We start from the raw sequence: 243682 nt of genomic DNA on the forward strand, positions 1-243682 counted from the left end.
ACCAGAGTTGTGATTTTTTGTGCTAATGGGAAAATATTGATTCAGTCAATGTCACTATAAATGGCTGCTGTCCAAAGTCCAGGCCCAGCAGCACACACACACACACACACACACACACACACACACACACACACACACACACAGCCAGGAGTGGGCTGGCCTTTAAGCCGGTAAGGGGCGGAGTGCGCCGAGGAGGCAAACAGATTATACACCTCCTGTCTGGCGCTGGACGGCCAATGAAACACTCCTCAAGAGGATATTTATCATGACAGCAATAAGTCCGATGGAAGAAGCCAAGGCGCCGGAATAATACAACACAACGTTTTCACTTTTAAAAGCGAAGAGTATGAGACGGAGAGGTGGGAGCGGATCAGCAGCAGCCACACCACAACATGACCCAGCTTCACACTCGTGGTGCGCACTAGTGGCAGGGTTTGGAGTCACGGATAAACCGGTGATGATCTTCCTCTAAACTTCGCTGTTTTTAACTCGTGGATTTGAGCGGTTCATTGATGCAAAGCGGTGCGCAACGATGGCTACTCCAGCGCACCCGGAGACCAGGAGGTTTACGCGGGGTCTGGGTAAACCTGGCACGGCGGCTGAACTCAGGCAGAGTGTCTCTGAGGTGGTGAGGACGTCCGTGCTGGTTGTAAGTACACACACACACACACCTAAAGTCCCCTATTTTCCTCTTCCTCCTCTTCCTCTTGAATACCACCTCGGTCAGTGCCATCAGTTCTGCCTGAACCTGCTTTTACGCACATTTTCAGCAAAAGTCAGCTGACTTTGGATCAGCTGGGTTGGAGCACATGTGGGCTGTCTGGGTGGAAAAACTACAGGTCAGATTATGAGTGCGTGACCGTGACGTACAAATGTGAGAAAGAAAGAGTGGTAGAGAGGGATTGGAGTGAATGAATGTGGCAGGAGGAGATAAATAAAGGAAGGGGAGATTTTGCAAATAACAAGATGGAGTTTTGCATATAAAGCACAATATAAAAACTAGGTTTTGCTTTAGTTTATGCAGAACATTTAATGCATGTGAGCATTGATAAATTGCCTCAAAGTTCATGAAGCCCATTCAGTTGCATCCTCACCCTGCTGACTTTGGATCAGCTGGGTGGAAGAAGCACATGTGGGCTTTCTAGGTGGGAAAGTAGGGAGTGAGTGGCCCTTACCTACAAATGTGAGAAAGAGAGAAGTCTCATTTACAGCACTTTACATTCACTTTGTAAACTTTATTAAAATGTCACAATGTTGGAGAAAAACATCACTTTTCGGCTCGTTCGTTCCATTTTTTCTAAATGTCTTGTTTCCTGGAGAGTCTGTAAAGAATCAGTGCTCCAGCAGATCAAGGTGTTTTGTACTTGGTGTCGATGAGGGCATCAGTTTCATGGGGATGCACTGAGATGACACCAAACCTCCTCACAAGGGAAAGCATGTGGCTTCAGTTTCATGCCTCGGACACATACAAAGTGTCCAGTGACGGTGACGTAATGCTGAATTTGACCGTCCACTTTGAAACATCTGGGCGACGAGGACCTGAGGAGTACACCTCCTCCTCGGTATCAGTTTTCCTCAGAGCTCAGGAGGAAAAAGGAGTCGGCCCCTTTGTTATGAGCTTGTTGGGTGTTTGGTGCTCCGTCTGATTGTTCCAGCTTTCCTGGAAGAAGTTGCTAGGTAACAGAAACGGACACCGTCCAGGCTCTCTGTCAGGGAAATGGAATCCTGAGTCAGGATCCCAGACATCCAACCACACCTTCGTATTATTTATTCATTCTCACTCTGGTGCACTGCCAGAGACGCCAGAGGGAGGAGAGCAGAAATGGATACAAGTATGCATGTTTGGAAATCAACTTGTTTAAGGAGGACTGAACTGACTCGCAGAAAGTCTGCATGGGACTTTTGTTTTTCGTGTTTGTATCAGCAGGCAGGCAGCAGTTCATTTGTTATTAAACTTATGGGCAGATATGTGCAGGGGCGGGTTTAGAAACTTTTGAATGTAGGGGAGGACCGGACTGGGGCAGAGTTTTAAAGAGGGGGGGCACATTTGTTCAGTGAGTAAGGATGTGTTAAGACTCACATATAAAAACAATGGTTCATTTATTCAGTCTAATAAATGCCAAGTAAACAACTTGTTATATGAAATAATGTGTTTCTAACTCCAAATAGCCTACAGCCATGGACAGATTATGAAAAAACAGGACACAGAGAAATAAAACACCACCTACCCGTCCAACACAGGAGCAAGACTTTAATCGTTCAGTGTGTTTTTGTAGTCATTTTGTGTCTTTTTGTGGATATAATGTCTTTTTTTTTAGTTGATGTGTGTCTTTTTCTGGTCATTTGGTGTCTTTTTGTCGTTGTTTGGTGTCGTTTTGTAGTTGTTTCGTATCCTTTTGTTGTTATTTTGTGTTTTTTTGTGGTCGCTTGGTGTCTTGTAGTAATTTTATATCTTAATGCAGTTGTTGGTGTTGTTTCGTAGTTGTTTTGTGTCTTTTTTATAGTCATTTTGTGTCTTTGTAGTTGTTCTGTAGTCATCATGTGTCTTTTATGTGTCTTTGTGGTCATTTTGTGCTTTTTTCACATGTCATTTTGTGTCTTTTTGTAGTTGGTGGTCAGTTTGGGTTTCTTCGTAGTCATTTGATCGTCTTTCCAAGCAGAAATATTCATACTCACTTCATACACAGGTTTTGGTCCAGAGGCCTTGACTGTATACCTGGCAGACCTGTTCAGTAATCCTTCCATGATACTAGTAATAACCCTCTGGCTCTTGTTAGGCGGGCACCAAGTGCACATATGTGAGCGCTGTGTTGTTGAGCTTGAGTGTTTGCTGAAGCTTTTCAGTGGGACAAGAATGTGACCGTACACAAGACGGCTGTCCACGCAGCCTATAATGAATTCCTCCATGAAACATGTAAATACCACAGCAGGAATAGAGGGATCTGTTCCAGGAACATAAAGAGGGAATTGTAGCAGTTATCACACATTCAGATTGTTATTTCAGCTTGAAATACACATTTTTATGTCCTATTGAAAACATATTGCTCCATTTCAGATGTAACATACAGCGTAGTACATAAAGTACATGCATAGTGGTCACAGCAGTTTCTCAACTCTGTTTTAGGGTCAAGTGCACGGTGCTGCTCTCTTCCTCTCCTAACAATTTGTGCATTTTTGTTAAGGCGCACTCTGGCCAGAGCTTCTTTGTTTATTGTTGAAGTGGAGAGCAGAGAGACTTGTAATAGGCCAGAGCCCTCAGCTGAGCCATCCCCCTGTTTCTCCACACTTCAGGCATGCTGAGAGCACGATTAGCTCCATGATGGCTGTCATCAGCTTTGAATTTGTAGTGCTGGTGATGCACTTGAAAACAACACAGGACACTGACTTTCCAGCTTTGCTTCATGTAGAATTGTGCAAGGAGTTTTGTTTAACCGTCTCAACAGCGTGTAAACAACGTTAAGGTATCAGCTGATGTGTATATAACAAATCAATGGCAGTTGGAAATGTTTATTGTGTGTATACAGTGTATGAAGCAGCTGGGGGGCAGTTGTGTAATTGTAATCAATAGTCCTAACTGCCCTGCTACCTAATGGTCATACACTCAGACCCTCAGTGTTCCTGCTCTGTACCAGACCCGAGGGAGCTGTACACCAGATGGGTGTCATTATGTAGGAGTGATACCATTAGCCGCCCATGGCCAGTACACACACGGATAGCTGACTCACCGTGCAACCCGAAGGGGAAAGTGTGCTGCAGAAATGAACATTAAAATGTTGACAACAGAGCACACGTGTTGCTGCTTGGCCTCGTTGTCAGGCATTAAACATCATGGAAAAAGTCCCATCTGAAAGCCAAATTGCTCTGACAAGCTTTCCCGTGTCTCTTGAGGGTCTTTGTGCTTGTCAAAATGGCAGATGGACAATTTAGATGCTTCTTAATCTGTTTGGCAGGTGGACAGCAGCTCTTGTCTTGTGGTTTCACCCAATTACACTTGTACATCTACATCAACAAGCTGAGTCCGCTCATCCTCCCTAGATGCATATAATCGGCCCCATTTCCCTTCTATTACAGTCTCTACTCCCTCTTCTTCCTGCATCACGTGACAGGCTACATTTTATAGCCTGTTTGCTCGAGTCAAGCAGTGATGAGCTCCTGCTGTAGAAGATGCAGTGTCACATAAGATGAGATCACCGCACAAACTGCGACCTCTCTTTCAGCTTTACATGCATAGGTGGAAATTAGGTGGGTGAACAGGGGGGTCCGGACCCCCTCGTCCTGGGAAAACAGAGATTTGTCCCCCTCAGTAACTTCTATCATTGAAAAACTTTATTTTTGTGAAATATAATAATATGTATTGAAAGCAGTCGTGCTAATGATGCTAAAACAATGTGCTTTTAAGGATTGGTTCCGATTCCATCACCGCTCTGATTGGTTGGTTTGGTCCACTGCCAATCAACCTGCATCCCCACAAACGTTAGCCCTCAGTACAAGTGTCTGTGGAGCGGTCTCTGGTGGGGGTGTTTGCTGACCATTGTAAGTAGCTTCCTTGCAAAAGCTAACTTAAAGGTGCAGTTTGTAAGATTTGGCCAACTGTGGAATTCATACTCCAAAAAAATAGGGGGCAGCATATTATCAGATTGACCACGAGCTGCTACTAACTCTAGCTTAGGACTGTATCTACTGGTGTTATGTTTTCAAATTTACAAAAGCTCTTCAGGTGTCCCCTTCAGGGATTGCCAGGAATTTTTTCTGAGATTGTGAAATATACACCTTTTTTCACATGATTAAATACACAACACCTGCACACCTCAGCTTTTTTTAACTGCCCAGGTTTGGACATTTCCTCATGATGTGGAAATCCCAGGAATACCTCAGATAGGTGTGTTCATTGTTTAAAGTCCCTGACACACACACACACACACACACATGCATCCGGGACTTTCTTCTCGACTTCCAGTTTTGACAGAACACGTTCCCTCTTTGATTGAGGTTAAATTCATGTCCTCTCATGCCACAAAGACAGACTTATTAGTCATGACACTAACCAAGTATGTGCTCAGAAGATTTCAAGATTCACCTTGTCGAGCCGAGATTTTGTTGTAAGTTTTGTAATCATGAATCATTTATCCTACGGATACCAAATTGCAAGAAAGCATCTCCTCCACTGTCTGTGTTCGGAGCAGACGCTGGTGGCTGTCACATATGCTGCAGTCTGAAGATTACAGGGCTGTCAGTGTTGTGTGAGGCCTAAGCAGCTTGACCTCCCTCTGTATACCTCTGTTTCTCGATCTGTCTGTCGGTCTGTCACTACAAGGCCTGATGGTATCAGACTAAAAGGGTGCGTAAGCTGCCTTTGTTACTGTGAGGGTAAATGGTACTCTACAAGAACAAACCTAGGGGGGTGGAGATGAGTTCTCTGGACGGGTCAATAATACATGAGGCTGCTCTAGTAACCAATGCACCCGTTAAGAGACTCCCTGTCTCCTGGACTGTGGACGAAACAAACCCAAACTTTGATACCATTTGCTACAAAAATCCTGAAAAAATATCAACTTTCCAGCGCCTCAGATGTCTTCAATATGTATAAACCATTGAGCTGTCTCACAGTTCAGAACATTGAGTAATAAAGCCTTGATCATGTTACATAACGACCAGCAGCCCTCATGCAGTTTGTCGAATGTTGACGAATGTTTTCCCCAAAATTAATTTCCTGAATAATGCGCCATGTACACTCAGCTGCCAGTTTATTAGTGCACACAACTAATGCAGGGTAATAAAACAGTCCTGAAATAAATCCTACCTTCATGAAGGTTATAGTATTCAGTTTTTGTTGAAAGGGTCAACTTGATGATCATTTTAGAGGCTGCAGTTCGTGTTGCTGTTGAACTGTATTGCATTATACTGACAGGTAAACTGCATAACAGCTGACAGGTGGATGGGGGAACCTGGCTTCAGTCCCGTCTTGGCATCTAAAGACACAAAAAGGAAAAGCAAGCAAGGTCCTCTGCTTCTCCACCTGTCAGCTGTTATATGCTGTAGTAATCATGCACTATTGCTTTTAAATATCTCCAAGTTAAAGGTGCACTATGTAGTTTTGGGGAAGAAATTTTAATCAGATGATAAAACCTTCTTCATTTCACTTCCACTTTGTTGATATTTGGCGGACCCTGCCATCTTTCTAGTTTCAAACAGTGTTCTGGGGACTTTGTTTTTCTCTGAGAACAGCTTGTTTATTCAGTGATGGAAAAAGAATCTCTGAGTTTATATTATTACCTCATTGATATTGTAAATATTAAAATTCTGAGTTTGAATTTCTTCTCCTAAACTACATAGTGCTCCATTAATGCTCTGAATGTGTGAAGGCTGCTTACAGAAACTGTAATGGAAACATTTAAACTCCACAAGACCCAGATATTAGCAGTGATGCATGGCTCTGCGGAAAGAAAGCTTCAAGGAAAAGTGAGAAATAAAACACGCCCATCAAACTCACTACAAAATGTGACTGCATGGGTTCGGGCATGGCTTTTGGCAGTTTGTGGTTATAATCTAAACCAGATTTGCCACTCAGAGCGGGAAGCTTGAGAGAATTCCTCTTCTGAGCAAACGAAGGTCGAGATAATACAGAGCACTTAACAAAGACTGAAATCCAGCCCTGACCGACCCTGGTTAGTGCATATCACTAAATACTGCAGCAGCAAAGCCAACTCAAATGATCCGATGGCCAGACAGACAGAATTTGTTCCAGTGCAAATGAAAACTGATTAAATATCAGGGACATGCATTGCACTCAGCTTATCTCTATCAGACAGCTGATAGGCAACCTCTCATTGTGCCAGAATTTATTTTAACCACATGTCAAAATAAGTGTTAAATTTGAAATTTGAGTCCCAAAAGTTGTTTTGAGGTCACATTGTGTGATTACTGTATTCAACAGTTTCCTGCCCCAATGTAGGAAATGGGGAAGTATTCAATGACCTTTTAACATCAACCACTAGTGTACAACGTAATCGGCCATCTATTGATTTCTGTTTCCAGGGATCCATGTCGATTTCATGGCTGTTCCATCATTGTCACGTTTCATATTGGCATTTCCATTACACAGATGCAGCTGTGCTTGAGCGACACAGTTGTTGTAGAAACCTCATTGCCACCATTGGCTAAGAAAGCCACAATCTTTCCATCCTGCCTGCCTGAACAGGAAGTGCCCATGACTTCCTGTCCTTCATCTCCTTGTGGGAGAGCCGAGGCCTGTCTTTTCCTAGATAGAGCAGGTTTCCTGTGGCTGTATTTTGGTCCGAGCAGAAGTTTTAGGCAGGGCTCGCTGTTAAACCGCCCACTCTGTCTGAGTGTTCTGCCTGATAGAGCAGAGAGCTGTTTTGTAGCACAGAGGAGGTTACCATAACAGAGAGGCAGCCTGCTCAAGAGCCTGGTCAGTGGGTGTTTTTCCTGTTAGCAAGTGCATGATCCTCTGGGACTTGTTTTACACTCAGAACATATACGTTCCTCTTATCCTACAGGAATCCAGCACTCATAATTTATAAGTTATAGAGTGTATTTCTACCCAACAGCGTCTTTTCTCCTCCCGAGGCTTGTTGCTGAGGTGAAGTTTGTTTTGAAGGCTGGAACGTTACCTCTGCGACTCTGACAGTTTGTTTAGTTTTCACGCTCCTTTATGGAGAATCATGTGGAAGAATCGAGCTGCTGGGTGGTCACTGTTATGTAAGACTAATCTAAATCCTTCCCTCATACATTTACAGGACAAATCAAACTTCCTCCAACTATACATCCTGCAGTGGAGCCATGACCGCAGCACATTATCATCAGCAGTTTAGCAGTCAAGTGGAGCATTGCTTTGCCTCCATCCTCGAGGCCATTAAGGTTGCTATTTTTGAGTCAGCACACACCTAAGTGCAGCTGTGGAGGATGTACTGAATCACAATTCCCGTTGCTTTCTTTTCCCTCTGTGATTATAATGTGGTTAATCCAGTTTGCCTTCCTCTGTAAACCGATAATGACTCTGGCATCATTGTCTATGATCTAATCAAGAACTAGATTTGAGTAAATGGAGCAAAGATTGAACTTCACATGTTGTGCAACAGACTGCAGAACAGGTCTTTGATTTCTTTTACCAGAATGTCATCCATCGGAGTCTTGACCTCACGACTATTGGAGGGAGTTTGCTACACAGATACTCACCTTCCCCCTCAGGCTGAATTGAAATAACTTTGGTGAGCCCTTAATTCATCTAGAATTATCATCAGGTCAAAAAAAAAAAAATCAGTTTGTGCCGCACCTATAGCCTATTTTGTGTTTTGTGCAATACTTTGCTTTTGCTTTGTTTGAAAGCCCTGTTAGTCTTGTTTATAGTGGTTGGACAGGTTATATCAAAGTCTTAAAGACTTAAAGAGTCATTCTGCCACCTGTACACAGATATCTTGAGAACAACCTTTTAAATGTAGACACAGTTTATTAGGGTCTGTTAGGGTCCATTAGCCCCTAACAGTCATGTGAATGGCGCCACTACAAACAGGTCTTTACATGGCCCGGCTCACACATGAGCAAATGAATGAGAGAAAATTATATCAAGTGTAGGTGGACACTGCTCTGCCTGCCACCACTGATTCATTAATTTTGCGAGGGGCCGCCCAGAGTATTAGCCAACGGGTGAAACTGATCAAGCCTAAAACTCCAAAGACTAAATCATTGCACTGCTCACGTGCACCGGCCTACAGATTAAGCTCATCGGATTAAGCCCTGAAAAGCACAACACTACTCCTGCCTGTAAACTGAACAACACATCCATGTTGGCTGCAGGAGAAATGTCTAGAAAGAGCAGACTAATGAGTATCACATTTCCTTTAAAGTCCTCGTGTGTTTTTTGTGAGGTGCACTTACTCTGCGAGCCTCCTTGATTTGTCTATAAAAGTAATGTTTCCCTCCCATCCGTCACTGAAACTGACCATTAGCTTGTAATTGTGGGAACACGGCTGTTACCATGACAGAAGAGATTGGAGGGTTGGCTGTATGCTGACACTCCTAACCTTGTCATTATTTTTTCCACCCGATGGATGGCATTTTTTTTTTAATCACTGCCAATTACAGGATTTGCCCTCTCTCCTGGGTGGGGGTTTCCTCTTTGGCCTGTCAAGCGTAAAGTTGACTTTATCCTTTGATGTATGCTACACTCCAGTGCTTTGAACCCTCTGAACTCTGATAACCTTGATAAACTTGTGTTATTTTTAGCCATGCCGGCAGTTTGATCTAGGAATGACCATGTCAGTCTGTTGGTACACCACTTTGGTCCAGAGTGAAATGGCTCAACAACTATTAGATGCATTGCTCTTTATCGCCATTGACGGTCCCTAGACGATGGATCCTAAAGACTTGGGTGATCCCTTGACTTTTCCTCTAGTTCCACCATGAGGTTGACATTTGTGGTTTTATTAGTGAAATGTCCCTTCAACTTCTGGATCGCTTGCCATTAAATTTGGTAAGAACATTCATTTCCACCTCAACTTTGGTGACCCCTTAACTTTTCATGTAACGCCTTCGGTCAGACTTTTAATTTGTCCAATACTCTGCTTTATGACCAAGCACCAATCCCATCAACTTTCACTGTAGGCAGATAACACTGTAACAGATACAAGCCATTGATATTATATAGTATAGCCTCACAGAGCCATTTAAATGAGCCATCTTGTCACAGAAACACAGTCATTCAGCATATCAACATATATTTCATAATTTTATGAACACATAATAGCCCTTTTTACACCTGTTTGTTTTAAACTACTCACTCCTCTTGTTACTGAGGCTACTCCTGGGATTTAGTGTCAAGCGAATTGCCCCTTCTCAGTAGGTTAATCTGCTTTGAACTTCATATCTCTCCCTCTGGCTGCTCTGACATCGCCTCGTTGTGGTCACTGACCTCCCATTCACACTGGCTACGGAGATCACACCGGGGCAGCGACTGTCGGATGTGGTGTAACACAGAGGCATGGATTAGCATACAATTAGCCTATACAAAAGCTAGTTTCCTGTGTTAAGATTTTGAGCTAAAGAGAATTTGTTAGTACAGAATACTGGCATGTTTTAGCATTCATAATTCAAGTATCACTTAAGGCAGAGGAGAGGCAAATAAAGATGTGTTTGAGGAAGTATTTATTTGTTTTGTATTGAGGATGGAGGGCTGCTGTGAAGTGTTTGGGGAACTACTTAAAATTCCGGTCTGACTGCTATCAGACTGCAGAGATGAAAGTGAAAGTTACTCCTGACGTTATCGTTCATCTGGGAATTCCCTGACAGTTACGGGCACTTATTTGAATCCACCCAAGGCACTAAAGCAGAGGCGGATAAATGCATCATTATGTGTGTAAATAGATAGAAGTCAGGCTCTTCAATGTGAAGTTAGTCCTTCCCTATGATGTTTCCCTCTTTCCCACAGTGCATGCTGTTAGCTTAATTAAACAGAGGCTAAAATCTCTGCGGTTCTCAGCGTTCATTCTTATGGCTTTGTGCACTGTGCAATATGTGGATGAGACCTGCCACAGCCAGAGGGGATAAACTCTAATGACTTTTCACCAAGCCGGCTGCATAGCTGGCATTCCTCGCTCTGACACACTGTAGGCCAGAGAGGGGACGAGGGGGAGGGGCACAACCTACAGGAGGCGGGCTGAGAACTGGGTGGTTTTGGAGGCACCTCACCTTTGGATTTTATCTGAACTTGGAAAGACAGATTACACAGGCTTCTCAGATGGTTGAAATGCATTCATGTTAATGTGGAAACCAGTGGTGGAAGAAATTCTCAGACCAGTTATTAAAGTATCAGTGCAACAATGTAAAAATGCTGTGTTGCAAGTAAACCCTCCCTTCAAAATCCAATGTAAAGGTGTTATTGATAACATTCAGCCAGTAAATGTGGCATTCCATCTCCTATCTACCATCACCGTGGTTGCTGAAACACTGGCAGAGCTGAGGCAGAAATACAGTGGGTGGTGCCTGCTCAGGCCTGTAAGAGCTGACCAATCAGAGCTGGGGGAGGGGGAGTTTTTTTTTTTAAAGAGACGGCAGCTGAAATGAAGCCTTCAGACAGAGAGGGTGAATAGTGGTGCTGCAGCAATGGACAGTATGAGAAAAAAAAAGTTTTTCTAAACATTAAAGCATGTAGATCAATAAAGTATGAACCTGAAAATGGGCATAATATGGGACTTTCAACCTCTTGAAAACTGTTACCAAAAAAATATTTTTGAGAAGTTGAGCGTCAACATCTACCTTTGAAACTGCTGAGCCTTTCACTGGGTAACTGGTTAATCTTATGCAATGTCATAATGTTAATGTCATAAGTGAAGTAGAAGTATAAAAGTGGTATGAAAAGTACTTCTCAATTGTAGTTAAGTAAAGTACTTGAGTAAATGTACTGTACCACTGCTGGAGACATTATGTGCAGTGCTTAGCACTTACAATACAAAGTTTAAACAAGCTATCTGATGTAAAATGAATCACGATGAGTTGCTGTGGTTGCCCATTCAAGAAAAATTTGCATGAAACGCTGAGCTTTTTTTTTTTAATCTTTGAATGCTGAAACAAGCCCATTGTGCACTCTCTGCCCACGATAAACAAATGAGTTCTGTTTAAAGTGACAAATTCACTGAGCTTTATGAAAAAAATTCCTTCGTCTGCTGATTTATTAGCTGACATTCAGAAAAATGAGAGGGAGGAAAACCGTAGAATAGCTTGAAGACATAAATGAAAGTCTTACACAGGAGGAAATTATGCGACCCTGGTAATCAGTGTTTGGTTTTTCTGTCAAATCCTGTGCATACAGTAGAGACAGAGCTCTCCTTGAGGCTTTGTTTTTGTTTGCTCCCTGTTTGTTTTCCAGGGACTTAGCGTTAGCAGGCAGGATTGTACTGAGTGAGCTTGCACTGTGCAGTGGCAGTGTCCCTCGCCTGGATGGACAAATAAAGTTAACTGTGTGGTGTTTATGGAGGAGCAGCGGTGTGGCTGTGTGCCTGAAGGCCTGCTTTTAATCACACTCGTATGTGATGGAGGGGAACAGTGTGATCCTGGACAGTGCACTGTTGACATTCAGCCACAAGTTGTGTTGTATGATGGGCCTAAAAGCAGATGCCCTGTGTGATGGTGAGCATTATAAACATGCAGTATCACATCCCACTTCTTCCCTGTGAACACCGCTGTGCAGATAAACAGCTCAGTATCTCGGACTTGGCTTAATCTCCTTCTAGTGCCTCAGTATTTAAAGGCCAACGACACCATCCCCCACTCATGGAGCAGTGTGTTGAATCTGCTACACCCTTCAGATTAGCCAAGATAACTTCTGTGTTTCTCAAAATATGACAGAGCTGTTTGTTCTTGTCTCGTAGAGTGGTGGTATTTGAAATTCCCTAAACATTTCACTCTCACGACAAACAAAAGTCGTGCACTGTTTTTGTACTTGGATTGATGGATTCGGATTTGATTCCCTTTCGTAGCTATCATCCATTTTTCCATTTCTTAACCAGCCCTTTGTCAAGTTTCTCACTTGAGACTCCAGAAATGTCAAATCCATCTTAGTTGCTATAGCAGCCACACTGCTCATTTTGGTATTAACCTGAAAATGCCGACAACAGAGACGGGATCAGCGGCAAATAATGAGCTTTCTTTGTCATGAGAGAGTTCTGCTGCACTTTGTGTGTTCCTGCATGAGGGGCTGACGGGGCTCCGCTGTTACTCGTGTAAAAAGTGGCCATGAGACAAAATAGGCAGTTCAGTCTAATATTGGATGTATCCTATAACATGTGTTTCCTCTATCAGGAAGGGTGGGGCCTTCTGAGAGGGGATGTCCGAGAACAGCTTGGTTAGCTTGGGGAGTGCCAACAAAGTGTAGCTCCAGGCGGTGTGCCATTCCTGGGTTTCCAAATAATTTCAATGCCACTGTGTGCGAGGCAATCAAAAACAACCACACAACTGATAAAGCACTGATTACTACTACGCAAACAAGTTTTGAACCTCATCTTTTTAGCAGGTTTGTGTATATCTTGTAGTGCTGCACAACATATTTCAGCGTCCTCTTGCAATGTGTGCATGTGCAATAGTCACAGTAAGGCAGATTAACTCACAAGATGTTATGCTACAACTTTTTTACTGCTTGACACCAAAGGAAAGCTCACACGGTTCTCATTTTCCATGACTAATCGACAAGAGAAGTTAGTCTGTTATTGAATCATTTCATCCGATTTAAGGGTTCTTGGAAACATGGGAGTTTGTTGCTTCTGAGGGACCTGCATTAATAAAATGCACTCACCTACAAAATCACCGCCGTCATTTTAGAATGATTGATTATTTCCAAAAAGAGCTATTTAAGTTGTTTGGTAGAAATTCCTGAATGTTTTCATGTCGCAAAATTTATTGCAGAAAAACAAATAAATTGCAAATGTCAGTTTTTTCAGCCATCATGCAGCTCTAATATCTTGTCATTCCAGGAATGTTAATGGTATCCAATAGGAGCTGGAAACATGGCTAAAATCCACTATTTTGTAGATGTAATTTTGTATTGCAACACTGATATGATGAAGATAATTCAAAAGCAGTTTGTAAATATAATAACAGATAGGAATGTCTATTTTTGGCTAATCCACCAAATGATGTCAGATCTTTTTGATCTGAAGATCATATTGACTTCCAACTTGTATATTATTGTCATATCGCCCAAATATACATCAAAGGTTCACACAGTTTGTATTATAAAACCTTTTAGCCTGTTATCATAGGATGACTAGATCTCAATTGTCTTAAACTACTTTAAACTACTTTGCAATTTGAAGATCCATTTTCCTTTAGCTGCACAATTCAATTTTGCCCTCTGGGCTCTGTGCAGTCACCATCATGGCTGACACCTTCTTGTAACAGTTTGCGGCCTCCCCGGGAGCTGCGTGGTGCAGTGTTACGGTTAAATCCACTGCCACCTTAGTGGTGGTGCAGGTGCACGGACATGCGTTCATCTCCTCCTCCTCCATACGCTGTTTCCCTTGATTGTCAGCAGCACTCAGTGAACTAGGCTCAAGAGGATTTCCACTGATTACAAACAAAGAGCCAACTGAGATTAGCTGATCCTTATAGGTTTCCAAACTCCTGCCCCCTGGCCCCCCATTATCCCCACCCCGTCTCTCTGCCACACGGTGCCTTCAAATTGCTCAGAAACCACAAAAAAACGTGTGGATTGTCTTGAAATATTATGTATTAAACCTTTAATTACCTTTGAATTGCCCCTCTGCTTTTATCACCAGTGTCTGTCTCTTATATTGTGCTCTCTATGACTCATCCTGTCTTTGGTTCCACTTTCACACTAAATCCAGTCTCCTGCTGTTTTGCAGTTTAGAGGCTGTTAAGACTAATCCCCCCTCTTGCTGTATCTCAGATTGTGTGCGCACCTCCCTCCCAGAATGCCCCACATTAGATGACAATAACTTCCTACTATTCTCCCTTTCTTCCCTCGCCTGACCCCCTCTACCATACATGCACATTATCTTGCTCCTGTGTGGCAACTGCTGCGAGGAAGCTGTTATTTAATCTGCTCAATCTAACAGGCTTTCATTGAGGGATATCTAAGTAAATCTTCGTACGAAGACTGTTGAGGATGTTATCCATTAGCTGCTCTAAAGAGAAAGCAATGCACCTGGATTAATGGTTAACTGCTGACTGCCCAGATTTTTTATTAGGACACACTTAATGTGTAATTCCACAGTTAATGACAGACAAGGACTTTGTTTGGTGATTTACTGTGGCAACTGATGCCTGCAATTACCGGTATATAAATTAATGTATAATATATCAGTGGCTCTAAATATTCTTATATTTCAGTAAGCAAATGGCATCAGCTTTCTTATGTAAGGCGCGGCACAATGCATTAAATCATTTGCAACATGCTGTAAATCGATTAATGTGTGCTGCCATAAAAATGCTTCACTTCTAAAGTACTTACTTAATGAAAACACAATTTTGTGTTTGATTTTGCACAGAAATCATGTTGAAATTATGAAGTTGGACCTCGGTAATATAACCAGTCCTGCTACTGCAGGAAATGTTTCATCAGTACCACACATGCTGATCCAAGGGTGTATGTTTCATTTTAACATTAGGGAGGGGGCATATATTCCCGGACAAAGATTTTTGTTAAAAAATATTAAAAAATAAACTAAGATTATCAACAAAATGTGAAGAAATAACAGTTTTGCTATAATCATGTTTATGCACATTGCAGAGATATACTGAAGCTAGCATGCTAACCAGCTAGCCTTTGCCCATCTCATTCCAAAGGCTTGGCACAAGCAATGTAAACAGCAACACTTCCATGCTCACAATTTGGACTGCTAACTGGATGGCTAGCTGCCCCCTATTTGTTTTGAGTATGAATTCGACAGGTGGCCATTTCTTAAATATTGCACCTTTTATGTGCTGGTCCTCCCTCAGAACATCTCTCATCAAGTCCTCAGCTATTTTCATGTTTTATTGTTACAAATATGAATGTCTTCTAAATATAAAGGGGGACCTGACCCTTCCATCCCACCAAATCTACACATATGGACTGATCTGTGCAAGTGCCGAGAGAAAACACACTGAGTGCTGTCAGTGAGCTGTTAAGTTACAGCCTTTAAAACCATGTTGAGGCTTCACTTGACTAACAGAGTGTAGCAGGCCAGTGTGGGCTTGTTTCAGGATCTCTCGACTCTCCGCTTCCTTGCTGCATGTCAGAGCCTGAACATGATGACAGCACTCCCCCACCAAAATATCCTTCACACCTGGCCACTGACCTGTCGAGTGTTGCTTAGACCAAATCACATGCCACAATAAGTGATGACAGCTTGTCATTGAGGTAACATGTTTTGTTTTTTACTTGATGGAAAACATGATACCTGGATGCTTTGGTTCCCTGTCTAAGCATAAAAAAAAAGTAGTTACACGTTTGGTTATTGCTCTATGTATCACAGTGTTATCACTTAGCATGTGTTGCCTGTGTTTGTGATTTGAGCAGGTTTTTAAGGCTGTGTAAATAGTGTTAGCAGTATGTGTCTTACTCACTCTTACCCCCTCCCTCTTCCAGTACAGTCCAGTTTGTAAATAGTCACCTCTTCTTCCTGTATGGCGAGTCTCGTGTTGGGAATGATTGTTTTCTCACTGAGCTGCTGGAAATGACACCCATGTGACAAACAATGGCTGCATTATACCCATAGTTAATCTGAGTGCAGGGAGTGTAATATCCCACAGTGGCAGTGTAGCCACTGGAGAAAGGACTGTCACTGCATAAATAGCCCATGATCATGCAATTTCTCGTTTGTTTTATGCTTTCATTCAACAATATCTTTTTCATGAAAATACAAATGAATTTGCTTGCTTACTTTGTGCAATACATGCTGTGTTTTACAATGTAGTATCATCCTGTGCCTGTAGGTGGCAGTAACAGCATTCATACTATTACCTCTGAGGAGTGCCTCTCAATGCTCTGTGTGTATGTGAGTCTATGTGTGTGCACACATGTGGGTAAACAGTACATGATTGGATCCGTCTGCCTTCTGCTGAAATGCGATAAGAAATTAAGTTATTTCTATAATTGATTTTATCTTTATTCCTCCCCTGTGGCTGTTATTTTGTGCTGTGCAGCAATTTACCATTGCAGGGTCACTATGTTGTTTTGGAGAAGAAATTCAAACTCAGAATTTTAATATTTACTAATGAGGTAATAACGCAAACTCAGAAATATTTTTTCCATAACTGAATAAACAAGCTGTTCTCAGAGGAAAATAAGGTCTCCAGAACACAGCTAAACTAGAAAGGTGGCAGGGTCCGCCAAATATAAACAGAGTTTGTTTATTCAGTTTATTCAGTCATAATAATGTCAGAGAGATGGTTTATTTACTTTGTTTAGACATAAAAAAAAAATCAGTCAATAAAGATCTTTCTCTTCTGATTCAGATTTCTTCCCCAAAACTACATAGTGCACCTTTAACCTTCTTAAGAAAAACAAAAAACTTTAAGTCATGGCAACTGCATTGTATTTACCAGAGGTAATTTTGAATTTACAACTTGATCAGTTTTGTGATACACTGAGTAAGCAGGAGGTTACTCTGTGGTGTGCATACTCAAGCCAAAACATAGTTGTCAGGGCTAAGAGGGTGAGTACAGGCCCCCTGGGGCTTGGCACCGATTCAGACCAACTCTGCTGGTGCTGCAGTAGGGACTGTAAAGAGGCATCGCTCTGTTAGTAGCATCTATTAATGATAAACTGAACCCACTGCAGCAACTTCACCGCAGATCTACAAGAGCAGCATGCTGCCTAGGAACACAGAGTGCATGCTGTATGTGTGTGTTCATACTTTTAATTTGTGCCTGTGTCTTTTGTGCAACATATACTTATTCTGCGCCTGGTGGCCCCACTACAAAGAAAAGGAAGCGGTACCCCTCAGGAAAATGGGTCATTTTCTTCTCCTGGGATAAATAAACCATCCCAAAATACCAAGTGAAAGGAAGAGGATGTGGCCCCTGTTGTATTTGGTTTGTACCATTTTGAGAGGGACAGGATAACCTGGAGTCAACTTCAGGTCAGAGAGAGACTTAAACTTAAGTCTCTCCCTTCTCGTTATCCATGCAGTGTTGTAAGAAGAGCTCACAAGTCATTCTTGAGTAAAAGTAAAAGATATCATGTTAAAATAATACTTGGTAAAAGTTGTGCTTGAGTTAAAGTCTTCAAGTATCTGATATTAAATGTGCTTAGTTACATTCCATCACTGAATCCATTCGAAGCAACTCATCCAGTAGACCTTCACAGCTCCACGCTGCTGGTATTGACCATGTTGACTCACTCATCTGTTTCACACATCCTGTTCCAGCTATGACAAATCAAAATGTCTGCTGTCAAAAAGATCAGACTATTCAGACAGTGATATGAATCCACTCTGTTCTCTGCTGTATCATCATGTGTCAGGTATTTCAGGGATGTAATGTAAACTCTCCATCTAAAATGTGAAGCATTTGGCTTCCTGAAATTCCAGGCCTATCTTTGTAGCCCACCCACATGTATAAACTCTAGAGCAGTGCCCACAAAACTTTGCTGAACTAATTCAGATTTTTAGTCCAGGAAGCAGTACACATTTTAAAAAAAAACCTCTCCTGGGTTAATAGCGCTCTTGGCTTTGTGCGCCCTCAATAAAATTTGACTTCTTCCATTTGTGTTGTTGAACTTTAGAGGAGGTCAGCGTTACTCTGACAAAATATCCACAAAAAGTCCCAAGTGTTGAGGAGTTTTGATTGCGTCTGAAGGACAGTGGGCATCAGGAGGCGGCTTTGTTATGACAGGGTTCACACACACACATCAGCAGGAAACAGCCACTTCCTTTTCTGAGTCCCTGGAGTGTTCCAGCTGGGAGCCAGCCTGTTTTATCTGCCCTCTACTGCTGGATATGTGGGTGATGTCACTGTGGTCCACCACACTGTGGCCTCTCTCTGGACAAACACACACACAAAACACACACTTCTCCCTGCAGAGCGCCCCACAGCAGACCCTGGGCATGGAAACATGGCCAGCTGCGGACTTGACCTTCATCCTGGAGAGGCTCCTCAGATGAGATGCCAGCTCCTCCTAAACTCCCCTCTGCTCCTCTGAGCCACGCGGGGACATTTCCGTCTTTGTTGTGTGTAAGATTGTCCACTCCTTAGTGTGAAAGGGGAAACTAAAGTTGACCCTTCTCCGTCCACATGTGCTGGCTTTGATGTTGTTGCTTTGGCTCCACCCGCCACTTGCAGCTAACAGCTTGAAATTCTTGTATTAGTGCAAGTGTTGTTATTTTGGGGGTTATAGCAGGCCGGTGATGGTGTCCATATGCAGCAGATGTTGTGACTGTGGCCAGTGACTGAAGGTAAAGATGAGAGATGGCTGTTAAGTTTGCTGGTTTCTGACAAGTGAAATCAGACCATCTAATCTGACGTCACTGCCCTAGACCATATTCACACAGCTGCCATTTTCCTCTGATGTCACGCTCAGGGTGGGAAGCCCAAATGCTTGGATAACGTTATGCTGCTGTGTTCCGAGTTTCAAGTTGTATAAACGTAGGGAATCTGACAAATCATTAGCATTTCACAGCTTCCCAAGTGATCAGCGACTGAAAAGATGATTAATAGTGAAAATCTGGAGTGACATGAAATATGGCCAGATGTCCTGTCAGATTTTCACCACCCATTTTCTTTTCAGTTGCTGGCCAATAAGAAAGCAGGCAAATGACAAGAACTTGCCAGATTTCCTACGTCCTCATATACCCATGATAAGGACTCTGATTGTCTACTTTAACAACCCCTAAGATAGGAGTGGGTGAGTATTTAAGATGTAAACACTAAGCAAAATTCTCAGTTATACAGTCCATCACGGGGGTCATACTTAACACTTTGCCAAGAAGTGGAGCCCACTGGGAGAGAGTGGAGCCTCGGTGTGACAACAGCAGCATTAATCCGTGCAGCTCCACTCACCCAGCAGTGTTTCAGCCCGGCTCTTATCTCCTCTGCAGCTGCTGCAGATTTGTGCAGAGTTGCGCAGCCGAGCTTCCACATCCCACTGAGGATGTTCACACTCGAACATCCACAGATAGACCCACGCTGTGCCTCAGCACACTTTATTAACCCCCACCAACACCACCATTCTCACCGTGGGCTTGCCTGGAGCTCCAACTCAAGATTTAGTGAGGCTGACACAGTCCAACTGTGTACTGCTGGAGGCTACAGAACCACTTCATTTGTCAGCTACAGACATGCACAGTATAGATTAACTCAGGCAGGCAGTAATATATGCTATATCATATTGATTATGCCGAGGCAGTGTATGTGTCACAGTCAACTTGAAACTGAAAAAAGGTAAAGGGTATTTTTTTCTCTCCTGGAGCGTTTGTTGTGAAGAGGCCTGTTGTTGCAGACAGTGTGCTGGACATGAGGGCAGCAGAGAGAAAGTCTGCTACACTTAATGACTCAGCACTGCTCTGTCTGACCTTAATAATTTATCACCAGGGGAATAGACAGTGCAGGTAAGCCTGTTGCAGAATATAGTACACAAATTCTGCACTCAAGCAAACATAAGGGGGAACAAAACCATCTATCTGTTGGCATCATCGTGCCTTTTTTCTTCATAGATAGTTTCCATGGGGAGTAACCCTAGATGTGGGACAACAGGTCTGTCAGAACATAGTCGTAACATGGTAAGATGATCCAGCAGGACGCTTCCTAATCAAACATTTGGTGGGTTGCAGAGCTGCCTTTGCCACTGCAGAATTTGAGCTTTTTACAGACTGCCCCACCCTCATTCAGCCCTTGTGATTGGTTAAAACGGGTCTCCTCACCATTCAAATAAACAGCTGTAGCTCCTCATGGGCATTCCACTTACAATTTAATTTATGGCCCAAAGTCATGGATTGCATATTTCCCTAAGAGGGCTTAATTTTTATTGGATAGTCAGGAAAAAAAATCTTGAGCTCAGCATGCTTTTGTTGTTGCATTTGGCAGAATTTCCCCTCAACCAGCTGTTTTTACATAAGCTTGATATTTGTGTGCTTTAATTGGGATACATGCAAATAACAATCCATATAGTTTGCAAAACGTATACAATAGAAGCCATATTTGAGGTGTCATTGCTGAACATACAGACCCCTCTGTCTCTCTTTGTCAGTGGTTCCTGTCTGTATCTCTAATGTCTGAATCAAATAAAGGCAGATAAGTAGCTACCGGTCTATGCCACCCTAGAGCATACAGCCAACGAGTGACTGTGAAGACAAGTGCCCCACTCTCTCTTCTTTCTCCTCTCTCCTGAGCCACATACATGCCAGCCCCCTGATGATGGATGCATCATGTAGCAAATACAATTTCAAATCCAGTAATATATTGTTTACATATCAGTTTTAAAAGCCCTAAACGTGAAAATTATGCAAGTTTATGCAGTTTTATGCATTTTGCTCTTTGAATAGGCTGTTTTCCACATAAGCAGTTGTTTTTCTTACTATTTTATATGCACAAAGTTAGTGTCAATAAGGAAATAAAGAACTTTAATGAGTTTTTGCCCCCGTTACTCTCAGGCAGGGGTATTTCGAGGACACAAAATGGCATTCTTTTGCCAGGCGCCTGAATATTTCCTTAGAAAAACATGTGTTCAGTGTTAATTTTCAGTGATAATGTTATCTAATTTGAACTTGGACCATGTAAGACTATATGATGTGGACCCATTGTGTTTTCTAGCTAATAGGGGCAGTTACAGGTCATGTGCAGGCTTATTTTTGCATTAAAAATGTAGGCAAGAAGAAAGAAAAATAAGTAATTAATTGTGTTAAACTCCTACTTACAGAGCTTCTGACAGCTTGGGGAAAAAATGGCTTATAACCTTTCAAAAGAGCCAAGCCAATCAAAAGACAAAAAAAACATGATAAAACCAGTGTTGCAAACTTGAATCATATATTTGCAGATATTGTCAGAGCCTCGTCACCTTGTTGACATGTCCTTACATGCAAAAGAAGAATCCGTGTCCTCAGGGCCAAAGATTTATGATCACCAGCTGTGACACTTCAAAGTCCGCTTGTAGTCGTCCATCATTGTCCATTTTGTCTCTCTCCTGTTTGAGTTTGTACCCACTTAGCGATAACTGGCAGCTGGTTATGAATCTTACTGCTACATGCTACAGCTGACAACAGAAAATAGATTTATGTCCATGTTATAAACATTTGCAGCAAAAGTATAATCTGCACTCAGTGTCCAAAAAAAGAAAGTGAAAGAAAATCTGTGTCGCTTCTCATCTGCATAGCCTCAGAAAGAGGATTTATGACTTTGCAGTTTTACCAGTTTTACACCAGATTGCTTCTTGTTATTCTATATAGTAAGCCTTTAAATCCCCCTCGGCAGTGACAGAGGGATGGAGGCTGGATCTGAGGAGTGAGAGAGGGGATAAACCAAAGACGAGCTGTATTTCCTAACAGATCAATGGGCATAATCAAAGCCTTGTCCCTCTTTTCCTCCCTCCAGTATCCAGACGCTCTTCCTTTTTCTCTCTCTTCATACTGAATCCCCTCGTCTACGGGCTCAGCTGCTTTCTCCGCCGTACGTGTCATCATCGTACACTCGAATGTAGTTCAGTGTGTCAAGCACCACTGAAATATTAACACAGGAGCAGGCGGGAATGCGTGCAAGCATTTATGGCTTAGTGCACCATCATGATGTAAGGGAGCACTTTATCCAGATGTGCACGTGTGTGTGTTAATGTGTTTGCATGTGTGTCAGCACCTTTTAATGTTCCTTGAAGAAAGGTGAAAGTTGCTCACATGAATGACCTTTAAAAAGGAAGTGTCCAGACATATGCAACATGTCTTCTAACAGAATTAAGCCCAATGGAGTCTGGCACAGCTGCTGCTGCTGGTGGTGGTTATGGTAGTGGTGGTGGTGGTGGTGGTGGGACTTGCTGTATGTCAGTAGCTGCAGCATGTGCGTGCCACTGTGACAAGCAGGAATTTTTTTTGACAATTCCCATGGAGGTCTTAAGGGGTCTTTGAGTGTGCGACTTGCAGCTGCAGGAAGGGAAGAGACAGAGATAAATAAACCAAGATGAACACTGCCCTGTTTCCTTGTCTTCCCCCCCTTTTTCCTCATAATCAGAGGGTGAAACATGGGCAGGATGTCTTTTACTCAGTTGTAACGCACAGCTGGATTTATATGTTAGGATATGTAAAAAAGTAAGTCTTTGTAAATGCGGGAGCAACGCATTTTAACAGTGACCTGTAGAAAGACAAACTGTAGAGGCAGGAAAGTGATTTTTCCAGCTGCTTTATGCAACATATTCGCTGCTTTCCTGCTTTTATCTTTTGTCTTCCTGATCGCAGTCCTGAGACATTTTAATCAAAGGCCATGCTGCTGGCAGATGAATCATTCATTCCCTGGCATTTTAAAAGCCTGCGTATGATGAAATTTTGTCGTTCCACTCCCACTGTATCTGTGTACTTGGCAGAGCGTCCAGCTTGTGAGCAAGCAGCAGCTAATCTTTTGTCGAAAAAAAAAACAAACTCTATTTGATGTCTTGGCCTAAAAGGTTTAAATCCTCCCATGTCCTTGGTGTGTTTTGTAAACATTCTCTGAAGCGCTCATTTTATTTCGATAAACATGTGGTAACTTTTTTGTTGATGATGTATTTAAAGGATTGTTCTCTGTGTTACATTTTCTACTCATATGTTATTCTTATTGCTACATAGGCTGCATATAACATGCCATCCTGTCAAAGTGATTCATCCACTTGTTTTGCCATTGGCTCTGTTTTCTCAACTGAACTAAAAAGGCATTCAGCCATATTGCTATTCGCCTGACCATGGATTCAGCCTCTCCCTCTGGATATAAGACTGCATTTAGTGTAACCCATTTATTCCACAATTATTCATCCGGCTCCCAAAAGGAGTCTCATTTTGTGGAGTGGAAATTAAAGGGGATTAAATCAATGCGTAGTCAAATCTGCAGAATGCAAATGTGGAAATGAAAAGAAGAAGAAAGGAAAGAATTTTTGGAAATGCTCAGAGTGGCTCAGAGGAGAATGAGCGAGTGACTTGGTAAGTGAGACGGATGCAAAGCTTGCGTTGCACCGAAGCTCAGCATTGGTTGGAGCTGCAGCAGAGCTCGCACAGCATCCTTCATCCCCCCATCCCTCGTTCTCTGCTCACTCTCTCGCTCACTCACTCACTCACTCACTGTATCTCGTCTGCTGACTGAGGTATTCCTACGAGCACAGACTGGGGCAGCGAGGAATTTCAGTGAGGCTCTCCTCTGTGTGTGCATAAATTTACTCTCCAGTCGTCCTCCTCTCTGGATCCTTTTAGCCTGGATAACGGCGCTCTCTCCTCGGGTCAGAAGCTGTGGATTTGCAGGTCAGAGTCAGATCATGGACCAGGGAGGAGCAGGGGACGGACACGGAAACTGGGTCACTGGCAGGTTCTCCTGACTGATGCCTGTGTGGACCTGGAGGAATGGGGTGCACCACCAGCACGGTTGTGTTTGATGGGCTGCGTACTGTCTTAGAGAGGAACTGTAGTGGCTACATCTGTAAGGGAGCAGCTGAGCCCATTGGGCCGTCTGAGGCTGAGCGAGCGCTGAGTCGGAGAGAGTCGCGCGTGTTGCCAACACCGAGAGTACTTAAGGTGTGTGTGTCTGTGTGTGTGTGTGTGTGTGTATATGTGTGTGCAGACACAATACATATTTTACTGGGATGTTCATTACATTCAAGTTTACAAAACTATATATATCTCTATATATTAGAGCTGAAATGAGCATTTATATTGATAAATTAATGTTATTTTACAACATTTTATTATAATTTTTAATATGAAATCAATTAATTGTTATTTTTCTATAAAATATCAGAAAGTAGAGCCTATCACAAATACGCAGAGCCCAAAGTAACGTCTTTTAAATGTCTGGTTTTCTTCGAGCTTCAGTCCAAATCCCAAAAATTATCAGTTTTCTTAAATACAAAAGCAGCAAATCTTATTTTAGGAAGCAGGTTGAGCGCTTATTCACAAATACATTATCAAAATCTTTGACCGTTTTTTTTTTTTTGTCCAACCACTATTCAATTAATGGGCTGATTGTTTTAGCCGTTAACTACACATTATCAAAAAGCAGCTGTAAGACCCCTTCTGCATTTAGGGGGTCATTCAGCCATCTCATTGTGCTGCTGTCAAAAAAAAGTATTGATGAGATGAATTAATACAATAGGTAATGGCAAATTACATTAAACAGAGAAACGCAGCATGTCCTCACATTTGAGAAGCTGGAACCAGCAAATGTTTGCTTGATAAATTAATAATCCAAATTGTTTTGGTTCATTTTCTGTTTATTGACTCATCAGTTCCTTGTTACAGCACAAGCACACAGTATATGCAGCACATTCTGTGTATGGAAGGCTGTCTTTACATGACTAAAAAACATGATTAGTCTCATAGAGTTGCTTCTAAGTGGGTCGTTTACTTTGACATGTTTGCAAATTATTTATGCTGCATAATTCAGTCCCTGATTTTTTTTTTCTGTTAAGACAGCAACATGCAGGACATGAACATGATGAATGATTCAGATGGTAATATGTAATATTTTTTCTGTCCATGAAACACAAAACTACACCTGCTGATTTCCTTTCATTGGTAATTGTGCCTTTCATATTTGACAAATCACAGATGCAAGTGCAGCAGTAATCACCATCATCCTCATTCAGCCTTGTGAATATTTATTCATGAGTGTTAACGGTACAAAATGTAGGGCAGTGGGAGGGCTGGATCTTGCCTCTCACTAAGCGCTGCATGGGTTAAAGCCTCTGTGGGCCGGGATGTTGGGTGAGGGAGGTTGAGGGGGGGCACAGTGAGCTCTGTGTCTGCTGGAAATCAATCACCGCTCTTCATCTGGGAACCAGCGGGCTTGGCAGGGCTTCTGCCGCTCCGTACCAGCTTGTCTTGCCCTTCGTGTTAGTGTTTACTTACTACTGTGTGTGTGTGATGTCTCCTTCCCCTCTGTCCCTGGTTCATCAGATTCACAGCAGAGAGCTGAGATAGTGACAGTGGCTCCGGCTGAGTGCAGGGAATTAGGTCAAGGGCACGGTTGCTTCTCTTGGCTCAGGGATGGTCTTATCATCCAGACGGGGTCAATTAATCCTCTGTCAGCATTTAGCAGTCTTACAAATCAATAGTTAAATGTGTGCAAGGGATGTGGTTTGCTTAACACATTTTTGTCAGAGTGCAACTGTAAGGAGCTTTGAAACCGGCAAAAGGCAGTATAAGGTCATCAGTCGAGGTAAAAATGAAACTAAATACATCAATGAATAATACAGTTAGTTAGGTGATGATACATATACTTTTAAAAGTATATTGACTGATGGCACTTGAATATTTTCAGTAGCTATAGGTGTGGCTGTAAACTTTTAGCATCAGCTAGCTAACTTTGTAAACATTAGCTATTAAATTGCTTTACCCATTGTTACAACAGTTTTTGAAGTGTAGCTTCAGCTGTTTTGTGATTAATATTAGGCTGCTGTAGGCTAACCCTTACATTTTCTATTCTATATTATTATATTATATTATTTTATATTATATTATTATTATATTTCTATTTTTATGAAGAAAGTAAGCCATAGTGAGGTTGCTAGCTGGAAAGACTGGTAGCTTAGGCTATTGGGTGTGTTTAACATTGGCCAGTGTTTTCAGTTAGCATTAAGCTTGCTAGCCACAGTCCTAAGTTGCTCCACTGATGTCACACACACACACACACACACACACACACACACTAAAATTAGGCTAACTGTTTTAATGATATGATAATAGAATTTTAGCCAGCAGCTAACAAAGATAGCTAGCTAACTCTAATTTAAAGTTCTCAGACACATGCCTCTTAGCCCGCCCTGAGAGATGAAAAGTTGTGGAGCTGAAGAATTACATGAGCTGGTGAAAGATAAACTGAAGTAAAAGTAGAGTTTAACTTAATTTTATCAACTGATTTGAGGTGAAGGAAAAGTCTAAAACTTAATTTACTTAATTTTTATCATGTATCAGAGCTAACCAGCCCATTTCATGATGTGTTCAGTTAATTTTTTGGGTTTTTTTTCAGGACGTTAAAGGATCCACATTTTGTTCTTTAGACACTGACTTTTACTTTCGACATGAATGTCTGAAATTAAGCAGAAGCACCCACTGCCCTCTTTACAGGATGCTGTTTCCCATCACTGTTTGCACCTTTGTAATCCATTAGGCCTGGTTACAAAAATATATAAACCACTACATTTGCCTTTAATTCCTTTTGATTGCAGCAGGTCATTATGACTGGGAATTTAAAACAGAGATGACGGGGTAAAAGGTCAGGCACACACACACAGTCACAAACAAAGCTGTCTGTGGGAGGCTGATATGTACTCTCGAGGCATGGAGTAATTACACAATCTATTTTGGCTGTTTCACTGCTCTGCCTTTTCCTTCCTCATGGAAACTCGCATCTCGTTCTCATCATGAGGTGATCTGCCTTCTCAATTAAGAGTCAGTGATTTGAGATAAAGCATTTGTATGTTGTTGCAATTTAATAGTGTCATGTTTCGATGTTGTTAATATCAAGAATACTTCTTGTATCAACATTCTTTGCTTTCACAAAGGTTCAGTTTCCTTCCTTTATCTCCATGAAGTGTTTGAGGCCAATAGTAATGCTGTGACAGAAGCTCTGAAGTGTCTGTTAGTTTTATCAGAGGAATGTTGTTGCAGGGAAAGGAAGAGAAAGCAGTGACGTGAGCTTGGTCACAGATAAAAGCACCTTTATCTGATGATGAATTGGGAGTAATGCTTCCAACTTAGGCCTGCGGTGGTTTTACTTTCAATGAACCACGGCCAATGAGTCAATTACGCTTTGTTTATAAGTTCCTTGTTTTGGGGAGTTGATTAAATACCTAACCGGGTCTGCTTGTCATCAACCAGAAACTATTTGCAGATTGAATCAGTTTAATAAAGTGAATTACTTGACTAATGCTCACCCTTCGTCCTTGTCTAAGATGCCTTGTGCTCTTTAGCATGTGTGTTTAAGGGTTATTTATTTACCATTTTACAACACAAGGGTTGCAAACAAAACTGAGTTTGAGTCCATTTATGGGTGTACAGTGTGAACAGGAGGGGGCTGAGCACACAGCCCTGGGGGGCTCCATTGTTGAGCACTAAGGTAGAGGAGGTGCGACTACCGATCTGAACTCTCTGGGGTCTGTTTGTGAGAAAGTCGAATATCCAGTTGCGAAGTGTTGTACACAAGCGTATGAAGAGTGTGAAGTTTTCCAGTCACACAGTCTCCAGTGGGTGAGATTGTGTTGAAAGCTGAGTTTGAGTCAACAAAGAACATTCTGATGTAGTTCTTATTATCTAGGTGCATGAAGACTGAGTGGAGGGCAGTGGATAAACATAGCTACTGGTGAGGGTCCAGGCTGGTGAGGATGTTGTCTTTGATGTGCTGGAGAACCAGCAAAGCACTTCATCAGGATGGGGATCAGTGCCACAGGGCGGTAGTCATTAAGACTAGACAGAGCAGGCATATTATCTGGCCCAGCAGCCTTATTTATATTCACTCTCAGCAGGATGGTTTCACAACTAACCAGCATTAACTAGCACCACATACTCACTTTGTTCACGAGCACATCTCTGAGAACATTGACAACCAATAAGATCACTACCCTCCTTGTAGCTTTCCTGTCTTGGCTTAATGGACTCCCAGTAAAACAACAGCACACTTTGCTGGCTACAGGGTAGTTTTTCCTGGTGACTGCTTCCTAATTTTCAGCCGCCCTGACGTTGCTCTCAGGAGGGCTTCAGACGTCAGAGCATTGATATGTTTGTGTGCATGTTTTTGTGTGGTTGTGTTTGTGTGCTCACTTGCTGACTGACAGACTGGACCATTATCTCCAGCACTCAGGCTAATGTACTTAAAAGACATTCTGGCAACTGAAGTTTGATTTTCCCACAGATTAGACAGCAGCATTATTCTTAGTCAATACTGTGAGTTACATTTAAGGTTTGTACTGGTCAATGAAGCTCTCCTGGATTCTCCTCTCTATATCTGTATTAGCCATAAGTGTTGTGACAATCATACCTTTAATTTGTATTGTTGTGTTTTCTGCTGTACAGTTACTGGAGACTTCGTTTTCTAGCTCTGCTCTGTGAAACGACACATGCCTCATGATTACATCCTGTTATTTCTGATGCCATTGTATCCCATATCCTACTGCAGTGATGTTATTAACAGAGTGTCATTATTACCTCCATGTTAAAATCTCATTCTCAGCTCACAGTCCAGTACTCTCTGGGGTACGGACTGAAAACAGGCTGCAGGATGGTGGGTCCTGGTGGGGCTGCCGCTGTAGCATGGCGGCGAGGGGTGGGTCATGTTTTTGTTACATTCCAGGATACACCCTGTTTTGCTTTTGCTGGGAAGGCCGAGTGATTGCATCAATCCCTTGTTATGTAATGAAGGAGCCCAGTCGTAGTTCTGTCCAGGATGAGAATTACAACTTTATAGATGTGGAAAAATAACATCTGTGCGTAAGATTGCACAATAATGACAATAAACTAAATGAAATGAAAGGAAACAACAACTAACAACCCAAATCTGGACGACTATAGACGATAAAGTTCCTCACAGCAGGCTACTTAAACATTTATGACTAATGCCATTCTATATTGAGTCTGACCAGAGTTGCATCAGGGCTCTTATCAAGTGGGATGGAGATTTTAAAGGAGCTTTATTACACTCTGAAACACTCACACGTTGTGCTAATCGAATTTGACCATGCAACAGGACTGTAATTGAATATTATTTGTGTATAGATAACTTTATTGGATTATTGTGCAAGATGATTTGGCGACGTCAATATAAAAATTAATTACTTTGTTGGTCTCTCCTCTAATTAAATGAGTCAGTAATGACGCATTTGAAGCCAACAGAAGTCTGAAATGACTTTAGAGGACAAAACCAGAACCTTTTAACGAATTTCTCTCAAGAAATGACATTCTGCCTGTTTGGTTTGAGAAACGTCAGAACCAGAAGGCAACAGTATCATAATTACATTGTGTAGTCACCAACAGAGTGGGGCAATGTCCACAGTGAAACATCGGGATGGGCGATGACGCCATTGTGTGTCCACTCAGAGTTTCCTTTAGGCAAGAGTTGCTCATTAGCACACCACCGTAGTCATCGCTGGTTCCCACTGTCGCAACGACGGCAACCTGCAACTGTCTCACCTAGCAGAGAAAACTGTCTCCTGGCACCAGCAAAGGGCGTCAGATCAACTCTCACAACCCTGTCTGGTGAGCGTCTGACAAACATCCTTGTGCCGGGGTAAAAAGGTATTTGTCTCCACACCACATGTCAATAACTTGGCCGGCTAGATATACTGAGGAAGCTAAAGTAGGAAAACACTAACACCAACGGCATGATTCAGAGAAACACCACTGCCAACAATTTACCGAAGCGTCTCTGGTTTGCCACACTGGGCAGGTTTATTAAAAGAATAATAAACAGGACATGGAGATGTAACTGTAGTGCATGGAGCAAACAACTCCTACCTTACGGCGAATCCAAGTGGACACACTACTTCTTTGTGCTCTCTGGTGGGGGGCTTTAAATCACAATGTTACGTAGTGCAGGGCTCAGTCGTCTGCCAGCCATCGCCAATGGTCATCAACAATACAATCTCTACTGTCAATTCATTTACACTGAGAACAGGGCATACTCAGCTGTGTTGGAGCAGAATACACTTTTTCCATAACATCCTGTTGGTCTGCCGCTGGCCATTGAAACATTTTGTTGCCCAACACAAGTATTTGTTTTGCCACTAAAAGGGCTCAGTGGGCCTTCCTGCTCAGACTCAAATGCCAACTTACCCCAAAGAAATATATTTGAATTGGTTTCCATGGATAAAACTACCAAGGTCTGACTTAGATTTAAGCACCAAGCTGAAAAATGTGAGCACTGTGCAACAGTAATGTGTTATTTGGAAGTCATGTACCAGGGCTGCAGTGTAGACGGGAAGTCTCTCTGATGTTAGTTATCTCTCCTTGCTGCAGATATGTCTGGGAGAGGAAGTCTGCCTCTGCACAAGCTCAAGATCAAAGGCAAACATCTCGCACTTGTAATGTACCATTACTCTACAACATTAAAGGAAATTTACAACAATGATATTGAGTTATCATTGTAGCCTGTGTGCTTCGGTGTAGCTAATGGATGGTCCACCAAATTGCATTTTCATTGAACAAAAAAGTGTCTGCTGTTGTTCCTGCAGTCTTGTTAGTCAGAATGCAAAAATACTATACTCTGCAGATTAAATTGTGTGACAGTGAACCAGCGTTTAATCATAAATCAGAGCGTGTGATACTGTAAACAAGCATGTGTGTGATTAAAATTGGCCAGAGGATTGTGGTTAGAGGAGGAGGAGTGAGCGTCTAAACTGGAATTCTGGTTATGGCAAACATCCAATGAAATATAGTTTGTGGTTAAGTTATTTTCTTGCCAAATGTGTAGTTTTCTAGATTTACTTTTGAAGGATTTCAATTGTGTGTGTGGCATATTAGCAGAGTGACTGAAGAGCATGCAGGTATCTAAGACAGGAAGTGTATGATGACTCAATCTGCTGCTTTAAACCGACCCCAGAGAGCTGAAATGCCCCCAGGATGACACTCATTAGTAACTCACTCCACTGTGGTTTCAACCTGATGCAGTGGATTAGTTCATATCCCTTAAACACGTTCAGTCCCATCATAAGTCAAGTTATGCTGATCTGGACCTGTGCCAGAGGGCAGTTCACGCCATACTCAGCTTTTACTAATGCTGTCATCAGAATGTGTGTGACAAGAGTGACCTGATCTCGTGTCAAACTCTGTTTTCCCTTCGAATTGTGTTTTGCCCTCAGTGGTTGAGGTGAGGGCTTAGGTTGGGTTCGCCTCAGGGTCAGGAGATCGAGGGTTGGCTGATATTGTTGAAACCAAACCTGGGATGTTTATATATATATATATATATATATATATATATATATATATATATATATATATATATATATATATATATATATATATATATATATATATATATATATAAATAAACATCCCAGGTTTGGTTTCAACTCTCGACCTTTGTTGCATGTCAGACTTAAACATAAATTGATTGCGAAAGTTTGACACTTCTTTGCATGCAGTTGGCATGACAAAAAAACACCCTCCAACTGTAACGCTTAAAAAGTATTTGGTTGCATGTTGTATCTTGTTAGTTTGCAAGCAGCAGGTCGCCTGGGGTTTGAGTCTTATGACATAATGCAAAGCTGGCAACTCCAGATTGAGGACAGGACGTGTGAGGCTGCATGTAGGCACTCGTCCAGCTGTTGTTGTTTGTTAAATAAAAAGAAAAAAAAGAAAAAAAAAGGTTTGGAGTTGTTTGCATGGTTGGAAGGCACTACTGATTGAACTTACTGTAACTATTTCACCCTTTTTCCTCAAGACTTTGAGCTAAGCTAGGCTAACACCAAACATATCCCAAACTTCTCTGTGTGGTTAAAAGACAGAGAAGAAATTAATATTTATTGTCTTATCTGTTTTAGAGTAAGACAGCAGACATGAAGTTGGCTACCTTTCTTCCTAAAATGGACGTGTAATTTCCAAAATGCTTAGGCTATACCTGACATGAACAGTGATGTAGCCACGGTTGACCTAACGCTAATTGAAAACACACTACACCCACCACCTCAACTGTGGTTCATTACAGGATATTACTGTTACTAACATGACTGTGTTTATGGCAAATGCTGTTCATTAGCCACTTTTGGTCGTACAAGCTAGCATGCGCGCTCCACTCATTTATGTGTGAGATCATCACTTTTTCCGTGTACCAAATGCTAAAAGTAGCATGAAAAGGAAAATCCTGAGTAAATATCGCCTAACTAATTAGTTAGCCTAGCAGGCTAATAGGGTTTCTGACTGAACTTTTGTTTTGGACTTTGTAGCTTTCAACACAAACAAGTCAATAATAACACTTCTACTGTTTGGTATTGACATACAAATTAACTGATAACAGCAACAGTAAAATGACCCCATAATTGTGGGCTACTGTAGCCTATGTTGACTATGTTTATAGTGTAGTGTGAGGCCAAAACAAAAGCTGAGATCTGAATATTTCTTAGTGCTCTGTAACAAGTCAACTGTGGTAGTTGGATGCATGGAGTGCAGGAGGAGGTCTATATTAATGTGTTGGTTACAGTCACACATGCAGGCGAATGACCATCACCTGCCGAGGCGAAATTCATATCAAAGTTCACCAAAGTTACAAAGATACAAATGTGCTCGCGATGTTCTCTAATTTAGCACGTGTGATGGTACTCTTAAGGCTGGACTGCAATTCAGGCTAAAACAAATATTTGTTTGTTTTCACTATCAATTAATCTGCCAAATATATTTTATTAATTGATTAGTTTTGTTTAGTCTATGAAATGCTAAAAGAAATGAGTGAAAAAAAATGCTCATCCGAATTTTATGGAGCCCGAGGTGACCTCTTCTAATGTCTTTCTATTGTTTTTTGCCCAACCAGCAGTCCAAAACAAATATTCAGTTTTAACAGCAACTATTTAAAAGGCTAAAAACAGGTTTTACCATTTTACAGTTATGGTTACAGACTCTCTCTTCACTTCCCTACACTTGTATTTTGAGGGTTAAAAAAAAGAAACAAATCACACAATAAACAAAGTTATAAATCGATTTTATTTCTTTTTTTTAAATTCCTATAGATATCGCGATAATATTGTTATCCTGAATTTGTTTGGTTTGTTAACCATGTAGTGAAAAGCTGATGTCGTGACAGCCCTAGTCCGAAGAAACAATTCCAACCAACATCTGTTTGGTTACTGCATATGCGATTCTAGATAGATACGCATTATTGTCATATATGTTGAGAAAAATAGTCTTATTATTGATATTTAAATATTGAATTTACTGATCCCTGTGTGGGGCCCACAGGGGCATGTGACAGTGGGAGTGGAGCAGCTGGAGAGCTGACCTGGCCCCTCCCCCGCCCCTTAAGCTCAGATGCGGGCGTGAAAAGATAACATCCTCCCCTGCTGTGGCTCACTGAGGAATCTGTAGGTCGCGCTCACTCACTCCTAGGTGGGTTGAGTGGGGCTGCGTCGTGCTGGAATGCCCCTCGAGCAGTTGCGTCAACACGCAGCGAGACAGAAGCTGGGCCTAATCTCAAGTCTGTGATTACTAACAGTTTCTATCTCAGCTGCGATCATACAGTGAAGGCGAGCCAGCTGTAAAGACGTGCGTGACTAGTGTTTGACTAATTTTATATACAGCACTTCTGATTCAGAACGAGTTGAATGGTCTGCTCTTCGGTCTTTAGCTGTTAATGTGGGTCAAGATTTGTTGGAGCTACAATCTGATGAGCTCAGTCTGGCAGCTTATCTGTCATGTTCACGTGGAAAATCACTCCCAAATCTCTGCAACTAACCCTGCCCTCGTACTACTTTGCATATTCTTTGAGTGGTTTATTTTCAGATTGAAACACTCATGCGACTGATTTTTTATTATTGTTGCCTCCCTCTCTGTGAGTTTGTTCCTCTTGATAAACTTTAAATCAGCTCTTATTTCAGCTGTCCCGCACAAGGCGTGGACAGTCCCTGACCAGACTGTAATACTTGAGGAATGTGTGTCTTTTGTTTGTCTTTGTCAACCCTGTGTCACCGTGCAGGTGGATAATGTGGGGTCAGATTGCTTCATTGTGTGTGTGGTGTGTGTGTGTGTGTGTGTGTGTGTGAGGGTGTTTAACTCCCCCAGGCTGCACAGCTGAGTGTAGGAGGGGCCATCATCTCCTCAGCCTGGGTGTGAGTCCTCTGCTTTCAGACAGGCAGAGCAGTCTGAGCAGGGAGGGTGTGAGCAGAAGTCTGTGAGAATACAAACTTCTTTCCCAACATCAGGATTTCTCTCCATCGGATATGATCGCTGTCCACTTCTCTTTGGGATCTAGCTCGGAGAAATCTCACCACAGCTGTTGACAATGCAAGGAAGGGCTGGTAAAGCTCCAAAGAAGGAGTTGGTCATTGAAAGTCCACAGCAGTACAGGAGCTTGGCTGCGGCTGAGGCTGAGGTAGACTCGGTGCCACAGGTGGTGGTAAGTCATCCAAGGACTTTATATGAAAGACTTCAAATCTCTGTTGGCTTGTTGTAGCTGATCTGATCTACGAGTACGCCTCACTGTAAAGGTTAACCACAGTCATAAAGCCCCGAAGCAGGTGTCATGTGAGCTTCTGTGCTGGTTCACTTGCCATCTCTTTCATTTCCCACAACTCGCATTCAAAATATGCAGCGTTAGCACCAGGACAAAATGATATTGAACTTTACTGGCACTTAACTACCTGGAGGAAAGCAGCACGCTTAATCTTAAAGGTGACCTCGGCTTGTAAAACATTTTATTTGGATCAAAAGTCAACCCTGATGACAGCCATAACTTCCAGCCCCGCGGTGAAGGAGTCCAGCAGTAGGTTGGATCTGAACAGTTGGTAGCAAGAGATTGAATGTATGAGTTAGTGCAGAGACACACTACACAGCACCATTGTTCATTGCTGTGAGAGGTTGCAGTGATGGGAGGAGTGGGTGCTGCGGCTCAACAGCTGCTAGATCACTGTGGAGAGGGAGTGGAAGAGATGGCTTCATAAGTTTCTGTTTTACGCTGTTTCCAGGCATGACCATCTGTTTGTTGACTCAATTATACAGATGTGGAAGATGTAGCCTGCGTTGTTGTGGTCAGATATATAGGAATTAAGCCCAGAAGCGCCATCATTTTAGTCTATAAGACATGTTTTTAAAAAGTAATTTTCAAGGACTAGTATGACAAAGTTGGGACTAGGACCATCAACTACGGTCAGCACTGTGGGTTGAGGGAGTGACAGTGCTCTTGCTTATTATGTATGTTCGTTTTCTTACTCAGTGCTGAGTGTACTGTGTGGTTGACCACCTTCAGCCACTGACAAAGCAGTGTGAAAGAGCCCAGAGGGGTTCGGAGAAAAACAAAAGTCAGCAGCAACGACGGAATGAGGTTAAGAATCCATCACTGGTGAGAAGAGGGCAGAATCCTCTCAAGAGCTACTTGAAGTATGAGAATCCCTTTTAATCACAGGTGTTTCTGAGTGCAGTTGCTTTTGCCTATCCCCATTTGTTGTTGTGTGAGGGTGTTCACCTCTTACCCCAATGTCCTTTCACCTACAGATGGAGCTGCAACAATTAGCCGATAAATCTATTAGTCCAGTCAAAGAATATTATGTGCCAACCAGTTTGATAATGGATGAGTCAATTTCTTTTCTTTGTCATTTATGATAGTAAATGAAGTGTCTTTGGCAGTAGGCGATTTCTCAGTTTTCAACGGGGGGGATGGACCTGTCTCGTGTCATCCACCCGTGACTAGCTAACTGACTCTTTTGGTTCTTTTGGTTTCAGAGCCATGGTCTGGGTCACAGGTTCTAACTTGAGTCAGAAAAAAGGGTCAATAATACCCCCTTTTGACCAAAGCGAATCAAGTGCTGGTTCTGGGCTGGTGCTAGAGCTGGTTTAAAGTTAGTTCAACCTGTCAAACTTTTAAGAACCGGTTTGCTTTTCCAGGGGCATGAGCGCCACCGTAGAGTCACATCATTCAGTCACTGTATACGTCTCCAGTTTCCCAGCTTTGCTTGGAACAACTATGGCGGACTACACCAACTATTTAGTGTTTAGTGTTGCTCTTGGCTTTGCATGCCTACCTTGGCGTCCTCGGACCACTGTTGCTTCAACTTTTTCTTTATTCTCCCATGGATATGTTGGATCACGCTACACCAGCTCTGGTTTTTAGAATTGAGGGTCATAAGCAGTTTTACTTGGTCCTTGGTCATGATAACCCCGCCCTCAGCCTCTGACGTAAGCAGTTCTTTGTTCTGGACCAGCAGAGTGTTGGTGCCACTCTGGAAGCAGTTTTCTTGGCTGAGAGCCAGTTCTCTGGCTGTCATAATGCAAAGAACCGGTTCAAGATTAGGCACTGGTCCGAACCAGCACCTGAACAGACAGGTATAAATCAGGCAGACTACATTAACATGTTCAACTAAACAGCCCCTCTGCCCCTGCCCTCACTCTGCTAGTAGAGAATGGACAAAGGGGACGGCATCCCAAGTCATCTCCCCTCAAATCACCTGCTGGTCTTTTGGTTTTGGACTGTTGGTTTGACAAAAGAAGCAATTTGAAGCATCACTATTACAACTGTGATGAGCAGTTTCCACATTTTTCTGACATTTTATAGGCCAAACAATTAGTTGTGAAAGTAATCAGCAGAATGATCGATAATTAAAATGATCTTTAGTTGCCCTACTTGCAGAGCATGTTCTGTAATTACTTGGTTTATCTACAGACATGTTTTTGTTCTCCTGAGATGCTAGTACACAATGACAATGCAGCTGTGTATGTCTGGCATTCTTAAGGTTTACTGTCTGGTACAGACCAGCTGTGTATAGAGATGTAGAGATTTGCCTCAAGCGAGACACCAATATGAACATGAACACACACACACCTTATATCTCTCCCTGTCTTTAATTCCTTCCTGACATACCTGTCCTGTCAATCTCATCACGTTGTCTCTCTCATGGAGAGAATACAAAAAGTGTGTTGAAATAGTTTGACTGCATTTTATCATAACTACCTTTGTGTTACGCTCAGATAAAGCTGTGAAGAAGCAGTTGATATGTTCACAACCTGCTTCAGCTGGCAGACATGGTGGCACCGTTGCTGCTCTGCTATCCCCTCCTTATCCTTGAAATCGATTCAAGGTCCTGCCCCCCTCTGTGTGAGCCACACTCTGTTATTAACAAGGTTGCTAGCAACATGTATTTAAGCAGGTCAATATCCATGACTCTCCCTCTGAGATCATGCTAGTATTATCAGTCCCAGATGTGGAGGCGAACATGCGAGCCGTGCTGTCTCTCAGCCCTGAAGTCTGAAGCGATGTGTCACTCTGGCTGCCGTCTCTCTGGCTGTGAGATTTATCCTCCTGTCCCATCAGCTACAAGTGTTGACAGCTTACTCTCCGTCTAATGGCTACTGCATCTTTGCAGTGCATAAGCTCTCTCCAGCCTCGGCCACTGGAGTTTAGTGGGTCAATACATGAACATTATGCAGACCCTATGATTGGATGCACCATAAATCTATAATCACCTTTTTGATAACATAGCCACATCTGCTCTTGAGACTTCGCCACAACACACTGACTTCTGATTAGGGATTCTTGTCAAGTGCACTACAAGTAAAAGCTGATGATGGAGGTTTGTTTGTTCAAAGCTGTAGAGGATAATTGTGTTGTATGTAGTGATTGTTATTGAAGTGGAGTGTAATTGTTTCCTTGACAGGCATGTCACGCGTGTTTGCTCTCACGGAGGGATAAGCTCGTCAGGACCTTCCCACTGCTGAGGCGGATGCATTTTCTGTGGGCAGATGGAGCCCTGATAGACGTAGCGTAGCGTATCTAACAGATAGCATGTGTTGGTGAAGCCCAGTGTGATAGCACAGCAAGACAGATCACTCATATGCAATGTAGAGGCCCGCCAGTGCATAGCATCATCCCTGCTCTTGTGCACAGTTATAGGTTTCATTTGGTGGATTTGGCTTGGAGAGTCTCTAGGCCTGGACTTAAAATATCAGTTTTTCTTTTATTGCTTTTCTTTTTAAGAAAGGTTTTTGTAGTCAACCAGATCATCTAACTTTGTAACAATGAAATACTTTCAATATCTTTCTTCTCAATTCCTCTTGTTTTGGTGAATTTTGCCTGGTGAAGGTGTAAAGGATTTTGCGTGCATACTGTGGGATCAGTTATATAATTACTGCCAACTATGAACCGCAGCATCCTCGGTTCACGTCGAATGTCATTACCCATCTTTCTTCCTCTTCATTTCCTGTCATCTCTTGACTGGATCTATCTAATAAAAGCATAAAAAATGCAAAAAAAATAAATCAAATATGAGCAAAAACTTGATACACAATACTTGAATTTATTAAAGAAAGTTTCTTACCATCAACCAAACACTTACTTTTGTCCACCATGTTTCTGCGAATATGACATAAAAATTGGGAATTTGTGTACCAACATTTTTGCTGACTTTTCAAGTTGTGCCCACTTGAGGGGGCTGCCATGTGAATGCGTTACTAGTGTCACATATTTAGTTGTGAACTTGCATCAAATGTCCCACTAACACCGTGCTTCCTCTGTGTTCTCCAGGTGAAACCAAAGGTGATCGAACCGCTCGACTATGAAAATGTGCTGGTGCAGAGGAAGACACAGATCCTCAGTGATGTCCTCAGGGACATGCTGCAGTTCCCTCTGGAGGACTTTGAGGTGAGCTTCATGCCTGTTTCATGAACGTTTGCCAGGCAGAACACGTCACATCTGCATTTGAAAAACTGGCGCAAAAAGCCTTACTGCAATAAATCTGGCTGTGGGTATTGTAACAGGGATTATTATGGTGAGGAGGAGTAAGATTTTAACCATTGAAGTGGTGTTGGTATGAAGTATAGGGTGTGGTAACACTGCCAGGGTTAGGGCTTTGATTTTCCAGTGGGGCTACTAATGAAACTGCGTGGAAAGTGAGGTAAAAATATCCAATAAAAATAATGCACGGTAATGGTCGACTGAGGAGTTATATTTACACTGTAAGTCATTAAAAAGTGCTCCATACCCACACAAGGTCACACCATTTATTGTCATCTGTCCAACATCATTATTGACCCACCCACTTGCATGTTTTCTTTGTTGTATTTATTTGGCTTTTGCGGCCTTTTCCTTCGTCCCTGGCGTGGCCGCTGTTGGGAGTGCTGGGTGGGGTCGTTCACAGAGGCTTTCTCTTTGTTTACATCCTTCCGTACTGTAGCAAGAGAGGGGTCAGGGGCCATCTGTTTAATTGGCTCATTCTGTCTCCGATGTTGTGACAGAGCGAGTGTTATCTCCAGCCACATTGTACAGGACGTACGCTTCTTTCACACTTTCCACGGTGAGGATGGAAAATCTAAAATGGAAATCTGGCCCAGAGCTGGTACTTCAGGAAATGAGACTTCTTTGTGTCCTTACCAACAGCAGCAATGACATGTGCAGTATATCCTCAAATCTGACCCTGCCACTCTGTCTCACGATCCTGTGGAAATTTTATAGAGTCTGGGATTTTACTGTTATAGCTCTCGTTTCAGTGAGAGAAGTCTTTGTTTCACTAACCATGATGACTTTAACATCTTTTGTCTGAATGCCTACACTGCAGAATAAGACAGTGCAAACAAGAATGATTTTGATGATTCATATACTTTCACAAATGTTGTCTAAAGTTACTGTTTATTGTTTCATGTGAGTGTAAAATAGTTTCCTCTCAAGCCCCTTTCTCACCTGCACTTTAACGTGTCATTGTCATGTGGGTAGATGACATTTAATCGATTTTCCATGTAAGACACTGAGGACAAAAATATTTCACCACAACTCTAATGGGAGTAAAATTCCCAGGTAGTGTGCTTTTATTTTGAAGGAAGTTGGAAGAAAAATGCTTTGTTGGAAAAGCCCAAGATTCAAAAGATGGAAGAAAATTAGAGAAACAGTTTTCCTTAAAAAATATAACATTTCTGCTGCATCACTACAGTCTTTTAAAATTTCAAATTTAGGGGTTAAATTGATATGTTTGTGTAGATGGGAAGCCCTGATGGCTAAGGGATAGACCCAGAATAGACCCCATCAACTTTTGGTGCAGATCTGGATAAAGGGACGGATCCAGGAATTTTTCTAACTTTCTTTAAAACTGCTGTAAGATAACTTTTGCGGTTAGCAATCCCCTCCCTCCTCTTTACGTCACTATACTTGCACAACTTATTTTTTTCAAAGCAGCTCTCTTTGACTCTTTCTTTTCCTCAAGTGTTTTTTATTGCTTGGCTTGTTTGCTAGTATAAGCCATCCCTGCGAGCGCTGGAATTGACTTTCCCTCTTCTGCCATTACCAGTAAACAAGAGGACCCTAAAACGACCCTACCCTCTGTACATTCACCTGCAGACAGGACCGCCTCTTTATGGAGCTCTCTGTCCTGATTGGATAAAGTGGACAGAGATACCAGAAAACGCTCTATAACAGTGATTACTGTTGGAGTACAGAGCTATTTAACACTAATGTTAATAAGAAATTACCACTTACAGCATCTTTAACATTGTAAGATAGGGCAAAAGTGAATTATGGTTAAGCAGTTGTGGGTGGTTTAAAAAAAATCACCAGACTTTTCCAATCAATCTGTCCTTTCAAAGCATTACCATGCAACAATAACAGAGTTTTGATGATGCATCTGAACAACATTTGATTTACAAGAGAGCTGCAACAACTGGTCAATTAATCTATTCACTGATTGAAATTAATTGACAACTATTTTGATAATTGTTCCAGTCATTTTTCAAGCAAAGATGTCAAACATTTGTTGGTTCCAGCTTCTAAAATAAGGATTTGCTGCTTTTCTTTGTCATTTATGTAAGAGTCTTTGGGTTTGGGACTTTTTGACAAAAGATGCCATTTGAAGACGTTCAAGAGGCTCTGGGAAAGTGTGATGAGCATCCTTTCCAATTTTGAAAAATATTATAGACTCAACGATTCATCAATTTACAAAAATGCATTAGTTGCAGCCCTGATCTGTGTATATGGCATGACCTATCATGTGAGAACAAACTCACAAAAACTTGGTGGTGGGAACAAATAACCCTAAGCCCTAGTTACTTCACAGTACAAACTGTCATTACTGCAGGTGGCTCTGTGGAACAGAATAAAAGTAAAAAAGTCAGTGTTTCTAATTTTGGGTTTGGCTCTGTATAAAGCCAGGGCTTGTTACAGTTTACAAAGGCCTGGCAGCTGGGTCCTCAGTGACAGTGAGCCAGCCTTGACTTTGTCTTCTCTTGTATCATACTCCTCCAGCCTGCTGCTATGAACATAACATACCAGCTTTAGATACAAACAGCACGTTGTCAAGGGCTGACAGGTGATTCTGTCTGAAAAAAAAAAACCCACCACAGGCAGCACAGTGATTGAACCGAACATCTGTTTCGACCTCCGCAAACTCTTGTTCAAGCAAGGTTTCAATCAGCTTCTGTGTCAAGGCCCTTTGCGGTGCTTTTAGTGAAAGGAGGTACGGCCAGTGTGTATTCATACAGAAACCTCAATAGGCATAGAGACAAGTAGTGGAAGATAGATCAAGGCCAAACGAGGCAGAACAAGTTCTCGGTCTGTGTTGTTATTTTTGTATAAATCCTGTTTTGGCTGATCCTCTGTAATAGAAACCACTATCAGGTCTCTGCTTTATCTTATCCCCACTGCCACATCAAACATCATGTGTTGGTACTGGTCTGATGTGAGCCAGTGTTTATATCATCTCCATCTGTTTTTGATCTGAAGCTGTTGGCACAAGGCAGTTCTGTGTAGGTCTGTCTCTCTGCGAGGTTTCTGGAGAAATTTGTCGAGGATTACCAGGAGGGGGCCCTTCCTTCCTTCTTCTCCTCAATTTGAGGTATACTTTAGGTCCACGCCCATCCCCGCTGTAAAGCCGACAGATAAAGACATCACTCTTTTTACTTCAACCACTTCAGTTTCCAAGGGTTATTCAGTAGTTAGAGTTAGAGTTTGCATGTTCTCCCCTTGCTGTCCTGAGTTTACTCCGGGTCCTCTGGTTTCCTTCCACATTCAAAATACATGCTGTTCAACTGTGAGCTCTAAATTATCAACAAATCTGGATTCAATCTGCACTTCCATTAATGCTGATTACCTGAAATTAATGTCTGTGCAATTTTTGTCACAATTTCTTACCAGAGGTAGAATGACAGTGAGATTCAGAAGGCTTTCTCTGGAAAGGTTTGTTAAGTTAAAGGTAAAAGAGTCAGTTGGTCTCCAGCAAATCTAATTCAAACAATAGATGTATGTAATTCTCTCAATCGCTCCAGTGTTAGTTCAAAAAAAGGTAAAAAATAAAAAGGAGAAAATAATTGGTAGTCTAATGTCCTTGTTGACAATATAAAAATATAGAATATTAACGGCCTTATGTTAACGGCCTCAGTGCTGAAGTGGTAATGTCTAGAGGCACACTGGTTTCAGGTTCAGCTGAGGAAGGAGAATGATTTTCCAAATAAAATGTTGATGGAGTCGTGCTGAGTGCAGCTTCATCCCATGCTAATTTTGGGCTCATTTCACCAGAGAATCCCTCAGTTCTCCCTGGCGACTTGTAGCCCAATTAAAAGTTTCCTGTTGCCCACTTCCTGGCTCCCTCTTACCTCCATGTCTGTTTATTTCTGCTGCTTGGATTGGAAAGATTGTCATCTCCCCAGCAGGAAACCTGGCTAGTAGAGAGGAAGGGGAGACTTCAGGTTCACAAACGCGAGCCAGTGTGGAATTTGTCGTAGCTGACACAACGAGCTTCTCGGTCAAATGCAAGGTCATTTAGAGGAACAGTGTCAAATGTCAATCTAGGCGTTGAGTTAGACACAAAACTGCTGGTGTCTGTGTATCATTCATCTGATATTATGTTGAAAATCCAAAATCATAAATTGAAAAAAATATTTCATTATTTGTTTATGAATGTGATACAAAACAACAAATAACGCTTTGTTTTTCGTACTTTTGTTTTTATGCTAAGATATAAGACATATTTTGGCTCAAAGCAACCTTTATTCTAATAAAATGTGTTGGGAAAAGATAATCTAGGTTTTGTCTGCATCCCTCACATCACAGAAAACGCAGCGCTCACAGTCAGAGCTGTGACTCTCACAAAGCCCAGATTCACTTGTTTCCTTTTACCTCAGTCAGCTGAACTGTTATCACTTAATGGTTGTATTTATATTTCACTCTTGCTTGCAGGGATTATGTGTGGTCAAATGCACTTTATTTTTTAAATAGAATTAATCCTCCTGCCAAGACCTGATGGTGATGTTGATGCACGTTGCGGCATTTCACTCAGGGCAAGTATGACGGTGCTCCAGCTTTCAGACTGCTGCTTGTAAAAGCACTGAAACTAAAACTGATCTAATGAAAGTATAAGATAGACTATATATCTGTGTGTATATATATATATACATATATATATATATATATATATATATATATATATATATATATATATATATATATATATATATATATATATATATATATATATATATATATACTTCATCCCACCTTCTCCTTCACACCTTCACAGCTTACTTCTTATGATAGTAGTTTTGAGTTGAGTTTTTATGAATGTGAGTCGAGAAAGGAAATGTGAAGTTTGTGTTTGGATATATTTTTTGGCCACACTTTCTTTCTTTGAGGCGAGTTCTCTTGTGTTCTGTTTCTTGTTCTCTAAATCGAGGCCAAATTTCAGGAGAGGGCCCTAGAAGTTGCTGTCGTAAGGGAATCAAATAATGAGATATTGTAATTCAAACTCGACTCTGAGGGGGAGGTTGAAATATGGGTTACATTTCTAACGGGGATGAATTTCTTATAATCTTTATTAAAGATAACGGTGTGTGTCCTATATATCAGTGTCAAAGTCGATGTTCTCACAGTGATGCTTTGTCAAGGAAAGCTACTGAGTTATTCTGTATATTATGCAGAAAGAATTAATTAGAAATAAAGGATAAATGTTTGACACTGCCTAAAATGCTTGAATCAGTATCGAGCGAGTACCGTTGTTGGGTCACAGTAATATTTAATTTTAAGCAGTAACGGAGTTATATAACGTGTTTCTAATATGATTTGTTGTCATATTATTACAGTTACTAAATCCGGTGGTACCACCACAGGTGCACTATGTAGTATTGGGGAAGAAATTTTAATCAGAAGAGAAAGATTCCAGATTTTTTTTATATGGCTGATACACAAAGTTCAGGTATCGGTGTCGGTACACGGGATAAATGGTATCGAAACATCTCTGGCCTTCCAACAAGCTAAAATAAGAAGGTGAACATGATAAACATTACACTTGCTAGATATTTGCTTGTTAGCATTGTCATTTTGAGCATGTTAGCATGCTGACTATTAAGAGAGTACAGCTACCATGGCTGTCAACACTTAGTGTTGTATAAGTGATTACTCCGAAAGCATAGCTTTGACTTCGTTCAGCTGTGAAACTGCTGTTTGGCTCCAGTACATGGTGAACCTGTTGGTCATTAGCGAAAGGCTTAAACGAAGCTTTAGAGGTGCTGAGATGCTGATTACTGAGAGTACGCCGTCTGTACAACAGTGGCAGACAGCCAGGCTAAGGGTGTGTCTCTGGGTCCTGGAGTTGAAAGCATCCTGCCTCCATCACAAGCTGCCCCTTTGAACCCTCACAAACACATCAGTCTTTTCTCAAACATACAATAATATTTAAAGGAACACCCCGAGCAACTGTGTCCAGCTGAGACCACAAACTGTAGCACTGGGTGAAGGTGTCCAGCTTGAGCAATGTATTCCATGTTTTGTTTCAATTTTACAATGTTTTCATGTTTGCTGTAATTTCTCTGTTCTGTTTCTCTCGTTGAATTAACTGCTGCTCTGTTCTACAGATTTCAACTTTGAGGCGGCAAGGGAGGACGCTCTACCCTACAGTGCCTGAAAATGCAGAGAGGGAGGCCCAGAGTCTGTTTGTCCAAGAGGTAAACTGTTTAAAATGCCCTGAAAGCATATTTTCTTAATCAGCTACTTTGCGTAAATTCAAGCCAAAGTTGGAACAGTTTGGGTTATTTCACAAGAGATTTCTGCATTTGTTGTTTTGTCTTGGCTTTTCTCACTGGTTTGAAGTGTGGAGGGCTCAGAGTAGTTGGAAGAAAGTGTTGTGTAAATGTTGTGTATTCAACTTGATGAAGGTTCTCAGTCATCCAGGTCCTGGTAATTCTAAGTGCTGTATCATAGGCAACTGGACGTGTTTCAGTTTCTTGAAGATGTTTCACCTGTCATCCAAGAGGCTTCTTCAGTTCTTCAGTCATGTATTTAAATGCACCAATGAAACTGAGGCCAGACCAATGTCAATCAAATCTGAACAAACCACACCCATGCCGTTCTGATGAAGCAGCTCTTTGAGTTCCCATGAAATGGGGTGCGATTTGCTTTGGCATACTTGCGTGTTTTCTGTAAAAACATGCAGCAGCCAATAGCATGAATGTAGGTCATGCCCCACCCCAACCCCTTACCACCAAGTCGCCAATATCGCTTCTCTCCAGGATTGCCAGCTTCGCTTCCAGCAAATAGGATCACTAACCGAGCTAACCAGCCAACGTTACATTTAGCAACAGTTAATGCTTACTTTAGCAACAAAGCTACCAGTATCTGTCTACCAGGAGACTCCATAAATCACCTCGGTACTGTTATTGGCCTCGTCGTCATCCTCAGAGGCCACTTACGGCCATGGTCCGAAGGTGTTCATTGAGAAGCTGCTAGTTATCAGAACATTTGTTAGCAGGTAACTTTACCAAAACAGTAAAGCTATCTTACCAGAGTTGCTCAAGGCAGAGCAGCCCGAGGGCAGCAGAGGGAAAACCAGAACATATTTTCCCCAACATGACCCAGTTTAACCCAAATCACTGAATAAAGTAACACTCTGCTCTGGTGGGGTTCCTCTTCATATACATCCATGGCAGCATCATTAAATAAAGAAAGCATTTATTGGACGAAAGATGTATATACGCCCCAGAGTGCAGGATGAGTCATCAACATTTTTAATGATTTTCCAGGAAGTTACAAACACTAAACTACCATTAAAAATACCTTCAAAACAAATGTTCACCGTTTACAGTTTATTTAATTGTAGAATGTCTGGTGGCGCTAAGTACAAAGTCTGGCACAAGAGGTTAGGAAGTGGCTAGAGATGTTTATCACTTGTCCGTAAACCACACAGACACTAATGCGAGTCACTGCCAATTTGTGACCTAATATTAGACAGCACGTCACAGCACATCAGGAAGTGGTCTGTAGAGGCTGTTGTGTAAGTGGTATCTGGGCTCATTACAGATCATTACTGGAAGCAGCTGGACTGTTTCTACTGTTTTTCCTCAGTTATATCTATTTATGCCAGGGGACGATGGAATGATAAAGTGCATTTCATTTCTAAAGTCCACAAGTAAATCAAACTCTGTTGGTTTATAGTGCTGTCTGTCTTCAACATGCCTGCTGTCACACAGTTCAGAATGAGCCAGAACAAGTTCTTAACAACACACACTGAAATGTGTTTGTTTAGTAAATTAGTTGCAGTTGAACCAATTTAAATTCAATTCAATTCAATTCAAAGGGGGCTTTATTGGCACGAAAGTTTAACAACAATTTTGCCAAAGCATCTGTCCAAACACTTGGACAGAACACAACAAATAACAACACAAACACAACACCTAACCTATGAAATGCTAATTTTGAATTATTTTCAGTTGATGCTGATAAAATGATGAATTATGGCTACAAAAGGGGAATGTAAATGCCTCTGAGCTTCACAGTGATTTACCCTCCTGCCCATGCTCACTGTTCTGACTGTCTTTTTAAAGCCAGAGACCAACTGCTTGCCGACTGTTCGCCTTTCAGGTCAGAGGTCAGTGTTCTGAAGTCAAAACGATACTAAAACTCCCGGTCGAGTGCTGTGTGACATCACCAGGACAGCTGTGTGGATCAGCGCAGCAGGAGCCTCGCTCCGTTTCCGATCGCTCTCCTGATCAGGTTGCACTTCGTCTCCCTGATGGGGCAGTTCTTGTAAACGGCACGTAGTTCTGCAAAATAGATACCAGCGAGCTGATCCGATCACTGACTAACAATGAACAGATGTCTCCTTTCCACAGAAAGGGAGATAGAGATACACTCCCTACCAGTTTGAACTGGTGGGTGTTGGTTTGACTGAGGTGGCGTGTGAACACTCATCATTCGCTCCTTTTCCCTCAGGGATTTCACTGAACAGAGGCTTTAATTGTTGCTCAAAACAACCATCATATTGTGATTGTGCTTAGGATTTATTAAAGTTATACTGTGTGAAAATAATTTGTCAGTCACTGCATTTTGATCTCAAGAACAATTCAGCTCTTAATTCTTTTACAGTATCTCATGTTGTGGACAGGTTTCATTTTCTGTTCAATGGGATATCTGCTGAAATTTGGGGATTATCAGACTCTCCTCAAATAGAAAACATTTTTTACGCATCAAAGTAGGAATCAAGAACTGGATCCAACTGAGAACCAGTTCCAAGTCGTCCAATCCATTGGAGTCGTATGCCTCGGAGTTTATCAGTTCCTTGTATCGATTCCAACATGTTTGCACTGCAAAACAATGATGTCACACTCGTGCGTCTTTGCTGCTGGAAACAAGCAGGAGTCTTGGCAACAGTTTTAAACATGGCTTAATTTCACAAAGAAGGATGACAACAGTGCCAGTTGTAATGTAATGTCATTTCAAGTGAGGGTGGAAACATCAACAACATGCTGAAGCGTCTTTCTAGGCAACAGGGGCTTACATTCCTGGAATGCCATGTATCTCCCACAGCCGAGCAGCACATCCATTACCGAGGGAAAATATCCTCATGTTATAGTAACATTAGCGCCAACCTTGTAGGCTTAGCAGATTTTTTCTTTACTGAAAAGTGATGAGGAATCAATAAGAGGCTCGATATAGAATTGATAATGGCATTAGAATCAATGAAATCTTATCAGTTCCCATCCTTACATCAAAGTGTGTTTACAGGTCTTGTGGAGTACTGCTGCCAGTGAAATTTGTATGAAGGCTTGTCTGGCTGTGCGAAATCTGAAAAATTGTTGTAAGACTACAAGTTTAGAAAAGTAAAAAAGAAAGAAAAGAAAAGAAAACTGGAGTTTGGAAGAAGTGATCTTACGAGACTTCTCTAGTCTGCTTCTCAGACCTGCATTTCTCACGACATCCATTTGCATTTTGGGTAAACATAGGCAAGAGTTTTAACAAGAAAAGTCAGATAGTCAAAACAGAAACCCTCTCCTCACAAAACATTCAGGGATCTGCCTCTGATAATTTCTGTAACTTTCCAAAACCAACGATCCCACAATCCTGCCTGTTTCATGCAGCAGGTGTCCAGCTGTGAGATAGTTCGTAACTATTTCTGTTTCTTTTTGACTATATAACCAAGTGCAAAATCATGTAGGAAGTAATGATTTTTTTAAAGTGTGCATCGTTATCCCCAACTTTAAACAATTATTGAATCTCATCTCTCTCAAGCTTGTTCTTCCCATTCTGAACATCTATAAACACTCTTTGCCTTCGGTCATAATTAAACATGTATTACAGTATGCTCCCTTTGAAGCATACTGTCACCTTAACGCAGCCCTTAATTACTATGCACTTTTTATAGCATTGAGACACCGTACAGTATGTTATAGTGGTCTGTAATTTGTTTCCATTGTCTTTTCAGTGCATTAAGACCTACAAGTCTGACTGGCATGTCGTCAACTACAAGTACGAGGACTATTCTGGGGACTTTCGACAGCTTCCAAAGTAAGTCTATAGTTAAAAACGCTTCAGTGCACTATATTCACAGAGGTAATGTGGTAGTGTGCCAAGACATTCTTACGATGGGCAAGTAACAACAGCTTCTGCATATAATATATGGATGCCAGAGTTTTTAAACTAAAGGACACACGCAGTCGCACACAGTCTTTTGAGGGGGTTTTTAAGGTCATCGACACAAACTGTTTCCCGCTTCTGACAAAATGTTGCCGTGACTTAATTACAAGGAAACATGCAAATAATTCTTATTTCCTTGCAACAAAAGAGTGTTTCCTTTTTACGGTGCACTGGATAATTCCTGACTGTAGCCAGTGTGGAAAACACCCTCATTGTCCGCAGATGGTGTCATCAGCTCCAGCCTCTTCCCTGAAGAATATCTCTTTTGCTGCCAATATGTTAGAATATGAGTTGACAATGACCTTATGACTTTGACACTATCAGCGCTGCCAAATGTTCTGTCACTTTACTGAATGTGGGGAAGTTAAAACAATAGACCGTGACGCGGAACGCCTGTAAAAGCCTCACACAATTTACAGTTAAAGGGATTCTTACCTTTGACACATTTTCCAGCAGGCAGTATACACCTTAACTCCACGAGCACTCCAGTACTGCTTTCCAACACTCCTGGAATTTGAATTTTCCATGATGTTGCTTTTTTCAGACTCAGACTTGAGTCGGCTACAAATATGCACAATTACTTATTTTCTGAAAATGACAAAAACTTAAGGAAAAAATCACATAATGTCAGTCACGCCATTTCAGACAACATGTGCTAGAAAGTTTTGCGGAGTGAGAGCAAATAAGCAAAACTGCAGCAGATATCCTGGACAGCCAATACTGTTTAATGTGAAGTGCTAAAATTTATATTGCTGGCAGTAAAATGTAATTAAACATCAAAAGAAAACAGATCTTGTCAGTGCAGTGCTAGAGAACACAAGCATTTTTCACAATTTTTTTGACATTTTAAAGACTAGACGATTAATTGTGAAAATAATGAGAATTTTAATGAGAACTGATTATTTTACAGCAAAGTGTCCAGACCTGATAAACTGGCTGTCCATGTATTTGAAGTGGATGAGGATGTCGATAAAGATGAGGTGAGTCTATGCCTGACTTCTTCTCTTTTACTCTTGATTAAACAATGCCAGCAAAAGTCATTAATTCAGATTAATGCATTGTTTTTAGCAAATCAACGTTATCCTGTTTCTAGACTGCATTTTTAATCAGGATTATTTATTTTACTAGAAACCCGTCCCAGAAAAGACTGCACGCCGCTTAACGTGTCTCATTCCAGTCATCAGCTTTGCCGTTCCTGTTTTCATTACAGCTGTTAAGGAGATAAAAGGCATTGTTGTGTCTAATAGCTGAATTTAATGGGAAGAATTAAGTGTAATTAGACTTAAAGACTTTTTTGCTGGCGCACAATGAACTCTTCGAGCAACGTTTGGGTCTTTTCAGCCTCTCCTAATTCATGTATGATGGAGTGGGTGTTCGTTTTTGCGCAGATTAAACAAGTTTGTTGTCTTTGGAACGGGCTCGTAGGAGTGCACAACGAGGAGGCTCTTAAGTCACCTGACAGACACTCAGATTGGGTGGGAGTCTTCAAAGACGGTACAAAGCAGTGGCTGAAATGTTATCTAACACGCTGAGGTCATGATTTCTCACAAGATGCATGATGATGATCCTGACCTTCTCTCCTCATGTGATATGTCAAACTGTGCTGCCAAAAGGCAACAAAATGCCCCTTAATATTCACTGAGATACACTGTTTAGTATCTCTTTTCCCTTTAGCTGCGTGTTAGTTCATGCAGGTGTGATTGAGGGAGGTCATCACGGGTCAGGGTCCGTCCTGCTCAGCCTCACAGTCACCCTCACCTCTGACAGGACACTTCATTCAATTCGTGCCTCTCTCTGGTCTCCAGCTCTTCACCACTGCAAGATTTATTTTTTTTTTTTTTAAAAAAAAAAGGGATGTTGCTTGTGCAGATGAAAGAAAAGGATTTGAACTCTAAAATCCCCAGAATAAATCTTTTTTTTTTTTCTTTTTTTTTTGAATGTGTGTTTTGGACTGTATGCAACATCGGCTGTGTGATTTGGTTCGTCTTGTCTTTCTCTGACTGCAGTCTAGAAATGCACCTCTTTGCCTGGGCTGATATTTTTTATCCGCCCAGGCAAAGATTTTCTGCAAGGTTGCCACAAATCTTGAAAGTGTATGAATAATTAAGGCCTTAAAAGGTTTTTAAAATAAACATAGGTCATTGAAAGTTTGTATATTTTGTGGAAGAAAAGAAAGTTCGGCTCTTTTGTTATATACTCTTTTACGGTTGTAAATTAGCTTCGTTCAGGTGTCTGTTTTTATGTTTTTGGCAGTTTTCTGCCATCACAGCACAATTGAGAAGTGTTGCCAATTCAAGCCTCTCTGTCTTTGTAATGGTGTTCTGTGAGCTTCTGTAAAACCTCAGTGATGTAACAGTAAATAGCCCAAAGTAGTTGAATTTGAGAGAATTGACCCTTGTTGTGTTGCAGGCCATATAAATGTAGGAGTTCTGACAAATGTAGTTTAACACATTTTGGTTATCATTTCATCCCTTCTCAGCCATATTTTGAGATAAAACTACATGTTTCTTATCAGATATGCTGTTTTACCTTGAAAAATGTCCCAATGTCCCTCTGGATTTACACTCTCCATTGTCTTTCCAGTTGCTGATCAATCTGGAGCAGTGAAACGATTTGTCAGATTCCTTATGTTTATACGGCAGTACCACAATGAAGCTTCCCACCCTGAGCGGGATGTCAGAGAAAAATGGCCGCTGTGTGAATGTGGTCAATTGGGCCTTGAAAGTCGTTGAAAAGTCCTTGAATTTGATGCTTACAAAAGGTGTGGGAACCCTGTTTCTCAAGCACATTTGAGCTCGGACCATATGAACTCAGTGATTTGTCTGTTGTCTAGACACTGACGAGGAGAGAACAGGTACTGAACCTTACCAGATGCTTTTCAGATTACTTCACAAGGCACACTGGAAATATTATAATTCCTGCCAGCACTTTTAAAAGCCCCTTTTGCTTTATTAGGCTGAGTGAAGAAGAAGAAGAAGTGGTGCTGGATCAAAATGAAGACATCTTGAAAGTCCATTCACTCTTCTCATTGTGTGAAAGCGTCAGGGATACAGTTCCTGTAGGCTTTCAAAGCGGGGAAGTGTAACTGTAAATGACACGTCTTCTGTTCACGCAGGGCTGATCTAAACCAGGACAGCGCTATCTAGACTTTGTCCCTGTCTCTTCTTCCTTCATTACTCTCCTAATTGGTTTATTTTAACAGATCACAATAGCTGGTGAATCACTGTAGTTTTGTGTTTGGACAAGATCTCATGCTGCCCACCTTACAGGCGTGAGATGATCGGCTCCATGTGTCATGGGCCTGCTATGAAGATGGAGATATTTATTTTGTTTTAAGAGTCACAGTTTGTTTAATGTTCCTCTGCCTGCTTGTTTGGACTGAGGCAGACCTACATCATGTTGGGCTCTGTGTCGTCTCAAACCTCAACATCAAAGGTTTTCTGCACAGTGAGGCAAGACTGTGGACGGGTGTGGTAAAAGCATTGGTGATATATTATGATGATCCACTGCAAAAATATCCAAATTAAGTCAGGTTGAGGCTTCTTTAAGAAAAACCTTCTAATAGATGTGTTTTGTCTTCAGTTCATTTTTGACAATTTCTTGGAAACAGGTGACAGTTTTTTAACGTACGGAGTATTTAGCCCCATTATTTACATGTTACAGTGTATGGAAAACTTGCTTTGATTTGTTCCCTTGCAGCATGTACAGTATCAGTGTGTTTTAAATTCTCGGATGTCTTTTTGTCCTACAGGATACGGCCTCCTTAGGATCCCAGAAAGGCGGGATCTCCAAACATGGCTGGCTGTACAAAGGCAACATGAACAGTGCCATCAGCGTCACCATGAGGGTGAGACAAGTTGGATATAGCCTCAGTTAGAGCTGAAACAATTTGGCATTAAATTGATTCTTTGATCAGCAGAAAAATGAATAGTTTGAGTAACTTTAATGCAAAAAATACCAAATATTTGCTTGTTCCAGCTTGTGAAATGTCAGGATTGTCTGCCCTTTTTTGCTTTGTATGATAGCTAACAAAATATCTTTAGCTTTAGGCCCGTGAGTTGGACAAATTAATCAATTTGAAGATGTCACCTTTGGCTCTAGGAAGTTTATTTTCAAAATGAATATTACAAAAGACAATAAAAAAAGGCAAACATCAACAAGACGGGTTGGGAGGTGCACATGTCTTCCTCAGTTGTCCAACAGCACGCCTCCTTCTGAAGCAATTGTTGGCCAACCCGCCAGTGCCCCCTTCATAAATGTTTCCCTTTTCCCTCAACATCAGTTTTGTTTATACAGCCCATAATCATAAATTTGCTTCAAAGCGCTGTACAATCTATATTGCATACAATACCCTCCAGGGTATCCATCTATTGTTTGACTATAGTAGATTTGTTTTTGTACCAGATTTTAGTTATTCCCTTTTACCATGCCATCTTGTTATTACTGGCTGCCTTATATTATACTGTATAAAAGTAAACACTGCATCCTGTTTTCCAATAATTGTTAGTTGAACGTTATTTCTTCTTTTTGTTTCAGTCATTCAAGAGGAGGTATTTCCATCTCACCCAGCTCGGGGACGGCTCTTATAATCTGAACTTCTACAAGGATGAGAAGATCTCCAAAGAGCCCAAAGGAACCATTTTCTTGGACTCCTGTATGGGCGTCGTTCAGGTATGCGCTAAAGTATTCCAGTCAACTCTGTCTCGATTCGAAGGCAGTGATTTCTGACCCATTGACCCGTGTGGATGTACTGGGTGTGTCCTGGTCCTTATTGGAAATGAAAGCATCTCTTACCGGGAATAAACTGAGGCAGACATGGCAACTTCCTCTTCACTATTCTTCTCTCTGTCGATGTATTTCCCCACACGGGGTAAAATGAAAGCTATACCGGGGAAAATTTCGACACAAATCTCCCTAACAATGATGTACCGCTGCCGTGAGACCCTTTTGTGTTCATTTCCCTGAAACCAGAGCTCTCTCCTCCCCAGGGTTGAGCTTTACTGCTGACTCTCAGCTGGTGAAACAAGGTGAATGCTGAGGTCTCACTTCTGTGCACTTCCCAATCGATGCCACGTGCAAACAGCTGAATGTGGGCCAAGACTCACTGGGTGCATTATCATCTGTCTGTCATCTCAATAGATGGAAAGAACCTGATCGTACTGATGTGGCAGCCAGCTGGCGTTGATCAGATGCTTATTGGTGAACGAGATTGAAGCTTGAGCGTTTTTCCAGGACTGTCTCCTATCCTGTGGAGGGGGAGAGTTATCAGTGCAAAATGTAGAAGGAGGAGAGGGACACACGTGGTGTTTGAATGCTTTTAAGATCAGTGCAGGTTGTGGTGTCTGTGCCGTCCCCCGAGATCTTCAAACCTCCAAACCACCCAGTTCTCAACCGCAGACCTTCACTCTGTTACATTCCTCAGTGCTGGAAGAAGTGAAGTAAGAAAGCACCTCCTGGTTTACTCCAGTCTGTGCCATAACATACATTTTAACAAAATGCCACAATATAAGGAAAGTTCTTGTGTTCTTCTGTATTCTGTATCACAAAACCATTATTTTTAAAAAAAGAGAAAGTGAGAAAAGATGTCTTCGAATGAGAAAAAACAATGAAGACAACAACTACCATGATCCTGCCCTACCTCCATTTTTATTACTTTATTTGGTTTTCTTACGTAGTTACAATTAGGTAAGATGTAAATACTTAATATTAAACGTAATATTAACAAACACTCGAAGCTATTTGTCATTTGTTGTTTGTTCAACATTTAAGATTACTAATAGTTAAACATAAGGGAAAAATAGCTGTACACATACCTCATCATTAATAACCTACAGACTGTCTGTGTGAACATTAAGACAACATGTGTACAAATACAGTACATACAAAGTCTGGACTGATGCTGTGATGACCAGTCGACCAAAGCCTTGACTTTAAACATCCATTGTGTCCATTGTAGGAGGATATATTGGCAGAAATGGGATATCATTTTCAATATTGTGTTTTCATTGGTGTATAATCACCTGATAATAAGAATTATTGTGTTTTCATTACCTTAGAATGAGAACTATATCTACAGGAAAAGGTGAGGCGAGGGGTATTTCGTTGTTTTCAATCCGCCACCATACTGCTAGATGCTCCTAAATCCTGCACACTGGACCTTTAACTGTAATCAGTGTAAACATGTAACATTTCAGGTAGGCCCTGACTGATACTGGAGACACAAAACAGATAACTCGAACATTGTCAGTGCAGATTACTCAAATATGTTCTGGGAAGAAGTTGGATCAGAACCTGGGTAGAATGACCCACAGCCAAATATTATCAGTCCAAAAAGTATTTATCTGCAAGTCCATTCAATTTCTAATCTAAAGTCTGTCTGTTTCCTCATACACAATGAGGTAACAGACAGACTTTAGATTATTTTTCTGTCGCTGGCTGATATCCCTTTGTTTGATGTTTTTATACAGTGCTCCACACCAGTGTTATGTGTCATTCCTCTAGGCTGTTTCAAGTGAAAATACACAAGGAGATGCTCTCAAAACATGTGCCGATTTAGTTAGTTATTTGCATATTATGATACAGAGCCTAATCAGTAACCCATTCTGTTGGTGATGAGCCCACTGCTAATGTCCCGTGCATACCATATATAGTTGAGGACTTTTCTGCTCTGTTCATTGTGACTTCAACTCAACCAGCAGAAACTGCTCTATGATTCAACTGCAGATGTTTAACTCTGCAGCTGTTATTGCGTGGAGTGACATCATACTGAGCCTCGAGCTGCTCCTGTGCTTTGTTAAGATGCCAGCATATGCTTAAACACACCAAGAATTCACCACATGTTAATTAGGTCAGCTGCTGTCCCCTTTTCGGTTAACAAGGAGCAAAAGGGCTATGACTGATAATTGTGGTTTGAGGTTTTATTTTCCCTTTCCTTCCTTTCCTTTCCTTTCTTTCCTTTGCTTTTCTTTTCTCCTTTTTTCTGCCCTGAAGGCAAGCAAGAAAAATATCTTCTGTTATAACATTTTCTAAATGTGATCTAATTTGTGTTCTTTCCTTTTGTGACATGACCAAAAAATCACAATGTTTTGTTGTTGTTTTTTGTTGTTGTTTTCCTCACTGGCCTCTCTGGGCTTCTGTAGAAGTCTGACTGTCCACTCATTCCCCCGAGGACGTGAGCAGCTGTGTTGTCTATAAAATTGAGACGAGTCCTCCTTCCTATCAGACTATTAATTCTGGTTATCAAGACTTCATTTTTATTTCTCTCCATGTTTATTTACTCAGCCTGCCGATAATGAGTCGCTCCCACTCTTCAACATTGCAGACAGTGATAACCACAGCATAACAATCCGCCGCCTGCTGACAATAATAAGATAACTTCCCTGTTCCACTAAAGAAATGCTGCTTCAGTACTTCATTAAATTGTTTAAGCAGCAGAGTGGCTGCATCATGGACAAACTGCAGCTGAATCAGCAGTTATTGGTTCTGAATGGGCTACGCTGCGAGCCCAAATGGGACTGTGACATCATGGAGGTCATGGTTCAGCTCTGCAGATTGGGCTCCATCCCATTTTCGAGAGTCTCTGCTGCGGTCCTGGCAGAGCTGGAGGCTTTGTTACACAGATGGAAACACTCTGTCCCTCCCTAACACTCACGTTGTCCATTTGCTTTCTGTAAATCTGGTTTTAGCCTCCCATCGCTTTCCAAAAACAGTGACTCACACTCCGCAGATTGTTGCTAAATAGTGTCATTTTAAGTCCAACATATTGTGATGAAGTATTTACTTTGTATACACTTTTGTGTTTTTGTGGGCACAAACAGTATAACAATGGGGAAGTGAGAGTAAAGGTGAAGTAAGCTATGATTTGGATCATAAAACTAAAAGTCTGCTGCCGTCTGGTGAGCTGGCAGACCTTCAATGTTAACTTTGGAAAGTGGGATGAAACATTCCTTCAGCCCTGCCATATCCACAGTTTGGTATTTGATTTTAAAATGTGAAAAACTAAACTCAGTCAATCAATCACTCAATATCAGAAATGCACAGAAACTCTTTGTTCTGTACTGAGTTATTTCTTATCTTCCAAGTTTATATAATTTATGTTTTCCTGTGCTTTTCTTCTTCTTTCTTTTATCTTATCTCCTTCTGGGTCGCGGCTGCAGAACAACAAGGTTCGGCGGTTCGCGTTCGAGCTGAAGATGCAGGATAAGAGCACCTACCTGCTGGCCTCGGACAGCGAAGGAGAGATGGAGGATTGGATCAACACGCTCAACAAGATCTTGCACAGCAGCTTTGAGATCGCTATGCAGGAGAAGAGGAATGGAGACATTCATGATGGTGCGTATTTTTACAGTACCTGACGGAATGCAAATATGAAATATTATAACTCAAAATATTTTGAGTTAGTCAAAATGTTACACAAGCTCTTGATGAGATGTGATTTATGTTTTTTACAGTCTTGTTGAAACTTCTAACTTTTCAAATTCATCCCCTCCTACCATTTCCCTCTGTTATTACTGATGACGCTGCTGCTGCAAGACAGTGTTAGCAACATGGCTACCGCTCATGGCCTGGAAGAATCCAAATTTGACCTAGAAACCTCGATCTCAGTGCTATGAAAAGGCGGAGTAAAACACTTGTTTGTATAAATAATTAGGCAGGTTTTGTTTCTCACTGAAAGAACGCTGGTTTTCGAACGTCTCAAGTCCTGCTGGTAAAGGGGAAACACATATCAGACACGACACCAGAGAGCTCTCCATCGAGTGAATGTCCGTCCGTTCACTCATGTTTAACCTCGGTTGCTATCACTCTCCCTCTTCGCCTTCTCTGCCTCCTCCATCAGCTGGGTTCTTTTTCTTTTGCAGTGTAGAGTTTCCACAGTTCTTCCAGTTGTTACACAGTTACCTGGGGATAGCGACTGGGTAAAACAATGCCTCTTCCTGTTTTGGTTGCGCAGTGGCAGACGTAATTCGAACAAAATATCGAGCCTGATGGCAGATCAAATAGCAAAGTGAAACAGTTCTCTGGGGAACCCATCTATACGCAGATGGTATCATTTTTCTAAAGCTATCCCACTGTGACATCAGTGTTTTCTTCCGAATGATAAGTTAAAGCATATATATATATAGTTATACTATAAACTATACTGTAGTTTAATTTATAACAAGCTCTTCATATGTTTTGCATGCAAAAATGTTAACTTGTAAAATATTTGTAGTGAAGTAAATAGTAAAATATTTCCATCAGAGATGTAGAGGAGTAAAGCTGTAGTATGGTATAGACTCAAGTAAAGTAAAAGTACATCAAATCTTTACTTAAATACAGTACAGTACTACAGTAAATGTACTGCATGAACTATTAGTCAAGCATTTGATTAGTCGATCAAAAACAGCAACAGAAAAAAATTATCTGCAACTACTTTCATATAATCAATTGATCACTTCGAGTCACATTTTAAGAAAAAACTGTCAAGTTTCAGATTCTTAAATTTGAATATATTCTACTTTTCTTACTCTTCTGATTGTAAACTGAATATCTTTGGACTTTTTGTGATTATTTGAGAAAATAGTAAATAATATTCGATAATGAAAGTGATAATTATTTGTTGTTTCCAAATGTGTTGAACTTAAATTAATATAGAAGCTACAATGGTGATATTTTGTAAACTTAACTCCTGAGATGAAAAACCCTCAGTTATTATATGCAGAATAATAATCCAGCCTACTTGAAGATCCAGTAAATCCACTCATCATTATCAGTATATTTACTCTGTTATTCTGTATGTACCTGAGGATGTTTTTAATGACACATTCTTCATTCACACCAACATCCACTCATTATTGGCGGCTTACTTCCTCGTGGCCCTGTGGTTTAGTGAAGTGTAGTGTGTGGCGATGTGATAGCAGACCACCCAGGCTTTTAATACTCACCTCCTGTCTCACAGGAGGCTTAGCCATGGAGGAAAGAGGCTGAATGCCTCTGCACAAAACGCTCCACTAATCTTTCTTTAACTCCTCAGGTTTTTATTAATCACGCTGTGCAGGAGAGGAGAAAAACATTCTGCTTGAGGAGATCACTGTGCTTTCCTTAAATACACCACTGAGACCTGCGGTATCTCCATCTCAATCCAGCTGAATTAGTGTTTACCGAACTTTCACATGTCAGAAAGCGATTAAGGAGGTTTAACAACACAAGGGGGTTCTATTTATGCTCTACAATCCAACGGTTTCTTGTATTTTCCTCTAGATGATGATCTTGGAAAGTCAGACAGTTCCTCTGGCAGTATGGACAGCTTTCAGGTAGGTCCTACTTTCTCATCATTACACAGAGCTGCAGCATTAAGTCTCTGCTCCTCATTGAAGTTGTGAGGGAAACATGTGGCTTGAATTTAGATTTAAGAGTTACTGGTTACACACCTAATTTCTCAGACATTCATTTGTTGTTTTTTGAAGATCTGATCTCACCTCAAACAGAGAGATCTTGTCATGTGATGAACTAAACCTTCTCAGCATAACTTCCATAGGATGACTTCATTCATTCAGTGTTTTTTGGGTTTCATCCAAAAGCACTGCAAATGAAACATCTGCAGCCAGATGCATAAAACTCTGTAGATTCACGACTAAAACTGTGTTTACGCACAAACACTGAAATGGGCATAACCATTCTTTTCATTAGATTTACTGTACATGCTGTGTATACACCTGATTCTGTCAGTATATCGGCTGATATACACACACTTTTTGCAGTGATCCCTCAAATTTCGTTTCGTTTTTATGTAACAGAGGTAGGATATTTTACAGTTCAACAATAAACTTTATGGTCTAAAATAACAACAGTGCACTGAAACAGTAACCTTCACTCAAAGTGTAATAATTTTAAATCACCCCAAGTGTCTTTTTCTACACTATGTTCTTTAAAACTAAACTTCGTCTGAAGTTTATGAGGTACGCACAAACTCAATGTACTCCTTCCTTTATAAATACCAGTTTGTGGGAAAAGGCGTATGCATGCTTTTTGTACATCCGCCTTTACTGACACTTGTTTTGACATAATGAGACCTGCATTAAGAGTATTCGTGAGGATGGAAACATCTGTGTTTTTTAAAATGATTTACTGACTGATGACTTACTGGAATGGATATATTCATGCTGCTGCATCGCAGAGTGGTACGCAATAGTAAAGCCATATGTGCATGGAAACTGGTGGTAACAGTTAACTGGGAAATAGTCTGACAGGTTACAGTGTGCTGCACTGAAATGTACACTGGTACCACCTGACTCTGCCCAGAGCGATCAGCCTGTAAAATATGAATATGACTCGTTTCCAGATGCGCGCAATTGACAAAAAATGTTCTAATGTTAAAAACAACTGAGTGGAAATCTCTCAGATGATGCTTTTGGCACTTCAGATAGTTTGTGGATTCAACCGATTAAGGTCATGCCTTTCTTCTCCTCAGAGCACAAGAGATATAGAGTCGAGGATGAGGAGCGAGACCAGACTGAAGCTGTTCACACTGGATCCTGACACACAGGTAAAGCACATTTAAGTTTGCTTATCGCATCTAGTGATAAGATCCAACCTAATGCTCTCTAATACAATATAATACCTTCCATTGTTCTGTCTTTAGAAACTAGATTTCTCAGGAATCGAGCCGGATGTTAAGCAGTTCGAGGAAAAATTTGGCAAGCGTCTTCTGGTGAACTGCAACGACCTCGCGTTCAATCTGCAGAGCTGTGTGGCAGAGAACGAGGAAGGACCGACAACAAACGTAAGGCAGGCCACAATAGGCCCTCAATAACAGAAATATCACCATCCGGCCAACTAAAGAGGGATGAGATGGGTTGTAAGAGCGACCGGATGGACTCCCCTTATTAGTGGGGCCGTTGAACGACTTCTGTTGGCAGAGCAACCGGGCTACAAGCTCAGTAATGATAAATAATCTTTGTAATGGAGTCTGATGTCCCGCTGTCCCTCCCAACAGAATCTGTCTGTTAGAGACTCAACATGAAACACACACACACAGACACACACACACACACACAAGAAGAGCAGATACTCCGAAGCGTGTTCAACCAGCTCCCTCCAGTGAATTATTAATGGAAAGGCTAACAGCTAAGCCATAGTAGTTATAATGCAGTAAATATCTAGTGAACAGTTTGCTGTTGATTGCCTCCTGTTATGATTATTCAGACTGTTTGACAAAATGTGGGGAAAAAAAGGTCGAAAATATCATCCATGTAATCTTTCTAAAGCAGATTTGTTGCCCTTCTCCTTCTCCAGGTGGAGCCATTTTACGTCACCCTGTCACTGTTCGACATCCAGAATGGCAGGAAGATCTCCTCTGACTTCCACGTAGACTTAAACCATCCGTCCGTAAGGGGCATGGTGCCCAGTAACACCAGCCAGTACATGAATGGGGGAGGTGACACCCACCCTGAGGGGCAACGGTTGGTCCACGGGGTGCCAGAGTCAGCCATGAAGTATCCAAGACAGGTGAGAAAAACAAAAAAAAACATGAAAAACAAACATAAACAAAAACATTTAAAAATTTAAAAATACTAACTAAAATACATAAAACTTAAAAAAAAATAAGAGTCAACAGCCATGCTTAGCAGTTCTGTGAAGCTGTTCTATAGACTCATACAGCAGTACCTTGAGCAAAATGCTAACGTCAGCATGCTAACAATGACAATGCTATTATGCTGATACATACATTGCAGGTTTATTGTTCACCTTGTTTACTATCTCAGTTTAAGTGTGTTAGCATGCTTATTAGCACTAAACAAGGTACAGCTGGTGCTGGTGACTTCTGCTGGTGTTGTGTCTTTACAACCAACTGGACAAATTAAGAGTTTGACTGCCTGGTGGTGCTAAAGGGATTGTCTGGGGATCACCAAAAACATTAGGATTCATCCACTGGGGAACATGAATGCAGTTGTTAAGATATTTCAGTCTGTGCCATTGCCATAAGCGCAATTCTTGCTCAGAAACTTATGTGAAGGTGTCTTTCCTTTCATATTTGTCAATTTGTATGTAAAATAGATATGAGGAAATCCTAAAATCTTCATTGTCTCCACAGGGAGTGTTCTCTGTAACGTGCCCTCACCCAGATATCTTCCTGGTGGCCCGCATCGAGAAGGTGCTGCAGGGGGGAATCAACCACTGTGCCGAGCCATACATGAAGAGTTCAGACTCTACCAAGGTACTGTGACCCACTCATGAACTTTCATCACAGCCCTCCTCACAGGGCAGTATGTTCCCTCAGACTCAGCAGATTCCACCAGATTATTCCACATTATACACAGATAATCATCCGTGTTTTTAAGTGCCGACCAGTTTCACAAACTCTCAACAGAAGCATTGACTTTGGCTGTACAAATGTGGTTGTGCACCCTGCAGGGACTGTGGTGGGTAGTGATGTGATTTAGGCAACAAAGAAAATATGTTAAATGTCTTTTGTGTGTGTATGAAAACATAAGTGTGTGTGAGGAGGGCATGTTATCAAGACATATCTGTGTGGATCCGTGTTGAGACTGGCAGCATGCTGAATATGTTACAGTCCTGCAGGGCTGAGACAAACTTGTGCATCTAAGTGGTTAAACTGAACTCACACCGCGTTCCTGTTTTCCTCTAGGTGGCACAGAAGGTCCTGAAAAATGCCAAGCAGGCATGTAGCCGGTTGGGCCAGTACAGGATGCCTTTTGCCTGGGCAGCAAGGTACTTTATCTCTTTTGACAAATAACATTTTTACCTGTATGTTCTGCTTGCATTGAAAAGTTCTGTGTGCTCTACACCAGTACCAAAACCCATAGAGACACACACCAACAGTATATGGTGCAGTCTTTTTAGGAAAAAACTCATAGACTATGTTCAGACTGCAGACACAAGTGGCCCTAATCAGATTTTTTTGTTTTTGTGTGAGTCAGATCTAAACAGCACAAATGTGGCACTTGTGGATCTTTGTACCACTTCCCTGTGTGGTGCTAAATCTGATTCAGGTCTCATTTTTTGCAATGCGACCTCAGAATGATGAGTCATATCAGAATTCCTTCCCATTTACATCACAGGTACTAAGGTACTTACAAGTAGCCCTTTACACCATGAAATTTTGGATGAAGTCACAAGCCCACCAGTCCTGGCTCTAACTCCACATCCACACACACCTCCAGTACAGAAGTATCAGCCAAGAAGCTATCATTAAAAATGTGGCACTCTCTCTCCTCATCCTCATACTCTTTATTATCTGTCCATGAAATTGTTGGCTTACCGTAGCTCATCAGCTGCAAATGCTGACTTCAGTGGCTTCCATATTTACTTCTGTACTTTAGCGAGCAGTGTGCGACACATGAAGCGTTGCTGTTGTTTTACCGATGCGGGTCATTTCGTGATGTTTCCTCTGTGGCAAGATTACAAAATAAAATTTAGAAAATCTGGGTGCGCAGTTGGTGGAGCGTGCACCAAAATTACAGTCCTCGCAGCAGCCCGGAGTATGAATCCGACCTATGGCCCTTTGCGGCATGTCATCCTCTCTCTCTCATCCCAATTTCCTGTCACTCTTAAGCTGTACTGTCGAATAAAGCCATGAAAGCCCCCCAAAAACACTAAAACAATAAAATAAAATGAAACATGAGCAATAAATCTGAATTGAGCACTAAGGCTTGCCGTGTGAATCCAGCCTTAATTATCTAGAAATAAACTTACATAGCAAATGAGAATGAAGCAATGAAATTTCGCTTTGCTCTCAATCAATAATAATAATTCAAATAATGCTCAACTTTACTATAATGTACTTGGATTACAATTCATTAGTCTACATCTAAAATGTTGTGCATACAAGACAATGACCAACACAAAAATGACTGAGTTAACCTAATAGGTTCATTTAATAAAATGTGTTCACTTAAGATGTAACATTGTAATTTTCATACTTTGTGAAAGTCATTTATCAGGCAAAAATGCCTTTCTCTGGTTCTACCCTCTGAAATATGAAGATTTGCTGCTTTTTCTGTTTTAATTTAGTATCGGTTGATTGGAAAAATACATCGATTAATCAATGATGCAGCATTAGACTGTAAATATTCTTCCTTTTTCCAGTGAAACGTTATCATCCAAGTATAGTATTGTTGCCCAGTCAAACAGGTGCAGAGGTGTTTTCAGGACAAGAGAAATTATTTTGACTCTTCTTCTCCTTCTTGCAGGCCTTTGTTCAGAGATGCTTCAGGGACGCTCGACAAAAGTGCTCGTTTCTCAGCTCTGTACAGACAGGACAGCAACAAGCTATCCAATGAGGATATGCTCAAGCTGCTGGCTGATTTCAGAAAGTGAGTAATGCTTCTATGAGCGCTCTTGTGTTATAAACTGCCTGAGTATTCCTGCAGATGTTCTGGGAAGGAAAATATGGAAAATATGCTCCTATAGGTTGTACTTTGGAAAATGCCGGTCAGTTTTGGAAATAAGATGTTTGCTCACATCTGTGAATGTGGTGTGTGTGTATATACCATTTGTCTCTGCTCACTCTAGTCTTTGGTAGACGATAGCAAAGACTTAACTGCAGTTTATTTTCCTTTCCTCAGGCCAGAGAAGATGGCCAAGCTGCCTGTAATACTAGGAAACCTCGATGTTACCATTGACAATGTAGCCCCCGACTTGACAAGTAAGGCCTCTAAATTCGCTCCATGCAGCCAACATGAGAGACATGAAAGCTGTTTCTGCTCAGAGCGGATCGGTCACGTTGTCCGCACCCTGTTTATTTAGTCTCCCTCCCTCCTGCTTCTGTATATAGATTGTGTTACCTCATCCTACATTCCTGTGAAGCAATTTGATGTCAGCGAGAAGACCAACATCTTCTTTGAAGTGGAGGAGTTTGTGCCGTGCATCGCCAAATGTTCTCAGCCTTTCACCATCTACAACAATCACCTCTATGTCTACCCGAAGCACTTGAAGTACGACAGCCAAAAGTCATTCGCAAAGGTATCACAAATAAGGGATTATGATGTATAATTATACTCATTACTCAAAAGTGGTGGTGCTCTTCGGCCTCCTGTGGCCATAATTATTATTAACAACCACAAACAGTTAAAAAAAAGGTTTATTGTTCTCTCATAGTGTGGTTAAGAGTCTCGGTTTTGCTTGTTGTGTCTGTTCTCAGGCTCGAAACATAGCTGTCTGCATCGAGTTCAAGGACTCAGATGAGGAAGAGGCTGTTTCACTAAAGGTAAACTCAGATGTGTCCTGGAAGTGCTTCCAAATTCCCTGAAGGACAGCCCCTCCCATCACAGGAACCATTGTATAACCATTGTTATCATTCCACAGTGCATCTACGGCCGACCCGGAGGACCTTTGTTTACCAAACATGCCTTTGCTGCAGTATTACATCACCAGCACAACCCTGAATTCTACGATGAGGTAGGAGACACTGCACCACATGTCTTATGATGCAGTGATGAGTGACACTCATATGTATAAGCCAGTAACTGTGTTGTGTTTATTTGTGCTTTAGTATAAGATTGAGCTGCCAACTCAGCTCCATGAGAAGCATCACCTGCTCTTCACCTTCTACCACGTCAGCTGTGACAGCAACAGCAAGGCCAGCACCAAAAAGAGAGACCTGGTTGAGACCCAAGGTAACATACTGAACAACACTGACCCTCACGATCGCATCATTTAAATATATTTGACTTTTACACATTTACTTTCCTGGCTCGAAGCGTCAGGCTCTCAGCTGACTATCTCACCTTCTATCTCTTCTCTCAGTGGGTTACGCCTGGCTCCCCCTGCTGAAAGATGGCCGGGTGATCATGAATGAGAACCAAATCCCTGTGGCTGCCAACCTGCCTGCTGGATACCTCAGTTGTCAGGAGGGTGCCAGCAAGGTAGAGTTCATCCACAAGCTGTTCAAGTTCATCTTTTTCATTCTTTATTTCGTGCAAAGTTGATTTATGTGCTGACTATGGCTATTTGTAAATATGTTTTAGAGATGCCAAGCCATCTGTCGAGATAATGACATGAAAATACAACAGCGTACTACTGAATTATTGAGTGAAGAGCTGTTACTTTGTCTTTGTATTACAGCATTCAGGTCCTGAAGTCAAATGGGTAGATGGAGGCAAGTCTTTATTTAAGGTGTCTTCTCACCTCGTGTCCACAGTCTACACTCAGGTTAGTTTTTACCAACCTGTAAGTGCATCTGCATCCTTTACCCTGTTTTTTTCATCATTTTTGAATGCTGTCATTACATTGAAACACAGCTCTGTGGAGTAAACTTTTGTATTCTGAATTTCTTTGTGTCTCTTATAGGATCAACATTTGCACAATTTCTTTCATCACTGTCAGAGCAATGCACCTGCGCCCCAGGTGACAGGAGGAGAGCTGGTGAAATACCTGAAGGTAAAACAAAGAGTGTAAAATTAGTGGTTTATCAATCAATCAATCAATCACTTAAACTTTATTGATAAAACACCTTTAAAACTTCAAAATAAACATTTGATATTTAAAAACAAAAATTGATGATGGTTACAAAAATAAACAATAAATGGATAAAAGATAAAAAATTAAAGATAATACAAGCAATAACAATAAAGACAATAATATAATTAATAGAAACTACATATAATAACTGATATATCATTATAAAAAGTGAATGTAATGTAATAATAATGACCAACAGTAAAATAAATAGTGATGATTGATAAATGACAAATAAATCAAATAACATAGGTATAAACACTAAAACAGTCCAGTTCTAAAACACCACAAGTATCAATATTTTCAGCTCCTCTCCTCTTCAGTACAAATACTAACCCAAATACTTGAGTTATATGCTGATAAACATGCTAATTAATACTACAAAATGTTTTTTGTTTCACTAATCTGTTTAACAAGTTTAATATTTTAAATTTAAAGTATTTTTTATACTTACATACTTTTACTTGATTCTGTTTATGTCAAAGAAAATGTGAAAATCTACTAATGGCTGTACATGCTAGAGAGAAACTTTAAAAAGACTGTTAACGCTACACTGAGTCATATTCAAAACACAATCCAATGTTGACATTTCAGCCGTGGCTTATACTGTATAACTGAGTGCACATGTTCTGTAAGGATGCATACACTGAGTATTTGGGTGTTAACTCATTTTTTTGATACCTAAAGGGAAAGGTCCAACATGTTTTCACACTTAACCTTCTCTGTATTAACTTGCAAGCTAACGCTGGCTCATACTCACTGTGAAACCGCAGACTGTCACACTTGGTTGCAGCTGAATCACATGGAGATTAATGCTCTGCTTCGTGCTGTAGTTTGCCAACAGCGCATTCTTCTGGATGGTTTGTGCACGACATTTCTGTAGGATTAAATTGTCTTTCCTGCAAAGATCAGACTGATACCTATAGCTGCTATGACTCTTTCTCCAGTTTCTTTCTGTGGTAGCTCAGTTTGCCCATCTGTCCCGGTTCACTGTTCCCCTGTCGGACATTGACATGAAGAGCAACACTTGCTCCAATGCATCTCTCGGGCTCTAATGTCAACACAGCAGTGAACACGAACAATGGCCTGAGGGTCAAACAGCGATTCTGCCAAATGACTTGGCAAGGCTTGTGTTCATTTCCTGTGTACACACACACACACACACACACACACACAGGCGATGATGCACCAGTACCTACACTCTGCCATGTTCCAGGCAGCTGAGGCACAAGGTGTGGCTGATTAGTACAGAGTTGTTCACGCATTTCCTCCTGTTGTTGTGCTTGTTGGATTAGTTTCTTCACATGTAATAATTTATTAGCCTTCTGTGGTTTGAATAGAGAAGGAAAACAACATCACTGTTGTCCACAATCTTCTCCTCATTATACACAGTGGGCTATGCAGTCAAAATCTACATCTTCTACCCTCAGAGTCTGCATGCCATGGAGAGTCATGTGATGATCAAGTTCCTGCCTACCACCCTGAATCAGCTGTTTAGGGTGCTAACCAGTGCCACCCAAGAGGACGTGGCAGTCAACGTCACCAGGCAAGTTTCCCCGAGGCGATCCTTTGTTTACATTTCAAATCATTTCTTGTAAATTATGATAAACTACAAGAGATAGATGTGGAAATATGTTCAGCATTTATTTGTTCAAGAGAACTCTTCCATTTCCATTTGATTTTTTTTCCATAATTTACTATTATTTGAATTTTTTTTCCGAAGTACAATGCGTCATTAAGATGGCAGTGCACACGATCGCAGCGGTTTCTCCTGTTCTTCATTACGATTGACTCTTTTTATTACTCATAAATGTTTTTATATGTCTGTCTTTTATATATGCCCAGGGACTTTTTCACTTTCAGTCACTTTCTTTTTTGGTGTCTACTGAATGTTGTTGCTGTGGAGAACAATATTTTGGTCACATGCATGCCAAAAACAAAAACAAAAACAAAAACTTGAACTTAAACATTATTTAAGTACAAGTGGCTGACGTGTGGCGTGTTTTGTTTTTTTCACTGTCATGAAGTCAACCCCAACACACCTGACCCTACTTCAAAGAGACGTTCTGGTGTGCAAGATCTTGTAGTAATAGTTTAAGTTTAGTACAGTTTAACGGACAGGGCAATAGCAGTATTTGTAGTGAGTTAGTTCGCAACGCTTGTCCACAGGAGGCTTTTTTAAAAGTCAAAATAGAAAGGATAAAAGAAGAACAAAAAAGGAAAAGAAAAATACGATATAGTTATAAAATTATAATCCAATAAAAACACAGACGTGTCTGTACAGGGGTATTTGGTTGTGAGATGTTATTCCCTGTTAGCTGAGATTTAAAGGGGATTTAACCCAACCCAACCTTTTCCTCATGTTTTTGGCGAGCAGCTGTTTCTGGTTAAACCAAAAGGATCTTTAACAAAAGTCTCAGCTGAGGTTCGTTGTTGCCATTTGTTACTTAGACACAAAATCATGTGGAAAATAGGGTCCAGGTTGAAAAATATCAGAGATTGACATCTCTTTTGAAACTGAAATTAAATGGCTAGTGTTGTGAATGAAGAATGTGTCTGTAAGAACTGTTATTAGCTGTCTCAGCTCCATTCAGATCCATCTCCTCACACATGCTTTCCCTGTCCAATGTTTCCTTGTAGAGTCATGATTCACATCGTTGCACAGTGCCATGAGGAGGGTTTGGAGCACTACCTGAGATCATATGTGAAGGTGAAGTTCACAAGCTATATATCATAACTCACTATTTATATTTTGTGTTTGTACTAATAGATTTCTCTTCATGTGTCTAACACAGTTTGTATTCAAGACTGAGCCACACATGTCCACCACCAACCGATCAATACACGAGGAGCTGGCTAAAGCCATGACTGCTATCCTGAAGCCTTCCACTGACTTCCTCACCAGTAACAAGCTCCTCAAGGTAACATTTGTACTTTCTGAAAAGGCTTACACAGTGTGTGATTATAACTGGCATGAATTTCCTCTTTATTGTTCTCTGATTGATGTTTGTCTGCCCTGCAGTACTCGTGGTATTTCTTTGAAGCCTTAGTCAAGTCCATGGCTCAGTACTTGATTGAAAGCTGTAAAGTAAAGGTAAGTCTGCCACAGCATGTGTGTTTGACTCAGGGGTGTCTGCTTTATTACAGCTTAGGTTGTTCACAACATGCCAAGTCTTGTGGACAGCCACAGCACCACAGTCAAAGTATTATGTATCCACAGTCTGTTCCCACACTGTTGTGCAGTTTAATTGGTTGCATTTGTTCATACCCCATAAGAAACCACATCCCCGTGTTTAACCTCCACTGGCACAATGTGGAGGCCGCAGTGGAAGCAAGTAAATCCTCCACTAGAGAAGTCAGACCAGTGTGGAGACTGAAGTTTCACTTCAAGGCTGACGATATTCTATATCTTTGTTGATATCAACAAATCCTGTGAAAAGACCCAAACTAACAATATGTTAGTCCTTCTCTCAGTACTTCCCAACTTCTTTACACTACCCATTCGTTTCTACTGAAGATTTGAATCTTTGAAACTGTGGCACAATTATATACTTTGAAGTTTAAAGGATATTAAGTATTTTTTTTAAACATTAGGGCATTGTGTTTTTTGCACACCTTACTCAAATTGGGAGTACACAGTATACTACATTTGTTGGGGACTATTTTAAGAGACAGATTAATTTACATTATATGGACTCGTGAGCATTTTTGGCAGCAGGACGGTGTATGTTGGATAAAATTAAAACATAATGCCGATGTACATCATAATGAAGAAACATGGTCTCAATGCAACAGTGTCGCTTGCACTGATGTGTTTTTAATGGTGCTACCGGACCATCGTGGCAACTGAGCACTCGCATTGACTTTCACCTAGAAGACTGGGGGTTCATGTCCTCTGTGGAGGCTATTGTTATATTATGGATTTATTATTTTTAGACTTAGTTGACCTATTATCTTCAATTTGTTTTTTATTTCACAATGTCAACCACTTGTTAGAGAGACTAACTTCTTCTATATGCATATTTTTGTAGTCTCTTGCCTGAGTTGCAAATGTGCAACATTACACATACATATTTGATCAGTCCTGGAGGAACATTATTATGATGTTGTAGGAGGCAACACCAACAAGGCGATATCAGATTCTGTGTTTTATTATTATTATTTATGTTATTGGAGATCAATGCAGCTCTATGGCACAGAGGAATTAACTATATCAGGCTTTGGCTGCACAAACAGTACTTCTTATTCATTTATTTGTGGTTTGGATCTTTTCATGGTATTTTTTTACTTTTTCACCAGACTTATCTATCAAACTCAGGTGTATTTTCCTGTAGAATAACATTTGTATGAACATTCGTGCTATGCCCTGCAGCTGTCCAGGAATCAGCGCTTCTCAGCATCCTTCCATCACACAGTGGAGACGCTTGTCAACATGATGATGCCTCACATCACTCAGAAATACAAAGACAACCTGGATGCTGCCAGGAACGCCAACCACAGTCTGGCAGTCTTCATCAAGGTCAGGAGTTAGGGCAGGGTGCCAGCGGATACACATATTAATTCTTATTTGCTATAAATAGTGACAGAATTGCTTTTCTCCATCCTTCTCTTTAGCGCTGTTTCAACCTGATGGACAGAGGCTTTGTGTTCAAGCAGATCAACAACTACATCAACTGTTTCATGCCTGGAGACCCAAAGGTACACACAATACATACAGTAACAGCATCTATACAAACAAATCCTTCTTTGTAAAAATGTGTGAAGCCTTGTCAGCATCCTGATGGAGGATATTAGGCTGTGCTCCGCATATGTTTTGCACTACCTTACTGGTTTCTTTTGTCTCTAAATGCAGACGCTGTTTGAGTTCAGGTTCGAGTTCCTGCGTGTTGTGTGCAACCACGAGCACTACGTTCCCTTAAACCTGCCTATGCCATTCGGAAAGGGAAGGATATTGAGATTTCAAGGTGAGAAGATTGGCAAAATTTGTCTCTTGAGTAAGTAACAACCCTGACCCTGCTTACATCACCTGTGTTTGATAGAAAATTGAAGTCAAACCAAACTGCTTTACTGTCAAAGGCCAGCACAAATAAAATGGTTGTACTGATATAACAACTCATACATACACAAGTTGAATTAAATAGCAAATAAACAGGTTTTCTGTTGTTGTGGCAGTCTTTTATTTTATAGAACATACTTTGTTTGTTTTTGTGTTCCTCAATTAGCTTTATTATCTCCATTTGATACGGTGGAGTCAGACGATACTCCAGTAGGTAGGTACAAGGGTGTGCTGCTTGCATGTCATCTCCAAAAAGAGTAGACTTTGATCTAATCATTCAACCATGACCAGAATGGGTAAAATGATCCAAAATCTGAACTGAGACATTGTACTGAAAGATGTGTATAGAAGCTGGGATTGGCTCTTTGGGCAGGTGTGGGTGATCATGTGTGCAAGTAGTTTTCTCCTGTCTGTAGGTGGTTTGGAGTTTGGATAAAATAGTGTGTTATAATTGGATTTCAGTCATTTTGGGGAATCTTTGAGTGTGATTTGGGATTTCTTTACCTCTCTTAAATAATGTTGGAAACCATCTGTGAACAGCTGCCATGATTCAATCACAAGCTTTGATTCTGTTTGTCTTTTTCTACAACGATCACCGTCGACGTGGAACAGAAGCTCGGTCACACAGCCTGAACGTGTCAAACATAATTACAAGCATTTCTGTCAATCTGTTTTTCCCTCGTATAGATTGTTAGAAAAAAATCATCAAGAATCACTTTGATATTTGAATTGTTTACCAGGATTTGATGCCGTCAACAATCATTATACTGTCCATGCCTTTTTGCCCTTTTTTCTTATTATTAATTTCATTGTGTTATCGTTCACTCTTCTCTCTGTCGGACAATCCTAATCTCTTCATCGTCCTCTTCCTCCCCTCAGACCTCCAGCTGGATTACTCGCTGACAGATGACTTCTGCAAGAACCACTTCCTGGTCGGTCTGCTGCTCAGGGAGGTCAGTTCAGCTCTGCAGGAGTTTAGGGACATTCGTCAGAACGCCATCCAGGTGCTGAAGAGTCTGATGATAAAGCACACATTTGATGACCGCTACACCTCTAAAGTAAGCAGTGCCTTCTCACCTCTATGCTCTTTTGCATTTCCACTGCACGTCAGCATCTGATGTTGATGTGTGTGAGAGTCTGTTGAGAGATTTATTTGTTTTTCAGAGCCAGCAGGCCAGGTTGGCCACGCTGTACTTGCCCTTGTTTGGTCTGCTCCAAGAGAACGTCAACAGGCTGAATGTGAAGGAGGTATCCCCGTTCCCCATCAACCACTCCAACAATGTAAGGGAGCCACCTAGTGGCTAAACCAAGAAAAACATCAAAACATGACACAACCGGACTTTGTGACATCTATAACCATATCCACACCTGAAAAAACTAATATATGCCATACAAAGATAAAGAAAGACATAGTAATAAGATAAGAATTTAAGTATTTTTATAGTGGAGAACAGAATCCTCATCATACATAGCATCGACATAAATATATTTCCTTTTTCTTTTTTAAACCAGCAGCAATATATCAAAGAGCTTACCATCACCTGATATTACATTTAGTGTGAAGTAAAATTTAGTTATCTTTAAATTTAAGTTATCTTGTATATCTCATGGTTTGATTTCACGCATGGGCCGAACAATGAATGTGGAAACGGTGGAAAATGTAATATACAGCCATATATAGATGCATTTAATGTAAAAGACTATATTTAGTTAATTTTATGTAAAACATATTAATTAACAGTATAAAACACTCATACGCACGTTAGCTGCCGTATGGATTATTTTACTACACAACATTAAGATTACTTACTACCATTCCATACTGAATTGTTCTGGTCTGCGACAAGATCAAATCTTCTAATTTGAGTGACCAACCTGAGATTGTAAATTCTGGGGGTGAATTTCATCCATCATATATGTACAAGTAGTACTGGAGCACCTTTGACTACAACGTTTAGGTTTTAGGGCCTAAGGACCCCTCATAAGACCTGTTCCTCACCTAGTGGCTTTTCAAAGCTACAGACAGCCCTGTATGTAGAATACATGTACCTGTAACAATATTATGTAGTTAGGATACAAAAAAAGGTACATTAAACTGTTGCCCTGTTTTTCCTCAGAATGGAAGAGAAGATTCACTTCTTACCAACGCCTTGATGACACCTCCCAGGTCCAGCACCTTCCTGGACACCAGCTTGCACAAAGATGTGTTCGGAGCCATCTCCGGCACCTGTGAGTGGAAAGACAATGCCCAAAAATGGACAAAAAAAAAACAAGATATTTGTTTCATATTAATATAAAACTGCACTTTTTTTGTGACAGCTTCACCTCACACATCGTCCACCCCCAACATTAACTCCGTGCGCCACGCAGACTCTCGCGGTTCACTCATCAGCATTGACTCTGCCAACAGCCTGCCTGAGAAGAACAACGACAAGGGCAACTCTCTGGACAAGGTACGACCTGATGCCTGCAAGATGCCTGTAAAGTCATTTCATATAACATTTATGAGAAACCAAATTTAGGGTCCTTGTCAGGCATATCAGAGGTCCCCTTCTTATGACAAAAGTTCTTCAGACACTTCAATCAGCCCTTGTTAACTTGTACCATTAACTCCCCCTCCTTACCTGTACGGCTGGTCGTGGCAGACGGAGAGGTTTGTGCGGAGACACTCTGTCAATGTCCTGCGCTTCTTTACGGAGACTGAGGAGACCATGCTCTCCATGCGCACCAAGCGTGCCACCATGGACTTCTCCCTGCTCTCTGTGCCCTGTGTGCCAGAGAGCGCCCTGCAAGCCAGCGTTTCACTTCAAGTACAAAGCGCCTCCTTCCTTCACACAGTCATCCTCCCTCTTAGGAGTGTCCCACCTGGGAGTGTTAGAGTGTGTGTGTGTCCTAAACCCGAAGCCCTTTCTTTGCCAGATGATTCTCAGGCATAGACCTGTTTGTTCTCTGGCCATAAAGCAGATCTGTAGGGGGGCTCTCAGGGTTTGTCTCTGCCTCTTTTTCCAGATGTTGATAAGCATGCACTCTTCAGGGATTTCTCGCTTTTGAGTTCCTCTCACGTGTGCTGTGTCATTTTTTGCCTTCACTGAAAGACAACCTCAAGCAAAATCTAGTCTAGTCCACTAAACAGAAAAGATTGTCTGTGATGTTGTGTGTTTTATCTTCTGGTGAAGCTTTTTTTTTATTTTTGATTCATGGTAGCTTTTAACACATTGTGTGTAACAGCATTAAAGGAAAACTCATTAATAATTAAATAGAAAAGATTTAATTTAACAATCAACCCTGTCAAAAGTGCAAGAAAATAGCTGCACAGTTTTCAGAAAAGCTAACTTTAGCCTTGAAGTCTTTTCTCCGAAACACCCACTAACAAAGCCGTAGCTTCATGCTTTCCATTAAGTCAGCCAGTTTCATAGTCTAGACTAACTGCTGGCAAAGGAACGTGCTTGGTATATTGCCAACCCCTTGCTGTGGTAGAGCTGTTGCTCCACTGCTTTTGGATCTGTTTTCTCCCTGCTGTCTGCCTCAGCTGGGAGAAATGGTGATGGTTTTCCACCGGCAGCTGTTCCACTATGCATAGAGCCCTGCAACATCTGAGTGAATGACTCCACTAGTGTAGCTTGATCACTGTAACCCCAGGACAGAAATTGACCGCATCATAGCCAAGACTCAGTTGTCTAGACTTTGAACTATGACCACAAAACTTTCCCAAGAAAATGTAAATATATTTTGAATTTAGCTATGATAAATCCCCTCATGAGAGAGCATTTATCATGGTTTAGCTTGAGGCAGCAAAATGAGCTAGACAGAAGGAAGAGCCTTATTTGTGTGTCCTTGTCTGACCAGAGTGTTTATCCCTCAGAACCAGCCTGCATCAGCCCTGGGCAGTACCCTCCTGCGATGTGATAAACTGGACCAGGCGGAGATCAAGAGCCTCCTCATGTGCTTCTTACATGTGCTCAAAAGCATGTCTGAGGGTAACAGCTCACTCCACCTCTCTCCTGCTCCTTCTGTCTAAATATCTGCACTTTGGTCTGATGCGTAAACACAGCTTATGTCTCTCTAATGTCAATCACTGTCTCTTCCAGATGCTCTGTTCACATACTGGAACAAGGCTACATCTGCTGAGTTGATGGATTTCTTCACTCTAGTCGAGTAAGAGATTCTTTCATGACAACCCTTATAACTAAAGCTTTACATTTTACTGTGACTAACGTTTTGATCCCCCTTTCCTCTTAGAGTGTGCCTCCATCAGTTCAGATACATGGGGAAGAGATACATCGCAAGGTAATGTTGTTGACAGTATCTGAATCTGATGTATGAATGCCTTTCTTTTAAAGCGTTTTAACTTAAATAAGCATTCAGTTGAATTTGTGATGAAGGATTTGAGGCTTTTTTTTTACAGTGGTTCCCAGCTTATTCTCTGACATAACTCCAAAGCACCTTTAGTTTAACATATAATTTACATCATTTTTATCCTTTTTTAACAACACTGCTATTATATGAGTCTTTATTGTTATTATATTTTTTCATACAATTGAATTGTCAGTATTTAGGCTTGATTTGTAAGGTTTGCATTCGTACTACTACCACTTGGATTAGCAGAAGCTGGATTTTTCATTTATCCTTTTAGCTAACTGGCGCTAATTCAGCTATTACCTTTAGCTTTTTCACAATTTAGCCATTACCCTTAGCTAGCTATTTCAACCATTTAGCCATAACTTTCAGCTAACTATTTAAATCCATTACTGTTAGCTAACATTTTCAGCTGTTTATCCATTACTTTTAGCAATTTAAATCCATTACTTTTAGCTATTATTTCAATCCATGACTTGTATCTTTCGTGGTAAATATTTTAACTTGTTTACTCTTATTTATATATATAAAAGTTAAGATTAATTAATACTTCAATCAAAATACAATGATGTGTGTAACCAAGTGGTGTAGGACTAAAGGTGAATATGCCCTCAGTGAAATGTGTCTGATACCTCTTCTACCCTTCAAAGTAATGAAATGTGTCCTTGATAAAATGTACTCAATGTTTACTCCCATGAACATCAGATAGCGATACAATGATGTAGCTACTTATTGCCTTCATTTTGGATGATACAGTGTAAAACGCGTTGTGTTGAAGGGTGTGACTGTATGTTGAGCACAATTATTTGACATGTAATTTAAATGTGCCTAAACACACACTATTTGGCAGCTGTGGCCTTGACTCTCAGAGGGCTTTGGGTGTTCAATCTCTCTCTCTCTCTAACCTCCCACCACTGTTTCTATCTCTATTCACTGAAATGCTGGCAAGTTTAACATAATGAGTAAAAACCTGGCTCCTGCCCCGTCCTGCTTGGGTAAGACTAAAGGTGGAACTGACTTTCTGAAACTACATGCATGATATCTCCTCATCCTCATTAAAGTTGCAGTGTCTTGACATAACTACCGCCTCTAAATTCATGTATAGCATCCGTCTCTTTCATTCTTATATGCATGGCATTTGCTATGACTTGCTGCTTTAATGCTGTTTCTGCTGCTTTGGTAATGATCAAATTTAAATGCATGCCAAACAATATATATGGCATCTTTACTGCATTAGTGCCACAGTGGGTATATGTGTAAAATCACCCAAAATGTTCAAAAAATGTTTTCCAGTTGGATCCCAGAAGCTAAATATGTAGCAAGATGGTGTGTCCCAAAAATCTGCTTTTACTCCCAAGACATTTAAGTGATATTTACAACACTTCGGTGTGTAAATTGGTGTATTATACTCTAACCTGCTTCACTAACTCTGGCCCTGCTACTAATCTGCCCTTCGTCTAACATTGTCCTGTTTCCTCATCAGGAACCAGGATGGGGCGGGACCCGTAGCACATGAGCGGAAGTCTCAGACTCTGCCTGTGTCCCGTAACAGGGCGGGAATGATGCATGCCCGCTTACAGCAGCTCAGCAGCCTGGATAACTCATACACTTTTAACCACAGTAAGTGCCCCATACTGTACCATTCAACAAACATCCTCTACCAGAGGACCCCCCGCCGACTCCTTGTGCTTTTCAACATCATTTTCATCAACATCACCCTCTTCCTCATCCTCTGTTTAAACCCAGCCTGCTGTCGAGCTGAAATTGCGTCAGAATTCAGGGCTATATGTCCGAAAAATACATTAAATTGGGGCGAAGGTAGCCGTGTATAGCATTACGTTGATTTTATCTAAAGGGCTATGTGCTCAGTGTGTTAAATGGCATCATTTAATACAGTTTCTTTGTGTTTTCAGTGTAAGAAAGATTTCAAGTATTCTTGGAATATCTGTAGAGCATGGTAAGAATGTACCAGGTTGGCAGGCAGTTTGCAGACTGTTGATGGCGCTGTTCATTTGGTTGAATTAAGAGCATGCGTACTTTAACTGAACATTAGCTTTCAACATCTTTTCATCCCTCTGGCCAGCTCATCTGCTCTGAACTTAATCTTACATTTCATGCTCTGAAAAAAAGGAATCCATGTAAAATTTGAAGGGTTTCATTCCAAAATGCTAAAAAAGTGTTGCTTGAAATTCACTCCTAAACGTAAAATGAATCTTTGCTACAGATTGTGAACAAAATGTGTGCCTCACCAACGTTCATGCATCATTCATTTCATTAAAGATTGGTTTTGTAAGTGGTAAGATCATTTTTATTTCAGTTTGGAATGAAACTCAATCTTTTTAACATAATGAAGTTTTCCATTTTTCAAGCAACAGCTTTTGCCTTTAACACTCAGGTCTCATATTTTAAGAGATATTTAAATGACTTTTCTGGAGTGTCAATATTTCAAATGTACTGTCAGGGGTGAAACAGCTACAGCTTTCTGTTTTGTCCTCTTTAGCCTACAGTCACTCGGATGCAGACGTGTTAAATCAGTCACTGCTGGAGGCTAACATCGCTACTGAAGTGTGTCTGACTGTCCTGGACACGCTAAGTATCTTCATCATGGGATTCAAGGTAACACTTACCACATATCATTTGTCACACACTCACTGTACTGTACTGATTTGTTCATAAAAACCTCAAATTAATTATTGTGTCCGTCTCTCTTTCTCTACAGACCCAGCTGTGCTCTGACCATGGTCACAGTCCACTGATGAAGAAAGTGTTTGAAGTCCATCTCTGTTTCCTACGGATCAATCAGTCAGAGACGGCTCTCAAACAGGTCTTCACTTCACTGCGCACCTTCATCTACAAGGTGTGAAGGACGATGGTTCCCTGCCTAACAAAGCTCTGTAATCGTTTGTTATATTCTTAAGTGTTCACTTTAGCTGATGACCTCTTTGTCTTCTTCAACCTCTAGTTTCCCTGCACGTTCTTCGAAGGCCGTGCTGACATGTGTGCTGCATTCTGCTACGAGATCCTGAAGTGTTGTAACTCCAAGCTGAGCTCCATCCGCAGCGATGCCGCCCATCTGCTCTACTTCCTCATGAAGAGCAACTTTGACTACACTGGTCGCAAGTCTTTTGTCCGGACACACTTACAGGTGGGATAGTCTTGTGTTGTCTCCATAGAGTACAAAAAATCAAGCTTTCCTGTTCACATTATTTAACCATAATCTTCTGGGCTCCTGTAGTACCTTTGATCTGCTTGATACTTAATTATTTTTCTTAATTACTTAGGAATTGCTTATAAACAGGATTTTAAAGTGCTGACATATGAGAGAAGATTAAAGAAATGACACATGACCTCTTACTGTTTGGGTTTCTCGACCCCAGCTTTAAAGCTTTGTGAGATACAATACATTTTTATAAGTGCATGGGTGCAAGGAAGGATCTAATGGACTGTCACATAACATAAAAAAGCATTTCTTTGTCTGTGAAATGACTTTTTGGCAAACAAAAATAATATGTATTCATATAAAACACTAAATGTTGGATTATTTTATGTAGTAACGGTACTTTATGGTCATTTCTATATTCTTTACCTTATCAAAAGTCCAATTTCTGGCAAAGGGAACTGATACTTACTCAAAACTTTTCTACATGTGGATTATGTTGATGAAAATCCCCTATTATTTTGCAATTATTATCATTACTGTATTTACACATATAGATTTTGGGTCTAGGGGACTTCAAACAATGATGAAATAAAGCCAATTTCAACCAAAACTCAAGGGTTAAACAATATTTAATAAAGGTTCATCTCTCTCTTTCTTTAGGTGGTGATTGCTGTAAGTCAGTTGATAGCTGATGTGATCGGTATCGGAAGTACCCGCTTCCAGCAGTCTCTGTCAATAATCAACAACTGTGCCAACAGTGACAAAACCATCAAGGTTAGGAATTAATTTATGTGCCTAATTATGTTCTGGTTCCAGTAATATTCCTAAAATAGCAATAACATAGCTGATTGTTCTGCCTCATCCTCAACAGAACACAGCTTTCCCTTCAGATGTGAAGGACCTGACCAAACGTATCAGAACGGTTCTGATGGCCACGGCTCAGATGAAGGAGCACGAGAGGGATCCGGAGATGCTGGTGGACCTGCAGTACAGCCTCGCCAAGTCTTACGCCAGCACGCCCGAACTACGCAAGACCTGGCTGGACAGCATGGCCCGGATCCATGTGAAGAACGGAGACCTGTCAGAGGTCTGTGATGAGAGCTCAGTCTATTTGGCTGAAGTGGCTGAACTTTGATTATGATGGTGTGACTTATTTAATGTTTGATAGACTCACTTTATATCTGATTCTGATCATGTGTCTATACAGTATCATATATCAAGTATTGACTTGATATATCTGATACTGTCCTACAACATAATAAATACTATTAACATCACTTTGCTTACCTGACCTGAGTTGTTCTTGTTGTTTACAGGCGGCCATGTGTTATGTGCACGTCGCAGCACTTGTGGCAGAGTACCTGCGGAGAAAAGGTGCTTTGATAATCTGTTTGCACTTGCACGCCACACAGCAGCTCTGTTATGTAGATTCTGTATATTTAGGGCTGATTGTTACAATATTGTCTCCTCTCATGCTGTGTGTAGGCATGATCAAGCAGGGTTGCTCAGCGTTCCGTGTCGTGACTCCAAACATCGATGAAGAAGCAGCGATGATGGAGGACGTCGGCATGCAGGACGTCCATTTCAATGAAGTATGTGTTTCTAATGCAAACACAAATGTCACATGCCATGCTTTCAACAAATAAATCATGAATTCAGATACAGTCTGTTGGTTTTGTGGGACAAAAACATGTGGCAAATGAATGAAATGTAAGGTTAGGTAATGTATGAAGGCATATAATTATCAGTGTTGCTCTCCAATGATACAGTATTTTGATAATGAATCATCATTTAAAGGCACGGTGCATAACATTTCTGCATTCAAATGTCCAAAAATGACTTTTGCATTGACGGTGCATTTCATGTGGTTGCCTGTCAATGCTATGATAGCCCCTTTACCCCCCTCAAGTTGCTATAACTAGCACAGGAAACACCAGATGATACATCAGAGCGCGAGGAAGGAAGACGGCAAACTAGCTAACCAGCTAGCCCCTCTATTCTTTAACCGTGTTTGTGATAGAGGATTATTATTTAGTGCTGGTTGCTGCACATTCTTATTAACATTGAAGACAACCACTCGCATGATCCCACACTACTTCATGATGTCATCGAGTAGCTCTTCTTCTTTTGATTGAGAGACCCCTAGTGGCAGAAATTATACTGTGTGTTTACATAATAAGTAGCAGGCTATGTCAGTATTTTATCAAAGATTAGGATTTACAAGATAACAATAGATTAATCACATGATTTATTTTGAAATGAGAAATAATTTATGTATATTTCTTATAATGATAAACCTTTGTGGGAGGGATGTGTGATATAATTTGAGAGTCTTATCAAAAATGTAATCATACATACAGTATGTAAGACTACCATTTTATCAATATTATCCCCAGTGCAGACTTTTTATTTGTATTTCAGTGACTCAATGTTTCAAGACACATTGCCGTCTCCAAAATTATTTAGTTATTTTATTTGATTATTTCAAAGAATGCAATGTGTGTCTATGTCTACCCACAAGCCAGCAGCAAACCACAATGCATGCAGATGTGTCTGGGTTTTTTTTCAGTTCCTTACAGTCGTCACATTTGGTCGAGATAGAATAGGCCATGACTTATTAAATACTTTTTTTAATTTGAGCTGTATTTCTATTTCTCTCAGGATGTCCTGATGGAGCTTTTGGAGGAGTGTGCAGACGGGCTGTGGAAAGCTGAGCGTTACGAGCTCATCTCTGACATCTACAAGCTCATAATTCCTATTTATGAGAAGCGCAGGGACTTTGAGGTAAAAGGCTGCCTCGTCAGGAATTTTATTTCTCCACTAATGTCATCTAGACTGTGACATTAACTCTAATAATATTTTTAATATGATTTTCATTCCTTTGCACAGAAACTGGCCCACCTGTATGACACGCTGCACCGTGCATACAGCAAAGTGACTGAGGTCATGCACACGGGCAAGAGATTGCTCGGCACCTACTTCAGAGTAGCTTTCTTTGGCCAGGTGAGTTCAACTGTAAAAACAGACCTATTGTTTATTTAAATATTTAATTAAATATTTAAGTTTTTTTTTTTTAATTTCCGCACTAACTATATTTAGAATTACTCAAAGTTGATTTCACATAAGAGCACAAGTATTAATTCATATTGAGCATGACGGCTGCTGGAGGTGTTTTTATTTTTAAGGGCATGACCACCTGCAGTGGCACGTTATGATCCACTCTAATACCTTTTTCTGCTTTGTATCCTCTGTGAAGGCAGCGGTAAGTTGTGTAGTGGCCTCTCTGAGCAGCCTGAGTCTTTGTGTGGTGTTCGTGCCGCTGGAATCCATTGCACTTATAAGACATTGTTTGCTGCTTCAACTTACAGTAACAATCAGTCACCACCAGTGTTGGGGTCGTTACTTAAAAAAAATGTTACTTGTTACTTTTTAGAAAATAAGTGCATTACTTTACTTAATTACTCCCTGACGAAAGTAATTTGTTACACTACTTATTACGCTACTTTTGCGCTACAGCGTCGCTTGGGATTCATTGTCACGTAATTGCCAGTTAAGAATAAAACATTAAGGGTTCGATTCTAACCCATTGCCCTTTCTCTCCCCCCTTTCCTGTCACAATCTTGAGCTGTCCAATCAAATAAAGACACAAAAACGTATTCAAAAAAGAAGATAACGTTAAACCGTACATATGCCCACATATCAGCCCAATCCCAAATAGGGGGGCATGTACACCAACGTTTATCAATGCTCTTTGAATATAATACCACAAAGCAAATACGCTGTGTAGATTTTCATGGACTAACTTAAGTTACACAAGTTACAGCATAAATGCTTTATTAGTAACTGTCGTGTGATTACTGAATTTAGGAACAGTGGCGCGATAGATTGTTGCGTTACACACAAAAGTAATGTGATTACAGTAATGTGTTTCTTTGTAATAGTGTTGTTAAAATTATTGGTATATGGATACATATCGATTCTGAAAATTTCAAATGGGTTAAATACTCATTTTCTGTAGTATCGATAAACCAGCACCAGCTGCACTTTATCACTCTCGCTGAGGTGACACGAACACCGCTGCAGCACCCACATAGATCCACTTCATTCCACTCATCTGACTATGATCAGAAGTAAATTAACTTTTAATAAAATATGCCCCTCTGTCGTGTCCAATCGAATATCAATATTTTTCAAGGTATTGTATCAAAGTAAGAAATTCCAGTATCGTGACGACACTACTTTGTAATGCGTTACCCCCAACACTGGTCACCACAGCTGCTTTCTGTCTTTGGAACTGTGTTGCATGGGGCTCTTTCACTTCTGCACTCATTTCAGTGTTCCTGCTTCTGTGGTACAGATGTGCGTTAGTAAGATTTATTACTGACCCTCTTTGTTGTCTAATCTTGTGGAGTTTTATGAATAATTTGTTGGGTGTGGTGGTTCCTTCTTCTGCCTCTGTGCTGTGATAGAGGTCCATGTCTCTCTTGACATGGTGGTCTAACTGGTGATGCAATAGCTTAAATCAGAGTGTATAAAATGTATTAATAGTATTTAGGTAGTTGTCATGGAATAACAATATTTTTTATGTTCTGCTGTCCACACCCCTGTAGCAGTACCAGTTTACTGACTCAGAGGCTGAGGTAAATCAATGAAAGCCAGCGTGGAGTGCAGTGATGTGTTAGGCTGTGTTGTTCTCCGTTGCTAATGCAGTCAGTGCTATCTCACGTGCGTTGCTTATCTTTTAGCTCTTTAACTTCCCCTTTACTCTGGCCTCAGTGTTGTCCTAACAATAGTAGGAATAGTAATAGCAGGATTCATCTCTCACTGGGTAAATGCATGGCTTCACCCATCAGTCCATTGGACTATTTAAAAACAAGACAACTGACTAATCCAAGTGCTCCCACTGACAGTGTGAAATTTGTGCCCCACCTCCATCCTGTGGTCTGTCTCACATCACTGAACTGACACTAGTTGATGTCTTGCAGTGGAGTTTTTCTGTGCTTGGACATTAGATAGATAGGGTTGTGTATTTGTGGAGTCCAGAGTTTAAAGAGTATTTTATTTTAGTAGTTTCATTTTAACAAACTGTTGGAATGATTCCCACTCACAGCCCATGTTTGGTTTGATGTGGCACTGTTTACTTCTTTATATCTTATTAGATAAACACACTGTTCGTTTTTACTCATTTCAACTGTGCTTTATCTTTTTCAGGGCTTCTTTGAAGATGAAGACGGTAAGGAGTACATCTACAAAGAGCCCAAATTCACCCCTCTGTCGGAGATATCACAGAGGCTCCTTAAGCTGTACTCAGACAAGTTTGGACAGGAGAATGTGAAGATGATCCAGGACTCTGGAAGGGTAAGATTTTGTTGTCATTGCATTTGTTTCTATTTTTTATTATTATTATTTATCAGAATCAGAAATCAGAAATACTTTTGATCCCTGAGGGACAATCTCCACATTACATAAAATATGAATAAAATATTAATAGAGAAGACAATAAGAAGTACGGAGAGTAAAAATAAAAAATATACACAAGTAATAGAATATTAAATAACTAAATAAAATAGGGGGGCAGAGTGGCTGAGACAGAGACACCATTCACCCTATTACAAGACACTGAACCATCAACATGATTTTGAAGCTGTTATTTTAAGGTAAAAAGTTACATAGTGTTGTTTTAAGAAACTTAAGGTGGACGATGGTCAGAGTATACTGCATTTCATCAAGGTATAGACAAGAAACCATGTCTTTTAACCATTATTTGAAGCTAAGAGGAGGAACTCCACTCTCTTGGGAAGTTGATATTTCATTTATGATTCGACCCATAAGATTTATGAAACTTGACACGGGCACTGATCTGATGTGATCTCATATTTTCTCCTCAGATTAACCCCAAAGACCTGGACTCTAAGTACGCGTATATCCAAGTGACACACGTAACCCCGTACCTGGAGGAGAAGGAGCTGACAGACAGGAAGACAGACTTCGAGAAGAGCCACAACATCCGCCGCTTTGTGTTTGAGATGCCTTTCACCATATCGGGCAAAAAGCAGGGTGGGGTGGAGGAACAGTGCAAACGCAGGACTATACTAACTAGTAAGTCCCCCTATATACTGTATATAAGATTGGATAAGTTCTTAAAGGAATACTCTAGCTACTTAGTATTGCAGTTCAATAATTTTAAAAGATCAATATTGGTGCATTAGGGAGGAAGATATCGTGACTTCAAGCTCTTCAAGGTAGAATTACGTGATGAAACCGAGCTGTTAATAAACAAGATGTTGGTGTCTTTGCATCAAATGATCTTAAATAATCTAAACTGTGGATCACCACCTCCTGTTGTCTGTATATTAACACTTTTGAGGAAAACAATCTTCAAATACACTATGCGGAGGCCTATCAGTTTTTGAGGCCTTGCAGTACTCAGAAAGGTCCTGTGCATGAAACGAATATCTTGATTAGATTCTGAGCCTGTCAGCTGTTCATCAAGGACCTTTCCTATTTCCTAATCAGTTATATTGTTTTATGGTGCAAAAGATCCAAAAGTTCAACCTCACATTCTTATCTTTATTATGTAAGAGCTTTCAAAATATGCACAGTACACATATTAGTGGATCCTGAGCTGTAAAAATGCACATGCAAGAAGAATGATTCATTAACTAACACCCCCCTCCTCATTGTGTTTCGTACCGCAGCCACACATTGTTTCCCCTACGTGAAGAAGCGTATCGCAGTGATGTACCAGCACCACACTGACCTGAGCCCCATCGAGGTGGCCATCGATGAGATGAGCAAGAAGGTGGCCGAGATCAAACAGCTCTGTTCGTCCAGTGAGGTGGACATGATCCGCCTGCAGCTCAAACTGCAGGGCAGCATCAGTGTCCAGGTGCCTGCTTTTGTCAACATGAACCCGCACATACACACACTGGACATGCCTAATGAAACCGATAAAGAAATCAGAATTAAATGGCTTCTACATCCTCCCTTAGGTTAATGCAGGACCGCTCGCATATGCCCGAGCTTTTCTGGACGACGCGAGCGCCAAGAAGTATCCTGATAACAAGGTCAAACAGCTGAAGGAGGTCTTCAGGTGAGATGAGATGTCAACAGCTCATAATGTGTGTGCAAATCTTGATGAGGCTTCATCACACCTCAACACACGACCTGTTTTTGAGCAGGCATTTTGTGGAGGCATGTGGCCACGGCTTGGGCATCAACGAGCGGCTGATCAAAGAGGACCAGCAGGAGTATCACGATGAGATGAAGGCCAACTACAGAGACCTCGCCAGAGAGCTGTCCATCATCATGCATGAGCAGGTGAGTACAGTGTCAGTAACTGAAGTAGCAGTGTATTACTTTATTCAATACGAATGCTGCACCTGTAATCAACAGATAATTCTCCTTGATAACACCATTCTCTGTTTTTCCCTTGTGCTGACATGAGCAGATTGGATGGTAATGCAAGAAGCACCAATATGAAATAAAGACTGAGTTGTTCATTTGTTGGTCCAGCCAGACACAAGCATCCCCTACATTTTCATTCCTGCCAAACCATTAGAAATGTGATCTGACAATAATCCTTGACCCATCTGTGTATAAACACTCTAAGACCTCTTTAACATTTCTTGAACGTTCCTATGTTTCTCTTGTTCTCTGTTCTATTGTGTTACCACCACAGACAAAATCTGTAGCAAAGCTGCTAAAGCTAAGGTTCATAATCTTGACCTTAAACAGCACTGAATAGATTGGCTGAGTTATCTGTTCTGATCACAGACAGGCCTTATCTTTACAGCCTTGCAATAAATAAGAAATCAGCTTAACATAAAATATCCTCACACGTGGAACGCATGCCCACTGTCAATAAAAATGACTTATCCTCCTGATTAGGGCTGCAACTAACTAACTAACTATTATTTTCACCCTCCATTATTCAGCCGATTATACTCTTATTTCTTTGGTCTATGAGACTTCAAAAATTTGTTTTTCAAGGTGACATCTTCAGCTTCTTATTTTGTTTGATTAATAGTCCTAAACTGAAATTGTTAGTTTTTTATAATGTAAGACAGGAAAAAGCAGCAAGTCTTCACACTGAAAGGCTGGAACCATGAAATATTTGGTATTTTCACACAAAAATTGACTCAGACTATTAAAGATAAGTAATAATAGTCAAAACAGTCACCAATTATTTTGACGTTCTTTGTCTAAATGATTAATCGTCTAATCCAGGGCCGGCCAAATTAGGGCCTGTGGGCTAAAGTTGGCCCGCCAGATCTTTTTAGCGAAAAAAATAAAATAAAATTCATTAAAATAATTATTATAATTTATTTTTTGTGAAGTAAAATGCTTTTTAAATGTAGGATCCCTAATTGTTAATTATATTTCATTATGTGAGCAACGGTTCGCGAAGGAAGTCATTATTATCAGTAAGGGAATCAGGGATCCATGTTGCATCCTAACAGAAATTTGGAGCTTGCTTTTGGCTGGTAGCCCACCACTAAGTTTCAGTTTTGGCCCTCCATGAGCTCTTCTCCTGAAATTACAAAACTCAAAACTTAAAACTGACCTTTTCTCCCTCTTCTATGAATTCTCTTGATGCTGCAGCTGGCTAGACCAACAATCACTTATGGATCTCTTTTGGATTGCTGACATTTTTATTTTCTCTGCACGTGTGTACAGTTTGTATGTATGCATGTACATATACTGTATGTATATACATGTACATCTGCCTGTGTATGAACAGCATGTGTATATGTATGTACATACATCTGAATGTCTGTGTTGCACACTTGTTTTACTCTTGATGCTGTGTAGTTGGATTGGCTGTTTGAATCTTTTTTCATTTCCTGTTTTATGTGTCTATTAATCTTCATGAAAGATAAAGCATTAAAGGAAAAGTTTGACTGTTTTTGAAAGATGAATACACTCCAAATTCTTACCAAGTATATCTGTTTAATTTCTAGTCAGAATATCTCATTACAGTTAATGTAAGACATCTAGAGAGTATAATAACCAAGAAATACTGTACGTTCTTTATTGGAGTTTAACACATTTTTGAAGTGGCATTTGAACGTCTCCTTCTTCCCTGCCTCCAGATCAGTCCTGTGGAAGATGGCATGAAGAGCGTTCTTCCAGACTCGCTTCACATCTTCAACGCCATCAGCGGCACGCCAACCAGCACCATCATCCAGGGAATCCCCAGCTCTTCTTCGGTGGTATGATGCTTGCCCGGGTTAGCTTTGGGCTCGAAACTCGCCTACCAGGCGTGCCAGTTATGCCATATTGTCACTTCTAAATCCCGATCCTGCCTCTCTTCTGTCAGCTTAAAGGGAAACGGACAAAAGCACAGACAACTCTGACCACCTCTGACCTTTGTCAGTGAACCATGACCAGGCACTGGACCTATCAAATGTATACACATGGCTGTGTTGGATGTGGTTATTTTAAAGAGAGAGGATCATGCGGGAGAGATGACAGACTTTGGCCAGAAATCATGTGTGATGAGACATTTTCTGACCACTCCTTCACCCATTTCTACCTGAAAAGACTGGGCTGTGTTTCCACGGAGACATTCCTGTTGAGATCTTTAATATGCATGTCATCACGTCATACCCACCACCCTTGAAAAAAGCCCTTTTTTGTTTACTTTGATAATGTTTCACCTTGTTTTTGTATGTACAGTATTCCACTTTTATAAGCCACTGTATTGATGTCTCTGATGAACAGTATATGCTGCAAACATTGACGCTCCATCTCCCTGTACATGAAGTTATATTTCTATAAAATGCAAAAGGGCCTCCTCTGACTCAACCTTAAATCACTTCAATGTCTTAGAATGGGAGCGTTTTTAAATATTTAAAGCCATTGCATACAAAAAAAAGTATATTCCAAGTTGTTTATTACTGTATATAAAAAAAGGAGTGTGTGCAATATTTGCTGTGTGGGGCTCATACACTGTAAAGATGATGTTCACCTTCTTGCCAAAGCGATGAGGTGTGGAACCAGACACTACGCCTACTGTGGAAGTAATATGAAGCTTTTACCATGTTAGTGTTCATTGAAATGTTCAAGAAATTGTTTTATATTTGGGAAGCAATGTTTTCTTTTTTATTTTTATTTAACGCAAAGTCACTGTTCTGCTGTAAACAGAGATGTTTCCCTAATGCTTTTCTTTTAAATAAAATACACTCTTTTCTCTGCACTCATGAATCCTTATTTTATTAAAGTGTATTCTTGTTTTTATTCCTATTTTAAAGGTGCACTATGTAGTTTTGGGGATGAAAGGACAACACAATTTCATACTGTTTTACTTTGTTTATATGTGGCGGACCCTGCCACCTTTATAGCATCAAACAGTGTTCTGGGGACCTTATTTTCCTCTGAGAACAGCTTGTTTAGTCAGTTATGGAAAAGAAAAAAAATTCTGAGTTTGAGTTTCTTCTCCAATATGACATAGTGCCCCTCTAAAGGGGCTATATGTAAGAATTGTAGTTTAAAACATTCCAAAATGAACTAAAATTATCAACAGAGCGTAAAGAAATGACAGTATTGACGTTATGTCAAAGGCCTCTATGCATTTTGTGCTGCAGCGATAGCTTCAGAAGTTAGCATGCTAACTAGCTAGCTTCTAGTCTTGTCTTGCAAAACCACTTTGTACCTTAAGAGACAATAGTGAGTCACTGTAGCGGCCAGTGTCCCCTAAAGAAAAGAACTGATACAAGCAAAGCAAGAGATAGCGTTAGCGTTAGCATTCCACTGCTGGGACTAGCGCTTGGCTTTTGAAAGAAGTTTGATGCTAAACTCACAATGACTATTCTAGACCATTAAGTAAACAGAGATTAATGTTAATGTTGGCTATGTAGCATTAGCTTGTAGCTATTGTAGTATAACATTACTGACTGTGTTAACGTTTACAAAGTCTGGGACTGAACTTAGCCGCCTCCCTATCTCCTATATCTCATGTTCCCTCCCATCATAAAAGCAACACAGTCAGCAGTGTCGAAGGGGCTGATAAGAAGCAATATTACTGACACTCACACTCCCACTCCCACGAGTGAACAGTGAAGGATCAATTAACAGATGCTCCTCGCAGGAATCTCAAAGGAATATCAAACGGCAGCAGCTTCACTCAAACATCATGACTGGTGAGTTTGCAAACATTTCTTTTTGTGTATTTTAATTTGAATACACAAACATTAATATCCCAGAGTAGAGGTTGCAGGCACCTGAAAGACGAGTCAGAACAAACAAAGAAAACTTGTTGCTCATGTATAACTGCTGAAAAATTGAGAGAAAGATAACTACAAAGGCAGTTAATATGCTACAGTTTTTTCTCTTTTTATGAAATACAGCTGGTTTTTTAAACTGGTTTCATCTTGTGTCTTAGATAAGGAGGATCCCAGGAAAGAGAGAAGGAGCAAAGGGACGGTAAGTACCTAACTTATTTCATGTTAATGTAGTGTTTGCAATCCTCCTCATATGTCAGTAGTGTACTACTGGAGGCAAATTTATAGGTACTTGTAATTTACTTGAGTATTTTAAGCTACTTCATGCTTACCACATTACAGAGGGAAATGTTTGACTTTTGACACCACTGTATTATTTCACATCTCCATCTAGATTGTGCATCTAAAACATGTTAAATGTATAAATACATTAGCTTTTTATGCAATGTAAACTTCCTAAAATGAAATCAAGTTAAAATGAGCTCCACTTCAACAACATTAAAATACTGCCTACATGTTAATGCCTCAATAATGATAATCCAATAACACAATTATAACACAAACATGGATCATTTAGCATAATTACAATTGTACTGTTGATCAGTGATGGAATGTAACCAAGTACATTTAACCACGTACTGTACAATTTTGAGTTACTCATACTTGAATTTGCCTGAATTTCCATTTTCTGCTTTACTTCCACTTGCAGGCACAATTTGTGATTTTTTACCCTACTATATTTATTTGATACATTTAGTTACTAGTTACTTTACAGATTAAATGCTGCATCAGAGCCAAAGTAGCACATTTTTAAATTAATGTATTTTATCTACAATTGGATAAAAAATCCCTGATTCTGATCACCAAAAAATGCTGGAGATTGGATCTAATAATTAGTGTATCAGCTGACCCCAGTACACAGTAAATGAATACATGCAATTTACTTTTACTCGTACCATTGATACTTAAGTACATTTATTGCCACAAAATTACTTTTGATACTTAAATACAGTTATTATTGGATACTTTACGTACTGAAGACTTTTACTGAAGTACTTTTTTTACTATATTAACACGATATCTTTACTTTTACTCAAGCATGATTTTCAGGCACTTTTTACAACACTGCTTTTGATACATAAAGAACATTTCATTGCAAATTTTGTGTACTGTACTTAAAATTATGAATGCAGGACTTAGCCTATTAGTGGACAATCATCGTGTATTGCTAATTCTATATAAGTAAATGATCTAAATACTTTCTCCCCCACTGCTGAACACTATTGTTGATTCTCTTATCCATTAGAGTAAAGAGGTGTTAGGCTACCCGATCAGCATCTTCTTCATTGTTGTGAATGAGTTCTGCGAGAGGTTCTCCTACTATGGCATGCGAGGTGAGAATATTTCCTTCCTAACCACGTGATAGCTATTGTCTTATTTTTTTCAAATTATCTATTTTGTCAGAGCTGATACTGTTCAGTCTTAGACTGATACTGTATAATAATAAGAAGTCTTTGTCTCCACTGCCTGTCCACAGCTGTCCTCGTGCTGTACTTTAAGTACTTCTTGCGCTGGGACAATGACATGGCCACTTCCATCTATCACGTCTTCGTGGCTCTCTGCTACCTGACCCCGATCCTTGGAGCCATCATAGCCGACTCCTGGCTGGGAAAGTTTAAGTGAGTGGCTTCCTCAATTTCCATTGATTGAGTGCATGAAGGCTTTAATTATTTTTGCCATTATTAAACATATGCATCTACCCCCAAAAAACAAAGATTTAGTCCAAAGTAGAAAAAATGAGTTTAGATTTGTCAGCAGAACTTTTTTATTTATTTTCCTGATGATTTATTTTGAAGCCCATCAGAGGGGGCAAATCCTTAGGTTGGGAACCTCTGGACTACTTCTAGCTGATGATACTTTGGTAATGTGTTTTTGAATGTTGAATTGGTACTTTTACGTCACCAGTACTATCTCTCTCCCTCTTCCTCTCACAGGACGATCATCTACCTGTCCATTGTCTATGCGATCGGCCAGGTTACGATGGCCGTCAGTGCAATCCATGACATCACTGACGTAGACAGAGATGGGACACCAGACAACATGACCTTTCATGTGTGGGTTTCTATTCTATTATAGACATATTGAATGTTTGCTTCTGGAAGGCAGCTTTCAGCACATACTTCTACTGTACCTTCTTCTCATCCACATGTTCCTCTTCACATGCAGTGTGATGTCCATGGTGGGTCTCTTCCTCATCGCTTTGGGCACTGGTGGCATCAAACCTTGTGTTTCTGCCTTTGGTGGAGACCAGTTTAATGAGCATCAGGTTAGAGCATTACCTCCTTTCTGTCTATACATTGGCTTTAGTCTCCCCCTAATAGTTGGCATCAACGTAGGCAATGAGCATATAATCTCAACACCCAGTTCAAATACTTGCATTGTTGCTCTACTATCCACTGTACTCCATCAAAATGTAGGCAGAAATCCCCTGAGGTACTTAAAACAAGGCTTAGCCTCTAGACGTGCTAGCATTTCTGTGTAGCTGGGGACTACCCATTGTTCCAAGGGCCCATTATTCCAAAACCCCAATACTCCAAAATCACTCTGATTCATGTTGTTCATCAAATAATAACGAACAAATGTTCTTAATGTCAAACCAAAGAAGATTAAGATTAAGGTTAAGGTTAAGGTTAAGGTTAAGATTGGGGTTAGGGTTAGGGCATAGGGTGGTCATTAAGGATTTCGCTATGATTGGATGATTCATTGCCATTCTAGGAAAAAACTTAACACTGAATTCTAACATTACTGTACTAACATGCTGATGTATAGCAGTTCAACTGCTTACCAAGTTTAACCTCTCAGTTAAGCATGTAAGCATGCTAACATTTGCTAATTAGAGCCAGACACAAAGTACAGCTGAGACTCATGGGAATGTCATGAATTTTGCAGCTAAATTAGTCATAAATGAAAGAATCGGACAAGTTAAAAATTTAGATCTGATGATGCCGTAAGATGAGAAGTGAAAGGGGAACTACCACTGCATATTTGAGAAAAAAATAATTAATTAAAAAGCCTTTTGTGGCTCCAGGGGGAGCTGTGTCACAGCTGATAAACTGCCTCAAGTGTTGTCACTGAAGTCAGTCACAGTACTAGCTAAAGATGAATTTTAAAAGCTGCATTGTGGGTACTGTAGTCCTCAGGATTTGTCAAGAAAATGTTGACACTTTTTTAAGTCTCAAAATTGACTAATAATTGGCAAATTGGCTTTATTCTGTGTTTTTTTTTATAACTATTTTGAGTCCACCACTGTAAAACAGGATTGCAATACTAAATCAGTATAGGGTACTCTTTAAAGGAATCTAAGCTACTTCGTTTCCTCCTTAGATCCATGTTGCAAGCATGGCTATAAAATCTGTGCTCTCTTTATCTTTTAATATCATAAACACAGATATCAATACCACTTTGGAATTGATTACACATCATATTCTGTATTGCACAACATGCGTGCAACACGTGATAACTGGTCACTGATATATTTCTCTGTGCAGGACAAGCAGAGGAGAACTTTCTTCTCTGTTTTCTACCTGTGCATCAATGGTGGGAGTCTCCTGTCAACCATTATCACTCCAATCCTCAGAGGTAGATATGAGAAGGACATAAACTTTATGACGAACAGTGCCATAAACTTCAGTGCATGTGAAAGTCCTTGAGTACAGTTTAAGTAACAGTTGTCTCCATCTGCAGCTCAGGAATGTGGCATCTACGCTAAGGAGAAGTGTTATTCTCTGGCCTTTGGCGTCCCTGCAGCGCTAATGGTGGTTGCGCTTGGTATGTCTAAACTATATGGAGACTGTGATATGCACATAAAGCAGTAATATAAAGATTTGGTTCATATGATGATGATGTTGTGCCTGTGATGTCCCTAACAGTGGTGTTTATCATCGGAAGTGGTATGTACTACAAAGCAGAACCACAGGGAAACATCATGCTGGATGTGTGTAAATGTATTGGGGTGAGTCTGGTTTACATTTTCATCAACACATTCTGCATCAATGTGTAACAACAGTTGCTCTAAAAACCATATTTCTTCCCTTAGTTTGCCATTTCAAATCGCATCAGGCACAGATACAGAGGATACCCAAGGAGGGCGCACTGGATGGACTGGGCAGAGGAAAGATATGATGTGAGTTTCACTTCATTTAATTCTCTAAAGTTTCTAACAAGCTGTTTTGTAGCTGGAATAACACCAGTTCATATTGTGTCTGTCTGTGCCGTAGAAACTCCTCATTGCTCAAATCAAAATGGTGCTGAAGGTCCTCTTCTTATACATCCCACTCCCGATGTTCTGGACCCTGTTCGACCAAAAGGTACCTTAGAGTTACTCTTGCTTTTGAAAAGGAAACTTTACTTGTCAGCAGTGGAAACTGTGCTAAACTTTGCATCTCTATTAAAGGGTTCTAGATGGACTCTGCAAGCCACCACCATGGATGGAAACTTTGTAAGTTTGGTGATAAAAACAACTATAAATATATTTGAATTCAGTGAAGTAATGTGTTCATGTTCTAATAATGTTGTTGTGTCTGCAGGGTGCTCTTGTTATACAGCCAGATCAGATGCAGGTAAGTTAAAATAATTATTTTTTAATTTTAGTGGCGGCGTTGGCTTGTAGTGTGCTTTATTTGAGAAAATGTTCACTGTGTTCATTTATGTTTTTGAAAGACCGTCAACCCCATCCTGATCCTGACTCTGGTGCCTATCATGGACAGTCTCGTCTACCCTTTGATCCAAAAATGTGGTTTGAACTTTACGTAAGTAGTCTGAATCAGGCCCATACAAATATGAATATACTGATATTCCAGTCATGAAAAGAAAATGTATTCTTGCATTAAAATGTAGAAATTTTGTGCTGTAATTCTGTCAGAAGTTCTACAAATCAATAACAGCAATTAATGTTCATTCAACAGACCTCTGAAAAGAATGACAGTGGGGATGCTTATGGCAGCCATAGCGTTCGTCTGCGCTGGCTTGGTTCAGATTGAAATTGATGTAAGTAGAAAAAAGTTACTGTGTTCATCTCCTTATAAACTGTAAAATGCACATCAGTTACATTTATTTTAAACCCACAGTTAAGGTTCAAACTAACTTTGCTAATGCAAGTATAAAAAGTACTCTTGGAATTCATAACAAGGACAAGTGCTCATTTCTAATTTGTGTACAATTTTTCAGAAAACCTTGCCCACCTTCCCATCGGCCTCCCAGAGTCAGTTGAAATTACTCAACATGGGCAATAGTCCACTGACAGTTAGTCTGACTGGCATGGATCCTATTGATCTTCCTGCAGGCCGGGTATGTCCTCACACAAAAACACACACAACTTTTATAAAATTGGGAATTGCAGGCTTAAAATTCTGTAAAATGAAGTGGCATGCAATCCAAAATAGCATTGTTTATATGCACAGTTTGAACAGTTTCTTTGTTCTGCAGGCCACTGATGAATTCATCATGCTTTATGGAGACAATGTTAACGTTTCAATAGTCAACAATGGGATGAAAACAATTCCCTTGGCAAAGGGAAAGCGACAAACGCTTCTCATTCCTTCAAACATCTCTGAGGAATGGCGTATGGTGAGTTAGAAGCAGAGAATGATCAAAATAAAGACACAGAGGCCTTTTAACAGTTCAATTAATCAACATTTTTCCTCCAGACTGATGATTTGATTTCCAAGCCAGAACAAGGCAGCAATGCAGTCCGGTAAGTTGATTTGCAAATGTTTTAACAGCAGCAAATATTCTGTTATTAATCACTGACTATTTTGATAATCGACTAATTGTTTTAGTCTAAATTAGTTTAATCATATAGGCTAGTTGCCGCAGTAAAGGTTTATCTGGTGGGTAAATTGTTGAAAACAAAGGAATTATTGCATATATGTTGGTGTTAGTGGTGTTTTAAGATTTTCTGGTTTTAATATTTTTGCTCACTGTGTCCTGATTTCAGATTTGTAAATGGAATGGATATGGCACTGAACATATCCGCCCCTGACGTTTACTTTGGACTAACTGATTCGTTTTATTATTCCAACTACTCTTTGGTAAAAAATGGAAAGTAAGGATTAGTTTTTATAAATTAACTAATTCATAGTTTTTATACAAGAATCATTATTTCATGCAAACAATAAAACAGCTTATTAAACTGATTTTTTCTTCTATCAATCAGGATCATCTTCACCATATGGAGTGATACACAGGCATGTAATTACACCAGAGAGTTTGGATTTGGAAGCTCATATACCTTCTATATCCCTGGAAATTTGGTCATTGGACCGAATGTAAGTTTCACATCAAATTTTTAATTTCATAAATTTCAGTCAGATGTGCAAAATAAAATCTCATTTAAAGGTGCAATGTGTAAGAATTGACCACCTGTCAAAGTCATACTCCAAACAGTCTTGCGCACCAGAGTATCCATTAACTGCAGCAGCTAGCAGGCTACAGCGGCTTGGTCTAGGACTCTGGCTGCGGGGACAGCAAAAACTAACTTCAGTAGCAACACAATACATAAATGTCTTTGGCATAACATCAAAACTCTTATTTCCTCACATTCTGTTGATAAATACAGTTAATTTATCTTACATATTGCACCTTTAAAGTGACATCCAACTGTGTTAAATATCATTCTAACATAAGTTTATTGAACAAGTGTGTTAATATTTCGGTTTATTTATTTGTGTAATTATTCGTGGTTATATTGAGAACAATTTACAAAGATCATAAAACATTTAAAAATGGCTTGTATTAAATTTTCTTTCTTTTTGATATCATTAAAAACTTACATTTGACCCATGTGGGAAAAAATGATAAAACCTGAAATAAAAGGCTGGTGAGAGTCTATATTTTTCTTAATACGAATCCTATTAAAAGGCTGTGTAGCCAAAGCCTGACATATCTTATTCTTATTTGCCATAGAGCTGCATTGTTGTCCTAAATCTATTAAAAAAACATCAGTGAGGTACATTGTTTCACTGGGTGTAGGGCTGTCAGTGGGAACTACACGCAAATATTCGAAACTTAGAAATCCCTGCTGGGGTGTGAGCAAGTGTTGAGTGCTGGTTTTTATGTGTCAAGGTTTTGAGACTAATTTATTGCCACAGAGGAGCTTTATTTCTCCGTTTTTATCAGTATTATTGCCTCTTTTTGGTGAAGCAGACACTTCCTTGGAAGACTCATTTGGAAGTTGATTACCATGGTAACAGTAGAGGCCTTGAAACATTTGAATCAGCCCTAATTGGTTGACATGATCCAAATGTTCCCTTTTTAGTCAAACCCACACACTGTCCTGTGGCCTTATATATTCACTAATGTGTATTAATCTGCAGCTGAAAATAGTCCCCGCAAAATGCTCTATTTCCCTCTGTTTGAGTAATGTTTGTTAAAACTTATGGTGCCCTGCTGTTTTAGGAAAATGTTACGCCTTTATAAAAAAAATTAAACTAATTTTTGTAACAGTTTTCTTTCTTTGTTGTTGTTTTTCTAAGATTTACATTTCAAGAGGGCACAAATGAGCTGAGGGCTGAGTGCCATGGTTAGGAAGTTTGGATTAAAGTATTGTTGGTTTTTCAATGGCTTTTTGAAAATAATAAAAATACAGAACTAACCAACCTTATACTGGAGTGTACAAATAAAAAAAAGATATTGTCATCTGTATGCTTTGGCAGAATCTAACCATCGAGCTACCTTCTTTTGTGTCACACTGCCCCAAACTGAACTGTTGTAATTATCTCTATTTTAGTGTCAGGATAACATTACTGCAACAGAAGACATCAAGCCCAACACGGCTCACATGGCTCTCCAGATCCCACAGTACTTCTTCATCACTGTTGGCGAAGTGATGTTTTCTGTTACTGGTCTGGAGTTCTCCTACTCACAGGTACAATTAGTACAGTACAACACACACATTTCCACACCTAATTTAAGGACTGCAACATCAGAGAAGAAGTTGTAGGACACAGTAGATAACAAATATTTGATTTATGATAGTTCTGTATAGTGCTCTATTCATATTTTATTCCATTTGTGTCTTTCTTTTGTGTCTTCCAGGCACCTAATAACATGAAAGCCGTGCTGCAAGCAGGCTGGTTGCTTACTGTTGCCGTTGGCAACTTCATCGTACTGATTGTGGCTGAGGTTGCGAAGATCCCAGAACAGGTAAAATAAACAAAACAAAAATACATCCATACTGGACACGTCAGACATGTCTGTGTGTTTGTGCCACGCAAACACTGACACATGATGATGCATAAATCCCATTCTTGTCCCTCTTCTTTTTAAGTGGGCAGAATACATCCTGTTCGCCTCCCTCTTGATCGTGGTGTGTGTCATCTTCTCCATCATGGCATATTTCTACACCTACATAAACCCTGCAGAAATTGAGGCCCAGTTCATGAAGAAAGGTGACGACGATTACGAGGATGATAAAAAACAGCTACAGAAAGACATGGAGATGGTCAGGAGAAACTCAACTGGAAGTCACAGCTATGATAATGATGATGAAGGCAAAAAAACCCGTATGTGAACAAAGCGGAATAGATATCCAGAATACATTCATATCTGGTGTTTAACATTGATGCAAGGTAGAATTGGCATATTGCCTAATTGTGTGCCTGGGTGTGTTTCAAATATTATATTATAATCACCAAACAACTGTTGTGGGTGAGGCACACAAAGCTCTGTAACATTATATTGAGTACAACAAATTCATATAATAATAGCTATATTATTACAACAACAACAACAACAATAACATTTATCATATTATTGGATGTAATTGCTCTTTGTGTGTAAATTCTGTTCAAGTAAGCAATAAATCCTGTTTGTTGTGCATTTGGGATATATATGCAAATTTCTTGACCACTTCTAGCCAGGAGAGCCACCGTACTATGTTGGAAGAGTATGGCTCCATCATTGAGAGTGTGGGTAAGAAAGCTTTCGGATTGTATTGATCTGGAAAGACTTGCCTACACTGCTAAAGGGTAAGCAAAAAAAAAAGACTTAACTTTGCTCAGAGAACCATGGAAATGTTGTCTTTACTTGAGAGGAAACTGTAAACAATGTCGGGAAGTATTTTGTTTTATTTGTATTCTATCTTTATATCTATATTGATGCAAGTTGACTGTGTGTATGTAGAGTGAGTGTCTGTGAAACAGATTTCTGCTCTCAAATGGTTGTGAAAAGGTTGTTACTGTATGTTTCTTTGATGGGATGTTCTAAAAGAAAAATAATAATAAAAGTATTGTAAAAAAAAAAAAATCCTGTTTCTGTTTTTCACTTACAATTAAGATCTTTTGCCAAAAAAACATTGAGCTTGTCATTCTTGTTCATAGCACTCTGCCAACCCAATATCAAATCTACAGACTTATAAGACTGACTGGTGTTGTTTTTGCAATAATTATGTATTACTAGCTAGTGAATGTCCTATTATGTGACAGAAAAGAATGCATTTCAGCCTTTCCCGCCCTCGAGGGAGTTATGAGCTCCCAAACTGGCTAAATAGTTTTCATTATTTGAGCATGAAAGTACGGAAGCCCTAAAGGGCCATGCATTCATACATTTTATTTCCTCTGTTTTCCCGTGATAACGAGTTAATTTCATTTGTTTTCTCGAGATCTCGAGTTATTATCTCGAAATAACAACTGCCATTTTCCCGAGATAACGGGATAATTTTCTCGAGATCTTGAGAAAACAAAAGGATAGTGTAGTATATTAAATCATTGCAGGAAACATCATTCAGTGTAGCAATGTCAGAGGAGCAGGAGCATATCGATCACCGCGTCACATATCTTTTCAATCAAGGCCTGACACAGGCTGAAATAGCATTATGCCTTGCTATTATAGATAATATACACATTAGTGTGCATAATCTAAAAAGACAGTTAGCAAGGCTTCAGCTATATCGGCGGCGCAATCTAAGTGAGCCTGATGTCATCATTAACTACATAGCTGACCAGCTATGTAGTTAATGACGAGATCTCGAATTAATTATATCGTTATCTCAGGAAAACAAAGTTTCGTTATCTCGAGATCTCGAGAAAATGATCCCGTTATCTCGGGAAAACGGCAGTTGTTATTTCGAGATAATAACTCGAGATCTCGAAACACATATGAAATTAACTCGTTATCACGGGAAAACAGAGGAAATAAAATGTATTAATGCATGGCCCTCTAGGGCTTCCATATAAAAGTTCATTTTTCATTCATTTTTTATCCCAGGATCTCATCTGACCGCAAGTTGTGTCGTTTATTTTGTGGCAAGTTGATTAAACACCTTAAGGCTATTTAGTTTAACGTGAGCACAATTTCATGTAAAATCTTAAGGTGTGAAAAGATAAGTTGAGTTTGTCTTAAAGAAAATACTCACATACACATTAAAACTTTTTTTTTTTTTTTAGATTGCTTTGCCTAGTTGGTCATCCAGCCTTGTTACCTTTACATCAAACCACAAACATGTGAAACTGGCACCTGTGTGTGCTTCCTTCCTCCTCTCGGTGACGCGCCTCGATTTACGTATGACGACATAGGCACGGTCCACTCTTCTTCATTCTGATTGGTTGTCGGGGAAATGAAAATGACATGAACCAAGATGGCGCTGGACGACAGAGAAAAGTGATGAGAGAATAGAACAACAAGAGATACAACTATATAACAGTGTGCATTTATTCACCCGGCGCGACTGTTTCAAACCAGACTTCTGCATTATCATCGGGAAACTGTCAGGCATGCGCTGAGAGACCGCACAGGTCTACAGAGAGATAATTATCCAGCTAACTGTTTGCTTACTAGCTGCTAAAGTAGCTAGCGTAGCTAACGTTCGCTAACTGCGGAAGGCGAGTGAGCAGGAGGCTGGCAGGCAGCTCGAAGTGCGAGCCGACAAGTCGAGCGGATCTTTTTTTAAAAAGCAGGACCTGTCCGCTTGATATAGTAACCATCGCCACAGAGTTTGGGGCACGGACGAGTTCACCCAAAGCCGGGGTCGGTCAGGAAACTAACGTTACACCTCTGATAAGGACAGCAGAAAAAGACGAGGAAAGGCGTCATCTTTGCTGATCTGACGCCATGGCTCATTCCCCTATTCAGAGTGGACTGCCGGGGATTCAGGTAAATAAAATGTGTTATTCTTCTATTAGCTAACTCTCAGAGGCACCTTCATTTTTACTCGTATCCACCCGACATTTTACCTCAAGTTTCCTCTTAACCTTGTGCTCGGAAGTTTGACTACCTGGTTGTAAAGAACTTTATGAACAGGAACACTGTATCATTATCGCGTTTAACACTATCGCATGTGCTTTTCAATGATAAAAGCACCTATTAGTCAAAGTCCAGTAGTTAGTGGCACGTAGGCTGTGGACTAGTCAAAGCTGAAGTGTACTGAATGGCTGACCAGCTGTCAAATCATTTAGGATCTTTATTTTGGCCGAGCTTGTTCTTAATGTGTAGACAGCGTTATTGTAGGCTAATCACAATTTCCTAGAGTACAAGCTGAGGTACCAAGTTGTTAATTGGTCCATGTCCACTGTTGTGTTTTTGAACAACAGTGCTAAAACAGAAAATATACATCAGTTTATTGTAATGTAAGCCAAGGAGAAGCAGCACATTTACATGTTTAAGAAGCTGGAAACAAAAAATGTATTTAATTTTGGCTTGAAAAATGACAATCATCAAAATATTGTCCCAATTTTTCTGTAATTGACCAGTTGAGACTGCAACTAATGCTCTACGTGCACCATATTACCTGTGCTTTTACTTCTTTCAGGTGGAGACGTGTGGCTGAGCAGTCCACTTATCTTGGTTTTAACCAGCTAACCCTGATCAATAATTACCATCATTATTGATTAATCTGGCAATTCTGTACGTCTATTAAATGTCAGAAAATATTGAAAACCCCCATTAGAATTTTCCAAAGCACTTAATCACTGAAGTCTTTAAATTTTTAAAAAGAAGAAAAATATATTCAGCGTTCAGTGATATAAAAAATATTTTGCATGATAAATCAGTTAAAGGATTAATTCATTATGAAGTAGTCCTCATTTAGTAATCTTTCAATCCAGCAATTGATTAAGCAACTAATTGTTTCAGCACTGCTGACATCAAATTGCTTGTCTTTGCCCATCAATACTTCGAAATCTTAATATATTAAGTTTACTATTACAAGAAAGTAGTTGTTGTTTAATGTTCTGTTGACTGACGTATTGAATTGATGGTTTCAGCTCCAGTTTTGTCATCACAGCTTTTTGTCAATAGTTCAATAAACTTTCTGATTGTAGGGTTTTATGGTCTACCAGTGGCTTAGTAGCTTGTAAAATTGTTTTGTATTCTGTTATGTTTACTGTACTGTACTTTGTTGAACCAGCCACTAGCTAGCTGTCAATACATGTACTTTTGAATAAGTTAAGGCTTGGTACAAACGTTACGTTACAGTCCATGTAAAATTGACAGCCTCCTGGGGTGACATAACCAAGACATGCATGATTACATTGATTGCACATAATACTACTCTCTGTCTTGAATTATAAACACTTCATTAGTATGTGCATAAATAAAACGGACCTGAGTCCACAGGTTACTCTGCAGAGGAGTGTTAGTGGTTGGAAGTCTGGCAGTGAGCCTTCAGCCCTGAGGGTGTGGTGCGTGGATGACACCAGACTACACAGTTGTGTGGTGCAGATGGGAGAGCATCAAACACATGCTTTTAGAGCGAGGTTCAGGCAGCTTTAGTTGTCGCAGTAAACCTGCTGACTGTGGATATGGCAAGTACATTCCCATCATATGTAGTCTGTGGTCGCAGCGGCCTTGTTGTTTTTCCCATTGTTTTTACAGAGGTCAGCCTCGACATTATAATTTTCACCTGGATGACTGACCACACCAGTGTTATGATAGTATTTTGGTTGTGTTGTTTCTACTCTGCTTTATTCTGCACCGCTCGGTCTCTTTGTCTTTGTTGTAAACTCCCTTTGCTATCAAATTCAGCAGCCGCCTCTGTGCCAGTTTTTCAAAGTGCAGCTGCTGCTCATCTCCCCTCCCATATAGTTTGACCACCATGCATTAGCACTTTTACTGGAAACTATTCTCTGGGGGGGGACTAAAGCAATATGGTGTGTGTGTGTGTGTGTGTGTGTGTGTGTGTGTGTGTGTGTGTGTGTGTGTGTGTGTGTGTGTGTGTGTGTGTGTGTGTGTGTGAGCCAAAGATCATCATCTTAGGGTTGGGTTACCTGGGAAATTAAGCATTGGGCCTAATTGCTTTGCTACTGCAATTATATAATTTGTTGCATTTTAATTTTTCAGATCTTCATAATAGTCAGTGTAATGCTTTAATAAAAATGCAACTTTTTTCAGTCTAAACTTAATGTTGTATGCCTACTATTTTGTCATGGAAAGTATGTTTAGGCTAATAATTGCAGTGCATGAAGGGAAATTGAACTGGCCAACTTCAAGACCATTATTTCCTCCCTGGTGCTCCATGGGGAAAATAGCCATTTGGTTCAGTCAATAAGTCAGGGTGTAGTCCTTTGGTTTCTGTTGAGCCTTTGTGGTGGAGGTCAATAAACCTCAGGTACGTCTGTGTCACGCTGTCTCATGATTTAAGTGTTACTCACAGCCACAAAATTTTATCAGAGGAGGTTAAACAGTTGGTCTGCGTGCAGAGGTTGAAGCCAGGCTGAAGTATACATTTTCAACAAAGAATAAAGTGAAAGTCTTGCATTATATTTATTTCTGTGCTGGCGTATGTGGTCTGTGGCAGTGGAGAATTTTGGTCTTGAATTTACACGTTGCTAGAGTTAAGCTACTCAGAAATTGGTGAAATTTTATAGGTTTTGGGGAATGTAACTTTTTCTTAGCATACCACTCCTGAATCTTCTTGAGAAATAGAGGACAGGTTACATTTATCCCAAGCAGTTTAGCTGTAAAGGGATGTCCTGAGCCTATCCTCAAGATTGGGTTTCAGCTTGGATTTTGAGACCACAAACTTATGACAGAAAAGCTGAATCACAAACTAAGGAAGTTAAATTCAAAAGACTGCAACAATGACCAGGCAGAGAAGGTTGTGTAAGTTGCACTTTGCAAGGCTGCTTGTGCTCGTCTATTCAAGTGTCAGGCATATTTTAGGTCCAATAGAATTTGTGTAATTAAGAAGTAGTTTTTCAAGAAAAATGACAAACATTCTCTGGTTCTTAAAACTCAGAAGTTTGCTGTTTCTCGTTATCTAATATTTAAAGAAACTGAATATTGTTGGATTGTTGACTGTTGGCTGGACCCAACAAGACATTTAAGATCACTATTAGGTCACTTTAAGGGTTGCAACTGACAATTATTTTCATTGTCGAATCACAGTCAGAGAATCTGGACTTGGACTGGATCACTTAAACTGATTTTCTCTCATTTTGTTGACAAAACAATTATTTTGGTAAACTTGTCTGCAGATTAAACAACAATGAAAATAGTTTCTGGTTGCAGCCCTTATTGTGAGGCTCTGGTTGCAAGATATTAAACTTGAAGCTTGTTTTAATTCAAAAACTGCGTGCTTCAACTGAGTTTGGGCTGTTTTGTGTAGTTATCGCTATAAAAGCCTGCAGGTGCAGGGAAGGGTTGTTTTGTCAGGTAACTTTTTGATAGTACAAGCAATATAAAATCCCCCAAAAGTTCTGTGATCAATCATCTGAGCCACTGATTTACATGATTATACATGTTACCTTTCCAGAACCATGGCTTTGATCCATAGTTAGTAGACCTCTGGTTTTATGCTAATGTAAACTTTTGTGGTCTGATATTACTAAAAATGCCCTCTATTCTCTTTCTCCCCATCCATCTCTCTGTCACACAGAATTTCAGAGCCGATCCAGAGGAGTTCTTCACGAAGCTGGAGAGGATAGGGAAAGGCTCTTTTGGTGAAGTTTTTAAGGGCATCGACACTCGGACTCAGAAAGTTGTGGCCATTAAAATTATTGATCTGGAGGAAGCAGAGGATGACATTGAAGACATTCAACAGGAAATCACAGTTCTCAGCCAATGCGACAGTCCCTTTATCACCAAGTATTACGGATCCTATCTGAAGGTAAGCTTTAACCTCAGGAAAAATATTAAGTCAATTTGTAATAGTTCATGCTCGACATAATGACATAATGCATATATCAATAGTGTGTTCCTGCAAGCAAGTGTACGCAATGTAGGTCAATAAATAATGCATATGGGCAACGGAACAAGTATTGCCTGTGTAATAATGCACAGATTGCCGTTGAGCAACCAGAAATAGGCCAACAGTGTAGGAGTATACTGTATAGCTGGTGGGCTTTCAACAGTGCAATCTGTAAGTATTTGGACATATGTTTTGTTCTTTTTGCTGTGTACTCCGGCAGATTGCATTTAAAAAAAAAAAAAAACAATGACTATGAGGTCAACATGCCGACTTTCAGCTTCAGCATCAGAGCCCTTTGTATATGTAGAAAAATGCAGCATAACTGACGATTATAGGAGTGCAGATCCTGCGATATTCATCTAATGTGAATGTAAACACACAGCTCTTTAACATCACAGTCAGTGTTACATGTCAGAGACAATGTACTAAACAAAAGAGCCAAAACAACAGCCTACTCTAAATATAACCCAAGCCGGCCTGAGACACAAAGAAAGATGCAACTTCTCTGGTGTTTGGGTCATCTGTAATAGCTGTACTGACGGCATCACTTAGGTGCAAACCACATTGTGTTACTGTAGTAGATTTTCAGGCATGCTACATGTGATGGTGCTTAGAGTGCCTCTCACAGCATTTACTGTGGTACTTAACGGCAATAAGGAGAGAAGTGGTGCTCCATTAGCTCAAGTTATGCTGCTGGCTGAAGAAGAGAATTAAGGCTCATTTGTGTGTAGTATGTAAGCACGGTGTTTGTGCTGTGTGTATGTACCTCTTTACATGTGTGTTACAAAACTTAAAGTGATCTCATTAACAGCTTCAGCAACATCTTTGGTAACACACAGACCTAGACTTCTTCTATTGATTTTGTTTAATTTAGTTTTTCTTGTCTGGTCAGTTGTGGTGGCAGGATTATCAAAGATTTATCATGCTAATGGAATTTCAGTTTATCCCAAACAAACTGCTAGCGCTGCTGCCGGAAACTAAATAAATCAGTAAGTGTGTGCCACTGGATTTGTACCAGATAGTGTGTGTCAAGAACAACATATAACAACTTTAAATAGGTAGATTTCAGGATCAAACTAGAGTTATGATGGCGAAACAAAATTTAAAATTATCACAAAAAAAGTTACTTGCATTCCCTAAAGGGAAGCATGACGAAACCCAAGCCCACACTGGTTGCTGTGCTGGGTTGGTGGGTGTGGGTCGCATTGGTTACTGCGTGGGCAGCACCAGCAGATACTGTCTGAGTTAGTTTGACATCTTAAGGAGTCTGTGTGCATTTAGAAATCACACATACAGGCTGAGATGACACATCCACAAGTCTGGAGATGTCTGAGTGACACTCTGGTTGTCACCTTCACAGATGATGTTTCATTTGTTCAGTTGAAAATATTGCAATTGTGGAAAAAGGAAACAGGTGCTACTCAAGTTTTGTGAGCACAACTGGAACAGACAGCTGAGATGTTTCTGAGTGGATAAGACAGGTGCAGGATTGAATTGATGTCAGTCTGTAGAAGAGAGGATGTGCCAAGACTAAAACATCTTGCTACACAATCTCCTGCTCAGATTTTAATCACAACACATTTTCTATTGATAGTGTGTAGGGTGAAAATAGCCATTTTAAGGATTGCCTAATTAACACAGCTATTACTGTGAAATGTTTTAAATGTATAAGTAGTAGTCCTCAGCTGCTAGATATGTTAGTATTAATAGCAGCCACGTCATTCAATAAAAAGACAGGTATATCGGTTAATAGTCACTGATCAAATGTAAACGGACTCCTTTTGTCATATCATATAACAAGTGTCTGTTTCTCTAACCGAATATACATTAGCCTGGCCACTCACCTAAATCAGTGTGATTTTTCAACCATTTACATTACAGTTGTTCCACTGTGTTGCTACATGTATATTATATGTACTTGTCACCATAGTAAATATATTTTTGGGACATATAACATTCAGTTTAATATGGTAAAACGAAACATTTCAGTATTTGTTACAATATTTCTCTCATGTCAGCAGCGGGGTTTGCTTGTGCAGCCTTTATCGCTCTCCTAAACAATTTAAGTGAGTGGGAACTGTTGAGTCTTAAATGTTGCAAAAAGATTATTGTAAAATCAAGTTTTTCCTGTTGGATTTAGTGAGTGTTAACTGTGTTCGTAATGCCAACTGCAACTTTGAACGCTACCTGACTGAATTGCTGATTTGTTTTTTCAGGGTACAAAATTATGGATTATTATGGAATATTTGGGTGGAGGATCAGCCTTGGATTTGGTGAGTCTATGTCAAAATGATATAAATGAACAGTTTGATTTGAAGTCCATTATGACAGTACCGAAGATGTCGCAGATATGTAAAATCTGACCTGTACCCTGTAATTTACCTGTTCTTCTAGTTGGAACCAGGTGCCCTGGATGAAACACAGATTGCCACAATCCTGCGAGAGATCCTGAAAGGGCTCGAGTATCTGCACTCTGAAAAGAAAATCCACAGAGATATCAAAGGTAAGACTGGTGCATACCATCACATTGCTTTAACATCTTGTATATGGTTTCATCTTGACAACACATTCTCTATCGCCTTGTTAATAAAGCTGAAGTGAGGCTTTAATGTGTATTGGCATCAGTGTTCACCAGCTGTGGAGGAAATGACTGCAATAAAAGTAAATTCCTCTGCTACCAGGATGTGGTGTATTTTGTTCTTTTCAGTGCGCTGTCTGTAATTAATCAGATCAAATAATCTTTCACATTTGAATGTAAATTCTGTTGAGATCTGAAATCTGTAATGTCTCTGTTCTAGTGATGAGTGATGAGAAGCCCTTTTTATTTGTTAACATTCGTAGTACTAAAACAGGCATATGTTGCTGTGGAGAGAGCAGTGCAAACAGGAGCTTCATAGAAGCTGTAGAAAGATGTATGTGGGTCTACTTATCTGAGGTCTCTTACCACTCTCCCTGCCCTGGGTTTTTGTCATTCAAATAAAATACACTTGAAAAGCTTTTAGGGACCTGATTAATGCTTTACAAGACCAAATTCTCTGGTTATTCTTACAGAGATCTTCAATTGATTACAGAAACCAGGTTTCTGCCAGAAGCTGGGATCAATAATATTACTAAAGTGGTTGAGACATTGTATTGTCTTCTTTAAAACTAATGAATTTGATGCATCTTGTATTCTTGTCTGTCTTGCTTTCAGCTGCCAACGTGTTGCTGTCAGAACAAGGCGATGTGAAGCTGGCAGACTTCGGAGTGGCGGGCCAGCTGACCGACACCCAGATCAAAAGGAACACATTTGTTGGTACTCCGTTCTGGATGGCACCTGAAGTCATAAAGCAGTCTGCCTATGATTCAAAGGTCAGAATTACCCCTGACTTTTATTTCTTTTATTACTTTCGAGTTTAATGTTGCAACACTGCTTTGTGTTATACCACATGATGTACTGGTTTTGAGAGAAAATACTTTAAGTAGCAACAATAAATTGTATAAGGTCATCTGTCAGAAGTTTGTAACAAAACAGTAAGAACAGTTTACGGCACGCAAGACACGGCAGCAAAATGTTAATGAGTTAATGTAAACAGCTGGATCACTTTGTGTTTAACTTGGTCTGAAAAGCTGACTGTAGTTTTACCACATCAGCTGGATTGGCCTGATCATCTGGAGCAGTGGGTTTTTTTCTAATGGACCAGTAGTGAGTCCAGCAACACCAGTACAAGAAGGGGAGAGGCTTATTATTGGGTGAGACAGAAAAAGGCCACAGAGTTTTTTGGCAGTGGCCTCAAAATGACAAACTCGTGAGTGTTATGCAGTATACTATCCAGACCAACTCAGTGACGTGTGTCAAACCTGCTTTGGTGACCCGGTATCTCTGGGATGAGTACAAAAATTATTCTACCGACTTCCTGTGGTGGAAGAGAAAGATAAACAGAAAGTGAACAGATGTGGGCAGGTGAGTGACAGTGAGCTTACAGAGAGAAGGAGAGAAAATGCGAAGCCAAAACTTTGCTCAAAAAAACTGTAATTACAGTTGCAGACTGGAGCTTCCTGTTACAATGTCAGACAACATACAGAAGGGTCCAAAAGTTTGAGACCACCTGTTTATAATACTGCTATTTTGTGATTGTTCAAATGACATTGCTATTTTTATTTTTTATTTTGTATTTTTTTATAATTGATAATATCAGCTAAACAATTTGAGTGAAAAATTAAATCTTTGAAAAATGTACATTAAATTCAGATTTAGATTATTTGGTATGCCTTTTAATTTACTAACAGCATGTACTCAGAGTCTATGCCAGCTTGAGTGCATGATGTCATTAAAGCAAAAGCGAATACAGGGTTATTATTGGCTATACCTGTTGCCACACCCAGGCTGTGTAAACAGTTAGTGTCAATATAAAGAGCCAACAAATGAAATGGTAGTGGAAAATTTTCCTAAGAAAGGTTTTGTTTGACATCTGACCCAAATGATCTGTAGCTTTTTGTCTTTCTTTTCATTGCTCTTTTGACCGTGTATGCTTTTTTTCTGTCTGGAGCATTTTTTAAGACCGGTCTAGACTAGAAACGACCCAAGTGCTTATTTTTGGGACAGCCACATCGTGAGTCAGTGTGGCTTGTCAACACGACCACGATGTCACAGTCTTCAGCTTGCAGAGCTTCCTCAAATACACCCATGCTGCTGACGTCAGCCATGTCACTTCAGACAGCATTGTGCCAATGTGTGTGTGTGTGTGTGTGTGTGTGTGTGCATTTGTGGAGAAATGTGTACGATTGTGCTGCTTATATAAGAGGATCTGTTTTTGTCCCAAATGTCTTTGTTTTATAGGCAGACATCTGGTCATTAGGAATAACAGCAATAGAGCTGGCTAAAGGAGAGCCGCCCCACTCTGAGCTTCATCCTATGAAGGTCTTATTCCTCATCCCAAAGAACAATCCACCGACACTGGAAGGAAACTACAGCAAACCACTTAAAGAATTTGTTGAAGCCTGTTTAAATAAGGAGCCTAGCTTTGTAAGTTTACACAACTCTTGGTCATGCCGTTATGAGTGATAGTGCAAAGTACACAAAGAAAGAAAGCTATTCTTTTTATACTGACTGTTTGTTTTGTGTGTTTTCTTTAGAGGCCAACTGCCAAAGAGCTGTTAAAACACAAGTATATTGTAAGGCATGCCAAAAAGACGTCCTATCTGACAGAGCTGATCGACAGATACAAGAGGTGGAAGTCAGAGCAGTCTCGGGATGAATCCAGCTCGGATGAATCTGATGAGTAAGTTGTCTGCACCATCACAGTGCAGTTCACGGGAAGGGCGAGACATGGCAAATTTACACCCTGAAGCAAAATTTAGTATCTCTGACTGATTTCTGTGTCACTGAAGGGAGCCAGATGGCCAGGCATCTGGAGGAGATGACTCTGGAAACGATGACTGGATCTTCAACACCATCAGGGAGAAGGACCTAAAAAAGTTTCAGAATGGGGCAGCACAGCCTGCTGAGCTCGAGAGAAAACAGGTGAGACCAAGAAAGCAGTCATGTAGGAGTAGTTGACCACCTCTCATTGGGAGGTCAAGTCTTAAAAGTTCACCCTCTGGACTTGCAGACTTGAGCCCTTATGAACTTCAGCTGACGTACTGTGATGTGTTCACGGTCATCACATCTGGTCTGCAAGGGCGCAAGACTGCAAGGCGAACATAAGCGGTAGATGGGCCTTAATTTTGGCCTACGTGATTCAAGTAATGTTAATAATAAGACATTTTTTTACACATTCATAATACGTTTTTTGTTTTCTTTAATCTGCATTAGAACAGCTGCAATGTCACATCCATATTGCAATGATTTGTGGGTCTGGTGAAGTTTGCACCACAAGCCGACTCTCTATAAGTCTAAAGAAAGTCGGCTTGAGGGCCCTTGTGGACCGGATGAATTGTGGGTTTGGACAGCCCTCAGCACTCGCAGTCTGAGACTGCAAAAGTAGAGGATGTCCGGACATTTGGATATAGCTTCAGATTCCCCTTTTGACCTTAAAATCTCCCTTTTTTCCAGGTGCAGGAGAGTCCAAAGAGGCCTTTGTCACAAAGCTTATCAACAATCTTTTCTCCATTGTTTACTGAGGTAATGGCACTACCAAGTTACCCAAATTAACACAATCGTCATCACTGAATAGAAGATTTAGGATATAACTATTGTTTAAAAAAAGCACCAAAGCTGATCACACTGAATTAAATCTACTGTATGTTCAGATACATTTATTTTATCAGAGTACTGCTAAAATATTTATTAACTACTGTTATATAAAAACTGTCATTGTTGCAGTTGAAAGAAAAGGGTGAGACAAGTAATGGCAAACCAGAGGCTGCAGAGGCGCTGCGGGAGGCCATTTTCCTGGCAGAAGAAACACACCCAGGGATCTGTGACTCCCTGGTGGCTGAACTAGTGCAGAGACTGCAGAGGTAATGAGGGTTCATATTGTCACTTCTCATTATAGTCTAATACATTCTTTCATGTAAGAGCCCCAAAGAAATTGAATATTGTACTTCCTAAGTGTGTTGTACAGTATTTCCTGCTGAAAATGGCTGTTGGAGCAGGTTATAAGACAGTTGGGATCAATTTTAAGTGTAAACCAATTGACTTTCTGGTATAGAGATCGAGGCATTGTGGTCTAACATGATGGGCAGAGAGGCTGGATAGTACATATTGTGGTGAATTTATCTGTTGGACTTTTTAGTTGCATACACTAGGACACCATTAGGTCATTACTAAAGATGCACTGTTTTACAGAAAGTTTTCTAGCAAGTGGCCATTTAATGGGATCTTTATGGGCATCTAGGGATGACACTGATGGTCTGTTTGTCTACTGGTTCATGGTCAAAAGTCTTGATGGCATCAAATGGATTGCAAAGTGCCAAACACAAAGTACCATTGAGGCCGATAATGTAATTAGCTTTGCAGGTACTTGGTCATAAACCAAAGTATTGGAGTGATTTAAAATTTTGTTGTCTGATGACAATCGTGAGATGAAAGGGTACCAAATTACACAGCAAACCATCCAGTAGATTCGAGACAATATTTTTTTTTTTATTTCTGACAATATTGATGAGCCTCACGGTTCCCTAAATATTCTTTGAGAAATAACTTAATTTTGTACTCAAACTTGTGAATTTCTCTATTGGCAGTAACTGTACAGATCAGGTTACAGTTTGCCCATGAATAAGCTCTGCAGCTTTACCTAAAAAACACTTATGCTATTGCTATCCATGCTAGTGATGTTGACCTTGCTAGAACGTTATGCGTTAAGCGTTGGAACAAACACTTGGGAGGAAAACTTTAAATTACATTTTATTAATTTAGCTGACTAAATTATGCAAAACTACAGTGGAAACTACTCAAAAAATAACTGTTAGTATGTTAGCATGCTAATGTCAGCATTCAGTTATTTAACAGCTGATAGAGACTGATAAAGGTTTAACTTAATATGACCACGTAGAGCTGAGTGACGAACTGAGTATTAGAGGGTTTTAGATTGCTGCTGCACAGAAGTTTAACCCTCCTGAATTGCTTAATAACATGGGCTTAACTCTAGTGCCACTCTCAGGATAAGCAAATATGTTATTTTCCAGTAATAACTAGGGCTGCAGCGATATGAAATATTGCTGCAACCCTAGTAACAACATGGATATAGGGATAGTAAAGATGCATTTGTCTTTCATCCATCCAACAGTATGCTGGTGTGTAATGAGCATTACAATCACTAATATGACCTGACTGTAAATATTAACCTTTTATTTCTGGTGTTTGTCAGGTTTTCTGTGCCACAGGCAGCTGCCACTCAGTGAGAAGAGCGACATCCAGCTCTGCTCTATTTTCCCACCCTGGTGGCAGCAGTCAGATCTTTTCCTCTGACCTCCACAGCCAGGATGAAGTCTCCCAGGAAGGTCTCCATCACTCATTTGCCTGAAGCAAATCCTGGCCTACTTAATGTCTGTTTAGTACGCTATTCAGGACAGTCAAGTGGCCAGCCGCTCAACTGCCACCTGCTGTAAGATGTCCCCTCTCAATACCTCCCTCACAACTGTCTTTGTTTTTAGGGTGGAGTTTGCTATCTTTCTGCAAGGACTTATTAGTTTTGGTGAGTTTGTGGCTTTTTCACAAAGGTCTACACTCTGCATCCTTTCAGAAAAAAGTACCTTGCCTAATTAATCGTGTGCATGTGTGTGTGGCTGTGCGAGATATCCTGTGAAACGTGCGGTGAAGAGTGACGAGTGGGTTGAAGCATTCTATTGAAAACTCAGGTATCCTGCTTTAAGTGGATTGGGTCCTCTGGGAGATGGAGAGAGCTCTATAGGGTGGTTGTACAGACTTGTAAATAAGCTAATTTCTACAGATTCATGAAAAAATAATGGAGCGTTTGTAATGGACCCATTGTGTTTAAAATGGCCAAATGCAAACTGTAGATAATGGTTGTGAGGTAAATATTTTAAGAGACTAAAATGGCCATACATGAGATTGCCTTGCCTTTCTACTTGTTCTTTTTGTATATCTGTCTTTTATTTCTCCAGTTGTAAAACTTTTTAAGTTCTCATCCAGTGAATGAAAATGGCTGCCCTCTATCATGTTTTACTATTGATTTATTATATATTACTTAATTCTCTTTAACTTTTTGGGTTTCACACTCTATGCTGTGGCTGTAATAATGTTGGAGAATGTAAAAAAAATACAAAAAAACAAAACAAAAAAAAACAGGCTGGATCCCTGAAGCCTCCACCAGTTGTAGACACTGGATGTTCTGTTGCCAGCCCCGATTCCACAAGGCCTCGAGTTGTGTTGGTTTGTTGGACTTTGCCTCAACCCTTTTTTTTTTTCTTTTTTTTTTTTCCAGCGTGTGTTTTTGACTGGTTAGATCAACTGAGGTTTCGTCCATTCATTCCATTAACAGGGCAGTGCCATCATCTAGTTTATGAATCAGCAGACTCTGTTAGTCTTCCTAGGAGCTGCAGTGGTACTATCTATCTCCTCAGCGTACCTACAGCTTTAATTGCACTTCAAGTATAAATGCCTTTGACTATAAACAAAGTAGCCATAAAACAGTAGCACGAGACTTACAGTATTTTGCAGGTTATGCTATCTGGGACAAAAAAAAAGGTCCACCTGAAGTCTCACAGCTTGGACTCTGGAGTTGGTCATGCAGTGTGATATTTGCCTGGCTGTATCTTTCCACTGGGACTTGAGAGGTATTTCAGTTGTACAGTAAATGCGTACAGACGTAGACTTCTCATGTAGGAGACGACACTGCTCTCAGATGTACATATAATAGCCAGGAGGTGTTCAGAGACCAGCGGCACTGCTACTACTTCTGACTGTAGTTTAAAAGGAATGTGCATGATAGTATAACAGTATAAAGCCTATTGGTTGGCCTGAGCAGTGTGCGTTGTAGCACACTGCTACAGGACTGGAGGAATGTTGAGTCCTGAACAGAGTTGAATCAGCCTTAGAGTATTTGTGATGAATGGGATGAATAGTATGAGCTTTAAAATGTTAGATCAAATGTTTGTTTTTTTTGTTGTGATTTCTTCTTTTTTTTCCCCCTCTGGCATTATGCAGCAATACTTTAAAGATAAGTGATTAAAGATAATCCTTCATTCCTTGCCAGAATAATGTGTGCATGAACAAATGGACAAATTTTTCTTCTCGGTTGAGAGGAGTTTTGATTAAATCTTTGTCTGGTGATATATTATTTTTGCCACTGGGCAAAACACGGTACACGATACGCCGGGCAAGTTAAAGAGATAGTTCAACATTTTGGGAAATATAACCATACTCTTTGTAGGAGATAGTTAGACAAGAAGATCAGTATTCTCTTATCAGTAGCCATGTTTCCATGAAATGTCAAGCAAATTTTTTGCAAATTTTTGAAAGTTCCCGATTGGATCTGACTTTTGAAACGGCTGATCAGTCATGTGATTTGAATGTTCACTACGTCAGAGTGTATTCGGCAAATCTGTTTCCATCAAACATTTTGCGCATGAACTCTGATTCGCAAAGACAAATACAAAAAAAAGTTTTTTGCAAATTAGAAGAAGTTTTTTCGAATTTTGCCGTTTCCGTAAAATTTCTAATGCAATATTCTTCAAAATGCACATAAAAATGCTCTATGGAAACACGGCTACTGTCAGTCAAACACGCATATATTATAAAAAGTGGACAGAGCTACCGTGACGTCACCAATAGTAGTCTTCAGTTAGGAGCTCTGGCCATCGCCATTTTGTTTTCTCGGGACCAGAAGTGACCATCTTTGGACAAGAGGGTAGAGTTAGGGAGGATATCCCGATTGGCTCTGACTGAAAACCCAAGGACATGCCGTGGTAGCGACTTGTCAATGGTAGCCACGCCTTTAAGCATACCCTGTATTGTCAATTTTTTTTCTTTAAGTGGGACCATGATTTATTAAAAGAACATCATGCTGTGTTGAAGAAGTATTGAAAATAACGATTGAGACCATAAACTCATCAGGAATGTTCACTGAGGTAATAAATCAAATGAGAAGTAGGGTCATTTTCTCATAAGCTTAAATACAATCTGAATTTTTTTGCAACCAGCTGGTCATTAGAAAGAATGGCCGTTTAAGGAACTTTGCGTGTAACAAACTTAGCATTTACTTCACTCGTCAGACCCAGAAGCTCCGTCTGTATTTTATACAGCCATTATATCGAACGACTAGCTAGATTAGCTGGCTAGTTAGCAATTTTAGCTAACTCTGCCACAAGGATATTTCCCAAAATGTCAAACTATTCTTTTAAGTCTTTACTTTTCTATATTACTTTCAGTACTTTCATTTTTTTCTGCTTGGTAAATGTGGTAGAATGCACATTTGAATGAGTAAAAGTCAAATATGTTTAAATGAATACGTAGAAACAGGTTAACCAAATCAAGAGAAGGTACCAGACTCAACTATTTCAATTTTCACTGTTGTCCTTTGTGTTTTCTGCTCTTCTGTGAACAGTTACTCAGTTCTCCATTCGAACCCCTCATGTGAATTGTGCCATGTAAGCCCTCCATCCCAGACTGAGACAAATTCAAAACAGTTTGCACCTTTTACAGTCTATTATGACTCTTTATCTTTTTATGCGTTGCACTTTGCAGATTTATTTTGGTTTTCTAAAAAAAGGTACTTTAAAATGCTACAATATTATGTTGCAATCACACCAGTTTTATTTTCTCCCCCTTTTGTGTGTGTTGTATGGCAATAAAGCAGCGTGGTCGCCAGGAGTCATTTCTTAGCACAAGTAGGCATATATTCTATTAAACTATTTTTGTAACCCAGAAGAGCAGTATTATGTAATAGAGGGAGTAAAGTTTGGTTCTGTGATGTGTTCAAATTTCAGTAAACACTGGATAGCAATCACTTAAAATGTACATTTCATTTTGTGTGACTTTGCTGACAGTTTATAGTCCAGTATACATTTTTGCTAATTCAGGACAGTGCTGTTGGATTTATTAAAAGTTGTCAAATGATTAAGGAAAAAATAAAAATCCAGTTCAAATTTGATCAACAGTTTTTGCCGTTGTTTGATCGAGTCATCTGTCTTAATGTGATGTTATCCGGAATGTGTTTTCCTGCACCTACTTTTTAAAATTTTCTGTGATTCATAACATTATTAGTGTAAAAATCAACCTACAGTGACCCTTCTCACATGTCATGGTGCTGTATCACAGCCATTTAAGTCATTTAGATTAACTTGTGTCGTGCACAGTAAGCCATGTCAATGCTAGGAGTCTGAAATGCAAATTAATTCAAAGTTAAAAGCAAGATTCATGTAAACAGTGCTTCAGAAGATGCTCATTACAACAACGCAAACCTTATTCTATAGATTTGTGTTAAAGCGTAACTCCAACAATTTTACACCTTGGAAATGTGTTCACAGGTCCTGGGGAGTACTACTGCATACGTGAATAAGTAGTATAAAGCCTTTTGTGGCTCCAGAGGAAGCGGCATGTAACCTGATAAATTGCCTGCAGTGATGTCACTCAGTGGCTAAGATGCAATGGGGGTTGATGTTCACATCACAAGACCCAAACTATCACTTTAATTAACATTTTTTCAGGAAATAAAGGATTAGTCCTCCATGCTGGCTGTCATCAACAATTTAGTGCCATTTACAATAACTCAATCTGTTGGTGAAGAGCATGTGATGGGGTTGGAAAACATCTAAACAGCTACTAAATAGACCTTATTTTTAGATTGTTGCGTCCATTAATTGTAACGGCCAATCTGATTTTTGCACAGCTTGATTGTTTAGGGGAATATGACTCATTGAAATTGAGCTACTTAAATATATTTTTTATGATTATTGGATATTCGAATTTACTGTCTTTTGTTTGCACATTTGTGAATTTATATTAAATCCACCTGCTGTGAGAGACCATGTGATTCGATCAAAAGCTACTTGGAGTTCATTCTGTTGAGATTGTGTCACCTTTAAAATCAGGTTTTGGAAATTGTATAAATAAATATTTTAAGAGGGGAAATCAAACCGAACAAAGTGTAAATTAAAATATTCCAGTCCTGTAACATTAAATGTTCAGTGGTATTTACATTGGAGTTATAGTGGAAATTATTTCAAAGTGACCAGTAAAAAACTATGTCAGCAAATACCTCACAGCAAGTTTTATTTATACATCCAAAAACAAAGATCAAATTTCTCACACTATATACAGATATTACATACAGTGTTTGTACACATATTACATAATTTGTACACAAGAAAAATATACATAAAAATGTAAACCTTTGTATACAAAAAATACCTTAGACAAATTAAACAAGGACCAATAACAAAAGGTGACTAGATTAGCTCATCCTATCTTTAAAAACAGTAATACAGTACATTCAATGAGTATAGGAATTTGTCAGCCATTTCTGAATTCAAGCAGTTAAATGTGCCTACGAGCCCTGTTCATTTTGTTCTATGTGGTTTTTTGGGAGAGCAAACTGGTGCAGTGGCTAATCTCATGCTATGGGGGGATACAGCAGTAATGCCTTGCAAGCATTTTCATCAACCAACCTGACTTTTTTGTCTTTTTTAAAAACTTTTCGGGACACTTTGTTTATGACTTTTCGTGACGATGCTGCAGTCAGCGAGAAGCCCAGTCGTCTCTGGTGGAGCTACGGGTTTTTACACTCTTATTCTCTTTGGAAGGGATAGAGACAGAACTGGGCCTTCTCACAGCTGGAAATGTGGGGGTCTGGTTCAGACTCAGAGCTGGTAATGATGGCAGCTGTTCATTTAATGAGCGTCCGAGCAAGGAAAAAGAAATTAAAAAAAAGGCAAGACAGATACGGGACATGTGAAACACAACGGGCCTCATCCACTCCTGTGCAAATCCATGTTAAAAAAAAAAAAAAAACTTCGTTTTTCTCCACAAAATGAAATGCCAATGCATATATTCCTATGTTTCATACTGCCAAGAATCAAGCCAGTGACCATAATCTAATATCGATATTATAATACTCTCACACAAAAAGGTTGCTGCCCCATGCAATCTCTTCCTGGAGTTTAATAGCTATCAAAAGTATTCTCCATCAGGATATTTGTTAAAAACATAATGACAGCATACACAGCATACAAACATTGATCCCTCCGAATTCAAAGAGAACTCACGACCATTTTGATAGCCATTAAAAAACAAGAGACTCTTTCTACAAGACACAGGTTCCACTGAATACATTGCAAATAACAATTTCAATCCATTGCTACTCAATAATTCACCAACAAACCCCAAGATAGAGACTGCTACTCTATATACCTAATACTCAACAATGTCTGACAGATCTGTCTAATATAATATCTATCAAAAGCCATGGTTGTACTGCTGTATGAGTCGTTAGACAGGAGGTGGAGCTCTTCTTCTAAAATTCATAATTTATACCATTTAATTCACGGCCTGCGCCTTCTCGGGCTAGTCTGGCCTTGACGCATTGTATTACGTTTTCTTGGGGAGTCCTGAAACGGATTTTTTTAAGTCATGTATGTCATTAAAGACCATTGTTTATGTGGAGCAGAGAGCACCTTTGAGAGTAGACACTTAAAGTCCCTGGATTACGCCATCATCGCCCCGACCATTAACACTGAAACTCATTTATTCGCCTTTAAAAAATCCACTCGGTGTGACCCAAGAGAATAGGTTAGGCTGACCTGATCGCTTGGTCTCTATAGGCTCTAGTTCTGAGTGCTGTAAAATAAGAAAAGTTTACAACAGCTATAGAGGCCAAAATATATTCCTGTCAAGTGAAGCTACGTGTGATGAGACCAATAAAATACCTTACGATGCTAGAGTTATGTTAATGTGTTTATTGCTTTAAGAAACTATATTTACCTTCAAGTGTCTACTAGGCCACTCAGAGTCCCACAACCAATGGTGAGGTCAGAGATTTTGACGTCTGAGCAAACCAATAAATGAGCACATATACAGTATACACAATATAAAAACAGCTGTTTAAAAGTATTTTGGTAAATTCATATGACTGTGAAATCTGTAAGATTCTATATCATGATAACAGTTAAATAGCTTGAAATATAATGGGTCACAAATATCACAACCTGTACTCTTATTTTTCAGAGGGTGATACGAGCAGTGTATGAAACAGGTGAGGAAATTAAAAAAAGAATGCGATGGCCATCTGAGCGAGGCAGGGTACAGTTGATCATTTGGAGACAGGACTTGAACTGGCAAATCAAACAAAGCGACCGCTGATTGAGGCTTCTACGTCAATGGATTCTGAGCGCTGTGACACATAATCTCTGCTAAAGGTCCTTCCGCCAATTTTCACCCGTTTATTTCATCACGACTGTTACCCCCCCCTGCTGACGAAACCACAAGGCATCGAACGAGTGGACTCGCACTGACTTAGAATCCCAGACGACCATCAACGAAAGTAGAAAAATCTTTAGGAAAGGTAGGTTGTGCAAATTCATTATCAAATAGTGCACGATTACCAAATTGCACGCATGTAGCAGATGAAGAGGGGTGGTCGATCGTTAGCCAGTCGACTGGGTTCTAAGTGATTGCGAGTCCACAGGCCGTCATGCAGCCGCTGCAGGCCGCCTGCTCTCACTTACTCTGCGTGAAGGGTGGTGTGGCGCTGTTGGCACTTGCAGCGGTGGCACTAACAATTGAAAAGCCAGCGGGGGGCGCTGTGGAGCTGTGGCTGGGCTGCACGTCTTTCGGGATTCCACTGTGGGAGGCCAATTGATGGCCAAAGGCCGCGCTGAACTGAGGGAGCTGTTGCTTGGGCTGTGTGGAGGTCAGAAGATCGTGTGAAGAGGACGAGGGGGCAGGGGGAGTTGTTAAACCCGTCAGCCCACTCTGGGGCATCGCTGAGAGCGCAGCCATGGGCTGCAGCGTCACAGAGTGGGTGGTGGCCGGGGGAGTGGACAGGGAGGTGGATATGAGATGACTTTCTGACCCTATGAGATTGCCAAACTGCGCGGGGTCGGTGATGGGGAGAGGGAGATTGTTCCATGTCGAGCGCGGGGCTCCGGGTACCCCGCTGAGAGGGACCTCCAGCAGCAGAGGGGTGTCTGTCTGGAAGGAGCTGGTGTGAGGAGAAGATATGTGGTCACTATATGGGGATGGCACATGCTCACTGCTATAGTGGCTGCCTTGAGGAGATGACGTGGGCACGTCCGACTTGGCCAGGACGTGAGATGTGTGTGTCCGGGAAAACGTTCGCTCTGTTATGGAGGTCTGAGTGAGCAGGGAGGTGGTGGCGGGGGTTGCTGAAGAAGAAGATGAGGTCAGGTTGGAGCACGACGACGGGGGCTGGTTAGCGGGCTGAGATGGCGGCGACGGGGGAAAGTGGCCCCCAGTAGACTGCAGTAGATTGTCCTCCAGCTCGAGGCTGGTGAAGTTCTCTGTAGGGATGCGACTGTTGAGCAGGTCCCCCATGCCCCCCGGCTGGACCGGACCGGGGAACACGGTCATGGCTCGGTGGTCCACTCCTTCAGAGGGGGCCAGGTCTGCCATGGAGGTGAGGCACACCAATGAGTCTGGGTAGGATCCCATAGCCTGCAGGGCGCGCACAAGCTCCTCAGCCTCCTCCGTGGTGGGCAATAAATCACCGTTCTTACCTACAAACACACATATGAAGAGTTATCATAATCAAATCACACTGGGTTTATTTTTTTATAGCACTGTAACACTGGACAAAAACACCCTCCCACCCTTTTGTTGTCAGTGGGAAATAGATCTGCAACTTACGATTATTACAGGAGCGGGTTTACAGACGTTAACAAAACCTGCAAACGTGCTAATTTTGGTGTATGAAAAATGGTGTTAGTGTACATAGTGGTGCATAAAATAAGCGCTGGATAACAACCTTCAAACAAGTCAAAGTCCTGAAGGTCATCAGGTAGTCTGGGTAACACGTCGGAGAAATCCTCCTGGTTTAGCTCAAGGTCATTTGGAATGTCTGCCATTTCATTGGTGATATCGTCAGGAAGCTCCTCCGCACTCAGGTCTGGAGTTGAGGGGCTAGTGTCAAAAAGATAAGATAGAAATACTTAGAGAAGAATTACAACATGCTGCTGTATGCCATGTGGGAGCTGTTGGAACATGTGTGACACAAGAGTATTCTCGCTGACACTGGATCTGCTGCTGCACACTAAATTTTTAACTCCACAGTGTAGGGACACAGGTGTAGCATACCTGATGCTGGCCTGTGAGGGCATCGCTAGGCTCGTCGAAGGCATTCCCAGGTTCCCCTGCGGCAACGCCGGAGGGATGGGTTTCTGAGGCCTCCGCGGCCCTCTCCTCCTCTTCTTCTTGTGTTTTTTGGTGAGCGCCGGTGGTTTGGTCTTTTTGCGTGGCTTTCGCTGTTGCTGCTGCTGGTGCTGCACTCGTCGGTTACCATCCCCTCGAAGGAAGTTATCCTGTGGGAATGTAGAGAAGAGCATTGAGTCGTTGTAGTACCAACCCATATGAAATAACCAGAGAATATTAAAGGAAATGTTTTGGGACATAACCCACTCTCATGCGCTAAATATGAAGCTGCTGCCAGCTGGCTAAATTAGCTTAGCACAAAGACTGGAAACGAGGGGAAACAGCTAGCCTTGCTCTGTCCAAATGTAACAAAATCCATCTACCAGCACCTGTCACGCTGCTCCTGGTTACTAACAAGACACAGCTTGTTAATTAGTGAACTTTAGAAGTGCTGGTAGGTGGACTGTGAGACCTTTTGGCAGAGACAGGCTAGCTGTTCTCTAAGTAAGCACATATTTATTGAACATCACATTCTCAACTGTAAAACAGCAAAAAAACAAACAAACACTGTACTTTGCCTTTAAATGTTGAACTCACCATTTTTTTGGCATGCTCTTCACAGAGTGGTGTCTGGTGCGTGATGTCAAACACGGGGATGGAGCACTGCTGACCATCTGCAAATTTGGCTGTGCAACTAGCAAAGAGCTGCTGGGAACGATTCAACAGAATGTCTGCACAGAACAATGAAGGAAAAAACACAATAGAACAGAAAGAGGCCGTGTAATCATAGCACTGCACCATAATATGTGATTTTAAAAACACGTGCACAGATTAGAAACTAGAATCACGGCCATTCATCTGCACTTGTAGCGACCAGCTGCAGAATCAGTGACGTGGTGGAAAGGATACGCTGAAAGCAGTGTTGAGTGAAGGGCAGAGCCCTGTTGTTGCAGGCCTGGCCCTTTGTGCTGCCAGTGCAGGTCCCCGTGTTCGTGTTCTGCTGCCTTGCAGGAGCCACACTGCGGAGACATACAGACACCGGACTGAACAAACAGACACGACACTGCACATTTGTTGTGTTGAGCACGTTTCAAACTAGGTGATGAAGATTGCAAGATTAGAAGACAGACACCAGCTTGAGGAATTTTCTATTTAACAGGTGAGTGATGGGAAGTTCCTGACTGGTTTGGGGTTCGATCAAACTGTATTTATATTAGTCCAAAATTGACTGTTAACACATTTGTGAGTGTACCTTGAAGAGCTTCGAGAGGCACCGCTTAACTCCTGTATCAGCTGCCCGGCACAGTCGGGGTCGTTACTGGCGGCGTGCAGCAAGGCTTTGCGGAAGGCGTAGCGATATCTCTTTTGGCGGATGCTCGCCCTCTCCTGCCTGCACATGTGCTTGTATTTCTCCTGGAGGTACGAGCAAAGCCTCAGTAGCCGCGTTCTCCGCGTGGAACCGCTGTCATCTTCCAACCTGTTTACAAAACAATTCAGAGCAGTTATGATGAGAAGCTTGTACATTTTTTTTATGAGTAACATTCAAGTACTTTCAAGCTACCTTACCAATAATTTCCAGACTTTAGAAGCATTAATCATCACATCTAAATTGCTACTATAAATGCAATTAAAGATCGAGTTCAGAGAATTCCTTTATCCCCACAGCAATCAATGTTTGTTATCGCCTTATTTATTTAACCAGCTGTTCATATTAACTTTGATGTAATGTATTGTATCAACAGAGGACTTATCTAATTTTGAATTGCAAGTGAACACACCAAAAAAACAACAAACGAATATGACGCCAGGATCATTTCATGTAAGATATTAAAAGGTTTTGCTTTCCAAGAGTAGATATAGTAGATTATACTGTGGGGTTAAGATACCGACCCATTCTGTGGTCTCCAAGAGCTCTGGAAAGGAATAAATGTCTCTGCCTCCTCCTCTTCATCTTCATCATCTTCAGCGCTGTCCTCTGACCAGTCCAATCCTGGAAGAGAAGTTGTTAGAGCAGCTCATCTACTTCTGCATAAGATTGAAATGAAAAAACCCCACTGAGATTAAAGAGCGGTGGTAAATGCATTTAAATTAAGCACCTAAATGTGGAAAGAGGTCCCCGTGCTCCCGGTGTCTCTTGGCACAGAGCCGCACCAGATGTTGCAACCTGGCCAGGCAGGTGGCAGAAGGTGAGAAGGCAGCGGGACGCATGACGACCACATGCCGCTGATTGTTACTGCCGCCGTCCTTGCAACTGACAGGCAAGTGAGTAGCAGTGAAAGGCGTTTTCCTGTTGAGTGATGGCCCAGAAGGTTGCACAGGACTGGGTGCTGCATTAGCGGGCATCCCTGGAGGCAGAAAGTTGACCGTCTGAGGTGGTGGTGGATTGCATAATAAACCCTGCTGCTGCCCGGGGAATATGAAAGACGTCACGCTCGAGTGCTGGGGCGGCTGAAGAAGACCTGACTGCTGCCGTGGGAGGTGAGCGTTGAGCGGCGAGGAGGGGTGGACATGGGGGACAGGGGAGGGGCTAAAGTGCTCAGGCGGTGGCTGGAAGAGGTCCGTGTCATGGCAGAGTTTCTGGTTGAGCACAAGGCGACTCTGTAGTTTCTTCTTGATGGCGCTGCCCTTCCGAGGAGTGCCCACCTCCTCCCCGTCCGTGTCATCCTCGTAAAAGGCAAAAGGGTCCAGGAGTTCCCCATCAGGGAGGGGTAACAGGCGTGTACAGGGGGGAGACGGCGGAAGTTCATCTAGACCATTGGAAGCTTTCAGAGCTAGTGAGGGCACAGTTATGTTGAGGGCAACTGACTCCAGGTGAGCCCGAGAGCGCATTTCCTCCAAAGCATCATGTTTCTTTTTCCGTTCCTTCTTAGGGATGAAGCCCAGAACCTGCAGGTGGCTGTTACAGTATCTAGAAACAAAAAAACACATCCTCAGCATACTATGTACAGCAGTAACATAATGTTTTCTACACAGCGTAGTTGAATGTGCCACATGTGCAAACAAACACACACCTGCGGTCCTCAGACTTGGGGATGGGGTTGGTACATCGCTGGCTGTTGTACTTGGCCACATATTCACATTGCTTGAATGGGGCTGTCTTATCTTCCAGGACGTGCCGTATACAGAAAGCATAGCCATTTAGTCTGCGCTGCTTGCACAGCTTTGGGCTGTACGAGCACAACGGCTTATTGTCCACCTCTGAGAAGTGTATGTGTTTGCCTTCATACATCACGTGACTCTTGTCCTTGACAACATCAGCTGATGGGATAAAGTCAGAGAAAACTCATGAATTAGATCAATGACAGGTCACAGTGAGGAGGTAACCATGCATGCACACAGGTTTGAGAGGCGGGGAAACGGTCACCTCTGCAGCAGGTGACTGTTTAATAAGTTATCATCATGACTTTGCAGTGTAATTTACTGTGTTTTTTTCTTTTTACAGTATCATATTGAAAATTAAATGGCATTCCAAGACTTGGACTTATTTCATTCATGATTCTTGTTAATTAAACTGCTACATCAGTGAATGCTGTGAATGAGAAATAATCATTCTTCTAAAAATATTTACTTCAGACCTTCATGGTCCAGAGAAACGTCGCCTCTGGTAACTGTCATGTTACTTTTACACCCACTCATTTTCACTCTCAAAGTCTCTCATTGATAATCGAGCGGTGCACAGAGAATAGGTCATTTCATTCATCAGTCCATTCAATGATCCATCAGGCGAGCACTTAAAAGATCACATGATGGTGGTTAAATAGTATACTGCATGTAAAAAGTTACGAGCTAGAAAATACACCAGCTGGGACGTAGACATTACTACACGACTAGTTGAAGACTCAAATATAAAATAAAAAGTCGCCTTTCTCGATCCAGCACGAACGCCGTTTTTTGTCATAACAAACTCACACACAAATATGATGCTACAGGTATATCATAACACACTGTAACGATAATTGGAGCGCTAGCTGACCCGCTTCACAGGGAGCTTAGCTGCTACGTTTAACTTCACTGGGGTTAGAAAGTTGCTTTTGAGAGCGCCGCGGTTCTGACAACCGAGGTAAATGTTGGACACACAAGGACAGCTTGGCTAAATGTCATTTACATCCGCCTGGGTTAACGCTAACAACTTTAAGCAAATACGGAGAACAGGACAGGCAGCAAACTGTGACTAACGTTAGCTAACGCAACTACCACTAGAGTCCGGGGAGCTAGCTTAGCTTGCCAGCATTAGCTGGACAGATGAGAAACTTTATTTTGATTTTTTTTAACGTATCTACGTGTAATATACCCCCATTTTCTAACCCACAAGACCTACTATTATCCCTCTTCAGGTAGAAATACAGACCATCAACAGTGACCAGACACGGACAGTCAAATTTGCTAGTTAGCTAACAAGCTATCAAAGCTAAAAACACAAATTAGTAGGCGGTAGCTAACCAGGAAACGGAAACATCAGCAAATGGTAACACTATAAAGGTCTACTTTCAGTTCAGTTTTATGAGGAAAAATGCAGGCGTAATCATAACATACGAGCAAAGATTGATCGCACCCAGCCGTGGAATTTTTGTGTAAATAAACATTACACATTTATGGCCAAATACTTTCAAACAAAGGGTCCACATACAAGGCTTAAGGCCTGTCCCCGAAGGCCTCCGCAATAATCGATAGGAATTACAGCCAATATCGTTACATCATGTGAAATTAGCAGGCTGCGAAACTTAAGACGTCCAATATTGCATAATTCCCCATAGGTATTCAAGACACTGAGTCATCTAGTCATATCACGGGCTATAAAATAAATGAGTCATTAATCAAAGGCCTATTAGCTTCGCTGGAACACCGGCCTCCAGTTGAGCGCCTGGCCGACTGGAGCCTGCGCAAAACGGGAGACTCAGAAATCGAGACCGAGGCTGTAGAGGATTTCGCTTACCTTGAATTGGTATGGGCTGTGTAAGGTATTCGCTCCGGATAGACGGCCGAAATGTCTATTAGAATCAGCTAGGCTATTTGTGCATCGATATTCGAGATACGATAGTAACGGTGATCTTCATCGAGCTCGGTATATCTTGAAATAAGGATGCATGTAAATATAAGCTATACAGAGCAAATTACAAGCAGTAGGTAGGCTGCTGAGGATTTTTGTTGGATCCACAGCAGACTCCTCACAGCACCACTACAGGCACTGCGGGGACATGACAACAATCCGTTCAACAACAACAACCTCTCCTACCATATTGGAAATTCAACTTTGTTAAAAGCCCCACAGTGTAAGTGTCATGTTAATCTCGTTAACAAAGAAATCACAGTTTGTGTGAAGGACAGTGCCGTTGACTTTTTTTCCCACATTTAAGACATCGGAGTTGTGCATTTCGACTGAGAGGTCCAGCAAAGTGTTTCAGTGTAAAATCCACCTGGACCACGGCTATCGTCTTCCATATGAATGAGTTACCAGCCCTGCTGCCACACTGTTGCCGGCTGATGATGGACCACGTGCCAAACAGACAGGAGCTCGAGACTGCAAAAGTTAACTCGCGATCACACCAAAACAGAAGAGTAGCATGCGTGTCGTCAGCACATATGAAGAAAATGTTTACAAAATAAAAACACATTTGAATAGGGGGTTTGTAAAGATTCATTAGGCTTTCTACAGAAAACTGTTTTATTAAATATCACACAAATGGCTGCATATGTAACACTATATACTTCATATACCTTTAGCAAAATATATTAACACTTTTAATGTTGGTCATTTTACAGGAAGACAAGAAACTAGATTTGAAGGATAGGGATTTTAAACCTTTGGTCACACCTTAAATGTGAAAACATGAACTGTAAGGAGTGCATTTTTGGAAATTTGGTAAATCTAAGCTTACATCTTCACTCTGCATGTAGCACGTACACATATTTCTGCAGGTTAGTAAGGTATGGTAGTTCCATAATGTGCACACGTAATGAGGCATCTTCTATAGTAAAACATCTACTACAGTAATACAGAAGTGCAATATAAATATGTTTCTAGGAATGTGCAAATAGCAGAGTTGTGCGCATTTTTTTTCCCCCAAGGACTGGGTGGATATCCACTGTGCTTAACATATGGCTGGCTCGTCCACAGCTTGTGCTCCCTCTTTGACAGCTTTCACACACTTCGCCATCGTCTGGGAGGCTCTGCTTATGGGATCTGTGGGTAAAGATTGAGAGCAGATGATGGTGTTGCAACAGCATTAGTCCATTTTCAAGGATGTCAGTCTGTTTTGTGGCATGCAGGTGTAAAACACCAATATACACATAACGTGTTCATGTATTTAAATTTTGTCTTGCAGATTCAGTGAAATTTGTCATTAAAACAAGAATTTGACAAAATCCAGACTACTAGCTTTTAACTAAGGAACACTTTCTTCAGATCACCTTAAATTCAATTATTGCTTCAATTCTGTCATTTTTGGCTATAAAATGTGTTTTGATTTAAAAAAAGCAAAATCTGCAGAAGGCCTTCAAGTATGTAAAGCAGGGTTTCAGGAGCACCATCAAAAGCAGTCAAGCAAAGTAAATCTATATTTTATTTTAACGACTACCAGTGGCTACAATCTATTATGCCTTTTGCAAATGTCGGCATTTTTTTTCTTAACCATGACAGGACAGTAAAATCAAAATCACTTGCTTGCTTTATCACTACGTAATGTCATGTAATTTTGCAGATGACATTGAAATGTGCTATGTAATGTCATACTGTACCAATAAAATGTTTTCTGGCCATTGTTTAAATAAAACTTTTCCACTCAACTATTGTGTGGTGGGGTTTTTTGTTGGTTTTTTTTGGTCTTTTTGTGTCCTGTAATTAAATTTCTTTTACTACTATTTGGACCTAAAAAGATTCAATACACAGAATATTTCAAATCAACGAAATTTGCTGGACACATATAATGCTCTCATGGAAATGTACATTTTCATCTCCTTGGCGGTGTTTCCTGGAGGATTTTGGAGCAATAATAACATTCAGAATAGGTTCAGTGAGAGGAGTAGCGACCCACCAGTCATATAGAAGTCCTTCACAGTAAGTTGTGGAGGGACTAAAGGTCCAGCAAGGACAGCCTGGTTCACTGCCTGAAAGAGATAAGCCAGATACCACCATCATCACAGAGAACAGCACGAAGCATACTAATATAAAGCTTAATTAGTGCCTCTGTGTAATCAGCTAAACACATGCTGGAGTAAGATAACAGCTGACCTTAGAGAGTTCGTTAGCCTGCTTAAAGTAGTTGGCCTCCTCCACATCATCAAATCGCACCAGATTCGGGGAAACCTCTGCCAGTCTATCACGCACTTCATCAAGGGTGTCATATGGCAGAGTCACTCCAGCAAGCTTAATTATGGATGGAAAAATACACAGCTTTTAGTCTTATTTCTTAATATTTAATATAACAGTATTATTACTGATTGTAGTTCACCTCAGAAATGGCTCTGATGATCCTCCAGTCCTCCCTAGCCATGCCTGGAGCAGTCACAGCCACTTTGGTCTGCTGGGCACGGCCTTCAGTGTTCACATAGGTGCTACATTTCTCAGTATATGCAGCTCCAGGAAGTATGATATCAGCCATTGGTGCACCGACATCGCCATGGTGACCTGGGCAGTTGTGGCACAGAGCATTGAAATTGAGTGCAAACTAGTTTAACACTTCAAAAACCATTTCATGGCCCCTAGGGTACTGTATGGAAGCATCTGCACTAATTTATTCAGGCTTTCCCTTTTCAACCCATCTATACGTGCAAAAGATTATATGTCAGGAAAAACACTGCCTCTCTCAGATGCCATGCATAAATTAATGTAAATGGGAGGGTTCTGCTGCTGTGAACCAGCTGACCTTGATAAATTATGAAGCTATCCTTTGGGAGGTCTTGGCGAGTAATGCAGCCAGCATCAGCTCCAAGTAGGAACAGAAGTTTGGGCGGGTTCTTTCTGATAGCCTCCACTCCTGGCTTGTACCCAAGATCAAGTGCAGCCACTTGACTGGCAACCCTGAAAACGCAGGAAAAACAGCACACATTACAATAAAAATCCCTCTTGAACACCATCCTGTTATTAAAAGCTTCCCATGTACTTTTCCAAAAGTATGACCTGTGAAGTACGTTGAGAACCTTCCAGGTTTCCTCCACGCCACTGCTGACGCGAGCGTTTTGAGCAATGGTTGACACAGCAGCCATAATTGCAGCCCCATCCTCTCTCTGCAGGCAACTGCTTCCAACAACCACAACAGGATGCTTCGCTTTAGCCAAGACCTGCGAGAGGAGATAGAGGACACAACATTAGGAAGAGACATTCATACATCAAGTTCATACTTATTGTATTACTGAGTGTTGACAGTGTTACCTGTGAAAATGGGTGAGTCCCTGACGCAATTTCCCGAAGAACAGTGGCAGATTCCCCAAGATGGTCATGTGTGTAACTTAGGTCCACTTCCTTTCCCACAAGAGCCACTTGCAACTCATTGTGAAGCCAGCTGAATGAGAGGTACCAAGATTAAAGAACATGCTTTTCTGTATAACATGACTTTACTAGTTTGACATTATTCAACAACCCTAGATACTGTATTTACGGCATTTAACCTACCCTTTTCTGATTCGTGCATTGAAAAGAGGAGCCTCGTAGCGTGGGTTTGTGCCAACCAGAAGCAGCAGGTCAGCTTCTTCAATGCCAGCAATCCCAGTGTTAAGGAGATAGTTTGAACGCAGATCAGATCTGAAGAAGCCAATGTTAAAGCAGTTAAAGGAACATCAGTGCTCACCGGCTTTGTCCTGTCTTCAGTTTTACTCGTTCTATGGTCTTACCCAGCTCCAGCCATTGGGAATGCCTCCTCAGTGCACAGGGTGTCACTATTGAAACGATTCAGCAAGTCTTTCAGGGAAATCAGTGCCTCTGCATCCACCAAGCCTCCAACAACAGCAGCAACATCATTTCCTTCAACTCCTTGCAGCTGTCAGATAAAACATATGTATGAGCAGGGCTTAGAACAGCCTAATGTAGGTCGGACAGTTGTAAATTATCATACACTGTTAAAAAACGTGATTTCTTTAGAAATTACATACTGCTCCAGCAACTCGAGTCAGAGCATCTTCCCAGGTTGTGGCAACCAACTGCCCAGACTCATTTTTCACCATTGGCTGAGTAAGCCTCTGCCTCTTCAGTCCATCATAAGCAAACCTGTCAGGATGGAAGCAAGGACGAGTTCAGTAATGTTGCAAACATCATACACAAATCTATGTATGTGAAGAAGCAAACTTTGTGTGATAAGAAATGAACCTGGTTTTGTCTGAAATCCACTCCTCATTAATATCCTCATTGAGACGAGGCAGGATTCTCATCACCTCACCCCCGCGAGTGCTCACCACAATGTTACTACCTACAGCATCCAGAACATCAATGGATTCAGTCTTCCTGCAGGACACAGAAGAGAATACCTGAGTGTAAAAAAGAACCTTTTACACCTAAAAAAAAAAAAAAGTATCATAATGTAGAAAACAATTCAAAAACCTGGTCTCCCATGGGCGAGCAGTGAATGCATATGGTTTCGAGGTCAGAGCCCCCACTGGGCATATGTCAATAACATTCCCTGACAGCTCCGACATGAACATCTTCTCCACATAGGTCCCAATCTGCAAGTCATTGCCTCTGCCGGTGGTTCCCAAGTCCTCCACACCTGCAATCTCACTGGCAAAGCTGTAGCAGCAAAAAAGAAAGAACTTATTTTTTAACATTGTAAATTTACACTCAACTTACGCTAAATATTGATGTGAAACTCACCGTACACAGCGTGTGCACTGGATGCAGCGAGTCATAATGGTTTTGATGAGAGGGCCAATATTCTTGTCCTCCACGGCTCTTTTGCTCTCCGTGAAGCGGCTCCTGTCACTGCCAAACTGCATCGACTGGTCCTGCAAACACAATTGTATTCAGTCTTATTAGTCAGTCTTAAATAATAAATTCCAAAGAAAACAATGTTTGTCATACGCACACTCAAGTCTATGAAGAACACATCTACACACTCATTATTTTTACCTGAAGATCACATTCTCCACCCTGATCACAGATTGGACAATCTAATGGGTGGTTAGCCAGCAGGAACTCCATCACACCCTCTCTGAAAACAACAGTTTTGATTAAGAATATTTTAGGTTATTTTCATACAAGGAAATGTTGACTTAGTAGCATTGGTTATGAGAGATGTGGGTCACCTTGGTTTAAAATAAGATAAATACAGAGCAATGTCAACTCTATAACACAAATATGTAATATCACTGTCTTAGTTGTGAGTTTGAGCCTACCTGGCCTTCCTTGTTTTGTCAGAATTGGTTAAAATGTTCCAGCCCTTCATCACTGGCATCGCACAAGCTGCCACTGGCTACAACATGGATGAAAAATTGTCATTATTATTATTTAATCAGGCACAGACGTGTCAATAATTCATAATAATTGGTCTCAAACCAAAATAGACACAACAAAAACTCACATATCCGATCTAAAACATACCTTTGGAACTTTCTCAATCTCCACAAGACACATGCGACAGTTTCCAGCGACTGACAGGCGCTCATGGTAGCAGAAGCGAGGAATCTGCATTCCTACCTTCTCACATGCCTGTGACAAGATTTAGTCACAGTTTCAAATGGTGATACTATGAATCAAGTCCTATGTAACTGCATGCACGGTTTTACCGTGTTACCTGCAACACTGTGGTCCCTGGCTCCACCATGACAGGATTCCCATCCACGAACACCTCCAGGAGGTTAGGGGCGGCTGCTGTTGCTGATGCTGCGGTGCGAACTTCAAGCACAGACAAAAAACATTTCAGTGTAGATCTTCTCTTTTTCTTTACTTTAAATAAAATCAAGTAGCTTCTTGGATGAGAGGTGAAACGTCTTCAAGAAATGGAAACACGTCCAGTTGCCTACGATATAGCATTTAGAATTACCATGACCTGGATGACTGAGAACCTTCATCAACATTTAAATAATTAAGCAACATTATTGTTCATAGTTTATAGCACATTATATCACAGTGGTTTCCTGGTGTTACAAAGTAATAAGGAACCACTGCCACTGACTAGATCTGGCTATATTGAGCCAGCAGCAGCCTGGCACCAAACAGTAGCTGGCGAGTCTGTAATCCTGCCTATAATCCATCAGTGGATCTATGAGAAAAGAGTTCTGGTTCTTGCACACAAACAAAACGGGTCCTATGTAGAAATACAAGAACAGTATTGTACGTGGCGAAGGCAAAACCAATTAACCAGCTGATGAAGTGACAGATTGTTACCATTGTTGGCTGCAGCCGCACCTCCTTTGGTAATAGCTGCTGGAAAGAGGCTCCGGCTCACAACAGGCAGACGCAACATGCTGGAAGAGAGGCAGAGGGGCAGGATCACGTGTAATTAAGATCTAGCTCTTCTGGTTGACACACTTTTTCAGACTGTCGACAAGGCTGCAAGATGTTCGTGATTTTAAAAAGGCCGAGAACCGCCAAGCTTCCAGCCAAGACAAACAAAGACAACCAAGACAACCAAAACAAAAACAGAAGTAATGTTAGCTAGCTAGTTGGGAGCAGTCGATTTGCGCTGTGACGTATTTTGAAAACACAAAGTCACAACTGTTCAAGGTACAAACTGTCGAGTCTGTACGGGTATAAAGCATCATGACATACTTGTATACCCCTGCATAACGTTGGAAATTTGACTTTATAACTTAGGTAACGTTTAAATACGAAAATGGTGTCCCAAGCTAGCGTTAGCAAACACTGATGTAAGTTATCGTTAGCCGACTCGCGACATTGTTACATTCGAATGTTACGTCATGATAAATATCGCGTGCAGCTCCAGCGACGTGTTCTGAAACGTTCGAAACGTTGAGTTTAGAACCACGAACGTTGCACAGCCGCTACAAACAAGCTAACGTCCGCGTGACATGACACCACCGGGCTGCAGCCGGCCAGTGTGAGCGGTCAATTATCTTATAAGGAGACAGTCCTGACACTCATTCAGCACATGTGCCCCGACTACACGCTGTACACGCTTGATATTATTAATATCCTGTAATAATAAAACACTGCGGTGACCGGTCAGCGTCGCTTACCTTGTCAGTTTGGTCCTCGTGAGACTGCGTGCGACGCAGATTGCGCACTGTCCTGTTGTTATTCTGCTGCGTCACGGATTAAGTAATCCTGTACGACTGTTGCCATAATCCCAAAAGAAAGGCTAATTTCTGAAAATACTGTCTAATCTAATGGTGCAGGTATTCAACACTAGCCACAACAGTGATGTAAACACAACAGTGATGTAAACCCATACTCAAATAGTGTTTAAAGTCTTAAAGTATCTGATATTAAGTGTACTTATTGTAAGTATCAAAAGTCATTTCCAGGCAATTCATGTACTTAAGTATCAAAAGTAAATTAAGTACATAGAAATTATACATATTTACTGTATGTATATACTTAATAGCCTACTATCCATCAATCAATTATCAGTCTGCCGATTATAATATTCATCTTTCTGATTATCTGAATCAGCATATCTTTTTCTTTCCAATTGCAGAAAATATAAATTCATTTAAAAATGCACTACTTTCGCTCCGAGGCAGCATGCAATCTAACTGGCAAAGTAACTAGTAACTACAGTTATCACATAAATGTGGTGGAGTAAAAAAGTAAAATGATTTGCCTCCAAAATGAAGTGGAAGTATGAAGTAGCAGAAAATGGAAATACTCAAAGAAAGTACAAGTAACTCAAAATTGTACTGAAGTACAGCACTTGAGTAAATGTACTTTGTTACATGCAATCACTGGGTACAACGCGGCTACTCTTTCTCTATCCCGTTACTTTGCATTACACTTTGAAGAGCACACAATCCTAAAGACGGAGGTCCACTTGGGTTGTTTCCTAAAGTGTCATGAAGGCATGCTGAATGTTGTTGTTTGAAAGGGAGTAAAATGTTTTCCTTCCCATGTATTCAACCCAGGATGGTAACTAACAATGACGTAATCCTTACATGGCGGAGTTCACCAGAAAGAAATAACAGGAAGTGTCTGAGTTTGTAAACAGCCCGTCAGGAAATGGAAATGCATTCACATCTGGGTTGATGTCAGACTGGTGTATACTTTCTGGGCCTGTGTAAAGAAACTTGGGAGTCTAGTGTGTGTACATAAAACATCAAAGCCTACTATTACATGCTGTCACAATGACAGACTCTTCTGACATCAAGTCAAATAAAATAGAAACAAAATATACAAGCAAAGTACAGTAGATGTTCAGAGGAAGACATTTATTGAGATTTATGCTATGCATTTGTAATATATTAGAATAAAACATTTATACAACTCTCAACTAGTTTAAAAATCTTACAATACATTAATAAGTGACTAGCAGCCAGTATAAAACTGTATAACACATAATACTGTTAGACTACAAATAGATACAGTATATGCAACATATCTCATCTTTAAAAACTAAAGATGTCAGGCTTCATAAGTACTATGAAAAATTTGCGTTTGATAAAAGCAACTAACAATTACTTTCATTAGCGGCTGATCTGTCAGTGTCTATAAAATGACAGAAAATAGTGAAACATTTTCATTGCAATTTGAGAGCAACAGTCCAAAACACAAAGACATTCATATTATACTTCTCTACTTCTCTGGAACCAGAAAATGCTTAAGATTTTTATTTCCAAAGGAATGCAACACTTAATTGATTATCAAAATAGTTTTAATCATCTGTTGATCAACTAAGTAGCTGTTCCAGCTTATTTTTATCTTGCCTCTTTCTCTCCAAATAGATATATTATAAAATACATGGAAAGATACTATCTCTTGTACACATTATACACACTTTGCTCAACTTTTCCATTGAGCGTAATTACACATAACTCTGTCCAAATGTAACAAAATAGGAAAATCTTAACACTACAGTTGGAAAGAACAGCTAGGGTAATCCCCACATTTAGGCTTAAGCAATAGTCTTACTCTCATGCTTTTCATGGAAAACTACTACAGTCTGAGGATGGTTGTAATCATAGAGTTGATGATGCCACAGACTCCTCTGGGACACTGTCCTGGTGAACTCCTGGCACAGACTCCATCTCAGTGGCAGAGATTGACTGGCTGAGCTCTCTCAGTGAACTCTTAGTTAAGTCAAAGCATGCACGCTTGAGGATATGACGCACCTTTTTGCCCAGGAGCATGTACAGCAGGGGGTTAATGCAGCTGTTAAAAAAGCCTAAGCTGGTGGCGAGAGGAAAGCCAGCTTTCAGAATGTTGTGTAGGTATGCTGAGGAATGTATGGATAACTCCATCAAGCTAAAAGTATGAAAAGGTGCCCAGCATAAAAAGAAGGCCAGGATTACAGCAGAGACTGTTTTGGAGAAGCTGGACAGGCGAACTGAACCCCCAGATTGATTCACTTTGATCGTCAGGAGAATGCCCGTCACAGATATGGCAGTAAAAGGCAAGAGGAATCCCACTGTGGTACGAATGGCCACTATTATAATATGTCTCATGGCCGCTGTGTGTCCGTCCTCTGTGTGGAAGTTGTTGAAGCACACCACCTTGTCGTGTAAGCGCATGGTGTCGCGAAAGATCAGCGCCGGGCAGCTCGTGGCAGCAGCTAGCACCCATATGCACCCACACACGACCCAGGCTCTCTCTACAGTGCGATACCTCTGACACCAGTTGAGGTGTACCAGAGAGACATATCTGTCTATGCTGAGCACTGTGAGAAAGAGCACACTAGCGTACATGTTCATCACAGACACAAATGAGTTAATCTTACACATGGCCACACCGAAGTCCCAGTGGAAGTCCCGCAGGATGTAATCAATGTAGAAGGGAAGAAAGAGCACAAAGACAAAGTCTGCCATGGCTAGATTGAGCAACCAGGTGCTGTTGACAGTCTTTTTGCTTTTGAATGCAGTCACCCAGATCACAGTTCCATTTCCAATGAGGCCAAGCACAAAGGATATAATGTAGATGACCACTGAGATAATGTGTGTAGTTTCCCTCTGCTTGTGTTCAACTTGAAGCTCATCCAAGTCGCCATACTCCAGGTCGTAGTCATAGGTGTAATTCCCGTAGTCCTCAACGGATTCATCCATTGCTGCAAGGATGTAACATCAGTGGTGAAGTTATCTGTGGGAAGCTCATGATAAGATTCACTCCTTTGAATTTTCCATAAACACATTAGCGTATTTTTAAAAAATCAAATAATAAATCAGCGTTATAATAAACCAAACACATATCCTCACCTCACACTCCTTGTGATTATTCCAGGCCGTCCTCCAAAAAGATAAAGTTGCCTGTCTTGCGCCTCTTTCCGATCATACACTTCCTGTGTTGAAGTTAAGACTGGGTGTGTCCTGACTAACCCTGAAACATGATGTCAACATCTTTTGTATCAACAATGTGGACACTGAGATGCCCAACAGATGAGGCAGGAAAAGCACTCATAGTATGATTCATATAAATTCTTGTTTTGCAAGTTAAAATGGCAGAACTGGCAAATACTGCACTGTTACACAATGTTCATCATTTCCAAGGCTATTAACAACCAAGCAGCAGGGTGGGTATCTTTCCACAATTCATCAATATTTGTATCATTATCAAGGCTATAATGGAGTGCATGGTAATGACATTGTGACCACATTTACAATGAATTTGTGGTCCGACATGAATGTTGTGGGGTTTTTTTTGTTTTACTTGACTATTTCGAGTGTCCATTGCATATTACAAATGTATTCACGTTACCGATTAACAAACTTTGAAAAACAAAAGTCTAAGCAAACAATATCATTAATGTGAGGTCTTAATCTATCAGAACGTTAATAATATGATTTAAATCTTAATCTTATTGAGAAAAAAATATATTATGACAGATGTAACTTTGCCATCTGTTTAAGACTGTATAGACAATAAGTAAATAATTATTAAGTAAGATATTAATATTTGAGTGAGCAATAGACAAACTTGTTGATAAAAATGTCTTGCCAACTAATCGGACAACAATAAGATTTGGATGTTAAAGGGGCTGTATGTAGTTTTGGATAACTATTTACAATATTTACAATATTAATAAGGTTATAATACAAAAGAAATATTTATTTTTTCCATAACTGATTAAACAAGCTGTTCTCGGAGGAAAATAAAGAGCTAGATAAGAAGCTAGAAAGATGGCAGGGTCCGCCAAATATAAACAAAGGAAAACAGTATGAAATTGTGTTGTTCTTTGAGGTCAGTTGGTTTATTTTGTTTTACTCAGAGATGAAAACAAAGACAGTTTGTTTGTTTAGGCATAGAAAAAAAAATCAGTCAATGAAGATCTTTGTCCTGAAATGTCTTCAGTGCACATTTAACCTCATTGTAAAGAGAAACACGTATTGGACAGACTACTACTAGACTGAACATTAACTAAAGAGACAACTACAAAGACTAGAAAGTAAGTGGACAAAATGCAGAATCAGTGCAATCAACACATGAAGAAGAAGAGCCTCTCTCCTCACTACACCTTCATACAAATCTCAGCAAACACTGCAGAAACATTGTTTATGTAACAGGTACCTCGTCTATCGAATAGGAAACAACAGATCACAGAAAGTGCCACATATACAACACTTAATAGTATAAACATGCATCGCTTACCTAAAAGTGCAGCGCTGCCTTTTAACAAGTATTTTGGATGAAAAAGTGCTCCAGCTCCCGGATGAAAGTGCCTGCTAACTTAGCCTTTTAGCCTCCGCTTTTGCTGGGCCTCGTCCTTGACTTCCCACACGGCTGCAAAACTCCTTTCTGCGGCATGTGTTGTCTTTCCGTGAGCCCATCCAAGCACAACTCTCCGCTATGAGATGTGCAGTGTGGGCGCGCCCGGCTGACGCGTCAAACATGGACCACAGAGAGAAGAGAAGTTATTGGTCACCAGCGCGGAGTGAAGAATGCTTTCATTCAGAGGACCTGTGGCTGCTGCTCACAACAGCGGGGGAAACCCTCAGTCAGTCCCCTCCTGGTCCTCACTGAAGGTTTCAACCCTGCACATGCAGTTTTTAACAGCCTAAAAAGGCACACATTGCTTCAGTCAGTGGGCAGGGCCAACCGAGGGAAGGTTTACTCGAGGCTGTCATCTTTTCTTTGACTTCTGCTTCACTCTCGCAAGGCATTCAACTCTTTGATTGATTCTTGCTCAGTAAAATGCACTGTGTAAAAATGTTGGCTAAAACAACTTGGTAAATCCAGTAAGTCGTTGCAGCCCTGCCTCCAGGCCGAACACTGAGGTTGGGACAATTGTGCAAAAGCTGGATCTTGTTCTTTGCCAGTGTTTTGAAACGTATTTAGAAGGTGTGGTTGCATTTACTGAGGCACTTCCATAAAGTCTGGGGATTTACAAGAAACTGATTTGAAAATGAAAGGTCAAAACAAAACAGATCCAACAGGGACTGAACTATCTTGATAGTTCAAAATCAAAATTGCTTAATCCTACTGTACACTTCCTCTCATGCAACTTATAACTTCCTTTACTAGAACTAGTAATTTCCCAACATCTTTAAAAAGTGATGTTCACCCAACACCCTCATACTTTTCCTTAACTAACACAGGCTTTCCGAGAAAAATGAAATAATGCCTAAACTCAGACTTGACAAAGCTCCACCAGAGTCACAGAAGACATTGCACAAAAAATTTATTGGCGCCGAACTTTGGTAATGAAAGTAAAAATGCCTCAGATGAACGTGATGAGCTGTTCTTGCAAAAAAAAAAATGCTGTCTATTCTGCTGAGACACAATTAATCGAGAATAACCTTTGCAGACTAAAAGAGAAATTAGTTGCCATTAAATAAGTCAAATTTAACAGCAACAAAGCTCTTTTCCAAACTGATGTGAGGTTGAAATAACAAATTTCGACCATTCATGTGGACTGTGCTGCTTACTCATCCCCTTTTGTTTCATAAGACAGTCAGACAGCCTTGTCTCAGTTGTCATGATCTCTCCAGCGGCCTAAAGTGACCATCTCATCTCTCTGTGGGTGGACCATATAGCCCTGAGGGGGGAGCTGTCTCATCCTCCAATAGCTGTGTGTGCAATCTGCAAAGACTCCCAATCAAGTCATGCCATGCACTGATTATAGTCCATAGCTCAAGCCACACAGTCCTCCTCGAAGATATTATGTTATCTCAGAGAGAGACTAACTGGGGCAAAGTTCGACACCAGCATTTGTGCTTTTCCTCACATATACTGTCTCAACAAGCAGATCCATGAATCACTCATGTTTAATTTTACTGGCTCACTAAAACACGTTATACCTATATGGTAGAGATAACTCAAACATATACGTGTTACTTAAAGTTTTTATGAGTCAATCCTGACACCAGTGCTTTTAGAAATAATGTTGCTGAGAATCCTCACAAAATATCCTATACTAATTTATCATTACCATTGTCAATTATACCGGTAAATGTGAGCATGCTGTAGGCATATATAATGTATATAAACATGTATACATGCTGTACATATCCACCCACTTCATTTATAAAAATATAAATTCTCTGTTACGTATTCTATGACATTAATGATTCAATATTTATTCCTTTGCACTACTGTATTCTTGTTTAAAATTTATAGAAACAGTCTGACTGGATTAACCTAATTTATTTATTTATTTTACTGTGTGTTTACTGCTAAGCTGGCTAATTGTTTCCTCTGAATTTCTAGCCTACTTAATTTTAAATGCGGTAGGCTACTTATATTTGTGGGAATATTTTCACAATGTGGTAATATTATTGAGCAAAGGGGAAAAAATCCCTTTTAAAATCAGTTACGACCATGAAATTAAAAGTAGGCCTACATTTAGCTAATGTTAGCTAGTTAGCTAACTCGGTATCTACAGAGACGCTAGCTAGCTGTATATAATATGTTTAGTAGCTGTGTGCAAATGAATGTGTTCTGTGCTGCCTTACTTAATTTTATTTATTTATTTTTTGCTGTGTGAACAGTATTAAGATATTAGATACTGTGCAGCTCCTCCGCTGATACTTTGTTACAGGTTAAACCACCCAGTAGGCTAAAGACGTAACTGCTTTAACAAGCTAAGTATTTTGTATTTCTACTGATGTTTCAGTCATAAATGCAGTACATATATACTCGTGGAAAGTTTTTGCGGATGTGGTATTACTTAAATATCTTTAGCAGAGGTTTAATTTCCGTTTTAAAAATCAGTAAGTATTGTTCGCTAGCTACATTTAGCTCACGTTAGCGACAGAGACGTTAGCTAGCTGTCTCCTTTCCTTAAACATACCCTATTTTATTTTATTTTTATTTATTTTATAATAACCAAAACATTAACCCATGCTCATAACAAAAAGCGGATTCTATGCTCCTTCTTTTTTTTATTAATTTTTTATTACTGTGTGTGACCGGTCTCGGTGTCAGAGGGGTCACTTCCTGTTTTTTCCAGGTTGATGTGTTTTTACAGCCGTGCCTTTGAGGTCACCTGCAACGGGCTTCCTGTGATCCAGCAGGGGAGGAAGGACATGTTTGTGCTCACCGAGGAGGAGTCAGCCTGCCGGGTTGACTTCCAGTAGCTGCCTGGCCACCGCCTTCTTTCTGCTCCCCTCCTCCTCCTCCCCCTCCTGTTCCTCTCCCTCCTTCTCCTCCTCAGCCCGCTACTGCAGCAGCAGCAGCAGCATCCCGGTGCCTCGCGGATCCATGAAGAAAGCCCTCCTTGCACGGCACCGCCTCCACGCCACGATGGGCCGCCAGCTATTCACTGCGTTGATGTGTTGATATCGAGATATTTTCAGTTATCAAATATGAATCATGCATTTGATATTTCTGGCCACTTTGCTCGTCAGCATCCTTTCGCCCTGGCTTCATCCATCACTAGCGTCATCCGGTACGTATTGCAAAGAGAGAGCCTTGCTGGCTTTTATTTTAGTCACTTTCAACTAATTAAATGCACCTTTGAGTTTCTTGCGTGTGGCTTTAAAATGATATGTGACGATGTTACTGCTGCTGCACAGCATCGCCTTGTTTCCCACATAAAAGAGAGGGAAGTGTTTCATTTAATATGCGGCGTCTTCGGCGTGATGCTGCATGAGGCAGACTACAGCATCTCAGCATCTTTTGTTCAGCTTATAAAAGATGATCTGCTCTTTATTATGTGTGATTAGCACATTTACATTAAAAGTCACTGAGAGTCTTTTTGCTCCAGTGCATCATGTTGTATGCGGTTGTTTGTCTGTGGCTATATGTATCAGTATTGCATAATGCTCACTGCATTCATCTGTCTGCTGCAGAGTTTTTTTTTTTTTTTTTACTTTGCCAATAAGCATATCAAAAGTACCTCTCAGTGAAATGAAGCAATTTATATTCTGTATTCTAAATCAATTTCACTGCCTTACGTGGCTGTCAGTATACTATGGGGTATGTCACCAATCTTACTGAACTGTGTCCTGAAGAATCGCAATGAAGCCACGGCCACTCGCCTCAGTATTATCAATGTGTTTCATGAATAAAGAATGACAGCTGGCTCTTTGTGCATGCATGTGTGCATGAGGACCGGCCGGGTGTTTTTTAACGCCTGTGCGGTGGGTATTCTCTTGCAGATTCTCAAGGAGTAGAGGACAAGGTTGAGAGGGACGCAGTGCCAGCCCTGCTGAAGCAACAGGCAACTGCAGCACCTGCTACAGACAACAGTACACACCATGCAGTAGAGCATGTGATCACCTATCCCTCACGGTTGATCTACTACCTAAACGAGGACTCGGAGAGTACCTACCATGACCTGGACACCCGGGCCAAGAACCAAGCCGCGGAGGGCAAGGTAAGCCAGCATCGAGGAGGGATGGGTGAGGGAGGTTGATGCTGGGATGCAGTGAGGAGTTATTTCTTGCTGTGTGGTCAAGGCTTTGCAGTTTTGAGTCCGTATTGTGCCTTCGTTAACTCTAATTTAATCTTGCTGCACATTGTCAGACAAAGCAGAGATACCCATCCCAGTCAAGCTCGATGTTTTTAAGAACTGGAGCGATGCCAGAGCGCCCGTGCCGAAGGAAGCCTTTCTTCCAGTGTGCCCACTGTACATTACCATCTGCCATTTATCCACCACATCTGTTATTTGTCCACTTCTCATCCGCAGTGACTGCTCTTTTCTCCATTACAGGCGGTCCACCTCGCCCAAGCCAGTTTCCAGTTAGAGGCATTTGGCTCCAGGTTTGTTCTGGATCTAGCGTTGAACAAGTAAGTCCTCCTCATCTCATCGAACAACAGTAACTCACTGAAGCTAACATGATTTATTTCATAGCTAGTCAGCCACTGTGGTTATTAAAGGAATATTGCAGCTGTAGATCCCTTCACAGTTAACCATAATGGCTTTAACAGAGGGCCACTTCCTTTTTTGGTTTCAGTCAGATTTAGAGACAAGGTTGTGAAATAATCATATAAAAATGATGTTGAATCTCTATAATAGAGTCTCAGCAGCCACATCTATTGGAACAACATGTTGACGAAAACAGAATTTTGTTTTAATCACTACAAACTTCTTGACCTGTGTTTGGACTACCAGTGAGAGCCCATTTGTGTGTCTCAACAGTATCTCCCATCGAGGTCATATTGACAGTAATGTGTGGATTGCAGGAAAATTGTCAGTATCTTTACTCTTCTTGAGGTTAAAGAGAAGTTGTGTAAACATTGTCCAAACATTTCTGTCAGAACAAGTCCACACTGACACCCTCTATGGAGTTGATTGAAGCTACTGCAGCATAAGGTACAAAACATTGTAAGAATCCATCAAAGGAAAAGATGTGATTTCGGGTTTCATGTCTTAATGCAAGGCTTTTTAGCTTTAATAATTTAAACCTAGGGCGGATGTCAGCTAAATGTGCACTGCAAGTTGTTGTTTTTATTTAGGAAAATTGAACAAGAATAGAATCAAATGAACACTGGATTACAGAAAGACACAAAATCACGGTCAGAGGGGAAAACTCTGATTGCCGTGCATCATTCAGGAGAAATCCAGAAAACTTGGAGTCACGTATAAAAAGAGCAAAAGAGCCAGATTGTTATATGCTCCAACTCATCCTAAACATGATCAGTGTGGGAAATGATAGTCTAGTTATACTACGTTAATGGACTACGTGTTTTTGATGACATAGCATGCTGCAGAAGTTGAGTGAATGCTGAGCAGAGATGGATTTAACATCATTAAGTGGTCTGACCATATAAAAGGCAACAGTGGAAGTCTGGCATTAAGAATGACCAGAACCAGCTGTGGATGTATCCGTGAGTAAGCAGTGTGTCATAGCTGAATCCAAAAATGACAACCCTTGCGATTCCCATCTGTGGATGGCTGTTGTTTGTAAATGATATGTACTATTATATGTCAGGTCAGTGATTAATGCAGCGTCAGTCTAAGATAACGTAATCAGCCAAACTGTAATTCAGCGCTGGTTTCCAGATTCCTTGAAGTGCTAAGAGCTGTCTGAGTTCAGCTGCCAGACTACAGACAAAGAGAAACTGTTCTACCGAATGATTTGGAAAACCAAAGTCTCAATCTTTAATGAGGTTTAATTGGTTTGCATCAAACTAAGCAGAGAGACAGTTATCCCGTTTGGAGACACGAGGCTCCGGACACTCAATGATATTGATTTGCTCCCTTCACAAAGTAGCCGGTCTACATACGTGAAGGCTTAATGTGCATGTGAACAAGGACTTAGAAATGCTAATTGAATTTCAGGTCCCTTAATGTAATTCAAGACTGGATTCTGTAATAAAATATTGTAATTTTATATTGTCTGCACGGCTGACTGCTCTTAGATGTTAAGACTTGGATTTTTCCGTGGTTGGATTATTAGTCATTGTGCTGGTATTCAGTTTCTGGTTAGCAGCCCGCTGCTTTCCCGTCTAACAATCCACAAAAATCCAGGGCCACCGACGAGGGAATGTTACGAACCTGGGTGATAAATGTTCATTTTAAGTACAAGTAAAAGTATATTATAATATATTGCCATGTATGTTTATGCTGTATACTATGGGTCAACTGATTATCAGCCTGGCCAATTTTCAGATATGATACTCATCATTTTTCTGATTATAGGAATTCAAATCAATTAATTAAAAAATGTAGCACTTTGGCTCTGATGCAGCATGTAACTAGTGTAACTAGTAACTAAGTTATCAAATAAATGTAGTGAGTAAAAAGTACAATAATTACCTCCAAAATGTAGTGGAAAATGGAAATTCTCAAGCAAGTACTGTGGGAAAAAAATATGATTCTCCCAGGTCATTCTGTCTTCATACAATAGGATGTCATACGTACCCTGTACAGACGTTAAAGTCTGGATAAGGATAGTAAAGACTGCTCTATGAGGAGCATATCTCATGGTCTCTGCAACCTGGTCAGTCAAAGCTACTGTAGATATCTCTACGGAACAGATGTCTGACGAACCAAGCCAAGGCAAAGCTGATTGTTTGCGTACAACTTGTAAAGAGGCCTTCGATCTATCTATGTTAGCAGGCTTAGTGTCTGTGACCTATGTTCCTCCCTCTTTAATGACCTGGGAGAATCATATTTTTCTCCCACAAGCACTTTAAATTTGTACTTAAGTACTGTCTTTGAATTATATTCCATAACTGTACTTCATAGCGTAGTTTCAACACTGTACTGGAGCACTTTACCTGGTTGATTGAGGACATTTTTATTTAGCTTGCTAGCCGTTGACGCACTGATGAATGATGCTCTGCCATCTTCTTTGTAGTTTGAGCATCATTTCAACGCCACCGTCGAAACCTACAAAGTGCAGATTTGTGCAGCTATGTGCAATTACATGAATGTGTCTTACAAGGTCAGATAATATAGGAGATTATGATTAAATTGCTATTAAGCTCTATGTTGTTTGGAGACCACATATCTGACTGTGTGTACTGAAGAGTTGATGCTTGTGTCATCACCTGCTGTGATATCTTCAGTGTTTCTGTCTTCACTCTGTTCTAAATTGATATATTCAGTGTGGTTTTGTGTAAGTGCTAAAAGGCAAAGGTGAATATTGTCTGTGGCATAAGTAGTGTAGAGACAGATGCATATACACCTCTTGTCCAGCTCACACAATCTCATCATGTCTAACAGATGTCTTGTCCTGTACATTGTCAGACATAATACAACCAGAACTTTTTACAGGAGCAGCAGAGAGGCTTGAAAGTGTGACCTTGATTTGCAGCTGTTTGCTCGTACCGTAGGTTATCTGTGAGATACATGAGCTAACTCCGGTGTGTGCCTTTTCTGTGTGAGAACAGGGGTTTGAATTCTGCTTGGTGTTGTAGCTGCGACAGTACTGATCTAAATATAGATAGGTCTGCAACCTGCCAATAGGTGCTACTTTATGTGCTCACCTCTCTGACTGCAAAGCAAGAAAGTTGTTTTTTTTAACACTGAGAAGATGTTTTTTTTATGCAGTTGGACCTTCTTCAGAGTATCTACATTTCTGTGTGTTAGAGAAAGGTAACGCCATGTTTCACTACAGGATTCAGAGCTGCATTTGATCTGGCGCCAGACGTGAGAACCTCCTGCAGTTTTTTTGGTCCTTCCTCTCTGCCTCGCCTCTGTCTACCTTTTCTCTGCTGCTGCCGCTGCTGCTGCTGCATTGTGGCACTCAGTCTCCTGTGGACTGAGAGACCTCAGGGCAGGACTCCCTTCTCATGGTCCTCACACATTTCGCTTTCACAGCCTCTCACAGACATCACACACACACACACACACATCGCGATACACTTACATTCCAGTGCTCTACCCCATCATGCACTGCAATGCCGTCCACCGTTCACACACACACACACACTCATACAAACACCAGTGCACTCTAGCGTGGCCCACTCTCCTCGCCCTGCCTCATCTGGCAGGCTATAAATAGCCCCTCACTCAGGAATCTCTCACAGACGCCGCTCATGCCTCCCCTCATAATGCTGCACTTCCTGCTTGCATGCAACTGAGCATCACTCAGAAATGTCACACTTCTTGTGTCATAAGACAGATCCATCATGTCTGTCTTTTTTTTTTTTTTTGTGCTGCGACGCCAGAGAGGAGGATGTTTTTGATTTGCAAGGTTACTCAGAAAAAAAAAGCGCCATTGTGGCAGAAATCCCTTGAAGTCAGCTGTCAGCTAACAGATTGAGTGTGTGGAACGGGTGAGGGACGCTGACTCAGACAGCGGGAACTGCCGGGAGGACTGTTGTGTTCAAGGTGAAGCCGAGGCCTCACAATCACTTATCACATTAGGCTTTCGTTGGCAGCTTTCAGACCAAGTTAGTTGTTTCTGTTCCTGTTATGTGTACCGTTTCTCAACCACTGATCTAATTTTGTGAGATTTGAGGAAGAACCACTCATGTAAAATGTAGTTTCAGTTTTTTTTTTTTTTAGGTATCTTGTGTCATTTTGTGGCCACTTTGCAAAATTAGTGTGCAGCTTTGCTTTTTGCGCCTTGTTTACGACCGTATTTATTTACATATTTTTGAAAGATTTCTTACTCCACCAAATGCGGTTTTGTTTGTGCGGCCTCTGCCTGTGATGATTAATTATCCTCAGAAGTAAATGCATCATAATTTTTCCTGAAGGCAGGCAACATTTAACATCTCCGCTACACTTCTGGGATGCCACGGGAGTGTTTGTGCAGGCTAATCCAGGCACACAGCGGTGATGAGTATTCTTGTTTAAACGCCAACCAAAGCTTGGCTCACCGCTAGCTCAAAACCACAACATGTGAGTCAGAGAAAGCAGAAAAACAGATAGACTGCTTTTATTGTCGCTGCATCACATCCTCCCACCCTAACCAGCTTAAATCTCTCTTTTCACAGTGACTTGCTGTCTTCAGATTATGTTGAGATCCACTATGAGGGGGGAAAGCCCATTCTGTCAAAGGTAACGTCTTCTATAGTCATGACTAAAAATGCGACGCATCTTTCTTGTTCTAGTGGAGGCTGGTTCTGCATTTCCGTCAGCTGGTACAATGTGTCCGGCTGGTTTTATTTTGTACAGTCATGCACATTGTCTGTGAAGCACAGATGTGCTTTGTCTCATCTTCGGGAAATAGGCTTTGAAACAAAACAAAAAAAAGGGATGGGTGAGAGTTCCTGTAAATCAGTTTGCATGCTGTCTGTCATTGCCAAGATTTCTTGTAATCGAATTAACACTGCTACTGTCATGTGTCATCCAAACTACTGCAGCTACATCCAAGAAATGTTCTTTGCAGCTGAGAAAAAGAACAGAATGTACAAGGAGAAGAGTGATGAGATAGATAGATAGATAGATAGATAGATAGATAGATAGATAGATAGATAGATAGAGAGAAAGTGATGAAAAGTATATGATTTTTAGAGAACAGAAATATAAAGTATATGATTTTTAGAGAACAGAAATATAGAGGAGGTAGAGAAAGGGAGGGAACAGGTTGGGAATGAGAGATGGCTTCTGCTGCTGCTGCTGCTGATTCAGGCTGGGCTGGGCTGGGCATACTGTAGCTGAATCAGCAGGGTTTTGCTCCCCTGCATCCTCCTGCTGGAGCTCTGGTCACGTGACAAGGGAGAGAAAGCCCTCTGCAGTATCAGTGCAGCGTGGGATGGGTGAAGCGAGAAGGAGGAAGAGCGAGCGAGGGGGGGGGGGGGAGAATGTCCTCTGCTCACCCTGGATCTGACAGCTGAGTCACAGATAGTGCCAGGACCCACCTTTGTGATGCATTAACTGCACATCTTAACAAGCACCAACCCCCCTACAGAAACGCATAGCAAATATACCAAAATCGGCATCTGTGAGACAAGCTGTTACCTCCCTGGAGATGTAAGCAGATTCTAACACATGATAATTAAGGAAGAAATATGACACATTCACCATGTAATGTTGAATGTAAGAGATCTGTTGATGTATGCACAATTTGGTGTGTTATGGCTGGTGTTTGCTGTGATGCTGCATTAGCACTGTGTCTTCTTCCCTTAGGGCGGTGAGCACTGTTACTACCACGGCCAGGTGAGAGGGAACGAGAACTCCCGTGTGGCCTTATCTACCTGCAACGGGCTGCAGTAAGTGAACAGCAGAGTTTGTGTATAATCCTCGCCATGTTCAGAATATCTCTGGATACACTCATCTCTGCTTCTATTGACTCAGTATCGACTGTCTTCTCTCCCTTTTCTTCCCTCTCTCTGCCCGGCAGTGGGATGTTTGATGATGGAGTCTATATGTATCTAATTGAGCCCTTACAACAGACTCATTCAATCGTAAGTTATTCCTGTCGCACAGAGGAGCAATATTGTATCACACAAAGGTTTTGTCCTGCTACTAATGTCGCATCACCTTCACCACATATGCACAACTCCCTCTGCTGTTACTGCTGTTTACATACTCACCTCAGGAAATCCTATCTGCCAATGAGATGAGACAACGAAGCATGTCTGGAGTGAATTCTAACATGTTGGATGGATGGCTTATGTTCTAGTATACTCAATTTTGGAAATTGTTTAAAGGTTTAATTGTTTTTATAACTGAAGATACTATTATATTAATATAAATATTTGTAGTAGGGCTGAGCAATATGGTTGAAGAAAGTATCAAGATATTATTGCCATCCTCCTGTATGTGTTTAGCTTGTTATTCAGCCTTCTCAAAATCATTTTTATGGACCACAGACATTATATCTTGTTTGTTTAATCTGCTTTAAAAGACGGGGTTGTTGTCGTGCGGGACTACTTTTTGGCCAAAGAAATAGTCTGGTCCATAACCAGCCCGAGATACTGTGAGCTTCAGAACTGCTCGTAGGTGGATTTTCTAACTTTGGACAGAGACAGACTAGCTGCTTCCCCCTGTTTTCAGTGTTTGTGCTAAGCTACAGTAAGCTAACCTTCTGCTGGGGGTACATTCATATTAAGCAGAAAGACATGAGAGTGTTATCGATCTTCTCATCCAGCTCTTGGGAAGAGAGCAAACAATGAAATTTCTCAAAATGTTCACACAGTTCAATATTATTTGTCCTCATCTGTTTAATATTCACTTACACCAAAGCCGTGTTTCCACCAAAAATACTTTTGGTATAGTACCCTATGAATCTGTACTTCAGATTTTCCACTGCAAACAGTACTCTTTATCTAGGCTGGGTTGTTACCAGAGCTTGGGGAGGGTAATCCTGTTCATCCTGTTTTCCAGCGGTTGGGAAACAGTCTTAACTCTTGAGAAGCTGATGCATTTATTAACTAACACACTGTGAAGTTTGTTGTACATTAATGTCAGATTGGCAACATGTTCAAACCACTAACCTTCTCTCCTCTGCTCGGCTCTGCTCGCATTCACTGTCTCTCTTCTGCCACTCTCTCCCTCTTGTTTAAGCACACATTCTCTACACACAGCACACACTTGTGGTTGTTAATTGCAAGTAAAACTAGTGAGAAAACACTGCAGGCAGCACGACAGACGACTGCTGAAAAAACAGGAGTTTGGGAAATTTGAGAACAGAGCGCACACGGCAAGAAGTTTGTTCCAATTAACCAATCAGTGATTTGCAGTATGAGATCAGTGTGCTAGTTACTTTTACAGAAGGGTAATGTAAAACAAGACAGCATGGAGCGGTTCTTGTGGTACCATCCATAACAAAGAAAGGCAAAAATAACCATTGTAATAGGTAACAAACTGAACTGAACTGAACCGTACTGCTCGGTGGAAACTAGGCTTAAGTTTTAATGTTCTGTGTTACTTGAAAGTTGAATCTTTACTGTTTTTGTAGTGAGCACTGTCCCTCACCAGTGTCAGTGCCTTCCCATCCCAGTTCCTGTTAAATCTTTTAACACTTTCCCTCACGCATGCAGGATACAGCTGCAAGGCCTCACAAATTAAGAAGAACAGCCACACTTGACTGGAACGATGATTCAGATGAACCGGGTAAGGGTTTCCATCAGTGTCGTCCACCCTCTTACGTCAGTCCGTCACCTATGACCATCACCACACCTCTCTTGTCCCTGACATTGCCTTCCCCCTTAAGTATATACATCACAAAGCAGTGACGTATGTCCACAAGTAGTGCATCCTGGGGTTGTAGCAATGGAGCTTTAACTAGTAGTTGGTAAAAAAAACATGTAGTTTTAATGTAATGTAGTTTTGATTAGTCACAAAGTGAAAACTACTGTGGGATCAAGTAGAAGTAATCATAGAGTGTTAAGATTGATGGACTAAGTTGCATGTCTATCTTTTTGCCAAGTTCTATTTCTACTTTACTGGTATACTTAATCAAAACAGTACTTCATGGGAAATTCTGGGAAACAATTTCATTTTAAATTCTGGGTAAAGCCAACACAAGACAAACACATCCCTGTGGGGAGAGAGGCATACCCGGTTGTAAATTCTTAATATGTTTGTTGTTTGTCATTCGTTCCTTGTGTGTGTGTTCACAGTTGAGGAGGAGCAACTCTTCTCAGAGCTCGATGACTTGTCCTGGCTGAAGCGCAGGAAAAAGCGAGCTGTAAGTCCCCTGATCTCACTTGAGTTTAAACTTGAGTTCACCCACCCTTGAATTCTTATACAATGAGTTTCATAACTTTGTAATAATATACATTTTAAAGGACAAACTTCATAATGGGACTGTTGAAAGAAAACACCTTATGATGGTTTTTATTTTACAGATGCCTCGCAGTATATTTGAGGAGATGAAGTATTTGGAGATCATGATTGTCAGTGACCACAGTATGGTATGTGTTCTCTCTGAAAGCAGCAACAACAATAGATATCTGCTTTCACTTTCTTTGATCATTTCATACTGGATTACTGGTAGTTTCTCCAATATATATATGAAAACTCATTAATATTTCATACATACTCTGCTTTTCATCCCACAAGAGGGAGATAAGATAAGATGAGATAAGATAAGATAATCCCAGCAAAGGAAATAGCAAAAATAGAGAGCATCAATTAAAACCAGTAATAACAAATAAGTAGAAAATATAAAAAAAATATAAGTAGAAAAGCAGTACGAACACTATAAACAGTATAAATGGGAAATATAAACTCCAAAGATATCTACACAATTGCACATTGATGAAAATATTTACACCATTGCATATTTACAGTAGATTCTGAAATAGCCCATCGGCTTGTTGAGCCAGCATCATCAAATCATTGCAGCTTACACATGTATATCTTTGTTGTTTTTCTTTATACCTGCAGTATAAACGACACAAGACCAAGCAGCACACAAAGAATTTTGCCAAGTCGGTGGTGAATCTTGTGGATGCAGTGAGTAAACCCTTTAATCACCTTTTGAGAAATGTGTAGTGTGTGGTTTATTGATCCATTTCAGAATTTACACACATACAGTTGTCATTTTTTTTTTCATTTTGTCATTAGCCACGGTAGCATTGTTGGTCTAGAAAAGGCAATGTCAGTGGGTCAGTCCACCACTTTGGCTTAGACTTAAAATAACTTAACAACCGCCAGGTGGATTGCCATGAAATGTTGTACAGACATTCATGGTCCCCGGAGGATGAATCCTAATGAATCTGGTGATCCCCTGATTCTTCATCTAGCGCAACCAGCTCTAGACACAAATTTTGGGACACCCATTCAATTTCCCTCAAAAATGTATCCCGAAGATTGACTTTTCCTCTAATGCCACTTGCAACAACAAGCTAGTCAGGTTTGTCTGTTGCTGACATTTGAACTTGAAACTTTCCTGCTAGAAAAAGTAGGTTGGAACGCCAGTCAAAGTCCTATTTGTAAACACGGGGCAAATCAACAACCCCGACTTCTTGAAGAAGCAGTTGTCTTACAGCACACAACAATGGCAGCACACATGAAGAGGGGGTAGGAGACTACAGTATTTGTATAAGGGGAGTGGATAGAATATTTAGACAGTGTTGTAAAAAGTACCCAAAAGTAAAAGTAAATGATACATACATTTAAAATGTATTTATATATTGTGTACTAGGATTCGAATGATTATCAGTCTGACCGATTATCAGATCAGCATTGTTATCGAAATCATTGTTGTTGTTGTTTTTATGTGATCACTGATCAAATAAATGTATTTAATTATGCACTACTGTTGCTCTGATGCATCATTCAATCAGCAATGTAACCAGTAACTAAAGTTATCAAATAAATGTAGTGGAGTAAAAAGTACTATATTTGCCTCCAAGTACTTAAGTACAATTCTTGAGTAAATGTACTTAGTTACATTCCATCACTGTATTTAGATACTTTCCCAAGTATAAAATAAATAAAACATGTAATGGCGCCTGTTACCACATGCGTTGTTTTTCCTACTCTGTTTTGTTTATATATGCAAGGAGGCTGGACTGCTGAGGGTTTATTTGTGTGTACACTTGCCAAGGAAACATCTGCTTGTCATAGTCAGCCATGTTTTTTGTTTACGTTTGACATCATGCACCTGGAATGCTTGGAGGTCAGAGGTTGGGAATTTTATCTGGGAAATTCCAACCTCTGACTTTGAGTGCAACACAGCATTAGTCTTGTTTCTTGCAGTTTGAAGGCTGAGTACAGCTGACTATAACTGTTCACCCATGGTAGTGCAGTCCAAATATTGATTTACAATACAAGACAGATGCATTATTGAATATGTCCTTACAGTGTGTGTGCGTCCCACGATATATTATTCAGTATAGTACAGCTGAAAATCCCCACGTGTCTTAATGGAGACTGTAACGGTCATTCAGCCGCCATAAGTGTTTGCTCTGTGTTGTCATCACATGCATTAACACTCCCCTGTTCCTCCTTTATCCCAGTGTGCTGAGACCCTTATCTGCCCTCCTCAGACAGAACAGATTCAAACTCACACCCAGTGTTGTTCTCCTCTCCCTGTGCTGTTGCTTCTGCGTCTCTCTGCCCTTCTCTCTCTCTCTGTCTTTCTTTATTCCTCCCATTCACTTTGCACTTCAATGGCAGGTCTTCAAAGAGCAACTACATACACGTGTGGTGCTCGTTGCCGTGGAGATCTGGACAGACAAGGACCACATCCCCATCAGCGTGCGGCCGCTGGAGATGCTGCGGGATTTCGCCAAGTACCGGCAGCAGAGCATCAAACACCACGCCGACGCTGTGCACCTCATCTCGTAAGTTTATTTAAACTAAATCTGTTTCTTTCACACTTTGATGCATCTTCTTTATTGATATGGAAAATCTTTCATTTTTTAGCCAAGATTAAAGTTTTATTTCTCTTTCATCTCTCAGATTTTTCTCTGATGGTTGTGTATTTTGTTTTATTAAATATAAGAAAATCAAACATCATGAACTATTGAGAAAAGTACCATTTAAAAGATCCGTCTGTGTTTAAGTTAATTTTGTTATTGTCATTCTTTTGTTGCACTTCATTCCTCCTGGGTGTCATTGTTTCATCACTATTGAATAGTATGTTTTTTGTACTCCGCTCTGTGTAATCATAGCCTCGAGTCAATAAAAATATTGACCTGAATCTGCGATTCAACCACTAGAGACTTACAGTGTGTAGGCTGGATGCAATAAACATAGCTGCTGCATAAAATAACTGACCAACATCTAAGTTTGACATAATTTTTATGCATGCTTTGACCTTGTTCCTGTAATATTCTCCCTGTATGCTTTTGCAAGTTCATGGTACATGTGGCTTAATTTAAAACAGCATTGTGAATATTTACATTCGCTTTTTGACTCATCTAATCCTCTGTGATGTTTTTATCGGTGTCTACCTCTGTCTTCCATCATCCTTGTAGAAATGTGACCTTCCACTACCGCAGAAGCAGCGCAGCATACTTTGGAGGGATGTGTTCTGCGAGTCGTGGAGTAGGGGTCAATGAGGTCTGTCTAATGTGGAGCGTCACTCTGTCCACACATATCAAAGTGTGTGTCTGTGTGACTGCAGCTGAATAATCCCTGGTCTCTGCTGTGTCCACAGTACGGCAACAGCTTGGCCATGGCGGGGTCTCTATCCCAGAGCCTGGCTCAGAACCTGGGTATCCAGTGGGACCCAGCATCCAAGAGAAGTATAAATGAAAACACACGTCATCTCATATTCTCTGCAAAAAGCACAACAAATAACAGCAAAAACATATTTTTCTGCTTACCCCTAGTTGTATTTGGCCATGCAGATAGTTTTATTGATAACCCTGGGGTTCCTCATCTCTCGTCCCACAGTGGTGGAGTTAACTGGTGTGAAAAAACCACAGCAGAGTCACTGCACAGGCAGATAACCCAGCTTTTAGACTACACCTCAAGGTGTAGGCCGGGAGGGATGTAACCCAGCAGACTCAATTGAGGTCATGACATCATCTTTTTTATTTATTTTTAAAATTTCTTTTAGTATTATTTTTTTTTTTTTGGATAGTGACAGGTGAAGAGGCAGATGGGCACTGAGGAGAGAGAGAGGTATGACATTGAACATAGGAGCTAGCTGGAATCAAAAAGGTCACAGATGCAGCCATGTGTATGTATTTTAAGTTAGTTTGGACAAAAGGGTCTGCGAAATGAATGTACTATTTACTAAAGTTTTTTAAGGTTGCAGCTAATATTTTTTTTAATAGTTGTTATTTTCTTGGTTAACAATTAGTTGTTTGGTAAATAAAATGTCAGAAAATGAAAAAAAAGCCCAAGATGACGTTGTTAAATGTCTTGTTTTGTCCACAACCCAAAGATATCCAGTTTACTGTCATTGAGGAGTAAAACAAAAAAACAGAAAATATTCAAATTTAAGAAGCTGGAATTGGAGAATTTTGACTTAAAAAAATCAAATAAAAATCGTCTGCAATTAATTTAATAGTGTAAATCTAATTGATTAATTGAATACTTGTTACGGCTCAATTTTTTAAAATTATATTTGGTAGAAAATACATCTCAATAACACTGTCCACAGAGAAGTCAGTGGTTTTTTCTAATTTCCTTAATCTGAGACTTGGGCGTTTGAAAGGCATGTTTTCATACTGTATATCTTTCAGCTGTCATGTTTTAGTGCTTTAAGCATCAGAAATGTAATTACCTCTCATTTGTATTGGCGTAACAGCAGATATCTTAAAACTGCAGCAAATAAACCAAACTGTTGGCATGGCTAGATACAGTGGCTCTGGGCTCAAGTAGGATAATATGTTGTTATTATGTTTTGTGTTCACTTACCCTTTAAATTTCACGGTTACATGAAATTAACCAACTAAAAGTTCTAAATGACCTGAATACAAGATGGTACAATTTTCTATAAATTGCATTTGAAAAGCTGGGGTTGTCTTAGATTTGAGGTCCAGGCGCTTGAATGTCTTTAAAGTAGCAGATGGAGCCTTTAAAACAAAAAAAGATGCCTTCTGACTGGATCAAACTGTCTCTTGTCAACTCATATCTGTGCCAGAAGTGACAGATGGAGAAACACACTGATTGTCTTGGAAAATGTGGTCCAAAAGTATACTTAGCTGAGTCAGACTTGGGAAGGATTTATGCCATTAGTTTTCTGATCATATTTTTATCACAGTGCTTAATGAGGCAAAGTCAGAGTCTTAACGGCTGCCATGTTTGAAGACTGCAAGCTCCACCATCAGAGAGATTCTTTATAAAGTCCCAGAACTGGCAGCGCTTGATAGAGGATTGTGCGTACGTCATTGAATAATAAAGTGGAGGGATTTTGGTTCTAGCTGAAAGACTTTGGAAATCACGTGCTAAATCTGGTGATCGACGCTGATTCTTTTTGAGATGATTAAGTGGAAACAAAATCATGTCAACATATTTTATTTTGAATAGTTTGTCTTCTTTTCATCTCCTCTGTCTCTGTGTTTTTTTCTGTTCTCTCTTTCCCGTTTGCAGAGGAATGTGGTTGTGTTGAGACGTGGACTGGATGCATAATGGAGGACACGGGGTAATGTCCAACACACTCACACACACACACACACACAGAGAGAGAGAGAGAGAGAGAGAGAGAGAGAGAGCAGGAGAGAGAATCAGTGGAACAATTGTAGCAGTTAAACAGTCTGATGTTATCACGAAGGCATTTGATCGCTGCTTTATCAGTAATGAATTAATTCTGTTCACTCTTCAGACATAACTGGTTGTGTTTTTGTCTATTCCCATTGGTATTTTGTGTTTTTATTGTTGCTCAATTGGGGGCATGTAACACTGGCAGAAATCTTAATTTGGCATAATTTGAATTTATAGTGATCCATGCTTTCACTTAATTCTGATAATATTATGACAATATTCTCAAAGGGTATATATTTAAAAAGTCTTGTTGTTGGCAGTAATGGTAGTTGTAAGATGTTTTTGTATCAGATTGCGAGCTGTCAGAAGACGTTACACATAAAAGCAAGTCGTGATATTGTGCTGTAGGAGGCTTTTCAATCCTATTTTGTGGAGTTTCAGTCAGCTTATCCCAGTCCAAGTTGAATTAATTAAATTAACTCTGTGATTTAGAATTTCTGTTATGTACTGCTGGGAAGTACTGAAAGGATATTGATATAATAATAAATTGTTCTTGGCCATTTTGTCCATACTGATGACGAAGTAGTTTGCTTTTTTTGTCCAGTAGATGTGTACATTTTGAAAAGCATTGTATGTCTGCATCTGCTAGAGGGCCATCACGATAAGAGTTGACATAATAATGAATTAATTCCACGAAAAGAGAGTCTTGATGTTCTCTGCAGTCAGGTGGAAAAAAATGTGTGCATACTTTATATTGGTATATATGGTATCATCATTGGCAATCAGCCAAAATGAGTTGGAAAATATTGGCATGTCACATATTGGCAAAAATCCAATATTGTGCATCCTTTTTAATCTAAAGTGTCATATGTAAGAAGTTTCCATCTGTCAAATTCATACTCAAAACAAATAAGGGGCAGCATATTATTAGAGTAACTGATTACTGCTGCTAACTATAGCTGTTCTTAGCAGATACAGTGCAGATACAGTGCAGTTAGCAGTTCGGCTAACTACACTGTTCTTTTTCTTCAGTGTTTTATACAGTATATGTTCTTTGTTTATGTTTTTTGAGCATTAAAGCACGTAAAGCTATTCTACTAGTAACGTAAAACAAAATGATGAACCTGAAAAGAGCATAATATTACTCCTTTAATAGACCCTGCAGAAACCTTGTCTCATAAGTACGAAGAATTTGTAAAGATATAAAGTAAACACTAAAAGACAGCAGCGACAGTAGTTAGTCATAATTAGCTTAGAAAAATACACAAAGTGTAATAAAACCCCAGAGAAGTGAAAAACAAAGATTGTGGGAGTCTCTGCTGTCACACTAGCAGCTCATCACAAACATGGCTCCCCGCAGCATTGTGAACCATGCTTCCATCCTCATTGGACAACACTTTTTTCTAGTTAATTATCACCCAGTATTCTCTCTCTTCAGGGTCCAACACCCACGGAGATTCTCCAAATGCAGCATCACAGACTACAAAGAGTTCCTTCTGAAAGGTGGAGGCTCGTGTCTGTTTAACAGGCCCACCAAGGTAAGTCTCTCACAGCTCTACACGTCACAGCTGTCATGAGTCACACATCACACTGCTCTGTCATTTACTCTCCCGTCTTCCTCTGGCAGCTGTTCGAGCCGACAGAATGCGGTAACGGATTTGTAGAAGTGGGAGAAGAGTGTGACTGCGGAGCGAGAGCAGTGAGTGTCTTTGACTTCAGGAAGTGTGTTTGTTGAAGTCTGTTTGTTCAGACGGATGAGGCTCCTTCACTGTTTGTTTTACAGGAGTGCTACAAGGAATGCTGCAAAAAGTGTTCCCTCGCCAACGGGGCGCACTGCAGCGACGGCCCGTGCTGCAATAACACATGTCTGGTACGAGTTTGGTCTTTTCTTGAAAGTTTTATAACACAAAAAATGTACTTCTGAAACCTTAATTTAGACTTTTCTGATTTCTTTTCTTGCCAGTTCTATCCACGAGGTTACAGTTGCCGCTACGCTGTGAACGACTGTGACATCTCAGAGACCTGCTCCGGGGACTCTGGACAGGTGTTCTTGTGTTGCATTTTTCCTTTTTCTTCTTCCAGACTGTTCATTTTTTGCATGTTGAAGATAATACGAATGTTTTTTTATGTTTGTGACTGTCTGCAGTGCCCTCCCAATCTTCATAAACAAGATGGTTACCTCTGCCAGGTGAACCAGGTACGCAGACTGATGACTTTAGAAAACGTGTTGGTCCAAAAGGAGCAGTGATGCATCAGAAAAACAGCTGACTGAGAGTGTATTTTCTATCTTTTTCTCTCTGAAGGGCCGCTGCTACAATGGAGAGTGCAAGACAAGAGAGAACCAGTGTAAATACATCTGGGGGTCGAGTAAGATTAATATTTCTTTGATTCTCAGAGTATCATCACACACAGATGCTGAATGAAAAGAGAGGGTTTTTTGTAGTCTAGCTGTGCAGCTCTCCTCTTCTCTCTCTTCCTCAGAGTCTGGAGGCTCGGAGAAGTTCTGCTATGAGAAGCTGAACACAGAGGGCACAGAGAAGGGCAACTGTGGAAAGGATGGAGAGAAATGGATCCAGTGTAGCAAACAGTGAGTTTAAAAGGAAGACAAATTAACTATGGTATTTCCACTATACATGTCAGCACAACAGTGCTTTCTGTTTTTACATCAAGGCTGGGCTTTGATCCTTCCTGATCATCTTTTATTCCTAACAATAGAGTCATTCAGGTTGTTTTGAAGCCAACCAACAGAGGGCAATAAAGGGCACATCTTACAGGAACATTGTCCTAAAAGCATTTTGATGTATTTTAAGAACAGGATGCTGGACCCCAACATGCCAGCCATTAAATGAAAGTCATTCACTGAGCTTGTATGCCAAAAAACTTTTGTTTAATCTTTATGCGGCAAACTCTCTAGTAGTGCCCGCGGATCCCAGCTTAGAGACTTTGCATTGTGATGACACACACATAAAATTGCTGTTCAAGGCTCTGGAGACGCTTTAGAGCAATACTTTACTGTGTTTGAAGTTGGAAGTTTCCTGTCAACGCTTTTGCTACTGTTTTTATGCCTCCAAAGGCTGGGACAGACGTGTGTGTCATTCTTGAGTGAATTTCCTGAAATTTGGTACGATTGTCCATTTGGATGAACTGATTAGATCTTGGCAGTCAAAGAAAGAAAGGACACAATTTTTAGACAAATATCAACTAGAATTAAATTATGATGTGGTGACATTTTATATCCAAAAGGTCAAACACTTTTCTGGTCATTATTCAAACCCATAATTCAGGAACAGAAGGGGAGATTGTGACCATATTTCATATTTGGTGAAATACTAGTTAGGTAACACAAATCTTGGGTGCCCACCGTGAAAAAGCTCTTGAAGGGACAGTCGAGTCGAGTCAGTTTATTTACACATTTAAAAACTACGAATGTTCACCAAGAGCTTTAGAAAGACATTTTAGATACAATAAAATATTTAAAATGAAAAATTTAAAAGATGGGTCTTACGAGGATCAGGATTTAAATGTGACGATAGTTGGGGAAGACCTGACAAGTCAAAATGTCGAAGACTGGCATCTGTACAGATTTCTCTCTGTTGTCTTTTCCAGTGATGTGTTCTGTGGTTACCTTTTGTGTTCAAACATTGGTCGGAACCCACGTATCGGAATAATGAAAGGAGAAATTACTCCAGCCTCCTTCAACCATCAAGGCAAGCTGGTAGACTGCAGGTAAAAACATGTTTACTACAAAATAAGACCTGTTCAAGTCATGGAAACGTATAGAATGTCACGTTTGGTTTAATCTTCCTTTTGTGAGTTTTTATTCCCTCCTCCTCTCCCCACCTCTCCTCTGTCCTTCATGTTTCTCCACCTTTCCCCCCCTCCATGCTTTCCTCACAGTGGTGGACATGTCCTATTGGATGATGAGACTGATTTAGGCTACGTGGAGGATGGAACCCCTTGTGGGCCGTCAATGATGTGCCTTGACCGCAAGTGTCTGCCCATCCAGTCACTCAATATGAGCACTTGCCCTACTGGACCTAATGGACAGGTGTGCTCTGCCCATGGGGTGAGTCCTGCTGTAATCTAACCCATCATGTAAGCTTTACTCTTTAGTATCTGCTTGGGACATCACTTAAATAAGGCTGTACAATAAATGATAGACAGGTCCTTCATTCAGACTAACAACATAACCCGGTAAACTTAACATAAAGTACTCTTCAGACTGAAAAAAGATGGTGGCTGTTCTGGGACTGTAAAACATCTTATAACCAGTAAACAAAATAATCTTCAAATAAGATTTATAGGCAAAAAGGTTACTGAATAATGTCTGTTTAAAGAGTTGTTGACAAGGTTTTTGATGTTAAAGTCTTGTAATCCATGAAAAATTCACCACAGTTCACTGTATGGTCCCAATATGTACAGTATCTGGCTGTCTATTCAGTAAAAGCAAGGATTCACACGGTTAAAAGCAAGTATTAAAGTAAGTTGAGATATTTCTTAAAGGCCTTGCCCTTTAACACAGGTGTTTTCAATCACTCTGGCTGATTCGACCTCTGCTCATTTAGAAGTTGGGTGGGGCAGCTTGGATTTTAATGCTGCATTCCACTTCAATTCACTGTGAACTTCATAAGCAACTATAGCAGCTGATTTAACAGATCAGGGCACTTAAAAAGAGACAGGAGGAGTCAGCTCCTCTTGCATGCTCGCAAAGACTTAACAATTAACTGAGTGGAAATGAAAAAGGCAACTACAAAGTTGTTGTGGCATCATTGTTCACAACACAAACACTACATAAAGTAAAAGTGATGAAAAGGTAAAAATTAATTGTTCACTGTGTGTGCCGCCATACCAAACATTGTTTGTTCGCTGGTTCAGCGTACAATGGAACGCAGCATAAATGCGACAATAAGAGATTCAGAGATTTGAATTGTCCTGCCCCCGAACAGCTGTAACCAAGTAAAAAGGGAGTGACGTAGCTGTCAAACAAGTACAGTGTGTACATGCAGTTCTTAGAAGAGGTCCAATCAGGACACGTAAGTGAAAACAGCTGTGTGAATTTACAGAAAATGCATGTCACATATGGGCAGGCTACTCCACATTTTCTGTCCACAGTAACAAAAAGGCTGCTTGGCTGTGCTTCTTTTCCTCAGTTGTTGGTACATTTAATGCTGAAATGAAATATCTGGATTTTTTTGTTTTTTCGGGGGTCAGTAGGTGTTTCTCTAATAACTTTTTTTCCATAGAATATGTATTACATGTATTAATATGTGTCACACGTTAATATGTCACAATAGAAAAATCACAGCTGTAAATAATGAAATGAATGATGGCTGCGCAGTTTCAGGGTATTGGTATTTTTTTATGCTGTCACACTGTCATGACTTACCAAGACAAAAACAACATATAAACCACACATAAATCAATACCCAAAACCCAACTTAAACATACACTCACATGCGCTTGCACTCGCACACAGACACACAGACACACATCCAGGAGGAGGGATACTTAGAGAAGTTCATCTTAACCACATTTCAAGGACACATACTGTAAGCTCATGGCAGGACATGTCATCCAATCAGGATTTGGTGTAAACAAAATCAAAATAGAGAAAGAAAAGGCCTAATTTTTTCATTTTTAAATCGCAGTTTCTCCATGTACGTAACCAAAATAAGTTCATACGAGCATTTTCTGAAGCATGGTGGAGTTTGTGTCTTCCAGTATTTGAGAATAGTTTTTTTTGTGAGCACCATGCCCATCATTAAGCTGTCACGTAAATGGAACAGAGCCGTAGTTAATTATATCTGTACAACGCACAGTGTAGTACGTGGTACACTGCTTTTCCTTCCGTCACAAGTCAAAATATTTGCTGTGAGAAAAGCATATTGGACTCCAGCCCTTTGTAGTTCATTGGTTCCAGTCATTGTTGTCTAATTCAATTAGTTAGCGACACTGCGGTTAGCATTGTTTGCATAATTATATCCGTCTTTACAAAGCTGACCGTGTGAAAAATGCCATTGTAGAGCTGTGATATAATTAATCCAGATCAGTCTCCACAATTGTGTCTTTATCTTTATCAGCCTGGTGTTTGATCATCTTTACACTGTAGTAAGTGTCTATGTGGTAGCCTGTATAAAAGGTCCAGTGTGTAGGATTTAGGGGGACCTATTGGCAGAAATGAAATATAATATTCATAATTATGTTGTCATTAGTTTATAATGACCTGAAAGAAAGAATTGTGGGTTTTTTTACCTTAGAATGAGACTTTTATATCTACAGAGGAAGAAGAGTCATGTTGCACCGCCATGTTTCTACAGTAGCCCAGAATAGACAAACCAAACACTGGCTCTGTAGAGGGTCATTTTTCAGCCACAGTAAGGGAGGGTGAGGCAAGGGCTGCTCAGTTGTTTCCGATCAGCAGGCACACCAATAAACGGCATTAAATCCTACACACTGGACCTTTAACTGTGGATGAAGAATAACCTTCTATAAATACCCGATGTGAAGACAGCTGGGAATGTTGCCAATGGAGATAGTTCCCAAAAAGTACCTCAGTGTGTCAGCATCTTTATTTACAGCTCTTACGCTCCCCTCATCATCTCATCTATTTCTGTCTGATCTGTACAGGTGTGCAACAATGAAGCCACATGCACGTGTGACACCACCTGGGCGGGGACAGACTGTAGCATGCCTGACCCGCCTAAAGAGCCTGAGGCCGCTCAGGACGAAGGACCCAAGGGTCGGTTTCCACCTCTTTCCCCCTCTCTGGCACCTGATAGAATGAATAACACACTTTTATGCACACTCAATTAACGATTTAACTTTTTACTGTATGTTCTGCAATATTACAATGTCATTCTCAGTCAACACAGATTCTTAGCCGTGAGTTTCACAGGTGTACTGACGTCGTAAAGACTGAAGGAGAACATAAAAATCAGTGTTACATTTGTTGACTTTGATTGTGTACACCTGACACTTTGACCACAGGGGGACGGGGAGGTGGTTTAAGGGGGGCGGGGAGCGTCACAGAGGGAACGGTGTGACTTCATCCATGACTCTTGAAGCAGAAGCCTGCTGTTTGTTTTTGACAGGGTGGTAATAATGCTCCTTTTCCCTCTGCACAGTGAGCGTGGCCACTAACAGGCTGATAGGGGCAGTAGCAGGGACCATTCTGGCCCTGGGGGTGATTTTTGGAGGCACAGGGTGGGGAATAGAGTAAGCATCTTTAACCCTTTCACAGCTCTTCCTCTCATAGTGGTGCCTCAGTGTGCGGGCGGTCTCGTGAGCCGGCCTGAGCCCGTGTGTGCGTCCCGGTGGCTTTGTGTTTTCTTGTGTGTTGGTGATGACCATATAATTGTCATGTGATTGGATGTTTTCAGTGTCGTGTGATTGATTGATGGATTCCTCCTCCTCCTCCTCCTCCTCCTCTCCTGCCACTTCCTGTTGTTCCCCATTATTACAAGCCTCTTTCTTCATCCTCCCCTCTTCCTCCTTTCTTTCTCTGATTCTTAGTCGTTATGTGGTTGCTCCCGTGATCCTCTCCTTTCTGGGGCATGTGGGGCATTTAGATGGAAAACAGTCCTGAGAAGTGTCCAGTTAGTGACGTGGCTTGTCAGTCCAGTCAGTGGTAGGCTGTGTGGTGACTGGGACCCCTAAAAACATTTTTCTACTGCTCATACTGCAGGCCACATATACACAAATATCACCTGTCAATCTCTGTTTAGTGATGGACACCCAGGGTCTAGTCTTGTGCACAACTTTAAGAGACAAACCACTGATAATCACTACCTCAGCTCATACATTTAAATATTCCCAGGGCCTCTACCTCATTATCTTCACACTAACAGGGGCTGGAAAAGCATGCAAAAACCTCAGATTCAGTCATTTTACTGTAATAGTATACTTCTGGTTATGTTTTCTGTTCCATGTGAAATCGTCATTGTATAGTTACATGTTATTTTATACAGTAAGTGAGTATAGAAACTCATGTCTTTTTCCCCATAACCCTTTACAGGTCCTAGTGCCACCAATCTAATAATAGGCTCCATCGCCGGAGCCATCCTTGTGGCTGCCATAGTGCTGGGGGGGACTGGATGGGGCTTTAAGTAAGCAACACGCCGCATGCCTCTCCTGCTCTAACTCTAGCATCCCTGCTGCTTCTAGACACCAGGGTTTGAGCTCCTGCTACAGAATGTGGACCCTTAGGGTGAATGATAAACAAATAATAAGGAGGAAGATGTGGGTGATGTCCAAGGGTGTAGATGTGTAAAGGGTGATTTGGAGAGACACTGTGGGGGTCGTCTGTGGATCTGTAGCAGAACCTCAAACTGATTGGACGGACAGAGCTCAATGCTTGACATGCATGCTCAGATAACAGAGGGGAAAGAATACTTAGTTAACAGCTAAATGGTTAAATGTATGCTTGTGTTAATACGTTTAAATCTTATTTCCCCTCTGAAATCCAAAAATAGACCTCTAACATATCTGTGTAGCCAGGAAATGTACTCTATTGTACAAACGATTGTGTTAAACAAGTTCCAACCTACCGCTGATTAGCCTGCTGTCTCGAGCAACAGGGGTGTTACACATCTAAATAGGCCTAAGGAGTAACTGAGAGATTACAATCCTGCAGCCACCAAAGCATGCCAGATAGCAAAGCATCATGATTGTCACCAAAACAAAACAATAAGAAGTTAAGAGAAAACAGAATACGAAACGAAACATTTCTGCATGTTGACTTGTTTGATTTGGAGGAGGTCAGTTCATTGCACAAAGGCTGAGCCAAACCCGCAGTGATTTGGTCCAGGGGTTGTCGTGCTCTCATCACTTCCATAATCTTTTTCTCAATCCATTACTGTCTGAGGGTGAGACTTTAAATGAAGTAGTGAGAGCGCCACAGAGAGAGAGAGAGAGAGAGGGGGAGAGAGCCAGGACCTTATTGTTGGCCGCAGCCTTTGTGCCATGGCTGGCCACACCCGCCTCGATGGCCAGTCTCCGCCCTAGAGCAGAGCAGGACTCTCGGACCCGCCCACACCAGCTGCCATTGCTGCCTGCTTCACAGACCTGGTACAGACACGGCGCATTGCACTGCATGAACCACGCACAGCAATAGTGCCACCTTCAACTGGCCTACTATTGGAACAGGTGCATGACAGAGTGATAGAAGCCCCACAACAAGCCACAGTACGGGGAGGTTATGCATCACTCCTGTTGTTGTTGTTGTCCCACTGTTGTGGTAGTAGTTATTGTTGCTGCTGCTGCCGCTGTGGTTGTTGTTTATGTGGTTGTCTCCTCTTTCCCTCCTCTATAGAGTGTATATTTTATGCTAGCTCTTTCCTCCCAGATGGTTATGTTTTGAGTGGAACTAATGTCTTTCCCATCAAAACTGGTAATGAGACGTGTCTCCTACACTTCTTCACCTTGTCAACTGATGTTGCACGCACAAGAGGAAGATGGCAACAGAGGATATTTATATTCATAGACCTTCAAAATTCACAACTCGGAAGTAGGCTTTATTCTTTTGCTCGATAAACTGGGTGAAAGTTTGGATTCCGGTCACTTCTTTTAGTGCTCAGTGTCTTAAATGGAAAGTGGAACGGATCCTGAACATAATGATCTCTCATCATGAATGAGGATGTAAAGGCTTGTGAATATAAATACCTCTGACTGCCTCCAACATGGACCAGCCTTTCCTCACTTTAATGTCTTCAGCTTTTTAAAGTGCTCAAAAAACACTCTTGAATATGACAATAGTTAATTGTTTATGGCATTAAAACTGGAGAGATGAGTGTGGTTGCTTGTCCAGGTTGCACTAGCTGTGTTACAGATGTACTTATGACACACGCTGACTTCTGTTTTTTGTCTCCTCATAAGAAATGTGAAGAAACGGCGGTATGACCCCAACGCCACAGCCATTTAACCCAAGGAGAGCTGGCAAATCACAGACGGACTCCTCCAAGGCTTCCTTAGTTGGCTACCTGACAGCTGGACTGCACTTATTGCTGCTGATCTTTGGCATTAGATTTACTTGAACAAAGACATAGTGGACATTTTAATAAATTCCATCGTAGTTACATTAGAAACGCAGCCTTTTCAACTCCACCTCCACCCATATAACAAACCCACAACTCCCCACACCCTGATCTCTAGAGTGACAGATCTCCTCTTCCATCCTTTAGTGCCAGTGCACAGGCGTTCAGGCGGAATCCACACCACTCTCTCACCTGGCATGATTATCCGCACAAAGCGTGCTGCTTGCTGGCCCCCCTGGCATGAAGAGCCCTCTCTGCAGGGCTCTGCATGGCTACGAAAGCTATGACTATACCGCAAAAAACATACAAAGAGAAAAAAAAATGATTTAACTAAGGCGGCAGATAGCCTGGTTAAAAACCAAACACAGTGGAGAGCCGGTCAAAGCTCCTATAGTTCACGTCTAGGTGCTATAGATGATTAAGGAGGCTGCATGTGAGGACCCATAAGGGCCGTGTATTTCACACAGTGAATGCACACAAACAAAATTGTACATAAACAAAGAGTTCAGGTTTGGTAATAACAGCATTTTACAAGAACATAAATTGCTTTTGTTTTTTATCTTAGCATGTTGTATAGCGGGTGTTTTTGGCAATGTTATCAGAAAAAAAAGGTGATTTGGGCCGAAATTGTCATCTCACGCTGCACAGCCTCCAGGTCAAAGGTTAGCGGACAGAGCATCTGTGGTGTCGAGGAGAAGCATGTCAGTTCTAGAGGGATTCAGACTGATATCACGTCAGATTAACGTCGCAGGATTCCCCCACTCCTTCCCGAAGTATCTTCAACAGTGACTCAAAAGCCAAAGAACCAATCACATGAACATATGGATGTTGTTGCACACAGAGCACTTTCCCCCTCTGTCTGCAGCCAGTGGTGCCTCTCCTACTGCTGAGGGCATGAAGTCTGTCCACGCAGGCGCTCACCTGTCCAGCCAGGTCTCACGTAACAGTCCTCATCAACACCCACTATACCGGCTTAAACCTTTTTGCTCTCATAAACTCTTAGTAGAAAATCAAGTTCTCGAGCTCTACTGGAAACGCTGCATGCAATCACTATAGTGGGCTTATAATTCTATAGGCTATGGCAGTCCCCAAAATCTGCAAGAAAAATATGCTACAAAAGATAGGTGCATGTCAACAACAAAAAACATTTAACTTTTATTTACTATGCAAAGAGAGATATTGCACAAAAGTATGGGTAATAATGATATCAGTGTAGACACGGAATTACTAAAACTCTTGCTAATCAGCTAATCTTTTGTATTTGGCCACTCCCACGTCTCGTTTCACTTCGCTTCAACGTACGCAAACTATGGATGGACAAATAATAAAAGAACTGAAGTAGTATTTGCAATGAAAAGCAAGAGAGCACCCTTTTACATTTGTGGAACTGAAGAAAAAAAATCATTTTTGTGTGTTTTTCATCCGATCTGATATTTTTAATCACACACATGCACAAACACGTACACAAACACACTGTTTTGGTGCCTCTGCATATTGAGGCCTGAACAGTTTCCTTGTGCAGGGCTATTATTTCCAGTCCAGCTGATAGTTGGTGTGTTCCAGGTGCTGCCATAGCACTGGCATCGTTGTAATCCTCCATGTTACTCATCGTCTGGTGTCCCTCTCTCACTGCATCATGTACAGTTGGACCGATGAATAAACTACTGACAAATTTTAACTGAGCGTGTCTGTGATTTTTACCGACAAACCATCACTGAAATGATTTTATCTGACTGAAACACAGAAACTCACTGGAGTTGACTGCATGATACACTTTAATATTGTAACATAAATTTACATCTTAATTGTAAACATTAGTGGAGACAACAACTTAAATATGTATTTGTCAAAAAATTGCTGCACTTCAGATGGTGTCCTCGTATCATTATTTGGAAGCTTTTTATCCATTAAGGACATTATTGACTATTCAAACTTCACAAAGAGACAACATAGTTCATCAAGAACATAAACATTAAATGTTTTTTTTACCTAATTAAGATTAAAATTGTGTTATGTGACACAGATTTAGAGATTGGTCATGAAAAAGTGTATTTTTGATTTTGGGGTGAATGTAGCTGTGGCCTTGGCCTGATGATATCTGACAGTGGAGGATGAATTAAAGGTATGTGGAATATAATACAGTAAACCACGGCTACTTCAAGTTTGGGATTTCTATTCTCTGTATTAACTGTAACTGTAATCAGTAACTGTATTAAATATTAATATACTTATATGTGGCATCTTGCATAGGAAAAGAAAGAAAATAACAGTTATTCCCAAAACTAAAATAGTCAAAAGCTTAAAAACTGAGTAAAATTGGCAACAACAACAATAATAAAACCAATAAATACCTCAAAACAATATAAAAAGATACACATAGTAATGAGGTTGTACATACAGTAAGTATTAAAAAAAATACATACGAGGAAATTAGAAGCAGGAGAGCTGAGAGAATAAAAATCATAAAGGTTATAATGTCCAGTTTTTGTTGAGACGGTTTTAGAGAGGTGTTAATTCAACTGTGTTGCATTATGGCCTACAGAGACGGGTGACTGTTATTAAGCCGACCACCACTGATATAAAAGGGGTTAACAAAATAGGAGCACTGTACATATGGAAAAAGCAACTGCTTACTGTCTGTAGGCATACATGTGGTTATCTGTTTCACCTGTTTCCATTACTTTAACATATTTCAACAATGTCTTCACTACTTTTAGATATGTTCTGTTACTTTAGCTAACGAAGTAGCCTATTTGTTTACTTTTTTAAACATTTATGCTGCTTTCAGCTATTCAAACAGTTAATCCATCACTTTTAGATAACTTTTTTTACTCTTTATCTAGCCAATTAGTTTTAGCTATACATTGTTTATTCCTTACTTAGAGCTAAACCATTAAAATCAGCTACTTACTTTTAGCTAACGAACTATTTGAACTGTTTGTCCATCACTTTAGATGTAAGTATTTCCACTGTGTATTACTTAAAGCTATAAACCGTTTAGTCCTTAGTTTGAGCTAAACTGTTCAACATTCAATAGTTAGTCTACTTACTTTTAGCTAACAAACTATTTGCACCATTTATTTATTGCTTTTTAGTTAGCTATCTGAACAGTTTATCCATTATTTCTTCTTATCTAAACTCTTTATCAATTCTAGCTATTTAAATCATTTATCCATAACATTTAGCTAACTGTTTATCCTTTAGTCGACTTTTAGCTAACTATTAAAACATGTACTTCTAGCTGTTATCATCATTTTAATGAGACTTTATACTGTTTACTTCGAGCTATTTACCTTTTTTTCCTTACTTATAGCTAATTATTTCAACCATTTATCGTATACTTTAAGCTAACTTTAGCTATTTGTCAATGTCCCTGCCCGCATATGTTTTTTCACAGACTCTCAATTGCTATATAAAGTATTCAAATGTTACGTCTGACTCAACATGTCGGTTTATTTTGTCTTTAAATCACATTGTAATTCATATTTCTTCTAGTCAATTGAGGTATTATTACTCAACCATCTTTCCCTGCAGGCTCCCCATGGCAGCTGCACACGGGGTACAGGTACCCTGGCGGGTTGTGAATCACTGATCTGTATGACCAGGATGATAAGTAGACAAAACCTTTATGGATTGTCTTAGAAATGTTCTTCCTTCATAGCACATGCTCATAAACAATGATTCGTAATAATAATAATTACCTTGCAGCCTCTCTTCCTGTCTAGTAGCTCCCCAACGTTACATTTTGTTTTTCAGATATAAAAATGGTATACACTTTAAAGTCATAATTAAGGCCTTGCAGCGGAAACTGTCATAAAGTCTGCCTCTTTGCATCACCAAAAGAATGAAAGACTGAGGAAGAAACCCATCCAGTACATTTAGCGTTGGCCTCTCACTGAGAAAGTAATTATGTTTGAGATCAGCTATGCATGTGACATTTAAGTAAAAGCATAGAAAGGTAACTCATGCACCACTCTCTGAAACACCGCCCATGACTGAGCTTGTTTTTACAGACATCAGAACCAGCCTGGTTTCTCAGGTCAGATTGCTTATGTAGTCTTCACTATTTTCTGATGTTTTATAGAACAAACTGTTTCTTTAATAACTGAGAAAATAATTGGCATGTTAATAATGAAATAGTGAAAATAATTGTGAGTTGCAGTTCTACGGGTATGTTTATACACATGTATATTTACATAAATGTAACACTGCTGTTGTCACTGTCAGCATAACCCACCACTTCTTATCACAAGTATATATCCTATTTATTTCCTATTTTCCTCAGTATAACACATCTTTATTTCAACATTATGCAGCTATCTGGTTCAATTGCTGTTTGTATCCTGTGCAATCTAATTCAGTGAAATCCAATGTCTCTGTGCAATTATATTCATAGTTTTTTTTGTTGTTGTTGCTTTAAATAATTTTAGTATATTGCTACTGTATTACTATTGCTATGGTTGCAATTATCATGTGTAACTGTCCTTTTTGGTCATGTATGTTAAAGAAGATATATATACATATACATGTACATAGATAAAAAAGAATGTAAATGAGGTAAATATATATATATGTGTATATGTATGTGTGTGTGTGTGTGTATATATATATATATATATATATATATATATATATATATATATATATATATATATATATATATATATATATATATATATACATATTTCATTTACAATTTATTTTATTCATCTTGTTTTTGTGCTGGTGAGGGATCAATAGTCTTATCTTTTATTTTACACTTGGAAACTCAGAACTGGTCCTTCAACCAAGTGGACCAATCATATGGTCAGAGCTCAGAAACAGCTGGGCATAAAAGTAACATAATTTTATATTAAATATTATTTATGAATCAGAAGAGCCAGTGTCCTTTCTCCTGTTGACCAGGTTGATCTGTATGTTCAGAACAGACCTCAGACATGTACTTATCTTTGACAGCACGTCATCATTAAACAGAACAATTTCTTATTGAATAAAAAGAATCTGAACCCTTCAAGGGGAAATTCAGCAGCTACTTTTGCTCCTTCAGATCATGCACACAATTAAATTGCAAATGAATCATTAAATATATCTGAATATAATGCAACAAAGATCATTTTTATTAATAATAAAATAATTACAAAAGCTTATCAAGCATGATGCAAATGACTTAAAACAACCAAAATGTCATTGGACAAATGAATGATTCTCTAAACGTGATCAATAGAGTGAAAATATTGATGATGGCAGCAGAATGTTCATGAAGTTAGGTTGCATATAAGGCTGTATATGCACATTATTAAACGTGACAAGCAGTAGGCTACCAGTGCTCACAAAGGAGGGAGGCACTGACGTCAATTAAGACCCAACAGATATTTACCTAACTCCAATCAACACTATAGTCCTGTGAGTCGGCCCAGCTGCAGTGGTAAGTATATGTTTTTATTGCAAAACTAATAGAAACGGTCTTTATTTAGGCTACTTTTATATGATAATCTCTTATATTTGATCTTACATTCTGTTTTTTTTAGTTAATTACAGGCCTAATCTGCATATTTGGATTTGCAGAACAGATGATTATTGTTAAAATTGTTGATTATTCGCCAGAAATTCAAATGTTGACTTTATAATACACAGATTGTATTTATAAAATATGTAAAAGATTACAAAACCTTAAAGGTTATAACTTTAAAAGGCTCATTTGTTTCGACAGTAATATTGATTTCTTTAAACTGATAAATCAATGGCTGACCTGTGCGGTGTCCTCTGCAGATGGTCACAGTGCTCCTGAACGTACCTGCAGCCGCGGTGTTCATGCTGGGCTGTGTGTGTTCCGTCCCGCTGCAGGGCCAGAAGCCGGGTCAGGTCGTGGTGGACCCCCTCACGGCCCCCAGGGCCAACCCGCAGTGCTGGGACTCGTCCTCGGCTCTGCTGCTGGAGATGCGCTCCCCGAGGATCGCTGACACTGTGCCCGCCTTCTGGGACCTGATGGTCTTCCTCAGGTCGTCAGACAACGACAAGCACACGGCGCTGTTCTGGGACCTGGCCCGGGTCTTCTGGGACCTTTACCTGGACTGTGTGCTGTCCAGGAGTCACGGCCTGGGGAGGAGACACATCACCGCGATACACTCCCTCATCACTGACAGTAAGTGACTGAAACACACACATCTGTCACACAGGAGGGAGGATTCAGCTATCTTCTTCTTCTTCTTCTTCTTCTTCTTCATTCTAAATTAACTATCATATTGAGAATGAAATAGTAAATGTCAGATAAATGACCTTTGTGTAATGTAACTACTGAAAGAAGCCTACATTTACTCAAGTGCTGAGGTATAACCTGTTCAATATTACCATTAATGCTACTTTTTGCATCTCCACATTCACAGTGCGGCTTAAGACTTAACATTAAAAACATGTGAAGCATCTATAAAATGTATTTAATTACGCAATGTTATATAAAGTTGGGTAGTTATATCTTTAGAAGTCATACAAAGTGGTTTTAATGAACTAATCCTTGACTCAAACATGATTTTAAAATGTTGCATACACATTTACAAATAGGAAATACTGATACAATCACATAATAATGACTCTGACTGGAGCCACTCTGCTGCATAATCAGTGCTTTTACTTTTTACTGTTATATCTTTTTCTTCCGATAATGCTTCAAGTAATGTATCTTAATTGGTTAATTGAATAAAGGATTTGGATACTTTTATCACCACTGGTTGGAGAGAGAAGGCGGGTCTGTTAAGTGAGGAGTGGCTCCATCAAAAACAAGACTTTAAAGGCACAATTAGTCATTTTTTAGACAATGTATTGTGCAGTGCATGTTTATAAACTGCTCAAATGTTAAAAAACAACTCCTCTTCTACAACTCCTCGGTTACTGGAGTCTCTTAATAGCTTTTACTGTAATATTTTCTAACTCCATAATAATTAATAATGTATGGTTATTATGAAAGGAAGAGTTTTAAACATATACACAACTCAAAATACAGATACACAAATATAAAAGTAGTCAGTAATTACTTTCAGCCTTGACAACCTTTAAAAAGACGTCTTATCTGCTCCCAAATTACATGTTCAACTCTGTTCCCACTTTTGTAACAATTACCAGCTTCACTCGCCTGTCAGATGACCTGCGTTGACATATTTTCTCTGAGGAAAGACTGTTGGTGGATTGTAACTAAGTACATTTATTCAAGTACTGTACACTTTTGAGGTACTTTGTTGTTTACTTAAGTATTTTCTACGACTCTATACTTACTACATTACAGCAGCAAATAAGGTAGGCCTACTTTTTACTCCATTACATTAACTTGGAAATAAATAAATTATGATGCAGTATTATAGTACGGAAGCCCTAAAGGGCCATGCATTCATACATTTTATTTCCTCCGTTTTCCCGTGATAATGAGTTAATTTCATTTGTTTTCTCGAGATCTCGAGTTATTATCTCGAAATAACACCTGCCGTTTTCCCGAGATAACGGGATAATTTTCTCGAGATCTCGAGATAATGAAATTTTGTTTTCCCGAGATAACGATATAATTAATTCGAGATAATTATGATTATGGAGATGCCGGGACCTCATAGCTGGTCAGCTATGTAGTTAATGTCGACATCAGACTCACTTAGATTGCGCTGCCGATATAGCTGAAGCCTTGCTAACCGTCTTTTTAGATTACGCACTCTAATGTGTATATTATCTGTAATAGCAAGACATAATGCTATTTCAGCCTGTGTCAGGCCTTGATTGAAAAGATATGTGACGCGGTGATCGATATGCTCCTGCTCCTCTGACATTACTACACTGAATGATGTTTCCTGCAATGATTTAATATACTGCACTATTGTTTTGTTTTCTCAAGATCTCAAATTAATTATATCGTTACCTCGGGAAAACAAAGGTCCTGGGCGTCTCCATAATCTCGGGCCTATCATATCAGAGTCATTATCTTGAGATCTTGAATTAATTATATTGTTATCTTGGGAAAACAAAGTTTCATTATCTCGAGATCTCAAGAAAATTATCCCGTTATCTCGGGAAAACGGCAGTTGTTATTTCGAGATAATAACTCGAGATCTCGAGAAAACAAATGAAATTAACTCGTTATCACGGGAAAATGGAGGAAATAAAATGTATGAATGCATTCCGTATTATAGAGTAGCAGAAACACTTGTTTAATCCAAGGGGGAAATTCAGTTAGAAAGTTAGTCAGCAGATAAACGATATAAAAGTATATAAAGTTGTTTAAATTAGCTCCACCATTACCAGCTTCAACATGAGAGAATTCATGCATCAATATATAATATAATATAATATAATATAATATAATATAATATAATATAATATAATATAATGTAATATGATATAATATAAGATAATGTAATATAAGATAATGTAATATGATATAATATAATATAATATAATATAATATAATATAATATAATATAATATAATATAATATAATAATAGTAAGTAAGTAGGTAAAAGTTGTAGTTTTTACAATGTAGTACTGCTACTTTTACTGTAAGATCTGAGTACTTCTTCAATTCACTGATGGTAGTAGAGAGTTAAGAAGTCACACTCAAGTTTCTGTGTAAGATTTGTTTTGTAGAAGATGTGGACGGACGGATAAATACTCTGTCATAAAAGTGTTATCATGCTGAACTTGTGTGTGTGTGTGTGTGTGTGTTTCCTCCATAGAGTCCTTCAGATTCAACAGCTCAGGAGCGAACTCCCGGGCGTCGCTCAGTGTCAGAGTAAGACGCAGAGGACACATCAAGACCCTGAAGACCAAATCCAAACCAAACACACACTACCACAAATAATTCAGATTATTACCACCTTGATAGCTTTTATCAGTATTTTCTTACCTACTGAAAAACTCCAGTGTTTCACCATAATATCATTACAAGTACCGAAAGTATATTTGTGGTTCTCAGTAGCAGGTTTTTCTGGTTTTATCACTGACATCATTTATCACTGGTAATACACTATAATGTTTCCAGATTAAGAAAATGATCACTTTATTTCACAACCACCATACATTTGATTCAAAATGGTTATTAAACATTTGAACTATGTTTGATGTACAGTTACATTTTGTGTTTGCTGTCATATGTTCCTCTGCTACGGATAAACTTGTCCCTATCAAAATAAATGGTTTTATGCTCAGATGTTTGGACTGACGAGGATTCATGTCAAAATAATTGGACGACTTCCGGTTAATTTGTTTGTTCATTCATTTTAAGTGAAATAAATTCATGTATCATGGCTGTAAGTTGTACATCCTTGACTTATCGAATACACTATAAAACTATACAAATCTGAGCATTATGCGATATATATGATAGACAGACCAAATGCCATCATTACCCAGAATTTAACCAAAACCACATGAGGTCAGACGGTTCTTCATTACAGTAAGGGAGTCTGTAAATTTATAATGACTTGGATTAATTATCCTAAACATTTCCCGTAAATATCGTACACATTTTTTAATCAATCGCTGCTCATAAAGTCAACACAACCAAGTCAAATCTCAATGTGATTTGTGTCTTATCCCTAATGTTGTTGAAATGTTGTTCCAGACCTGTAAAAAAAAAAAGCATTTAATTATTTTGTTTTTGTTGGACAAATAAACAAAAACACTGCACATTATATTAACAAAAGTATTTCATTTTCACACATACCACATCGATTAATGAGGTTTTACTACTTAATACTGTAGGTGTATTCTGCTGCAAATGACATGTACATTTTTTATCTTTGCCAAATTTGACTGCAATATAAAATACATTTAGTTTTAAGCATTTAATGGTTACACAGTCTGAACCTTTACAACAACAACACTGGCTCCTGCTGGGTAACTGACACCAATCAATGTGGGAGTCAATTTAGAAAGTATACGTCTGCTTATGTTACATTTTGCACATTGTGATTCAAATAAAGTTGGACCTAATTGGTGGTTTTGACAAAAGCAGACATGCGCTGAGAAGCCAAGGGCATGTGCGTCACTCCAATCAAGCTCTGTGATTGGTTCTCAGGCCGCGCTCGCGCTCTGTTTTCCTTTCGATTTCTACTTCCTCGTCTGAGGATTCGTTGTTTTGAGAAACTTCGCCGAGCCGCCAAGTCTCCTCAGAGTTCATGCGACTATAAACCAATATATTTATATAAATATCAGCAGTCTACAGTCGTCTGTTTGGAGTATGATGACACGTTTCCTGTTCAGTCTGAGCTGCTGATCTCCGAACAGGTAACAACCCGCAACACGTTTTTCAAGCACATCAATCTGGTTACATGGAGCAGAATATATGTAATCAAAGTTTATGACTGTTGGATGATGACTGTGGACTGACTGTGAGGGTTATTATGATCGTGTAATGATACCTGGCGTCAGGCTGTTCTTATGGCGCCTGGACAAGTTAAGACATGTATTTATCCTTTAGTGTCACTTGTTTTTCTGTAAACTCTAAAACAGTTTCCTTCTCACTGTGACTAATGAACATGTCTCGCTCTATTACACACACACACACACACACACACACACACACACACACACACACACACACACACACACACACACTTACTCAGGCATGTAATCTAAGTACATTTACTTACTGTACAATTTTGAGGTACTTATACTTTACTTACTTACTACTTCCTTCCATTTTCTGCTACTTTGCACCTATATTGTACTTTTACTCAGTGTTGTAAAAAGTACCCAAAAGTCATACTTGAGTAAAAGTTAAGATATTGTGTTAAAATATTACTTTGGTCAAAGAGTAAAAGTCTAAGTATTCAAGTATCTGAAAAATAAATGTACTTAAGTATCAAAAGTAAAAGTAAATTATACAAATATTTACTTGCTGTTTATACTGTATGCTATGTGTCGATCGATTCTCTGCCTGGCCAATTATCAACTCTGATATTCAGCATTCTTTATTTATTATTCATTTATTGGAATTTTTTTTATTTATTTTTTTATCTGATTACGTAGTGGGTAAAAAGTAAAGTATTTGCCTGCAAAATGTAGTGGAGTGGAAGTACAAAGTACCAGAAAATGGAAAAATACTCAATTAAGTATCTTAAAAGTCTACTTAAGAACAGTACTTGAGTCCATGTACTTAATTACATTTCGTCAATGCTTTTACTCCATTACATTTATTTGACAACTTTAGTTATTCCATCAGTATTTTTTAAAACAAACAAACAAACAAACAAACAAACAGACAAACAGACAAACACTGATTCTAATAATCAGTAAACTGCTTGAGATATGATCCAATAATTGTCCAGGCCAATAAACGGTCATCCCACAGTATACATACATATAAATATATATAAATGTACTTGTACTTGTACTTTTACTCTTAATATTTTTTAACACACACACACACACGGAGGTATCAAAATTAAAGGCCAAACCAGTTGCAACATGTGGACTGAAAAAAAAAAATCACAACAGCTCCAGCAGACTGTCATCCAGTATTGCTGAGGTTGCTACATGTGGTCAGTGTCACTACATGAAATTGTGGAAGTACAGTAAGTAAATAAGGAAGGAACAACTGGTTTGGTGTCAGTGTCAGGTCTAACTACTCAACAGCAGAGAAACCTGAGTGAATCCATCCTGCATCTTGTTTTTAGTGCACAACATGAGTTTCCAGAAGCTGCTGTTGGAGGTAGCGAACGACCTGAATAAGGATGAGGTTAAAGCTGTAGCATTTCTTTGCACTGACCTCCTGGGTCGAAACCCCGCCTCGGTGGAGTCGGCCAGCGACCTCTTCTCTCGTCTGAGGGATCGAGACGAACTGTCTGCTGAGCGACCACAACTGCTGACTGAGCTTCTCCGCATCATCCATCGACACCGTCTGATCACACACAAGCTCCCTGACCAAGCACCTTCAAATATCATCTCTCCTTACAGGTGGGCTACCAATGTTTTTAAGTACATTTTAACGTGATTTAGTTAATAGGAAAACCTTTCTAAACCTTATAGAGCAGGGCTGGAAGGCCAAAACTGAAACTGAACTGCAGGGTCCATGCCAAAACCAAACACCTATTGTATTGTATAGTATTTATTTGGCCTTTTCATGGCTTTATTGACAGGATAGCTTGAGCGATGACAGGAAATGGGATGAGAGAAGGGGGATGACATGCAGCAAATGGCCGCAGGTCAGACTCGACCTCTGGGCCGCTGCAGTGAGGACAAAGCCTCTGTACATGGGGCAAACGCTCCAACAGCTGAGCTACCGGGGCGCCCCTTGTGTTACATTTTTAAGATGCAAAATGTTTCTAGCAGTGACCTAACTTGTAATTATCTTTCTATAATTCCAGGAAGCTGCTCTACAACCTGTCTGAAGACTTGACTGCTGATGACTTGAAAGATATGAAGTTCTTGTTAAACGAAAAGCTCCCGCGGAGAAAACTGGAGGATCATGTTGTGAGTTTATCTTCAGTGTCGATGTTTGAAACCCATGTTTGAAGAGAAGAGTTAGATGGTGTTTAGTCATAAACATACAAAGTATATTTAATAAACAATACCACAACATTTTTAAATAATTTATTTGGTTCATTGCATGTGATGTACACCTATATTTGAATTATGCTAGTATGCGTCATATTACCTTATGGTAACAATAAGAGTAACAGTAAATTTGCTCAACTTTTCAGACTACACTGGAGGTCTTCCTGGAGATGGAGCACAATGACCTCATCAACGAAACTGACCTTGAATTACTGGAGACCTTAATTCAGCAGATCTGTCCCATGCTGAAAGGGCTTATCAACCAGTATAAAGAGCAGCAGGGTAAGCTGCAGAACGTTCTCATTGCAAATGTTGTAGCAGGGAGGGCATGAACAGGAAGTCGTGAGAGTGTTGACAGGAAGTGGTGAGGTAAGGACAGCAGGACAGGAACCAGTAGAGCAACTAGTAGCTTCCAAGAAGTCACTCAAGGCGAGATTGCATTCTCTTACAGTCATTCGCCTTAACCATAGCCACTACAGTACGTGCCTGAGGAAACATCCCTCTTTTGTCCGTAGGGTCCACCAGAATCCACACAAAATGAAATTCCTTGTAGCTGTGACTGTGTGAACAGATTCATTTCCCCACAATGTTTACAGATAGAGTATGTATACATGCATATATGGACTAAGGAGGCAGGGACTGACTGAGTTAATCTCTAAAAAATCTTCAATACAATTTTTCTCTTCTAGATTTCTCTTTTATTTAATTTTAATATTTACTGATTGATCTGTCTGTAAATCACGTTGCTATTGAAACAGAAACTCACAGCGGCCCTGTAGCTCAAGAAACAAGCCGACCAAGGTCTAACACTTACCCTTCAGAGGAAAAAGTGGTAAGTTCTTTGACATCGCTGCGAATCCCTCTGAGCTGCAGTGAAAGATTTCTACCATTAAATTATCGTCTGCTGTTTTCTTCATCAGGTCCCTCAATCTCGTGTCAGGACTTCCACAAATGAAATGCGAGGTAAACAGAGTTATAAGTACATGTCTGTCACGTCTTAAGTGTATTTACATGTTAACAGTATTCTCGATACTTACTTGTATCCCCACCGTTTTTGGAAAAAACGCTGCCTGCTTGCTACAGCAATGCTCAGTTGATTCATGTGTAAATGCCGTCAGTCACACTGAACACATGTCGTACTTTTAACCGTTGTGTCGAGAATTATAATCCTAACAACCTTTTGCTTCTTCTCAGAAGGACTGCCATCACTGGCTGAGGTGAGAATCTGTCATCAGAACACAGTTGCATGACAAATACATCTCAATATTTCTTTGTGTCTAATGGTCTTTCCCTTTGTGTCCCACTCAGTCTTCCTTGAATTCTTCCTTCACCTCTATGGGTGAGTCTTACATCGTGTTGGTTGTTTTACAACTGAAGCATATTTTCATGTGCGGTGCTGTGAGTGGATTTATTCTGAATCCTCTTGTAAATCTTTCCCAGATGTTCCAAATACGTTTCCTGGTGGAGATGAATTCGAGGCCCTGTCACATGGAGTGAGTGGTTTAAGCACCTCAACGAGCAGTTGTGTCTCTGCCACAGGTCATTTAAATGATTTTCTGAATTAAAGGACATGTCAGACCAAATATTATTCAAATATAATTTGTGTTTCTTTATCTTTGCCCCAAATGATATCCCCTCCATCTTGTGATCATCTGTCCCATAGTGAGAATTGATGCGTCTGTAATGTCTCCTGAAGAGAACGAGACGTGCTCTGGAGAGCAGACGTCTCCGACTAGCGTCACAAGCACAGTGAGTGGAAAAGTGGCCCTGAATGTGCTGACTTAAGTTATTGTTGTTTGCCTTGAATCATTTAATCTGTGATTTATATCTGTAGGATTTGGGAACATATCCCATGACTGCAGCAAAAAGAGGTATCTGCCTGATAATAAACAACTACGACTTCACCAAATCCAAAAAAAAGAAACTTTCAAAGCGGGAGGGGACCATGGTTGATTTAGGTAAGCGTCTGTTTAATTAGGTTTAGAAACCTCAATTGGCAACTGATGCATGTTTTCCATCCCTGCATGTGTTTACAATCGTCTGTGTGCCTTACAGAGTGTGTGCGCAAAGTGTTTTCATGGCTCCACTTTGAGATAGAAACACATCAGGACTGTACGGGCGAGAAGATGCTGTCTGTGATGCAGGACCTCGGCAGCAGAGACCACAGTCAGATGGACTGTCTGGTGTGTGTCATTCTCAGCCACGGCAATGAGGGGGGTGTGTACGGTGTGGACGGCGACACCGTCAATATTCGGGAGCTGATGGAACCTTTCAGTGGACAATATTGCTCATCCTTGATACAAAAACCCAAGATGTTTTTCATCCAGGCCTGCCAGGGCACTAAGGAGCAGACGCCCGTCTATTTAGACTCTGATGGCCCCACACGAGGTCCTGTTCATCGCGATGCCTTTGAAATGAAAGACTCCATGCCATCCGTTGCAGATTTCCTGCTGGGAATGGCCACCGTCCCTTCTTTCGTCTCTTTCAGAGAGAGGTCAAGGGGCACGTGGTTTATCCAGTCGTTGTGCCAAAATCTTGTCAAGATGGTGCCCAGGTTAGTGAAGCTAAATATTGATCAGTGTTGAATGGTGTCATTTTTTCAGTGGTAGAAAGTAATTAAGTACAATTGCTTTACAAACTGCACGTCCTTTTGGTTCTGGTGCCAACTCTACAGTATAGGTCTGTAGTTACCTCACTTTTCACAGTTCGCTTTTAGGTGGGTAGGTGTTTAAAACTAGTGAGGTTAGCTGGTCAGCTAGCTCGAACTCTCTTCTCTCTGATTTGTCTTTTTAATCCCTTATCCAGCAAATGAGGTTGGAGCTTTACATACAAAATACACACATTGTGTGTACTTCACGTTAATGAAATCTTGAATGCATTATTCTTACTTGCAATGAAGTACTTATATTGTGTGTTATTGCTATTTTCTACAGACAGTATGATTTGAATACTTCTAACCCAACTAATTTGAGTTTCTGCTGTGATATGTGAGAGAGTTTCTTAATTCACTATCTTGCTGTATCTTTTGTTTGTTTGTGTTTTTTTCTCAGGGGTTGTGACCTTGTGACCATCCTGACAAAAGTGAATGCAGATGTTAGCCATAAGACTGATTCCAGCGGTATGAAGAAGCAGATGCCTCAACCAGCCTTCTCACTCACTAAGAAAGTGGTCTTTCCGATCCCGGAAGCTCCTCCTCCACGCCTGTGACACTGATGGCAATAAATCTGCTGCTTCTCTGATCGACTCACACATCAGATGATCCCTGAGACACAAGTGAAGACTGAGATGTGGTTAAAAGCTTGAAAACAATTAGACATTATTTACGGTTTATACAGTGGATATGACTGCCTCCATCTACTGTCCTCCACTTACATCGTTTTACATTATTTTTAATGCTGAACTTGAATATTGAATGTACGAATGTATTACTTAGTCATGCCCTGAGATTTAGGAGTAAATGCCGTTCGTATTGTTTGTATTCTCTCTTTTTGTACATTTATACATGGATAATGGAATGACGCTATCAGCCAAATTTTCCTGGGACTACTACAATATACTGTTGTTTAATTCTTGTCCCTTTCATCATTAAGGCTGTAAACATACACATGCACATCCGAAATCCCTAAAATCTTTGAAGAATTTCAAGCACAGCATTATTTTATCAGTAAAACAATAAAATCATGACACGCTTTGATTGTAAAAACATTTAGTTGTTTGTCTGTTCATTTTGTTTGTTTATAGGCATGTGACTGCTCCTTTTGTTACATCTATAACTTGCCTAGCCTTCAGTGCAACTCCTCAAAGTGAACACCTTGAAATAACCATAATCAAAGTAACGCGCTGACAGTGTTCTGCAGAGTGACTTCACTTTTAGTTCTTGCACCACTGATAAAGCCCTTTTAATTGAGCACATTACAATTTCAAGCAACACATTTTCATCACATTTTCTGTTTCAGGTTGAGTAAGAACCAAACCAAATCCAAATATGACAGAAATGAAAAATTAAAGTAAAAAATACATAGATAAAATAACAAAAAACAGGGCTACCTCATTAACAAAAAAAGTTTATAATAATGAAAAGAAACTTAGTAACTTGCTCAAGAGTTGTCTCATTCTTCCAATGGCTCAAACTGGGTTTAGTTTTAACCCGTTGTGTTGGATTTAGTGGCATCTAGTGTTGTGGTTGCAGATTGCATCCAACTGAGCAGCCCTTCTACCGTGACAGCCAGAAATGCAGAAGGCCCTCTCTAAAGGTGGTGTTTGGTTGTCTGTTCTCTGCTACTGTAGAAACAGCTCTCACTTTACAACTTGTTTATAGCGTTAGCAATCTCATTTACACTTCATTTACAAATCATAAAAGTGGTGTTCATTTGTGAAGATGATCTTGACGAACAAAACCTTGTAAGTATCATAAACTTGAGAATATGTCATCCCTGCCGCTCTCTATAGAGAGCCGAGGTCTCGCCCCTTTCCGGTTTCCCTCATGGGAACCTTACTTTGGAAAAACTTGGTATGGTAGTGAATGAAGAGAGACATCATTTTTTGATCCCGTTTGAACTGTGCCATGAACTATACATGTGATGTTTGTCAATTTAATTTCAAAGATGAGTTAACACCAAATTAATTATAAAGACTACCATACAAAGTTTTTCCAAAATAAGATCCCATGAGGGAAAACCGTAAGTGGCGAGACTTCGGCTCTCTACAAAAGGCTCATTCTAAGGTAACGAAAACACATAAATTCTTATTTATGGGTGATTATATAGCCTACTACATTATCATGGCCCTAAATCCTACACACTGGACCTTTTAAAGTAGCCTATCTGCATCTGAAACTTCCCCCAGTAACAACACAATATAGAGAACAAAGCTCCCATTTTTTTAAAGACAACTTCAACCTTCAGTACCTTCACTATCAAGAGTGAAAACTCAACCTGCAGCCAGCTCTGCTCTCCAGGAAGCCATGAACAGTTGTCAGTAGCTACACGCGTCACCAGCAGGGGGCGGTAAACACGTCAGACCACACACATTACGTCAGGTGACCCGCCGCTGACCCGGATGTTGATATGATATTACATCCGGTAGTTTCCCCGGCCGGGTTTCAATGAAGAGTAGTTAGCATCATAAGGCCATTTCATATTCTTCATGATAACATAACTAGATACCGAGAAAAACATCTCAACTTGTTGTCTGAGATTTGTTTTCCATTCACCAGCAGCAGAGACTTTAATCAACCAGCCTGACAAACGACAGGACGTTGTGAACATGTCGCAGGAGGGATATCAATCACCAGCAATGCAAACCTCCGCCGACACGAGGTTAGTTAGTTAATTTAAAGATTAATTAAAAGAGTGATACCAGTTTACTGTAACAGTGTGTCAGTATTTAACAGGTGCGGGTCGCCTCACGTTAAGTGTTGAACTATATCACGTTTAGTGTCAAAAATATCAGCGAAGTAAAGTTTCTCAAGTAACTCACAGTTAAATGTTGCCTATGAAGCTCAATATAGAGAACTGAAACTAGAAAATGCCATAATGACATTAACTGGCTGTTGTTTTAGCCAGGAGTGTTAACTTAGCTACATTTTGACAGGTCTGAGATTAATTAACGTTGACTGAAATTGTGTGAACTGGGTCTTAATGATATTGTGTTTTTATCTGTCACCTAAAAGATGCCTTCATCGTTGTCATATTGCTAATGTTCAAAATGAATAATCGTAAGTTATCCTGCAGAGACCCTCTGTTAGCTTCAGAGGAAATGCAGACTTTTAATTAATTGACACAAGCTAACAGCGTCAACGTTAGTTAACGCTAGCCACCGTCTCTCTCATTAGCTTAGCCTGCTAACACAACGATACCGTGTCTTAGGTTTGATGGACGAAACTCCCTTTTCATTTGTGTCGTGTTAATTCTCGAGTTAATTGTGGAGAAAGATTATCCAAATGTGTAGTTTGTGTTGGATAAATATCCCTATTATACAGCATTGCAAATACAGCGTTAGCTTGGATGTGTCGGCTAGCTAACGATACAGTCAGGTTTAATTGTCACTGTGGCTGAGAGTGGAAGTGAAGCTGCAGGCAAACTGTTATATTTTGATCTGATAACAATGAATACGCCAATAAGAGGATTCAGAAGGAACCAGCAAGTTATTATGTCGACCCCAAAACTGTACTAAAGTGTATTTAATGTCATTTGTATGTGTCTTGAATTGCAAAGCTGCAAAAACTGCATTTATATGTGAAAACAGTCTTTCACATGCAGTAAGTTCAGCCCTCAGTTGACATCAGCTTTATAGTGTGCAGGTGCAGGATCCTGCTTGAGAGCTGGGGCAGAGGCATATCTGTGGATAGTTGAGTGCAAGACTCTCATTTCACATGCGGTTTAATAAAAGTGAATGGTGGATTCACTTAATAATAACCTGTCTATCAGACAAAATTGTAAATCAGTGTGATTATGGTTCACATCCCAATTACCCTGACACAGCCCTTGCTGCTATAGTTCGTACATTTGAACTTTTTTTTAATGCTCATGGACGTCACATGCGAACCCTGTTTTCTGTGCTCTTGAGCATTTCTCAATTTCAGTGGAACATCCTTGAGCCCTCGTTTAAAAACGCCTGACAAGTCTGTGAAAAGCTGACCATTGAGACTTGAAGACACTGAAACAGTTTATACACAGTATAGTGAAATCTAGCCCTGTATTTAATACTACAAACTTTATTGTGTAGACGATCAGAGAGAATCAATTCTGGTCCTTTTTGGACAGGTTGTATTGGACTATATTATCCTAAAAGATGTCGGCAAAGTTAGGTCTACCTCCATTTACCTAACACATTTCCAAATGTATTGATGGCTGATTTATTAGATTGTATTACAATTATACAAGAGGTGTCTATTTTTTCTTCTGGTCACTGAGTAAAGGCTTTGGTGACAGTTTGATTAGGTAACAATTATTTCAATTGTCTGTTCATCTGTTGATTACTTTCTCGATTGATCGATTAGTTATTTGGTCGATAAAATGTCAGAAAATTGTGAAAAATGTTGATCAGTGTTTCCCAAAGCCCAACGCTAATGCCTCAGATCATAGACCTGCAATAACTTTTAAATTCTCCTTAACAAAGCTGAAAGACTATTTTTGGGTGTTCCATGTGTGTATATGCAAATAAAATGCAAATATCTGATGAAAAAGATGAATGATTTGGCCTGTAAATACTACTTAACTGTGTTGACATATGTTTTATTTTGCAGTAATCTTTCCCTGCTGTAAATGAGTTCTACGTTTGTGTTCATTATTTCTGTTCCATAAACATCCCTGATATCCAGCTCAGATATAACATAATTTGGCCCCTAGTTAACTGTGTGCATATGCTTATTTTAATACACACAGCTTGAATTCAAATGAGTCACAGAGGCCCAGCCCCGGGAAGACACCTATACAGATCCTGCATGAATATGGCACCAAAACTGGCAACCTGCCTGTGTATATGATGGAGAAGGCTGAAGGAGAGGCTCACCAGCCCAGCTTTGTCTTCAGTGTGAAAGTCGGAGATGTTAGCTGCACAGGTGAGTTACAGTCCCACTGCTGCTCTGTCGATAGCTGCCTGTCACTGGATTAAGCCTCGTGTTTGAGTTAGAAATCATATACTAATAACGTAACGTATTATTTGTCACTTCTGCTTTGTTGTCAGTTAATCTAGAACAGAGCGGGTCCAAGGAAGAGGATGAGAAGCATGTACAAAGCTATCAGTGTTGAAGTAGTAGTAATACAGTCTCTACATCTTTAAACATTTTACAAACAGATTTTTCTATAGGTCCTTTCCTGTAGCCTCAAAACATCTTTAGGGTTGAGGGATTATATATATATATTTTTTAATTTTTACAAGCATATTCATGTTTTAGCCTTTGTGAGTGCCTAAGTGACTCTCGGTTATGGTGCTTTTTTCATCTGACTGTGATATTTTCTTGTAATTTATCAGATAATCTGTAATGTTGTCTGTGATCATTGTTTTGTTTCAGGTCAAGGTCCCAGTAAAAAGGCTGCTAAACATCTGGCTGCAGAGGCTGCTCTCAATATTCTGCACATAGACGCTGGAACAGTGTGAGTAAAGCTGAAATGATTATGAAAATAAAATTAATCGGCAACAATTATTATAATTGCAGAAGCCGAGAACGACTGTGCTTGTAATTATTTTATTGTTTAGTTTGTTTTAATGATGCCCTTTTTTTGAGATCGCAAGTTACACTAGTTACGAGTGAGATAATAAGCTTTCTGAGATAACGAGGAGGAGACAACAAATGGTTGTTTCATCTTTTTACTTATGTTTATTAGAGATCAGCAGTGCCATTCCAGCATGCAAAGATAGCGTCTTGATAACTGTAGCAATTAATGAAGGGTAAAAATGTCAGATCAAGGAGTAGCCATTATTGATCAAGGCATCAGACCGGCCTTCAGTGTTACATATATTTATATACATTTTTTAAAGTAATAATAAAACAGCCATCTTAGCCTCTGTATATAATTCACAATAATAAAAAAAACATGCCAAAAATGTTCTGCTTACAGGTTCCCAAATGTGACTATGTGTCTTTTTCTGTGCCATTGTGTCGTTCCATAAAACTGCACATTTTAGAGTGGCTTTGAATTGTGCACACCTGTGTACTCATCGTGTTTTTTAATCAGCATCTTAATAAGCTACGCCTGACAGGTGGATGGATTATCTTTGCAAAGGAGAAGTGCTCAAAATCTGAGAGTGTGCATCACGGAGTCTTTAATCTTTAACTTCATCTTATTAAAAAGTAAGCAAACGAATAGAAAACTAAGAATTTGAACATATCATCTTGGGCTTCAGTAAACTGGTATATCTGAGATAATTAATTGAGTAAACAATCGGCAGGTTAGCTGCAGCCCTAAACTGAGTTTGCCCAAACCTCGTCTTGTGTTTGCATATTCAGTGTTGAAGTACACCAGTACAAACATCAAACTGGTTAACTGGCCGCCTGTAGTGAGTGTTGAGCTGTTGCAGCTGTGGTAACTGCTTTGATGTAATTCCCGACAGGAATGTGCCTGTGAAGCCTGAGAGGTCTGAGAGTAACGGAGATGCAGCAGAAACAAACAACCATCCCAACTCGGTGGGGATACTGCAGGTGTGTAAAACACGGCTGTGCTGGTTTTGTTTTTGTGTTGTGTGTGTGTGTGTGCGCATCTGTCACGTCACAAAGCAATAGCAACACGAACTGTATTATACGACAATAATTGTTCTGGAATAATAAAATACTGTTTCCCTTTCCTCTTTACTTTCTTGTATTTGGCCTTTGATTTCAGGAGTTGGCATTGCAGAGAGGATGGCGTCTTCCTGAATACTCAGTTTTACTGGAGGCCGGTCCGCCACACAGGAGAGAATTCACTGTTACTTGTCGAATGGAGTCCCTGTCAGAGAAGGGTGTGTGCGGGTGTTTTTGTGAAATTTGTGCAAGGGACTGCAATTTAGTGTTGTCCGTCCCGGTCTTAATCTCTGTCTGATGTTTTCACAGCTGTAGGAAATTCAAAAAAGGCAGCAAAAAAGGCAGCTGCAGAGAAAATGGTGGTCAAGCTTCAGAATCTGTCAGGCTGTTCTGAAATCACATGGGTACGTCAAAAACCTCTCGCCTGTGGGAAGCGACCACTGGAAGCAGCTACAACATTTCATTTAAAGTCTTGAAATTGTGTCAGTTTTTTGTGTTTGCATCTCATTTTTTTATTTTATTTTGTAGACTCCTAAACCGAGTGTACGATTTGAGAACTTGAGGAACTCATCATCAGAGAAGATTTCTTTACTGAGAAGAAACCCGCTGAGCATTCCCAACACAGATTACATTCAGATGATGTTGGAGCTGTCCAAGGAGCAGGGCTTTGAGGTCACATACTTCGACATTGGTGAGAAAACACACACCACATCGGCTGCGAACATACAGGGTGCTTTCCATTTAGCTATTGTGGCTCCTCACTTCCTCACCAGTATAAATAAGGCATAGATAAAACTATATTATTTGTTCTGAAAGGATTCAGGCACAGTAAAGCTGCACTCCCACTGCTGGAACGTTCCCCCGAAGGACTCGGATCATTTGGAGGAACTTAGTTTGTTTCTGTTGCAGGAACCAGGGTGCAAATTACAGAGACATTATTTGCCCCCACATAAGTTGATTTCCAGGCTGGAGACACATAATTAGCTGAATGGAAAGAACCCAAAGGGAACGCTGTGTTTTTTTGCTGGTCGTGTCATGTTTTGACGTGCGTGGCTCTCTCCTACAGACGAGCTGACGGTGAACGGCCAGTACCAGTGCCTGGCAGAGCTGTCCACCTCCCCGGTCACCGTGTGTCACGGGACAGGCATTTCCTGTAGCAACGCTCACAACGACGCTGCACACAGCGCCCTCCAGTACATCAAGATCATGGCTTCCATCAAGTAAAACCAACACAGCCAACATTAGCCTCACCTCTATCGTCCCATACATCAGCAGTCATGATGAAGCTGTAGATTGTTCTTCCTTTTAGTCTTCCTGCTCATGGATGACATGAAGTTAAGGTATATTTTTATAATTGTGCATATCACAAAGCAGATCACACTGACTTTGACTCGGCAACTTTAGACAGTATTTGTGAGAAGACAAACTCAATGTTTAGGAATCTAATCTAACTTATGTCTTTAGGTTGTGCCATCATGTGTTATTTCGACATATTTAAGCAGATGTACACGTGTAAATGAAATATGAACAGTAGGAAGCGCTTCCTCGTGACATTTTTACATGCATAGTTTGAACTACTGCCCGGCTTTATTTGTGGAAAATGGAAAATCTTCGCCTCTTTTTTTTTTGTCGGATATTTTTAGGTTCAAATTGACTTAATTTAATTTTTTTATTCTACATAGTTTATCCCTGCAGGATCATATTGCGCTGCATGTTGTTTGTGCATAGCCAATAGAAGATCTTAAACTTTTAAATTACCTTGAGAAACACCTGCCTCTCTGTGAACAAAATGAAATGAAATTGAAAAAGAGATTATTTTGACTATTTATTTTTTTCCTACCTCCACTCCTCCACCTGTCAGTATGCAATCTGCGTGCAAAACCTGCTGTCTTTATCTGGTTGACTATGTTTCTTTATAGATATGACGTGTTTCTTTACATTCTTATTTTGCTGGTTTGTTAGCATTTTTTGCAGTGTGTGTGTGTGTGTGTGTGTGCGTGCGTGCGTGCGTGCGTGCGTGCGTGTGTGTGTATGTATATGTATGTATGTGTGTGTGTGCGCGCTCCTCACGTGATATATTTAATAAATCTGTGTGAACTGAACCCTGGTGGAGAACAGCAACAACATGTGTATGACTACATGAAATAAACACTAAATGTTAACGAGTGTTGGTTCCTCTTAATGGTCACACAATAGAGAGCATTGAGAGAAAAGATTGCTGCGGTGCTTCCAGAGCCGTTCAAGTGTTATTGAATGAAACCTCTCTCGTGGGAGATGACCAATTGACAGCATCCATTCATGAGGCTGTACATCCTGTTGTATTTGGCACAAAGGCAGTTACATCAGGGCCTGTGCACCGCTCCGTTCACTCCTGATTTGTGTGGTGAGAAAGCACATGTTGATCGTACAGAGGGATGTTCAAAATATATTCAAAGAAAATATGTAATTCGTCGATTTTGATTATTCAGAGAGATGAGTCTTTGGGGCTGAACGACTTGAGATTTTTCTGACCAATATTGTGTCTGCAGTTTAAAACAGGATCATTTTCTATAAATTAACTACAGGGCCTGTATTTGTGCAAACTTGCAGTAAGTCATGTTTGACGATGATGTGTAACTGATAATATTAGTAATGTTGAGGAAGGAACAGTTCACCCAATAATGAAAATTCAGTCTTTGTCCACTCAACCTCATGGAATGTTGTGTGAATTTTTTGTTGTTGTTGGCTGTGAAGCTCAGGAAATGTTTTGTGGACGACAAAACTTCACCTGACTTTGCATTTGCATGGAGGTGAGTAGATAATGACTGAATTTTCATTTGTGGGTGACCTCATCCTTTCTCATTGGGTTGCGTACTTTACTATCTGTAAGGCTGCACAGATGCCCAGTTGGGTGCACACTCACTCCACCAGGTGTATGGCTGTGTCTTGTCTTTGGCCCCTTTCTAAGTGTCTTGGGGGAATAGGTCAGGAACTGGGCTTCTCCACATACACTCATGAAGTTTTATTTTCTACATGTGACAGCCCAGAAGGTCACTCAGTCTCAGCTCTCGGCAGGAAAGCAATGATGTCCACATTGCTGTTACAGCTATGTCAGGGCCAGATCTTTTAAGTCTATCTGCAGGGGGTGTATACATGAGCACAGAAAATGTTCCTCTTTCAGGAGATTAATTTAAAAACTGTTTTCTATTGTCAAACTTGGCATAAAGAGAAGTAACAGTAAGTACACACTTTTGAGTGGAGGGGGACTTAAACATTGCCATGTAAGGTTTTCTAGTACACAAAGAAAAATTATATTTACATTCAGCGGTAAATTAATTTCCTTCCTCATAAAATATAAAAATATAAAGTATTTTAAATCCAGAATGTTCTTCATCATATTAACAAGCTAGTGGTCTCCTTGGCTGATCAGTGAAATGGTGTGAAACACACTCGCATGGCTGTGTGCGAAACGATACTGTGCTTGTAGGATATAAACGAAAGGGGGACACTCGTAGAAAAACAGCTCCAGGTTTTTAAAGTCCAAAGGGACCCTAATCATTTATACAATAAGAGTTGGTTTGTAATTTCAGAAGCATTTTAATGAATCAATTAGTTGATTAATGAAGCGATGGACAGAAAAATAATCAGCAACTTTCTCCTGACAATTCAGTAATGATTTCTAATTACTCAAACAATAATAGTGAATATCCCTAGTTATCTTTTCTGTTTTGTCATTGCAAACTAAATATCTTTAGATTTTGGATTGAAGATGTCACCATGGACTCTGGGAAACGGTGACATTTTTAATTCTTTAATTTATAGACTAAACTAAACTAACTAAATCGACACAATGAAACCTGACATGGACAACTGTAAAGGACTTTAAGGCCTCGTCTTTCCATACAAAGCACACACTCGTGGTCACTTGAGTTTTACAGTTTTATTAGAACAAGCACTATGTAGCAGCAGTGTACAGTGTTCATGGAAAGATATGTACTTTGTTAAAATTGCACTTTAGAAGGTACCCATCGGGAAATCGATTTGAAAGAAACAGAGCTGACACGGTGCTTCGTGAAACATGTCAGTCCAAAAAAAAAAAAAAAACACACGAGAGGCCAATTGAGAAAACAAAAACCACTTCTTTTTTTTTTCTTCTTTTTTCGTAAGGCATCTGCAACATTCATTGGCAGGCTAAGTTGTCTAGACATGCAGGTAGAACGATGGATGAAGAAAGCATGAGGAGGTTTTCATGAGTATTTTTTCACTACAGTCTGACTCTAACACGACACAAAGCTTCGCCCCTACCTCCTCGAACAACCACCGTGATTCAGTCGCTGATGTAGGAGGAAAAAAGGAATCGGCTTCTGCAGTAGTGACACTTCTAAAAGTGCTGTATTTACAGTGATCACCAGAAATGTATTGGTTACATGTTGGAGTAGCAGAGCAGTGCAGAATATTTTTATAACACTGCAAGCATTTTACAGTCAAATAAACCTTTTTTCTCTCCTAATGTCAAAGAGATCTCCAAGACATTTGGACCTAAACGCTGTCTATGGATATAATTGATCATCTGTAGGCAGGTGGAGACTGGATAATGTGCGGAGTTGTTTATGGCATACCTTCTTGGCATGGGGATTCTTCTCGGTAGTGTGTTGGTGAGGCATTAATAAATGCATTAAGGCACAGCAAGTGAAACTGACGAGTCGTAGCATTGAGTTTGTAATCGGGGGGGTATTTAAAATTAAAAGCACATTAAAAAATAAGGATATGGATGCAAAGCAGTACTACCTTTTTGGTTTTTCATCTACAGTACCATATGAACAGTGCACACAATGGATTTGCTTCACATAGTTTTCATTCTACATATTTATATTCCCTCTTTTGCTCCTTCAGCGTCCTCGCCCTGCAGTCCCGAATAGAGCTGCAACTAAAGTCAGTTAATCAAACTGTTTTATTAATCGGTTCAGTCATTCTTCAAGCATTACATTTGATATTTTCATTTTGTGCTCTGGGAAGCTGTGATGAGTATTTTTGTTATTATTATTTATTATTTTTTTAAACATTTTTGGACACTTTCAAGACTAAATGATTGCTCATTTAATCGTTTCAGTCATTTTTCAAGCAGAAAATGTCTTCTTGAATGTAAAGATTTGCTGCTGATAGTCAGAGTGGGTTTCAGACTGGGGGTTGGATAAATAAAGCAATTCTGAAGATGACTCTTTGGGCTGTGGAAAACTGTATTGAGCATTTTTTTTTTATTTCGTTTTTTACATTTTATAAACTAATTGAATTATCAATTAATGGTGAAAATAATCCTTAGTTGCAGCCCAAGTCCCGAATGAGGGGACTCAAGGTGTGACAGTGTGTGACTACTTGTCTGTGTCTGTGTGTGTGTGTGTTGGGGTTGATCTCAATCAGAAGCTCCGTGTTATATTTTCTCACTCTGTAACACAAGAGGGGGACACTAGTTAAAACATTAAAGCTCATCTGCTTTGCAATAAACACACAAACTGCAAATAAGTGACTGGTGCTTTGCAAGAAGCCCAGATCATAGCAGTAAAGTCTCCGGGGAATCAGACACATTAATTAAAATACCATCTTTGATCCTTGTACAGTGTCATTGTTACTGTACAGACTTGTTTGGCTTTAACATTTAAAACATTTAAAGAAAAAAGAGCAGATTCTGACCTTCAGTGTCCTGAAACTGCATTTTCACAGGTCGACCTGTAGGTGGCTCCAGTGTTTTATAAGGGGCTGATTCAATGCTATTGACTGATGAAGAAAATGGTAAAGACTTTATATTGTTACACATATTAACCATTACCTAGTTGCTTATTATCACGTACGTTAGTAGAATTTTAGGTCTGTAATAGTCATTATAAAGCATTTATTATTTGCCTTATTCTGCATGACAATATTCTACAACTAATCGCTCATTAACTAAGAGTTTTCCCTCAATAACCACCTAATTTCTACTGATAGTAAGTCAAGAAGTTGTTGTACATGAATTACAATCTTAATATGCTTTGCTGAATCCATGTACAACGAATAACTACTATCAATGAGTAGTAATTAGGATAAGGATAAGTGCTTTATAATGATTAATAAACATCCAATATGCGACTAAGATGCATGCTAATGAGCATCTAGTTAATGGTTGATATATGTACCTTAAAGGTGCACTGGTGTTTGTAAACATTAGAACAAAATGTATTTTGAGTTATTCTGAGGTGAGGAGGATACAGAACTACACATGACCAACATTTTTGCAAAAGAAACGTTACATAGTGCACCTTTAATATAAAATGTTACCAGGAAAAGTTTTTTTTTTTTTAAATCATTATTATTATTGATTAATCATTTATAAAGAAAAAATACCAAACAGTTACTTGTAGTGAAAAAAAAAAAGTTATTACTTTATTTTGTTTTCTGTCATTTTATATTTATTTTTTGGGGTTTTTAGAACGAGGATGTCAATTTAAGATATCTCTCTGGGCTTTGGTGAACTTTGATGGAAATATGTCATAACAGCAATAATTTGTTTATTATTATTTTTGATAGTTTGAAGATGCAATATGTAAGAATTGGCCACCTCTTCAATTCCAAGAGGAAGATAGGAGGCAGCATATCACGTAACCGCTAACTGCTGCTAACTGTAGCTAACTGTAGCTGCTGTTAGCTAGCTACCTCAGTTAGCCGTGCAGTAAGTGGTCCGGACTGGCAGATTGGAGTGGTTTTAATAGACAGAATGGGCTGGGGCTAGCTGGTTAGCATGCTAACTTTAGTAGATATCTCAGCAACTCAGCACATAGACGTCTGTCATAACGTTAAAACTATTATCTCCTTCACATTCTGTTGTTAGTTTTAGTTAATTTCTTTAAATAACAATTCTTACATATGTCACCTTTAGTGTACACACTGGCTGGGTGTAGATGGAAATATGTGACTGTGTTTCTCATGTTTCACTGTCACATGTTATTTATAAAGCTCAGAGGACTTTACAGTCTCTACAACCTACTCCACCATCTTTTCTTAGACCTTTGATCCACATGAGTGTTAGATGTTTGAGTCCATAACTTCAGTGAGATCCAGAGGTCCATCTGCACCACATTCAGAAAGGGAGTTTGAACGTGTGCCCACTATATATGGAGGGAGTTATGTGTGTATTTATGTAACCATGTGATTCAGAGGAGTCGGTTTCATGTAACTATGTTTAAAATTAGACGGTGGGAGGAGGGGGAGGGCCGGTGAGGTCGTCCCTCTATTTACACAAAATCCCGGCTGCGAGGAGAAACCGGACTCCATGACAGATCTGTGTTGATGGTTCAAAAAAGGAAAACCTCTGTAAAGGTTGTGGGTGTGTCCCGCATCACATGTCCACAACACCAGAGTAGGATTTACAGTTGAATCTCCTTCCACCACGTGATGAGCTGCGGGAAGATCCTCATTAAATATTCCATCTACGGCGGCCGCACTTCCTCTGCTGCGATTCATTTTTAAATGAGTTGTTTCCCGAGAGAGAGAACTGCTATCACACAGATTCAACAGTAATAAAAGGCAAAAAATAAATAAAATCTGCCAATCCACATAATGCTATTTCACTAAATTCTGAGTCCAAGATATTTTATAAAAATACCTCTTTTTTTCTACAATAATTGATGATATAGTAAATACGGCTTGATGCCAGTGAAAGCTGCTCTCTACACATGCATTGTATTGTAGGTAATCAAAAGGACTACTTCATAGACTAGTCTAACCCAAACTGCTTCAAAGAAAGAGCGCTAAGTTGTGTGTATGGGTGTCTTTTTAAGGCAAGGACATACTCAGAAGTCAAAGGAGCTGAGGAAAGATCTACATAGGAGTGGTACGATTGTTGCCCTGACAACCCAGCTTCGACAAGCACAATGAAGGTGATCCTACGGGATGTTTCCATGGATGGGTGACCGTGCGGCGGTGCCACAGAAACCTCGACAGGGTTGCCGGGGCGTCGGGCCATCCCTCAGCTCTGCAGTCCATGCACACGGATGTTTATCATTAACATGTTTCTCTTGAACACCTCATGGTGCATAGGTAACAGCCTTCTTGTCTGTGATGACGATGTGACGGACGTGTCGGTCCGTGTGCTACCACAGGCTCACTGTATACTCCATGTTGATGAAGCCGGGGTTTTTGCGGAGCTCCCAGTACGTATTGTTGGAGACCCACCTCTCCCTGTGATTGGCATCAACCACTTTCCTGGAAGACAAGAGAGAGAAGTGACCAGTTGGAGTGATAAAACCTGAAAGCAATAACGGGGAAATGTCATTCACAAAGAAATGGAGGAGACGTGATCAGACGGATTAGATCTAGGCTCGTGTCAGGTGTATAAACGAGGTATTTACAAAAACTGAATGAGCATTTAAAAGCGGACAGTGGAGATCACAGCTTAGGCTGTCAGCCAATTTCACCGATTGTTTGATTTCCCCTGCTGTTTACAGCAATATGTAAACTGCAAATCAAAGGCACATTTATGAATTTAATTAATTATCTGAGTGTGATCACTTTCATCTCTCTCTTTGGATGGATAACTAATTGCCCTAGTTATGATTTTCATGTGTCATTTCATGTGATTGTTCCTGCATCTGTTTCACTGTGTCCTTACACTAAATATGAGGTCACCACTGGCTAACATGTGGGCCACTTTGCATTCACAGTAAGTTGTAATGAAATTTGTTATAATGATTTTATGCCTGAGGAACAGGCAACAAAGGCATTTTTTGGTATTTCCCCCTCGACATCACAAACAGGCCAGAAGACAGGGAACAGTACAAAGCAGCAATGAGGCCAGTGACAATGTTACAGTAGTTACTTTTTAATATCTTCTATTTCAGTCTCTCTTTTAAGTGTGAGTGCTGCTTGAACAGAAATGGGTGGAAAAGTAATGTTCAGACTTACGCACACATTATAACATCACATTGGAAAAGAGTCCACCCAGGTGTCGTGTTACCGACTGAGGACAAAAGTCAGATGGTAGTGGGTGTGAGTGGGTTGTTTTGTCCAGCAAGAAAAATATATTAGTGGAACAGGCAAGAGTGCTAGTATGGAAATGAATACATGAGGGCACATCTACATCCATCTATGATTGAAAGTGTAGAAATCTGTCATGGTTTGGGTTTTTGGTTTGTCATTTCCTGTTTTGTTATTTTGTTATGTGCCATGTTTTACTTTCCACTTCCTGTCTTTGTCTTTTTCCCACACTTTTTCTGTGTACGCCTGTGTTCTCTGAAGTTCTTTTAGTTTTGTATTTCTCTTTAGTTTTTTGGATTTGCGTCAGCCTGTTTTTCTCAGCTTGTGTCTTGCTTTTGATAATCCCAAAAAAAACACAGGCTCATGCATGTGTGCCCAGTTTCACAACGGCTGACATTGATTAATCAGAACCATGTGTGTCCGCACGGCTTCATAAATGGGATACAAAGAGTGTGTATACATAGAATTAGAAATATATTCCCTATTAAGTATACTGGAGCCTTAAGGCAACAAACTTTAATAGACATTTAATGTTTTCAACGCCATAAACATCTTCATCAGAGTCAAACCATAAAAAGACACTGATCCTCTTAAATAGCCTTCCATAATTAGGACATAATCTGGAAAAAAAGTCTTTTAATAAAGTTTGTTGCCTAAATCTGTGTGCTTAAAGTGTACTTCAAAATATATTTCTGAAGTTATTTCTGATACTAGAATGCCCCAGGACAGGCTGTCAGCTCCATGTGAAGTGTTGGATACAGGTTAAACGTCATCCTACATCTATGTGTTCACATATTTCTGTCTGGGTTTATGGTCTCCGTGCTTACTTGAAGAAGCACGGCTCCTGTTTGGCGTCGTTCTCCTCTCTCCACTTCCTCCTGGTTCTCTGCAGGTCCTCGATACGCTGCTTCTCTGAGGAGGCCATCTCCAAGTTCCCCTCCTCCAGATACCTGTGTGACAGGTAAACATTACTTTTCAGTAAATCAGATGATCATACAAAGCACAGCAAAAGCACCAGCATCTTTTTTGTGGCTGTGGATTTGATACCATACCTTTGATCGGGCCTGAATCGGGCATCTGTACGCGGCAGAACATCTTTCAACTCGGGGCAGAGTTCATTCAGTTCTATGGCAAACCTGGTGAAGCCGTAGTACAGCTCGTAGTCTGTGGGCATGGAGCCTGATGAGGAGAGGAAATGACAATTAAATTCATGAATGTTGTTAAGTTTCCAAATATATTGTCTATTTACACTGACAATCATCCCCAAAGTCCTTTGAAAACGTCCACTGGACCTTAAGTGACTAGTAACAACCGTTTTAAGTCTCGTGTGAAGTCCAGCTGTGAACCAGTGCTCACCTGGCCTCCAGACACATTTGGCAGATGGTGGGACACCACAGTAAAGACCCTCGTGCCATTTTCCAAACAGCCTGTGGATCACTTTCCCTTCTTGATCCATCACAAATCCTTGAACCTCATTCACATTAGAGCTCCAGTAGTTTCCCTGAAAGACAAATAACACAACCTTAGCCTCCCTTTGAAACAAATAATAAGCATTTTAAGTGAATAGGTGAATCTTCTTCTCACGGATTTCTGAAGGTGTTTACCTTGACGAAGGTAAGTTTGCAGAGGCAGGCGCTGCTCTTTGTGTTTCTGATGGTGATCTCCCCGTAGTGTTCGATCCACCGTCGTCCACTGAGGATGTTGTGTACACAGGTGGTGACTTTGTTCCATTCATAGTGATCTCCAAACCTACAAATACACAACAAAACAGCCGATCAGCTCGCTGTGCAGCAAGAACGACATTAGTCCAGACGATAAAGGCATGTGATGCATGTGCAGCGATATTCCTTTTCTGTCATCTGTGACGTCTTAATCTGTTTATTTGTTACATAATATGTTCAGTGTTTTTTCAACAGGAAAAAATCTTGATCTAGTTTGATCCTGCAGCTTATTCAACAGCCCCAGATTTTCAGCATTCCAGTCTAAATGATTTTGTGTGATAAAAATAGCACTGCACTCCTCCCCAAATCTCCCTATCGAGGGTATTAATGGAGGGCTGGAACTCCTTATAGATTCATCCGGCCCACATGAGCGCATGGACGGGTTACACATTTGTAACCCGTCACATCATCATCTTAAAAATCTCTTTCCTTTGTTGTTTAATTATCTCTTATCGTTTACTCTTTGAATATTCTTTCTTTTATAATAAAGCCTTTAGTTATTGTCATATTGTTGGATTCTGTTGTTATTGCTACTGTGAAGCACTTTGTAACTATGTTTTGAAAAGTACTATACAAATATACTGACTATAATAAGTCAAAGTTAGTTAATTATTTCTGTTATGAAATTCTATATAAACTGTAAGTAAAAGTCATACATGACCATAGTATTTTTGTTTATATAGTATTTGTTTATTAAAGCATTAAATCAAAAACTGACAAAGATTAAAAGTTCACTGACATTTTAAGTAAATATTCGATTTATGTACACTGTACTTAACTTTACTTTACTTTAAACTTTACTTTAAAAAAGCCAGGAAACTGAATACCTCAGAATTACCAAGTAAAGTAGACTATTAAAGTTCCATGAGCAAGTAAAAATTAAATATTTCCCATTGAAATGTAGTGGAATAGTAATATCTTAAGCAGCATAAAAAAGATAATCTCAAGTAAAGCACAAATACCTCAAAATTATACTTAAGTACTGTACAGTACTTGAGTAAATGCTTTTATGCTGCAATCCATTGCAAGTCGGTAGTTGATGTTGCTCAGCTGGTATTCCTGACCTCCAATCTAAATGTGCTCCAGTGCATTTGCTTAGGAAAACATGGACAAGGAAACATGGAAAACATGTTTGTATGGAAAGTCTGTGAACTTCCAAAGCAGCTACAGCAGCTGATTTGAAAGAGCAGGGCGCTGAAAAAGAGACGGGGAGAGGCGGCTCGTACCGTGCGCACGCAAAGAGTTCTATCAAGCACAACTCAACTGAGTCGAAATTAAAATGTCAACTACAAAGTTACTGCATGTTTCACACCACATTTTATACATAAAATAAAAAGTGATAAAAAGGTAAAAGGTAATGGTTCACGAGGTGCAGCGCCATGATGCTGTGATGTCATGTGTGTTTCTGTCAGAATTTTGGCCTGGATGACCGTTCCATTGCAGTTTTCCGTGTCGGAGGTTGTTTTTTTTTTTTACAATGGATTGCAGCATTAGTTACATTTCATTTCGCTGCTGGCTCCTGAAAATCACCACATTCATGTCATATTAATTATATGGTAGAGATGAGAGAGATTCCTATGTTTGAGCATTGACAGGACAACACCACATCCATTCAATTTTGGTTTAATTATCTTGAATGACCAAATTTGGTTAAGGAGAAGCATGCTATTTATAAGTCAGAACTGATAATTAAGATTACTCTGATATGACTTGAACGCAGCATCCATACCACCTGCCAGCTGAGATGATTTAATGCTCTGACTGTAAGTGATGAAATCTGTGGCTTTAGGTTTTATCATCAAAGTTACCTGGGAATCGTGAGATTCACAGTCCCGATTGGTAAAATCTCCATCGACTTTCCCCAGAACTTGTTTTTCCATCTCACATCTGAAAAGCAAATCAGTGAAAAACACCAGAAATGAGAAACAACTTACAGACCAATCAAATATTTTCATTCCCTCTCAAAATGTACGAAATAAATCACAGTGAAAATTTCTGCTGGATATTAAAGATGCTGAACGAGACTGGCAGCCTCCTCTGCTTATGAGGTGAAGCCCTCACTAATTAGGGACGTTACCCACCTTGCCAGAAGGTGAAGTTCTTAGACTCACAGTGGCAGGCGGAGACGGGAGGGTGGTGGCTCACCTGTGAGACGAGATCAAACAGAAACAGTGTAACAGCTGCTGTTGATGAGAGTATATCTCATCATCGTGTCTCTGTCGGTCTTTAAACAGAGGACACATGATGGACTTAAAGACATGCACGCAGTGACTTTATTGTAGAGTTCAAACAATGAGTTGATTAACTGATTAGTTGATTGACAGAGAATTAATATATTTTAATCATAATCATTTAATGTTTTAAACAATTTTTCAAGATTAAATTAAGATGATGAAACATTATTTTTTAAATGTCTTATATGACAGTAACCATTACATAAACAACTACATTATCAAGTTTTATGCTGCTACAGCTAAACCCAGTTTACAGATAGATTCAGACATTGCTTTGCTGTGTGTTCGTCACATAGAGTTTACCTGCTCCGAGAAAAAACAGAAGCCCTTGTCTTCCCGAATACATTCATAAGTCTCTCCGAGTAGCGGGTTGAATGGCTTACTTCCTGCTCTGTAGTAAGTGGATGAGTAGCCTGAGACGGCAAAAGCAGCGACGAGAACCTGTCAGAGAGTCAAACAAACACAGCCGACACAAACACAGAGGAGCGGATTAGCTGGTTCATATTAGCAGGCTTTGTCACGAATAACCAGAGCATTAGCATGCAGTGGGCACTATCAAAAGGACAGAAGACAGATAAAAATAGGAGGATCCAAGGTCGGCGGCGGCATCGGAGCATACCACTGCCTCGCAGACATGACTGAGTGAGGCTATTTACGTTGGCAATGTCACCTCATATATAAACAAACACAGGTGTGACAGACACAGAAATACAGCAGGGATTTAAAATCGGCAGGATTCAGGATTCAACTTCCACCATACGAAAAAAAAAAATCGCTTTATGAACAGCAACAAAGGGTCGGCATGTTCTTTAGATGTAACCTGATGAGCATGTGATGTGACAGACTGACGGCTTCTTTACCATGCGTTCAAAGGGGTCCTCGGTCTCAGCGGCCTTGTCTAGCAGCTCGCTGTACTCCAGTTCTTCACACATGCGTTGCAGGGTGTTGAGGGGCTCGTTGAGCTCCACGGGCATGGACACTTTGGACAAGTCCTTGCCGATGTTGTTTCTCAGGATGTTCCAGAGGTTGATGTTGCTGGTGTCAGGACACGGCGCCGGCAGGCAGGTGCGCCGCCCGTTACGGAAGGCACAGCCAGCAAAGTCTCCGTTGGCCACTGAGAAGAGAATAAAACCTCATTAACCGTCCATACCACGTTATCTGTGACAGTCACTGATTAGAAACATGTTGTTAACAGTATCATTTGGCTGCTCACAACTCTGTTTAGTCTTTCAAATAACTTTTCAGTGATTTCATTTATGACACTTCATGTTTTAATGTGTTTAGTTTTTTATTGCTTTTTGTCTATTTTTATTCTCTTTGTGTTTTTAATATGTTCTGTTTCTATTGTAAAGCATTTTGTATCTATGTTTTGAAAGGCTCTTTGTAAATTGTTTTATTTTATCACAATAATGACAATCTTAATTTATAAAGCACTTTCAAAGTCTAGACTAGAAAATACGTAAAACAAATACAAAAAATATCAGATAAAATAAATAGAGGGACAACTTAAGTAAATTTAAGTCAAATCAGGATAAGAGCTCTGTTCTTTGGTTCAGCCTTGTCCTTCAATCCCTCCTGACACTCTGTCCCCTCTGGTTATCAGCCTGGTGTCTCTGGACCAGATAAAAAAACCTCATGCAGGCTCTGATAGGATGAAAATGTCAGAAATATAGCGAGAAACCAGGAGCCACAAAGCTATCAACGAGATTTTAAAAAAGATCCCAAAATATCAGCCTAAGGAGGCTAAAACAGGTGAGATGCTGTCATGTTCATAGTTTTCATTAGAAACCTGGCCTGGATCATTTTTGTGCAGATTGGCGTTTCTTCTTTGTATAATTTTTTGTCAGTTTGCATAATGTACGCTGATGTTGGCTTGGCAATATCACTGTCAACTAACTGGGACACTGTATTGCTGTAGGGTTAGGGTTCCCAACGTCAAATACACTGAAATGACAGCGGGTATGTGGAGCACACATTTTCACATCTTTCTTTCATTTACTTTTCATGCCATCTGTAGAGTTGCTGCAAAAGACTTGATGTTTAAACTGAAATTTAAACTTAGACTAGTCTTGCATAGCCAGATCTCCACATCACTATGTCAGCGCTGGAGAAAAGTCTGTTTCTCATTCTGTGACAGTTGAAAAAAATGCTCTAGCTTGTTTGCAATGGCAGGCTTTATACCAACAGTCTACGTCCAGTAAGTCAGACTAAACCTAAGACTAGTGTGCTGGTCTCAAAGTAAGAAAAATCTCAGAAAACAGTCAAATTCAAGCTCAATTTAATCTATAAAGTTAAGCATTTTCCCAAAAAATATTGTGTATATTAGAAAAGCCATTTAAAACCGCTAACTACATTCTTCAGTAAACAAATCATATTTTACATGCTGATGAAATGTGTGGCACTTTGCGCTGTCCATTATGAAAACAATCCATTATCTCATTTAGAGTGAACCAACAGCAGTTACACAATTATCTTTAGGATATGAATCTGATTATTACAACAGCTTTTAATTGGCTGAACTGAATAGCACAGCAAATTATTTAATATCGTTTAATATAAAGTATGTTAATATTGGAAATTGGAAAATTTAATTGCATATTATGTCAATATGTAATTAAAATGTGGTAGTTTGTAATAATAAGTTTAAAGGTGCAATATATAACAATTGGACACCTGTTGAATTCATACAAATAAATAGGGGACAGCGTATCACCGGAGTAACTGCTAACTGCTGCTAACTGTAGCTGCTGTTAGCTAGTTAGCTCAGTTAACCGTGCATCTAGTGCATCGGCTGACTCTGCCTGGACACGGAGCTTGAAGCACCGGGGGTGTGTCTGTGTTGTTTACTGTGAGACTATCACCTCTTGAAATATGAACTGGCTAGGGGCTAGCTGGTTAGCATGCTAACTTCAATAGATATCGCTGTGACACATTACAGATCTTCTCTTGCCTTCCACACAACATCAGAACTGTTAATTCTTCACATTCTTTGAATTTTAGATTTAAACTAAAATTCCTACATATTGCAACTTTAACCATCTAGTATTTCTGGTGCTGACTAGCCGGGGTAGCAACATTTCATCGTCTCACTCATCGTGCACATCCCTAGTATATATTTCAGTTACCTCAAAATAATATTAATTCCAAACTCTGAGACTATAGGAGTGTTTTCATCTCCGTATATACTTCTGTATGTCGCTGTGTGGTATGTGACAAAGATGGAGGAGGGAGGTCCCGTCTGTCCCTTCACAGACAGCTTTCATAAAGTCTTGGAGAAGCCCTTGGCACGAAGCAACCCTGCAAAGTCAACTGCCTCAGCCTAACTGATAAATGAGCTTCCCAGAACCAATGTGCGCCAGTGTGTCTGTGTGTGCGTGTGTCTTATGGGAAGCACAGTTGATCCACTGAGTGGGATCCCCTCTTTTATTAAATTTTCCGAATAGGGAACTACAGATGCCTGGCTCAGGCTCGTGATGGTGCGGGATTGGACCTACTTTGTCTGGAGACGTTATCAGTCACGCTGGCGTTGTCCTCTGAAATGTTATCGCTCACATCGCTGACATATGACTCATCGTCTGAGCCCTGCGAGAGGAACAGGTACAGAGCGGAGTGAGTCAGTGCAGCGGAGTACAACACAAACTCTGACCAGAGCAGCCTCACACACACACGCACACACACACACACACACACAGTTACTGCAGTTCGCCAGTGGCTAACAAACTGCAGCAGTCATCGGCTAACTGTCCCACTGCAGTAATCAGACGAGACGAGACACTGCAGCATTTTCATACTTATATATATAGCAAACACAATGGGGCCATTGATGGTGCCAAAGAGGAGCATATTATAGCAACCTGCTGTAACGGACTCTATAACATCATCCTGCTGCTGGTGGAGATTTGTCCAACATAGGTCTGAATGGGCCTGCAGAAGGAGCTGGAGGATGGGGGGTTGATGAATTTCCTCGGTGAGAAATCCTTCAACACGGCTCAATGCGTGCCTGGGGTGCTTCAATGCTTAATGGCTCTTCAGAGACCACATATATTTGGAGCAGGGTGTTCACGGGAGTTAAAATGGGTACAGACTGCTTTTATAACAAAGCTAGAAGCTACAAATCAAGAGGAGCAGACAGAAGAGGAGTGTTATGATTCTGAGACACAACTGAGAGATTAAGCCTCGGGGGCGACTGGGAAAAAAAAGTCCTCCCATGTGCCTGACTTAGTTTAGGTTAAACACGCTATCGCTGCTTTTCATGCTGCCCTCAATAATTGCTGACTAACTCCAGCTCCACACAGAGCCATTACAGTGACATTTTATCTGGCTTCCCAGCAGCAGGGCTAGTTTAACCCCATCCTCGATTCACTCCCTCTGCCGTCCTTTCTCAAAGCTGCTTCTCTTCTGTCCTCTGTTATACCTCATTTTCAGACGAGCTGGCTGACAGAAGCACTTCTTGGGCGTCAAAGAACTCTGAGACGGACTCCGACATGGAGAGTCGGCTCTCATTAGATGCCTGCTGAGTCAGAGGGATCCCCATCTGTTCCCCGGCCTGCAGGCAAACACACAAGATGATGCAATGATGACAGGGTGAAGAAAAAAAAACACAGCCCTGAAAAAACACTATCAGAAGACAACACGGAGTCCATTTTTGCAGCATGTGTATCCTTGCCAGAGGGCAAGCTCCCATCCGCTTCTAATTAGTCATTTTTTCCATTAACCTTGATGTCAGGTTCTGCATAGAATAATGATCCTTTAAGCTTACCTGCCAGCGCGTACTGCAAACACCATCAATAGCTAAGGACAGGAATCAATAATGCAATTGACAAACGCAAGGAGGCAACCACTACAAGTGCCAGGCCAGCCTTGGAAACCTTTCCTGTTTTATCAATGTAAGAGTCAGAAATTAGCTCTGTCAGTGACGGGCTGACCTCATTGACCTACCTCGTCAGGCGTGGAGATGATGTTCACACTGACAACTTGTTCAGTCAGGACTGATTCAGAGTGGATGCGGTTGAGTCGGGTGCGAAGTTCTGCATTTTGGGACAGCGCCTAAATGATAAAAATGTGTTTTTTTTTTTTTACATGAAATTGTATGTTCATATCTAAACAGGATCAACTGTTGACTGCTTCATGTACTGGTTAGATTTATGCTACATGTCTGTTTGTCCGCTTGGAGAAAATCCGCTATGACAGAACTGACTTGGCCCTCCCCCTGGACATCGACTCTAAACCCCCATGCACAGTGAGTTCGCTTTATCTGCTTTTTTAAAAAATATTGTAGAAAAATATGTTAATTTTTTTTCTGCAGTTTTTTTTGTTGTTGTCATTTTTCTGTTTATTTTTAGTTGGGCAGGAGTGGATGGGAAGATCTTGTGTTTGATTAATTGGATAAAGATAGATTCAAAGAATGACAAACAACTGTACATAAAAGGAGGATTGGTTTGAATCTTTTTCAAGGCCATCTTAATACTCTCACAGTATTAGCTGCTGTCATTCATCCTCTCCATGCTCGCAGTAAAGACATCCCTCACACAATCCCCCTTTCGTGCAAGAATGGAGACGCTATTTACATCTTTGACGTGTGGTCGAGTTTGTGCACCCTTAGCAGCTACAGTGGAGATTTCTGCTTTAAATAAAGGTGTAAAAAAAAACATCTTTTTAAATCAATTTAGGCTCTTGGGGCTTCCGGAGACTTGGATTATGGCAGAAGAGCTGTATGGAGTCACTTAATGCCTTTTTTGGTTGTTTTTTTAATGTTCAAAACAAGTCCCCATCTACTTCAGTTGTTTAGGAGAATGCTGCAACGCTGTTTTACTGTGAAGCTCCAGAAATATTTTGTGGGCTACAAAACTTCACCCGACCATCCGCATGAGGGTGAGCAGATAATGACTGAATTTTCATTTCGGTGAACTTCTCTTTTAAGTCCAATATTCAGTCTCCTGTAAGTGCTGTTTTTGTCAATTCTTGAAGGAAATATCTGGCTCTTAAATTGCTAAAAGCTTCACTATGTAGCTACTAACCTTGTCTGATGTTTGGTGCTAGCAGTGGGTTCATCTGAGCTTTTTTACCTGGAAACAGCTGCCTGCTGCTCACCAAACAAAACCAAAACAACAAGCTGGAAGATGCTAAAACACTCAGTAGAGCAGGCAGTCATTTTCTGCAGGTTCATCACTATGAACGACCCCTTACACATTCAAGCAGTCCACTTTTAACATAAAAATATTCCAGCTACCTAAGTAAATATGTGCATGGGGAATAAAATATAAAAGGAAAGTAATTCCCCACAGAGATTCAAAGAGTTGAAATCAGCATCTGTTGCTTTAACAACCATGACTCCTGACTATCAACTTCCCACAGAGCTTTGCTATAAAAGCCTGACCTCAGGCCTACGACAACATTGTCACACAGGCATCCAATTAGGAACAAAGTGGAGATAAAGCAGCAGAAACATTTCACCGAAATGATGTCAACTGTTAGCAGAGGAACAGTCCTATTAAATGACTGGAGTAGAGAGACAGCCCCAAGGAGCCGAGTTAATGAACTGCACAATGCATTTCCCTCTCTCACCAATTAATATGGGAGAAGATGATTGAACTTTCACTACTCACTCGCCTGTGCTCTCATCTCCACACACCATCTTTTTCAATAGCAATTACCGTGACCGCTCAGAATGAGCTGTAGCTTGTGTGTTTCATGTGACAGCCCGTCAACGTGAGCACATCTTCTAACATGACAACTACAAAATGGATCTGAGTCTGAAGACACATGGCTCGAATTACTACAGTAATCTCCCCAGTAATGTCCCCGATCACTCCCGGTAATTATACGTTAAAACAGCCACACACTGAGCATTATGAATGTGAAGCAGCCAAATATGACAAACGGCTCAGATTAACTAACCCTAAAATGGTCGAAAGAAAAAGGCATCATGGGTAATGGTTGAAGACGGCTCATTACCTGTGACAGAGACTTCCTGAGAGAGTTGATCTGGGCTGATTGGTCCGACTGCTCCTGGTCGGACAGAATCTGTTTGATCTTTTCTTTCTCTATGGCCACGGTGTTGAAGGCAGACTTCAGCAGCGAGTGGACTGCACAGAGAGAGACGGGACGTAAGGACATTAGTAGCATTCACACTGACCGTACAGTCAAATTTATTCTCTGTTTACAGTACAACACAGTTATATTCAATTAACCCAGTGACACATTCAGGAAGCCTTTCGTGACCCACAGTCTCTCACTTTGAAAACCCCCGATGAAGAAGGTCTTAAAATAGTGAAGAACGATCAAAATCCAAGGTGATGTCCTCAATTTGTTGGTTTTGTTCAGCCAACCGTACAAAAGCCCAGAGACGATTCAAGACTAAATTTACTATGATATAAAATATTGAAAGGCAGTAAAACCTCACATACAACAAGGTGGAATGGGCAAACCTTTGGGATTTTTTGCTTGATGACTTCCTTGATTGATTATCTAAATTATTGGCCATTTATTTTCTACCCTTAATTCACCAATAATTGTACCAGCGTTTCAGAAAATGTGCTTGAGCAATTGACAGAACTGTAGTTTAAGAAGAAAAACCCAGTTTACGTGTATACCAACTTCAGCTTACTAAGTTCATATTGATATCTTGGAAGATGAAGACATTGCTTTAAGAAGTCCCACAAGGCAGCACAACAGGTCAGACAGGTGGTTCTGCCAGACTGACTAAACCACTTTATTTGGAAGTTAAAACTGATAATGAGCTCATCCACTATGTGTCTAATGAGCCCTCACTGGACAGAAAAACTTTTTACGCACAATTATGGCAAGTATGGCGGATCAAAGTTCAACCAGAGTAAGTCTGTTTTAAACTTTGACGGAAGTTAACAGCAGCTTGTTTAATTCAATTTTACTGCTCACTTTTCTTTAATCTTCTAAATAAGTTTGGCTAACCAGGGACTTTATTCAAAACCTGCATGAATCTGTTTCTTGACCCGTCTGACTTCTTTTTAATGATGTCACCTTATCTCAGCAATCTTGCAGTTACTTTTAGAAGTTAATGATATCATAACCAATAGCAACAAAAGGTAAAACTACTGTGAAAAAAAGATCCAGGATTGAAAAAAACAGAATACTCCTTTAAGATTTACTAAACACTGGGACATATCTCGCCTAATAACTCCTGATGATGCAGTCATGCGTGCTGCCTGCCCGCCTGCCTACCTTTCTGGGCGATGGTGCAGAATTCCTCCTGAAGTTTAATGTAGTCACTCGCACACTCTCCGCTGTCTGTCAGCCGCGAGACGGGGGGCTGAAAGTCCACCAGCTCGGCACACAGGTTGGGGTTGGATGAGTGGAGGCGGACGGGGGACATGCTGGTAGACAGGGGGACCTGGAGAGAGACGACGACCACAGAGGACCACTGTCAATCAGCTGAGAGGAAAAAAGATGTGTTGTGTGTCTGACAGCCAAACCAGCCATGAGGGGAAAGAACCTCGATACGATAAGGCATATTGTTATCTCTGGATGTACAGCGGTCTTTTCTCATTACTTCCTTAAAAATAATAACAAAATAACTGCATCTTCATGGGATAAAACCTATGAAGATTGGCAGTCATCAAGTTAATTAGATATCAAGAACTGGTAAATAAATAGCATCTGAACTTTCTGTATTGCTTTGCCTTATGGGATGAACAGCTGTCCAGCAACTACAGAGGAGCCTTTAGATTCTGTGATAGACAAATCTATTCATGAGAGAACAACATCTTGCCTAAAATGTCCCTTTCAGCACAGTGGTTGGTTTAAAAGACAAAGCAGCAGAGAATGAAACCACATTAAGTCGTTTTAGGTAGGACAGCTGAGATAAATTAGGCAAAATCAGTGAAAATTAGCAAAGATGGAAAAATCATTACTCAGGCTGTGACACACCACACTAATAAGTGCCAGTTACCGTGCAGACTGGCTAAAGAACAAAAAAGAAGACAGAGAAAGCAAATACAATTTTGTCTCTACTGTGGATGTGTGCTATGACATCTCCCCTCTTAAAAACAGCAAAGAGAGCAGTGAGTACACTTTACATTTCAGTCTCACTCTATAACACTTTGCCTAGACTTACATACTTAGAGAGGAAACAAACAAGACTTCTCAGTTATATCTAACTCTCTCTGACAACTCACCAACACTGTGAACTATTCTTACACTGAATAGTTACTGTACTTTATATGGAGAATATACTGTTTCTATTTAAATTAAAATCCAACAAATCTTAATAGACCATATTCACACAGTGGCCATTTTCCTCTGATGTCACGCTCAGTGGAGAAGCTCAAATGCTAGGCTAATGTTATGCTGCTGTTCAACAGGTTGCACTTTGGATTCATGTAGGGAATCTGATGTATTGTTGTCATTTCACAACTTCCTGATTGATCAGCAACTAAAAAGATAGTGGATAGTGTAAATCTTGACGGACATCAGGTCATACATCAGGTAAAACCACATAATGGTTAGCCCATTAGCTGACATAAGCTTCTAACTATTTGCTAGCTACTATTACTGTCTGATTATGTCCTGTCTTTCAATTCCAGGCTTAAATACATGTGTCCAAGATGTGCGTTGATATTTTAGACTTCGTATCATGTAACACTATCAAACAGTAACGCTAGCCAGGACGTTGTTGAATGCTAACGTTAGCTTTTGTTAAACAGCAGCTAATTGGTTACTTTCCTTTCAGTTGCTGATAATTCAAGGAGGTGTGAAATGATAACAATTAGTCATTAGCCATGAGCTTCTGTTAGACAACAACTAACATCGGCATTCAAACACTTCCAAGCTAACATCACTGTTCGATAGTGTTAAACAACACGACAGGAAAGGCGTACATACTGATCAATCAGTGAGAGGTAAAATGACAAAATTCTTGGATTCTCTATGTTTATAGGACTTGCAAGTTGGAACGCAGAAGTGCAACATTTGAGCTCGATGTAGGAGGAAAATGGCCGCCATGTAAATATATGATATATTAACTGCATTAACTGGTTTTCGTTTTTCATTGTGACCTGAATGAATCATATCTGAGTGTGTTTAACAGTGACTGCAAGTCTGTAAATATAAAAACTCCTGTCTCTGTGAGTGTGTCTCAATGTGGCAGAGCAAATCAAAAAACAGATACCTGAAGCTGGAATTTTGCATCTTTGCCGACACTTTTAGTTCTCCATCTTCTGTTCAAGCGCTTTTCTTTCTTTGACAACTCAACACAATTGGTCTTTGTGTCATGCGTGGATCAAAATATGCAAAATGTGGTTAATAGGACAAACACATCACAAAAAAAGCAAACGTTAAAACAAGAACATTGATTGCAATGAAATGGCAACAGAAGACAACATTACCACAAATGAGTTGCAAATAAAATATTGAGACAAATGAGATTTGTTGTGTTAAAAAATGCATTGCGGCCACAAATTATCATAAAAGAATAATAGTAATTGAATTTAATAGATAGGGATCAGTTACACCAGACACACCTCCATCACTACCTGAGTAATACAGGCTCCTGTGTGTGTGTGTGTGTGTGTGTGTGTGTGTGTGTGTGTGTGTGTGTTTGTGTGAGTAACTTCTTTACCTGCATTTCTGTGAAGTTGGGCGCTGACTGTGTCCTTTGCAGAATTTCGAGACTCTGCAATAACCGGCTCAGCTCGGTCAGGTTGGACTGGCATCGTGCGAGCTCTGAAAATAAAATTCACACCCACGCGCAAACAAACACATTCACTGTTAGGTGTCATGAAATGGGTCATCAATCCTCCACTGAGCGTTCAGTGAACTTATCGTAAGGCATGATTTAATCTACTTCTTCGTGAAATCAGATTTGGTTCCTGCATGAGAAAGGAAATGGCACTCACCCTCTGCGCACTTGTCCATCTCCTCTGATTCCTGCAGCCAGGCAGCCACCTTGCTCTGGCCGTTACTGTAGGAGGCCGGCAGGCTGCTGTTGCTGATGTTGCTGGGGGCCACAGGCTGCCATGGCAAGCTGCTTGGCTTCGCCTGCTGTAGGGTCAGATTTGTCTGTTTAGTTTAGTTTGCAACGTGTTTTGATCATAGTATAGTTATTAAAGGGGCACTGACAGTGTGAAAGAGGGGATATTCTAAATGTATGGAGGACTGAAAGTGCCAAAAGTGGAAATAAATAAAAAAGTTACTTTTCCATTAAATACACCAAAAATAATTGGAGATAAATGTAGGCTTCAAATCACCTATAAAATGTGACATAAATTGATATTTCTGCTTTAATTCGCCTCTGTATTTACTTACGTTCGTATTAATTCAACTCTTTATTTACTTTCTGATTTACTTTTCCATTTTATTTATTAATTTATTAATTTTTTAAATGTATTTATTCAAATATGTATGTCTGTTTTATATTTTCCCTTTGCATTCCCCCCCTTTTTATTTCTAAAATAGTTTTAACTAAATTAATAAATAAAATGGAAAATTAAATGGGAATGTAAATAGATGAATTATGAAAAGGTAAATAAATACAGGGGCAAATTAAAGCAGAGACATCCATTTATGTAATATTTTATAAATCAAACAATGCCTACATTCATTTACAATATTATTATTGGTGCATTTAATGGCATATTTATTTATTTATTAGACCTTTTGTTTATTTATTTTGGATTTTGGCCCTTACAGTCCTCCATACAAATTAGGGCTCCGACAAACAATAATGTCCATTATTTATTCACCTATAAATTATGTTTCGATTAATCGGATAAACATTTTGTTTCCAACAGTGCCTGAAGACCAAAAAGGACTAAAGAAAAAGCCTGTGAGTCTTGTGTCTTCTGTGTCTAATAATAAATGTGTCTAAGTTTGGGCAAAGTCCAGTACCTCAGATGTAACATGAAGGTTATGTTCTGTATATTGGATCAATTAAGTTCAAGATGGGGTATCTGGTCTAGAAGAGGCCATACACCACTAAAGACATCCATCAAAGTATGTTGAAGTTGGAATTATGAAAACAAAGCAAAATAAAGAATAATCACATTTGAGGAGCTGAAAGTAGCAAATATTTTAAATTTTTTCTTAACAAATGCCTCAATAAAATTGTTGTCATTCAATTTTGTGTGAACTGACGGATCCTTTCAGGGCTATTCTGGATACAAAAACATCACTGGTATTTAAATGCATCCCTCATTCTCTACTGGAAGGATGTTCTGTGCCCTTGACCCACCTGCAACAGCTGCATTACATCTAAAGTTTAAATGTCAAGAAATGTACTTATTAAATAAAGCAGGTTGAATCAGAGGAATACAATGTTGTATTATCTGCTTTAAGGGGAACATAGAGAACAAATACTGCCATGCAGAAGCTTCCAAAGAGACCTTGACAGTCCTCGTTCCAAAACTAAGTCTTTCACCTCGCAGTTAATTCTGACTCGAGGACTGGAGTCTCTCGTTTGAGCTGTTCTACTGGGAGAGCTCGTCAGGCTGCAGCCAGCTGCTCTGAATCACAACCTACTGATCACCTGTAATGGCCTGCATGAGGCACAGAGCCACACTCCCTGGAGAACCTGTCGTGGCTGCATCCTCACATTTACTCACAGTTCAGACACATCAGCAAGGTGCAGAGGCTCACACACTGAACTGAAGACAAACCCTTTCTGTTCTCCTAATGATCGGAATATAATTACTGGTGCAATCAGCGTTACTGGGCAGTTATCCGTCTGCACATTCACAGCCATTAGTTTAGCAATTAGCCAGATATTACAGGGATCAGATTACGACCATTTGGTAAAACAGCACTTGTATGGAAATGTTACTTTTAAATAGGAGAACTGAAAGGACAAAACGAAAGGTGTAAAATCAGGTTAACACTATAAAGCCTTCCTGTCGTTACTGTAAATGTTACTTCCTCTTGTCTGGATGACATTTTTGTACACTCTCCCAGTTTCCAGTAAAACAGAACGAGGCAATCTCTCAGTCCCCGTGACATACCCTTCTTGAATAAGTAATCGCACTATGCTCAGTGCACAGAGAGAGAGAGTCTGCTTTTAAGCTTGATACAAAGTAGAGGCAGGAAAAATGTTCAGGCTACTTTGGTTAGAAAGGCCCATTGTAACATCAAAATCTGTATTGTTAGGCTTTAGTTTTTCTGCTCATATTTGTACAGAAATAATCAGCAATAATTCTGATCATTTATAATCACCTCCGCCAAGGAGGTTATGTTTTCACCTGGGGCCATTTGTTTGTTGGTTGGTTGGGTGGTCAGCAGGATTACACAAAAACTACTGAACGCATTTCTATGAAACTTAGATGGAAGATCGGTCTCAATCAAAAATGTCAAATAGTGTCAGGTTCCAGCTTCTCAAATGTGAGAATCTCGGTTTTATATGATTTGAAATAAAATATCTGTGGTCTTTGAAATGTTGTCCAGACAAAATGAGAAAATTGAAGATGAAACATTACAAAAAAATGTCCCTTTTTTCATTAGGGCTACACGACATGGTAAAAAAAATCATATTGTGATTATTTTGACAGATATTACACTTACACGATATGCTTAACGATTGGTGGGAATGATACTTTTTGCACTGAAAAAATGATTAAAATCATGATATGATTTGTTGGGGTCTGTACCAAACAAACATGTTTTCTTACATCTGGACAAGTTTTGTGGGCCAGGGCATCTCTGCAGCACCACAGTACTTCATCATATTGCTGTTATAATTGTGAAGCCCCAGTTTTCATATATTTTTTAAATCAAATGATTGACCGATAATGAAAATAATCATGAGCTGCGACCCTATTTACAAGCACAGTCTGTAGTATTATGAGGAGGGGGGAGAGAGGGCTCACCTTGGCTTCCCGTACCACACTCGAAGCAGGTTGGGGGGACTCAATGGCAGCTGGGGGAGGAAACGTTCGCATGGTGGCCTCCCGCGGAGATCGCACAATCTCGTTCTGGCGGTAAAGCCGGTGATGACGCAACTTTGACACCCAGGCATCAAAGATGTCTTGAGATTTGACCTAATAAGAAGAGGACAGACAGCTTTAAACTTAACTGACCTCCTGTTCATCAGCATTGAAATCACAGTATTGACTCTTCCCATCAGTATTACCTTGAGGTGATAGATATGCTCCTCGGTGTCCAGGTCAATACGACGGGCCCTCTTCTTGATGGACATGACTGAGAGCCCAACATCGATGCTGCCATGAAGTTTGCCTTTTTGAATCTAGGGACACATTTTTTTTCAGTTAACTCAGTTCACTCAAGGTTATAGTTAGTCAATGTTGCGCACACTTTATTCTTATCTGTAATTACAACAAACTTCTTTCACAAAAACAACAGAAATCTCCCGGCTGTTGATAATTTTTTTCTTCCATTCATGTTTCACTTTTCAGACCTTCATCTGGTAAAATTGTCAACAGAACAGCAACTATTGTGATAATCAATAAATTGTTTAAGTCAGGGATTCCCAACCAGGGCGAACTGTACACAAGGGGCTTCTTCTGCAGTTACAGTGGGTTGCTGTAGGGAACTGGAAATATTGTGTTTGGTATTGTAATTATTTTCGATAATTTGAGAAAAACAATTATCATTTGGTAAAAGAGATATATATATTCACATGTAGAATGAAAGACAAAAATAAGAATGCTAACCGATTTATCAACATTTTAACATTTGAAGGATAATTGAAGAAAAATATGTGTTTATTGGCCGAGAATGTCTTACTTCTTCTTAATACTTCTTAATAGTGATATCGGCATTGACCACAAACATCTAGTACAGTTTACTTCATGAAAAAAAATTCAGAACCACTAGATCTTGTATTGCAAAAATATCATTTTATGTAGTTAATAGTAATAAATGATATCTAGCTTAAACAAACACATTTGCAAGGTGACAGATGATGTTAATAAAGAGGTGCTTGAGCTCACCTGATAGAAATGTGCTGTTGTAGTACGCCATGCAGAAAAGATTTATGTAGTTATTATTATTATTATTATTATCATTATTAGAGAAGCAGACAGGAAACAAGGGGAGAGGTGGAACTGAACTGAGGGCATTATCTACAATTGTAAAACTGATATAATACTGAGGATGAAACTGGTATTCGTCAGTATTGTGCAGATCGATTACTGTGTGAAAATAATTCACTTATTATTAATACAATGAAGACATTTTTTGGCCTTCAGGTGAACTCTCACACAGATTGAACAAGTTTCCTCCTATAAATATTTAAGCATGCTTTATCTTGGAGTGAAAATATAGGTTATATCTGTAGCAAGGTTCAACAGCGCATTTAGTTAAAGAGACTGAGGTCATTTAACCCTAACCCTGTTATTGATTTCTCAATCTATGATACAGAGTGTTATGAGTGTTATCAATGCCTGGTACAGTTTCTCTCAGTTCAGCTTAAAGCTCAACATATCTGCAAAACAACTGAGACAAATTTTCAGATTGCTTATACTAACAAGATGTTGTCTCTGACTAGTACAATTACATCAGACCCCTCTCATATCTCATTTGAAGAAAGTCAGCTTTATCAATCAGACAACAGTCCCACAGGCTCGACTAACAAGTTAAATAACTCTTTTTTTTCCTCAGTCTTAAATCAAGAGTTTGGGTTCTAAGTAGGCCTTAGATTCCTGTGTAGACCTAGCACTGAGCAATGAAACCAACTGCACTGCAGCCACGTAATTCTTATGTTTTATATATGTTTGCATTTGTTGGAAACAGTGTTTATCTTGGGAACGCAGGACAAATGTCTGAAAAACATTCAGATAAAAGTGCCTTAACTATTCGGCTAACTGACACTTGATGGAGGTCAGATGACTTAAACAAGTCAGTACAAGTGCTCCACAGTGTGCCTGTTTCTTCAGTCATGTGTTACATTTCCATTTAGTCCCGAAAGTTCGAGCTTTCGTGCAAAGTGGGATGGCGTGCAGAAAACACATTCAACATCACGACCCGTGCTGCAGATGTTTCTGCTGACTCATTGCCAGGCCGAGCTGATGTCAGGCCAGGCTGCCCTGTTTCTGCCTGTGGGTTATAGTCAGGGTTACTTACATCAATGGGGGACTTGGAGTACTTCAGGATACCATTGTCCAGAACAAAAAAACGCTGCAGAGAAAATAAGCACATAAATAATGTGTTGGTTAAAAAACAGGAAGTGCAGACATTGAATATAGATCACATTGTACCAGTTTATATCATTATTATTATTATTTATCATGTCATAATTAGCTGCAGGACATTGGATCTGTGTGTTCTGCAGTGTTGTGAGTTCAAATATGCGAACATCAGGGACTTGCTTCCACTGGTATTCACGTGTTATGAGAAAACAACAGTTCTGCTGATGCTGACGGTGGTGACTTTAAAGGAAACAGAAGAGGCCCAGACAGGGTGAGGCATGAAAAAGGAGAACTTCTTTCACGCAGACGCACTTTACTAGACAGCAAACTGTTTAACATTCAAACAGCGGCTGTGTTTGAAAGTGATTTTCCGGCAACAAAAGCTTTCCGTGTCTCGCTCTGCCTGTGGATCTTACCTTGTGCCAGCCTTTCAGGGGCCATTTCCGCTTCTTCAACATGAAACCCTCGTGCTTATCAGGCCTCTGGACGTTGCTCTGACCGATTTTCAGCCCCTCAATGATTTCCCAGCTGTCTGCCTCCTGGAGAGGAATAAAAATACAGCTCTGTGTCAGAACTAATACATTAATTTCACCAGAATAGGAAGGAAACACTTGCTGTAATAAAAAGAAAAGATGCTGCTGTCGTGAAGACCGAAGAAAACAACAGAATATATACATTTTTTTAGCTTGTACTACATATTAAAAGAAAAACTACCCCATTCAAATTCTCCCTGCTCTCTCAGCATTTCCACTCCATTAGCTTTCTCCTGACTGTGCTCTTCCTGCTACTAGAGGGTCTGTAAATCAAAGTGACGCCTCTGGAGTAAAGGGACGCCAGGGTCAGACAGGGACAGGTAAGATATCACAGCTTCGCTCCCAATGGGGGGGACAGATGGAGTCATGGGATCACAGCAAAATGTCTGGGAACAGACAAGGATCATCTGCATCCTGCTGTACTGGCCTGACATGAACTATTCAGTGTCTCTCAGAAGTTATTTTGCGTACAAGTTCGAAATGCTGTAACTGACATGTTTCCCTGCAGCTGTCTCTAGTACCTCTATGCCAGCTGGGTAGCCCCGCCAACATCAATCAGCTGACTACAAAAATTGTTTTGTATATTACTGAGTTGAAATTAAAACCAAGGTACTCATTCCCAACATTTTAAATGTTTTTTGTTATCAAAAATGGGTTTTCTATGTTTTTTTATTGGTCCCCCAGCCCCCTTTTTAGCATTTAGCAGTAAATTAACAATTAATACATGTTTTTTTAACACATTATAATGTGGTTGTAAGCAGATGAAAATTAGAAATGTTCACAAATGCTGTACATTTTATATTGCACCTTTAAAGCTGCATACAACTACAGGACGGTGTGTTATAAACCTTTATTAAATGTTTGTTTACTGCTCATCAAGGAAAATTAAAGTGTTACATAAAAAATAGTTTTGTATGGACCTACGTTAACACAAACGGCAAATGTAGGATGTAGGAAGAACAAATTTGTTGTTTTTCGTTTCTTAGTGGTTTAAAGTTTGTCAGGCTTAATTTGAAATCTATCAGGATTTAGAAGTTTAATCAAAATCTGACAGCTGTTGTTGGGTTGTTTCACACCCACACAGTCCTGGTGAAGCGAATGTGCTGATTTCTGAGAGTTAAAATCTTTTTTTTAAAAAGTAAGAATTTTTAATTTTAGTCTATCAAAGTTTTAACTTTTTACCTTAATATTTCATGTGATAGAGACACTTTTTCATTGTTTTCAAAAACGAGCCCTAAGGAATAATGTATGAAACTGTATTTAGCTGCGTTGAAACCATTTAAAAAGAAAATGGAGCTTCAAGAGTCAAGAAAAAATAAGATTAGCATTTTTTACTGACACACAACTTATTTTATGAATGCATTGCATTATGGTCTACCACTGTTTTGTAAACAGCATAATGTTGTTTCCTCTCTGTGGCAAAATCTCAACATGACATGCGGTCATCTATTTTTGGGCAGTTATCCATCAGATTAAGTCAAATATTAATAAAATGGAATACATCTAAATGCAATGATGGTGAAGTAGGTCAGATTTTTAATTTCATACTTGAATCAGTGGTGGTAGAGCCTTTAGGGCAAAACCCATAACTTAACAAGCACAGGCTTCTCTGGGAAGCCAAAAACAGCCTGTGACTCTGCACGGTGTGATGCAACGACCTTCAAGACAGCTCGTCCGGTGAGCGTTACGACACCTGACCTTGGTCTGTGGGACACTTAACAGAAGGAGACAAGCACTTGTTTAATCTAATGACCAGGCAAACAGATCTGTGTGGTAATGAGGTCGTGTTTCTCCCCTCCTCTCAGTGGCCTGTGCGACTGAGGAAGTCGAGGAGCTCACTTCATTAGCAGAATGTACCCTAGCATTTAGAGCAATCATATTGTAGATGGTAGCAGTCCACTTATTGTGCTTGAAACACTTATGTCATTATCAGTTAACAACTCAGCAGTATAATGTTGCCTGTGAAATTATCAAAATATCTTCAACAGCTTCTGTATTTAGACCATAACAGCCTTCCCGACAGGCACTAACAGGCAGCGGCCTGCGAGAAACCCTTCAAACAAACTTCCTGTGTGTTATCTGCAGTGTTACGAACAGACTTTCAGCTGGCTCTAAAATGAGAAATCAATACCACACTAAATAAAGTATGGCTCCAGCTGCGGATATTGCAATTCATTGCACTTTCCTGGGCATTGTATTAAGATCCAAACCATCAATGAAATAAATCAGAGGGGCAGTTCGTACACGGCCTCTGGCTGCACCTAAATACCAAAGTATGTGCCAACAGTTTATATGGAAATTACTGCTACAGTCAGAGAATTTGCTTTAGTTATTGGAGCCTGAAAATGGAAGTGATTTCCTGCACTCTGCTCACATTCATTGATCTCACTGCAGAATAGCTTAAAGCTGAATGAGCCGTCCCTCTTGGTGAATTTACCCTCTCTAATGAAGGATCTTGTGGCAGACTCAGTATGAAGCTGTCTGCTTTACTGTGTCAAGACTTTAAAAGGTTTGTTCCATGAGCTTGTTCAATTGATACTGAATAACTGTGACTTGATTTGTACTGTTCCATGTCTCCCTCGAAAAGATGGCCCATAATTAATGTTGTTCCAGGACCATCATTGCAACTGACCAATCGCGCTGTTGTGATGTCATAGCTTTGCTACTCAGTGTTGTTCCTGGAACATCATAATTCATGTTCCTCTGGGACCATTGTTTTAACTTAAGAAAAAGCCACACCTGGAGCAAGCTGTCTTGACTGAGGACTCACACTCAGCAGACTGTGGTGTGTAAGTTCACTTATATTTTACTTCTTTATAGTTTTATAGTTTTCATACTTGGTTAAGTTTAAGGAAAGCATAGTTAAGGTTAAAAATAGACCCTTTTACAACATTAAACACATCTGAATAGAAAAACTAAGCATATTTTTCTGCTCTTTCATTTGTATACTACGACATGATTGGTCCAATGCAATAATGGCCCTGGAGCAACATTAATTATTATGTCATAGGTAGGGTTGGGCCGATAGACGATGCCATTGTCCATTGCCGATGGCTGACAGTCATTGTATTCTGAGCCCTGTACCATCGCTACATCGTCATTTAAAAGGCCCCCCCCCCACCAGAGAGCAGAAAAAAGTTGTACGTCCTCTCAGAGTTGCCATACGGCAGGAGCTGTTGGAGTTTGTGACATGTGGGAGTGAAATTTAAAAGCTGCTGCTGCTCAATACACTAATGTTACATCTTTATTTCCTGTTTATGATCTTCTTCTTATTGTTATGTCAGGTGAACCGAAGACGCTCTGTTGCATTGGTTGATTGTTATCTTTTCTGTGGGCTGCTGTAAGTGTGTTTCTTAGTGTTTGCGGTTTCTTAGTTTAGCTTCCTCAGTGTAGCTGGCTGGCTATCTTTGTTTCAAGCTTCTGAGGCTGAACAAAGATAAGTTACAGACATGTGGTGCTGAGACGATGGCCCTTTTAAACCCAGCATTAGGATGTATGTCTGTGGTGACAGGAGACAGTTTTCTCTGCTGGGTAGATATCAGTGGGTTAGAGCAACAGTGGGAAACAGCAGTGACTATAGTGTTGAGCTAATTCCAACCCTTACAGCAATTCTGAGCAGACACACTGTCTCAAATTCAAAAACACTTTGTAAACCCCCTAAAACAACAATGTTATCATCCATCACAATGTTTAGTGGGGACATTGTTGTATGCCAATTCAATAGACATCGCCCGACTGTTGTTGTAGGGACAACACCAACACAGCGCTAACAGATTGGGAGCTAGACGCCAGTATATTTTAAAGAAAAATGGCAGTGAACAGTTAAGTGGTTTTGATTATCCTAAGTCAAGTAAATCAATCAAAGTCTCCTTGTGTCAGCTCTATAGGCCAAGTCTGATTGGGTCCGCCACCTGCAGAGACACTCTGTCGCACAGAAGATCTTTTAACGCTGCCATGAATTAAACTATTACAGTTAAGGTCTCCCTCAGCAGCAGGAAGGACAAACACTCCTTGGGGACACCTTAGGCTAAATCAGCACTATAAATATCAGTACACCAGCCCACTTCTGATGACAAGTTCTTTTACACATCTGATCTACTGTTCACTACTGCTGCTGAGACACTGGAGGATAAACACAACATAACCAATTTCATTTTATTTCTGTCTTCACAGCGCAATAAAACATAATACATATTTGTTTCATCTTCAATTGGAGTTCTTACAGAATCATTAATTACCCAAAATAAACAAAATACAGGCCTAGAGAGGACGACTGTCACTGCTTTACCATGTCACTTTATATCAAGCCGACAAGTTAATTATCTTGTTATCTCGGGATAACAGGGGTGTTTTCTTATGTTAATTACTAAATTATCTTGTTGTCTCTAGAAAACAACAGGTTGTATAATTGAGATAACAAAATAAGTATCTCACTTTCACTTGTAAACAAAAGGTAAATTATTACATGATCTTTAGAAAAAGCCGTTTTTATACAAGATCAGTGTCTTATTAAACGTAGAACTGCAATGATGAGAATTAATCAGCAACTATTCTGATAATCAATTCATTTTTTAAGTCCTTTTATGAGCAAAACTACTGAACATTTGCTGCTAAAAGCTTCTCAAATGTGAGGATTTGTTGCTTTTGATGTGTCTCTGTAAATGTAATATCTTTAGGTTTTGGATTGCTGGTCGAATAACATGGGAAATTAAAAAAAAACAACATCTCCTTGGAATCTGGAAAAATACAAAGGATGCTTTTCACCATTTTTCTGACATTCTAAAGACCAAAAGATTTGTCAATAATAATCAGATCAATTTATAGTTAAAATGACTTTTATAGTCGCAAGATTTTTTCTTTAATGTTGAGAAAATTAACCTGCCATCTTGAGCTTGCAGATAAAATAAAACTTTTGCAATGATGGCCACAGATGGCAGACACCCACCGGTCTACAATTTGTATTTATAAGAGGCTGAAACCCGAGCAGCTCAAGTTTCAGCAACAACTAACCAGCAATGACACAAACACTCAGCTTACAACCTTTTAAAAGCCCTCAATGGCGTTTCAATGGCCCTTTAAATAGAATCTAAGAGCAACCATTATCGATTTGGAAAAATTATTTTTTTGTTCCATACAGACGGCTCAGCTGTCTAAAGCCTATTTCTGTCTTGAGAACAGATTAACCGTAAAATCAACCATCATGTCTGTGCTTGACTATGGAGACATCCTTTATTCTCCTGCTGCTCGCTCTACCTTTAAACAACTTGATGCCTTTCATCATTGTGCTTCATGTTTCAATGCAGGAAACTTTGAGTCTATTTAGGAATAATTTCTACTAAACAATATCTGGAATAGTCATCAGCTGATGGGCTCCAAGATCGATTTAGTGTCTGTGATTGCCGCTTTATGTGCTTATGTTATGTCTGGCTATGTTTGTTTTTCTTTCTCTCTGCTGTCTCGAGACAAGAGAACTTGATCTTAATAAGATTACGTGATTAAATAAAGGTTATGTATGGAGGGTGGATGGAGGGCAGGGGGGGTGAGGGACAGTAGGTAAAGGTAGTGGAGAGGTGGAGGTGGTAGATGTCTGTGGCGATCTGTGAGTATCTCATCTGAATTTGATGAACTCTAAATAAACTCTTAACACTTTGTGTGTCCTCCAGTCAATCTTATGACTTCAGAAATGTCTTTTCACTCTATGTATGTATTTTATTACAACGAACACTGTGTTTCCCACAAAACGCTGTTTGAAAATGTGTTCTTCTGTTGTACTCGCTCAAGAATATTGTGCTATGAAACACTATATTCTGACTGTAACATGTTCCCACCCCGTCTTCCATAATCACCACTGAACAATGATATTTAACCACAGAGGACGTGTTGTGAGGATGGATTTCACTGCACTGTCTGGCTGGCTCAGCAGTATAGCTGAAGAGTAGGAGGGGCGGGGGGCTTCCACTTGGATTAGAAATTAACACCCTGAGAGACTGCGTGTAATCACAGTCTCATGCTCTGTGTCAACGACACAGATTCAGTAACAGAACTACAGTCCACATGTGTGACTTGCTGACTCGTGGGAGAGATGCTGTGGCTGACTCAATGAAAACACCTTTGGATGGGATGGGAGAGGACGGGAACTGTGGCGAGTGATTCACTGAAATATGAATGTTCATTCTTGACCAGGCAAACTCAGTATCTTCCTTTAAATCTCTTCTTAAATTAAATGGCTTTTTCTTATTCTTATTATTGACATTGAAAACAGCAGTTAGACAAAAAAAAAACAACCTTCAGTTAAGGGGCCCTGTTTAGATGGTCTATAGCGCATGGTCTAAAGTACAGCGCGCTAGTGCATTTAGGGCGTGTCCAAGTCCATTTTGCTAGTTAAACGGCAGATAATCTGGGTGCAAAATGTGGCGCATGGCGCAAAGGGGTTGTAGACTCTGAATTATTCGTAGGTGTGTTTTGGGCGGAACATAAATCAAACTAATCCGAGTGTCGTCTCCCATTCCCTTTAAGAGCCAGGTGCGCCAGGGCCTGGCACATATTAACCAGTGACACTCGTCTTCAGTGAGGGACAGGGATGTGATCCTCTGCCCCCAGTGCCCCGCCATTTCACTATCATCTGTCCCATCAACAACTCTGTTTGACTGCATATGAAAACATAAACTGAGGAAGGGGAGGAGCGCTGCTGTGCCTCCTTCTGTGTGTAGAAACTATTAGTTAGTTATATAGTTCTAACTAACTGGAGGGAAGTTGCAGGCTACTCCCCTCCAGTTAGTTTGTTAGTTAAGCCTCTTGGACGAGAGGTGAAACGTCTTCAAACAACTGAAACAAGTCCAGCTGCCCACGATACAGCACTTACAACTATCTCTTCATATTAACTAATACTGTAAAGAGGTTAAGCTTGTTAATGTAGATGTGGTTAAAACATGGCATAACTTCAACTTGAAACCTCAAATATTCATGGAAGATTGGCACCACTTGCACAGACTGTGTGAAGATTAAAAACCCACCTCTGTGTGTTGTTGTTGTTTAATACACATTTCATTTTCAACTTTATTTCTGTTCTCTATCAAGATCATCGCCTCTGTATTTGAGTTGGTCTGTTGTGTGCTGAAGAAAATTATATTATCAGCCATGTCAAAGCAGAACATTCGTCACTATGATAACTTGGCCATAGAAACAATAAATCCAGGTTTTTAAAATACAATTTTAAGGAAGACGTCTTTACAGGAGATAGCAGATACCGATTTAGACAGCTGTCTGAACAAGTGCTCCATCATTCTTTCATCTGCAGTAATGTCTGTATATTCAGGTCATTACCATGAAAACAGCCACTATCTGACTTTAGAGGAGCTGATAATCGCTGGATAATCGCTGATTTCCCCACTTTCATAAATCAACGTATACATTTCCTCATAAATCTATTCCTCCTTCCATCTCTGAGCTGCTAGCATCTTATCTAACCAGGAAATGACAAGCAGCAAGAGAAGAAAATGATAGTTGCAGCAACATCCTGGATCAACGTGTCAGTGTGTGTTTGTGTGTGTGTGTTGGTGCTTACTGCAGGTGGTGCCTCTAATTGCTCTCATGAGGGTCTCCAGAGTGAACAGTAGTCGTCAGCAGAGGGGAAAGTGACATGTATTGATTTGAAAATGGGGGCTGGATCTCATTAAGGCTTTCCCCTAAACGAAATGCCCCGCTCTCATTTTTCCTCAAAAACTGAGGCCCGGCCAAGCCAGCAAAGGTCTTTTCTCAGTGTGTAGTGTGCTTCCTCCAGATGTCCCTGGGGAAGATGAACTGTATATTCTCTACAGCGGTCCACCATCATTATATCACTGAAAACTGCCTGCACAGGCTCTGATGCAGGAAAACACTGCCATTAATGTTAATACATGATGAAAGTGCATAATGTATATAATGTTCAAAAACATTGATATATGCTGGAGATATCCTCACAATAAAAGCCCATTCTTGACCTGAAGAGGATCAACTAAGATGCTGTTAAGAAGATTGACACATTAAGTTGTCAGGAAGCGCATGTAATATAATTGAAAGCTTCAGAACAGCTACTAAATGGACATTGTGGCAATATTTCTTTGTAATTACTGTCTCTAAGGTCAAGATTGAACTTTTGACCTTAAGTTTATATATATATGAAATGCAAAAAATTCTCTGCAAATTTCATGACGACAGGGCAAACTCTATCTGCTGTGGAAGATCATGTGATATGATAGAAAGCTACAACTACCACTAAACAGCCTCTAAAGAGACCTTGTGTTGAGTGTGTTTTGTCAGCAATAATATTAATCTATTTTTAGCCTTTTCTTGAACACCTTCCTCTTTCACTAACATGAAAGGATTATAGGTTGAAATACAAAACACATTTTCCAATTTCTAATCCTGTGTACCTGTGTTGATTAACCAGTTGTATCTTGGTTCATAACAAATACGACACGAAAGTCGAACCAAAATCACATTATTTCCTCTTCCTAATAAACTTTAGGTGACTCATCTTGAACTTGAGGGTGTACACATACATTAATCCAATCAAAATGTAATTTTGGATAACTAGCTAACCTTGCACTTGACCATTAGCTTGTAGTAGTAGCTATCACAGTGGTATCATGGATCAGAGGTGCATGTTTGGATATTGGCAGCAGAAACCTTTGTTAAGATTTCCAAAGAATGTGGCTGAAGTTTAACGTATTATATATTCTACTTTATCTTGACCTAAAAACACAGTGAGGAAGGTGTGGATGAAGTGCTACACAGCTCCCTATCACACCATATTCATTCGCAACTGTGCTGTTGGGACTGTGCTGATCCTATAGTGGTTTGTTAATTAATTAATCAGCACAGTTCTACAAAGATTTTCAGCAGTCAATGAGAATTCTGTGAGTTAAGCCCTATTCGCACAGGGCTTGTATTACCAGGGGATGTTATTTGGAAATCCCCACCCCTGTCTGCGTTTTCATGTGGCGCATTCACACATGAGAGTTTGTCTATATTTTAGCCATATTTACTGACATTATCTCCTGGACATCAACACCAACATCAATGTTTCAGAAGCAGAGTGTCTTTTATTCAGCAGCCACATTAATAATATAGTTTAGACTTGTTTTGCCCAATTTCTGCATACAAGAATAAATACACATTGGCAGCTCATTTAGATAAAGTATCAGATGCTTTGTCGCTTTACTTGAATATGACAACCTTTTGATGCTCCTAACCTTCTCTGTCACTCATTTCAAACATCAATATATCTGACTGCTGTTCGACATATTATGAGCCACAATCAAATTTCTTACTGGTTTAGTAGTCTGACAACAGAAAACAGACAGACAGAGTAAAATACAACGCCAAATCACTGACATGCCTATTAACACGGCCTAGTATTATCGCAGGACCTCTGTGTTTGAAACAGAAAAGCAAGACAACAGCTTGCAATGTGTAAAGCCAACAGCTTGAGGGGTAGAAGTTGTCTTGGACGACGTCCAAATTCAGGTATCAGAATCAGATTGAAATTGAAAAATGGAAATGTCTAAAGGTCAAATACACTTTCAGTTCTGTTTTACTGTCAGTGTCTCTCAAAATGTACTTGCAGGAGACTTATGATCTTTCTTTTCTTGTATATTTTTATAGGCAAATGGTTGTGAGCTAAAGGCCTGAGACAGCTGAATCAAACCAAAGAGGATTTCTGTGGTTTTGAGTGATACACCTGCCTCTGTAGTTGATACATCGAGTCTCTGGATGGCCCACAGGTAAATCACCACATCATTTAGCGACCACTGCTGAAAACAAGACACAAAACAGCTGCAACAATCAAGAACTAATTCCTCATTAAATTCTTCATGTGCTGCTGATCCTTTCAAAATCCCATTGACTATCTTGAGGGCTTCATCAAGCAGGTGCACAAAAGTAATCTACTGGACTAAGACTTCCATTTGCTGCTATCTTAGTGGCTGCCTCGTTGGCTTGCATTACACGACTTCATTAAACACATTAAAAGAGATGAATAAGAAAAGAAAAGCAAACAGATAACCTTGCTCTCAGATTAAGCTGTCTTTAAGATTATGGAGCGTCGGGGAATTGAAATGCTGAACCCTTTCACCCATGAGGGCCTTGTTATCAGAAGCAAGTAGGCGACATTAAAGAAAGGCACAATGAACAGAGGGGTTAACAGTCTGCCTCACGAAGATGCAGGCCGTCGACTGCGCGCTTTAAACAGGGCCCCATTTCTCAAACTGACTGCCAGCCATCTCCCGCGGACACAAGCTGGGCTCCTGCTCAGCATACCAGAGCGTGCCACATGTTCAGCGGAGCACCGAGCCTCCGCCTGTCCCTCATGAAATATGCATCACCCAGCGCCGATGGAAAAGCTGTGATGTCAGAGATTCCAGTTTCGGTGTCCTGTTTCTGCGTGACACAGCAGCTTGGTGAGGTAAAGAGGGCTGGGGGCTTCTGATGGCTTACAACAGGGGTTAAATTGAAGCACTTGTCCTGTGAACTGTGAAATACGAGCGTGTCTCATTGTTTACCATGCCTCTGCCAGGTTTTTATTTACTAGCCAGGGAATTAAGGCTGCTTTCTCTTAGCTGATTAGTGTTAGTGTTCTAATCAGTTGATAAGGTGTTGTAGGGTTGATAGTCCATTAGTCTTTTTCCTAATGGACTTTTCACAGGAATAAACTATTAATCATTAGTCCTTATCAGAGGAGAAATCTCTGTATGCCTGAATTCATCTCATTCATCTGAAATAGGGAAACAATTTGACAGATTTAACCCATCAATTAGTCAAAGAAATCCTTTGACCATTAACCTCGACTGACGCTGTACGGATTAAACCAGATTTTAACCCCAAATTAGAATCTGGCTGAATTCCTGGCTGATCGGTCGTCATTTGGTAGTTTGAGGAGGTTCATGACCCCTGATTACCTGACCCAATGATGGTACTCAGTAGAACGCATACCTCTGCCAAGGCCCAATCAAGCCACACCAATATCAAATTGAATAGCTCTGTATCACTCTCAATTTTAAACCATCCATTTCTGCTTGACGAAAACTTAAGACAGATCTAGAATCTGCATCAAATTGCATTTACATGTCTTTAAACCAATCACAATCGTCATTGGCAGCATTTAATCCAGGATGCAACGACGGTACCCCTGCAAAATAGTGTTGGGGGAAACTTGGTTTGCGCATGGCGAGGCGAGCCCTGGCATTTCAATGGCTAAATCCCTGCAAAAGAAAAGGTAACAGCTGCTAGCTTGTTTACATTTGTGCTGTTAGCTACCAGATTAGTGTTAGTTTTAGTGTTTAGCTTTGTGCCCACAGAGACCTGTCTCCACCACAACATCTTGGATCAAGCTGTCTAACTTTTGATATGAAGCTGACCACATTATCATCACTATCTTGTTGCTGATGCTTACATACATCCTGACGCAGATCCAAAACATGCACTACTTGTTTACGTATATTTGTATAATAATAACTGTGTAAATGTTCAGTAATTTGTTTAGCATGAAGGAGTTTACAAACCTCCAGTTTGTTATGCAACTCTGTGTTCTCTTCCTGTTTTAAATTGCATGAGGTATTGCTGCCTTTCTGGTTTTGTCAACATTTTTGAGGATGCAATCATCTTGTTTGAATAAACATTATTGGATTTGCCGCTGTTTACGTTAAGTGTGAGCACAGAGGTCATACGTCTTGGCAGTACTGAAAGGCAGATTAAAAGCTGTAAACAACACAATGTACAAGGTCAATAAAATGCTCAGTGTCTGCCCAGCTTTAAGCAGCAACACCAGAAGGAATACACTTACTGCAAACATAAAGCATGTGCAGGCTGTTTGGAGAAAACCTGCTCCATTTGTTGTACAAATGGTGACGCTGGCTGATGGCAGCTGATTTCACAAAAACACAGAGGTCATCACATGATAGTTTTGACTGTTTTTGTTCCACACACTGTAACTGCTGAATTAATATTTCATGATTTCATGTTTCCTGGCCCACTTTCCTTCTATCTTTGTTTTTCTGTCTCACAAGAGGATGGCACTGACAGAAGACCGCAGCAACTCAAAATAATATTCACTCCTTTCTATATTGCCTGCTCAAGCCACATTCATTCAAAGTGCTGCTCTTCCTGGCAACTACTTCTAGATGGATTCCCCTGTGGCCTGGCAATTACCTGCCGGCTGTCGCGCTGAGAAGAGGAAGAGGAAGAGGCGCTCTTGTGAACCGGTGTGGAGGTGGTCTTATTGACTGGCGTGCCACTCCTGTCCTCAGAGCTCATGGTGCGGCCATGGGGGCCACGCTGGTATTGTTGGTGGTGAGACATGTTGGGCACCAGTTGGCTCCGTGGACCTCCCTCAGCACTGGGCCCCGCGGACCAGCAGCATCCTCTGACACACGCTCACAGCTTGCTGTTCATCTGAAAAAACAAAGGTCAGGAAGTTACACCATCGCATCTACTTCACTTTCCTTATTTGTCGCAGTGCTGCTTATACCAGACACAGAGCCACACTGTCTCAAATCAAACAACACTTAGTCTGGTTTATTCCTTGAAGGGACGTGCGACTGAACTATGCAGAGCTCCATCAATTTCAGTATGTTAATCTAACTCACAGATGCTCAGTAGGGACGCCCTGAGAAATTCTCTGAAGCGTGGGTTTTTAAGATTCTTCTCATTACATGTGCATTACTGAACAAGCCTTTCATTATGCTTGCTATTAGACTAGTGCAGCAAGTCGTCACATTTGAGAGCCGGAACCTGAGACATTATCATATTTACGATGGACAAATTGAGTAATCGACTTATTGTTTCAGCACTAACCTATATTGAATTGAGCCAATTACACTACTTTTGACTAATGAGAGGTTGTAGGTGTAGAATTTATGGGGCATTCAGGGGCAGAATTGAATACTTCTGATTATGATATTGATGATTACGTTTTCATTAGTGTATAATCATCTGAAACTGAGAATCTTTGTGATTTCTTTATCTTAGAATGAGCCTTTTATACCTACAGAGGGAGTTGATCCTCTTCCACAGAGTCTGCCATATTGCTCCGCCATTTTTCTACAGTAGCCCAGAACGGGCAGACCAAACACTGGCACTGGAGAAGTTCTTTCGTGTTTTGTGTCCATTAAAAAGGGTGGTAACACTTTATAATAACCATCATTGATAACTGGTAAATGTATAGTTACTTAAAATTAAAATAGTTATTTCACTGTTTACAAACAATACTTTACTTTCTACAGACACTGAACTCTGTTTACAACCAGGAAATGTGGCAGATCATCATGTCAATTTGACTGCAGTCACTGCCTCCACTGCAGGAGGCTGAGATCAGCCCTCAGGACGGTGCAACATAAATCCTTAAACATCTAATTACCACCGTGATAATGATGGCAATTAGATGAGGATACCAAATCAATGTAGGAAAGTAGCTCGACTATCTTAAAGCAACGACTTTTGGTTTAAACTATGAACGCTTGGTTAACTTTAGCAGGCAGGGCCATATCTTGAATAAATATACTAGATTTAAAATATCTTGTTAACCACATGTTCAGATAGCAACGGGGAGTTCTTGTTTTCATCATTAGGCATGGTACTGTGTTGCTCCATGCTGACTCCGATAATACTGCCTGCAGTGGAGCTGTGTAATTGTCTAAGCTCTCAGGAGGTCTCAGCACTGATAAAACATACATCGATCGCAAGATAGTAGAAAAAACAAACAGATAAACAAACCCTGCTCTATTCAGAAACCAATATACTGAGGATTTTATTGGACGCTTCCAAGGATAAATACCACAATACTTTTGATAAAATATCTCCATGTTGATAATGTACTATATTGTAGGCAACTGATATAGCACTTAGAATCGGTTGATTAATTCATTTGATTTGATGACTGACTGCCAGTACAGCTGGCAATAAAAATGCATTTTAGTAAACCAGATATCTGACCTCCCTCCCTCACGAAGACACTGGATCAATACTGATCTGCATTCCAGAGAAGATCCTCTACAACGTAAGGAAGAGATCCACAATGTTTAGGAGGATCTGGGGAGCCTTTATAGATGCCTTACTTCATCTAAATGTGATGGCTTTGTTGCTTTGCTTTCATCTGGACCTAATTTCATTTTTACATCCTACCTTACATTCAAACTGAATTTTCAAACTTTTATATTATTTTTTTTGTTCAATACTAAGTGCTAAGAACCAATCCAAATACAAAGGATTTTCAGGGATGGTGGGGGTTGCTTGTTTTTTGTCCTGTCATTATTAATTCAGAGGAGTATACAATTGTTTTTTGTTTCTGCTTTCTCTTTTTTTCCCTCATCAGTATTGTTAAAAAAATGCTGACTACAGAACAATCGTGCTCTGTCTCTATTTTCAACAATAAAAAAGTATTAAAAAATCAAATGAATAAGCCAATTATTATAATAAATAATTTATTTTTAGGCAAAAATGCTAAAAAAAAAAAAAAAGAAAGCAAAAAAGATACCTTGGTTACAGCTTCTGAATTGTGAGATTTGCTTTTCTTGTTTTTTGTGATAGTAAATTGAATATGTTTGGGTTTTGCGCTGTTTATCTGAAAACAAATTACCTGACATTACCTTAAAGGATAAATTCACCCAAAAATGAAAATTCAGTCATTATGTCATCCCTCTGCCAATGGAAGGTCAGGTGAAGTTTTGTAGTCACAAAACAATTCACAACAAAACAGCGTTGCAGCATTCTCCTAAACAACTGAAGTAGATGGGGACAGAAAAAAGCAACAGAAAAAAACACATAAAATGGCTCCATACATCTTATCCAGAGTAATCCAAGTCAACTGAAACCCTGGGATCCAAAATTGATATGATAAGATGTTATGTACACTCCTTTCAAAGCCAAAATCTTTACTGTAGCAGCTAAGCTAACAGCGTGAGCACACACCCCATATGAAGTGGGTGTAAATGTTAATAAAGTCTTTTCAAATCAATTTGGGATCTCAGCGCTTCTAGTGACTTCGATCGCAGAGAACGAGCTGTATGGAGCTATATTTATTTATTTATTTTTTCACGTTTTAAAACACATCTTCATCTAGTTCAGTTGTTTAGGAGAATACTGCAACACTGTTGTGCTGTAATGCTCCAGAAATTATTTGGGGACTACGAAACACCACCCTACTTTACTATCGGCATGGGAGTGCGCAGTGAATGACTGAATTTTCTTTTTTGGGTGAACTTTTCCTTCAAGCTTTAGGAAATTCTGATCGACATTTGTCATTTTCTGACATTTTATATTGATTATTCACCAGATTAATTGATAAAGAAAATAATTGTTAGTTGCTGCTCTAGCTATGGTAGCCAAATTCACAGAGAATATACAGACTCATATCATGACACAATATTTAATTGCTACAAAAAACAGTTCTACATAATGTTTCAACATTTTGTTTTATTTTATATCATTATTTTGGTGACTAGGTGAAGCCAAAGACTAAATCTAAATGGCCGATAAAGAAAACTGTGTGGCATTGCAGGATTATCAAGAGGCAGTGATACATATGTTGTGTGCCAGAGTCTTCATGTTCATTGCATACGACCCTGGAGCACCCTGTGGTTAGAGCTACAGGATGTGCTCTCCCATGTGTCAGGGAAACTCCCTCCACTGAGTCCACTGAACAGCTCTGCACACTTCAGCAGTAGACACTCTCACATGCAACTGTGCAGTGCACTCACACACTGTAATCTATAATTCAGATCCTTTAACAACGTCATCATCCCTGCCCTGTCTTAAGCCAACTGAGATCTAAGCTACTGTAAGACAGGGCGCTAAATCCATTCAGGTAGTGTATTCCACTTAGCCTATTTAATAGATCCACTCTCCTTGACCTAATAAGGAAAAAGAAGGGGGAGTACATTTAGTGTAAACTTGACTGTTTTAATACACTGTTCCATCTAGTTGGTAAACTTGGAGTCCTTTCAGGGGGATTAACTATAAATTAAAGACGTAGTCAGCCACCTAGGAGCACATGAAAAGGATCTCAAGATGCCAAAGCACATATAAAGCTGCTGTGAGTGAAAGTGAAGTGAAAACCTTTGCAGAAAACTTTGCCACTGTCAACACAAATTGCTTGTCACACTGCACATAAATCAAAACATGATGAAAACACTTTCATCATTTAGTGTAGCGCTGCAACTAACAATGATTGATATTGATTAAACTCAGGCGTTTTCCATTGAAGCTCCACAGCGTTGGATATCCCTGTACGAGGAACTTCAGACAGGGACAGTCAGCTCCTTCTTTTAAAGTTCTCCTCAAAACTTTCTTTTTTAATCGTAAATCTGCTGTTGATCTGGCTTCTATCCCTCTTGTATTACATTTTTTTTTTTACGTGCTTTTATTGTATATTGGGTTTTATCATTTTTATTTGTTATGTTGCTTTTATCTTGATTGTTTGTTCTATTTTATGTTTTGTTATTTCTGTATTGGCTGTGTGTACTGTATTGTTTTTGACCTAAAAGGCCCTTTGTAATCCTTTTAAAACTTTTGTGTTTTGAAAAGAGCTTTACAAATAAAGTTTATTATTATTGGATAAAATCAAAAAAATGCTCATCCCAATACCTTAGAGCCCAGTGGTGACTTCATCAAGACACTTATTTTGCTAAACCAACATGCCACAACACAATAATAATATTGCCAATTAATTTTCTGTTGATGAACTAAATGACTATTCATTGCAGCTCTAAATTACTGATTACATTTTGTTTGCCTCTTCAGGCAAAGGTTAATTGAAGTGAGTAATGCAGCGCTTTTGTAGTATAACCATTAGTGCAAAGAAGGCATGCAGATTTTTAGCAATTTCTTTAATTGATAAGCTGCTGCTTTAACAATCGATTATCAGTTAATCATTAGTAATATATGAAAGATGTTGGACTTTTTTTCCATTAGAAAACTGTATAAACCACTAACATGATGTGTGTTCAATGCTAAATCAGACCAGGCTACATTAGGGGCTAAAAGAACAGATAAAGTTAACAGCAAGTTACTTGAGTGATGAACTAGATAACACGTAGTAATGACTTCATTTTAATGGCAGAGTTACCATCTGTTACTTTTCAACAACTGTCCCAACAAAATCTAACCCATACTGAGGCTCTAAAAGGTGTGTGAAAGTGTAATAATATCAGTTTGTATTGAATTTCTTTTATATGTCTTTAATTGTCTGTTATTTTTTTTATATATTTGACAAGCAAGTATTTGGAATTTGTAACAAGATACTTCTTGTTGTGTTTGTGCCCATCTCTGATTGTCAGTTAACACATTTTTAATCGGTTAGATTCTTAACGGCAATTAATTGATTAATGATTAATCATGAACATCCCTAGTGCCAAGCATAGCCATCAATAGTAAACCTTCAGTGCACAAGAAAATGAAAGTGACAACTTGTCCGTGTGACTCCTGTTTAGATCAGTTTTGTTCTATACAAAGCCAGTTACCGTGTTGGGGAACGCCCGATCAGGACCTGATTAGTCATGAGCTTAATCTTCTAAATCCAGTCACCATCATTATGGTCCTTTAAGCAGGAGGACAAGGCAGGCGCTGCCATGTGGATACTACAACAACACTTCTTAAACACCTGGTCAAGACCTCAAGAACAATGTCAAAACAAACACTACTGACTGCACAAATGCACAAATGTGTTACTGTTAGTGATAAGTGTGTGGTAAACTGTGAAGAGCATACTCTTATCAGTGCAGTAAGGTCTGTGATTCTATCCTATTACTATGAAATGAAATGTGCTTTAAAAATTAAAAAAACAAGAGGCAACACTTAACTGGGATGAATGTAGAAGTAGCTTTTAAAAAAGCGTATCATTCATTGGTTTTGCTTTTATGTATTGCTATCCCTTATTGTTTTTACTGCTATGCTTGACACCTTTTGTAACTGATGGTACCGTTTACTGATGGGTGAGTCTGTTTTGATGTAAATGCCTTTCATACACTGCAAGCAAACCTCTCAGGTGGGACAATAAAGGCTGAAAAGGACACAATGGGGAACTTTGAGTCAGTTTGCATGTTACAAAAACTTGTATGATGCTTAATACAAAAGGAATATAGTGTACACTGGAAATCTGAGCTCTCCAATTCCAGTCAAGAGAACAGACTATTGAAACAGTAGATAAACAGTGACATATCTGAAACATTGATAACGAAATTATTCTTTTATGAGGTTTTTGAAAAATGTAATATAATGTGATATGTTCTTTTGATGCACTTTATGCTCAAATTCCTTCACTAAAGGCCTGATTCAAAAATATGAGGCTCAGCATATCGGATGTGTTTGGGGCATTTCAAGATACTACAAACTACTAGACAAAGAGGAGCTTTCAGTGACATAAAGCCACAATGGCAGTAGTATGGAACAGTCTGGGGAAAGGACCCTTCTGTCCACATTCTTGTAATGCCTCTAGCTGGAAAAGGATGCCACTAAGCTTTAACGCCTTGGCCACATTCACTGCTACAATGAGGCTAGGCATCTTGTCTAACCAACCCATTGGTATTAGGATAAGGGTTGCAACGTATAGGGAAGTGTGGTATTTTGAAATGGACGAGAGGTATTGCAAAACTTGGTAAACGTATGTAGCACATACAGGATGTGTAACTTATATGGTGATGGTCTGCATGGCACATTTCTGTTGTTTTTTTTTAAAGGTGCACTATGTAGTTTTGTGGAAGACATTTTAAGATAAAGAAGAAGAGACAGATCTTCATTGACTGATTTTTTATGTCTGAACAAACTAAATAAACAAACTCACTTCGTTTTCATGACTGAATAAACAAACTGACCTTAAAGGACAACACAAATACAATCATAGTGTTTTACTTTGTTTGTATGTGGCGGACCCTGCCACCTTTCTAGCTTCACACAGTGTTCTGGGGACCTTATTTTCCTCTGAGAACAGCTTGTTTATTCAATTATGTAAAAAAAATTGTATTGTATTGTATTGTATTATTAGAGTTTGTATTATTACCTCATTAATATTGTAAATATTAAAATTCTGAGTTTGAATTTCTTCTACAAAACTGCATAGTGCCCCTTTAAAGGTCCAGTGTAAAGGATATAGGGGGGCATCAGGAGGATCTATTGGCAGAAATTAAATGTAATATTCATAATTATGTTTTCATTAGGGCATAATCACCCGAAATTAAGGATTATTTTGTTTTTGATGTCTTACATGTTGCACTGTCATGTTTGCGTGAGATGTGGGGTGTTCAGTTGGTTTCAATCTACAACCACACACTAGATGCCACTTAATCCTTCACACGGTCCAGTTCAATCTATACAAAAGTTGACAGCAATACACGGCTACATATATTTTGGTGTGTGGTGATAGAATAAAGGTGTACAAAATGATATAATTTCATATCTAGAGAGAGAACGGAGGAGACGGTTTTTGAAAAGCTTAAGACAACATACTGTACATTCATTTAAAAACATGTAGCGTCTTTGTTTGTGCCAATGCATTACACACTACAGAGAATTCTTGATGAAAATTAGCCTATCCTCTGCCTAATTTCCTCACAGTTGTGTGGCTCCAAGTCCATTAAATTTCTAAATCAGCAAGGAAAATCTTTCACTTTCCTTTCCCCTCTCTCTCATTCACCCCGAACTGCATTCTCAGCTAAATCTCACACACGAAATAAGTTCTGTCCATCTCATTTTACGCTCCAGAAAAGCAGCAGTATTTGGGGGTATAGGGTTTTCCCAAATCAGAAGTAATGATGAAAACTGTCAGAGAGATGTTCTCGGGAGAAAATCATTTAACCTCAACCAGTGCCGTCAACTGATTTTATACCCTGGAATAAATTTCTTGCTAAATTTAATGACACACGGGCTCGTGTTTGTAGAGGGTTCATTAACTGAGACTCTGGAGACAGTTAACCAAAACAAGCTGAGTAAACAACTGTAATAATTGGGCATAAACAGGAGACAAGACTTTATTTGTGACAATTCTGCTGTCTGCTGTAGCAGCATTTGCAACCTATACCTAGTTTATATACGTCATTAAAACTAAGACATGAAGGGAAAAAAACTTTTGTAGTGTTGAATCAATGGCATAAAAAATACTTTTTTGTTCTTCAAAAGCCAACACGTTTCGACCACTACGTCATTAAAACTAGGCATTAAAATGTACTATTGGGTGCCCCTTAATTATGTGCTGGTGCACCTAAATAAAAAAGTAAGGCACACCAGTGCAACCGGTGTAACCAGGGTGGAGCCATGTTTTAATATTTGTGTCGACCAACGGGATGTTATAGAAATACAGTCCAACATATATGGCTGAGAGCACAGCTTCGATGCCTGTGATCATATGAATGATATTAGGGAGTTTATTCATGATTCCCTCTAACCTTAAAGTCTTGAGGACCTTCGTTAAGTTTGAGCAGGTCAGTACAGTGACAACCTCGAGCTTCGGGTTCAGTCACCTGCGATTACAACGACTGTATCTGCACTACTGAAATGACTTTGAACAAGATGCTAATTTCTGACAGACTCTGGGGCTTTTCTACAGCCGAATGTGTGCTGTGACCTTAAGGGGTGTTGGCGAGTGAAAAGTCAAATTTCTCCTGCAGGGATCAATAGAGTATTACGAGTAAAGCAGTGACTATCATCTGTCCTGACGTGGGTCAAGCCAGGAAGAAGCAGGCAGAGCTGTCTGGAGGGAGGTTCAGAGGACCGCAGTAATCCCACTATCTGTGTGCCCTCCTCTGTGAGATCTCAGAGGGATGAAGAAAATAAACTTGAGATTTTAGACACCCAATATGTCAAGCAGCACGGCAAGACCCAAAGCCAAAACAAACCAGTGAAAATAATAAGAAGGGAGCAGCCAGAGATCACTTTCTACTCTCTGTCTCGATGTTCACTGCTGTTAGTGCACATTAAAGCCACACAAACATTAATGGCATCACTCATCACTAACATGTAATACGATAAAGCATGATGGTAACTGTGCCTTAATAGGGGCGGAAAGACATTCATGTTTGTGTTGTCACCACATCCAAGCCACCCACAATATCACATTATCGACCAGCACTCTACAGTGAACCAAGTTTGCTGATCTCCCCTCTCTGTTGCATAATTAAAGCGGACCAACAAAAGTAGACTCGTGTCCCAGGGTTATATTACAGGGTCTTCAAGGACACCTATTGTCTGAATTTACAACTGGCTAATAATGCATATCGATCAGCGCGGCAGTGTTTTGACTGTTTACCTGGGTGTTCAATAGCAGCCTTAATGGAAGTAGATCTTGTGTGACATGTGGAAGCAGTGAGCAGCATCTCTTTAAAGTAGGTCTGTCTTTTTTCCTTTTTTTTTTAACTAACTGGACACAGCCAGTTTATCCTGCGCTGGCTGCACACATTACATCATCTAGGTAGAGCTGGGCATCACACTGAAATACTTTTGGAGTACTCACTGACTTGTGCCCATATTGGGAACAGAGACAAGCTGAAAGTTGGCACTGAATTCTTGTTCAGATCCTGGGGCCATCTTTTTAAGACATGTCCTTCTGCAGTTTCTCCATCAAGGAATCACTGAGGGATTTTTAGATGTTTGGCTCACTTTGTTGAGTGGTAAAAAGGTTTTAGAAGAAAACCTGTTTATATCCAGCAAATTAAAGCATCATTATGTAACTTATTTACCTTAAAATAACAGCTTCAAAATCATGTTGATGGTACAATGTCTTGTAATAGGGTGAATGGTGTCTCTGTCTCTGCCACTCCACCCCCCATCACTTCTTTCTGCACTATGTAACTTCAGTGAGAGGGTAGGATCACAGCATGTTTACTTCAACTACAGGTTAACAACACATAACATTGTAATGACGTAATGAGTTTTGTTTGTAGTTAGCACCTACATTTCGTGTGACAAGTTGTTACAGACCTGGGATTAGTGTTTATGACAGTGGTGTTGCCCCCCAAAACTGTGGGGGCACTAAATCGCACAAAATCCTAATTTCTACATAATGTTGCTTTAAGGTATAACAAAAAGTATGGAACTAAAAATGTGTAATCATTAGAAAGTATCATGTTGATACTGGCATCTATAAATTTTGAATGATATGATGTAGAGCTGCATCGATTTTGATTAGCTGTCAATTATGAAATTAATCTCCAACTATTTTGATAAAGTGATCAATGGATGTATTTTCTCTATTTTTCACTGACAATTTTCACCATTTTCAGACGTTTAATAGACCAAACAACTAATCGATTAATCGACCGATAATAACAGAAAATGAACAAGTGAATGGTGATTATCAAGAACAAATCATTAAAGCAAACCAAAGGGACAGCTATCCATGAGTCATAGGCCTTAAAACCACAGATGAGTCTGGCAACTGCTTTAATTTGTAAAGGACTTTGCGCTTGAATGTGTCAGCTAATTAAATGAGTCAGAAAGAGTAATTATCTGCTTTATTCCTTACTGTCACGTGGCAAAAAAAAACAAAAAAACAATCTGAACCCAATATTTTGAGCATCAAAGTGAGATTGGCCTCTATTTTCTCCCTCTATCAAAAGGATGAGGCACATGAGCTGTGCACAGACTTCATCTTAAATGGGACATGGACACCTTCAGCAGGAGGGCTCCTCAGTCCGGGCCAAGAAATATATCAGAAAATCAATCATCACTGCTGATCAAAGCAGCATCTATTCAACAAAGCATGCCAGGGACAAACCACTAAGGCATCAAGCTTCCCAGTTCCCCTCTGCTCTTCTTTAATTTATGTGTTTTTTTTTTAAAACAACTGCAAAGTCACTGTCTGACCTTCAATTGAAAAAAAAGGGGGCAGAGTGATACTGTGGGGCAATCCTGTAAGTGACAGAAGTTGGCTAACTTTCAATTAGTTGGCATCTAAACACTGACAGCATAATCAGCGTGGAAAATGAAGGATGACGAGTTCAGATCATGCGGATCGATAACAGTCTAATATGTTGAGGATGGTGTCGTGTGATGGGACGGCGGGAGAAGCCGTGAAGCTCAGTTGAAAAGGTGAAAATGTCAGTGACGCATTACGTTTACATCGTCAAAGTCAGTGGCAGAGTTGGCTGCCGGGCTGTGTTATTACTCCACTACAGCATCCATGTTTAGGGGTTTGCCAATACATGATAATGCAAACCAGGGATGCTGGGACGCGCTTGTTTTGATACACGGTCGGAGGAGGGGGTCATCTCATCCCTGTGTAAGACTAGCAGCAGCTAGCTAAAGTCAGCGGAGGCTAGGTGGAAATGTCTGACTGGTCCTCCTCGGTGATTCACTCTGGATGCAAATACAAAAGGATGAGATGCTGTGGTCCCTGAATGCAGCACCACGGCGGATGGTTTCATTAACACAGCATTGTTATGACACGGTGGTCTCCTCTGTATCAGCACGACTGGCACTGAGGAGAGAGATAAAGCGTATTGCCTTACCACAGATGCGGTGTGATGACCATGTCTTTACAGTTCTTGGCGCAGGAAACAATCGGGGGGGTCTCCCTTGACTGGGCAGAGATCCCCAGCTCCTCAAAGACAGGCGGCGTCCATAGCGGTCCACACCGAATATGTCTGTTTCTTCGTGTCAAAGACGTGCGGACGACAATGAATCACGGAAAGTCAAAAAACAAAAAGTGCTGTGTTTGCCCGTTTCCTTGAATGCGGGCTGTGATGCTCTCAGCTCAGCTCAACTGCACTCCGGTCGCTCCTCCCTGCAGCAAGATCGGCTTTGAGCGGGAAGAAATCGCAGGACTGGATCGAACCGTGGCTCGTCACAAAACACGGAAGTGGAGTCACGCGGACCTCGGACCCGGAGTGGGCAATTATATAGACATTTAAAGGTATGGAGGACATGGAATTAGAAATAAAAGCATTTTATTAATTGTACCATAAATATAGGCATTAATGAATTAATTCACAAATATTTTTTTTAATTACATCGTCACGTAACGTACTGCGGCCCAAAAAGGCTTGTTCCCATGAGCCAACATTGGGAAAGAAGCGACTGTAAACAGTGGATATATTTTTTTGAGCGTCACAAACCCCCCTCCAAATGACTCATAACTGGAGCCATTGGGTCCAGTAACATTTGGAAAGTCTAGAAGAGCCGCGCGATTGAATTATTAATGCCCATTCAAGTTAGCCAGGCGCTAAACCGGAAGTTAGCCGGCTCGGTTGGTGGAAGTCTCTTGTGTGCTCTATTCAAAATGCACATCCAGGCATGTCGTACATCTGCAGATCAGTTTCATACAGTTTCTGAGTGCAGCGCCACTGTTGTCAATACAAATCCCAGGTCTGTAACAACTTGTCATACGTAATTTAGGTGCCAACTACAAACAAAACTCATTACGTCATATCAGTGTACTGTGTTGAAAAAGTAAGCGTTAAGTAAACATGTATGTAACGCTGTGATCCCTCTGACTGAAGTTACATAGTGCAGGAACAAGTAATAGGGGGGCAGAGTGGCTGAGACAGAGACACCATTCACCCTGTTACAAGACACTGTACCATCAACATGATTTTGTGAAGCTGTTGCTCTAAGGAAAAAAGTTACATATTGTTGCTTTAATGTTACAAGTGCTTGTTTTTTCCTCCTTTATTTCACTTTCACTCTTACAAAGCAGTGACACAAGTAATCATCAGAAATCACAGTTAAAGAGAAATATATTGTTTTAAAAGTGTAAAAGAAAGCATTTTAAACGTGATGGTGAAAAGAAAATAACAAAGAAACCACCCACAAAAACACACCATGTTGTGAGACTTCGCTTTACCCAACTCTCGCGATATGTTCGGAAAGGGTACGCGTTCGCTACGTCACCATCCTGTGGGGGAAGGATGTCGCGTAATGTGAGTGATAGCTAAATGAGATTACTTAAATTATCAAACAAAGAAAGTAGATTAAATATAAAGTTGATATGTATAAAGTTCATACTTAACTTACAGCAGTCATTTGAACTTGAAAGAGAGGAAATGGGCTATTAAGGTAATTTAAAAAAGAGTGTA

General features: G+C 40.2%; 11 protein-coding genes across 16 annotated transcripts; 7 read left to right on the forward strand and 4 right to left on the reverse strand.

The window, feature by feature from the left end:
* Positions 1-248: 248 nt before the first annotated feature.
* LOC141002896 (dedicator of cytokinesis protein 9) lies at positions 249-89406 on the forward strand. Of its 3 annotated transcripts, XM_073474314.1 has the most exons (54): positions 249-649; positions 38821-38937; positions 45123-45212; positions 48965-49047; positions 50087-50156; positions 52928-53023; positions 53713-53847; positions 57333-57507; positions 59416-59468; positions 60626-60700; positions 60797-60937; positions 61450-61662; positions 62249-62371; positions 62804-62886; positions 64368-64490; positions 64743-64822; positions 64952-65139; positions 65318-65383; positions 65482-65574; positions 65669-65792; positions 65923-66041; positions 66241-66327; positions 66466-66555; positions 68064-68179; positions 69274-69343; positions 69429-69554; positions 69656-69727; positions 71006-71152; positions 71248-71331; positions 71486-71597; positions 71856-71903; positions 72569-72747; positions 72854-72970; positions 73807-73918; positions 74009-74142; positions 75552-75666; positions 75778-75844; positions 75929-75976; positions 77529-77665; positions 78546-78661; positions 78765-78902; positions 79008-79190; positions 79866-79979; positions 80077-80292; positions 80522-80579; positions 80691-80797; positions 81867-81989; positions 82095-82208; positions 84417-84563; positions 85094-85304; positions 85904-86094; positions 86198-86298; positions 86387-86525; positions 88301-89406. In XM_073474314.1, the coding sequence occupies exons 1-54, from the start codon at positions 533-535 to the stop codon at positions 88424-88426; spliced, it is 6309 nt and encodes a 2102-aa protein (XP_073330415.1). In that variant the 5' UTR covers positions 249-532; the 3' UTR covers positions 88427-89406. The 3 variants fall into 3 exon arrangements, with proteins under 3 accessions (XP_073330415.1, XP_073330416.1, XP_073330414.1); XM_073474315.1 differs by lacking the exon at positions 71856-71903; XM_073474313.1 differs by lacking the exon at positions 71856-71903 and having other exon boundaries at positions 80522-80797.
* Positions 89407-91802: 2396 nt separating this feature from the next.
* Positions 91803-99055, forward strand: slc15a1a (solute carrier family 15 member 1a). Its single transcript, XM_073474316.1, has 21 exons — positions 91803-91824; positions 91968-92109; positions 92425-92544; positions 92657-92756; positions 93979-94069; positions 94175-94258; positions 94360-94442; positions 94527-94613; positions 94708-94797; positions 94884-94928; positions 95017-95049; positions 95150-95238; positions 95395-95476; positions 95657-95776; positions 95915-96055; positions 96136-96182; positions 96426-96533; positions 96645-96756; positions 98217-98354; positions 98525-98632; positions 98757-99055. The coding sequence occupies exons 1-21, from the start codon at positions 91818-91820 to the stop codon at positions 98997-98999; spliced, it is 2070 nt and encodes a 689-aa protein (XP_073330417.1). The 5' UTR covers positions 91803-91817; the 3' UTR covers positions 99000-99055.
* A 2047-nt stretch (positions 99056-101102) lies between these two features.
* On the forward strand, positions 101103-117145 carry stk24a (serine/threonine kinase 24a (STE20 homolog, yeast)). Its single transcript, XM_073473640.1, has 11 exons — positions 101103-101578; positions 105300-105530; positions 107828-107884; positions 108006-108114; positions 108805-108962; positions 110431-110616; positions 110727-110872; positions 110982-111114; positions 111646-111714; positions 111916-112052; positions 113402-117145. The coding sequence occupies exons 1-11, from the start codon at positions 101537-101539 to the stop codon at positions 113433-113435; spliced, it is 1302 nt and encodes a 433-aa protein (XP_073329741.1). The 5' UTR covers positions 101103-101536; the 3' UTR covers positions 113436-117145.
* A 1089-nt stretch (positions 117146-118234) lies between these two features.
* On the reverse strand, positions 118235-127824 carry ino80da (INO80 complex subunit Da). 2 transcript variants are annotated; one of them, XM_073473263.1, is made up of 10 exons: positions 127773-127824; positions 125370-125616; positions 124455-125266; positions 124249-124348; positions 123611-123835; positions 123268-123377; positions 122956-123089; positions 122305-122528; positions 121976-122130; positions 118235-121727 (listed from the first exon to the last, which is right to left on the reverse strand). In XM_073473263.1, the coding sequence occupies exons 1-10, from the start codon at positions 127795-127797 to the stop codon at positions 120709-120711; spliced, it is 3051 nt and encodes a 1016-aa protein (XP_073329364.1). In that variant the 5' UTR covers positions 127798-127824; the 3' UTR covers positions 118235-120708. The 2 variants fall into 2 exon arrangements, with proteins under 2 accessions (XP_073329364.1, XP_073329365.1); XM_073473264.1 differs by lacking the exon at positions 127773-127824 and adding an exon at positions 127292-127536.
* Positions 127825-127975: 151 nt separating this feature from the next.
* On the reverse strand, positions 127976-134564 carry LOC141002098 (NADH-ubiquinone oxidoreductase 75 kDa subunit, mitochondrial-like). 2 transcript variants are annotated; one of them, XM_073473265.1, is made up of 19 exons: positions 134482-134564; positions 133670-133749; positions 133077-133177; positions 132884-132991; positions 132679-132755; positions 132413-132494; positions 132158-132288; positions 131888-132073; positions 131657-131791; positions 131443-131557; positions 131185-131330; positions 130967-131095; positions 130727-130856; positions 130475-130635; positions 130221-130375; positions 129807-129982; positions 129587-129721; positions 129390-129462; positions 127976-128539 (listed from the first exon to the last, which is right to left on the reverse strand). In XM_073473265.1, exons 2-19 carry the CDS (start codon positions 133746-133748, stop codon positions 128448-128450), a joined length of 2211 nt encoding a protein of 736 aa, XP_073329366.1. In that variant the 5' UTR covers position 133749; positions 134482-134564; the 3' UTR covers positions 127976-128447. The 2 variants fall into 2 exon arrangements, with proteins under 2 accessions (XP_073329366.1, XP_073329367.1); XM_073473266.1 differs by lacking the exon at positions 134482-134564 and having other exon boundaries at positions 133670-134448.
* Positions 134565-135654: 1090 nt separating this feature from the next.
* On the reverse strand, positions 135655-139363 carry cmklr2 (chemerin chemokine-like receptor 2). Of its 2 annotated transcripts, none has more exons than XM_073473705.1 (3): positions 139037-139363; positions 137647-137767; positions 135655-137498 (listed from the first exon to the last, which is right to left on the reverse strand). In XM_073473705.1, the coding sequence occupies exon 3, from the start codon at positions 137494-137496 to the stop codon at positions 136417-136419; it is 1080 nt and encodes a 359-aa protein (XP_073329806.1). In that variant the 5' UTR covers positions 137497-137498; positions 137647-137767; positions 139037-139363; the 3' UTR covers positions 135655-136416. The 2 variants fall into 2 exon arrangements, with proteins under 2 accessions (XP_073329806.1, XP_073329807.1); XM_073473706.1 differs by having other exon boundaries at positions 135655-137530.
* A 2817-nt stretch (positions 139364-142180) lies between these two features.
* Positions 142181-168992, forward strand: adam23b (ADAM metallopeptidase domain 23b). Its single transcript, XM_073474274.1, has 26 exons — positions 142181-142274; positions 142987-143204; positions 143541-143617; positions 148223-148286; positions 149358-149440; positions 149572-149635; positions 151214-151286; positions 151796-151863; positions 152024-152089; positions 152565-152633; positions 154302-154468; positions 155105-155189; positions 155287-155374; positions 157173-157224; positions 158722-158821; positions 158911-158982; positions 159067-159153; positions 159247-159327; positions 159430-159480; positions 159587-159650; positions 159765-159870; positions 160890-161009; positions 161181-161349; positions 163911-164022; positions 165298-165388; positions 167157-168992. The coding sequence occupies exons 1-26, from the start codon at positions 142199-142201 to the stop codon at positions 167200-167202; spliced, it is 2349 nt and encodes a 782-aa protein (XP_073330375.1). The 5' UTR covers positions 142181-142198; the 3' UTR covers positions 167203-168992.
* A 2313-nt stretch (positions 168993-171305) lies between these two features.
* On the forward strand, positions 171306-173464 carry LOC141001972 (protein FAM237A-like). Its single transcript, XM_073473137.1, has 2 exons — positions 171306-171353; positions 173084-173464. Exons 1-2 carry the CDS (start codon positions 171306-171308, stop codon positions 173462-173464), a joined length of 429 nt encoding a protein of 142 aa, XP_073329238.1.
* Positions 173465-177423: 3959 nt separating this feature from the next.
* On the forward strand, positions 177424-183544 carry casp10 (caspase 10, apoptosis-related cysteine peptidase). The gene is made up of 13 exons (XM_073473579.1): positions 177424-177575; positions 178967-179246; positions 179657-179762; positions 179993-180128; positions 180605-180678; positions 180767-180809; positions 181041-181063; positions 181155-181185; positions 181287-181385; positions 181510-181595; positions 181681-181804; positions 181902-182400; positions 182897-183544. Exons 2-13 carry the CDS (start codon positions 178975-178977, stop codon positions 183051-183053), a joined length of 1650 nt encoding a protein of 549 aa, XP_073329680.1. The 5' UTR covers positions 177424-177575; positions 178967-178974; the 3' UTR covers positions 183054-183544.
* Positions 183545-184914: 1370 nt separating this feature from the next.
* On the forward strand, positions 184915-191228 carry prkra (protein kinase, interferon-inducible double stranded RNA dependent activator). The gene is made up of 8 exons (XM_073473778.1): positions 184915-185164; positions 187232-187407; positions 187861-187942; positions 188901-188988; positions 189167-189284; positions 189376-189470; positions 189595-189757; positions 190133-191228. The coding sequence occupies exons 1-8, from the start codon at positions 185112-185114 to the stop codon at positions 190288-190290; spliced, it is 933 nt and encodes a 310-aa protein (XP_073329879.1). The 5' UTR covers positions 184915-185111; the 3' UTR covers positions 190291-191228.
* A 5518-nt stretch (positions 191229-196746) lies between these two features.
* Positions 196747-230984, reverse strand: osbpl6 (oxysterol binding protein-like 6). The gene is made up of 22 exons (XM_073473713.1): positions 230835-230984; positions 218532-218654; positions 218051-218104; positions 216099-216212; positions 215836-216006; positions 212878-213022; positions 212601-212704; positions 212151-212243; positions 210206-210374; positions 208961-209091; positions 206945-207052; positions 206421-206552; positions 205501-205588; positions 202867-203120; positions 202310-202447; positions 201854-201917; positions 201581-201659; positions 199656-199800; positions 199408-199552; positions 199104-199230; positions 198879-199001; positions 196747-197280 (listed from the first exon to the last, which is right to left on the reverse strand). Exons 1-22 carry the CDS (start codon positions 230982-230984, stop codon positions 197169-197171), a joined length of 2769 nt encoding a protein of 922 aa, XP_073329814.1. The 3' UTR covers positions 196747-197168.
* Between the last annotated feature and the right edge of the window lie 12698 nt (positions 230985-243682).

The sequence above is a fragment of the Pagrus major genome, chromosome 9 (assembly GCF_040436345.1).
Source record: "Pagrus major chromosome 9, Pma_NU_1.0".
Classification (NCBI taxonomy): Eukaryota; Metazoa; Chordata; class Actinopteri; order Spariformes; family Sparidae; genus Pagrus; species Pagrus major.

What these genes read in the sequence shown, in the direction of transcription:
- LOC141002896 (XM_073474313.1), top strand. Translation starts at nt 533, where the DNA reads ATGGCTACTCCAGCGCACCCGGAGACCAGGAGGTTTACGCGGGGTCTG. An exon ending in AGAGTCTGTTTGTCCAAGAG is followed by an intron (nt 45,213 to 48,964) that starts GTAAACTGTTTA and finishes TTGTCTTTTCAG; the next exon opens with TGCATTAAGACCTACAAGTC. An exon ending in AGGGCAACTCTCTGGACAAG is followed by an intron (nt 74,143 to 75,551) that starts GTACGACCTGAT and finishes TTTATCCCTCAG; the next exon opens with AACCAGCCTGCATCAGCCCT.
- slc15a1a (XM_073474316.1), top strand. An exon ending in GGACCCTGTTCGACCAAAAG is followed by an intron (nt 94,798 to 94,883) that starts GTACCTTAGAGT and finishes TCTCTATTAAAG; the next exon opens with GGTTCTAGATGGACTCTGCA. An exon ending in CAAGGCAGCAATGCAGTCCG is followed by an intron (nt 96,183 to 96,425) that starts GTAAGTTGATTT and finishes TCCTGATTTCAG; the next exon opens with ATTTGTAAATGGAATGGATA.
- stk24a (XM_073473640.1), top strand. Translation starts at nt 101,537, where the DNA reads ATGGCTCATTCCCCTATTCAGAGTGGACTGCCGGGGATTCAG. An exon ending in CTGAGCTCGAGAGAAAACAG is followed by an intron (nt 111,115 to 111,645) that starts GTGAGACCAAGA and finishes CCTTTTTTCCAG; the next exon opens with GTGCAGGAGAGTCCAAAGAG. An exon ending in TTTCTCCATTGTTTACTGAG is followed by an intron (nt 111,715 to 111,915) that starts GTAATGGCACTA and finishes TCATTGTTGCAG; the next exon opens with TTGAAAGAAAAGGGTGAGAC.
- ino80da (XM_073473263.1), bottom strand. Translation starts at nt 127,797, where the DNA reads ATGGAAGACGATAGCCGTGGTCCAG. An exon ending in GGACCTCTTTCCACATTTAG is followed by an intron (nt 124,349 to 124,454) that starts GTGCTTAATTTA and finishes CTTCTCTTCCAG; the next exon opens with GATTGGACTGGTCAGAGGAC. An exon ending in TCTTGGAGACCACAGAATGG is followed by an intron (nt 123,836 to 124,248) that starts GTCGGTATCTTA and finishes TTTTGTAAACAG; the next exon opens with GTTGGAAGATGACAGCGGTT.
- LOC141002098 (XM_073473265.1), bottom strand. Translation starts at nt 133,748, where the DNA reads ATGTTGCGTCTGCCTGTTGTGAGCCGGAGCCTCTTTCCAGCAGCTATT. An exon ending in GACAAAACAAGGAAGGCCAG is followed by an intron (nt 132,495 to 132,678) that starts GTAGGCTCAAAC and finishes TGTTGTTTTCAG; the next exon opens with AGAGGGTGTGATGGAGTTCC. An exon ending in GCTCGCCCATGGGAGACCAG is followed by an intron (nt 131,792 to 131,887) that starts GTTTTTGAATTG and finishes TGTGTCCTGCAG; the next exon opens with GAAGACTGAATCCATTGATG.
- cmklr2 (XM_073473705.1), bottom strand. Translation starts at nt 137,496, where the DNA reads ATGGATGAATCCGTTGAGGACTACGGGAATTACACCTATGACTACGAC.
- adam23b (XM_073474274.1), top strand. Translation starts at nt 142,199, where the DNA reads ATGCATTTGATATTTCTGGCCACTTTGCTCGTCAGCATCCTTTCGCCC. An exon ending in GGACCCAGCATCCAAGAGAA is followed by an intron (nt 155,375 to 157,172) that starts GTATAAATGAAA and finishes TCCCGTTTGCAG; the next exon opens with AGGAATGTGGTTGTGTTGAG. An exon ending in ACCTCTGCCAGGTGAACCAG is followed by an intron (nt 159,481 to 159,586) that starts GTACGCAGACTG and finishes TTCTCTCTGAAG; the next exon opens with GGCCGCTGCTACAATGGAGA.
- LOC141001972 (XM_073473137.1), top strand. Translation starts at nt 171,306, where the DNA reads ATGACTGAGCTTGTTTTTACAGACATCAGAACCAGCCTGGTTTCTCAG. An exon ending in GAACCAGCCTGGTTTCTCAG is followed by an intron (nt 171,354 to 173,083) that starts GTCAGATTGCTT and finishes TGTCCTCTGCAG; the next exon opens with ATGGTCACAGTGCTCCTGAA.
- casp10 (XM_073473579.1), top strand. Translation starts at nt 178,975, where the DNA reads ATGAGTTTCCAGAAGCTGCTGTTGGAGGTAGCGAACGACCTGAATAAG. An exon ending in ACCCTTCAGAGGAAAAAGTG is followed by an intron (nt 180,679 to 180,766) that starts GTAAGTTCTTTG and finishes TTTCTTCATCAG; the next exon opens with GTCCCTCAATCTCGTGTCAG. An exon ending in GGGGACCATGGTTGATTTAG is followed by an intron (nt 181,805 to 181,901) that starts GTAAGCGTCTGT and finishes TGTGCCTTACAG; the next exon opens with AGTGTGTGCGCAAAGTGTTT.
- prkra (XM_073473778.1), top strand. Translation starts at nt 185,112, where the DNA reads ATGTCGCAGGAGGGATATCAATCACCAGCAATGCAAACCTCCGCCGAC. An exon ending in CGGAGATGTTAGCTGCACAG is followed by an intron (nt 187,408 to 187,860) that starts GTGAGTTACAGT and finishes GTTTTGTTTCAG; the next exon opens with GTCAAGGTCCCAGTAAAAAG. An exon ending in CACATAGACGCTGGAACAGT is followed by an intron (nt 187,943 to 188,900) that starts GTGAGTAAAGCT and finishes AATTCCCGACAG; the next exon opens with GAATGTGCCTGTGAAGCCTG.
- osbpl6 (XM_073473713.1), bottom strand. Translation starts at nt 230,984, where the DNA reads ATGTCTCACCACCAACAATACCAGCGTGGCCCCCATGGCCGCACCATG. An exon ending in TGATAACGTCTCCAGACAAA is followed by an intron (nt 203,121 to 205,500) that starts GTAGGTCCAATC and finishes TTCTCTTCTCAG; the next exon opens with TGGCCAACGGAGACTTTGCT. An exon ending in AGGACCCCTTTGAACGCATG is followed by an intron (nt 202,448 to 202,866) that starts GTAAAGAAGCCG and finishes ACTCTCTGACAG; the next exon opens with GTTCTCGTCGCTGCTTTTGC.